The sequence below is a fragment of the Typha latifolia genome, chromosome 8 (assembly GCF_019914945.1).
Source record: "Typha latifolia isolate L0001 chromosome 8, TyphaL0001v2, whole genome shotgun sequence".
Taxonomy (NCBI): domain Eukaryota; kingdom Viridiplantae; phylum Streptophyta; class Magnoliopsida; order Poales; family Typhaceae; genus Typha; species Typha latifolia.
Window position 1 is genome coordinate 9,761,932 of NC_133093.1, and position 273,696 is coordinate 10,035,627.

A 273,696-nucleotide genomic window follows, 5' to 3' on the forward strand; every position below is an offset into this window, starting at 1 on the left:
AAACCCAGAATATCAGGTTCATGGTTTGCAAGTTTTTCCATTGCATCAAGTAAATGTAATGCCTTCAATTGAATAATATATTTCCATTTACTTTTTCCCATTATTTTCAAACCTAGACATTTGAAAGATATACAGAAGTGTGTAATCATCTAAATTATGCAAGAAGGAACACAATCTATGTAAATTGGAAATGAGAGATACTGTGTTACAGCAATGTGACGAGCACTGAGACATTTGAACTTCTCTCAAGTGGAAACTCATTTTCACTGTGCCTGGGAGAGTAACAACTATGATAACACCAAAGGATAACAAAGGCAGCACTTGTTACAAATGCCTGAACAATATCGGTAATTGGAGTTTTATGCCACTTTAGCAACCAACCTGGTGGATGTCAACCAGATGAAAAAGGATATACTCATATATGCCTTCCACCTCTCAAGATTATACATACATCTCTTTGAAAAAAAATATTGAGATCTTATAACAGAAGAAGCTACGTCGTGTGCAAATTATAGATATAATTTCAGCTAAAAGTGTTATAGTTTAAGCCAGTGACTGCCATGCTCTAAACAAACTTCTATACTGAATAATTTCTAACAGCATTTATAAAATTCAATTGATAGACTACGAAAAGTGTATCATGTGCAATTCATATCAATGCACAGCCATGTAGATCTAATAGAATAAAAGCAGAACAATCCCATGATGCCCATTTGTCTTGAGGGTCCTGTCTTTATCAACTCCTAAATTTACAAACTGATGGACTGAGAATCTGCATGGATCTCAACTTTAGAATAATTTGCAGTATTATGGGGAAATCTCCTAGGACAACCTAGAAAAATGCCTTGTCCCAACAGTCATAGTTTCTGCATATATTTTCCTACATATATATCAATCACTCTGCAAGTTGTGTCTAGCCTCTAAAATACTTGTCTGCTCTCAATTGTAAATATTTTCAGCCTCAATGTTAGGTTTTCCAGCATGCAGATGATACAATTAGACAATCGTAAAACTAACTGAGGCATGGTGGTAGTTGCAGTGCAATCTTCATGAGTTCTAGAAACTTTTAAAACCATCTTCTAGATATGACGCTATATGTGCCAATGAATCATACTATCCATGGGATACTTCATAACTTGCTTATATGTGCAAGCTTTTCTCTGAAATTTTGAAATAGAACTAGAGTTTTGTTATGGGCCCTTATAATGTCAAGATACTCTCAGTTTTCTAAAGTTGGCCAAGACAAAGGAGGCCTTGCAGATATAACAGGGAATATTCTACGTATTCATTCAGCATTACGCACCCATTAGTGTACACAGACTATCAACCTCATGAATGTCTGTCTTGAATCAGGAATTATATATGCAATAATAGAATTGACTGGTAGAAACTAGATAAGGCTCTTAGGGAAAGTTGCTACTTCTACATTTCATTGACCATTCATTATGAGAAATAGAGCAATATGTTTTGGTTTACATGTTTTCCCCTGTCTAATATCAATTTGACTAAAAATGAAACAGATTGATTTAAATCCATGAAAGCAGGACTAGATTACCTTACTGAAAGCCCTGAGGAGAGAGTGTTTTGTTAAATGAAGAGTTAAATAAAATTACGGTGAAATTGAGTTCAATTTTTGATGTACAAAGTAAAAGGAAAGAATGCTGATTTCCTGCGGGGAGATATAGGTATCCTGATGCACTTCAACTTATCAGTTCTCATACGGACTTGCAGGTAAAGCATATCCAGCAGCATTGAACCAATGACAACAAACTAATATAATGGATTAATAATTAAATATGACCTAACTTGCATCCCTGTTGCCCAATTGAACACATAATGTTTTAAAAGACATGATGCTAGTGTTCTTTATGCCTAAACAGATGAAAAAGCCTATATATATACTTCTTCAGCTGTAACATGAGCATACATACAAGCATCAGATTGGAACATTGCCCTCAGATGAATTTAAAGGGATATGCCAGTGAAACATTCTCTAATATCTACTGGACAACTATATTTGAATGAATGACATAACTTTATGATTAGATAAATTCAAGTAATATAGTAGTGTTTTATTAAACTATTCCTGGAAGCCCCTTTCTATCAAGGGTGCTGCTCCTTACAGCCCTCCAAGTGACTCGTATAATAGAAACCATCAATGGAAAAAGAAACCCTGATAGGATATAAAAGATAACAATTAAATGGAAACTTTTCAAGAGATTGATCAATTCAGCGATCATCCAACTAATATGTATGCGACTGATCATTGCCAAGACAGAAAGAAAACCAAAGATCTGCCCACAATTTATCAAAAAAAAAGAAGCAAATTTCACAAACCACAATCTACTTAAAAGATGAAAAAAAGAAAAGAAACGATGAGAGAAACCAAAAACGCTATCAGCAAGCATAAGGAAATGAAGTGGATGCCTTTGGCAACAACGCTATCAGCGCAGTATCCTCTCATTCCAACTATGAACAAGATCATCAATACGATCTGTTGTAAACTTTATTGTTTTATGGGTGTAATCAGGAAGACAACAACAAACTGGTTCAGAAATTGATGCCCGATTATACAACACAACCCAGCTATAATCAAAGAAACAAACTGAGGGCAAGCTGATAAAAGAACTTACTTGTCAGTTGGATCATAAGGTCCTTTTCTTATCCCAATTTGAGGAAGAACAAGGTGGGATTTCATCGATTCCAACATTTATCTAAAAAGAATTACGAATCTTTACCTATGATTGCAAATCCATGTCTCAATCCGAAACATCTGAGGATATATACTCGAACTCATTCTCCTTGAGGTGGGCGAAGAACTTAATTGGATTAGCCTGGCCTTCGGTAGGAATTAAAAACTCGACCTTGAAAGGTAGATTGGCGGTGATGCGCTTCCCTTTCCATTCCCCAACGTATTGTTTAATTACCCCCTCCAACCCACACAGATCCAGCTCCGGCAACTTCGCTACGTGGTACACCTTAACCGGAACCTTTACCCTAATTCTTCTCCCAACCTTAGACGCCGCCATGGATTCCTCTTTCGCCGCATCCGAAGAGGAGGAGATGTCGCCGGTGATAGCGACCTGGCACGATAAGCGTCTTCGGGCACGGAAACGTATCGAAGCGGATGGGATCGGAGAGAAGGAAGAGAAGAATGAGGGAGGAGAACGGAGAGGAGGGAATAGTGGCGGTTGGCGACGGATGAGGTAGGAAGCGAAAGACGTCGCGCCGGAGGTGGTGGTTGCCGCTATCGGCATTCTAATTCCGGTTTGGGATTCTAATTCAGAAATCATTCCATCTCTATTTCCCCCAAAAAGGATTTTATCCGGCAAGGAGTACCGTTGGAATAAGTCAACAAAATATTTTTCTAAATGTTAATGAGTATAGTAATAATAACAAAAGATTTAACTTTTAAATAATATAAACAGTTTTAAGAATTAAATAAAATTTAAATATAATAGATATAAGTCGAGCAAATTACAGAGAAATAGGCTAAAGCTTGATGGTCATATATTATGCACTCTAATGGACAAGTCAGCCGTCAGGTGCTATGAGATAGGGTCGAAATTTAGCCCAATTCTATCGGTAAAATATATAAAACCTTAGTCAGCAGAAACTTTTCACAGTTTTTATCTGGTAAAAAAGTTCTTATAGGAGTACTACTATTAAAACTAGTTTTAAATTTGCATACATTAATTAATAGTATCCTTATTATGAGTACTATTATTATTATAAACTGTTGTTGTCATATCTACATGTGGGTAATTGATATTACTATTATTATTATTTCTACATTTTTAATATATTCTTAATTAAATTTTTTTTCTAATTTTTTTTCCGGTCGTTATAACTTATTTTTCGGTCAATATTGATAGCTAGTTTAGTACCCTGCAACATGACTAAATGATATGTTTGTGATTTGAAAAGGTAAATGATAGAATCATCTATGTTTTCCAATAAAATTTAAGAAAATTTACTAAAACTGTTCTACATTTTAATTTTATTCATAATAAATATATCCTGTCGTATGGATATGCCTCATATTTTATCTTTTTAATCTCTAGTTAATTTTAGCTAACAATAATCAACCGAGTATAGAATATTTCGTTACCTTAAAAAAAAGCCTAAATACTCCTAATTTAATATTAAATTTTGATTTATTTTTACTTTTATTTTAAGGGTTATTTGTATCGAAAATCTACTTGGTTTTTTATTTAACCAAGTAGGTTTGTTTAAAAAAAAATTTGCACTTAAAAGCTTTTTTATTTTATTTTTTTCTCAACTTTGCATTTTCTATCATTTAATATCTCATTAAATATTAACGGGAGACTATAAGAGAAAGAAATGACTCGTGGTCAATTCATCTTCTACCTTATATGTTGTTGCTAATTCTTCTTCTTCTACTATTACTTTTTTTTTATCTCTTAATTCTTTCTTTTCTTTATACAAATATCTAATTGCTATTTAATTTAATAAAATAAAAAATTAATTAAAAATAATTTAAACAGTAAATTATTGTGAGAATTTTATATTTAAAGTATGAATTCTTGGTTCGTGCCTTGATCCTTAATTTATATTATAACGTACATCCGATTGAATGTTATTAAAACAAAAGTCCCAAGCTCAAATACATCACACTTTGACGAAGAATTAAAGAGGTACACAACAATGAAAAGTTCCACGAGACAGGAATACTCGATAACAGTTAGAGATCAATGAGGTCTCTCACAAAAAGACCAAACCAAATAAGCAGCATTCTATGCCACAGCATAAAAATACTGAATAAATCAACCCGTGATATCCACTCCACCAAATTGTCTCGCTACGAATTGAGCGGTACATGCAACTCAACCATCGTGTTACTACGAATGGGGCAAGTCTAACAACACACGAGAAAGGGGGAAGACCCCTTTCCTCACCACGCCGGCCGGAGACCTACTCCGACAGACGACAGTATACCAGAAAAGGTATAAATACACCAGCACAGACATGAGATATTAACGGGACACGAAACCTATGAAAACAAAGGCGGGGGGAATTAGAGAGAGGATCGAAACCTTGTTTTTGCTCTACCATGTCAGTATTCCATCGCATTTGTAATCAAATCTTTAATAGGCTTAGACGAAGCCAGAGGACATCCGACCGGTAGATCGGTCAAGGAACTCTCGGTTGGAACCCGCATGCAATAGATCAGACTATTCTCCTTGTTAGCCGCCTCTAGTTTTGATATCATAATTTTCTTTAATCCCGAGGCAACACCGATGAGAGACGAAGCAACTCGCTTGGGAGTTCTCTTGGCAATATCAGACAGCGTAGTAATCCCGATCCTTAGCCGAGCTATTTCCTCTGCGATTTCTTTGTCGTCGTGGAGTTTCAAAGAGTAGTGATAGCAAGCCCTAGCATAGAATAGAGAAGCCTTCAGCTGCAGATGAGATGCCCATGCCTTGCCCAAGTGTCTCTTAATATGTGGAGGAGAAGTATTAAATGCTTCATAAGCTTTCTGGTAGCAGAGGCCAACCTGCAACAGTTGCCAAAATAGTACTCCGATCAACTTAAGGACTAGAAAAAGAAAATTTGTCGTGCGTGAAATCTAGGTTCTAGCCGAAACGTACGCAGAATTAATAAACTGCATGCAGTAGTAGAGAAGAGAAGAGAAGAGAAGAGAACCCTCGAGAATCCAAACAAACAAGTTAGGAACTGACAGTGAAAAGTGAAAAGATACGCACCCGCCGAGCCACCTTCGAGCAGCCCTTTGGCGATTTCTCTGTCTGGACCGCTAGCTCGAAGAAGCACTCCTCGGCCTGCGCCAGCATAAGCTTCTCCAACACCTCCACGCACTCCGGCGACAGATCCATGCTCTCCCACGAGACCACGTTATCCAAGACGTGCTCCTTTAGAAACTTAAACGCCCCCGCCGAACTCTGGAACGCATCGCACGCCTTCCGGATCCCCGCCATCGAGCTCCAATCCGCCGCCGCACCCATCTGCGAGTAGATGGCCGCAAAATTGAAAAAAACCGCCGCTTTCTCGAATTGGATGGATGTCTGCGTCTCCTTGTTGGACTTCCAGAAGTTGAAAGGATTCTTGGGCTTCTTGAAAGCGTCGTGCCAGGTGAAGGAGAGAGACTCGAGGCCGCAGCGCTCCAGGGAAACGGTAAACGTCGGCCAGAGGGTCGAAAGGGATTCGATGTATTCGCGGTGGGATTCCAGGCACTCGACGTAGGAGGAAGCTGAGGTGTCGGCGAGGGCCTTCTCGACGTCTAGGCGCTTGATTAGGGAGTAACGCAGGTCGTGGCTTCCATTGACAGCTCCGCGAAGAAGGTTGGAGGAGATGGGAGTCGTCTTCTTCTCCTTGACCTTAAGCATCCGTGACTCCATGGATAAACTCCGCCGGAGATGAACGAATGAGTAGTTAGATTATCGCGTTGTGGGCGGCGGCAGTAGCCATATATTGTAAGGAGCATGAAAGTGCTCTGTGTCGACCAGCAGAAGCTGGGGCTCGGCTCGGCTGAAGCTTGAGTCCGGCTCGGCTCGGTCAAAGTTGAGCCAAGCCCGAGTCACTAAAATCCTCTCGAAATTAATATTGAGTCGAGTCTGAGCTGAAGTCGGCTTGCTCAGACTAGTCTTGATATGCTCATTAAGGGTGACGACTCTTCCTTTTTTTTCTTTTTTTTTCGACTCGACTTGGGCTTGATTTAGCTTGGGCTTGATCAATCTAGCTCGGCTTGAATAAAACTTGATGATAGGCTCATTTCAAACTCAAGCTCGAACTTAGCTCGAGTTGAATTGAGCCGAGCCTGAGCCTGAGCCTGAGCCGACTCAGGCTTGGCTCACTTCCACCCCTATGTCAAGAGATGGTTGCTTTTGCCTTGCTTCCGTACATTAATGGGTTTCTAACGGGTTACCAATTTTAGACTCGACCCAATCGATAACCCGACATGAATCCAAGGTCTTAAAGGAAGCTAGGACTAATATAATCGGGCACGAGTTAACGCATCTAACTCCAATATTAAATGATTTAACTCTACACAAAGCGAGAGATTTATGTATATATAATATAGTGAAAATATAGCGTGTCCTGTGTAATTTTCTCTACCTTGTCTTCATGCAGACCGATGGTATAAAATTAAAAAAAATCATCTAATTTAAACTATTTAAATTACTCTCCATTCCAAAAACTCCAACCCGTTGACGGAACAACTTACCTCCCTTTAATAAGTAGTAGTAGTAATAATAATAATAATAATAATAATAACAACACATCCGATATTTTATTATTTTATAATTCACATCCCGTCTTTAAAATTTTTATAATTCAATCCATCCTTTTTTCTAATAATTTTTATTTAACATTAACTTAGATGGTATAATATATAAAATAGTTTATAAATAATTAAATTATCATCGTATTCTTCAATTTTTTTTGTTCCCAAATAAGAAGAAAAAGAAGAAAAAAATGAGAAAAATAAGAGGGAGAAGAGGGAGAGAGGAAGATGAAAAAATGTGGTGGCGCCGGCAACGGTAAAGAAAGTGGGTGAAGAAAATAGTGAAGGGATATAGAAAATAAAATAGAATAGTAAAAATATTTTAGTAACTTGATCGACGTTAGTTAGTCAAAATAACGTTAGGATGTGAAATAAAAATTATAGAAGAAAAAGAAGAATAGAGTTATACAATACTCAAAGACAAGGTGGAGAGTGAATTATAAAATAAATAAAATATAAGCTGTAATTTATAAAAATCTCTAATAATAATAATAATAATAAAATCACCTGCATCGTCGTCTAGCTTGGAGTAAATTCCCGGCGGTTTCCCCGTTCCCACGGCCTTGTCGACGAAGCCCTCCAACCTTCTCCAGCATCCCCACCGCACTCCGCCGGCAAATCCACCGTCGGACCTCCTCCGAACGCCTGCTTCGATCCATAGCTCTCCTTCGAGAATCCAAACACCCGTAGCTAGCGGGGTTCGAGGAGGGAGAGGGAGTTGCAGTAGGATAGGAGGAGGTCGCGGCGGAAGGCGATCCATTCCGTGATTTGGTGGAGGATGGTGGATTACTTCTTCTCCTCCTCTTCTCCTCCTCCTCCGGGATTGAGAGCATTGACCAAGGGTTTGGAGTTGGTTTGGGTTGGAGGGAATAGGAATCGTATGGGTACAAGATCGAGTACAACGAGGGCCCACACGCATGTAGATGGATTTAAACCTGTTTTAGAGGTACTTACGACATTAATTATTGCAAAATTAAATTGTATTAAATCTTTTTTCTCTTTCTTGAATAATAGGTCAATCTCGCTCGGTTAAGAGTTAATAAAGTTTAAGGATTACAAGATTGAGAAAATGAAAAAAAGAAAAGAAAAAAGACAGTGTACAATTACCAACGGAATAGAGAATATTTGATTACCTCTAATTTAATGTTTAAATTTGGTTCATTTTACGTTTTAATTTAATCTTAAAATATTACTTGAGGGTATTAAAATTATTTTACTTATATAATTGAGTTAACTCATCTAATTCTATCATTGTTCGTTAAGAAAATTAACAAAATAAATTTTCACGCATTAGAAAGCAAAATACAAAGGATTGAACGATAGAAAATTTATGTTTCAAAGCAAGAGTCAACGCTTGTTTGGTGGTTCGGTAAGGCCTCTAGGTAATTAGTCGGCACTATCCAACTTGAAGTCGGCACTATTGGATTATACCCTCTTCTCAATAAACCCAAAAAGAATAGAAAAGTCGCTTGGAGAGCAAATAATCCTTGACTTTGTACACAGCCTCCATGGTCACTCAATAACCCCCCCTAAAATACTCCTAATTTAATCTTGAAAATCGATCCCCTTTTATTTTTACCTTAATTTAAAAAAATTATTCAAAAATATTTTAAAAAAATTACACCTATAATTAATTTAACTTCTCTATATCATTATTATTTGTTAAGAAAATTATCAGCAGAATGTTTTTTGAGACATTCAAAGTAAAACATAGGAACTAAAGATGAAAACATTGAGGAAGACTGGAGTCTTTAGTAACCTTTTCTCTCTTTCATGTTTTCTACTCTTCTTTTCTTTTCTTTTTTTCTTCACACATAAGATAACAAATAAATCTATAAATATACAAAAGGTAAGGTTAGTTATACCCTTCTTCTCAGGAACCCAACCCCACCACCACATATTAAAAAAAAGAAAAAGAAAAAAAGGAGTCGCTTAGCTCTTCTTGTTGGCATCTAAAATTTTGTCCATAGGAGTTGAATTGGCCAAAGAAGCTGGGGGTATTTCAACTAAAGAGCTTGCGTCTGGGATCCTCATACAATATATCTGATTATTTTCTCTGTTAGCCTTATCAAGGACGCATCTCATATTTTCATCTAATCTCGAGGCAGCTCTGATGAGAGTCGAAGCAACTCCCTTGGCAACTTTCTTGGCCTTGGATAGGTCACTAAGTCCAATCTTTAGCCGAACTATTTCCTCTCCGATTTCTCCTTTCCCATGGAGTTCCATGGAGTACCAATAGCAAGCCTCTGCTTTGAATAGAGCTGCCTTGAGTTGGACATGAGATACCCAACTCTTATCCAAGTGACGGTCGAGTGGAGGAGACTTAAGGGCTTCGTATGCTTCCTCGTAGTAGAGGCCAACCTGCAGCATTTGCCCAATGTGCATATAGAGGTGCAAAGAGCTAATAATTAATCTACTATAAATTTAGTTTATCCAACTCTTTTATCGCTAGCTAAATAATTCAATAAGAACTATTAATTTTTCTCTTAATTAAATAGTTTAGATTAAATGATATGAAATAAAATTAATTGGAAGTACCGGCCATATATAACGGTCACTTTTCTAAATTATAAAGGTAAATTAGTCATATTTTAATTTTCTCTTAATTATTTATTTTTTTATAAAAAAATAAAAATAATAATAAATTGGTATAAGTTGAAACTCCTATTATTAGGAAACAGTTATAAGAATAAATAATAAAAAAAATACTTGAATTCTAAATTTTTTATCGATTAATCTAATTATCGTATGTAAATTATAAAATATCTTATATACCTTTTAATTTATTAAAAGATTAAAATTATCTTCAATAACTAACTTGGTTGGTATGGAATCATTGCTCTTGTCGCTGACAAGCCTCTTCCAATGATTAAATTGAGAGTACACAGTGATTTTATCAAACCAGGGGTGGTTAAGACTTCACCTTCCTCGCCACCTTGGAGCAAATCCCGGGCGGCTTCTGAAGCTCGACGGCCCTCTCGAAGTAGCACTCCTGCGCCTGCGCCAGCATAACCTTCTCCAGCATTTGCACGCAGTCCGCCGACAAATCCACCGTCGCCCCTTCGGCGAGCACCTTCTCCTTCACGTGCTCCTCCAAGAACTTAAGCGCCCCCGCAGCGCACTGGAACGCGTTGCACGCCTTCCTGATCCCATCCCCCGATCCCCTCTCCTCCCCCGCCCCGATCTGCGAGTAGATCGCGGCGATGTTGAACGCCGCTGCCGCCACCTCGAAGTGGATCGACCCCTGGGTCGCCGCCGAGCCCCCGAACGCGTCGTGCCACGTGAAGGAGAGGGATCCGATCCGGCAGCGCTCGAGGGAGATGGGGAAGTGCGGCGCGAGGAGGGAGAGGGAGTTGTAGTAGGAGACGACGAGGTCGCGGCGGAGGGAGAGGGAGGAAGGAGGATTCTCGAGGCCGCGGCGATTGACGAGGACGCAGGCGAGGTCGTGATCGGAATCGCTGATTTGATCGACGGATTTGGGGAGGATGGTGGGAGTCGTCTTCTTCTCCGGGATCGAGAGCATCGGGATCGACGACGCCATTGGAGGTAGACAGACTTCGAGTCATGGGGTATTTTATGGGCCAATTGAGAGATCGAGTCCAAGGAGGGCCCACACGGAAGCTAGGTGCGTGTTTGCTTAAACACTATTTTATTTATTGTATTGCTTGGATAAAACTAAAGAACATAAAAGCTCGGTTTATTCGGTAATTTGATTAAAAGATAAGATTGCGACATAGAATTTTCTCTTCCAAGTGCAAGGTAATGGCAATAGGTATCTTTTCTTGCACGTAATGTTCTAACGGTTTTGGTTCTTGGAAATTGCAAGATAACGGCATTATATACTTTCTCACATATCAAGATTGACTCCGTTTTTGTTTCAGCAAACAGATTTTTTTTTTTGACTATGTCCATGAGTCAACTCTTAATGATCGATTAAATTGGTGGTTGGTTGGCCAACAAATTTGAAGTCAGACAATTAATGTTAGGGCGATATTAGGAAATTATCAAACTTTAGTTAAAGTATTTATCAAAAAAAAATTTATACACTATATATTTTGTGCTTATTGGTCTTCTTTTTGTTCTTCCATCATTTTTTATGAGTTCTTTTTTGGTGTATATTGCTATAGAATTTATTATTTGCATGTATATTCTTTTAAACATATGGTTTCATAAAAAAAGTTAAAAATAACACTTGTATATATCCATGAGAAAGATGTTTTATACATCATAAGTAAAAGTGTAATATATAAAAATATGATAATTACTGATAAAAGTAAGAGTGTAGCACATAGAAAAATAGTAGTTATTGTTTAAATAAAATACTCTCTTACAAACTTGCCATGTAAGATATCCTATATTATCTTACAGTGAAGAGGCACAGCCAGAAATAAAAATAAAAGTTTGTCTAAAAACACCATCCAATTAATCTATCTATCTGAGAGTTATTACACAGATGATCAGTTAATTCAAGTAACCGTAGAGTCACAATAGAATATATATTTTTTCATTTGGAGCATTAGCTTTCTATTTAAATTCTTTCTGAATCCATGTTGCTGAAAAAAGAAGTATAAGCTAGATATATATCTCACCATACTTTTGTTGCTGTTCAAGTAGCAAAGTTTTCACAATAGAATCACGCTTACTAACTAAATCATTCTACATGACTGCAATGTGATTAATTTCATCATGAGGACCAAAAAAAAAAAGAACCCCGTGACCGACAGGCATTGAGTTATGAAACCTGTGGATTACTGCCAAGATCTTGTCAAGATATAATGACAGATTCTCTCTTACCCAATCATTACTAGGTCTTATCCTATAGAATGTGAAAAGCTGATTTGAGTACATGTTGACATTTTCTCAGATTTTGTACCTTCAAATCTAGTGAACATTCTTGATCCTGACAAAAAAGAAAAGGGGGGACAAGTTTAAGCTGAAGAAACAAAAGCTATTCTTCTTTCTTATTAGTTTAATTACAGGTGTTTTATTGGTTAGTTCTTGTTGCAGCAAGCTAGCAAATATTATCCAATCCATTGGTTTGAAGTAAACTCTTTTTGTCTTTGCACTTCTGAAGAGGTTCAAACTTATGACATAAGCTCTGTTTGGTTGCTGACATAAAAAGAGAGATAAATGAAAAACTTTTACAACTAAAAATATGTTCAAAGAATTATGATAAAACCACAAATGACATAATTTTTTCATGATTTTTTCATTCCTACTCTTGATGTGGGACGAGAGATGAGTGTTTCTTATCCCCAGTGATCATTACATAAAAATTAAAATAAGGATAGGATTGTTATTTTTTTGTAAGCGTATAAGTTAAGTGGGTTGAATAATATTAATATATATATATATATATTAAATATAAGGCCGAAATAGTCTATCATCTTGCATATATCTTACACTTTTATACATTTTCTTTTATAATAGTTTTCAACACATTCATTATAAAGAGATTTAGATCTACAATAAGGTTTTTAATCTGTATAATTTGTCGCTAGGCTATCAATGAATATTTCTATCACCATTATGGTGAGATAGAAAGAGAGTTGTCATTTCACATATCAACGACATATATCTCACTTGTGAAAAGCAACTTATTTTTATTGTTGACCAATTGTCTAAATAAAACATATATTATTTAGAGCAATGCTTTTGACACCCATAGAATAAGGACAACAAATAAACACTTTATAACACAAACATATCTAAAAAGCAAAGTGAAGTATCACCAAGAGTATTGAGTGAGATAAAAATATAATCCATCAAAACTACAGTGTTGTTTTGAGTAAATTATGTTTATAACTTTAACTTCTACATAGAAGAATTATTCATTCAACTTACTCATATCCTAATTAAATCATTGTTGTTGAAATTTAAATTCGATATTATTCATACATTATAATCTCATTTAATTATCTGAACATAATTTTATTTGCAATATAAAAATTTAGCATGTGAAATTTATTTTGAAAAACTATTTTGAAGAATTACAATTGTCTTACTAGTAAAAGTAAAAGAAAAGTATCTCACAAACACTCTATAAATACTTTACAAAAAGTGCTGGCGTAGCATAATATTATTTATTAATAATAATTATTATAAAATAAAAAAATAAATTATTAATAAATAATATAATATTAATTATATTTATTTGCAGAGTGTTTGCGAGCATATTATTACTTAGATATAAGAAAAATGAAGAGAGTTGTCATATCATATGTCAGTCATGTATCAATCACATGCACAGCACGTGACAATAAATAGATTTAGTGGTGGCCAGCTGTATTAACACTAATATTATATCAAAAGAGCAATGTTTTGGACACCCACGAATACACCCAAAACAAATAAATCCTCTTTAGTACGCAAGACACCTCCGGGGAGATTTGCTGGTATGCACTGTTCTATGCCTAGGGTGAGATTTTTGGGTTTCTTTTTTAGTGTCAGAAGCATTTCCTTTATTCTTAAAACACGTGTCAATCATCCGAGCAATCAAGGGACAAGCAATGGTGGACTCGGCGCCCTAGGCCTCAGAACTTCCAAGTCAGGATCTTCTGCAGCTCTGCGTGTATCTGGCTCAGGATCCATTGGGTACAAGCATGTGGGCCCCCGTTGTGGTCCAGTTATGACGGTTCGTACGCTCGTTTATATTAACAACCCTGCAGAGGATCCCAAACAAACTCGCCTTGCGCTCTCTTTTACGTGCTCTCTCCCCTCTCGCTTTCCGGCCTCGCCCGCCTCGCCTCCCCTCCCTTCTCCTCCTCTTCTGGCGAATTTTACCAACCAGAATAGGAGGACGGGGAGGGTGAAATTACCATCATGCCCTTCGAGCCAGTCGCCAAGAATCGAGTAACTAATAACTCTCATGCTCGTGGCGATAGAATAAAGCGAGGTTTTATTCCTCATCTCTCCTCCTTTCTTCATTTTTATTTCATTTATTCTCCTTCCTCGCTTTCTCCCTCGCTCTCTCTCTCTCTCTATCTCTCTCTCTCTCTCTCGCTCGCTATTTCTTTCTATCTCCATCTCTAACTCGTTCTTGGTCTACAACCATGGAAGAATATAATCCTCCGCTGTGGTAGTCCGAGAAGCCCTACGACTTTTGCTCCGTTGGGCGTTCGCCGATCGATGTTGTTTGGTTGTCGTAGTGATTTGGATTCTTGATCCGGTAGGCTGCTGCTGTTGTAATCAGAAGGGGGTTTTGGAAGATTCTCGCATCGGAATGGTACGTAAAATGCTGCTCCTTTTCTTCGGTTTCTAATCCATCGGCATTTGCGTTTGGAATTTCTCGGTTAAATGGTGAAATAGGGTTTTGGTTTTCTCCTGGGATGTTGTAGGATTGGACTAGTGACAGCGACGGCGTTGACGAGTTCCAATGGGAGAGCGACGATGCGGGAGAGGAGGGGCAGCCGCCGGCTCCCGACGCTCCCACTTCTTCGGAAGTGGGGCCGTCGAAGAAGGTAGCGATCTCTTTCTCTGGATTGGGGGCGTTTCGTTGCGGAAAGTGATTTTTTGGGTGCTAGCTACTTTAATTTACAGTCGATTTTTATTTGGAGGAGAGTGGATACGAAAAAGATTAAATCGGTCTATTTCCTAACCATTATCACGCCCGTAAATCTGCTGTTCTTCCTTCCTCCTGTTCCTCTTAATCGATGAATATTGTGCTGATTCTCCAACAATATTGGCTGAGACACAACCATGCCTCTCTAGTACCCTTCTGACTCCATTTTTATAAAATTCATACCTTGATATGCACAAAAAATATATTATTATCTGGAGATGCCACTTTTTGGTACTAATGCGTTCTCCTTTTATTTGGGAGTTTGGATGAAAAAATAGCTTGAGCCATTCTCTTAAATCTACACCTCCAACCTATGGAGAGAATCTTTCCTCACTTTCTTGTCTTATTGATGGCTTTTCTTTCCCGTTCTCTCCATTTCCTAGAATATCGTATTTTCAGTCTGAGTCCCGTTCTTTACAATCAAACAATTCTTATAGAGGTTACTGAGGTACCAAATTTACTTGAATTGTCAACTGTTAATGTGCTTGAATGCCATTTCTATTGTAAATTGTTCATAAAGCTGACTCAACTACTTTTTGTAAAACTTGGTTCTTGTTGAAGTATGTCATACTGTAACATTCTTTCTTGACTGAAATTTTGTATACAATGGAGGATTGTGAGAGGGGAGCATCTCATTCTAATTTGATGGCACATTTTGTCGCTATGGGCTTCTCCGAGAAGATGGTTGCTAAAGCAATTAAGGATAATGGTTTGTACTTTTTTGTGTTGCTTGTATGTTCTTTCTGCATTACTCATTTGTTTTTAGGTCCTACCTTTGCTGCTACCTTGCATCTTATAAGAAGATGCTCATGCTCTGTGAGATTGCAGGAGAAGGAGATTCAGAAGCCATATTGGAATTGTTGCTTACATATGCTGTGAGTATTTGCACTGTCTTACTGAAATATATCAGCGTAGTTATATTATTGGTCTTAGAGCCACGGAATTGAATTCTGCTATATGTTTGACAGTAAGAGCATATGTGGCACTTTATAGTTAGCACATTGAAAGTGTTCAGGCTACGAAGATATATATGTTTTATGAAGCATGTTGCAATGTGCAGGCGATAGATAAATCTCCTTCAGAAAGTGAACGTTCTCCTGGTGTTTGCCCTTCAGGAAGTGATAAGGAGATCTGGGATGATGATTCTTCTGACATGGAAGACTTTGAAGATAAGGTATTTCATCTTTATGCTCTTGGAGGAAGTTATTTAGTATTTACTTGCCTCTTGGAATTATCTTGCCAACGTAATCTGTACATACATGTAAAAAGGTTCAATATTGGTCTGTGAAGATATTCGGATAAGAATTTCTTCTTCAATTTGTTTGTTTGAGCATTTAACTTTTCTGCGTGGTATTAAGTAATTGTTTGCTTGCCTACTTAGGGTGACTTTTTTTGGGTAAGCTAGGATTTCATAAAATATGTTATCCTAGTTAGCAAGTGTTTTTGGTGATGTAAATATCACAGAAGTTATTTAATTCTCCTTTTTCTGCAAGGATGATTAGTAATTAGTCCCTTGCCTACAAAGGGTTCTCCATCTAAACTATGAAGGGGTTTCCATACTTAGTAAACCTCTTAAACAAAGATTTTTTTCCTGAAGGCTGCAAATTTATGTTGATTCGGCTTACCAGTGAGTGATATACTTAAATAGGTGGTTTTGCAAGTCTGCAACTTTGTGTGCAATCATAGGAATAGATTCAAATTGGCTAGTATTAACTCAAGAAATTAGGCTATTTCTCAAGATCTAAAATAAATTTTTTTAGAGATTTAAATGTTACTCTGATTATTTACAGGATTTTGTTGAAGAATTCTCTGATAAAGATAAGAAATTGTGGACATTAGTGGAGATGGGTTTCACCACAGATGAGGCAGCTTCAGCCATTGATAGATGTGGTACTTTCCTGCATTTAATCATTAGATGCAGTGTTTAAACTTGTCTGCATGTGCTTACTCATCACTTTTTTTTTTGAAAAAAATTTGGGCGGTTAATTTTATTCAATGCTTGACTCCAGTAGAATTGATTTTCTTTTTGAGGACTATGAAATGCTAAATATTGTTTCCACTTTCCAGTCTTCACAATGTAAAACTATGATTCACTTGGCATGAATAGTTATGCTCGAGCATTTAAATATATATTTTGCTATTTTTTGTTCCTATTTCCATTAAATTTGTTACTTAGGGTTTACTTGTGAATCAAATCTTTTTGTGATACCTATTAAATGGGATGTTGCTGTTGACTAGCATGGTCTGGCTATGCTAGTTATTTATTTTGGGAATAATAAGGCCCAGTGAACTATTGTCGATTTCCATATGCATCACATCATCTTTTTTTGGTATATATTGACCTCCTAAACTATGAAAAATGTCTTACCCTCCTGACAGTGTCAACAGAAAACATCAAATAGTCAATTTACCCTCAACTTTGCTCTTTTTTTCCTTCTAAAATAAGAGTAAAATGGTTCATAAAATTGATTATATGACACTCACATGTTATTTTTTTTTAATGGAAAGACCTGTTGGAAGGGGTATTTTGGAGGTTTTTGATAGTTAAGGGGATAAATGTGTCATGAAAAATAGATTAGATGGTCTATGTGGAAATAGTTCAGAAAGTCTAGTTGTAATTATCCCTTTATTTTGTAACATAAATGGGAACATAAGATTATGTTATGTTCTTGCATTAATGCAAGTTCTGTTCGTTAAGAATGACTATTTTAAGTTACACGTGGTTGCTTGCATCAGCATATATGTCAACTCTTTATGCTCTGTTCCTGCAGCTTTAATGGATATCCCATTTATTCAACAGGCAGTACTTGGAACAGGGAAAGATATGTCTAATAAGGAAATTCAATTTTTATCTTGTTATTACTAAAATGTCACAAAAATAGCCAGAACTTATGCTTGTAACATAGGTATGTTTTGTTTGCTTTTTTTTGTTATACCTAGGTTCATCTGAGGATGACATATTGGGTTTTAACAATCTGAAAAGTTTTGTTATCCATTTAGGTTGATGGAATGGAAGGTAGTCTTTCTTTACTACCTAATTGTATCAGCTTGAATTTTGTGCTTCATTTTTTATTCCGGTAGAAACCTTGGTCCTTCAGTTGATGGCCTGGTTTGCTATTTTTATAGTTTTCTTATATTTCATCTGGCCATTTTTGATCTCCTTTGGTGCTGTTCAAAGAAGATTATCTCATTCTTTAGCACTTATCGAGCAAAGTTTGTCTTTACTCAGGCATATTCATCTACTTCTGAACAATGAAAATGCCCTGCACAAACTTTATATCTGGAATCTTAAAGAGGAAAAAAAAGAGAGAAGGGAATTTAGGGAACAAATTATGTTAGGGGTACCTTTATCTTTCAGATTTTTGTTTAAAATGTTCATGAAATATTTTTAGGGTAATATCTTTTTCATATGATATTAATGTTAGCACTCAGACCTTCTCAATAAAAATTGGTACTGGGAGTAGCAATTACAGAGAGCTTTCCTGCAAATATATCATACATATATAGTGCTTTATGTAGAATTACCTGGATCTGATCTTATGTTTTCATTTGCCTCAGGTCAAGATGCACCTATTTCAGAGCTAGCGGATTCCATATATGCTGCACAGACGGCAGAACGTGATGGCTGTTTCGGGGAATCTACTGCTTCAAGCTCAACTGAATATGAGGTAACCCCTAAATCTGTGATTTTCTGTTGTGATCAGATTGTTGAGTTTTACGGAATCAGTAAATTCTCATTCATATTTGTGTGCCACAGCCTTCGCAAAGCTATGGCTATAATTCAGTTAGAGTCACCAAAAGGAAGAAGTTCACTGAGAATGGATACAATAAAAGAAGATGCTATCCAGGTCAGAGAGATTCTGTCAAAAAGGTCTCATTTGATGGTGAAATGGTTTTTCTTCCTAATCCGATGGTTGGATTTGGTCTTCCAAATGAAAGGATGCGGGTGGTAAACAGAAGGCTACCTGAGGCAGCTATAGGTCCACCGTATTTCTACTATGAAAATGTGGCTCTAGCACCAAAGGGTGTTTGGGCAACTATCTCTCGGTTTCTCTATGATATAGAGCCAGAATTTGTCGACTCCAAATACTTCTGCGCTGCTGCCCGGAAGAGAGGGTACATCCACAACCTTCCATTGGAGGATAGGTTTCCGCTCATTCCAATGCCACCAAAGGCCATACATGATGCTTTTCCACTGACAAGGAAGTGGTGGCCATCCTGGGATCAGAGGACACAATTGAATTGCCTGCAAACTTGCATTGCAAGTGCAAAACTGACCGAGAGGATCCGATGTGCGCTTTCCGCTTCTGGTGATCCACCTCCTCCAAAAGTCCAGAAATATGTTCTTGAGGAATGCAGGAAATGGAATCTTGTTTGGGTTGGACTGCATAAGGTTGCACCCCTAGAACCAGATGAGATAGAGTACCTGTTGGGCTTTCCCAGAAATCACACAAGAGGGGTTAGCCGGACGGAGAGATACCGATCCTTAGGAAATTCCTTCCAGGTAGACACAGTGGCGTACCATCTTTCTGTGTTAAAGGAGATGTTTCCAAATGGTATGACGGTGCTTTCTCTTTTCTCGGGCATTGGCGGTGCTGAGGTAGCTCTGCATCGGCTGGGAATACACATGAAGGCTGTTGTTTCTGTTGAAATATCTGAAATAAACAGAACCGTTCTTAGGAGTTGGTGGGAGCAGACAAATCAAAAAGGGAAACTGATCGAGATTCCTGACGTGCAGCAAGTCAGCAGTGACAGACTTGAGCAGATGATTAACACGTTTGGTGGTTTCGACCTTGTAATTGGTGGAAGTCCTTGCAACAATCTAACAGGCAGCAATCGCTATAGCAGGGAGGGATTAGAGGGCGAACACTCTGCTCTCTTTTATCATTATTTTCGCATCCTAGATCTTGTTAAATGTATCATGGGAAAAAGCTAGTGACAGTGTAAAAAGAACCAGTTTTCTGACACCAACTATTTGCTTTTGCTTTGTTAGCATTAGCAAAAAGGTTCCTTTAATTTTTAAGGAGCCACAGAAGGACGCTTTTCGTATCCAATTGTATGTTGCAACAGGCTATTAACTGACAAGCATCGAAATGAGTGGCTTCTCTATTTTCAGCCTTTATTGTCATATGTGGTTGTTTAAATGCTTGCTACTTCGTAGGAGACATAAAACTGCCACAAAGTTACTTCATCTTATCATAGATGGAAGAAGATATTACACATATTCCACGACGCTGCATCTTTTATAGTGCCAAAGAGTGACCACATTTTATTCCGAATAAAAATGCACAAGGGTGGGGATTGGGTGAAAACGGTATCGGATATGGGATTGAGATTTTCTATCCATCTTGATATTTAAATTTATATATGCGTCCGACTAGTCTATATTAATGTATATTAAAAAATATATTCAAATCAATATATGCATATCATTAATTTAAAATATTATAAAAATAATGATGTAAAAGATGAATCTCTAATCTAGTATCCATAGTTATACTTTGATGTATCGATATGGATATGTATCTTGCAAAAATTAGTCTAACTATCTATATCTAGATCTGTACTCGAAGAAAAAAGATAGGGGAGTACACAAATTGCAATGATCCGTGTAAAGTCCCTTTTTCACCCTGGGTAGGGTAGAAGTACACAAAATTGCAGGGAAACTCTGACATAGCACTCTTTGAGAGGAATAACGATATAACGATTCACCTGCTATTTTCCTTCTCCTTCCAAATCTTCTACCAAATCAAGGCGATTACAGATACTGCCATTTCTCTCTCCAAATCTTCCAGCAAATCAAGGCGATAAGCATCTATAACCCTGAAAAAGTTACAACACTTTCTTGGAAAGAGATTTAATTATGAGACAAATAACACTTACTTGTAACATGTAAAATAAACTATTTATCTGATACCAAATCAAGATATTTTTTTCTTCATATACACTATCAAGGAAACAGAAATTGTAAAAATTATTTTACTCTTTATCACATGTTTGGGCATACCATGGCACTTTATACAGTATAAACTTAAAAATTACACAGACACATGAGTGTAATGTACCCAACTACGGATTCTCTTTCTAAGCTAAGTTACAAATTGCCTCTCATTGTCTATAGGATTACTTCAACAAGGTACCATGAGTATCATTCTTGATGCCAGCCACTCTGGAACTAAAGTAAAAGCTGAGTTCACTCCCCCCCTGATCCAAAGAGAAGAGCCTCAAGGATTTGCACACCCAAATGTTTTCAGCTATGGGATGACCAGAGAAAAGATCCCAGTATCTTCTATCCTTTTCTCAGTTTCAGCCACCTTCTTTATTACTCAGCCGAAGCTCCATTTTTATGTTCATTGCAGCTAATTCAGAGGCCAAATACTTGAAAACGTAAGGCATTGCAACAGTTTCCATCCCCTTTTTTGTTTTACAGGCATGGCATGTGAAGCTCTTGGGAGTTCTTGCAGGTGGTAGACCATGGATCTCCCGCACTGCCCTTTTTTGTGGCTGGATGGTGGTCGCCGTCAATATGCTTCCACAATATGAGCAAACATCTGCAATGTGATAATCAGAGCAAGAATGGAGTCTGTCATGTAAAAGATAAGCAGCTCCATGAGCCAGAATCGCATCACGTTCCATTTCACCAAAACGGATTCCTCCACCGCGTTTCCTTCCTCCTATTGGCTGTCTGGTTATCTGGTCCACAACTCCAGTAGAACGAACCTATGTATAGAACAACAGTGAGCAGAACTCTATCCATGGCAATTGAATGTCAACACTAGAAGTTTGTAATTTATATAATTGTAACTCAGATAAAAACTTACGCAGCTGTTGTTGGTTGTATGCCTGTATGGTTTGTTCAGTGGCAGCAAAGCTACCTACTTGATTCTGGTTTTACAATTTGATCTTCAAGTTATAAAGCCTGGAAGATCTATTTATTCTTGTTATTCCTTTGCTTGTGAGGATAGTAGATTTATGGAGCACATCCATCCAGTACTAGGAACTATAATATTTCTTAACCGACTCAACATATAGCACCTTTTACTTGGTAGTGAATTCCTACATGTACAAATTTAAAATAGCCCATGTCTAGTATGAATAGCAGAAGGAACTGTGGATCAGGTTCTGTAAGGCAAGCATAGACGTTCCAACACTACCAAAAAGGTTCCAGTTCATTCACGCGAGGGTGGTAAACAAGTTGTGTCCTCCAGATAAACAATAAAAACTATCTTAACATGAGTTAAATAAAATCAGGTTAAGATACACAAGAAGACATATATGACGCCATCTCTAGGTGGCACATAATCGCGGAGCCATATGGACAGCCCTGCAATGTGCTATGCGTGGCTTTCGCCTCTCTCAAGTCTCGACTATTTCACTCCCATATCTCTCAGTTTTCTAAATTTTTATTAAGTATTTGACAGTTAATATATTTAGTTGATACATATTGATATTTCTAACTTGTTAGACAGGATTATTAATCATTATGGTTATTTTAAACTGCTTTTAAAAGTAAATTGCACATGTGTCCATATTACCATATACCATCTAGGTGTTAGGCAGTAAAGTGACCGCTCGCAATCTCTGACTGCCTTTAAGAGCATTGTCTATACAACATAAGCTGTACTAATTGTTCTACAATAGTACAGTGTCTACTTATTATAAAGTGATGCTTGAGCTTTTTATGAGCGACATAAGCAAAAGCATGAAAATTCACATATTCTGCCTTATCCTAGAACATATGGATTCATCATAGAGTAAAAGCAAGAAGAAAAGAAAAGGCTTATCGCAAAGAACGAGCATTCTCAGAGTATTTGATTGGCATTCTCAAAGTATTTAATTAACTGGTAATCCACCCGCTAGAGGTTGGTATCATTTTTGTAGTTGTAGAAAACCTAAGGAATGAGTGCATCCTTTAAGGCCAGTTGTAGGGGCATTTACGGACTGGCAACAGTAAGTTCAGATGGAGGGGATCTATCCAACAAAATTCTCCTACACTTAGATGGAGGAGAAGTTGACTACATTTAATACAGTAGTTACGTTCATCATGGAACGCTGACATGCCAAAGAACCAAGTAAGACACAATCAATATCACAATTAAGAAGCAAAAGTAAAGCACAATTGAACTAATTTTCTGTTTTCCATTACTCAGCCTCACTAGGTGAGCCACCTACATCAGAGCCTGATAAAAGCTGTTCATCGACTTCCTACTTATAAGTTCAACCAGACATCATTTAACCCTCACATGTGAAGGCTAGTTATATGGCCCAACTATTCCCAACCTACACATTCCTTACGTAGATATCTTCAATGTATGCCTAAAGTATCCACATATTAACAAAATGCCGTTCTTCTGATCTTGACCTTCATTGAAGTTATATTGGCATTGTTTTCCTTTTGAAAACAACAGTTGTTGTCAATCGGATTAAGATGATCAAATTTAACAATCAAATCACATGGTTGTTTTGGTTTTAAAATAGGGCTTGTATGGGATTGTTGCAACTGATTAGTTCATCTCCTACTCTGAAATGAGAAAACTAGTTTAACTTTAAAGAAGCAGTCAAACTTTGTCATTCTCTTCTTTCTTAAAAGTCTAAAACTAAGTCCAAACTTGGAGAGCATTAGATAGCTAAATCATAAGATTCATAGCAAAACCAGATCTAGGAAAGAAGACAACAATAAGGTTTGACTGCAATGAAAATAACACTGTAATTCACCGACTAAATATACTAAACATATTTCAATTTCAAAATTATGAATACATTCCCATCATTTAACTCGATGAATTATTCCCCATGACAATACTTAATTTTCCTAGGAAAACAAGGTATCTTTTCAATTCACCATGAATGAATTATCTGTCATTTCATCACAAGAACATTCTGCCTAGCCTTGACATTGATCAGCAACATAGACCTTGAAGAATAATGCATTATGAAAACTATTTCCTCCATCTTAATAAGAAAACAGAAATGCCAAATTATGAAGGCCTTATGCTGTTTTATTATCTTTGAATTCAATCGCAGATTCCTGATCAATTAAATAGGATGGAAATAACCAAAGTCACAACTTCTGTAATCTACCATTCTATCGTAGCTCGCTGTCCTAAATGCAAGAATCTTTTTGGCAATTCTCGACTAATTTTTTAATAATTTAACTGCATATATTGGATTTGCAATAATAGAAAACAGAAGCATAATTTGTACTTTGCCAGTCTACAAAGCGCCAAACCAGGAAAAGAAGATAGAGATGAAGTACTAAAAGAATAGCTTACCTGAAATTTATCGGAGACCATATGTCGTAGACGTTGATAATAAACGGGTCCAATGAATATCTCGCAAGTTAACTCTGTGCCAAAAACTCCACTATAAAGAACCTCCAATCCATGATAATTGAAACCATAAGATGCCAGCAGCGGACCCAGTTCATCAACTACAGAGCTTGATTTTGTTGTCTTATCTTCGTTGGCCTCCTTGACTGAGGCAGCAAAAGGAGTTGCATCAACAAATTTTCCATGCAGACTTCCTCCCTACCAAGAAGAGTTTCCCTTCAGGATATTGAGATAAGCATATGAACATAAACTACTATAAGGTAGTAGAAACTGAGCATGAGTAGATTTCATTATTAAGCTGCTAAATTTAATATAGCTCCATTAAGTTTTGTACCATTCCAACAGGTGGCATAAGAACACTAATTCGTAAAGTTGAAACCAACTTCACTGTTTTTACAATATGAATGTAATAAGTTGGCATATGCTTAAGAGACTTGTACGCCATGAATTCTCTGCAATAGGAAAGGAAGAAAAAGTAGTATTACTACCTTAGCTGCAATAGACTCTAAAAGCATTCCTATGGTCATTCTCGAAGGAAATGCATGAGGATTGATAATTAGATCCGGCCTCATCCCAGTAACTGCAGAAAATGGCATGTCTATATCAGGCCACAAATAAGAGCAGACACCCTTCTGCCCATGTCTGCTGCTAAACTTGTCACCAATCACAGGATTTCTAGTGCGGCGGGTGCGTATATTCACCTGAAAGAAGGAAACAATGTGTTATAGAAACTGGAATACTGTTGACCGTGTTAACCTGTATATTGTTGTAAAATATAGAAGATTTCCTTCTCTAAAAGAACTCCTAAAAAATTTCTATGTAAAGAGAATCAAGATCAGCAGAAGTGCAGAACCAAGTAAATTCATCTCCCTCTGGTAAAATGCATCAAATACATATATGAGTCCCTCCCTATAGATAGATAGGTAGATAATACATGTGGGTATGGAACGATAGATTTTACCTTCTGCATGTAACCTTTTGAGCTAGTACCATCAACAGAAACATAGTCTATAAATACTGGCTCTGAACCCTTTAGTTTAGTAGGTTTTGTTACACTGGTTAGTGTGTTATATGAGCTATACAACGGCTCATTTGGATATATCATCTGCCCACACACACAAAAGAAACAGAAGTAAGTGCATTTCCTGATTGCTCTACATAAAAGAAGGGAAAATAACTATCCTCTAACACAAATAAGTGAATAACTACCTCTCCAATGTATGGAAGCCCATCTGAATCAATTGAGGAGGAGTTCATGTTTCTATCATTGCTCCTGGCAAAGATTTCTAAAATGTGATCTCCTCCGTCATGCTTCTTTGCCAAGTCGATGGATTCTGTCTGCATAACAATGAAGCCCATGGAAACCAGAAATGCTCTTAGTGGTTTTATCAAATTCCAGTGAGTAGAAATTAAATCTGGATGAAGACAACTGGAATATTTGCATAGATAAGTGCCAAATTCATCTTATTAGGAAAGTTACCAACCATATACCCAACATACAAAGATTGCTCTACTTATCCTTGAAACTAAGACAGAAAATGTAGTAAATTTGATAACTCTAATGTAGGAAACATAAATCATAACCAGTGTACTATATTCATAACAGTAAGATATGTATAGAAATCATACTGATATCATGGGCTCTTAGAAACTAGGCTCAAATGATCTAAATTTGATAAATCTAACATAGGAAACATAAGTAAATCGTAACCATTGTACTATATTCATAACAATAAGATATGTATACAAATCATACTGATGTCATAGGCTCATAAAAACTAGGCTCAAATGATGTAGATTCGGTGATATAGCCCCCAGAAGGCTCAACTTAATCCACCACAATGGCCAAAACTTTATCAGAAGTGGAAAGGCAATATTTACGGTGTAATAGATGTTGTAAACTTGTAATGTATGATTGTTCATGACAACAGTATATCTACATGAGCTTTTCTAAGAAAACAACAGCCAGATTTACATCTTCCATCCTCCAGCACTCTTCCTATGTACTGTGCCTTCAAGTCTTTGGACAGTACAAATCCTTGGACACATTAATATTTTCACCTAATGTTACACAATTTTTCACTTCAATCAATGCCTTCCAACTTCACAGAGATTATATAGAGAAACAGTGCATATTTTATAGTTGACAGTAATAGAAGATAAAGTAACAGTAAGAGGATGTTAGCAACAAATGCACAAGTTTTTCTACCATAGTACAACCAAGGACAAAACAAGATAAAATCAAACATCTCTTTATTAACACAAAATTTTAAGCAATCAGATGCATCATGCATAAAATATATAAGGATGTAGTTTATCAAAAGAATTGAAAACATGGTAACTAAGAAAATTAATGATATGTAATGCTTCTCAGCAGATGATTGCATCAGCAGATAGGTCAAGAAGAAACAAACCTGATATATATGACCACGAAACATACCACGCTCAACAGATGACTTGTTCAAAATCATTGCATCCTCCATATCATAACTAGAGCAATGACAAACATTTCATATAACATCTAAGTTATAACAATGAAACTACGTAAACAATGATTAAACATACCCTGTGTAAGCAAGCACTGCAACAATAGCATTTGTTCCTGTTGGGAATTCATCCATGGAATATTTGCTATACGTAGCAGTCCGCACAATTGGTGATTGAGGAGTCTAAACAAGAGTATTTAGGTAGTGTTCATGCAAAGAAAACAATAAAATATTATTTGGCACGAAATATTGGCAAATGTCAAAAAAGAAAAAGGGATGATCAGAAATAAGGGAAAAACAAAATCCAAAAAGAAATAAATATTAACAAGCATTAGACAAAAAACAGTAAAATAATAAGTAGCATAACGGCAGTAAAAACAGATCCAGAAATCAACATACTCAATGTGTCTAAAAAAATATATTAGAACTTGGAGTTTGTCACTGGGCTTAGAGATTGTTATCGCTCCATAAATCTATTCAAATTCACAGTTGGGTCAAGTGAATAAATGGATAATGCCCTATGGTTACAGCATTGGGTAAAATAAATGCAACAAGCTTCAGCCCTTAATTTTATTAAGTACAAGAGCCAATTAGATGTTAAGAGTAGAATAATTCAGGGAAACTTTTCCTAAATCAGACATTGAGCAATAAGAGGTAACTACAATATTACCAATAAGGCAATAAGCTAACACAAGAATACTATTTACTAACCTGGCTCTAGATTAAGCACTGACAATCCCTTAAGCAAGATAGATCAAAATACCAAATAAAGGACAATGCTAGCAATCTAGTAACATAATCCAACTATATGATTAGGGAAGGGTAAAGTTTTCGAATATCAAAGTGTTACATTCAACACAACATCTGATGAAACTTTTCAAAAGCTCAGGGTTTTGTTTGGTTTGGTGAAGGCGAGAAAGATCTGATTACCTCCAAGCATATACAGCGCATCCGGAAAGCCGGCTAATAAGGCCTTGTTTGGTTCAGGCTAAACCCTGAATTTGATTAATTTGTCTCATTTCTTAGTCTTAATTTTTTGAAGAATAAACTTGATTAGATATGAGAAAGATAAAAGGATGTTTGGTTATCGAGCCAATTTAGATGTCTCTGAATCAGTTCAGGAGGAATCCCTAAACTCAAAGCAAACAAGGCCTAAACTCAGAAAGGATATATAGACTAGTATATAGATCTGATTACCTTCAGCCTAAATTTGCTAATATAACCACTCCCCAGGAGCATATTCTTCCTATGTTCTCTTTCTTATGCCCATGTTCCTTTCCTCTTATGATGCTAGATGAAGTTCAAGATCACGCAGTAGATAAATAGTAGCATCTTCTCTCCTTTTTGGTATATTTAAGCTCACTAATTCTTTCTAATAAAATCATAAGCCAGAGAATTTCCTCGTCTTTACAGATAAAAAAAAGTCTTACCAAAGATGTGAATCTTAAAGTATCATGATTTACAGGAGATATAGAATACCAGTACCATGTGCACATTGTTTTACATGATCTGCAGTAATGAAAACAATGTAGTTTCTAGAAAATTTAAACGTTGCATGTCTATGGAGAAATAATGAATTACAAAATTTACAGAGGTTGATGTAGAAAGGGCGAAGATATGATAATAGAACCTCAATTTTTCTGCAGATTTTCGTAAGTGTTCTACTAAAAAGAATACCTATATGCACTATGCAGACAAAAATATAAGGCTGAAATAACAATGAAGTTAATTTAATTATAACAATAAAGCGTTCTACTAAAAAAGATGAGAATGTAGCACTTTTATCTTTATTATAGGCCAACATCAATGGCCCTCCAATGGAATGGAAGATAATCAGATGAATTATACCTGAAGATGATATGATTTGACATCTGTCCTAAATCTTAAAGCTTGGGATGAAAAACCCATTGTCTGTTTTGCCATCTAAAGAAGAAAGATTAAGACCACACATATAAAAGAGTTAGCACCATGCAAACATAACTTCACTTTTCAGAAGAACTGTAAAGAGAAGGGAAGAAACCTGGCACTGATACATGTTGCGAGGACTTTGATTGTGATCAGACCAAGGTGTGAGATTGGCAACTACACTAAGTATTGCAGTTGGGTGAATCTCTTCATGTGTTGCAGGAAATGATTCTCTTCTTCCACCATCACCACCATCTGGACACCTTATTTCCATAGATGCCTAAGTGAATCAGCAAAAAAAAAAAGAGAAAATTGTCAGTTTAACCATGCATAATAGGAATAAAATAACTAATCATGTAATAAAGAAGATACAAAGAAAAGATGAAATTAAGTTGCACCTGTTCAAATGGACCAATAAGCTCGATATTTTGACTTCCATCAGGAGGCGAAAGATTTCTGACTGGCCGAACAAATCTAGCTGGATTTGTGAAAAGATACAAACCAGGATAGGCCCCACCAAGACTCAAAGGTACGTAGCCTACTTCCAAATCCTCGGGGATCTGTAAAAAATTATCATCACCAACACTATTCTTAATGCACAGAGAAGCAGAATAACAAATAAGCTACAAAATTGAGGACAGACCCCTGAAAGTGCAAAAAGTTTTAAACTTCGGAGATGAGCAACTGCTTTTTCTACTTCACTGGAAGCAATAGAGCCAACAACACATCCATCCAATAGAACATGAAGGACTTCTGGAGGACCAGCCCGCTCAAGTTTTGGCAGTAGTGGGGTCATTCCAATACCAACCAAAACAGTCAAAATAGACATTCTTATTTTGAGGAAATCTTTAATTTTTCCATCTGAGTTGTAGAAAGATGCAACACCTAGAAAAGGCAGATATGTCACTGTTAGAAGTCGCACTAGCAAAACAAAAACTGGCAATGACAACTTGAAAGTAAAAGAATGGCCACATAAATTCCAAATTTGACAGTCTCATATTTACTGAAGGACATATTCCTCTTAAGAACACATGATTTATCACATGCGAACAATATCCTCAATTGCCAATTGTACTAGATGGACACAATATTGTCAGAGTAATCAGAAGGCTTCAAAAGAACAAGTAAGGAGAAGAATCTAAGTATTTATAAGCATACAAATATGAAGGAGTACCAGAAGATGGCCAGAAACAAAGTAATGTAGCAGAAAAAACAAAATCTTACGGCAAGCAGAAGTCATATGGTTTAGCAAACCACAAGGTTCCCCGTCAGGCGTATGAACAGGACAAAGGAAACCCCAGGACCTATCAAAATTTCAGCATAACATGAATCAGTCAGACAGCAAAATTAGGTGCATCAACAGAACATTAAGATAACATACTCTGGAAGCAGCTTTCGTACACTTGTTGTGCGCATTTTTGCAAAAGAAGCACCTCTATGTACAGCACGAAAATGTGAGATGAAACGACAATAGTTGAGCCGTTCTGCCTGAATGGTCATGCCTTCTCTCTGTTGACGTATTAGAATTCAGAATATTATCTAATTGTCCAAACATTATAGACAAAATCCTACTCCCTTGTGAAAAAATTGTATAATTTAACAATCAACCATGTAAATGACTAGAAGTTGTAGTCGCAAGGAACTACTATTGCTCACTGTAATTATCATTTGACTATTAAGCTAAAGTATCCAATACCAGATGACATTAAGAGAACATAGCAACGTTCTAATGAGAATCATGTCTACACTTAAGAGGATGTTGATATCTACTGTTGAAATTCATTCTTACTAGTCAAACCACCTTCTCTATATCGATAGGATCACTGAACAACATAAAGCTAACATTGAAAAGAACACCATGATTCCTGTGAAGAGTAGATAATTGACATGTCTGACCAGATTATTCTAGTAGAATTAGTATCAAAGATTGCCATGCCGACACTAGTTTGATCCTATAAAAGCATATTAAGCCTTCCTACTAGTGAGAATGGACTTGCATAGGCTTTTCACAGTCCCATGGAGGAGCCAGAGGAGTGAGGAAAAACAACTGACTTTTATCCAAGTGTTTGTGGTTCTCATTTTATGATCAACAAATAAATTATTAGCTCCAACAACAATACATAGTACTGAATTTTTAGCATCAATCAAAACTACTATGAACACTCACATAGGGAAATCATATCATTCTAGTTGATAAGAAAACTGCTGATAGTTAATGCCTATAAAGGTAAATCTTGTAAAAAGGCCTGCATGTATGTATGCTTAGAAGACGATGTGTAATTGTGTACACAAGCAGCCAATAACTAAGAATATTAGATAATCTAAGGTCTGGAACATGAATGTAAACAAAACAAGAGATTCATATCAGTCTTCGGCACAACGAGATCCATGTCAAGCAGTTACTTGACCAATCTTGCGGTCCACCCATTTTGAGTCATTATCTCTTTGTTATTAGCAAAGCGAACTGATATTTGGCATCTGAATATTGTTCATGCTTTAATCTTTAAATCTGTTCCACACAATCTTAAACCCCATTTCCCATCTCCTATAAAATTTGGGATGTATTTGGAAAAAAAGGGAAAATTACATCCAAACCCCTGAATTATTGTTTATTTTCACATAAACTCCATTTATCTTCTGTGGGACTTTAACCCCCTCAATTTTGTAAATCTCCCAAATGTCTCTTATTTTAGCTGTCCATTTGATTTTTTTTTTCATTAAAAAATTCTCACAGATTATCATGTGGTCAATTTTAGGTGCTCTGATTCTGAGGATCATTTTACCCTTATTAAGAGGAAAGAAAAAGTGAGAAGTTGATGGTAAATGGTAAGTTATCATTTTTTTTTACCTAACCCGTCAAAGGGGTGGGAGATATTAAATAATTGAGGGACCAAATTGTCACAAAAAAATAAATGAGGGAGGCTATGTGAAAATGAACAATAGTTTAAGGCATCACTGTATAACTGACCAAAAATATTAAGAGAAGAAATTTTTTTGACATGAAAATGAAATAGCTTTATCTAGTTATACCGATGTTGTCCACAAAAGATAGAACCTAGAGATACATTAATATCACATTGTGAACATCAAATTCAATCTAAATTAGAAACAATTACTGGAAGTAATATAATGAAAAGAAATAGATAGAATAATGTATAGAGGGACTCTCTTAATGATCTACATGCTTTTTTTGTACAAGCAATTAGATAATAATTCTAATGATCAAATCAACAACTGTGAAGAATATTGCCGCTAAATGATGAACGCTTGAAAATAATAACAAAAAGTGATATATTGAAGAAAAAAAAAGAGTACCTGAGGTAAATCTAGACCTGAAGATGTATTTAATCTTCCAATTTTTATCATACTTTCCATGGCTCTGCCTATTGATCCAGAACTTCGAGCTAAAATTTTCTTAATCTGCAGCACTGTATGAAAGACAGGTTAAGGTATCATATTTCCTAAAAGGCGAAAACACAAAAATTCAACAAGTTGTAATTACTACAAAGAAGATATTGTATGCATGTGTTCTCTTGCAAAAATTAGCAGTAATGGAACAATCCAAGTGCTTTCAAGTTTCAGATTATTAATTCTGATAGACATGATGATGACTTGAAAAGTTTATGCATATTTTCACCTTAAAGAACTCATCAATGATCAACAGAAGCAAGGGGAGATGCACATGGTATGAGATTTGAGCTAAACCCATTTAAACATTCGGATATTTATTCATATCAGCTATAAATCTGGAAAGTGCTTTTCCAACTCTGATGTTCCAAAAATCCAGCATGTTCATTTAGATAACATAACTGTTAATATGTATATTCTGGAACTCTGCATGTATGTTGGCATTGTTTATGTCTAAAAATAGAAGCCTATTTGAATCTATTCCCAAATAACTTGACGTGTAGTCATCAAGTATATTCTGGAACTCTGCATGTATGTTGGTATCGTTTATGTCTAAAAATAGAAGCCTATTTGAATCTATTCCCAAATAACTTGACGTGTAGTCATCAAGTTAATATTTCAACATAAGACAATGATCAGCCGTTCAAAAGCATCCAAAAGAAATCTGAGTAAACCATGATACGTGAGGTCGCAAATATAGTCACAAAAATGAGACAATGCAAAACATAAATTTTCCAAGCAAGGCCTTCCAGCAGAAATACTATACTGAATTTAAGTAATTAATTGTCAGTTTCTGATGCCAAAAGGGCCATAAGCAACATACAATTCTTAAATTGAAAGTTATAGCAACATACTGTTCTTAAATTGAAAGTTATCTTTCTTTGCAATCTCTTCCTGAATTTGACGTCTTGACTTATTCAACCAATCTTGAAGTTTCTCCTGTAGTTGCAACAAACTCGGCCATCAAAGAGAATTAAAACCAGAGTTTCGAAATAGTGAAACTTCAAAATATGTAAAAATTTCTTCAGAGCCTAGAAAAGAATCAAACTGTTTCAGCTAGGAACTCTTTCAGATGAGATAATTTCTCCAGCGACGGATGTGGATAAAGGATGACTCCAGGAAACCATTATTAGGTAAAAGAAATGCTAGGATAATTTATTGGCAGTTTGACACCCATAAAAAAAAAGACCAGTGTTCTAAGAGGCTTCCTTATTTTAGCCACCTAGATCTGGCAAAACAAATATGCCTAGGCAAATGTAGAACAGTAATTGACATTATAAATTTGAAATCGACAAATAAAAATAATGTGTGAACAATAAAATGGAAACAACTGAAAGAATGAAAAGAAGATCAAACATGACTTCTTTGACAATTTCAATCAATATTCAGTGTGACATTGTAATATATAAAGAGCAATGGTGAAGTTCCAAAATTAATCTAACAAAAGAATCAGGCATACCAAGAAAATAAATATGGACTACTGATAGAAACAATTAACAAGTAGGAGCACTATTTAACTTTTTCAACATTTAGGCAGCCAGCCAGCTGCATTGTGTATGCAAATCTATTACCATAGGCAAGTTCATCAGATACATATCTCCCCAACCAATGACTCATAATAGATGAAGCTGATGCCTCACAATGCAGCAAGAATTATATGCATTCTGGTGCAAACCATATTTTAGAACAGTGTGAAATTGCCAAAAATACTAAAAACACTTCATGCATTTGGCTGGCAACAGGGTAAAAAGTCATGAATTAGCATCAGAATATTCTTCTTGATAAGTGGCATTCTTTAAAATTAAAGAACAAACAACATCCCAAACAATATACCAGGAAAAAGAAGAGTTGCTTAAACAAACGAAATAAGATTCCAAAACAAAGTAATGCAGACAATTACTTTTTCAATTTTTGGACTTGTTGATAAGGTGAATGCAAGCTTCTATAAAAAATCAGGAAAACAAAAGACACCTTGAGGTAAATAGCAATCAGGTGCCCGGGAAGCAAAACCTCCTGATTTTGCAGTGCATCAGGGTTATCAGGCGCAGCAGTTTGATCTACAAGTGCATAGAGTTTCTGCAGCATAAATCTACAGCCACAAGAGTATGTTAGCACAAGAAGATTAATAAACCAAGAATAATAAACAAGAAAAAGAAAATGTAAATAACACTAAGGAATGAAATTAAGAGACGGAATCAAGTGACCAACATAAGTAGATTGAACTTGTCGTGGTTGCTGCTAAGATGCACAAATATAAAGTCTCTAAGGACAGCTTCTGCAACCTACATGACATTGTATTAAAAATAAGGGTTTCTCCATGTATCAGGGGAACATAGTATTAAGAATACAGATAGAGTAAGGTGCTTAACGTACAGTTTCATGACTTTCTGTTTCGAAGCCATCCATGACAGGTTGGAAGTATTCTCCTAAATAATAACATCACCACATAAATAAATTAAAAAGAGGATTAAAACAGCCATCACAGCTAGCACAAAAACTTATGAGAATCAAATACCAATATGCCCCAAGCACTGTGACCGAGTGAAAAGCGACAACACCCTGACTTCATCAAGAATTATTTGTGCCCTTTCACCTATGAGCTGCGTGCCAACCACACCTTTTTCTCTTTGATACTTATCGTTGTAGCAGCATGTTAGGCTCACAAAGATTTCGCGGTCATTAGTGTCAATGAGAGCCTGGAAAAGTGAATTTGCCCAGGTCATGCAAGCATCTATGCAAGTATGAAGTACATGAAGGTAGACGAAAATAAAGTGAGTAACATTACATAAAAGTATAAGACAGCACAGTAAGTCTGCAACCTAATAATTCTAAAAGATGCATGAACTAGATAAGGCAAGAAAAGGTATGAGATACTTGGGTGGTTTCAGTAACACTAACTGACAAAACTTACAAGTAGCAAAAGAACTCAACTTAGAGCTATACAAGACAACCAGTATTCTGCAAAATAAGTGGTAAATAAATATTTTAGTCGACCCAATCTTCAGGATAACCATAAGAAAGTTTCTTATATGATACATCATTCAAAAGCCTCTCAACTATTTATAAGTAATCCAAGGCAAGTAGTTTACTAAACCCAAACCCTTCACATCTCTCTCTCTCTCTCTCTCTCTCTCTGGAGTTTACTAACTCAAATTTTATGTTGTTGCATTTCTTTCAGTTTAATCTTTGGGCTGTAATATTAAAAGGTCAAGACTAGAACTTTGAATCACAAACTTGACAAGAAAAAAGTTTGCTCAGTCATGTTTTCTGAGGGTCATGCTTCTGAATCTATAATCTGAACATTGCAATATCTCTATATTGAGAATAAAGTACTACTTCCAGAAAGCTGTGCTGACATGTGAAAGCTATGAAATAGAAGCTAGATTTTACAAAACCTAATAAATTACTTTGTGCAACAACATTGTGCACATAGAAGGCCATCATACAAGCTTAAATGTTCACCTGAAGAACTCAGGTTCTTAACATGAATAAAGCTGATAAGTTAATATCAAAGACTGCAAATACTAGGACATAATATATTTTCAAGCGTGGGCACCACTACTTCTCATCTTGTACATAAAGCAGAAACACATTTGAAAGCTCAAAACCCACTCAAGACTACACACCAAGATGAAGAAAAAGTATTTCAAACTTGAAAGTAGAAAAGTTAAGAACAGTAGATGTTTAAAATTTGACGAGAAAAAGAAGTGACAATAAGCGCCTAATGTACACACCTTTAAAACAATCCCAACAGGAAGCAAGAACTCCCTCCCTCTTATCCTATAAACATAACAAACAGATAGCACCATAAATATCAAGATTTTGGAATTTGGATAATTAGAGCATATTGATCTATGAACAATTACCAGAATCCAAGCCTTGCACTTCCATTTAGAAGGTAATACAACTTAAGCGTCACAGAAGACTGATCATCCCGAACACATCTACAGCATAAAGGATCAGCAGGTACCATAAGGAGATCATTGATATCAAACTGCCAGACAATCCCAGCTAAGGGATAATATTTATTATACAAAGTCACAAACTATTAGCTACTAAGGATAAACAAGGTCAATTTATCAGCAATATGTTGAACATTGAAAATTACCTAATGATCACTAATCAATGATCCAAGAATATAGAAGGAATTGATTTTTCACCAAAAGCTTTCCAGCTCTTTGATTACTGTTTGGATGCCATACAACCATTCTAGATTTTCATAAAATCAAACATTTATAAACATTAATAAAATTCATCAAAGCAAACACTACATATATAAAGACCAACAGAATTTCGGCAATGCAAATGAATTCAATCTAATTTTCTTATCAATAGTATGATACGAAAAGATTACTTTCCAACACCCTAGTTGCATACTTGACGGTTCCAATTATTTTCTAACTCTATAAAATTGACAGTTCCCACTTAATTACATCGCATGGGAAAATAAGCATGACCATTTTTCTTTTAAAATTTAAATAGCTTGAACACTTTCAATTATCATTCTCATGGAACATAAGAATTCTTTAGATACAATAATTTGATCTAGGAGAAGCTAACAAAAGATTTGAAAACACTACAACACTTACCATATGCAACTTGAATTTGATGCTAGATTGTCCTATGCATACAGTAAACCAATGTTATATTATGCAATAGAAGAGAACTTCAGTTAATTTTCTGTTCACAATAAAATCTCAATCAAACATGCTTTCACAAGATACTGGGAAATAATTTTTTAACACTGTTTACAGATGGATTGCCAATTACCAATCCATTTTGATTGCTGAAGGAAGAACAAGAGTGCCAAACAAACTGAAGAAAGCGAGATGTTGATAACTTCAAATTATGGAGTGAGCAATACTTTTGGTTACCATATCACTACAACAGAAAAGAAATCAAGTAACTGGCAATAGCTTACACTGCTTGAGGAAGTAGCAATAAACTAAAATATAGTGACTTTAGTCTGCTGTTTATAATTTAGCACTTTTCACATATTATACCCTCTGCTAAGCTGAATGTGACTCTTTAAAAATCTGTTGCAAACACTAAATTCTTTCCAAGGCTTGAAGAAATAAAGATATTTTTTCTATTATTGTCACCTGATATTACAAGATAGAAAGACAACATAATCAAAAGTCCTAAATACACAAAACATAGAATATCCAAAATCAATAAAAGTATAGCCAATTATGAAATATGAAAGCAAATTACACACCTTATGACCACTGCTTTATCACTGTACCCAGCTCCTCGAGCACGAAATGAGTTACGCACCATAGCCATTGGCTGAAATATTATATGTTTATAAGTAGTTGAAGGAACCACAAAAGGAAAGTAGATCTTGTGCAAAAAAGAGTATAACAAAATTGCACATATTACTTCTATTCAATAGAATAATATGAACAAAAGATTGTGCAAATTACAGTCCACCCCTTGTGGTTTGGCCCAATTTGAGTTTACACATTCATACTTCAAACTTCCCATAAAGAATTAGTGATCCAAATATTGGAACAAACGTAGATTGTTGGTATCAATATTTCCTAGCATAAGCAAGATGTTAAATGACCAAACTAAATGTATCATCACCAAATCAGACTGTATACGAGAATAACTAAGTAATTTTATATCCCCATTAACTGTTGATTAAAGGTTGCAACTTGACATGGATCACAGGGGAGTTAACATTTAAGCTTAAAATAAATGAGGGTATATTAAAATCAGGCCAAACCATAAAGGTGTAAACTGTAATTAACTCTAAAAGAATTTGAAAGTGAAGAAGCGTGCGTCTCACATAGTTACGCTTTTGTATGATAAGAAGACGAGCAAGCCTCTCCAACCCATTACAGATAAAGTACCTAACAAGGATTAAGAAAATATATAAGAATAAGATAATCAGGGATAAAAGATGTACAATAATGTCCCAAAGTACATTAGAAAACCCGATAAGCAAAAAGACACTATTTGATTTGCCAAAACTGGCCTAATTGTCATATGATGGACTAAAATGAATGTCTAAAAGAACTACCAGAACAAGCTACAGTTCTAATGACTTCTCTTTTGACTTGATTAGAGATTATACCTTCACTTAACTTGGACAACCTACTTCACACTGTCTTATCATCAATTAAATACAAGACATGACAAACAATATGCCAAACATATTTTAGCTCACAAATGATCTTGACTATGCAATAATCTAATATGACCAGAATCTGCTCATAAAATTAATGAGTCACAACGTAATCACACCTCTGTATAGGCACTGAAAATAAACTTCATACAGTGAGTACAAAGCAAAATCTAGTTATGACAGAAGCTAAGATAATCAACACAAGTGCCAATCAAGATAGAACAGGACTCAAGAAGACCCTGAAAGGCTGAAACCAGTTAAGCATCAAAAGCATACTCACCCTCCCATCTCAGTTGCCTCCTCCTTATAGTAAACTAGTTTTTGAGGATCAGCACCTCTTAGATGGCATAGCTTTGACTGCAGGAGAAGGAAATAAGAGTAAGGAAAACATACACAACAATACATGGGAATCCAGTTACAAAATGAACAGGATGAAGTATAAAAAGTGGAAAGTCAGTAATGAGATTGTTCATAAGCTTCGGTATCACGCCTTAAATGATATCGATTAGTTTGTATTGAACACAACTGCACATGTTCCACCCACAATAAGAGGAATAGTTACCGAATGTGACAAGTGAAACCTCATGAGCCTCTCAAGCAATGTTGTTAAATGGAAGTGTCCATCATCTATGATTCTCACATAGTAGACCCTAAAATTCAGAAAACTCAATTGCACTAGCATCACATTCAATGCCATAGACTTTGGTGAAGCCTAGCAATGCAAAAACTGGTGGGGATGACATAGCTTGCTTGAGTTAAACAACAAATGCTTGCATCAACTCGACCATCCACACAAAATTGTCTTTCTTCAACTCATCCGTCAGTTATGATGTGCAATTTTGATGTAGATGTGGATGAACTTGCAGTAGTAATAGGCAAGTATGAGGAAACCACGAGGAGCTTTGATAGTCTTCGAGATTGGCCATGCTCGTATTCAAGCAATCTAGCTTCTATCAATGAAGACACCTTCGTAAGAGAGTATGTAACCCAGATAGTCCACCTCGAAACATGCAAACCTACATATAGAGAGCTTGACATGTGGTTGATGTTGCCAAAGCGACTCAAGTAATATGTAAGTGGGATATATGCTCGTCCATTCCACAGCTATAAATGGGGTGTCATTGAAAAATACCAAAATGAATTTCCATAAATAAGACCAAAACACATTATTCATTAAGGCTTGAAAGGTCGATGGGGCATTATTGAGACCAAAAGGCATTACCAAAAATTCGTAGTTTCAAAATGTCCTCCCGGGAGACATATTTGTGGCACCTGGAGCAAAGGTCCAACTTGGAGATCACACCATGCAGCTCATCACATAGATCATCCATCACAAGTATTGGGAATCAATAAGGGGGAATATTTACTGGTATATTATTAGCTAATGAGATACTATAGTCATGAGGTCGACTTGGTGGCAGACCTTTGGGTGGAGCAAAAATTTCATAAAATTGGATGAGAGCTTGGATAGGTGGTAGAATATTGATGCTTGGGATGTTGGGAGATATGGAGTAGTGATGGAATAGGAAGCCACGTGCATGGTTTGGTAGCAATGTTGCATGATGGCACACTCTCCATGTGGCACTCCCTTAATATAACATGGTTGGTCCTAGATCTTGAATTCCATTTTTAAGTTTTTGAAATCCCAAAGGATATGATCTAATGTACATAAACAAATGGCTTCTAGCACAGCATCACAACCAGCCATGAAAGCAAATGAAAATCAATGATAATAGATGTACCTTAGAGTTGCAGCAGGATGTTCTTTCACTGGCCTTCGCTGCGAAGTGTTTCACCGTTGGTTACTACTATCACATTCATGGAGTCGTTGGCAAGCCTAGGAAGTCCTACTTTAATGGCAACACTTGGATCAAGGAAATTGTGCGTGCTCCTACTGTTTATTAGCATGGAGATTTGTCGTTGAGTTAGGAGTGCCATGATGTGCATGGTACTTGCTTTTTGCATACCCGTCTATGCATGTAGCGATGGCAAGTTGGGTATGGGCAAGGTCAATGGAGACATCCATCTCTAACTCTAAGGTGGATTCCTCTATGAATTCTAGCAAAAAGGGTTTGAGATTTGCAACGGCATTCCAAAGCGAATTTCTCATCACAATTGTAGCATAGCCCATGTTCCCGTTTCATCTCTGCAAAAGTGTGCTTCTTGATAATTGGTGTCAGGCTCTTAGTGGTAGATGAAGAGAGTATATTTGCAGTCAGCCAAGCTGATGTAAGGGCCTTGCGACTTTGTTCCTGCATGTGGACCAACCCAATTGCTTCGATGAGAGACACTAAGTGAAACAACTTGTGAGGGTCTTATGACTTTGCTCCCACATGAAGACCAACCTGATTGCTTCGGTAAGAGACGTTGTGCGAAACAACTGATGGTGTTTTGTATCTCCTCCTTGAGGCCACTAACAAAGGTGTGCGTTAGAAAACAATCAAACTACCCATCGACCTAATCTACAAGGGCTTTAAACTACTCTTGGTATGCTACAACATAACTTATTTGTCGCAACTTCCTGAGTGCGCCTTTGGGTTCGTCATACTCACTTGGACCGAAACAACGTTTGAGTGCCTTCACAAAGAAAGTCCACTCATCAAACATTCATGCATGTTGTAGATACTTGTAGTATTAGAGGGCCTTAACCTTGAGCGAAAATGACACATAAAATACCCTCTGAGGCAAGGAAATATTGTTCTGCCTGCAAGATCCACCCCGTAGGGTCTTCTGTACCATCGTATTGTAGAAGCTCGACCTTGGTTGCCTCAGTGGTGATACCCTCATCATGATTAACTGAAGAGGGGCCGAAGATGGTTGTGAACGATTTTGGGATGCCTCACGGATCTGTTCTCGCAAGCTCGCCATTTCTTCTTGAATTTCTTCCACAAATGTCTCCATGGTATTGGATTGTTGCTCCATTGCTTTAGTATGCTGCACCATGATTTGGAAGGCCTCTCGTTGTTGGTTTAGAAGCTCGAGGACATCACGAACTCGCACATTGGTGGAGTGACTACTATTTGCCATGGCAAAGGAACATTGGTTTTAATACTAAATGATATCTAGATATCCAAATTCGAGATGTGTGTAGCTAAATTCAAGATGGAAAATCTCCTAAGGCAAGGTTTCTAGCAAAACAGCTCTCCCATAGTCCCATTTCTCTCTTTATTTGCCTAGTTTTAGTAACACCAATACATGCATAGGAGTGGAACTACCTCCCTACAAAAGAGGAATTCAAGCTAAAATATAGGATCAAGTACATACCCATTTCTTATCTAACAAGAAAACAAAATGAACGGCTAAAGATCCACTCTTTATTGGAAGGAAAAAAACTGATTAATTTAAATGAACAATGGCGTGGCTTCTACCATATGCCCCATGCTTGCATGTAGCACAACAACTTGCATGCACATATCACATTATACATGGATTTACTTGTATTATGTATATCTCATGTTAAAGTGGGTTACTGTATCACATATCACATTCTTATTCTTCTAACAAAATCAGAGGTTATTTTATAAACCCTACCTCTTTGAACATATAAATACATGGAAATATTTTACAAAAGAATCAGTACAGCCTCCCCTTTCTTCCTAAATGTTCAACAAGAGACAATCACCTGTGATACTGCATCTAAATCTATCTTCAAATAACAATCGCAAGTTCCCTTTAATCACATTAAGCAAATCAGCCAAAAGCATTAAAAAAAAAAAGATAATCAAATAAGAACATAAGATCGTCATGCAATCACACCTTCAGCATAATGGGTATACGCCCAAAATTGATTGTTTCTCTCACGGCAGCCCCCTCATTGTACTGCAAAATAAGAGCCACCCTGAATTCGCCTGCATAAGACGTTCTCGCTTGCCTGCACTGCTTCCATTGAACCAAGAACAGCGTCAACCCACAAGTAGTCCCACAAAAATCAAAATCAGACAAATTTGACAAAGCCATTAACCTCAAAGGGGAAAAGGGGTGCACTCAACCGGCCTTCCTTCATCGGCGGGAGCACGTGGGCCTTCTCAAAGGATAGTATCGAATCTCCGTCAAGGATCAATGACTCGTAGAACAGCAATAACAGAAAAGAAATAAAGAAAGGAAGAAAGAAACAAGAGGAGGATGGTATCGAAGGATATTTCTAAGCTTGGATCCGGTAGAGGGGTCGGAGATCTCAGCCGGGCGGATGGAGAGTATAGCCTTCTCGAGGCCCTCGTCGAGGAAGTAGTCGAACGACTCGATGTGGGGGCGGAAGAGGTCGCGGAGAGCCTCGTAATCCGGCTTTGACTTCGATGCCATCGCCGATTAACGAGAGGCCAAGCCTTCCTGGCACCAATATTGTATATTGGAGGACGTAGATAAGTCTCCGGCAACGGGGTCGCCGCCGGCGGTTAGGAAGGGAAGATAGACGAAGGAGAAGTACAATGGTTTTTCCGGCGGGAAGTGATAAAACCCTAGAGAAGGGTTTAAGAAGCAATGGGCCCACAAAAGTATAAAGCGTGCGGTACGGTATTTATACTACACGTAATTGGATCCAAATTTTCAGATTCGATATGGGCTATCGGGTTGAGATCTTAAAATTTTATCCCCTCACCCCCACCCACCCCCCCCCCCTATCCGGGCATTACTTTCCTTGAAAAATTCCTAGTATTAATGTTAGAAAAATATTGGTTTTTAGAGTTTCATATTTGCATAAGTTAGAAGAATAGGTACACTTTGAGCTAAATTAATTTCACCATTAAATTATAATTAATAATGTGTGGGCTCCACTTAAAACTTAGTTCAAAGTTAATAAAAAAATTCATATCAAATACATGAAATTACTAACATGCTCTTCTTTGCTTTGCTTAAAATATAAAACTTTACTTATTTAAATTAAACTAATTTATTGGCCCATTAAAATATTCCAGCTCATAAATAAAGAGGAGTGTTAAAATATGAAATAAAAAAATTATCATTTTATGACAGCTTAAAATTTTTTAGAATAGTTTGTAAGTTAATGTATAGAACGTTTAATTGAGGAGTCTAAGACATAATTAACCCAAGTGTGCTTCATTAATACTGTAACATGTGACCATAGTAGAAGATGTACATTGTCATGGTTACGAGACTTTTGACTAGCAATTACCATCAGTCCCCTAAATTGACATCATTGGAGATAGTTTTAGTGACTCAATCTATTATTTGTTCAATCAAACTAATTTTTTTTTAAAAAAAGGCTTGACAGTAGATAAATTTTTGTGAATAGTTTGCACGGTGGTAACAAAGTTGACAAGTAATCAAGCTCATTAGTAAATCTCGTCTCCTCTTTTATCTGAAGGAAAAAGATAAATCCAGTCGAAGATTGGAGAACCTCAACATTGATCTAAATAAAGATTATATCAAATCAAACGTATATCAATATTGAACACAAAAGGAAGGGCAAAAAAATTCTTAATATGAGGACTAAGATGCGTACATCTTCAAAATAATCTGGCACTTGAGGCTGGAATAGAACACAAAACGACAATGTGATTAAGAACAAATTTTAATCATATAATAGAAGTAACCAAAAACTAGTAATATACTCAGGATTTTCTCTCAACAACAAAGATTAACACACAGACACATACTCAATGATGCCCTGATCACAGAGTTGGCTCAAGGATCAGGGCTTAGTACTACTACACGCATACATGATCATGAAAAAAGAAAAGCCAAAACTGCCTGCATCAGGCGACTGCTACAACACTTTCTTCATCTCTGCAAGGCATTATTCTTAAAGCCACGTGCCATGTTACCGTAAATTATCTGGTCAAAAATTTTACAATTCATCCTTGGAACCTCCCGGAGCTTGCAAGGTCGAGCAAGCATGCCAATACTGGAGCTATTCATCTTGATCAATTACCCGCAACAGGATACCAACTGCAATGGTGCTTCCTGATGATCGTAGGAATACCCTTCCAAGAGCCCGGCATTTGGAGAATTCTTGCACACATACTGCTGCACTCAGTGTGACCTGAAAAGGGGAAAACAGAAACGATCAACTAAATGCTGCTGACACAACACAGCTGAATGCATAATTCAGAGACATGAATTAGATTGAGTTGTACTGAGACAATAAGCAGAAACTTCTAAATCACTGCAAGTTCCGTTTACTTGTATTATAGCACTTTGTTTGGCTTTAAGAAAACGAGGTGCTCTCTTCGAAGTCTTTCCCGTCTTCTGGTCTAGAAGCGACACTATCTTTGTCACTCTTGCAGCCTCCTTTGCATGATGTATGTGAAACTCGACCTGCATTACCAACTTTTCTTTGGAAGATGAGCTACACTAAATAAAAATAAAGTCAAAGGCCAAGTTCTTAACTGACCTGAGAACCAGCTAAGATAGGAGTTGCAACATCCAAGACGAGGATCTTTAGCTCCAAGCATGTGGCCGTAAGCACTGGGAAATCAGGGTGGCAAAGCACCCCCCCAGGCATCACATGACTCCAGTCAACACCTTGTAACCCAACAGCCACATTGTCACCAGCTCTTGCAATGCCGCAAATATTAGAGTCTTGCTCGATGGATCGCACTGTAGCCAATTCCCTTGAAGGCATAACCAAAACCTGTAAAAAGCAAATTCATATCTTTGAGAATGAGTACTATCAAATATTTCATATTATCAGCAAGATTCTCATCATTTGCAGTATAAATAATAAGAAAATTAATCACGAAGGGGCTCCGATGACAGCTGCAGTTTGAGTTTGCAAGGTCAACCTACATATTATATAAACCTTATGACGAAAGTCAACAGCAATTAAAGGATCTTTAATAATGTAGTCATGCCTAACATGAAAAAGAAGCAACTATCCTCAAATCCTTAAACTGTAAAGAATAAGATAATTTCGGTTTGCTACCTCAAATCCTTGACTATAAGCTGAGTAGAAAACACCAATACAGGAATATCCACTTTCTCTTTTAGCTAGGCATGGTCCACCATTAAATGATAAGCTTGTCATTAATAGGCATCAGTCATTTCAGAGGTTATATCTAGTGCAGAAGACGTCATGTCGCCAATGAAAAAATGTGGTCTGAATATACTTCTTTTACGAGTAGTCATTCTCATCCAATAGATGATTTATTCTTTCAAGTCTTACAATTCCTTTTTATAACTTACACGATTGTAATTAGTTCCATTGAGCAGATTTTACCTTTGAACCATTTCGAATAGCGCCAGTCTCTAACTTTCCACAAGCTGACACTTGTCCCATTGTATGTGACTTGATGACATCACATATAGGTATAATGAGAGGCTTTGAAACATCACGTGATGGAGGCTGCAGAGAATCTATCGCATCCAATAGACATGGCCCCTGGAACCTGAAAAAGAAAAGGCAATATATATATATATATATATATATATCATCCAATCAAGAACTTTTATGACTATCAATAATGTGGAAGAACTTGCAACAATCGTCTTCTTTAGAAAGAATAAATTCTGAATATAGAAGTTTACAGTTAAATAATTTCCCATCGAATTAAAGATAAATAAAATAATGATGCTGAAAGATGAAAATACAAGACCATATATGAACTATTGAAGGCCAAACATATATCTTTCTTAAAAACAATCAATCTGCTGAAAGACTAAAAGCATCAGAATTGTAACCTTTGTGCGCTATCCACATAGCCTAAGCAGTTAAATAACTAAATATATTCTTCGGACTATACATGTGAAGAATGTGAACAAAAGATAAAATAAGAATTATAAGGCTGCCTAAGACAATTTTATCAGAGAGGATTCAATATCTTCAACAAAACAAGACAAAGGGCATACGTAGTCTAAATCTGACGTCTCTGAAGCTAATCATTGAATAACAGTTTCAAAGGCATGATTTTTCAGTGCCATATTATCTTGAAAAATAGCACTAAGTGAATATCGCATTATACAGAACTTTAAAAAAAATGATGTGATTCACAATATTTTAAACTGTTTATTTCTCAACAAACAAAAAAAGCATCAGATAACTGAATATGCATTAAGAAAAGTGATTGAAGTCCCAAAGAAGACAGAAAAACAGAATGCAGAATCAACTGAAAAAAGAGGTGATTGTTTAGTTTAAATTTTCTAGAAACATTTCAGGAACAAGGGATAGTTGCAATGTTTAGTTTAAATTTTCTAGAAACATTTCAGGAGCAAGGGATAGTTGCAAGGAAAAGGATAAAGTTTAGTTTTAACTTACCAGCAGGATAAACGTGCATCTGAAGTAGCACTAACAACATTCTGATTTTCAATGGCACTTAAGGGTACCCAAGTAACAAGGGAGTCTCTGAAACCACATAAACGCAAGAAACTGCCAAGTTGTGCCTTAATGAAATCAAATCTGTCCTTCGAGTACCCAATGGCATCCATCTTGTTGACAGCAACAATCATTTGATCAACACCAAAACTTCTAGTAAGTTGAGCATGTTCTTTAGTCTGCCCAAAACCATTACCGGTCATGCCAGCTTCAAAAGAACCCATACAGGCATCAATAACCAGAATAGCTGCATCTGCTTGTGCAGCACCAGATATCATATTTGGGACAAAGTCTTTGTGCCCAGGGGAGTCCAGCAAAACAACACGATATTTCTTTGATTCGAAGTATGCAACACCAACATTCATTGTTACACCCCTTTCTCTCTCTTCAGTACTCTCATCCATAGCCCATGCATAGGCAAATGATCCTTTTCCCTGTATTAACAAATTACAGCATACTTTGCCAGTTATAAGCATAAAGCGTAAGCATAAAAATTAAAAATAATATGCATGGCAAAGAAACTGTGCAACAAATCTCATATCGGTTCATATCAGTTGTGTAGCTCCATGTATGCAGTTTGTCTATGATAAAACAACTTCCCCTATACATCTCAACAATGTATAGTGACACACTTTGCAATATACAACACCTCAATTTGGAGGAAGAAACAGACCTTTTCTTTAGCCTCTTTCTCGTGCTTGTGCATTTCTCTCTTTGATATTCTTCCCAAAAGATGCAGCAATTTCCCAGAGAGAGTTGATTTTCCCGAATCGACATGACCAACCTAGTCAATAGGTAACAATCAAAATCATGTTCCGAGGACAAAAACCTGTTTGGAGGATGGAACATGTTCTGGAATATAGAGTGCAAAAGCATAAAGAAAGAGAATGATGAAAAATCAAGTTGACAAAGCAAAATAAGATTCATAACTTACTATTGCAAGATTTAGCTGACTTGATGCATCATGAAGTTGGTCCATCATCCATTTCTCTGGCTTGTACTGACTATATGAATTATCTCTTGTATTACTTTTATGAGTTTCCACAAAATTCAGCTGTTTTATATTGGAGGGTAGCATTGCTGAGTCGGACATACTATTATCTTCCTTCAGTTGATAGGCTTTAGATAATGAGGCAGATAATAATAAGTCACTTTCTGGAGGTAAAGTAGCTCTCTTAATATTGTTGACGCTAGAAGAAGCCATGGTAGATGTTGATTGTGTCAAGTCATACACTGGAATGCACAAAATAAAATAAAAAAAGAATAATCAACACATTTAGGCAAGCAATTCAAAATCAATAACCTCATATACTAACAGTCATGCATCTCATAAAAGTGAGAATAAATTTACAGATAGTAAAGAAATTGCCTTACTATATGAAACCTCATTTCATGAAATTTTGACAGAATTTTCAGGTACAATACAGAGAAAATTTGCAAACTTAGTAATCAAGAGATCAGCTTCAAACATCCGGTTGAATCAAATTCCTAATGTTGGAAAATATCTAGTTCACAAGATTATGTAATTAGTAGGGAAAATATACATAAGGGCATATATCGATTAAAGTCAGTTTTCATGTAAAACTTCCTGTGGATCAAAAAAGAGAGAGCAATCGCAAACAATTTCCAAGAATTCTTTTGTCAACTACCTTAAAGGCTTAAATAAATAAATACATAGTCAAGAAGATAGAAATGATATTTCATATTGAGATTAAGAAGTTGTCCACACTCAAATCTGATTTTGTTAGATTGCTCATCTAAAACAGGTGTTAAAGTTGCATGGCTGCACCACACACATCCATCCACCCAATACAATTGATTCGCAGAGAATATATAAATTAAAGATTAAGGATTAACAACTAAGAATTATCCTTGCTACAGTTTAAAAAATTAAGAACTAAATGATACAATATCACAGTAAACAACATATTCTAATGAATGATATAGACAAGTAAGAAAACTGCAAGATGAAATAGGTTTTAATGCAAATAAAAACAATAAAATAAGATATGTCAGTACAGTGATCATCATGGTGCATAAACGGTACCTTTCTGGTATGATGTACTAGCTTTTTTTCTTTGGAAGTCATCTGTCAGATCTACTTTAGCCATTCCCGTAGAAAGAGACTTCGCCATTATAGATGTTCCAGAATCTCTGGATGTGCCATTAACTGCATCAAACACTAAAGAGAGTAAATCTTAATAGATTCAGAATGTAGTGCAGTACCTTCAGACAACATTCGCTGCACTACATCAAGGGAGGTATGAAGTAAATGCTCATCAATGCTATCAGATAATTCAAAGCTGAAATTCCCTATTTCAATAAACATACCTTTCTCTCTAACATCTTTGCCAGATTTAACAAAGGAATCTCGGAAAACTCCACATATATCACAGCATACTAGACTTTCATCATTATCAAAGGTGCAAATGGAGCACTTCCAAAGTGCAGGTTTGATAGCTTTTTCATTGATCTGTGATGATTTCTGCAATGTACCTAAGGAGCACGAAGAAATATGAAACAGAAAAGCTTTAGTTTTGTTACTGGGATGCTTAAGCAACTGAATTGACAATAATGTACTGGTGTATGTCAGCGGTATCAAAATAGAAGAAATCTTTATATCAGAAAAAGCAAAAAGATAGCAATAAAAGAGGGCAAGAACTCTGAGTATGTCAAAATCATCAAATTTCAGGACATCGTTCTATTCATAAATCATCAATCATATAGATCAATAAATTGGTTATAATGGTAAGATCATTGAAGTAAATTATTCTCAGCATATTATAAAAAAAAATATGGACATACTGATTATTTCTTTCCTAGGATCTGGCAAACCACATTATTTCTTAAGAGAGGCCACCTCAAGTTTAATCTCTATGTGCATATATAATTTTCTATTCATTTTCCAATTGAAGAGATAATTAGCTAGTTGAGCCTCTGGTTCATCAGACTCAGAATAACATGTAGTAAAACAGGCAGAATCGATAAGAAAAATGTACCAATTTAAACAAACAATACTACAGTAAGTCAATATCCAAGCTGAAGACAACATTAGATTCAGCTCCACCATACCATTTTGATGACTTTTACTTTCTTCAGTATCATGGCTGTAGTCATAATCATCATCATAGTCATCATAATCGTCGTAATCATCACGGTCTTCATCATAAGCATGTCCATAAGAAACTTTTCGAGGCATTTTTCCTGAAAGAGCAGCAAATTAACCAATTTAATTCAAAATCGAAACCCCTGGCATTGATAGAGGAGCAAATTGCAAGACATCCGCAGCATGGAAACTCTAAAAGATAAACGAAAATAGACGAAATAGAACTTGCCCTAATCCTAATTTCAGTTTCACGCAATGCACTAAAAGAGGAGAAATCGGAAGCATCGACGAGGGGTTCTGTTAGAGAAGCGAGCTTGCTTGATGTCCAAGCTCAAAAGGACGGGGTTTGGCCCAGCCCAAACCCCACCTCCTTCACCTTCTTCCCCGATGGAGTAACTCATGGAGAGAGAGAGGGTTGCTCGGTTTTGGGATGGGTAAGGGAGACCAAATGAGAAAGAGAGAGAGAGAGAGAAGGGAGGTAGGAGGTGGTGGCTGAAGGAGCGGCGAGGCCGCCTTAGGGGTTGGGAATGAGGGGAAGGTGGCGGTGGCGGTAGTGGCGTAGTTGTCGGACAGAGATAAAACGAGAGGAAGAGCAGAGAGAGGATAGTGGTGGAGAGGAGGAGGCTCACCTTAGTCCGACAAGGTTGTCGGTGAGGTGAGGTTGCGGTGGTGTGTCATGTGTGTGTTTGGCGTTGGTTTCGAGGACAACTAGAGAGCAAGGGGGAGGGTTAGAGAGTTACCTAGACTTGAAGGAAGTCCCCGGCGAGGTGGAAAGACGGCTAAGTTGACGTGAGCTCGGGCTGGATTTGGCGTGGCCCGGGTTGGTCTCAGCTAGAGGAAGAGGACGGGAAGAGAAGAGAAAAAGACATAGAGAGAAATGGAGATAGATCTATATAAGTAAATTTTTGGGATTAATTAACAACCCAATCCGAAATCTCGTCGGAGATTTCGGACCAATTCCTATCGGAAGTCGGAACAGAGGCGTGCTGGGGAGGGAGGAGGCACTGTATCGCATGTGCAAAGCACGTGCTCCTCTTTTCCCTCTTTTTTCTGTTTTAGTCCAACCCTTCCATATAATTATCAATTTAGACTAGAGGCGACGTTAGTGGGCTGTGGGGGGGGGGGGAGGGTGAGAGTAAGGCGAAAAGTTACACGGTCTCACGGTACCCGTTCTCCAAGCGAGCGGTACGATCACCGCCCTGTAGATAAGACCGCATTTTGTACACCGTAGCGCTCTGTTATTTGTTTTACGGTTGCTTTCAATCGTATATTTACCCTTTTACAAATTACGCCCTTGTTAGATTTTAAAACATAAGAAATATCTGAGATATTTTTATGCCCTTTTAAGGTAATTTATCTCGCCTAGACTTCATGAATAATTGTTTAATTTATATACATCTTTTTATTGTTTTTTTTATAGCACATTGACTCTTTTAACTATAAAGATATTTAAAATACATATTATGTTAGTTGTTCGTCATGCATAATTAATTTTAAAAACCATAATTAGATGAAATAAAAAGAGAGAAGAATTAAAGAATATAAACGAAATGAAAAAATATTAAATAGTTGAGGAATCAAAGTATGAGAAAAAAGGCTATATAAAAATAAATAATATTCTAAAAACCTAAATATAATTAACCACAAAAATAAAATAATAACAAGTGATTGTTATTACAACTTTCCTTTTATTTTTATCTTCTTCTCAACATGGCTTTCGATAATTTGTTATTCATAATTGATAATTAAATGCCATACAAAATTAAAGTTATAAAAAAATTATTAAAAAAAACAGCCAAGTATTTTACACAGCTCGCTCTAATACCAATTTGCTTTCGGAAATGTAGTTGATAAAGTTTATGTGATCAAAATAATTCGTATCAAAATAAAGAAAAATATAACATCAAAAATTTTATGTTTCACTAAGTTAAAAAGAAAAACAAAGACCCGAACATTAACACCCCTCAGATAAATTGTAATGGAGAATCCATGCATTATTGGGCCTCCTATAAGGCCAGCCCAACTAGCTAAGTAGTGCCCACCATGAGTGGTATATAAATTATCATCCATGGGCTATGCCACCTACTCACATTACACTTTGTTATAATAATATATATATGCACTTTATTATAATAATATATGTATCGTTTCAAACCCCCAAGCTTGTCATTAAAAAACTAACATTAATTAAATTGCTATAAGCACGGTGTTCGATTTTAAATAATAACTCTAAAAGCTCAGTTGAGTTAGATTAGTTTAAGTCAAATTTATTAAAAAAGTTATGTCGGTAATTTGTGTTTATATCAGTTATTAAAGGTACCATAAATTGAATATTTAAATTATAAATAAAATTAGTTGGATGAATTAATTGGATTGAGATAATAAATACAAATGAATTAATTGGAAACTGCTCGCATTTTTAAGAAGTAGACTTAAATGAAATAGTTAGATATTTTATATTTTTAAATAATAGATGTGTGATTTGAACTAAGGAAACTGTTTACTGGACTAAGCTGTTGAAAAATGATGAATTATTATATTTTATATTTAATATGTTGGGTGAAAATTTGTCATCCTAATAAATTAATTTTAGATCAATGAGTGTAAAAAAATGTCGAGCTAAAATTCAGACTGTTGAGTGTAAAAAAAAAATAATTATTTTTTGATAAAAAGAAAATCTTTTAAGTCAAAGTTGACTACTAATGCATGCGGTGTGCCCCATTCACGAGAATCCAGCTGGCAGTAGGTGAAAAGGCTACGCATTACATTACACATTGCTACCAAATACCAAATCCTTCGTACATCTACTTCCCAATTGAGATCTATTTCTCCTCCCCATTTCCTCAGACACCTCATCTGCGTCTCGTTCACACACACAAACAGAGAGAGAGAGCTATGGCGTCTACTATCGTCGTTATCCTCGTCTTCGTCTTCGACGTCATAGCATTCGGCCTGGCCGTCGCGGCCGAGCAGCGGCGGAGCACGGTAGGATGTCCGATCCGAGGGCTGTGGTTCGTCGTTCTTCTTGTGCGATGGTGACCCTTTGGTTTCGCTGTGCAGGCGACGGTGGTGCCGGATAAGGAACAGAACTACACCTACTGCGTGTACGATTCGGACATCGCGACGGGGCTCGGCACGGGCGCGCTGCTGTTCTTGCTCCTGAGCCAGATCTTGGTGATGGCGGCGAGCAAGTGCTTCTGCTGCGGTAGGGCCCTCCGCCCCGGTGGCTCACGCGCCTGCGCACTACTACTCTTCCTCTTCTGCTGGTGAGTACTTACTTCTTCGTCGCTTCGTCCCGCACTGGGCTTGTTTTCGTTAGACTACTTTCACCGGCGGTGACCATAATCGGAATCGTCGAGATCCGCGCGCTTCTCTGTTTGCTCTTTTTTCGCAAGGAAATTTGCATAAGAAACCCTGCATTTAGTTTAATTTTCGTTACAGCACTTCAATCGTCGAGATCCGAGCAACTTTTTTTTTTCGTAAGGAAATTTGCATAAGAAACCCTTCACTATTGGGCCATGCACTAAGGTGACCGTTTGAAATATCAAATTACTTTCATCATTAAATTCATTGCTGTAAAATGGCTTCATCCAAAGGTGGCATATGCATATTTTCCTAAATTCAATAATGTCACTACTAAAATCTTTAAGAACCCCCCTAAGAAGTAAATAGGTGTTGAAAAAAACTTAAATCTGAATGTTAATTAGGAAAGGAAGAGATTTTTATTTTCTACGCATTGATTGCTTTCCGATTATGTATTGAGTAAATGAGTAGTGTATTGAAGCCTGTTAAATTAAGGAATCTGAACCGAACTGCAATTTATCACGGATTCCAGACTCAATAAGGTTATATTATTATTGTTATTGGTGATTAGAGTTCCTAGGTTAAAAGTGGGTGGGGATTCAGGGCCCTGGCCAGTTTGAATAGGGTTGGGTGTGCAATCGGATGCATACATCGATTGCGGGCATCCGGTGACGCCGAACATACCCAAAAGTAGATAAAAGAGGATTGTAGGATTTCGGGATGCTTGATCCAGTTCGTTGGATGTGCATAATTGATGAGATTGATGAGCTAACACACATATGATAACGTGTATAGATCGAGATGCATAGGATTGGCCTTCGTCAAATCCCAATTTAGACTAAGTAGTCAGAAAAAATATAGCGTCAACTGCCTCTCTATGCTATATGCTTAAATGGGCTATATGGCAGCGTTTTTCTTTTTTTTCATCTTAAGCCATCCTTTGAAAACTTTTGTGTAAACTCCCTAACACACTAAGGTAAAATAATGAACCAAGTATGAATTCATAGCACCAATGATCTAGATAACACTCCGATCCGACCCAGTTACTGTCGTCCCATGGGCTGTCAAAATAAACAAGCAGCTTGAGTTCTGCTAAGGCTTAGCTAGAAAGTAAATGAGCCAAGCCTCATAACATAGATTTTCCTAATTTCAAGCTTTAATCAAGTCTTACTTAATTCAAGCTTGACAACTTGAATAAAAATTTGAGTTGAGCTCATTTAAAGCTCGAACTTGAATAGAATTATATTTGAAATAAGCTTAGGCTTGACTAAATCTTGGCTTTAAAGGAAATAAGCCGAGCTTAGAACAAATTTTAGACTTGTAATTAATTTTGAGCCAAGCTTGAATACAAAGTCGGCTCGTTTAGACATGGCACATTTACACCCCTACCCTCATACACCATTTTCTCGTGGTACATGAGTACAGTACACAACCTCCACAATTGTAAATTAAATTGATTCTGCTCTTGTAGATTTCTTTTACCATGTCTGCATAGTAAAAATTATTTATACTACTGTTGCAGGTTGACATTCATAATAGCAGAGTTGTGCTTATTAGCCGGATCGGTGCGTAATGCCTACCACACCCGATACCGCCACTTTCTGGCTGACGGCACACCGTCGTGCCAGACTTTGCGGAAGGGCGTCTTTGCCGCCGGCGCCGCTTTTGTGTTCTTCACTGCCGTCCTTTCAGAATTCTACTACATCTCCTACTCCAAGGCCCACGTCTCTAATGCTGCTGCCCCTTATGGGAGCAACATTGGCATGAGCCCCTATAGCTGATAGAATGTTTTCCCTACTTAGGATGAGACTTCTTCTTGTAGTAGCTAATTGAGGCTGTAATTGAATTCTTAATTGGGCTTCATTTGGCCTCTGTTTGCACGCACGTGTAATGTTTGTCGGATGATGGCTTTCATTAGGTTGGGTATTTAGCTCCTGCACTCGGTGTGACTCTTTTGGGTGGAAAAGTATATGCTAATTAATGACTGATGCACTTGTAGTTCTTGATGAACGTTTTCTCACATAAATCCAATATATCAAATGACCAGATGATTAATCTCAGCGCTCAACTGGAGACGTGTTTAATGCATTTGCTGGATCTTATCAAGTAACAGGTTGTTAACTGTTTGTAATTTAGCCACAAATACTCTAAAAGCTGCTTCTCTTTTCCCTCTCTCTCTATGTAAAAGCACAGCCGAACAAATCATCGGTTTGTGCCAAAAGATTTGAAGGTGCTCTAAATTTGAGCATGAGACAAAGAAGTTGTTGGAAGTTGGATTCCATATTATTTATTTTTTGTTCCTCCGGCGACTTTAATTAAACCAAGGAGGAGAGGTAAAATTTCTTTTCTACACGACATTAAGTAGTGGATCTTTTCAACCCACTTCGTCATGGATGTTCGAATTGAAAGGTCTTTAGATTCGTGTCTCCTGCACTCGAAACGTCAGTATTCGTCCTTTGTAATTGCATGCATGAATGAGTTGTTGATTAGTTGCCTTCATGGTATTATGTCGGCATGCAAAGATAATTTAGTGGGTAGTGATGTTAACTGAGATGAAAATGATATACACTAAGTAAAAAATAAATAAAACAGATAACAGACCACCGGTGTAGCGCCGGATTTGTTGCTAGAATATAAAATTATAATTTTTTTGCTGGTAATTTAAATTTTTAGAGTAGTTAGTAAACTTAATATAGTATTAGAATCAGATATCATATATTTAAGTTCGATCGTATTTATCTTTGTCTGAAAATATAAAACTTAACCTACAGTGAGATCACGAGCGACCAAAACAAAACAACTGTATAATATCCTCTCATTGCCCAAATGCTATATTTGAATTGTATCAAAAGGTTAAAATATAGGAATAAGGACGAGAAGTTTTCTATTCTATCTTTTACTTTATTTTTTCTTACTAAAATCTTAATCTCAAACTTCCACCTCTCACCTCTGGTGAGTCTTACAAATGGATAGATCTAAATAGATGATAGATACTCTCTAGGGTTAGGTTAAATCTCACCTAAATACAAACAAACAAAAAAATATCCAAACAAATTCTAACTAGATAAAAATTTCTGACTGCATTCGAATGCGACCAATTTGTGTTCAAATTGGATAATCTCAAATCCAAATTCAAACAACATTAATTGCAAATGCCTACGAGTCTCAAAAATATTATTTGTTTTAATTTTTTTCGTCAACCTTTGTAATAACTTGTGAATATATTCATACAAAAATGCTGGACTTTATTTTACACATTTTTTATATTCTATAATATTTCAAAATATATTGCTCATTACATAAATCTTAAGATAAAAGATTGTTTAGTGGTTGACCAGTTAAAAGTAGATTAAGGCAATTATTCCACTTCTGCCGCCCTGCCACTATGGTTGACTTCTAATCTAAAACTTAAATAATTAAACATCACTTTAACCAATAAACTAGTAAATATGAATTTCTATGTCTATACTCTAGATTCATCATTGGTGGCAACCCAAATATCTTAAACTTTGTCGATAAGCACGAGAACCAACTGTAGAAGTCAATGCTAATCTTCATTAGTGGAGTTAATTTTAGTTAAACCATATGACCCATCTTGATAAGGTAGTATATAATTGTTTAAAACTGCAGATGAATGATGTAGGAGTGGAGGAATCACTGCAAAAATATTTAGATTTAATGACAGACGAATATTAATTGCTATGTTTCTCTTCACTCTCATCAAAATACTAGCAAATTTTTAAAGATTAATTAATAGACTGAGTTAGAATCTAGACCACTAATAAAAAACAATCGACGGTTTCGATTAAAAAAGGAAGGATTAAAGGGTAAAGAAATTAAATATTTAAGTAGTATAATGTTTTGCATTGGTCAATGGTCAATATTTTTCTATCGCAGGGGATGAGAAGTAAAAAATAAATTCACTTAGACTACTTGAGCTATAACTTATTTTCACATTAATCCTCTTATTTATTTTTATAATATTTTAACACTTTTAAACTATTTAATATCTCCTACCACTTTATCGTTGTTAAGGTAAAATACTAAATAATTATTGTATCAAATTTTCTCTTTCTTATTTTTAAAGTAAAAGTAAAATAATATTTAGGGGGTCTAAAATTAATTACAGAGTTAAAGAGGGTTTTAACTTCAAAAATAAACGATGACAGGGAACAATTAAAACACGACACGTGTCCACACAACGAGGGTCAATGCTGAGTAGGGCGGTGGTCCATATACACGTGTCAGTCCATCTTTGGCGTTCGAGCGTCATGGCTGCCGAAAGCAACAAAAACAGAAAGGCCGGTGCCTTTATGGAAGATAATTTAGATAGTGACCATTGTGAATATAATATATATATATATATATATATAATATATATAATTCGAATAAATTTAAGTTTTCCCATTCAAATTACTATTCTAAAATCACCATAATTTTATTATTTTTTCTGATCAAATTAAAAATTCTTTTTTTTTTATAACTTTGCTATCAATTTTTTTTTCTAAAAAGAATTATTATTTTTGTCTGAGAGGAAATAATACATTCTCTCCTCACCCAAAAAATACGGCAAAAATAATTTGATCAGAAAACAGTAAATTATGTGATTTTGTAAAAAATTAGGCCTGATGTTCTATATAGTCTTAGTATGAATAAAAGTTAATACATCAACCTATAATAAAAGACTCTAGATTCTTTTATTCTCTGTGAAATTTATTATAAAAAAAAAACACTTATAATACATTCGGCCTAATCGTTTTGATTTTATTGTCTCAAAAAAATAATTATGTCAATTAACTTAACCAACAATTATCATGTAGATATATAAAATTAACTACATAACCAAAAATACCTAACACCAACTATGTAAATTAATTCTGTCGTTATATTTTCTTAGCCGTTTTTACTTGCTAGGTTAAACTTAACTCAGAGTATTTTTAAGATAGTGAAAATAAATCACGGTGCTGATAAATACCTATATAATAGGACAAACGATATTTATAGGGAAACATGGCAATATTTTTTTAAAAGAAAATATAATAAAATTTATCCAAATTTTAAATATGTGGGGCAAAAATTTGATGCCTGTGTTATGGTCCCATGGAGTGGTTATGCCATTGTCTTATGCTTAACAAAGAGAGAAGAATCTTCTATCATGTACTTAGTTTGAAATAATTAAACTGATCACCAGTACTTCCGTGATAGAAAAATTCAAAGTCTAATGCCTTTGGTTTTTAGCTGTATTCTTCCAGAGAAAGAAGTCTAAAAATTATATTTGGTAGTAGCTCCAAGTTTGAAGTCGGTGAAAGGTCCTACTGCCTACGGATAAGTTTGAGATAATTTATTTTATTAATTTGGAGTCGTTAAAAACATTTAGTAAGTGTAAGCTAACTAAGAGCATCAAATGATTTTTTTGAACTAATTAGTTCTATTTTAAATTTATTAATATTTATTTCTATCGACAACTCTTTAATTTCTACGAAGTAGAGAAATAATTAAAAAAAAAAGTCCATGCATGTAGACAACTATGATATATAAATATTCCTTTTAACTTCTGACTATAGGTTAATTAAATAGTGGGGCGGTTAGTCCTAGATAATTAGGTTAAAAACTAGGGCAATTCTTCCATAGTTTGAGAATATAATAGCCAACGCACTAAATGCAATCAGAATAAATTCTTTGTGCATCCAGTCATGTGTAGTGGTTTGGCCTAATCAATTAAGAGTAATATATAAATATAATCTCATTCCAAACTTTAATCTTAATTTTAAAATAGTAGCTTTACTAGGGAAACACCCTATGTTTTATCTTTAGGTGTTTTTGAAATATTAAAAGTGAAATGGTAGTGCAATGAAAAATATCTATGTATGATATACATCGACAGTAAAGATAAAATATATAATGTTTTTAATAATTTTTATTGTAATTATTACTAAGTTTTTTAAAACTTTTTCAGAATTTGACGTAATTTGTAATTATTAAAATCAATAAATATATATAAATGACTATAATACTCTCTTTTTTATTAAAGTTTTTAGGTGTAAAATATTTTTTCTAGTATAAAAGAAAAATTAATTAAAATATTTTTAAAAAAATTTATAATAATATTTAGAGTTAGAGTTGAACTTATGATCTCCTTGTTATAAAGAACGGGACTATAAGAGGCAATTGTACACAAATCTAAAAAAAAAAAAAAAAATCCTTGTGGGACCCGCGCATTCCTAATCGCGCCGACCAATTCTTCGGTCCTCGAAGACCAAACTCCTCGCGTGGCTTCACAGTACGTCAGTATCTAATCTTCCGCCTTCGCCCCGTCCACCTCTCTATAAGCACTCGAACTCTCGAATCGTAAGAGTTCGTAACCCAATTCGATCGATCTCCTTCTTCGCTCTCGCAGCTCTCTCCTCGCCTCCCTTCGAATTCCCTTCCATCTCGGCGACTTCCTTAATTTGTTTTCAGCTGGTAGCCATATGGAAGGGCCGAGAGAGAGCAGCGGGAGCTCGGCAATGGAGGTTGACGCCGGAGATAGAAGAAGACTGAAAGGTAAAGGATTGAGTACCCTTCTTCCGTTGAAGAAGATTAGGACTCCCGATCGTCTTCACCACTTCCCCTATTCCTCCTCTTATTCCTCACCACCTTCGCCTTTCTCCTTCACCAAGAAGCCCTTTTTAGACGCTCCTCTGCTTCCCTTTTTGCAATCAAACGCCCAAATGATTTCTTTTTCTCACCATAATGATCAAGCCCAGCTAATCGGAGATAGCTACTGTCCCTTTCCGGTTTTCAGCGAAGGCGCAGCTCCGCAGCTCCGGTACTGGAGCGAGGCCCTCAACCTGAGCCCCCGCGGCCCCATGGGTCGCGTGGACGGGCGGCAATGGCGGAGATCTCTGTTCCATATCCCGACGCCGGCGGCGGCGTCGTCGTCGTCGTCGTCGTCGTCGTCATGCTACTCGCCGGGACCCACTAAGTTGTACCGAGGGGTGAGGCAGCGGCACTGGGGGAAGTGGGTGGCGGAGATCCGCTTGCCGCGTAACCGCACCCGCCGGTGGCTCGGCACCTTCGACACCGCGGAGGACGCCGCGCTCGCCTACGACCGCGAGGCGTTCAACCTGCGCGGCGAGAACGCGAGGCTCAACTTCCCGCACCTCTTCATCGGCAAAGGCAGCAGCGACGGCGGCTCTTGCTCCTCTGAGGCAAAAGATCAAACTCCTCATCTGCACCAGCACCAGCCTCAGCCTCGGGACAGCGAAGTTAACCCAATTCAATCACTTTCTCAGCTCGCCCCGACTGTTCCTGACAAGGTTGAATTGATCCGCGGCGAGGGGAAGTCGGGGACTTATGTTTCTTCGCCGCTCGGCGCGGCCGCGGAGATGCCTGAATCCTCTGAATTGGTGTGGGGGGAGGCGGAGGAGGCATGGTTGTGCAATTGGGGACCGGTAAACTCAGTCTGGGACGACGTCGTCGTCGACGGAGCGAATAGTTTACTAACACCGTCGTGCCTCACGACGGACACCGAGTCGCCAAAAATGGAGCTATCCAATTCCACAACAACACCACCAACATCAACAAATATTGCAATCAGTTCTTCTGCTAGCTCTTCTCACTATCCTTCCATGTTCATATGGAAGGAATAATCATAACAAATCCATACAAATTACTACTAGTCTCACATTTTCTTGCATCCCTTCACATATCACCACACACACACACACGCACATAGAATATTTCACTGGCTGCAAGTTTTTACAGACAGCCAGTGATGGTAGATAGACTCATCATCTTCATGTCAGAAAACTTTAAAACTGCAGCATCTCTTAGTTCTTCTTGGTGAAACCCTGTTTGGCTGCATAATATTTTCTTGGGGCCAAATCTGGATCACACCCATGACCCATGACCCATCTCCTCATTTCTCAAGCTGATCTCACCCTATGAAAGCTATTAGTAATCTTGTGTTTGGTTCACTGGAGGTAGGATGGAAGGAGGAGACAGTTTTTTGCTCTCCTCCTCTCCTGCTTGTTTACTGTTTGGTTTCCCTTCCTTTTCTCATGCATGCTAATGTATAATTATGTAGTGATTAAAATGCTTCTTAGACTATGTAAAGATGTAAGCATATATTTTTATTTCACATCTGCAGTCCAGAGAGAAATATGATGTGATTCCTTTTTTCTTTTTCTTCCTTTGTTTCTTTCAGACAACTAAGAAGGACACAACGCTGAGTTAGTTAGGTTTATTAGCCTTATCTAACCTACTATATGTTAGGTAGCACAATAGAAAATTATATGTTTATTCATTTGCAATTAGGAGATTGTTTCTATCATGGCTATTAATGCTATGATTGCTGCAGTACATTAGGTTAGATGAATCCTAGTTGTAGCTCATTGAAGCCTAAATTTGTTGCTCGAAAGAAACTGTCCACCTTTTCTTTTTCTTGGAAGAATTCAGCATTCATGATCAAACAAAGGAAGGGAATAAAGAGAGCAAAGAAAAGTTTCAAAATTTTGATGTCTAGTACGATAGAAATTTAAAGCGTCTCCCTAAACATCCCACCACTAACCCTATCGTGATGTTTTAAACTATATGTAACTCTTTCACAAATTAACAGACGCCCGCTCAAAACATATCTAAATCGAACGGTGGACTGAATTCTATTTTTTTTAAGGAATAAAAATGTCTTTCTCCTCTTATATAAATATTTTTTTTCTTCAAATAATACTCTATTTTTTTTTCTTACTTTCTAAATTGTGCCGACTATATGGTAAGTATTGTTAAGTCTGAGTTTTTATGAAGTTTAGTAGTTAAATCTCATATAAAAAGAAGACAAATACGGGTTAAGAAAATCTAATCAAAACTTTATCTATTTTGTCTAATAAACACAACGAGGTATTTTGATCATTTATGCACACTATATTAACTTTGACAGAAAAATTAAAAGTTTCACTTTAGTCGTGAGTAACGAGACTGGTTTAAGACTTTTTGAAATACAGGAATTTAAAATACTTTGGATATAAGTACAAGAGATAAAATATATTTAAAACTACTTTTTATGTATATAAAAAGTAGTGTTTTTAAAGACGTTCTAAGCGGGGCAGCATATTGACCGCCCCGCCATCCAGTCTGCCGTTGGGAGAAGGCAGCTTGCCGCATTGGCGAGCCACCTAGGAGGTCTAGGCAGTTCATTGCAATCGAGTGAGCCACCTGGGCACAATTGCGGGCTGGGTGGTTTGGCCAGCTTTTTAAGTGCTATCGGTTTGGAAACGTGTCAGATTCGATTCATTATGAATCGAATCCAACTGACTAACCGATAACCATCATATACATAAAGAGAAAAATAAGTAAAACTCTCTCTCTCTCACTTTAACCATTATCCTTAGTTAAAGTGACACACGAAAAGAAAATTTGGAAGTTATATCTCTTGCTAAACTGTTGAGTTTTGAAATCAAAAGCCCATAGAAGCCCATGTGATCCATATACAATAGCTAAATAGCTGCCTTCCCTTCTATAATCCATAACCTTTAACAAACCCAAAACCTTTCTTTTTCTTTGATGAAATAAAAACTATGTCACCAAAGAAAAAATAAAATTGGAAATTGGGAAACAAAATTGGTCCACACGGCTCACACTTGGGCCCAAAGCCATTATATCAAATCTGCTAGCATCTCACCAAACTCATCATTAGCCAACTTCTCGGAAGTCCATCAGGGGCAAAAGAGCAACTACCTTAAAAAGAGATGAATAAATGGTCAATAGAGATCTATGCCTAGATCATAGACCATTCCAATTGGTGTTGAGGGGTCACATCAAATTCTTCTTTGGAGACTAGATCAATCATTTGGTCTCATCCAAGTGTACTCGAATTCCCTTTCTTTCACACTTCATTTTGTGTGAGATTTCTCATAACAATGAGCTACTTTATTTCTTTGTTCCTTTTATATATATATATATATATATATAAATCTCTTCAATCTCAAGTTCCCATCAATTTGGGATAAATTATGTTTAATTTTCTAATGATTTGATGGCGTTTGGTTCGTGAATTAACTCTTAAATTTAATTTTAATTATTGCACATCCGCTAATAATAGAAAAAAATATGTATAACTTAGAGTTATATTAAAAAAAAATTTAAAGAAAATTTGACTGATTTTATAATTCAATTAGTTTTATTGAACATCAGGAGCAATTTAGAAATAAAAGAATGAGGAGGACTTCCCAAATCTCTTTTCCCCGTGTGATAAATGGGGAAGTGGTTATAGAGTCCCTTTCGTTCAATTAGAAGGGACAGAGGCAAATATCCCCAGAACACACCCACCTAAGAACAATACCACAAATTATTATTATTAAGTTCAACAAGATTTGAATTAAGATGTGATCCCAAAAGACTATCTGTTATTAAAAGTCAAATGCTTGATTGATGACTAGTTGCCTACCAATTGAATTATTACAGTTCCATATCTATTATATTATCTAACCCTCCATAAATCCAAGACTACCAGAGTCTTTCAAAATTAGTGACTTGCTCAACTAAACTAAACTACACCTCACTTTTTAATATATTTGTCTAAGAATACTCTGATGTGGTTAATTATATCAACAGAGACATAAAAATTAAAACAAAGAAGAAGAAGAAGAAGAAGAAGAAGAAAAGAATAGGAACATAAAGAATCAAAATTAATTTGCATGATAAGAGACAGTGGAAAAGAGGCCCCTTCCCCTCTCCCCCAACCCCCCCAACACTGTCTCAGATTCCCCCCTCTGTCTGCAGTTGCACAGTTTGTGTGTAATCCCTCCATATGCAGCAGCCCAGCCTTTTTATCATCTCCATTTTTCCCCCAAGCCCCCAACCTTTTTGTTTCTTGTACTAAAAACACACCACTCACTCTTTCACATATATCTCCTCACCAGTAGAAGAACCTTCTCTTCTCCTCCATCTTCAACAACCCCCCACTTGCCTTATTACCTACCATCCTGTGGGAAATCTCCATGCAATGAGAATATCCATCAGTGTACCTTCTAAAAGTAGCCAGATTTTGTTACTTTTCTTTACAATTAGTTCATAATTTTAGTTTAGTTTTTATTTTTCATACCAGCATAAGAGAATTTGTACCAGTATAAATTGAACTATGAGAAAAAAAAAAAAAAAGGAAAAAGAATGAAGAACAATCAGTATGTTTTACTTTTACAGTGATAGATTTGATGGAAATGAGGTGGTGTGAGATCATAACACTGGTCCCCAATCTCAATTGGGGTTTGAGCAAACATCCCATGCTGCTGAGGTACAGAGGCTCACAAGCTTCTTGGGCATGCCAATTTATTGGCAGGACCATTTTGTGGTTAAAGCTCTTCCCAGATCTATTTCTCAAACAACCCATAACTTTACAAACACACACACACACATATATATATATAAACATTTTAATACTGCAAATGGCCTTCTTTCAGAACTTTGGTATGAGAGAAGCTAAAGTCTTTTTATATTAGTTAAGGTTGTCCATCAAAATTTTCCTAGGTTTCCTCCTATTTTTCCTACACCTCTCTCTCTCTTCTCTAACCCCCCTTGGACTATAATAACTATGCAAGTTGTATAAATTTCCATGCCAAGTTGCCCACCTTCAATCTGAGGTGGCCCCCCCACGTTGGAAATTGATAACATGATTGGCTTCTTCTTGGTGGGTCCCAAATTAGAACTAAAAAGTTTGGGTCCCTTCTAAGTAGAATCTGCTGAGGTGCTAAAAAAATTATTATATTAATTAATCACCGGGGATTATAATTAAGAAGCTCTGTTAATATTGGAAGCCAAAATTATACAAATTAAGCTGGAAAAACATCCATCCAAGTACACATCTATTAATATGCTGAGATGGGATTGGATGGAAATATGTATGACTGCCATTAACAGTAAATTACTGTTGTCTTGGTACTAGGTAAATCCGCTGGCGATAATTGACATGTAGCACCTTACATTTAAGCAAATTTATAGTTTAAAACCCTGATTTTTTTAAAAAAAAAATACTCGTAGAATGTTTCTCTCATTTTGTAGAAACTGTTGGGGCAATCTGTAAATATTGAAAACATAAATTATATTTTACTTTTTATACAACTCCTGATTCAATTTTTTTTTTCAGAGACTATATAGTTATTTTTTTTTATTAATTTAAGATGATATATATATATATATATTTTTTTTTCTTAGTTTATGAGTGTGTGTATGGATAATTAAAAATATTTACGAAATGTATGTCAAAAATTAATGATAGTTTTGGAGGATTTAATTTTTTTTCACTTATCCATTTTCAATTTTCATTAAATTGCAACTCTAAGCATTGTACAAAAATTACTTAAATAATAATTATTTTTAATAGCGATATAAAAAAAAGAATTTTTAATAGTAAGGTAGGTGTTTAATTGAGCCGAGAGCTCTTATAAGCTTGATTTAAAATTAACTTTGAGTTTGATTTAAAACTGTTCAAATTATTTTTGTTAGATTGTAGATTCAATCCTATTCAAGTCTAAGTTGAGCCTCAATAATATATATTTATATATATATATATGCAAATAATTCCAACTGTAAATATTTAAAAATTATTATAATATAAAAATAGTATAAATAATTAAATGTCAGTGGAATAATGCTCAAATGGTTAAAATAACTCATGGTGTATAAGTGTATCTGTGCTCAATTAGTTTAACTAGGACACAATTAAATTTCCACTTCTCTAAAAGAGAAAAATAAAAATAAATATATATTTGAATTAATATTTCCTTCTACTACAATCACAAAGCGTTTAAAAAATACAACTCTAGAAATTCCTCATAATCAACCAATAATATTTTTTAAGATAAAAAAAACAAAGAAAATCACAATTAGTCCTTTTATATATTAGATAGATAGAAAAAGAAAAGAAAATTTTCTGTTTTAGTCCAACCTTTCCATCTAATTATTAATTTAGGCTTGGCAGTAGAGGCGACCTTAGTGGGCTGTGGGGGGTGAGAGGAAAAGCGCAAAGTTGCGCGGTCCACGGTACCCGTTTTCCGAGCGAGCGGTACGATCACCGCCCTGTAGATAAAAGACCACACTTTGTACACCGTAGGGCGCTCAGTGCCTCTCTCTCTCTCTCTTGCGGCATTGCTTAGCAAACAGGGGCTTCATAAGGCTGCAATGCTTCTGGGACCAACCAAACGCGATGCCTCCTCCTCGTATAACAACTTCTCACTGTTAATTAAATAGCTTAATCTAAGAGAGACAGCTTATGTAACTTGTAGAACAAGCCACTGCCTATGTTTCTTCTAGGGGTACTGGGATCAGTTAACTTTGTTTTGTTTTTTTTTTTTTTTTTTCTTTTCCCTTCCTTTAAAAAAAATTTTAAAAAAAAATTATTGGATTTTATTTTGTGCTTTTCCAGCTTAAACTAAATTTAAACATCCACGGTTTCTTCTAATAATAGTATAGTAGTAAGGATAAATGTGAACATTTATAACTCCTCTATTTTTCTTTTTTCAAAAATTGAAAAATAAAAAATAAATGAAGATTATTGATGTATTGTTGCTGTTGTTGTTGTTACCAGATGGTGCTTGTAACTCTAGTATTGTAATTTATGGACATTGATATAAAGCACGTGCTTTTGTTTCACCTTTTTCAGCTTTTCCTTATTCCTGTACGACATTCATTAGTAGGATGTAGGCTTTTGCCTAATTTCTCTTTTGGCTTTTTAATCAAAGGTGATACATCTAATAGCTGGAATGCAAACTGTAAGATAAATAATTATTATATAGACACAGAAATATTTGGCAGATTAAACCTCTATTAGTCAAGAATAGCATTCGGAACCTACTAATAATAAACTATTATAAAATTAGGCAGATTATAAGCCAATACCAAACGCGAGGCGTGCGATACATTCCTGATACCCCCCTCCCCTTCCCTCCCCATTGACCTGTAACAAATATAGTTTTATTTAATTAGGCGATAAAATTATATAAATGGGTCAGATAGTGAATAGTTTTTGGGATAATAAGAGAAAAAGGGGAGGGTGTAATTATAAAAAATGTCCTAATTAGTAGTATATAGCGGTGTTACGGCGTCCTGTGTGACGTAAAAAAAATGGCGTCAAGGGGGGTTATTACGGTCTAAGAACGGGGGGAAGGTTTCCCAACGGAAGACGAGGCAACTGGTGGGGGCGCGAGTCAGGGGTAATTCAGTAATTTAGGACAGAGAAGAGAGAAACAAGAAAGAAAACGATGAGAGCCCCCCCCACCCCCCTCACACCCGATCCCCTCGATATAGATGATGGGTAGATCTACCTCAACTACTACCCCAAAACGACTACTACCGCCTCGGGTTTCGTTCCCCGATAACTCCCCGGTCTCCTATTGCTCGCGGCGTTGGGATTGGGATGTTGGTGGAGAGATGACCAACTCGGAGGAGGAAGAAGACGAGGAGGAGGAGTTTTATGAGTCCTTGGATCGGATCCTGTCGTCGTCCTGCTCGTCCACCTCGGCTTCGGATGATGAGTCCGGCGATCACCACCGCCGACGGCAGAGCCAGCATCTCCCGCTCTTCCCGCCTGCCTCTGCCGCCTCCCTCGACGTCTGGATAGCCGAGCCGGCTCCCGTAGAGGAGCGGCGGCGGCGCCTCCTCGAGCAGATGGGGCTGGCCGGGGACCCCGCCCTAGCTCGAGTCGGATCGCCGAAACCCCTCCCCGGCGGCGGAGGAGATCACTGGGTGATGACGGTTAGGGATGGGGAGATGGGGAGATCCGTCTCCTGCGACGGTCTCCGCCCCTCGTCGGCGTCCTCCTCCTCCTCCTCCTCCTCCGCCGCCGCCTCCGTCGTCCGGTCTAGATCCGATAGCGCCGTGGATCCGAACCCTGTACATAGACCTATACTACAGCCTATCTCCTCCAAGCCGCCCCTTGTAGGAAGACCTAAATCGGACGGGAATCTTGATGTCTCTGAGGAAGACGGGGAGGACGACCCGAGATTCTTGATCAAGGACTTGGACAACGGGAAGGAGTTCGTAGTGAAGGAATTGCGTGAGGATGGGATGTGGAACAAGCTCCGGGAGGTAGGAACCGGTCGGCAACTCTCCATGGAAGAGTTCGAGATGTGCGTTGGGCGGTCTCCGATCGTGCAAGAACTCATGAGGCGACAAAACGTGGAGAATTCCGCTAGTGTCGGCGGCGGCAGCTCTTGCGAGGGACACGACGTATCGGCGAAATCATCAAAGAAGAAGGGAAGCTGGTTCAGGAGCATCAAGAACATCGCGGGCCACCGCGAGCGGCGGAGCAGTGACGAGAGGGACACGTCCTCAGAGAAGGGAGGAAGGCGGTCAAGCTCCGCCACGGATGACAGCCAGGAAGCAACCAACTCTCTCCACATTGGTCCAGAAATGGTTAAAGTCCGGCAGTACGGGAAGTCACATAAGGAGCTCTCTGGATTGTATATGAGCCAGGAGATACAAGCTCATAGTGGATCTATTTGGAGCATCAAATTTAGCTTGGATGGTCGTTTTTTGGCTAGTGCTGGACAGGACTGTGTGATTCATGTGTGGGAGGTGTCAGAGTTGGAGAGGAAAGGGGAAATTTTGGCGGAACGACCAGTGGAGGAGAATGGTAATTGTAATCCTTTTGTTGCGGCTGTTATTAATTGTTCACCGGAGCCGACTTTTGGGTTGTCTTCTGTTGAGGGGAGCCACTTAGAAAAGAAGAGGAGGGCGAAGGTGCACGGAAGTAGGAAGTCTGTGAGCTTGGATCATTTGATGGTGCCTGAGCATGTATTTGCTCTCTCGGAGAAGCCTGTCTGCAGTTTCAGAGGACACCTAGATGATGTCCTTGATCTCTCTTGGTCGAAATCCCAGGTACTTTCCTGATCTCTTTGGCGACAATTGTATTAACTCGACATTGCTAGTTCCAAGACAGTACATATGAATGTGGTTTTTAGCAATATATTGAGGACTGATCTAAGGACTGAAGGGAACATTACTACGAACAGTGCTAAAGAATTTCAACATCTATCCTCTTCATGTGCTGAGAGATGAAAAATTCAGAGGAAGCAACATGTTTAGTCTAACAACTGATTTTGCAGAACTTGATTTAAGCTTCTAGTAAATTTATAATTTGGTTTGAGTGATCAATCAGAGACTCAATAGCTTTCTGAGGAAGATAGTCCTTGATATTAGGAACATATCTCATTTCACGACATTTGCAACACAATAAAGTAAACTGGGGAGACTCTAATATACTGAAATATCTACTTGTATTATAATCAGTTTCTCCAAGGTAGTAGTTGAAGTTTAAAAGGTTAATTTGAAGTGGGTGCATAAAGTTCTCACTTGTACATATTGAGGAGAAGTTTTCACTAGTTCAAATCCTTTTCCAAGAATTAAAACCTTTTAAGACCCTAAATAGTGAGTAAATAATCCTATATCCCAAAAGATTCCTAATTTTAATTTGGATGGCGGCTATTGGGTATTGGCTCATATTTGAAAAATCAGTATGTGGCTTTTCAAGCACAGCAAGATTGCAGAATGAAGAATTAAGGATCAGTATTGTGACTTTTCTATTACATGAAGGTGAAGGATAATCGGATGCAACAATTATGGAATGATCCCTCCATAGCCTACCACATCTGTGGCCATCAGCTTTGAAGTTCCACAACTTCTTCATGTTGTGGACATGATGTTGCTTTTTTGTGTTTGGTTGACAGTTTATCTGCTATCTAGTTCAATCAGTACTTTTTGAGGAGAGATTTCAATCTGTTTATGAGCATTCATCAATTTGGAGTTTATCTTGTGAACACTAGCTTTGAATATTGGTGAGTTGCACACAGGGGCAATATCTTGATATCTGTAAGACATATTAGTTGGATGAGGTTTTGTGCCAAGAGCCAAGATGTTAGGTCAATCTGTATGTTGCACATGTCACACTTTTTTACTTCCAACATGTTTAACTTTTCAGATAACATTAGAAAGGAGTACTGTGTAGTCGTCATATTATTTGCTGCAAAGAGTTTGCAGGAGAGAGTAGTGCTGTTCCTAACAGTTAAAATGATCCTATTGCAGTTATTTTGTACTATTTGTCATTCTTCCCTTCTTTACTTAATCAATATATCTATTTTAGATAATTGTATGTTTAATCTATAGAACTGAGAAGCCCATCAGTTGGTTTAGGTCAATCTTTCAGAGATCCTAGCTGGCTTTTTTCTTTGAATTGCTTACAAATTTGATTTGATAATTTTAGATAGTAATAGTATGCAGACTTTGGTTATTATGATCGACTGTTATCTTTCATTGTCATTAAACAGCAGCCACCTAGTGTCTTAATACATATCTTGTAACCTTTGTTTTCTATGTCTTGTAACTGAGAAATTTTACTCTTTTATCTTTTACAAATCTTGAATGTTTATGAAGGGGCTACCATGTTTGGGATAACAGGAATTTGACATATTTTCTCATGTAAATACTGGTGCCTAAAATTTGTGAATAATCAAATCCATCTGCATTGCAGTACCTGCTTTCATCGTCAATGGATAAAACAGTTCGACTATGGCACATGTCGACAAATTCCTGTTTGAAGATGTTCTCACACAGTGACTATGGTATGTTATACAGTGCTTTATCAGTCCCTGTTGCTTAGATTTTCCTCCCCCCACCAACCCGCACTCCTTACAGATACACACACATGTGCACATAAACACATAAAACACAAATTTCCACTTCAGATGATATAACTTTTTAGCTATGTCGGCTACCACCTAATGTCTCTGGATTGCCTTTTGTTTCTTCCTTGATGCAGTGACTTGCATCCAGTTTAATCCGGTTGATGACAGATACTTCATTAGTGGATCCTTGGATGAAAAAGTCCGTATATGGAGCATTCCCGATCGGCAGATTGTTGATTGGAATGATTTGCATGAAATGGTGACTGCAGCTTGCTATGCCCCTGATGGAAAGGTAAGCACAATTTTCTAATTGCATACATTTGTGGGGAGAAATCCTGTACATTTATCTCAACACTTCTTTCTTCGTCTTATGAAGAGTGCACTAGTAGGTTCGCATAAGGGGAGCTGCCACCTGTATGATACATCTGGTATGGATTGTTGCTAGTCCCTCCCTCCCTCTCTCTCTCTCTCTCTCTCTCTCTCTCTCTCTCACACACACACACACACACAGTGTATTGGCAACATCATCTGTCTTCATTGAACTGCTTGGCATGTGATCTGCTGATGTTTATGCTAAACCATCCAGATAATAAGCTTGTTCAGAAATGCCAAATCGACTTGCAGAACAAGAAAAAGAAGTCCAATCACAAGAAAATCACTGGTTTTCAGGTAAGTTACGTTGGTACTCAGTTGTTTCCATTTTTTGATTTCTAAAAGATGTTGAATACTTCTAATATTAGAATATTTTATAACAAAAATTTGATGCCAATTTTGCTTCACAGTTTGCTCCAAAGAGTTCCTCAAAGGTGCTAGTAACGTCAGCTGATTCACGAATCCGGATAATTGATAGTGTTGAATTGATCCACAAAATTAAAGGTATAAGCTTTGATCTACAAACTTTGTTGAGAAGAAAGTTTTTCACTGATATGTACTATCACTACCTTTTATTTTCCAAATCAGCTTTCTTTGACTAAATATCTTTAGGTTTCATGTTGAGAAGAGCAATCATACCCCCTTAGGTATATCCTTGCTCTGTAAATATCAGTTCCCCTTTAGGTATATCCTTGCTCTGTAAATATCAGTTCCCCTTTAGGTATATTCTTGTCTAGTTTATGGAATTGGTTAACTCCGCGAACAACTCAGGGTATGATACATAAGACGTTAAATAAAGCCAAACTTTCTGTTTGCTGATGGTCATGATCCTCTTCCATTTATACTATCACAGTTATATATTTTCCGAATCAGCTTCCTTTGGCTAAATATCTTTAGATTTCATGTTGACTCCATCAAGTTCTACTGTGGAGAAGAGCAGTGACCTTTTCTAGACATTGTTGTTCCCCTCTTTAGTATTTTTTGGAATTGGGTAACTCAGTCAAACAACCAAGAGTATGGTACATAAGACGTCTGTCAACTGGCTCTGATGTTCTTTCATGATGAATCTGGGCATAGTTCTTGTTTAACTTTTCCTCGGTTTTCTTCTGTTCTAACGAAAACAAATGACAGCTTTGATCTTGGCTTGTTTATGAAGATATAGTGATAGGAGTATACTGTGGCTCAATTTCATAAAGTTAGGAGCATCAGCACTTCAGCATGTCATTTTTATCTTTCAGGGTTTCGCAATACCAGCAGCCAAATTTCTGGCTACTTTACAACGAATGGGAAATATGTTATCTGTGCAAGTGAGGATTCTCATGTATATGTGTGGAGATACGATGATGATTCTCGTCCTAGCAGAAGCAGAGCTGTCACGATGTCGCAGTCTTATGAGCACTTCCACTGCCAGGATGTGACTGTGGCCATTCCTTGGCCATCCAGTGGCACTGGAGGGACACCAAGAAGTCATTCCAGAAGACAAAATGTGCAGGATGGAGATTTCAAATACAGTCCACTCGTGCTGACTGAGGCCAATGGACAACAGCATCCGCCTTCACCTTCGTCTTCGCCTACTCACTTGCCCATCAATTGCCTACAGCAAAATAGCATCCTGGACATAAACTCGGATAACTTTGCTGAGAGATTTGCAGCAACTTGGCCTGAAGAGCTTGTGGCTGTCAAGAAACAGAGCCCTCAAAGCAGCTATGATGTTTTTGATGGTAGCGTGCCAGCTGAAAGCAGGTCAGCCTGGGGACTGGTCATTGTTACCGCAGGTCGTGGAGGTGAAATCAGAACATTTCAAAATTTTGGATTTCCTGTTCGAGTGTGAAGTTCTTTGGTTGATTGGAAAATTTCGCCGAAGGCTTAATAAGCCTGGAAGAACTTGCAATATGACATTTTTGGCTTGTAAAAATGGGGATAGATGGAGAGGATGAATTGAGAGATATTCATTTCACTGCTCCAATTGCAAGATGGTTGGCTAATCCGTCAGAGAACTAATTCAGTTGGCCATACAACCACTCATATCTCACAGATCATTCGGAGGGCTTGCTTTTGCTCAATGTACATGAGGGTAAAACCTGATGCAAGGTTTGGATGGGGGATCTGATTTTCTTTTCTTTTTTCTTTTTTCTTTTTTTCTTTTTTCCACAGTATATTTTTTTTGTAAGAAAAGTCCAATTTTTTTTACATAGAAATCACAATTTGGTTGGGATTTTTTTGTTTTTTTCGATTTTTTTTTATCAAAGGTTTGGGAATTTTGTATTGCTATGGCTCTCTTTTGTGGGTATCTGAAAGCAGTCTCTTACCGTCAACAGCCACTACTTCAATCTCATTCTTCCAATGCATTACGAAAGTCTTTCCTCTGACGGATAATAAATACTTGCTCTGTTCAACCTCTATAAATTACGCATAACACGAGTACATAGATACTTCTAGTTGATAATAGGAATTGTTTAGAAAATCACATCGTCTGATGCAGAACACCAATAAGAAAAGATCAAACACAAGGGCAAGCTAGCCATTGACACAAACCAAAGCACGACTAGTCCACCACCAACAAACTAACATAGAAGCAATCATACCCCCTTCCATACGTCTTCTACATATCTAATTCAAGAGTCATCAGTTGCCGGAGGCATAATCTCCGGCGCCACCAGACCAGACACCTCATCATCCCAATTACCACCCCAATTCCAATACCCAGTGCTGCTCACTGGAACTACTTGTGCGGGTGGCGTCACGTTCCAGGTACTTGAACTGTTGCTAATCACGCTGTAATCCGATGGCATTACCTGCGGCGGAGCACGAGGCAGCACTTGACGAAGAATTTCCGGCAACGCACTGCTGCTTGGATCTCCATTAAATAGTCGCTGAGCGAAGGTCGAACAGTTGTTGGTATTAGTGTTGTTATTATTGTCGTTAGTGGTGGTGGGTGTGGTTTGAGGTGTTGTAGTAGTCTTTTTGGTGCTACGCTTGTTCTTGCGGCAGCCGCCAACGGGGACGTTGCGAAGGGTGCCGCCCTCGGTCCAGTGGCGCCGACATGCCTTGCAGAAGTGGCGGGGCTGCGACTTGCTGTAGTTGTTGTAGTAGCAGAACTTGGTGTTTGTCGAGTCGCACCGCGGGCACCGCAGCGGCGGCCACCGCGGCTGCTGCTGCTGCTGTTGGTTTCTTGCAAGTTTCAGTATGTCTATCTCTCCGCTGATGTTCACCAGTCCCTTCACGAAACGTACGTAGAGAGAGAGAGAGAGAGAGAGAGAGAGAGAGAGTTAAATAGGAAATACGAGGCATATTACTTGCAAGACATATAGTTAGCACAATAATACAAACTAATACGTACCAGTTGAGACCAGTCGATGTGGTTGAGGCCCATGTTCTATAATATACAGCCTAATCAGTCTTTTATTAGCGTTTAGGAAAGAGTATGAGAGCAAGCCGCTCCAAGAATAGAAGAGATGACGACGACGACGACGCTGCTGCTCGGAGACGGCGGTACGTGGAGATCACGTGCTTGCAGGGAGAACAAGATGAGGATTTGGGCATGTCGGATTGATGGAAATCTAACTCTTTCCTGACCTCCAGCTCTTTCTAAGCTCTTTGCAAGTCCACTATTAATTTCGGTGAACTAACTCGAATCTTGTTGGAATCTATATATGTATTTGAGAAGGGAATCGATCGTCGGGTTCCTTACTTGGCTTAAATGTTAAGATGGAGGGTATGAGATGTGGTGAGCTCTAAAGGCGAAGTATATATAGGCGGAGGAGGAGGTGGTGGGTCGAGTTGGAAAGCCGCCAGGAGTTTTCTTAAGCCAGAAGGACAAAGATAACACGTGGATGATTTGGCTTGGGGTAATTCATCAGTTATTAAAGAATGGAAAGGTGGAAGAGGAGGTGGAGATCACTCTTTTTTTCTTCTTCTTCTTCTTTTCTTTTTAATGGCATTTGCCCAATTAAAAAAACCATGCAACACTTAACTATTTTCTTTTGATATATTCTGAAGTCGAAACATCTGGAGGTCAAGAGCTTGTTGACTTAGATACTCAGTTTTCTATATTCATCACTCTTAGTCTAGATTATGTCTTTTCTTTTTTAATAATCCACATAGATCTCCTTATCTAAGAAAAAAAAGTAATTATTTGAACTCTCCGAACTAAAAAATTCTCTTAGTTCAGAAAACATACACAAAAAAGTAATAATAAGGTAAATAAAACTATACCATTCTTTGTGCGGCTGCGCATGCCAAATTCTTTTATTATTATTATTATTATTATTATTATTTTTTGGAAAAAAAAACTCTGGTTGAGAGGTAGGTAGTGCACTAAGCGCACACCATCTCTTTTTCTTTCTTAATAGATATTTTCTTGTTCCTTCGGATGTAAGTATGGAAGGCATTCTTAGCTCACACCAAAAACGTCACCCAAAGCCATTGTAATCGGTGGGCCACGTGTCGACCTGCGGTGTACTAGTCTTGGAAAAAATAGGTCTCTGCTGTTCGGTGCCAGGTGTACTATCGTGGGGGCTAAGATTTTTGTCCCATGGCCCAAAGATTTCCTGCAGCATCGCGTGCAGGAATCTGCTGCCTCCTGGCGCATCTCGCGTCGACACGCAGGCCCTAGGCAGTTCTGTCTACTTTCGAACTATTTTAAACAATTTATACAGTGACTAAGATGGTATGTTTGAAAAGGTTCAATTATTTTGATGGTAATTATGATATTTTGAAAGTTTTTTTTTTTCTTGAGTAGTGTTAAAATTAGTTTGAGAAAAAGAATTTACACAACACATTAAATTTACAAACCAAGGAATGTTGAGTAAAATTAGTGGAAACTCCAAGAAGCTCTCTTTCTTGTAAGAAAACAATTCTGAGGTTCAAACTAGCAAAAAATTTACAAGAACAAAAAAAAAAAAGTAGACAAATTCAGCAGCCAGAAATTCCAGCAGAATGATGAAGTCGAGATACAGTAGTTAGCTGAAGAATTATCTTTACAAAAAATAAAATTTGAATATATATGAGCGCCATGATCTTCATCGAAGAAATTTATGTCCTGCTATCATAGAATTCAGTCTTCAGCAACTGATATGGCTGTTATCATAAGCTTTAGAAGCTAGTCTTGGATTGGAATTGGCAGTGGTAGTCATTGCACAGGAGTTCCATTCTTAAAGGTATCTGTCAGAATTAGCGAAAAATTTTCTGCGGCGCCCCATGAAAAAGAATTGCTATTTATACGGTAATTAGGAATTGCTCTCAATAACCTGAAATAGTTCGCAATGTAGTTTATGTCAGATCAGGCAGACAAAGAGAGGCATTGAATCATAATTGTCGTCTGAAAAATTAATTACGCATCGCAACAAAGATGCTAATCTGCTATAGACTAAATAGTCCATTTCAATTATTCTTAGAACACTGAAATGAAGATCCAACATGTCGTTGTCGAAATAGAAAGCAGATTCTGGATATCATACAAAATAAACTCAGTGTGGAATCTTACTTGCTCATTAAATAAAGCATTTAAACCTATGCTTTCTCTTGGCATATCGGCTTTGTGACCGTAAAACAGCCTCTCCTGAAGTTCTTGCAATTGGGAGATAGCCGTTTTACGCTCTTTTGATATGCAAAAGAATTCAAATCGGTAACAAAACTCATAGGAGAAGGCTTAAGCAAATCTCCACACTAGAGTATTTCACCATGATTGCGTAGGGAGAAACTTATATTGGGCAAGGTTATAAGCTGTGACATGCAACTCATACAAGTAAAATTATAGAAGAGGGGTACATCCATCACTTAAGGGTAGACAGTTCTGAAGAAGAAAAATCAGAACAGTTATCTTCATCATCTTTCGTCGCGATCTTATAACTTGCACCTCAATGCCAAAAGATGAAGTTATATGATAGTTTATTTCTAGAAATAGTAATTATGTATCCTATATACATTGCAAGACATTTTTTTTAATACTTTTTATAAGGAATATGGCTTTCTAAAATAATCTTGATCTTTTGAAGGGAGAATTTATCTCCAGATATCACATTCAATGCCACCTACTTCAATACCATATTCCTATGAAAGAATGATCCTGGCAAATACAGTACCTAAGACTACAAAAGAATGAAGATCTTGCAAGAGAAAAAGTTAATGGTGAAAGGGAAGTAAAGAACAAGCAATAGTTTTACAGGAAAATAACTTCAGAGGATTATATATGCAGCTTCTGACCAAAGCTTACCAGGGAACGAACTGCAGTTTAACGCTGCATGATCCCGAAGCAACCGATCATCTATTTGACATAACTGAATCAACCAAAAGTAAACCAGTCAAATGTATAGAACTCTACTTCTTACTTCTTAGAAATCAGTAATAGCTTCCGTGTTGACCATAACTTACCGGTGCATCAACTCTTCGATGCTGACAACGAACTATATCAAAAGTAACAGTTTTCTCCTCATGGCACAGATGGAGTGGTCGTTTTTTGCCATAATGCAAGGTTTGAGGTTGTCTCATGTTCATCCCTTCATCTAAATGAAACCAATTTCCCTGTGATTGCACTGGAGGGACTGAGAGATGACGAGGAGGCCTAACTGGAAGAGGAGCAAAATCTCCTGTATCTTGACCGTAAAGAAATATGAGTAGCCTTCTCCTTGTGTTTGGATCCAATTCTGATTCTGAAACCTCACCCTCTTCTCTACCAGGAGCAAAATCTGGTCCAGTTTCTAACGCAGTAGGATCTCGAAGGCCGGATTGACCATGACGCCTACTAATTTGAATCGACTGAGAGCTTTGGCTATCAATCACAGGCATCATACTGTGTGTGGCTGCAAAAGAAACTGCACCAGATGAAGATGGCATAATGTGCTGGAGGTTGTTGGTCCCAGGATGAACAGTTTCCACGCTGCGACTTGCTTCCTGGAAAGGTTCAGGAGGATAAGATGACAAATTCATGAACAAATGCTTCAAGAAATTAAAAATATGAGTAAATGTCTGTCCCAGTATTACTATCTCAATAACAACAGAGAAAAGAAAGAAGAAGCCACTGACCTTCAATCTCCTCTCTACCTCAGCGTCTGCCTTCCCACTTGATGTACAAGTAGCTGTAATATTCTGGAAGGGGAGAAAGTCAGAAACAACGATCTATTATCTTCAGCTAATTGAATTGAATTTATCACCACAAGCTTTCCAACAAATTACCTCTGAAATTACACAGGTGCTAACATCAGGGTCAGATCGTAAATCAACATCCTCGTCTTCGTAAACAAGTTTACAAATTCGTGGCAATAATTCTTCATCCAATGATCTGCCAGTTTAACCAAATTACAAGAATCCATTTTCATTAGCATGTCATTATATAATGTCCAAAAAGATGAAAAGCACTAACAGGAAAGAAAAAAAAATCCGAGTTCTTACTTGAAAAAACGACTTCTAACGTTGCCTACCACATTCTTCACAATACTGAGAACTGGGACATCGCTGTTTGCCTACAACGAGTAAAACAACACAACTAAGTGACTAACTGCTCAGCAAAACAAAGTATAATTGAGACACGAATTGCTTTACATGAGAAGAACTTTACCTCTGCTTGAGGAGCAGAGTATGGGACAAATGCAGGGACGACGTGAACCCGAGATTGATCTTTCTCATCCCAAACATTTAAACGATCATCTATCACTAGAGCCATATTTGGATGGCAAGTTCCTTGCTGGAAGACACGTTGCAGTGACTTTTTTGAACCTTACACAAAATTAATATGAGAATGAAATATGCAACCAAAAGGGGGGGGGGAAGGGAAATAATAAAAGAGCGAGATATATCCATTAACTACCTGGATCCACACATACTACTCGATCAAGAACTTGCCAAGGCTTGATCAAGCTTGAATCCGGGTCAAGTAACCTCCACATCTCTAAAGCGTATTCCCTGTGAGCCATCGTGCAGACATAGACCTCAAAGCGCTTGCGGCCTCTTGACATCAAGTAGCTCCGTAGATCCTCCCATCCAGGCCTTAGCCGTACGAGCACGCTGGTATTCCGTACCTACAAAGGACACGAGTCATTGCTATCATCGTTGACTTAGGCCATACTTAAAAGTTACCTAGTCTTATAATAAATAATTTTATAACTCCGTATATGAAGACGTACCAACGGATGGGTTCGTGTCAAAATGATGTTCTTCTCCTGTAGTCTTATAATAGGACGGACAAACTCCTGACGGCTTTCAGATAAAGCTGGCACTATCTCAGCCCGCACTTTATATACAGTTCCATTCTCGACGACTTGGTCGTTCTCAGCGTACTCTTTTAAGATAGCTCTGTCATCTTCATGCCGTTTGATCTCGGCCAAAATGGCAGCAGCACGTTGAGGATCACTCTCGTTACTAATTTTCCGGTGAAGTCTATCGATATTTTCTTGGAAGGAAGGCAGAGTATAAGCAACTAGCAGTGTCTGATCGAGATCGAAGACAATGGCGAGGGTCCTGAGGTTCAACATGGCAAGACAGTTGTTGTACACCGCTGATGCAACTTTAAATCCCCAGAAGCACACACGATTCGTTCTACCTTTCCTGGACGCCATGGCCACCAAGTGCACTTCTGCTCCTCCTCCTAATGACACAACTGCTGTCTGCTAGGAGGGCATGTATAATGAATCCACACGGAAAAGAAATCTTCACTTTATACTACTTCATAATTAATGTAAGCATTATTTAAAAAAAAAAACCTTCCACTTTATACTATAAACTTGATGCGAAAAGTTTTAGTTTATAATTAATGTAAGCGTTCAGTTTCATTCATAAGTTAGATCTTCTTTAAATATACACATGTATTTTAGTTAAATCTTATATAAGATAAATCATACATAAATCGTGGAGGAATACAGTAAAATTTTATAGTAAATTAAAAAACAAACTCTTATATAAATTTATGCTAAACTAATTATTATATTCTATAATTAAACATGTACTTAATTTATATTTAATAGTTATGTATAAAAATGATCTTTAAAAGAAATCTTCTATAAAGAACCAAACTGGACCAAATCTTTAATTATGATCGTTGACTAATTAATGGATTAATTTCCCGTTTGCGTCTCTTTCAATTACTCCACTCAATCTATTTAAATACGTTTGGATACACGAGAGAAGTCTTCTTCTTCATCAAAACTCTTCTTTTATTTCCTTTTTGTTGTGTTGGGAAAATTACCTTATTATCTCTGAGACAAGCGGCATGAAGAGAAACCAATGGCGGGTTCTCGGACGACTCGGACTCCATCTTGAAGCGGATCCCTCCGAATCCGACCGTGTGGAGGACTGCGAGCGGCGGGCAACGCTCGCTGGGAGGAGAGAGATGGGAGATCCGGACCCCCCTGAAAGGTATGCCTGGATCCGAGTTCCTGGGGTAAATCCCCGCCTCCCCGAGTTGGGAGTTCCAGTAAGAAACGGGCAATCTGGACATTTTTAAGACAGATCCAGGTGCAATGCAACCTGGGGGCGGGGGGGTCAAAGCCGAAAACCCTAGTTTAAATTAGATCAGAGAATCGTTCTTTTTCCGAAAGATAATCCCTCCCTTGATTCAAAGGCTACGGGAGGTTTCGAAGAGAAGATTAAATAGAAAAAGAATCGTTCTTGCGAAGTCCAAAAGAAAGAAACTTTAGATTTCTTCTTCCGTTCTTGAGACGGCGGCGGCCGGCGATTAGATGGAGAGAGTCAGGTGAAACCTAGATTAGGAGAACGCCAACAGTCTCTTTATATCTAGAGGAAAAGGATAACCTTGAAGAAAGAAAATCTTTATACTAATCCGTTTCAAACTCGCGTAACACGAGGCCTCGAGAATCACGAGTCCTTTTATTCAAATATTTATATATTCCGCCAGAAATATACGAATAAGATCTAAAAGGATTTCTTTTTTTTTTTCGCGGAAATTTAAATTATATAATGAAAGATTATAAAATAATAAAAGATAATGCAGGGTGCGAATTGAAAAGTTTCCAATAATTTTGAATTATTAAAAGAAAAAAAAAATAATAGTCCCAGGTGTAAGTTAACAACGCTAACAGCTGGTCTCCCAACCCTTTGTTCTTCGTTCGGTTCCTGTCGCTTGTAACTTAGCATTGAGAAAGAAGTCTCCCGACCAAAGGAGAGCAGAGCATTTAGAGATGGCAGATCGCTTCTTTCCAAACGAGATGCCTGATTTCGTGGAGGAGACCGACGGCGCCGCCACCCAATCCAATCTCCACAACCTCCTCTGTCTTCCCTACCCCAAAGTCGCCGATAAGTTCTTGCGAGCTGCCCTCGACCTCAAAGAAAAGGTCAATCGTTGACCACTAATTGTCATTAGCATGGAGTTATAGCTTGATTGGTATATGGAGTTAGTTTGAATGGAAAAGGAGGATTTTGACATGGTTTTCTTCATGCATGGATCATGTTTGAGTTTTTGCTTGTTTCAGGTCGTGAAGGAGACATGGGTCCGAAATCGGCAAAACATAAATGATTATACGCTCTATACTGGTGCGCTTGGGACGGCGTTTTTGCTGTTCAAGGCGTACCTAGTGACCAGCAATAGAAGTGATCTCAAGCTCTGCGGGGAGATCGTCAAGGCCTGCGACTCTGCTTCGAAGGGTTTGCCGTAAGATCTTTTATTTTCTTCTTTTTTTCTTTTTTCTTTTTTATGGTGTTGTTCTTCTTGTCTTCTGATATGCAACGGTTTAAGAATGCATTGGGTTTGGAGCAGGTTTGTGACTTTCATCAGTGGGCGGGCCGGTGTACATGCTCTCGGCGCGGTGGTGGCGAAGCATTCCGGCGATGAGGCTATGCTCAACTATTACATGAAATCATTTAACGAGGTTCAATTTCCATCTACTTATTAAAGTTATTGCGAACAATTGTTTCTTGAAAATTTTAAAGTATCTTATGTAGTCTCTTATTTGAACAGATTAGGATGCCTGATAAAGTCCCTAATGAGATGCTCTATGGAAGGGCTGGATATTTATGGGCCTGTTCTTTTTTAAATAAGAACCTCGGTGACGAGACGATCCCTTCGACTCTGACAGTGAGTACCTCTCCCTTGAATTAACTCTTTGAAGTGATGAATCTAATACTTAAAATTTGAAATTCATAGGGTGCAATCGTGAAGGAGATCATTAAGGAGGGAAGAAGATTAGCCAACAAGGGAACCTGCCCACTGATGTATGAGTGGCATGGGAAGAAGTACTGGGGCGCTGCTCATGGGCTCGCAGGGATCATGCATGCTCTAATGGATATAAAACTGAGACCAGAAGAGGAGGAGAAGGTGAAAGGTACTCTTCACCACATGATCCAGAACCGCTTTCCCAGTGGAAACTACCCTTCCAGTGAGGGTAGTGATGCTGACCGCCTTGTGCATTGGTGTCATGGTGCCCCTGGAGTTGCACTCACCCTTACTAGAGCTTATCAGGTGGGCATATATGTATCTTATCTTTCTCTTCTTTGTTCGTATTACTTCTTAGCAGTTGACAAGGCAATGATGTTTCCAGGTATTCCAAGAAGAGAGGTTCCTGCGAGCAGCAGTGGAGGCGGCTGAGGTGGTATGGAACCGAGGACTGCTGAAGAGAGTTGGTATATGTCATGGTATAAGTGGGAACACCTATGTGTTCCTCTCCCTCTACCGTATAACCGGCAATGTGGAGTTCCTATATCGGGCTAAAGCTTTTGCGTGCTTTCTCCTCGACAAAGGTAACCAGTTGATTGGTGAAGGAAGGATGCACAGCGGTGATCGGCCGTTTTCACTGTTTGAAGGGCAGGCAGGGATGGCATATCTCTTCCTGGACATGGTTAATCCATCGGAATCTAGGTTCCCAGCTTACGAACTCTGAGCGTTCATCCATTTGTCTGTGTGCTATTAGCATCAGTAGTGTATATCTGAAGAATGTGAGGCTTGGTATTTCTTGTCACTTAATCATATGCTTGGTGTTGTCTAAGTTGTACAATGTGAAGGTTTGGCTTCCAACAAGGGGGAACTTGTCCTTGTTTCAGATATTTGTGGGATTTCTATACTTCGTGTTCATTGGCATGATTGCCCTGGTTTCAGATATGAGCTTGTTGAGTGTTCTCCAATTCCTGCTTTAAAGTTGCTATGTACTTTAAAACAGGTTACGGCTATTAATTTTCATGTGAGTGATACATGAAAATTATGACATACTAAAACCAACACAAAGAAACACTGTCATGCTCAGTCATGCTTACGTGGGCTTTCGACTTTTGGATTTTTTTTTGTTGGTTTGTTTGTTGAGAAAAGTTGGTAGATGTTGACTTTGGAAGTCACTCTTCAAAGGAGGTTCTAGATCTCATCTGCCCAAGCAGCAGGATATGGAGAAGAAGATAGATCATTCATACTTGAAAATTGGAGGCCTCAGCCTCCATATTGCTCACATAGGAACAGGTCAGTAACGTGCAATCTTATACTTTTTTTCTTACCCTTCTTCCTTGCATCCAAGTCTACTGCGTTATTTTGTTATCTGTGTGCGTATGTGTTCTTGTGCTGCAGGGGAATTGGGTACTGTGGTGTTTGTTCATGGCTTCCCTGAGATATGGTACTCCTGGAGGCACCAAATGGTCGCAGCAGCTGAGGCTGGATTCCGTGCAATTGCCCCCGACCTTCGTGGCTTTGGCCTCTCCCAGCAGCCATCAAACCTGGAGAATTTTTCATGGGAGGACCTCGTCGCTGATCTCCTAGCCATCCTCGACTCTTTTCACATTCCAAAGGTATCATTTTTACATAGTCCATGTTGTTATTCTACTGAAGTAATCAATCTGATGCAATGTTTGTCTCAAAACACAATGATCTTGGTGGTCAAAAGGCTTTCTTTGTCGCAAAGGATTTTGGCGCGAAACCAGTGTTTGATCTCGCTCTTTATCAGTCGGAAAAGGTGTTGGGAGTCGTAACCTTGGGTGTGCCTCCGACTGTCTCCAGCTTCTGCAATTCCCTCCCAGAAGGCTTCTACATATGTAGATGGAGGGTAATGGAAGAATTCACTAATACGCAATTTCTTACCCGTCAAATGCAGCTGTCAAATTCTTGTGTTCTTTTACAGGAGCCAGGGCGAGCAGAGGCAGACTTCGGTCGGTTCAGTGTCGAGAGAGTTCTTCGCACGATTTATATCCTCTTCTCTCGAAGTGAGGTCCCGATAGCCAAGGAGGGCCAGGAGATCATGGACCTCGCCAACTCGTCAACGCCTCTGCCTTGGTGGTTTACTGATGAAGATCTTGCAATATATGCTGCTCTTTATGAGAAATCTGGTTTCACTGTGCCACTCCAAATTCCATACAGGCGAGTGCTATATAAAGTTGTACCAGAAGTGGGCAAGTTATTCTACTAGAATTTCAGTTTAACATAGTCAATTTCATTTTGTAGGACTGTCACTAAGAATCCAAGCATAAGCAGCAATCCAAAATTTGAAGTTCCAATGTTTCTGATCATGGGAGAAAAAGATTACTTTATCAAATTTCCAAAGGTGGAGGACTACATTAGCAGTGGAATGGTGAGGAACTTCGCTCCAGATCTGGAGATCACTTTCATCCCTGAAGGATCCCATTTTGTTCAAGAGCAATTCCCTGACCATGTAAACCACCTCATCGTCTCCTTCCTTATGAAGCATATATGAGCAAGTACTGAAGGTTTGGTCTTCTCTACAATTTTTATCAGGACCATCATATCTGAATCACCTATTACGAAATTATATTATTTAATAGCATCTAGTCTATAAATACAATGTTTCAAATTTGAGTATACCTGATTTTGACTATCTTAAACCTATATTGTTAAATTTCCTGGAAGAGTTATGCTATAGAACAAAAAACAAGAGTTATGCTATACTTATATAGATATCTCTTGTTACAATTCCACTGTCAGAAGAAAGACTAACCAAAGAAAGAACCAAATCCTTGTCCTAATTTTTGTTGCTCTCATTCAGAGCTAGGCTGCATTGCATTTATATGCTGATAAATTTCATTACCATTTCACACTGTATGTAGTGAAAAATTGCAGAACACACAGCAATCCAATATTATTCTTCCTATAATGCTTCCTTCCTCCACCTTAATCCTCCTACTTCGCCTGTTCCAGAGATGAACAGCAAAGCTTTGTTTTCTAATCCAATTAAGCTTCATTGACAGCCACTGAGAATGTTTACCACCTTTGGGTCCCTGAAACAACCCACCTATCCTGCTCCAGTCCACTGGATAGAATGCCACAGGCGGGAGTATACTGAATTCAAAACCCTGCCTTGATTCCACTCTCTCCACCACCCTGGACACAAGGTAAGGTCCATTGTGACCCCACTTGCTCCCATCGAAGGTCGTTGCAAACTCTTCGATGAACTCTCGCAGGAGAGGATGCTTCTCGTCGAACACCATGACGGCGTTGTTCAACCGGCTCCAGTTCCCGGTTGCGGCGACAGCGGTCTGTGCTCCGATGGCATTCCTTAGACCATGGAAGCTTCTCATGATTATAACATCTGTGTCAATGTAGACACCACCATACTTGTAAAGGAGCACTAGTCGTATCAAATTGGATAAATTCTGGCCGAGGGAGACGTCTCCGGGGTTGACTTCACCTCTTCGGAGCCGAGCGAACCAAGCTTGAGCAGGTGTGTTCTTAAGGAGATAGGCAAAGTCCGGGGCCAAAGCGGCAACCTTAAAGCCCCTATCTTTGAATGGTTTTAGCAATTGGGTGCCTTTGGGAGAATCCAATGTGCTGGAAACTATAAGCAAGCAGGCATTTTGATGGGATTTAAACAAGCTCTCCATCACAAATAACTCCCGGGGGCCGAAATCTTCCAAGGGGGAGAACCAAGTCATGAAGAACTGGATCGTGCAAGGTGAATTCGAGGGACTGGACCAATTCAAAAACTCCGAGGCTCTCGTGGAAAACCGTCGTGATGGAGAATTAGGACGCAGGAGCCTGGGAAGGACCTTGCTCCTCCTCCACCACTTTGCTACTCCCCTGGGAAGCGCAGAGGAGTTGGGAAGGAGATACCCATCACTGGAATCTTGGACAAGGTGAGAACTTTGGTTGGATTTGGGGCTGGATAGTTGGGTTTCTTCTTGTAGGGAGAGTAAAGACGAGGTTTTGGGAAGTGGGTCTCGGAGAGGACGGCAGATGGCGTCGCCGGCGATGCAGAAGCCGAGGCCATTGCAAGCGAGGAAGAGGAAGAAGAAGGAGAAGGCCACAATGGAGGAGGGGATGGTTATGAGGAGGGAAAGAGGTCTCCTTGCCTTCGACATTTGAGAGGAAGGAGAGGTTCCAATACTGCGAGTAGTAGTAGTAGTACTACTACTACTATTAGTAGAAGAGAACGAAAGATGCTTCTTTTCTCATCACCATTAGATTGTCGTTGACTTCTTGTGAGAAGAAAATAGAGTGATTTGAGTTTTTTGGGGAAGAAGGGAATGGTCAGGGGGGGAGTTCAAATGATCAATAATGGCGACGAGTTGTCAAGAGGAAATCTTTCCTGGGAGAGGAAAAGAAGCCAACCGAGTGAAGAGAGAGAAGGAAACATGAGCAGTTGCACGACGTGATCTTGGCTTGGCTGGTTTCCAAGCCAAAGCCCGCGCAGCACGTTAGAGTTATGCTGGTCCAGCCATGCAAAGAGACCCTCTATAGTCAAAATAACAATAATAATAATAATAATCTTAGAGAAAATTACAAATAACACCCCTTTTTGACTGTATTAAAAATAAAACCCTATTTTTTATTTAGAAATAAAAGGCCTCTACTTTAAAAAGAAAAAAAAAATCATAAGTAGATATAATTTAACCCGATCATTAGGTTAACACTATCTACTTACCTTACTCTTCAAAGTCCCACGACACATAACAATGCCTAATAATTTACTTTATTATAATAAGGCTAGCTTTATTACAATATTGCTATCGAATAGCTAACAATCATAAGTAAAGTGGTGACATTTCCAACACACAGGAAAGTTGCCAACCCCAATGGTTGTTTCTTTTCTAAAAATAATTAAAAAAAAGAAGATTTTATTGCTACCACAATTATAAAAATAATTATGTTTAAACTTCAACCCAAGTACACCCTTAACTTATAATTTTACTAGCTAGTCGGCACTTCTGTTGGCTTCTCCATAAGCATGAAAGACATTAAAAATTTCATAATCTTAAGAAGCAAAGCATATGTCTTCCCAGGGACGAGGGTGGACTGTGCATGCCATTCAGAATATATTTTAGCACCATGCAGTTCGTTAGTAATAGGCCTTCCACGTCAGAAATCCTTCCCACACTGTGTGATAAGCAAGCATATAATGAGCTTTGATACACTTACTTAGACCACCTGCATATATAGAATCTCCGTTAGGATGTCGAGCACCCAAAGCTTAAGCATGCCTGATTAGACCCAGTAAAGGACCCATCCGTATTGACCTTTATCTGTTTAGTTAGGCCTGTCAATGATTCTTTCAGAGCTACGTATAGTAAAGTAGAAGAAGATGATTGAGGTAGTGTTCTTATGAATACTACTGATGTGATTCTGTGCGGTGGATTTAACTAATCATACAGACCAACCATGGATCCGTAGCACTACTCAAAAGGAAATGCATGAGCATCATGGTATGGAAAGTTCTTTTGATGAAGAGTTTATAGATTGATCATTGTATTAAATTTTAAAGATCGATTTAATTTGATACACAAAAAAATTGAGGAAAATAGAGTGCCAACTTTGGACACAAGTTGTTCACTTGGTTGAATACAGGCTAAAATATAATTTAAGTAAAGTATCAAATACATAATAAGCAGATATAAGCACTCTAAGCATAAGCATAATTAGGGATAGAAGAGTAGGGTGATTGATAGTCTTAGAGACGAGCTTAATTCCCACTTGACTGTCTTTGGTAGTACCACTTAAGCAGTTTTGTCCCCTTCAACCCCCATGGCCTACCACCAAGGCCGTCTACATCAATAATATCCACTTACAATGTAACTATTATATGATTCACATTTTGTCTTTAAAAATTTTATATTTTAATTTTTTTTATAATTTTTATTTAACACTATGATTTAAGTTAAACGGTACTAATAAAGAAATATTCTATTATAATATACTAAAATATTTTATAAAATATATAAATTATCTATGTCTTCTTCATCATATTCTTTTTCATCTTTCTCATCATTCTCATTCTCGCACATGCCCAAATTGAAAGTTTTGATTTTTAAATCAGAGTTGTTTGAGATGTTCGGCTCGCTCCATCTTCTCAGAGAAACCCAGGGTCGAAGTAAAGATAAGTAGAAGGGGAGAAGGACGGGGACGAAGAAGAAGAGGAGAAGAGAGAATACGAGGGAAGGTGGCGGAGACGAAGACGATGGGAGGGGTGGTTGGGAGAAAATGGTAGAGAGATAGGGAGCATAAGATGAGGCAGTGAGGGTATTTTAATAATTTAGTCTATGCTAGTTAGTCAAAATAATATTACGGTGTTAAATAAAAATTTAATGATAAAAAAAAAAATTAAACTATAAAATACTAAAAGATAGGGCATGAATTACAAAACAGAGAGACTGCAGTGTCTAATTTATAAAATTCTCCAAAATAAACACGTAGGTGGAGTTAGATATCCTCACACTTCCCAGACCATATAAATCCAAGATTGGTGGCAGAAGCATGCACTACCCAACAGGAGATCCTTTTGTCTGTAAACTCCATGACAGCCGTCCGATTTGTACGATCGGTGGGCCCCCGGGGGCACCAATTCTGATGCCCCCCCTGCACCAGTGTAAGCGCTGCGGTGCACCTCCCTCCTCGTCGCATCGTACGGTCGGCACGCGCTCGCACCGAATCATCATGCCTTGGACCACCGCGTCAGAACCAACCAGATCGCACCGTCCGCCTTAAATCCAACGGCTCCAGATTATTCCCTTAAGCCAAATTTACCCCGACACCATCCCGCATTTCCAGCAAACGCGGTCCACCATATCTTAAAGCCGAGCCGAGCCGAGCCGAGGGGCCAACGTGGTGGGGAACGGTGAGTTGGGTCACCGGAATTTAGGCGCCTCGTTGGCAACGGCATCGGGAGTAGTAACTCCGCACCTGGTGATGCCACGCGGATGGCAAGATTGATTGGGGCTTTCACTGTTCTCTGGTGCCACGTGGTCGGCGTGAGGGAAAGCAGCATAGTTAGGATGGCTAGTTACCACGTTGGTGTGTTGTACCGAATCATCTTTGGCGTGGAGTAGATGAGACTTTTTTGAGTTCGATGATATTTATCTAATTCTTGTAAGAAGATTAAAATTTTTACGTCGTGAATCACGATGTAAATATTCAAAGCTTGGTTGAGACGTTTAATTTAACTGCAATCAATTCAAGTTTGACAAATCTAACCTTCGCACAATCTTTATTTTTTTTAATATATAATAAGCTCATAGTGTTTTAATAAATAGACTAGATTTTTCTGATATATAATCGGTTGTATAATTAGGTTACCGGACTAGGTCTTCTAAGAAACGGAACGGATTATAATAACGTTTATAAGAGATTGCGCTCATGCTCATGACCTTTGTCTTAAATCGGTAAGATTCAACTGTAATGACAATGAATCAAGATGGATTGCCTCATCATCAGTTTGACTCGAGTCAAAATAGGCTCGACTCCTTGCAGAATGGATATAATTCTATTCAAAACAACCATATTACTTCTGTATCAAGATTAGAGATCACTTGTATTACATATGGACATCACCTAGATTAGTCTCAAACATCCATAGACATTATTATTTCTGTATCAAGTTTTAGACCATTTCTCCCCTGTAATACTACTTATAAATAGCTTCTTTGAACTTGGATTCAGATGTTTTAAGACCATGGAACAGGAGCAATCAACATTTGAAGGAAAGATGTGCATAATTACAGTTCTTAGTTTTCTCCAAGAAACAAACTCAGGAAACATTACGGCAAATGTTTTTTCTTTCTTCAATCACAGAAAGATGGCTTTCAATATATATCTCAAGTATCTAATAATGTGCATTGCTTAATACCTCTTTCTCAACCAACTACATATGAAAGGTTTCATTCACCACAAACAACACTCAAGTCCTTATCCTATGCTACTACAGAGTGGTTCTTCAGAAAGGTGAGAATAAGCTGGTTCACCTGATCAGGGGACTGCTCCTGAACAAAATGAGATCCTTCTGGCATGTAGATGATCTCAAGATCAGGGACAAATTTCTTCACCGTTCCACTCCTTATATAGTCCTCCATGCCAGGAATCTTGAAGACATAATCTTTTTCTCCCATGATCAGCAGTGCAGGAACTCCAACTTTTGGATCAGCTATGTTTTGAAAGTTCGGCAATACCCTATCCAAGAACACACGTAACCAGATTGACTCAGAAAGTTGATGAGAACTAACAGGGTACTTATTCAAGCTCTTACAAATTACCTATATGGCATCTGTAGTGGATATCGGAACCCAGATTTCTCGTAAAGAGCTGCATAAGCAGCAAGATCCTCATCAGTGAACCACTCAGGCAAAGGTGTCGATGAATCAGCTAGGTCCATGATCTCCTGACCCTCCTCAGCTATTGGAATTTCACTTCTAGAGAAGAGAACATAGATGGTGCGCACGACTCTCTTGACGTCGAACCTGCCAAAGTCAGCCTCTGCTCTCCCTGGCTCCTATGGAAGAACAAAAGATCATAGTAGACAATTGGATGCCAAAAATATGTAGAAGTTCTGTTGCATCTGAATCAAGTATTACCCGCCACCTCGATATGTAGAACCCTTCTGGTAGCGACCCAAGGGAGAAGGAAGTTGGAGAGAAAGGTATACCCAAAGTTATGACACCACACACACGATCTGGGTGACAGATAGCAAATCCATATGCTGGCATGGCTCCAAAATCTTTTCCTACTAAGAATGCCTTTCAACCAAGTGAAATGATCAATAAAGAAGATGTCATCAGCTAGTAATCAAAGAATTTTGTATAGAAATATTGGTTAAAATTGCAAAAAGTTGCTCTTCTGGAGGCTGATAAAGATAGAATTGAAATGACCACCGTTGGTCTTATTTATGTTGAATTTGCTGAATGCAACCAAGTTCTTAAAATAAAAGGTCAAATAGCTTATGAGAGATGAAACTAAAATGCAACTGAAATAAATTCTATTCCACCTTGTTCTTTGAGATGGAATAGAATCGATATTGATCATAATTCTTTACTCAAGTGGTTGATTTAAGCTTTTGGTCAGTTATGAAACATGAAAGTAGGCAAAGTTTCAGCTTTTGGCGGATCCTAAAATTTAGAATTCATGAATAAAGCTAATAAAATCTCAGAAAATTTCCGACCAAAAATCAACAAACTAGGTCGATTTTAGCAAGCAAATCAGTACCGAGTTCCACCAACCAGATGTCCAAATTGACCCTAATGAACTTTTTAGCAAAGAAACAAGCACGAAGATGATACCAACGCCCAATGACCCAATAACCCAATAACCCAGTTGAGTTCTACTGCTACCATCCATTTTGTCTAAAAGACCAGTACCCGGGTTAAAAGATTTAGAATACAGGTAAAAACGAAGGCAGTAAAATTGACACCTTTGATATCGAAAGAGCATCAAGAATGCCAAGGAGATCAGCAACAAGATCCTCCCCAGATGCCTTCTCCGGTTCCGGCGGCTGGTCGGAGAGGCCGTAGCCTCGGAAATCGGGGGCGACTGCTCGGAATCCAGCACCGGCGACGGCAATCATTTGATGCCTCCATGAGTACCAAATCTCTGGAAACCCATGGAGGAACACCACGGTGCCCAATTCCCCTAAATCCACCCACACAAACAAATAAGTCTTCCGTACTGCTGAGAAGAAAGAGCTAGGAAAAAAAGAAAAAAGGAGACTGACCTTTTCCGGTGTGGGCTATGTGGAGGTTGAGACCTCTGATTTGGAGGTAACTGTGCTCAATCTTCTGCTCCATTAGCTTCACTCTTGCTCTCTGTTTCTCTCTCCTGTGGAGGTTTGGAGTAAGAAGAGATTAAATATAGATGAATTTTTTTAATTTTATTTTAAACCATTGCAGGCCACATGATTTCTCTTGGTTGTTGATGACATTTGATATTTAAAGGGTTTTAGGAAGGTAATATGTGTTTGTTTATGACTAGCAACCATCAATTAGGAAGAATTTAGATTAAACTATTGCATATTTCCATTTGCATTCTCTCGTTTTTTTTTTAATAAAAATATCAAATGACCTTAATTTTTCTTTAAAATAAGAGTAAAATTATGAATCGTATGACACTAATAAATTTTTTAATAAAAAAATATAACGGATAACTATGGGAAAAAATATTTTAAAAAGAAATTTATAGCTAAGGAGGTTAGATTATTCAACAAAAGTCATGGTATAAAATTTTAATAAAATGGAAAGAATGGAAAGCTTTAATAAAATTGTAATCAGGAGCACAGGGATGCCTATCAAATTAGATTTCTTTGATGTAATAATATTAAGAAGAGAAAGACTGTTAGATTTGTCTAGTAATAAACTCAGACAAAATTCGATATAAATTTTGACTAAAGAAACATGAGAGAATCTTGCATTGTAAAGTGGGGACTCCTATAACAGACCAAGTGAGTCAGTGTCATTCCTCTCTGAGCAGAAGCTGCACATCTCCAAGCTGCACTTCACCTCCTTGCTCTTCCATTCTTCTCTGAAACAGCATCTCAATCTGCTCCAAAGATTTCCCTTTGGTTTCAGGAACAAACTTGTACACAAACACCACAGAGAGAGCAGAGATAGCAGAGAAAATATAGAAGGTGCCTGCTACTGAGATCCTATGTGACACAGACAAGAAGGACATTGCAACTATGCCACTGCTCACTCTATTCCCCACTGCTCCAAGTGCAGAAGCCTGAGCTCTTAATCTCAGAGGAAATATTTCAGATGTCAGCACCCAGCAAATCGGGCCAATTCCGATCGAAAAGAAGGCGACGTTACCGCAGACAGCCCAAATCGCCAGCCGAATTCCAACTCCTGGTGGAACCAATCCTGATCCATGTTGGTGAGTAAGTGCAATGCCAAGAAGAAACAAGCATGCAGTCATCCCAATTGTGCTAACATACAGCAGTGGCTTCCTACCAATCCTATCTATCAGCAAGATTGCAACCAGGATGAACACAGTCTTGGTAAATCCAACAGCAACAGTTGCGGCGAGGATCTTCTTATCAGATTCGATCCCTGCATCGCGAAATATCGCCGGGCTATAATAGACGGTGGCGTCGATGCCAGTGATTTGTTGAAAGCATTGGATGCCACATCCAGTGATCAGCATCCGGCACAGCGAAGGGGAAGGATTGAAGAGCTCTCTCCACACTGCCTTCTCCTCACTCTTTGCAGCATTTGCAACACCAGCAGCTTCCTTTATCTCAGACAACTTCTCTTCCGCCTCCACCTCGCTCTCATTGATCTTTAACAGCACGGAACGCGCGTCTTTGACGCGCTTCTGCATTACCAGCCACCTCGGAGATTCGGGTATAACAAACAGTGCAAAGGCAATGAAGATGGAGGGAAGAATTCCTGCACCTAGCATTATCCTCCAGTTGATATGCTCAGGAAGGCCTGAGAAAGCGTAGTTGGAGATGTAACCAAGGAGGATTCCAAGATTGATGAAGATCTCAGGGAATGATGTGAGAGATCCCCGGGCGACGGCAGGGGATATTTCCGCGATGTAGACAGGGGCGATCATGACCCCGAATCCGATACCGACACCGGCTAATAGTCTGCCGACAATTAGTGCAAGGAAAGAAGGAGCGAAAGCCATGATAGCAGCACCAGTCTGGAAGACAATGGCAGCTAAGCCCATGGTCCATTTCCTGCCGATGGCGTCCGAGGTCCTTCCGCCGGCTAAACTACCTAAAAGAGAGACGATGCTCAAGCAGCCGACCAGTACTTCTTCTTGCACTTCGGTTATGCCAAGATCCTTCTGAATGAAGAGAATAGCTCCACTCATCACACCTATGTCTGCAGAAGAGAAGGCAATTCTTCATACGACCTTGTCTATGCTTACACTTCATGATCACAGAACGTCGATCAAATAATAAATTTTACCCAAAAATTAGCAAGAAAGTTACTTTCCTGAATCCTTCTGAGGGTTAGAGAAAAAGCCGTCTTTTTAATTTTATTCAGGATGATCAGTATATCAGCAACCCTCCTTATTCAGGACCATCTTTATCTATTATCACATTTTCTTATTTTTAGATAAAAAAGAATCAAATCTTGGGAGCCTTTTTAAAAGTACAAGAATTAATCCTTCGATATACAAACTAACTATTATTGTGACGATAAGGATGAAATAAAGCTTTACCATATCCGAGAAGGACGGAATTAAGCGAAGCAAAGACGGCGCAGGCATAGACATACTTCTTGCTATCACTCTTCCTTCCCCACCTCCACCCCAAGGCTTCTCCTTCCCCTTTCTCCGCCTCCTGCTCCTCTTCCTCGCCTTCGACCCTCCGATACTTGACATGGCCACCAAGCGCCGGAGATTTCGACTCGTTTCTGATAGCTTCGATATCGAACAAACCCATGTCCCGGTTTCTCTATATCGGTGATGGGGGGAGGCGAGAAAGAGAGGAATTTGGCGTGGGAATAAGGAGTGGACTTCCATTTGGATCTAAAGTCTAAACTGGTAAGAAGAATAAAAAAATACGCACAAGAGGGGGATAAATTAAAGGATCGGAGTGGGTTCTTATCGGAGATGCCGCCCCTGGAACTCTTCTATGCTTTCTTTAATCGGGAACGAGAGCGACGACTTCCGGCTTTGTAGGAGGAGAGGGAAAAGAGAGCGCAAACAAAGTTTGACTTGAAATGGTTTGATGTATTCAGAAACAAATCACTTGGAAGGGAAAAAATTTCTTTTTCCAGGTAGTGGGCGTTTACTTTGATGTTTCTGTTAATACTGCGATCATTGATCCATCATCTAAGCTGAAAAGTATTTTGAAACACCATTGTAGTCATTTTTCTTTCTCTTGTGAAAAGAGTATTGGGTTACATAACAAGGTGGATCAGTCAGCACAAATAGTGGATTTTCGTCGGATGGCAATGCTCCATAACTCCTCTTTGGCATCTCAATCTGCTCCAAAGTTTTCCATTTGGTTTCAGGAACGCAGATGTCCACAAGATACTACAGAGAGAGCTAAGACTGCAGAAAAACACAAAGAAGATCATTGAGACACAGATAGGAAGGACATGGAGGACCAGGCTCGCTGCTCACTCCGCCTCCTACCTGGCCAAGTACTGAGGCCTGAGCTCGTAATCTGAGAGGAAATATCTCAGAAGAGAGAACCCAACGTATTGGTCCTATTCGCACTGAAAAGGATGCTACATTTTCCCACAGACTGCCCAAATTGCTAGAGAAATCAGTCGCAATCCATTATCCATGCTGCTGCAACGTAACAGCAATGCCCAAAACAGACAAACATATCGTCATTCCAATCGTGCTAATATATAGAAGTGGCTTTCTTCTAACTCTATTAATGAGAAATAGTGCAGCCAAGATAAACATAGTCTTGGTAAAGACAACAGCTACAGTTGCGGCAAGGATCTCCTTATCCATCTTGATCCCACATTGCTAAAATATCATTGGGCTATAATAAACAATGGCATCAATACCAGTGCATCTGTTGGAAGATTTGAATGCCACAGCCAGCCAACAACAGCCGACGCACTGGAGGAGAAGGATTCAGGAGCTCCTTCCAAACAGAGGTTTCCTCGGACTTTTTCGCTGCATTTAAAATGCCAGCAGCTTCTTCTATCTCCATCGACTTCTCATCCTCGGCTTCCTCATTCTCGGTTATCAATAACTAAATTGCCTATGCCTCTTCAACTCTCTTCTGCATCACCAGCCACCTGGGGATTCTAGGATGACAAATATCGTGAATCCAATAAAGAAAGAACGGAAGATACTCACACCTAGCAATATCCTCCAGTTCATATGCTTTGAGAGGCCTGAGAAAGCATACTTCGAGATGTAGCCAAGAAGTATCCCAAGCTTTATGCATATCTCAGGAAGGAATGTAAGAGTTTCCCCTGGCAGTGGCAGAGGATATCTCTACAATGCAGACTGCTGATACCATGGCACCGAAAAAGATGCAGCATTCCTATACACAACAAACTATACAAACTCCGAATGCTTCAAAATAATTCCAGGACGACAAAGGGAAAAGAGACTCAAGAATAATAATGATAGATCCACCGACCACTTTGTAGGATTACTGATGTAATAATTACCAATAATTGGCTGCGTTTACAACAATAAAGAAATTGTAATTCCATCCATCTCCAGCTCGTATTTTTATATTCAGCTTAAAAATCAACAGTAAATACTATACAACACATCTCTATATTTTTTTGTTCAAAAGCAAAACAAGATTACATTTTAAAGTAGTAGCACAGAGAGTGACTAATGAGTAAGTAGCACACTGCTTAGAAGATTGAGATGGTTCCTATCCGAGGTGGAACTTTAAGCTGCAGTAGTTAACACAGAACACAATCAAGTCTTAAAAATAACCTACTTGGAAAATTTTCAGTTACCTTTATCTCAAGACATTAATTCACTTTAAATGAATGAACCATATATATAAGATCCACCAATTTGAACAAGTGGTTTCAATGTCAGGCAAAATATAGGATCAACTACGCCAGGAAGAAAGAAACAAAATGAATACTTCCCCCCTGCTTCGCTTCCCCCTCGGGGATAAGGAAAGTGGAACGTCAGAGTTTACCTCCAAATACCATATTTCACCTCATTTCATATCCTTCCACTGGACAATCATGATCTAGAGTAATGCTCCCTGTAAAAGTTTAGACACATCTGGTGACCAAATGTACACAAAGACTAGTTTAGCTTTGCATTTCCTATAACTCAACTGATTACAAGAGAGACAGAATTCATTGTTAGTCCATTCAGAAATGAATGTATAGTTAATAACATAAAGAATCAACTTACATATTCCTCCTCTTCGGAGAACATAAATTTCATATTTATCCAAGCAACAGGAGCCACTTTTTAAATCTTTGCCACTGCAACAATCATGTATGCTCCATAAATTTCATGAGGTAGAACTAGATTGAAGAACATAATATACCAATACAACTAATTTGCGCGTAATGTCCATTTTCCTCCTCACTACATTGCTAGTAAGTAATAATCAACAAAAGGATCACAGTTATGCATTTAATCATATCTCATCTCACAAATTAAGCCATGTATTCCATGTGAGACCAACAGGCAAATAGAGAGGTTTCAGTAGTATGACAATCTATCCGTGCTGATCTCTCGGTTTCTGCAGCGATATATATTACCCCACTTTCTGAGCATTGACATTTCTAATAGCAAACCCTTGCACTCTGTTGAGCACCTTTGTCAACAAATTTGACACTATATAATAAAGAAAAGAATATACAATTAAGGACATCTGATTGTAGGCATAAATGTAGTTTTTCTTTTTTTTAGTTCCAGTATGCTACTTGTTGCATGGCATTTGCTTCCTCACTTCAGCATTTATGATGCTTCTTCTAACTTCTAGGCACCATATCATTTTGCACTAGAACCGACCTTATAGAATTTCTTGGAGCAGGTCGAAATACAAGAGTGCTAACAATATCAAAAGATAAATTATAGTTAGCTAAACATGAGTAACATCTTCTTATAGGCAACAGCAAAATCAAGTAGGGCAGGCAATAACTGACTTTACATGCCTTCTGCACCTAAAATTTATGCCTGACATAATAATTCAAATTGCAGACAAATTCAGCACATGGAAATACCTACTACTACAAGGGTTGATACCGACATGGCCACGGCCAACACAAGTAAATAAAAAATAAAAAAATTGAAGATAAAAGTTTCAAGGGCCTCATCTGTGAAATTGGATCTTACAGGACAGTGCCCTTTTTTCGTTATTGGTGTATGCCAACAGTTGAGAGAAATATACATGTAAAAGAAGAACAACTCTCAAGAGTTCTTATCACCTATAGCTGGTCAGTATCCTTCTAACCAGATCATTTAAATCATAATCCTTTTTGAGCCGCAACAACATCAAGTATGTCTTAGAATCAGACCTGTTCCAGTAATTAGGAAAACAAATTTTAATCAATCTATGAAGGGCCAATAAGACATTAACTGAAAAACATACATAAGAAATGCAGAAAAATAATTACTAGAAGTGATTTTGAAAGATTGCAAATTAGTAACAACATTTTCAAAATAACTATATTTTTGGTGACCAGAAAGTGCATGCAAAATGGAAGAACTTATATTAAAAGATCACTGACAAAACAATAACCATGATGGCAATACAATGTGCGTTATCAAGCTAGTAAAATCACATATCCTAACAATACCCACTGGACAGAAGCAAACACATAATAACTTATATTGCAGAAAGTAGAAGGCCAGAACAGAAAATCTCAACATATGGATCCTAATCTATAAACACCAAATAAGTCCCACATTCAGAGTCACCTATAATACATTCTTACTTTGACGCAATAACATTTCCAAGGGAAGAAAGTTCTATGGGAAACTGTTGCAATAGAACTTTAGTGGACAATTCTTATAGACAACAGAAAGTCACATAAAACATGAGGAAACATCTAACCAGAATAAGTACCAGTTCCTAGGAATAACAGCTGCAGATCAGTAATATTTAGGCCTTGATGCCATCTGCTATAGCAGAGTTCTCCTCTTTACCCAGTGCAACTACTGCTTTCTTTAGGATGGATTCAATTGGCAAATGGGAGTTTTCCACAGCTTTGGAGATTGTTTGCCATCTCTCACCATGCTTTGGCTCCGCCGCAATGCATCTTTTCAAGACATCCTTTTGAGTATCCTCATTACCATGCTGAAGTTCAAATTTATAATATAATGACCAGAAATCTCCAATATCAGGAGCAAGAGTAACTGCCCTGTTGAACCAGTTCCTTGCCTTTTCAACCTTCCTATCCAGCCAAAATAGTTTCGCCACAGCTGCAATGACATGCGGATCATGATCACACCGTTTGAGAGCATCTGCACTTTTTGTTTTGCGTTGAGGCCGTGGAACCATCTCGATAGAAGCCGCCCACAAAATCCCACTTGTTGGGCATTCCTGCAATGCTTTTGCCATTAATGCATCGGCCTCCTTTTTGTTCCCGTGCCTGGACTCAGCACGAATAGCTGCAAGCCAAAGTTCTGGGTTCTGAGGATTCTTCTTTCTTGCCATAGTGAGGACAGCGCGAGCTTTGCTCAGACCGCTCATCTTCTCTTCTAAGTTAGCAAGCGAGAGCCAAAGAGGAATACAATTTGGGCAGTTCTTCAAGCCATTTTCATAAGTTACCTTCGCCTTGTCTCCTCCACCAAGCCGATCCTCCATCTGTCCAAGCATCAACCATAACTTGAAAAATGAAGGGTACAACTTCAATCCTTCCTCCAGCAACCTCCTCTCCTCGGTAATGTTCCCTAGTTCCCTCTCAACAATAGCAGATTTCATCCAGACCCTCTCAGTTCCTCCTCTCTCCCTGGCCTTGGCCAAAAGCATCCTTGCTCTTTCTGGCTCATGGTTCTCAAATTCAAGCTTAAAAGCAGCTAACCATATCTCCTCTGAATTGGGAATTGCCGCATATGCCTCCTGGAGAATCGCCCGAGCTGCAGGGACATCTCCTGCTAGCCATTTCTCCTTTGCACCCATAAGCCATAAAACCTCAGCCTGCGGCCTGTAGGTAACAGCTTTCCTTAGGAGGGCATCAAGAGATTCCCTAGTCCCATGGCTCTTCTCAAGTTGAGCAGCCTTGAGCCATATGCTCTTCTTGGTCAGGAACACACTAAGTGCATGCGCATATATAGCCCGAGCTGTCTCAATGGAACCACGCTTCTTGCACTCCTCTGCATCAGCAACCCAAGTCCGCTTCCTATCTTCTTCCTCAACCCCAACACCAATTGTGTTCTTAATTATGGCCTGGCAAGTCAGAATTGACCCAGCCCGTTCAGCAGCTTCTGCTTCCTTCATCCAACCCTCTCTATCAATATCCAATCCTTCCCTTTGCAAAGATCTTATACCTCTTTCAATCACCTTTGTAACTGATTGGGTATTGCCATTAGCCTCCTCAAGCTTTGCAGCAGTGATCCAAATTGCAGGCTCCTTTGAAAGCTTCTCCCTTGCCTTGTTGAGTACCTTTTTCGCCTGTTCGTATGTTTCCAGTCTCGCAAGAGCAAGCCACAGCTCAACATGAAGCGGGCAGCACTCCACAGCCCTATGGAGCAAGAGTCTTGCATCCTCCTCATTTGCTAGCTCAACGACAGCCTTCCACAGCCTCACTGAATCAGGAATATGTTCCAATCCTTTCCTCAATACCCTACTCTTATTCACATCACTGTTCTCCAGCTTGGCAGCCTGCATCCACAGCTTCACAGAAATGGGAATAGCCTTCACTCCTCTTGCAATCACTGCCTTCGCCTCATCCGGGCTAGCCAATCTGCAAGCTTCTAACCACACGTCCTCATTTTTAGGGCACTCCTCGCACCCCTTCTGAATCAACTGCCTCGCAGCCTGGATCTTCCCAGCAACCTCCTCCAGCCTTGCAGCTGCAATCCATCCAGGTGGATGTTTCGGGTTAGTCTGCGTCACTGACTTGAGTAACAGCCTAGCCTTCTTGATATCCGAGATCTCCGCATCACTTGTGATCTTCATGCTTTTTAGATCTGTCAGATAACCCTTTGGATCCACAACCGTCAGCCCCGATACAGAATCAGATAGGCGGTCCAATTTAAGCGATAGCACAGTGCCCCTCCCCTCGCCAACAGCAGTGAGATCTGTGACCGGAGTCTGTGACCACGGGGTCTCCGTTCCCCCAGCCGCCCGGCTCTTTGGATCAAGGGCTGTAACATGCTCCTGCTCCTGCCTTGCCTTCTCAAGAAGCGTGTCTGGAACTGGCACGAAGCTTTCGAACCGCTTCTTCTTGTTCCTCAAAGAATAATCCCCAATCTCCGGTATGCTCTCCCACTGATCCGGTGTCATATCTGTAAGCTTCCGCTTCAAATCAGCGAACTGCTCTGTAATCTTAGGGTTCGAAGCTCGGTACTTCTCGATTTCTTGCTTCAACCTAGCTTCCCTGCGATCCTTCCTCCGCAAGTCCATCCGCTTATCGATGCTTTCCCACACGGCGTCTGCTTCCTTGTCATCCTCATCGTACTCGGCCGACGCAAAGAGCCCGACGTCGTTGCCCTCAAACTCGTCAAACTTCTGGTTCTCATCGTAGCCCTTGTCGTCGGCTTCCTCCTCGTCCTCCTCTTCGCCAGGGCCCTTCCCACGTCCTCGGCCAGCCGGCGCTGCGGCGGGGGCACCGAGGGCTGCGGCGGAGCGGTCGGGAAGGTCGGGGGCCGCACGGGCCGGACCGATATCGGATCGAGTGGTGAACCCAGTGGCCCCACGCCCGAGACCCGCGACATAGTTGGGAGGGGGCTTGGAGTTGAGGAATTCATAGCGGACGGGGCGAGAAGGGCCGGCGGGAGCCTGCATGCCGCCGAGGAGAGGGAGATGGAGGGTTAGGGTTGACTTAGTGAGGACGGAGAGGGATGACAGGGTGATGGATTCGTCGGCACCGGAGGAGGAGAGGCGGCGGGAGGAAAGGAAGAGGCGCTGGATATGGACGGGGACGCCGGAGCGGGATTCGATGGCGATCTTGAGAGCTGAGAGGGAGGTGGAGGTGGGGTTGAGGTCTAGGGTTAGGGTTTTGCCGTCGAGGGTTCGTACGAACACCATGACTTGGCGGTCGATAGAGAAGAACTGAAGAAGCTTTGAGATTATATATATTTATTAAGAAAAGCATTGAGAAGATTTTATAGATACCGACTTTGGAGATAGGGCCCGGCCCATATTTACGTAATAGAGATTAACTAGAAGATCCATTTCCTCAAACAATTCTTTTTAAAGAATATTTACATAATTATCACTGAAAAACTTTTATAATATTAGCCACTACATATTACAAAATATTAAAATAGCCACCAAAATTATTGTGTGTTTCAAAAACATCCTTATAATTAATTTTAACATAATATTCCTAAAAAAATATTATTAAATTTAATAAAGATATAGAAATAACTAAAATACCTCTAAAAAATTCTGAAATTAAACACCGATACCAATAACCAACCAAAAATAAAAGTACAGTGGTCGTAAAGTTTAGAGTCGACATCTATTACAATAAATATAGACTACAATTAAGTCAATACGTTTAGAGAAAAAAAAATGGCATATATATACATAAACGATAGGCAGTTGCATCCATTAAAAAAGAAGCTTACAAGATAAATTAGATAGTGTAAATTCTCATCTCGATTCGCATAAAAGTTATGTGACTTGGCATTACCATTATTTGTGGAAGCCTCCTATAGTTCTTCATTATTTATATTGTCTTAGTCATCCTTAATTCGATCAATAAATTATATATCACATTTATAGTATTTGATGATAAAATTATGTATAACACATCCCGTCACAATTTAACAGCGCACTGGATAATTGAATAGTTGGATAATGAGTTAGATTTTGATGCATTGTTTCAATGTATTAAAAGTTCTTTTAGAATATCTCAAAATTGGGCATGATAGTCTAGTGCATGTGCAACGTGGATATTGGTACACATTTATATGGTGTCAAAATCAACGAGCGTTTACATATCCAATAACAAATAAGATAGTATTAACTTCCAATACATTAAGGGATCATTAAACTATTTATAGAGTAAAATATAATTAAAATATACTCGTGTCATATACCATTGGGCACAATTCATATTGAAATTTATTATACCTTAGGGCGAAACAAAACTCTTGCGAATATGATATCGAGATTGCTTGAATATCTCTGATTGATTATCCCATGCTTGCATAAAAAAACACATAAAAAGAAAAAGATAATATAACATATCAAATGCAGATCAAAGAAACCAGTAAAAATAAGATACAGAGATTACCAACATGATGTTATGATTATGCCAATAATTCATTATTGGAATCTGAAGAGATAGAAATGCATCACACAGTCGACAAAATAATTCTACACATAATCCAAAATAAAAATGATAGTTTATGTTGTCTGAAAACTAAGTATGTTTGCAGCTTGGAATGTGCATCAAAAGCTTATTCCTGTGCACCAATCAAAGGCCGCCATAAATTTTAATTCAATATTATTTATTGGTAAACTCTCTGTTGTAGGACAAAGGAACCGGTCACAAGACTTAAGAAGGCGAAAGTCCAAACCTTCCACTGCCGAGTTCCACGACGTACCTCAGATCGACAGCGACGGCTAATAAGAATCCACTTCCCCAACCCCCACCACTTTCTGGAATCTCCTCCGACTCTTTTCTCCCATCCTCCCTCCCCGCACACACACACACACACACACGCACACACACACACACACCCCTCCTCCCGCTTCCTCCATTTGTCTCCAAGCGGATCCTCTCACTTCCCAAATCCTCCAATCCCAGAAACCCTAGAAAAATCTTAACTCGTTCCTCGGCCTCGGCATTTCTAATCACGACGCCCCAACCCCACACTCAAAAGCATCCTGTCTCCCTCACGCGCCACTTTCCTTTTTTTTTTTTTTCACCTCTGCCTCCACCCGTCGCTATAAATGACCTAAGGGTTCCATCACTTCCTCTTCCTCGCATATGACCAATTCCACCCCTAACCCCACCCCTTCTCCTTCTCCCCTTCCCCCTAAAGACCACACTCCGGACTCAGCGGCGGCGGATGCGGGCGGCAGCGGCGGCGGCGGAGGGGGAGGAAGGGAGATTAGGGTTTCGGCTTCCGAGGCGGCGGATGCGGTCGGGGAGGTGGAAGGGGGAGGAGGAGTAGAGAAGAGGGCGGAGGAGGGGGATCAACCGATGGATGTTGGCGGAGGCGGCGGCGGCGGAGGAGGAGGAGGAGATGGAGGGCCTCAGCGGTCGCCGGCGACGGTGTTCCGTATCAGGCTTAAGCAGCCGCCGGCGAGCCTCCGGCACAAGATGAGGGTCCCCGAACTCTGCCGCAACTTCAGGTCCCTCTTCCTGTTCCTCCTTTGAGCGTTCCTTTCTAGGTTCATTATTTTCTTGCTTTTGGAGGTTTAAAGGTGCAAAGTTTTCACGATTGGTTTTGTTTCCAGTGCGGTCTCTTGGTGCGGGAAGCTGAACGCTATTGCATGTGCATCGGAGACTTGTGCGAGGATACCAAGGTCCTTCTGTTTTTTCAATTTTTTTGGTCCAGCAAGTTTCTTTTTGTTTCTTTCAATTGGGAAACTAGCTGAATTAATAGAATAGGAAGGAAACTTATTGTGAGAAGTCTGAGTTTACCTTAGTTTCAGGATCTAGGAGGCCTAACTATCTGATTGTTAAATCTTGCTCAACTATATATTCATCTTAGATACCTCAGCTGGCGTAGCTGCAATAAGTATCATATCATCCATTTCTGTGGGTTCTTAGTTTCCTTGTTAAAGGCCTCGAGTTTTGGAACCAGAATATAAGCTACTGCTTGGAGCAGCTTAATATACTATCATATAACCTGTGGACAAATATTTGTTTCACTACTTGTCTATGGGTTTGCCCATGAGGTTACCTTTAATTAAATATCTATATCTATAGACTATATTGTGGTTACAGTTAGGATGGTTCAGAGTAAACCTGTTTATAATTTTCTCTTCAGATTTTGTAGATTTGCTATGATTTCTTGATCTATTGATTCATCAAGTAGCATTATTTTCTTAAGTGGCTTACCAAAAACATGGGTCCACGTAAAAACAGAGGTACAACTTAGAAAGATTCAGCTGAGGAGAAACCAGGAAAACATCACAGGAAAGAGGCAGGTTTTATTTTTCTTGGAGTTGCTGCTTTTCTCTGTGCTTTAGAGTGAAAAAATTCTTAAGAGCATACACCATAAGTGATCAAGTATTCGAGTACAACTTTTACTTATTGGTATAATTTGAAATGGATTTGCATTATCCTTGAACTCCGCATATGCATTAAGCTATTCATTAATTTTATACTTGATTGAAATTTGAAGCTATAGGGTGATAATTTATATTTTCTTGCAACTAATGCAGTTTTATAATTTTCCAGCTCAAATGCAAGTCCTCCATTTTGGATCCCCATACATATTCTGAACCCTGAGAGACCAACAGAATGTGCTGTCTTTAATGTGAGAGCAGGTAAATATTGCTGCAGTCAAGAAATTTTTAGTGTTGAACTTATTCAGCAGTTAAAGAATACTGTGAAAGTTAGTGATTTGATGAAGCTGATATATTGTCTATCATCATGTTTTAATTCTGCTTAATTTGAGGGCATGTTATATGCTGATTTGTTTGATAGGTCTGAGCAATGTGTGTCACTTTGCATTCCTTTCTGTATTTGTTTGTCGTCGCATCTTTTAAGATGGCTGGATCATTTCTTTTTCTTTATATAATTGTGTTTTTTTTTTCTTGATTTTTTCTCATAGAGACAGACATATTATTTATGTACTTTCTTTACTTATTGACAAAAAAATAAAATAAAAATCTTTCTAATATGAGGACCAGACTATCGTTAAGTCTGGGTGATGTTTGATACTTCATTTTTTCCTACTTTCCTCTATTACTTTATTCTTGCTCATGGGGTACAAAGTCTTAATCATGTATGTGTATCAAGTTTTTGGAATTTGGTATCAGGATCTGGATTGGCCCCCAAAAAAATGATACATATCGGAGTTTTTCTAATTACATAAGATAATATTATTTAAAAGTGTAAAAAAATGTCTAAAAAGTTAGAAAATATGACAAAAAAGTAAGAAAAATTCTGTGCAGCCTCACCCTCCTCGCTCTTTCTTCCCTCCTCTCTTAGAACAACCGCTCTCTGTTATTGTAGCAAAAGGATTGCTGTAGTAATAAAGATAAAGATTGAGAGAGGAATAGGACAAAAGAGAGGGAGAAAGAGAGGAGAGGCTAGAGAGAGAGTTGAGAGAGGGAGGCCAGGGGGCTGAGAGAGAGAGAGACATACCCGAAGTTGATGGAGGTTGGAAGTTGGAGAAGCTTCGCCGAATGTCGATGGGGCTGAATCAGCATTGTATTGCTTTGTGGCGAGTCGGATATGACCAAGGGATCCAACCCGTTTAACTTAAAGGACCGTATTGGGTTACGATTGGCCGGATATAGATTGGGTATTGGCCGATTTGGCCAATGTTTGATCGATTCTAGTTGGATGACTGGAATTGTGCTAGGATCGACCCTGTCTTTCATAGCATGCGTTGATTTTTGGATCCATGATGAAGATAATGGGCTTCTGTAAAGAATGGTTTATACTTGTTTGCTTATGAATGGATCCCTTTCTTAGAAATGGAAGAAGCTACAGTCAACTCAAAATTGAGTAGGCCAACTAAGGAATGAAAGATCTATATAATTGAGTATCAATGTGATATTGAGCATTTTATTTTGTGCATAAAGACAAAACAATGAAGAGAAGTCTTGCACAAGGCCAATGGGCTTATGGTAGTGCGCTTTACTTTTTTAAAGAAAAGGTTGAAATTCCAATTATCTTATCTAGGCTTTCACTTTAAATATCTATTATACTTTACAACTTTCAGAAGCCTATCCTTTCACAAAGACTTAAATTCCGAAAATTGATATGCCTAAATTTCCTTGACTTTCATCTAACTTTTAGCTTTATACACTTAAAATAAAATAGCATAAGAAGCAAATTGTGCCTTAGCCTAGTTAAATTGGTATTGTAGTATACATTCTAGTTATAGTATGAAAATTATGTGATATGTCTTCTTTTTATTATCACTTCAAATGTTAGGTTAGGCTATTATATGGCATCCCAGATGTCTATATTAATTTGAGTGCTTAGATGCATCAATGACAAGCTTAATTCACTTACCACTTGCGTTTGTAATTCTTTCTTCTGGATTTCAGTTGATACTGATTAGATCATCTATTGAACAGATTCTCCACGTGATTCTGTTCAGTTTCTTGAATGGTCTCCTAGGTCTTGCCCTCGTGCCTTGCTTGTTGCAAATTTCCATGGGAGAATCACTATATGGACTCAACCTACTCAAGTATGTTATCTTACCCAGTCAATTAAGCCATCTGCTCATTCTCTATAGTCTATAGAATTGTAATTGAGAGGACTTTCTCTGAAATGCATGCCTATTTTCCATTGTCACCTATCTGGCTGATGTTTAACAGTATAAGGAAAAAAATGTCCGCAATGCAATAGAATTTCTATTGGATTGGTCCAACAGATGCACTGTGGCCCTCAAGGTTTAGTGCAACTGTGTATTTCCCATTTTCTCTTCATGTCTCTTACACCGTGGTGCTTTCCAATTGAAATAGGGCCCTGTTAATCTTGTACGTGATGCCAGCTGCTGGCAATGTGAGCATGAATGGCGACAGGATCTTGCAGTGGTGACCAAATGGTTGTCAGGGACAACACCAGTATGCCACTTTGCATCTTGATTTGTTACTTAGTAAATTGAGTAATGCTTCATATTTCTAATGAGATTATACATCTTGGTTATGTCAAATGTGGATTGCTGGCTTCTTTGAACGAAGGATAATGTATCTTGTGCAGGCCTCATTAATCAGCAGAAAAAAATAAATTTACCTAATAGGGGAATTAGATAGTTTACTTATCTTTGAAAGTGTCCAAAATAGTGTAGTACTGCTGAAACTTTCTCCTACTTTCCTATAATGTTCTGTAAGTTTCTGCTGCATCCTTCTAGATTCCTGATGCTCTGCAATCTGAAAAGAAATAGAAATGACGATGTCAAATCTCTATGTTCTCTCTTTCACAAATGAATTTGTAGAGACTAAAGAAATCACAGTGTAATCAGCTTTTGCAAACAAGGCAGTGATGTACATTTCTGTAGCCTTGCAGTAGAAATTACGATTTACGAAGACTAGTTAGCAAACCTCAGGTTTTACAAAGGAAAAAAGTTATCTTTTGCTTTACATGCTAGAACTGATAAAAGCAGAGGAAGGCATTACTACAATGTTTCATGTTCATGTTGTTGCCTTAGTCCAGAAGCTGATAGCAAGATATCCAAAAAACCAGTTAAAGAGGGATGCTGACATCAGAATCTTGTGTAATATGGTGCAAATAAATTTGTCCATCTATTGTGCCTGCATAAAAAAATCTTCACCTTTTCTTTTGCGTACAATCCAGCTTTCCCAAGGAAAGTAATGCATATGATTTTGAAAATTAGTTCTAGCAAGTAGCAATTTTTCATTGTGGTCTAAATCAGCCACCACAAGGTTTTTGGCACTGATGTTTCTGATGCAATTACATCAATATATTAACAAAAGCATGGGAAGAGATTTGCTGATGTTAAGGACAGGGGTTGGTGGACTGGCAACAATCAACTTGTTTTATTAAATCGTTGATTGCAATTTCCCATCTTGTATTCTCAGAGGAGGCTAAAGTTTATGTAGGAACTTCAAAGTGGGGAGCCTCAAAAGTTGAGTACGAATGGGAGGCAATATTATCTGTGAGTGGTATGTACGGATTTCAAATGGGAAAGGAGTGCTGTAGGGATTGGAAAGAGAGGAAAAAATGAGTACGATTCATATATTAGGCAATGCTCAGAATTATAGAACATTGAGAGTTACTCGATTTGCTTACCAAATAAAGTTGAGTTGAACCTTCCAGGCCGTGCCATGTTTGAGCACAATCCTTTTTAGCACTAGTTTTATTGATCCTCCAGGTACTTAGAGGCTAGTGGTTTATGATGAGGATTTCACCATTGAAACTCAATGTCTGTGATTATGATTGTTACCCAAGTGATCACAATTTAAAACAGCATTACAAGTATCATCTTAGGTTTTACCTAAGTTCATTTATTCTTGTAACTTTTTATGCTTCAACTACTTGCACGAGTTTTGTCACAAAAGTTCAGAAGGTGTTAGGATGCCATTAAATTCTCGGTAGTTTAACTGTATATATTATTACTTGATCTTAGGCTGAAAATTTTCACTTAAGGAGTGGAAATAAATTCTGTGGTACTTTCTAGATTAGTCTCGCTAATTATGCTTTGCTTGTTAATTTCAGTATAGATGGCTTCCGTCAAACTCAGGCAATGAACAGCCAGGTCAACAAGTATCAGCGGATGAGTTGTGGTTAGGGGTGAAATGCCACTCGAATCCGAAGACATTCGAGGAAAGGTTTCTTCCACAGCAATCCCAAACTTTAGGTTGGTATGCCTTCAACAAACTGAACACACTGGTTCACACACAAAAAATAGGACAACTAAAAGATATATATATATATATATATATATATATATATATATCATAAATAGCTCATTTTTTTGACGCAATCTCTTTATTGCAGTGAGATGGCCAAATGTTCTTTGTGTTTGTTCAGTTTTTTCATCTGGTTCTGTCCAGCTTCACTGGGCGCAGTGGCCTTCTCAAAATGGGGTGTCAGAAAGATGGTTTTCAACGAGCAAAGGACTTCTAGGTGCTGGGCCGAGTGGCATAATGGCTGCTGATGCTATTATTACTGAATCTGGGGCTCTGCATGTTGCAGGCGTCCCGCTTGTTAATCCTTCTACAGTAGTGGTTTGGGAAGTGATGCCAGGTGCTGGAAATGGTATTCAGGCAACTCCCAAAACAAACACATCTAGCAGTATTCCCCCATCTCTAAACCCTCCCTGGAGGGGGTTAGCTCCTTTAGCTGCTTATCTGTTTAGCTTGCAAGAGTACTTGGTGTCTGAAGGAACGGAAGGGAAGAAACAGACAGATCAGGAGATCATAGATACTGCTTCTATCCATTGTTCACCTGTTTCTAATTTTTCTGCGTATGTCAGTCCTGAAGCTGCTGCCCAATCTGCTGCCACCACAACATGGGGTTCTGGAGTTACTGCCGTTGCTTTTGATCCTACTCATGGTGGATCAGTAATTGCTGTTGTCATTGTTGAAGGTACATTTCTAGTTTTCTACTATTCTGTGTTTTAAGTAAAGAAAAATAGTATATTAATTTAGCCTCTTAGTTAAGCTCCCAAAACTTATATTGCAAGTGTATGACTAATGAATAGAAACTTGTAAGACAGTTTTCTAAATTGAAGTTGTTTTTCTTTGCTTTTTTTTTCATAACTGCTTAACTTTAGACGATTATTTTCATGAAACTTGTTGATCAGATTTTTCGCAAGAAATTTCTTATTTTTCTATTTCTGGTGTCAGAAAATACTAGTTGTTCTGGCATCTATCTGTGTATTCATTCCTATTCTATGAGTGAATCATATATCAGTAAGTGTTTCTTACACAGCCAGTGGTAGTCAATTTAATCTTCTTTCTCCCTGCAGGGCAGTATATGTCTCCATATGATCCTGATGAAGGTCCTTCAATTACAGGGTGGAGGGTTCAATGTTGGAAATCTTCTCTTCAACCTGTTGTTCTTCATCCAATATTTGGAAATCCTTCTTCTAGTTTTGGTGGACAGCCCCCTATGCAAACTGTTTGGTCGACAAGAGTTAATCAAAGCATTCCACCAACAGATGACCTTAGAAATCCTCAAGCATCTGCATCTGTGCCAACAGTGTCAGATGAAAGAAATTCATCTGAATGCAGTGTGGAGAGGGCAAATAGGCTTAGCTTTGATCCTTATGATCTGCCTAATGATGTTAGACAACTTGCCCAAATAGTTTATTCTGCTCATGGTGGCGAGGTTTCTGTTGCTTTCCTTCGAGGTGGAGTACACATTTTTTCTGGGCCAGATTTTAATCAAGTTGATAGCTATCACGTCAATGTTGGTTCAACAATTGCTGGACCTGCCTTTTCACCCAGCAGTTGCTGTTTGGCCTCTGTTTGGCATGATACTGTCAAGGATCGTACCATATTAAAGATAATCCGTGTTCTTCCTCCTGCTATTCCTAGTACCCAAGCAAAGGTCAACTCAGCTATGTGGGAGCGTGCAATAGTAGATAGGTATCCACAACTTTGTGTCCATCCATTCCGTACTACTTTGTTTCAATTTATTCATTGTATGTTCTGTTACATATCTCTGCAGATTTTGGTGGAGCCTATTGGCTGGCATTGATTGGTGGGATGCTGTTGGTTGTACACAGAGCGCTGCAGAAGATGGCATCGGTGAGAAAGTTCTCTCTAATGATGTAGGAAAGATGATAAATGCTTTTGCTTTTGAGCCCAACAATCTGATTATTGATTATGTATAGTTGATCATATTTGTTTGTTATGGAAGGATGATGTTGTTGAGCGAAAATGTGCATCTAATTTGCTGGAAGATGTTTTTTACTTAAATAATTACTTCATCTTCATGCTGCTAATCACAGAAAATTCTATAGGACTTACTGTACTTGTCTTAATGAGATGGTGGTTAGAGTCTTTGAAACGTAGGTAATTAGATATATTACGATTAATGTTCACAGTTTGTCCCATGAGACATTTTTTTAACGTGTTATGCGCTTAGCAAGGTGATCTCCAAGCCTGCTGATTAGGGTTGCAAACACAGATAAGACTGTTGAATGGCAAAAATCCTTGGCTGTGATTCTGATTGGTGAATATATATTTTTGACAAATCTTCAGTGGAGGTTTCTCATGGGCTTTTGAGACTACCCTTAGGACTCTATAAAGTCATTTAACAGCAGATAGAATTTAGTTGGTGTATTATGTATTAGCTGGTTGTCCAAGCTGAAGGATTATTGAAAATTGGATGGTCACTGAAGATATAAAATTATGAATTACTAATGAATATATATATATATATATATATATATATATATATATATATATATATGTACAAAAGTATCTTGTGGTAGGAAAATAATGTAGTAGCATTGCATATTCATAATTATTTATGAATCTTCACGTTGGAGAATTGCCTTAATAATATTTCTGGTGTTTTTGCTTCAGTTGGCTGTTGGTATTTAAATTTCATGATCCTTTCATAAGATGATGGCCAATGAAAGAAAATTTTATGTTGCCTTATTGAAGCCTCTGTTAATTTGTGCTCTCTCATTCTTGAGGAATCTTTTTGTTATGAAGAATACCATGGAAGACATTATTAGCATATATCTGTAAATGAAAATCACATTTATTCACAACCTGAAACACATATCTACTTGAGATTTAAAGCTGTCCTAACCTTGTTTAGTTTCAGCGGTTTAATTCTTCTAGAGTGCTGATTATTCCTCTTTGGTTTAGTGTCACTTAATAGCGTAATTGCTGTGCTGGATGCGGATTTCCATTCTCTTCCAACTATACAACACAGACAGCAACATGGCCCTGTATGTGCTCTTTGCTCTATCTTCAGTATATATATTGGAATTTAATTTTTGTTGGTCTGTACCCATTGGAGAACTTTTGAGTTCATCAAATTATACGTAATGGGTTTAAAAAATTGGATACTTCCTTTTAAAATGATATAAATTTTCTGTTAAGTGTCAAAGTTAAGTTTAAATGTTCCATAAGTTAGTTTAGCTACTTATTTGGATAAGTGCAATATATAATTTCATTCTTTGTATTATATGCTGAGCTATCTATCAACTTCTATAGCAGCATCATCACCCCTTTATTTCATATGAGATGGTCTATTCAGAAAGTCTCTTTTCTAGATACATCTCTCGATACACCAAACTGAACATTGGTTTTTAGGCTAGATGTCGCATCTAGAAATACATCACTAAATAAAACAAACAAAACAGGCACTTAAATTTAGGCATCTTATAAAATTTTAGGCTACTTATTTGGATAAGTGCAATATAGAGTTTCATTCTTTCTATTATGTGCTGAGCTATCTATCCATTTCTATAGCAGCATCATCACCCCTTTATTTCATATGAGATGGTCTATTCAGAAAGTCTCTTTTCTAGATACATCTCTAGATACACCAAACTGAACATTGGTTTTTAGGCTGGATGTCGCATCTAGAAATACATCTCTAAATAAAACAAATGAAACAGGCCCTTAAATTTAGGCATCTTATAAAATTTTAGGCTACTTATTTGGATAAGTGCAATCTAGAGTTTCATTCTTTCTATTATATGCTGAGCTATCTATCAATTTCTATAGAGCATCATCACCCCTTTATTTCATATGAGATGGTCTATTCAGAAAGTCTCTTTTCTAGATACACCAAACTGAACATTGGTTTTTAGGCTAGATGTCGCATCTAGAAATACGTCTCTAAATAAAACAAACAAAACAGGCCCTTAAATTTTAAGCGTCTTATAAAATTTTAGGCTACTTATTTAGATAAGTGCAATATAGAGTTTCATTCTTTGTATTATATACTGAGCTATCTATCAACTTCTATAGCAGCATCATCACCCCTTATATTTCATATGAGATGGTCTATTCAGAAAGTCTCTTTTCTAGATACATCTCTAGATACACCAAACTGAACATTGGTTTTTAGGCTAGATGTCGCATCTAGAAATACATCTCTAAATAAAACAAACAAAACAGGCCCTTAAATTTTAGGCATCTTATAAGATGCTTAAAGTCTAAGCAGTTAAGGCACCGACCATCAATCTATGTGGCAATCCTACGTGGCACTGGGAGTGCTACTTCCATAAATATTTTGAACCATTACTACTAGCGGCAGTGGCATGCTATACATAATTCATCAGTTGGGAGTAGGATTTATTTTGAAATCTAAATACATAACTTAATTGGGGGCACTCAATATTTTAGGTCAGTTTTAAGTGAGCTTGAAAGAGTATACTTGAGAATGATGGGGATTGAAAGGCTAATATGCATAACAAGATAGGTGGTGAAGCATCTGGAAATATTAGACCTTATTGAAGCATTATTTATGCCTCCGGTGCTTTATGGCTTATGCACTTTATGTATGACATTATGATATATGCCTATCTAGTGCTTTGTATATAAGTATATATAATTTCAGTTCTACCATAGCAAGAACAAGAGCAGTGAATGTAAAATAAAGTAGACTATTTGTGCCTTAATCTTCTCATTTAATTTATATTACCTCTTGAAATGTAAATAATTATGTTGCTGGAACACTATAGTATTGACTGCTTTTATTTACCCATGATTACTTAAAGTGCCTGATTAGGGCTGCTGTTTATTATTTTTTCTTTTAGTAATTTTCTCTGTTGCATATATTTAATGTAGTGCTGGGTTTTATGCAGAATCTTGATAGGATAAAGTGCAGACTTTTGGAAGGTACAAATGCTCAAGATGTCCGGGCGCTTGTTTTAGATATGCAAGCAAGATTGCTACTAGATATGTTGGGTAAAGGAATTGAGTCTGCTCTTGTAAATCCTTCAACTTTGTTACCTGAGCCTTGGCAAGCTTCTGGTGAGACATTATCTGGCATTGAATCTGACAAAATGATAGTTGAACAAGCTTTAGTATCAAGCATCCAGGTTTGTATTACTCAATTCACTTTCAGCCTTGTATAATTGTTAACATCGTTAGCTAGATGCTTTCCTTATCAATTTGCTCAGATAGCATGTATTTCGTAAGCCTAAATAGTGTGTCTGCCTATCAATCTCCAACTAGGACCAATCAGATTTGTCAGATCATAGGGTTAAGAAGATAAAAGTAGTACAATACTATTAGTCTTAACTCTAGTGTTGATGCCTTAACATACGTTATTTTCATCTCCATAATGAAGTCTTCCCTCTTTTTCTTTATCCTATTTCCCCAGCTAAATTCAACTGTTTTATCTGTCACATAAAGATCCATACATGATTAGATACTCGTAGTCTCGTACTAGTAAAATGCAATTTTCAGTATTTGAAGAATTTAGACTCATGGTTCTTATATCTTCTGTACTCCAGTGTTAATGTTAAGCTGTGTTAATTCAAGAGGTCTTATGTGTTAGTGGGCATGATTTTGACTCATAGAAATACTTGGCTTCCTTTAGTTATTCTGTGTATTGCTTTCTTTTGGTCTCTCCCACCAGGTCAATGCATCTTACTGATCCTCATCAATGGACCTTTGAAGGAATATAAGAATGTTTTAGGACTATATGGCTCACAAGTAAACAATTATAAGTAAAGACTGCCGCTGTGTCCATCTCCTCACCTACACGCAAAAGAGAAATTGATGACAAAACATGCAAAAGAATGCAAAAGGTGAAGTGAATTTTAGCTTGGACATTTGCGTCATGGCTATGGGCCAACAGAGTTCTTCTATATTAATTCCTATGTCCTCAGCAATTCTCCCATTCATATTAAAACAACAGAAAAAGATGCTAGACGGAGCTTATTCTAAAGCAAGTTCTTGTTGAGTGTAACGTGTTGAGTAATTCATGGGTTGTCAAATAATTAATAAAAGTTGCAAAACTATAGGTCTTCACCCCTTCCCTATTTATTCATGTGTAAATTTTGACAAAAGCATCTTAAATTGTGGTTGTTTTTTCAACTTAGACTAACATCTCAAACCGTTCCCTGGAATAGCATACTGTTGCTAGGTGTTTTCAACTTCATAAAAAGCCTCATTCAGGGTTAGGTAACCAGCATTTCAATAACCAAATCAAAGTCAATTACAGTTAATAAGTATGGTAGCATGTTGTTATGTCCATCTAATTGTTGTCTGAAACTGACTTGTGTGCTTAGGGACAAATTCTTCCCTTTCTCTCAGTGTAGTAACCTTTATCTTCTAAATATGTTTTTAGTCTTTTGGAACGAATATGCCAGGCAAACTTATTTCTCTCCCTGTGTCAGGTCACTTAGTATCTGTTTGGTTCGAAGGAACATCTTGTTTCCTGTGAGCTATGGTTGAGCTTCTAGCTGGCTGAAAGCATTTGATTGATCTTTACACACTTCTGTGTAGGTTTTAAAGTGTCATTTTTTTTAATGTCGTTTTCCTCAGATAGCAAGTTCCTTGAAATCAAGTATTAACATCCAGTTGACTTAACCTTTTAAAACTGCCGTCACATAAGTTTTGCCTGTGTTTTGGAATACTTGAATGAATATTCAGAAGGGAAAAGAAATCAATTATTCTGATCTATATGTCTGACACTCCTTGGTTTTTTGTTTTTGTTTTTCTGAATCTTCAGTGCCTCAATGCCCATCAATAGATAAAGCATAGTCAAGCGTAGCTGATGTTCTTTTACATCTTGTATGCCTTTTTACATTTTTATCTTGTTATGAATTTTGATATATTGTTACTATGGTGAAGGAACTTATACTCCATCTTCTCTGTTGTAGTTCTATTGGAAATTTCTTGCACTTGGGAGTCTAGAAATACTCCTTTATGAATGGCATTCTACAAATCATATCCGAAACCTTCTGCTATTATATGACATTTTAGCATGATCTCTTTTTCTATTCACAAGAAGGGTGTCTGCTAGATTATTAGTGATGTTTCCCCCTATTTTAATAGTAACTCAGTAAGGCTTCTCACCGCACACCCTATGGTCGCAGATTTGACTTATGTTATCAACCTCTTATAAATCTGGACTTGAACGTGTAGATCCTGCCCTTCTTAGAACCCACATCAGTGAGACTTGGGAGCATCGTGCATTGTGGACTTTACCCTTCTTTATTGAAAATAACAATAACAGAATACTATATTTTCTTTCTAGTTAGTTTCATAAAACAACGTACGCCAGTGATTAATTACACAGTTTCACAATCTTTCCGGAATAATACTTTATGACTAGTATTTCTTCTCTTAGTCTGTTTATTTTTAGAAGGATTTTGAATGACCCCCCTATACTTGGCCAGTGACAAGGAATTTGACTTCATAGTATTTGACTTCACCCCGTCTAATATTGTTTATCGTTGACTCATGCAAAAAAAAAAACATGTTACCTTCTGTACAAAATGATTTTGACATCTAAACTGTGCTCCAGGCATATGTTGATGCTGTTCTTGATCTTGCTTCACACTTCATTACACGCCTACGGCGTTATGCAAGTTTTTGCCGTACTTTGGCCAGTCATGCTGTAGGAGCTTCTTCTGGCACTGGTAGCACAAGGAATATGGTGGCTAGTCCATCCAATAGTTCTCCATCACCATCAGTTAATCAGGGTCAGTATATATATATTTCTTTTCTTTTTATATAATTCTCCTTTTCCAATTATTAAGAATCACTCGTTATTTTTGATGGAGTTGATATCTTCAGCAACCTTAAAAAATCTTACTGCTGTAATTTGCACTACCCTTTCTGGGTCATATAGAAAAAGGTGAAATTGGTGTTAGTTGCTCTAACATAAGAGATGACATGAAGTAGTATAAAGGTTTTCAACTTGAAGTCCTCGGTTGAAATTTACTTCCACTGAGGTTGATTTTGTTGTTGTTGGTGGTGGTGGTGGTCCGGGGTGTAAATGAGCCAAACTCAAGTGAGATGGGCCTAGCTCGGCTCGGTTCGGCTCGACTCAAAATGAGCTGCATAAGGTTTGCTCGAGATCGGCGCCTCAAGCTCGAGAAAGCTTGAGCTCGGCTCGATAGCTCGTTAGAATTATGCCCGTCGGAGAGTCGAAGTGCCTAATGGAGGAGTGGCTGATGAAGAGCTCTGCCAAAGTGGATTTGCGTCTGAATCTATTAAATAACTTAAGGGAGGAGAAGCCAAAGTGGACTCTTTGAAGTAGGTTTTGCAGCAAAGGTTTGAAGATGCTCCCATGGCTCAAAAGAAGTTGGGGGAGAACTGAGAAGAGATGTAGAAAGGGATAGATTTCTGTCGTTTTACCTTCCTCTCAAGGCATGGAGCTCAAAAATGGCAATCTTGCTCCTTTCCAAGTACTCACCTCTTATCCTTGCTCTTGTACTCACCCTCGTTGCTCCATCCTATGATGCCCAAGAAGACAAGACGCCCTTCTCTTTCTTGTTCCATCTCTTCAAGAAAATACTGATCTTTGCTTTCGAGATCGCTCTCAATGGAGGCTTGGCCGGTGGAGAGTTGAAGTGGTCATCGGGTTGCTCAGCCAAAAGTGGATTTTGGAAGAGGATTTGATCTGAATAGATTAAAGAACTAAAGGGAGGAGAAGCAATCTGAGAGTTTTTAAGATTATATATTTCTTACTATTCGTAGGATCTAAGATTCAACGGTTTTAATTAACTCAAATTATTATATATTATATATGCATATATTAAATATTAAAATCTACAATGATTGAGCCAAGCACGAGCGAGCTTGGTCTGGCTCGACTCGACTCGATTATTTCTTCGAGCCTAAAAGTCGAGCTTTGGTTGGCTCGAGCTGAGCTCAAGTGACTCGAGGGCCGTCGAACCATTTTGACAGCCCTAGTTATGGTGGTCTTAGAAGAATGTCAGTCTGAATATTAGTAGTTGCCTATTACATATGTACAATATATTAGATTTGATACTACATTGGTGAGAGTATCATACACTAGGGAACAATTATGCCTTGTTTGGTTTGAGATTAAGCTCTGAACTCGATTAGTTAGTCTCATTTTTAAGTATTAATTTTTTTAAGAGTAAACTTGATTAGATATAAAAAAGAACAAAAATATTTGGTCAGTGAACCAGTTCAGTGTGGGTCTTTAAACTCAAAGCAAACAAGGCTTTTTATGCTAGTATCTGAACTATGAGGTTATATATTAATCTGCTCCTTCATTTGGTGCGAACAGTAAGCTACATAAGAGATATGACATTTTTTCCCAGCATATTTGTGACTGTTTACAAAACGTATAGCCTTTTCCTTCTTGACACAAAATCTACTACTTAATGTCCTGAGGCTTATTCTATTTAGTGCGTATCAGTCAAATGCTGCAGTTACGGCCCTCCATGAGTTAGTTTTAAGAACAGACTATTGTTACTTTATTCATCCGATTTCTTGACAACTGATAAATTTGAGTTAAATTCATTCATAATTATCTGTTCTTTCCCCTTTTTTTTTCTCTTATTTCAGTTCTATTTCACTCTCTCTGTTAAAGAGGACAAGGCAATAGTGCATTGCCTTTTCTAATTATTCTAGTGCTGTAAATCAGGTGCTCAAAGTGGAGTTACAAGTGCCACAGGAAGTGCTCAAATGCAAGAGTGGGTACAAGGTGCCATTGCTAAGATTAGTAACAATGCTGATGGAGCTTCCACTAGCACACAAAATCCAATCAGCGGACGATCATCGTTTATGCCAATTAGCATTAATACAGGGACTTTTCCTGGGACACCTGCTGTTCGACTTATTGGAGATTGCCATTTTCTTCATAGATTATGCCAACTACTACTCTTTTGTTTAATTTTTCGGCGAAGGCAATCACCACGATTTAATGCACAGAAGAATCCTGATCCTAATTTGCAAAAGGTACAGCCTTCTATTGCTAATGGGAAGGTAGAGGACAGCAACATTGTAGCAAGATCGAATTTAGGGGTTGCCAAGTTGGAGGAAGGCCAGGGCATCCGTGCTGGACAGGTAGCTCTTGGAGCAAAAGGTCTTGAAGAAGGGTCTGCAGGCAAGTCTATAAGATTAGGATCTGGAAATGCAGGTCAAGGTTACACGTCAGAGGAGGTAATGACTTGACTGGTTATTTCTCCTTTTATTTAGCAACATGATGTGAGATTTGTGGAAGCTTATGATCATTGACTGCAGATTCAAGCGTTTCTATTAAAGGACATTCTAGATTGTGAAGAAGTTCCTATTGATGTTTTACATGCCTGTATAAAATCTTATACTAGAGTCTAGCTGCCTTTCTTCCTCCCTTTTTGGTTTTTGTACTTTTTTTTGCCTACCAAAATGATATTGCTAGAAAGCTGTAGATTTAGGTGTCTGAATATTTTACTCCTTATAGGATGCAAAGCTGTTGTCAAATTATCTTAGTTGCTGGTTCGGGTGTTAGCATTTTGGGTTGATTATTCGAATAAAGGAGTAATTATGTGACTGGAGACAGCAGTGTTTCTTTTTGAAGCGATGCATTTACCCAACATACACACATAAAGCAGGCATACAGTAGCATATGTAATGTATATATATCCATATATGTTTGTGTCCATATGGTGAATAAATTAGAAATAGTTTAGGAGCAATTGAAGTTGTGCTAGATCTAATTGAGACCTTATCTCCTGTCGGATACTTTTGGAACATTTATAGTTTTCAATGCTGTTTTCAGATGCCATCTTACAAAGGTTGGTTGGATCCATTTAGGGAAAAATTGACTGTAAAATGATCTTACACTTTTATAGGTGAAGGTTCTCTTCCTCATATTGGTTGACCTCTGTCGAAGGACGGCTGGCTTGCAACACCCTTTACCTGCATCTCAGGTTGGTGCAAGCAATATCATAATACGACTTCATTATATTGATGGTAATTACACTGTGCTGCCTGAGGTCGTAGAAGCATCACTCGGCCCTCATATGCAGGTATGTGGTTCATCTGGATGCACATGACTTTGTTACTTGGATTATGCATTCTATTGCTGTCTGATATCAGGTGTTAGATCTTTGCAGTGTAGAACTCAATTGCTGTCACTGATTGTCCTTTTTCTACTTCCAAATTATTCAAATTCTTTTGTACTCCCATTTTTTTATTCACTTTTGAATGTTGTTCACAATTTAGATATTATTTTGATTTTTATTTTCGTTCTGTCTGCAGAATATGCCTCGTCCCCGAGGAGCTGACGCTGCTGGGCTTTTACTTCGTGAATTAGAACTACATCCTCCAGCTGAAGAATGGCACAGACGTAATATGTTTGGTGGGCCCTGGTCGGATCCAGATGACCTTCGTCAATTGAAGTCAAAGATAAAATTTTCTGGTTCTTCGAACCCTCTATTACCTAATGTAGAAGAGAATTATGATGATTTTATTGGAGCTCAAGGCCTTTGGCCAAGGAAACGTAGATTGTCTGAACGAGATGCAGCATTTGGTTTGAAAACTTCGGTAGGTCTGGGATCATATCTTGGTATTATGGGATCTCGAAGGGATGTCATTACTGCTGTCTGGAAAACAGGTCTAGAAGGTGTATGGTACAAGGTATGTCCAAAATGTTACTATGAATTCCCCTGCCCTGAAATTCTTTACCACGCTATATCTAGTAACATGAATCTTGCATTTGCAATCTTAGCATGCATAAACATCAAGCTGAAACCAGTTAACGCAATGTTGCATGATAGATTTAGTGTCCTCTTAATTGCCACGACGGAAACTTGAAAGTATATATTAGCAGAAGCTCAATTATGTTTGTATATTTTCGGCGATCTTTTCACTTGACTAAATAAGTTGCCAACTGTAAATGTCCAAATTGCTACCTTGCAGCTATTTATCCACATTGCAGCCATTGTCCTTTGTCCTCTTTCTTTTGACAAATTTCTTATGCGTTTCATCTAGAAATGAATAATGAGTTACACTCAAAGTACAAGCTATGTTCCAGATCAGCACTTCGTTCATTTAATAGCCACAGATTGGAGGACTAATATGAGTTATTTCCATGAATTACGTGGTTTGGTAATATATATCATTTTCTTCTTGTGCAGTGCATAAGATGTTTGCGGCAGACGTGTGCATTTGCTGTGCCTGGTGGTACAAATCCGGCAAATGACCGTGAAGCATGGTGGATCAGCCGGTGGAATCATGGCTGCCCAATGTGCGGCGGGACATGGGTTCGAGTAGTTTGAAGCTTGCTCGACTGGACTCTTTGCCTTTGTTCTGCTGATTATTCTCCATTACTTGGGAGGAGTACTTTTGTTCCTATTCTGTGTATATTGTTAAGTTAGGATGTGCATGTATATAAAGAGACAGATGACATTCTTCTTTTTCTTAATCCAATATGTACGCAATTCAGAGAATTTTCAGCCGAATTCATCCAAGTTTGACCGTTTTAAAATATTGTGCCCCAAGTGAACCTCTTATTACAAGGTTTTTGATGTGATTATGTAGTATGCTGCTCCATAACTTCCGGAACTCATTAACCAAAGCTGAAATTTAGTTTAAAGATCATAAATCTGAATGTTAGCCGTGATACAGCAGATTGTCCATAGATGCATAAAAAGAATTTCTTACGAACTAAGGCTTGTCTTTCAGTAAAGCTGTTTACAAGGACTTCTCATTTGAGCAGTTTAAAACATAATCATATCATAAAGGACTACTTAGGTTAGGATGATATTAATGAGATTAGGAAGTAGTACGTAGGTATATGGTTAGAATACGCCTGCCTAATAATGGTTACGAAGAAGATTATTCAGTCCAAAGCAGAATGCTATTCCACAACTATCACTTCCGCTCAAAGGTAAAAAGAGAATTCCTGGAAACGGAGATGTAACACAATAGGAAACATAAATGCTACAAATTCTCATATTGTAAGTATCTTGGACAAGAAGTAAAGTTAAAAATAAAACAGAGAAACCACCACATCATAGAGGTCGTAGTAGGTCTAGTACTGGTTACTACTAGAGAACAATGACTTCTTCTTAAGTTGCCGTTGCATGCCTTGCAAAAGAATAACAATCGAGTCCATCTAATATTGTGTCATAGGAAATGATGTCAGGCTTCACTCCATTTCCCTGCAATTTTTTTTAACAAATACATAGCCTCATCCATTCTGTCAGTCTAATATAAGTGTTAATTAAGATGTTGTAAGCACTAAGGCCGTCGTCTACCATCCACTTCACTCATGGCGATCTTCTAGAAAACAACCGTGCATCAATGTACTATACATACATAATTTATCCTCTTTCAATCAACACACCGAGTATTACATATATATACATATATATATATATATTCCTTGCATCACCACCATAAAATTCCAATGGCATCCTTCCATTGACCAAAAGAACAAAAATCCATGGATAATTTTACTATAGGTGACAACATCCGGCAAAAGACCCTTAGCAATCAGATGCTCAGGCAACTTGAGAGCCTTTGTCCATAGCCCTGGCCTCGCACAATATACTTATAATAATGTTATATGTGATGATATTTGGCTCACCTCCCTTTTAGAAATCATTTCCTCAAACAGCTCGAAAGCCCTGCTCACGTTTCCTTCTACCCGGAGGTCGCCTGGCATTCCATGGAGTTATCTCAACGGAGTATTCCTTTTCAGATTATTATAAGACATGGTGTTTTTTTGAATATTAATTGGAATAAACATTGTTACAAGGTCCTGCATGACAAATTGTAGTAACAAACCAGCTTATTACGCAATGTTCAAAGGTCATCATGCACCAGATATATTTACACAATAAGTTTCAGTTTGTTTGCGGGATAAAAAAAAAAAAAAAAAACTTATTCTGAAATATTTTTAAATTTCTTGATAAAATAATGTTTAATTATGATAGTTAAAATAAAGGATAAAAATAAACAAGTTAATCTTATTGCCCTTTTCCTAGTTTCACATAAATAAATATTTGTTAGTTCTTGGAGAAAGATAGGAAACAAGTTAAAACTAAATATAAATTATAGTTTTAGTTTGCAGATATTATATTATCTTTGAATAGTTATTTTTACAATTCTTGGCTAAAATATAATATAATTTAATTCATCATAATTTACACAATAGAAATACTATCACAAATAAACATCCCATATTAACACATTTTTCCCTTTAAATATATCTTAATATATTACCAAGTATATTATAGTCACATTACATGTTCAACTTGAATCTAGACTATTAAATATATAACCATAGTATAAATAGTACATAAAGAAATGAGGGCAAAAATTAGTCATTTGTGTTTTGAAATAAATGGTTGAGATATTCGAAAACTTTTAACTCAGTTAAAACCTAAGATAAAGATATCTGGAATAAGGAGATTTATTTTATTTTCCTATTCCAAAAGCTTATCCCAAATAACCTGCTTATTTTCACCCAACCAAAGAGCCCCTAAGAAAAATTAAAGCAACAAATACAAAAATAAATCTCTATTCCATTTACTAGAATCTATTGGCAGTACTCATTTTTCATTTTGATCCTCAGTCACCTTGAATTTGAGAACTTTGTGAAGGTGCGCAATGGGTTTAACCTTCTTGGTTGGAGCTTGATTTGGATCAACAGTGCATTTCTCTTTGGGAAGATTTTTATCAGAAGGTTCTGTCTCAGTGTTCATCACTGCAGGCGGGGCCCCATCTGATAAGAAGTAAGAGAGAGTCATATCTCTGTTCCTGATTCTGTACAAATTTCATGCTACACCACAGTAAGGGAGTCTCTTAAGATCATGTTTTGAAATCCCAATGACATGGTAAGAGAAACAAGGTATCTCATGCAGTAGAAATAAGATCGACTGATAACTTCCTTTGTGGTGAAAACACCTATATCGATAAATAATAGGTGTTATAAAATCGCCAAATTTTCCAAAAGAACAATTCATATGTGACATAATTATTTATTTCAATTGTACTCATTTGCCAGTGGATATACCAAGAATGATTAAACTTCATCCGGAAAAGCCGTAAATTTACATCAAGACAAAAATGAGAATGAAAGATAATATTGCAATTGCAATTTCTCAAGGAAAATCAATTACCACTTTCTGAAAAGACATAGCACGTTCCAATTGTTTCTTGGTACTCTCCAATCTGTTGCAAGAAAATTACAAATGCAACTTTAGTTCATCGATAATCTAAATTCTACCATAAAGATAGAGCCAGTACATGATAGCAGAGTAGTTCAGGCCTTCAGGGGCCTAGAATAGACATCAAGCAGCACCGAGGGAAGAAGGAATGACTAATTAGATAGAAATTTTGGAATGCACATGGTAATGCTAAATGTCAACAGTTCATGTATGTGGCATCTTATAAAACATGGTTCTATGTGGCCTTCTAACATGTATTTTTCCTGTCAGCTTTGCTCTTTTGTAATCTATTGAACTCGAGGATCCACCTGGTGCAAATTTACATACAACCAAGTGATTGGAAACTAGTAATAAGCTCTGGAGCTTCAGAAGAGAACTCCTCAGAGATCCATGTAAGAATATAAGGATATACCATGCAGATTTCCATGCAAGTTATGACTCTGTACAAAAAGGTTTCTACTGACATGGCTGTAGACAAAAGTTGTTCCATAGAGGTGTTTTTGGTGGATATAAAAAATTTCACCCATTTTGACTTATACAATTTGCCGAAAGATTCATCCAGTTCCTATAATTCTCTGTAAGCAAGGACTGATAAAACGGGAAGTTCTTGCAAAAAGAATTAAGTTCTCACCAGCTTCAGTTGATCACCGATGACCAAAGTTGGATTCATCGTGTTCAAACCCTGCATACAATGATGAAACAACTTTTACTAAGCCAATGCAATAGTCTTAATTAAGTGACAGACACGAGTAAGAGAAAGACATTGGAATGAACAGTGTATTTCTTTATAACCTCTTGATTTACCTACTGAATCAAGAAACTGATCAATAGAAATAAAGGGCAACAAAAGTTACACTGCAGTTTTACAAGCATCAACAAGCCCTTTACAAACTTTACACAATTTTCATAGGTTCATGTCACCAGGAAAGAATCTACCTAGAATATGCACCAGTTAACAATTAAAAGGATATAAGTGGAAAAGCAAGAAGGCAATTTCAGCAATCAAACTTAAAATAAAAGTTCTAAACTTGCACACAAGCACTCTAAACAGATATCAGTTAATCCAATTAATGATCAAAAGATGGAGTAAGTACTAAACTACTTAAAACATGCACACTTACAGAGAGAACATAGGGAGCATTTGCTGGAATATCTGCAGAAACATAAATGTCATCCAAATCAAGTAGGACATACTCTTCTTCATTCTCCGATTGCTTATTTCCTTTCATGTTGATACCTTCCATTTCCTATACATCGACCACTACGCAATTTTGACCTCCTCTTTTCTGATAATATTAGCATATAAAACTCACTTGGTATCAGAGGTAGAAGCCGACTCCCTGCAACGAGTCGCGAGAGGGGAATCACGAGGCAGCCGGTAAAGCTTTCGTCGGGGTGGGGGGGAGAGAAGGCAGTGGGAAAAAGCTAGGGCTTGTTTGGTTCGAACTTAATAAAGTGAAGCTCAACTAGAAATAAGCTCGATCGAGCTTGGTCGCTAATAAAAGTTTGGGCTCGATCAAGCCCTATGTACCGAATTCTACTCTCGTTTCGCTCTGCTACTTCCTTCGTCCCTCAGTTCAGCTACTCCTTCTGGGGACTTGTTCTTATTTTATTTCCTCTTTGTTCTCTAGTTTGATTCTTTCTGCAGTGGAGAACTACGTACGCGATCAGAGAGGCACTGCAACTGTTCGACGAATTGCTTGGCGCCAAGAATCCGATGCCCACCACCGAAGCCTTCAATCTCCTTACTGCCGTCGTTGAGATGGAGGGCTACCTACAATTCTTGAATACATGATTGCTAAGTTTAAGATGCCGGGTGTTGCCTTAGCAATCATCTATTCTTGCTAAGGACGCCTTTAGAATGTCCAAAGAGATGGTAGATCATGGTCTTTGTAGGAGTGAAGCCTCTCCTTCATCGCAGCCAAAGTGGTAACTGGTAACTAGTAAGGGGAGAGAGGGAGTAATTTTGGGCCTCTAATGAGCCCACTTCAAGCCTTAAACGAGTCGGGCTCAGTGCAGGCTTTAAACGAGTGAGCCCACTTCAAGCCTTAAACGAGCCGGACTCAGTACAGGCTTTAAACGAGCTGAGCTGAGCTGCTAGCAGAGATACGAACTAATACATTAAAATCGATTATATATATATATATATATTATGCTAAAGTGTGTGATATTGCAAACTGTAGGAGAGAGTATGCATCAGAGAAGCCAAAGCAAAACTGGAGCAAGTACATCAATGAAATACGAGTGGATGGCAAAGGGGAAAACGAAGCGGATGACGCATTGAGTTGGTTCGCAGCGGACGGCACCTAGATGCGCTCGTCGTCGTTTTGGTCATCTGAGGTGGAGAGACGGGTAAAGGCACGGATTTGTTCGGGGAAACTTGGGATCAAAGAGGCACTCTATATGTTCGATGAATTGCTTGGCGCCAGGAATCCTAGGCCATCCATCAAACCCTTCAATTGCCTACTGTCGGCCATCGTGAAGATGGAGGGCTGCCACTACCCCACCGTCGTCGCTCTCTACAGTGACATGATTCGTGCCGGAGGGATATCTCCCGATGCCTGCACCTATGGAATCTTTATCAAGTGCTGCGGCCACATTAACCGTCCTGACCTCGGCTTCGGCTTCTTCGGATGCTTACTGAAACGTGGCTGCGAGACCGACACCATAATCTTCAACTCGCTGCTCACATGCCTTTGTTCCGAGAAGAAGCTTTGCGACGCAGCTTCCGTGTTTGATAAAATGCCTCAGATGGATTGCGTTCCTGATGTTTTTACGTACAGTATTCTTATCAAGGGGCTTTGCAGGAGTGAAAATAGATCAGGGAGTCAGAGGTTTTGCCAGACAGCTAGCCTTTGTACGGGACACATGGGCAGGGCTCTTGAGCTGTTTGAAGAAATGATTTCTAAGGGGCTTGAACCAAATTTGATCACATACAGTACAATTATAGATGGATTGTGCAAGGAGGGTGCAATGGACAAGGCTATGAATATGCTTGAATCCATGATTGCTAAGGGTGTCATGCCGAGCGTTGTGACCTACAGTTCGATTATCCATGGATATTCTGCTTTGGGTCAGTTGAAGGACGCCATTAAAATGTTCAAGGAGATGGTGGATTATGGTCTTCGTCCTAATGCAGTAACTTATGGAGTGTTGATTGAATTGCTCTGCAACCAGGGCAACACTGATGGTGCACAAAAGTTATTCAATCTAATGGTAGAAAGGGGAGAAAAACCAGATGTTATCATATATACCACATTGATGCATGGTTATTTTGTAGAAGGCCGTCATGATGATGCAATAAATCTCTATAATTCGATGTTAGACAACAGCATCAAATTAAGCCATTATACGTACAATGTCTTGATTGACACTTATATTAAGACTTATAGAATGGACGAGGCTATATCTGTGTTCAATAAAATGCAGGAAGATGGAGAGAAGCCTACCGTCGTTAACTACAACACAATATTACGTGGACTTTGCCAAGCTGCAAGACTAGGAGATGCTCTACTTCTATTTGATCAAATGGTTGGTCAAGGATTATCCCCAGATATCCACTGTTATACCTCTCTTATCTGTGGGTTTATTAGGATAGGGAAGTGGAAGGAAGCTCAAAATTGTCTTACTGAAATGATGAGCAAAGATATTCATCCTAATGTTGGAACATATGGTGTCCTAGTTGATCATCTCCGTAAAGAAGGAATGGTTGTGGAAGCACATAAATTGGTGGATAGTATGAAACAAAGAGGCCTGGAGCCTAATGTATTCATATATAATACCCTTATAGACGGATATTTTTTAACAGGACAGATTGATGAAGCAATGAAGATGTATAAATTAATGCTTTCAAAAGGTCACATACCTGATGCTTTTACCTATGATATATTGATCAACGGTCATTGCAAAAGTGGAAGAAGAAATGAGGCATTAAGGGTTTTTGAAGAAATGTGCAGAAAGGGATTTAAGCCAAAAAATAGCTCTTATAATGTTCTTCTTCATGACTTTTATCAAGTCGGTAATGTTATGGCTGCAAGAGAGCTTTATAGCAAGATGCTCGACAGTGGGGTAAGCCCTAACATTTGTACGTATAATACAACACTAAAAGGACTTTGCAAGAATAGATGTGTTGATGAAGCTCTATGTTTGTTCCAAAAATTATTGTCCCAGAATTATAAACTTGATCTTATATCTTTTAGCATCTTAATTGATGGAATGTTCAAAATTCATAAACCCACAGAAGCAAGGAAGATCTTCAACGCTATCTTCAGTGAGGGCTTGAAGCCAGATGTTATAGCATATACCAAAATGATTAAAGGCCTCATTAGAGAAGGGTTGGTAGATGAAGCAGAGGAGTTGTTTACTGTGATGGAGAAGCATGGCTGTCCTCAAGATTCTACCATTCTTAATACCATTGTTTGCAGCTTGCTACAAAAAGATAAGGTGGAGAAAGCCATCAAGTTCCTCAATAAAATGGTGGCGGGACAGTTTTCTCTTGAATCAAAAACAACTTCCCTTATAATATCTCTGTTCTCAGAAGGTAGTAAGTATCACAAATACATACATTTACTTCCTAATTTTCCTCCATGATGGGCTTAGATTGTCTCTAATTTTCTGAGGTATAGTTTGGTGGTGTTGTAACTTATTTCTAACGTGCATTCCTTAGATACACTAGTAGGATTAAAGAAAAAATACGGTGCTAACTCTAACTGACCAATGCTCACTGAGCTGATATTCATCGACTCTTAAAGATAGCTTTGAGTTGTTTGCTGATTTTCAGATTGGAATCTTTTCATTGTTTGCTGGACTTTGGGAAATTTTAATTTGACGTTCATATCTATGATATCCATGGATTAGGCCAGTCACTAGTTCTTGACATTCCTTTTTTGCGGTACATGAAACTTTAAGGAAAAATCATTGTACTCAAAATGAAATCGATATCCATGGTGATTTCTCTGTTTTACTTTCAGTTGGTGTTCAAGAAACAATCAGAATTTGTTGTTTGGTGAAAGAACAAGCATTTTGTTCTCTGAATTACTTTTTCTGGTTCTAGTTCCTCTTTCTACATTTCAGTGGCAGTGCTAGTCATAGATTAGATCCTGCTTCTGAAGAAAATAAGTTTGTCACAAAGCTTCATTTTGGTTTGTCTATCCCTTGAAATCTACTTATTCTGAATTAGCACAATTTCAGCTTACCAAGGTCCACACCAAATTGCAATTTTTATTTAAAAAACTTAATTACCCTCATAGAAATATAGTTTGATCTGATACTACCATTGATAATTTGGTCACCAATGATGATAGAAGTTTGTTCATTTGAAGAATTTAGTTTTGAATGAAAATTGTAGCTCCCGCAATTTGGTCTGAACCACCGGCAAGAGAGATGGAAGATCTTTGGTAAATTTTCAATGGTAATCTCTTTTTTTCCCCCGCTATGTGCATTCCATTTTGTTGTCTGCTGCAGTTTAGTGTGCTTCTGTGGATATCTACAGCAAACTACAAGTGATCTCTTAGGACCAAGGTATTCCTCCTCTCTCATGGCCAGGTTAAGCTTTTGTCTCTCTGCAATATAAAACTCGCATCTCTCTCAAGAGTCCACTTTGAACGAAGCCGGAACAACACTGGTATGTATGCTTGTTTATTTCTTCTGCACTTATTTCTCTGACGGTCAACTTGAACCTAGTCGACTGTGTACTGTTCTTTATCCAATGCCTCCAATTCAGATAAGCATATAGTCTTGCGACGTCGGTCCATATCACGAGCAGTCGATATTGAACACTAGGTACTCTCGTAATTTTTTTTCCCGAAATTTGCATATAACACCGTACATTTAAGTAAATTACGGTTTAAGTACTACAAAAATATATACCCTTTAAAATTTTTTTTTTTGGTCCATACCCTTTTAAAACTAATACTTTTAATGCTTATTAAAAACCATGTTTTTATCAAACCTAACTATCTATTAAAATTTCATTAATTTCACTATAAAGAAGAGGAAATATCTTTATCTTATTTTATATAAATTACTTTCAATTAAGGGTATCTTTTATTTTATTTTTTGCTTGGTAAATTACTAGGATTTAAAATTATAGTTATTGAAAAATAATGCAAAAATAACGTGGAAATATAAAATAAAGAAAGATATACATGAATACTTTGAGCGGTGCACATAAAAAAAATCCAATTTTGTCATTTGCAACATTTACTTAAACGATGTTTAGCTTAACCTAATACAAGACTCTCTCTTAATAATATTTTTTTAAAAAAAAAGAGATTCTTGTACTCAAAAGAGAAGACAAAGCCCGACCTGTACACAGTAAATCTAAAATGTTCAAATAAAAGAAAGATAAATTATCCTCAACTAACATAAATATATGAAAACTAGAATAATAATATTTTTAATATCTAAATTATCTAAAGTTTAACTGTCAGTTAACTCTAAAAGTATACATACAAAAAAAAACGTATATTTTGAGGTGTGTGTGTGTGTGTGTATGTGCAAGTATTAACATTAGAAGTGCATCCATATAAATAAGAAATTTTTGAAGAGTATACATGGGACTCGTGGAGGTAAAAAAAACGCAGGAATCGAATGTGATGGGGGGGGTATGGCTAATAATAAAAGGAAAATGCAGGGTTCTTTTTGATAAATTACTGGTGGAGTCTAAGATAAGTACATAATAATCTATAGCCGTAGTGGATAAGGGAAGGAGGTCTAGAAATATCCTGAGCTAGAATTTTGTCTACACCCACCTACTAGACTACTCAGAAAGGCAACAAGTTGGTGGGACCCAGACGTTTTTAAGGTGGTGCCGTCGTCGAAAGCGACATCATATCCAAAGCCTCGATGCTTATTTCCCACCCTTTTCTAGTTCTCTTGTATCAATAATATCTTCTTTTTTTACTCTCTTTTGTTTTAACTTATTTGAATCATTTAACTTTGACGCGCACGACGCCACTTCCCGTCCACGTGGCGCCGCCCGTAGCGCTTATTTGCTTCTTCTCCAGTCGTGTTTGCCTTCAAAGCTGAGAGAGAGAGAGAGAGAGAGCAATAGTTGGGGGAGAGGGAGAAGAAAGAGAGGAAAGAGACGAGAGAGAGAGGGGGGATTAGGGTTAGGGTTTTGGGTGAGTGTGCGCTTGATGAACGAGAGGGGATGTTGCTAGGATCGATGCGGAAGTCGTTCAAGGATTCGCTCAAAGTGCTGGAAGCTGACATCCAGCACGCGAACACTTTGTAAGCGCAGCCCTTTTCTTGATCCCTTTTCATAATCCCTTCTTTGTAGTTCGAAATCTTTTGGGAGAAAGGTAGAATTTTGGGCCGTTTTCGATTTTCTTGAGACTTCAGTTTTTACAGAAAAGATTCAGTTTTTACGAATTGGTGTTAGTTGACGGGAACGTTCTTCTTTAAATTTGTTTTGAGTCAATCGGTCGAGTGACAGGGGAGCTTGGGTACTTTCTTTTGTCTAAGAAATAGTAAGAAATTAACTTTATATCTAGCAAAATTTAAAGGGTTAAGGTTTCTTCTGATGTGCCAATTTCAACTTTCATCTTCTATATATTTTAGGGAGGTCTTAAATTTATTTTATGAAGGTTGGGAAGTGGTACACAGTGTCTTACTTCCAAGATTATCTACGGAGTGCGCTTATAAGAGTAACCCTTTATTTGATGATATTAGTTCGATGAAGTGAAATGTGATCAGATTTTCATAACGAAATGCGCATTCTGAACGCTTTGGTGTCGGCAAGTGTGTGAATCGCTCTAGAAAGGTGATGCATCTTTATTTGGTCATTTAGTACTAAAGGTTTACAAATTATTGATAAAAGGTGATTTTAGTTCCCTTGGCAGATTGTTAAACAATATCAAGTTCAACATGCTAAAAAAAAATCACTCAGATTGTAAGGCCGAGCTATGTCATATAGGATTCTCAGGATGGCTCCCTGGGGCACATAATATGGTGTCTCACCAAGATATAGAGAAAATTAATGTAATGCCTTTGTATATTTCAAAGGACAATGCTGTTACTGGAAAGTGACATCATCATCTATCTTCATTTTCTATTGCTAATTATCATGATAACTTCTCATCAAGACATCTATGGATTAATTGAACAGATTTCCATCCATGGATGTTATCTTGTCTTGCTGAAAATATTTAGGAATGTTACAGGTTATTGGGATCACTTGTAATAGCTCTTCATTCGGTTGGGTTTTCAATGCTAGCAAACATGGGTTGGGAATTTGGAATATCAAGGATTTTTTTTTAATCTTTTTTTAAATTAAGACAAGGTTTTAAGGTCCTGTTCCTGCAGTATTAAACTAAAACAGAGTAAAAGCTGTTCACTGTTTGGAAAATAAAAAGGTGTGTAGGATTGACTAGTAATAGCAGCAGCATCACTCCAGTAGGTCAGCTCATGATGATCATTGTTTTTATTTTCTTTCATCACTTTCAGGGCTTCAGAATTTCCAAGGGAATATGATGGTGCATGTCTTCAGATGCGGTTATCATATAGTCCTGCTGCACACTTGTTCCTTTTTCTGGTGCAATGGACAGACTGTAACCTAGCTGGGTCTCTTGGTTTATTGAGAATTCTCATTTATATGGTCAGTTTCTCCTGTCTACAACACATAGCTTTTCCTTATTTTGTTCTACGTCTTGCTATTTCATTTCTACAGACTGATATCATTTTGCTGAACGAGAGCCCCTTGAAATGCAGGTCTATGTTGATGGGACAACCACTATGTCAACTCATGAAAGGAAAGCAACCATTAGAGAGTTCTATGGTAAATATAATGGTTTACTTACCGGAGATTGGAGCTCCATCATTTGTTTCAGTTTTTTTTTTTTTTTAATTCACAGCTTTTGGTTCTTATGTGGTGTGCTTGTGGGCAGCTGTAATTTTTCCCTCTCTGTTGCAACTACAAAGAGGGATCACTGATATGGAGGATAAGAAGCAGAAAGAAGTATGCATGGAAAGGTACACGAGGAAAGATGATGAAATGAAGCAGTTATCAGATATAGATGCTGAGAGGGAAGAAGAATGTGGAATATGCATGGAGATGAACAGCAAGATTGTGTTGCCCAACTGCACCCATGCCATGTGCTTGGACTGCTACCATGACTGGTAATTAGCACTTCTCTTCCATTTAATAACAGTTATCCTTGGGAAATTTCAGCTTTTCACTGTGTAATAAATATGGGATGTTGTAATTAGATGGCGATGTTTTTGTCTTGATATTTGTTGTTAGAGTGTGTGAGTTAGGGCATGATTTGGACATAGATGGGTTACTATGCTAATGATGTGTGCTTGTGAGTCGCGTCAGTTTCTCATTTGAGTTTCTGGGTATTCTAGATGCCTGAATCATAGGATATATCAGGAAGAGCAAAAGAAAGATTAGTTGATTTGCATTTTTATTATTTCTCATGTTATCAAGGAGTGATGTACCAATCTAGTTGTTCTTGGTGAAGTTTGATAGTTTTAATCTTAGATTCTTATTACATCTCTCTTTAAGTCTAGAATTAATCCAGAACAACGATACTTCCTCCAAGCTTGTGTTTTGAACAAAACTATTACATTGTTGCAGGAACTCAAGATCACACTCATGCCCCTTCTGTCGTAACAGCTTGAAGAGAGTTAACTCGAGTGATTTATGGGTATATACTGATGCCAGAGATGTTGTGGACACTGCAACTGTATCGAGAGAAAATCTTAGGCGTCTGTTCTTGTACATAAATAAGCTGCCTCTGATCATTCCGGATATTGTTTTTGATGCCTATGACTCTCATGTCAAATGAGCTATGCTTGTTTTAGCCTTATCGACATCTTTAGCTAGTGCATGGTGCCTCACTTGTCACAGCCAATTTATGCTCAGTTGGCTATTCCAATTTCAGAGTTTCGAAGTTTCTGCTATTATTCAAGCTGTTCAAGAAACTCTGAGAAAGCTGTAGCAGGATTGTCTGTAAGGTTTGTTGGCCTAGTGTTTGTCAATTATCGGTGTAGATTCTAGTGTGTAAGCAGTATCTAACCAGGTGTATGTATTTGGCAACTGATCATTTAATTGATGCCGCATAATTTGAAATGGATTATGGTAACTTACGCTGTACTTACTACTTGTTATGGATGATCAGTGAGTAAATATGTAATTGTTCACTGTTTCATTACAACCTTTCTGGATAGCTCTGGATAAGGGTGAAATTATGTTCAGCGTAATACCAGAGTCCAGCCATAGCCTTGGGCAACTAATGCCATGCAACAATAAGATATGGTAATACCCTTAAATTCATGCTTGTAGTGAATTGGAAATTTTCAACTCAGTATTATTTTGATTCTTTTGCATGTTACTTATACTTTTCTATTTGTTTGTACCTATTGGTGAATAAAATGGAGTTTAGATAGAACATCATGTATAGCAGACCACCAAAGATTGAGCACAAGTGAATTTGATAGATGACACGCATGTCAAAGTTAGATTAAGGTTTCAGTGAATTTAAATATACATGATCTGCCAAGATTTAAATAATTACACAGGTAAAACAACAATAATTGGAACAAGGATTTCACGGTGACAAGAAAGAAAATTAATTAGCTGAAGCCATCAACTCTTAAAGCAATCTTAGCAGTTGTAATCGAAATCCAGATACATCCTATAAGCATTTCTTTCTGGAGAATAATAACTCTCAATTATACCATCAACTTGAAAACCAAGTTTTTTATAGAGAGAAACGGCAGGTGTTCTCGTTGGATCAACATGAAGGCTTATCCTATGAATTTTTCTCTGTCTACATTTTTCCATAGCTGCTTTCAGCAAAGCTTCTCCATGCCCCTTCTTTCTATGGCTATCCTTCACTATAAGAACAAAATGAGAATTAGAAAATAGAAACAAGAGTACACTCAGAAAACCAAATAGTATGATGTCTTTCTTTTCAACTCAAAAGCTTTGTTCATGGAAGGAAACAAGATGATGCTTCTCTTTCCTTGCACTCTCCTCTTACTATTTCCGACAAGTTTGCATTCAAGATGTTCCTATCCTAATTCCATTCAGGATGAACACCAGTTCCTGACTCGGAATGTAACACATCTTAGCTAATTAAATACAATTGAGTATCCAAAACACTTCTGACCATCAGAAACCAATAATCAACCTAACAGCAAAAGAAGCTAAGAACACAACAAAAAAAAAAAAGCTTCTGACCTGCTTCGCGCAGCTACACAGAATACTAAAGAGTAAATCTAGAACTCGATCACGAGTAACTGAAATCTTCAAAAAAGCAGCATAATTTGTTGTGCAGCCCAGTGCATGGAGATGTATGCATAATTCAGATACACCACAATAAAAGTAGAGCAGTATGACAATTCTTCAAAAGGTAGGATATGATCATGAGTGATTCATCTATATAGATAACAAATTTACTTACATAGCACAGTACTGATAATTTCCTTTGTAGCCTAATATTTCAATAGCCCCTACCATAGGAGCTATCTGCTAAGAAATTTAACTATTATCTTCAAGTCTTCAAGAGTACTAATTAGTGATCACTATCCAAGAAGCTATATTTCCATAGAAATACTGCTCATACTTCAGTATAAGCACCTGGGCCACAACAATCTAATGTTATGCAATCAGAACATGACTACTTTCCACTACAAATAGAGAACTGGTAGGTTCTGTAATATTATTACTCTCATTATCTAAATTAAGGGGGAGAAAAGAAGAATTTGTTTCCTTCTTCTTTTTTTCTGCAATTAAAACCTTCAAATCATATGCTCTGAGAGCAGTGGTGCTTTAAATGTGAACAAGTAGCCTCTCAAAAAGACTTAAAGATTCAGGAATATAGTAGAACATGAAGAAATTTACATAAAACCTCCATGTATATCTTCTCTTTCCCATAAACGAATCAACCTATAGGAAATTTACATAAAATTTAACAACCAAGGACTTATCTAACCAAAAAATCGAACATAAATATAATATAATTACGAAAAAAAGAACAAGTTTTACTCACCGGCAAGTTTAGTGATAGAGGCACATAGAGAAGTAACCCACGAATACATCACATACCCTATTACTTCCTCTTCTTCTCCTCCTCCTTTCCCGTTCTCCAATCTCGCGTACATTAATCCGCCGTTCTTTTTCCTCAGCTCTTCGTAGAACGATCGCGCCAAGGATTCGTGCTTGGGAAAGATCCGTCGTTCCAGTCTCACGATCTGCGCCACCGCCCTATCGGAGCCTTCTCGGGAAGGATCCAACTCCGATATCACCGCCGCCATCGATCGAGCTCGAGACTTCGAGGGGACGACGGTCTCAGAAGCGGGTTCGTTTCATGGGGAACTTCGACCGAACCCGATGTCTTGATTTCGATCGGGTCGGGTTGAGAGCTGACTGACACGTCCGATTCGGTTTTTTGACTGAGCTTCTCACTCCTTCCCTTTGCTTTTATTATTATTATTATTATTTAAAAATCCAAACGCTAAGAACCAATCTTTTCTAAAGATACTTAAATCTCATCAAGTTTTAATTAATGTAGTAAACTGTTTAGTCTATGCTTCAAGTCATATGCGTTGTCAAACTATTATTTCAAACTAGATACTGAGACTTGCTCCAAACTGTTGTACTGTTTCTCTAAGCCAACCTAACCTCACCGACAAGCCATCAATCGAGTCGAGTCATTGTGTAATTAATCTCATGACTTTCTTGGTAGGTACCTACCAATTCTACAATACTTAATTAGTTCTCCTTATGCTCTTCACTTGTAATTTCTGTTGTATTATAATTTATGAGTTCGAATATAATGTATACTAACACCTAGAAAAAAATAATACAAATAATACAAATCCGATCCCGTATTAGCCATATAAATTTTTTAAATGAAAGAGAAAGACATAGAAAACAAAGGAAAATAAATTCCCTAATTAAATAAATGAAAGAAAATTTTCGCTTCATATTGAAAAACTACTCCTGAGAGGTCAATATTATAAAAATTGCTAAAGAGAGCATAAGCTAGAGAAAGGATAAAGTATTTATGAAATGGGATCGGATTCTGGTCGAATTTAATTTGAGATTTCTGATCATACTTTGAGAGTTATTATCTATTTATAAATTTAAACTATAATGAGAAAAATGGTCCCGTAGCTCAGTTGGTTAGAGCGTTGGTCTTATGAGCCGAAGGTCGCGGGTTCGAGCCCCGCCGGGACCAACTTATTATTTTATTTATAATTTTTGAGGGAAAATTAGCTTGAGCATTATTTATAGTCAAATACTTTAATGCACCTTTAAAAATTATAATCTTAATCCAACGGCTATAATAGCCAGTTTTCATACCTTCCCGGTACCGGTTCCAAAACCACATTACATAAGAAAAATAGTATATCAGTTAAGAAGATTAATTACGTGTGCCTAACTTTCCAATTTTCTTATTATACCCTTGAAGATCTTAACCATTAGATTTTCATCAAAGTGATTGATAAGTACAGAAGAAGTGCTCTACACGTTTTTTCCGTTAAGATTTCTCTCTTAAATATAATTATGCCTTAATTATAGGAGATATCATTTAATATTAAATAATTTAAATTTGATTATTTGGAGATAAACTTTAATTTAAATATAATTCTCTATCTCTATCTATTAAAATTTAATTTAAATCAATCTTAAACTAATGGGAGATATATGTAAATAATTAAAAATAATTAAAAAGATAAAATGTAATTAAAATTTCATCAAGTTAATTATAAAAGACATCAATACCCTTATTTTAATATATATACATTACTCTCAGTTAATGATATATATGTCTTTCACTTAATAAAATATTAAGATAATATAATTGTTAAAAAATAATGTGCAAGATTATATATCTAAAAAAAATTACTTGCTAAACCGGTAATATCTTTCATTCCTATTATACCCTTAAAGATCTTCACCGTTAAATCTTCATCAAATTGATTGATAAAGAATTAATTCGATTCCACGGAAAAAACCCTCTTATTTATAACTGTTAATTTTATTTTATCTAAATTAAAATTGAGCTAAGATATATATATATAAGAGTATATATATAGTTTACCCTACTTTTAAAGTATCTTAAGTTGGTCAATATGGGGTCGAGTTAAAGACTCGTTTTCAAGCAATTGAATTAGGTTAGCTTCAGCTATCAACCCTGGCCCGTCCAACTTGTCCAAGATTATACTTATTTGGTGTTTAGTCAACATTCTAACAATAATTATAAGTGTGTTTAAGTATACTAACATTCTAATTAAAGTTTCAAGATTTCATAGTTCTCCATTCGCATCCTTCATTATTAATTAAGCAGTACTTAATTATAGGGGGTTTAGGTGGACTTTCTTTTATACATTTCGATTTTTCTCTCTATCTCCCCCCACCCCCTCTGCTTCCTCTCCTCCTCCCCATCCCATCTCACCTCATCTCACCCCATCCCCTCCAAAATGTCGACACTATATTCGTCTCTAAATCTCATAACAATGCATCATCTATCGTCATGGTACGGGGAGCGACTGCGTGAAATAGAGAGGAGGAGGAAGAGGAGGGTGGTGGCGGAATAGAGAGAGGAGGAGAAGAGAGTTGGGGGTGATTGAGAGAGACGGTGGTTTTAGTTGGATGAGGTTAATAAAGGGAGAGTAATTTGTGTTTAATGAGAAAGATGGGGAGACGCGTGGGGAAGACGATGGCCAAGTGGCGGCGATTGGTGAGGTGACAAATGATAAGGAAAGAGAAAACTTATTCCTATAGATAATTTGAACATGCTATTATTTTAAATTTTTATTATTTAAAATAATATTAAATTTTAGAAAACAGTCATTTGGGTGTATGTATGTTGGTTAAAAAAGTAAGTCGTCATACTGAGCAAGCAACGTTGAGGATCAACATGCTTGTAAACTTTTACCCTTAAGAACAACTTCCAAATGCCTGATATATCCGAGAATAATGTGGGTGAGATGGAGAAAAAAATAGATTAAATATCTTTTACCTAGCAATACTTATATCTAATATTATTTTATCCATATGTATTTTAAAAAGTATCAAATTAATTTCTATAATAATTTTGGACATAAGTACGGAATACAATATAGTTAATCCAAAAAAAAAAATTTAGAGTAGAACAGAAAATTGATTACAAAATTTCCCTCAAAAAAAGTAAAAAGAAAAAGAAAAGGTACAAATTTCAAAATTGGAGGGATATATACGTCACTAAGGAATTATACAGGGGCATAAAAAGGAACAAATCTTTCTCAAGTATTTTATATCTATTGCGTGCCAAGTTCTATATATATATATATATATTTTTTTTTTTTTAAATTCGTCCTCCTCGACAATACTTATCCACTCACGTCTTCCTCGCCTACCTTCCTTCCAAGTTCCAACCCCACCACTGGATTCAAATCCAATTAATTTCGCCAAGCATCCGTTTCCGAATCTTCTCCAACTCGAACAGCATCTTGCCTTCTCTCTCCATTCCCCCTTCGAATTCTTCTCTCTCTCTCTCTCTCTCTCTCTCTCTCTCTCTCTCCTCGTATTATAGAAATCCATCGGCCCCAATCACGTTGGAAACCCTCCGCTCTCGTCTCCGCTCTCGCCCCCCTTCTCCTCCCTATCTTTCTCACAACTTTTCCGAGATCAGATGAAGATGGCCATGGAGGTTGCCGAATTCGACGCCGATCTCGCCCTTTCCCGTGCCAAACTTGCTTTCCCGCCGATGAAGAAGCGAGTCCAACGTGTTCCCCGCTTTGGTAGTCGTCTTTCACCGACAATATTCCAACATTAGGGTTTCCGCTCTTCCGTGTCGTGATCTGCGAGGTGCTTCTCTTTGTATCTCCTGTTAGTTACTGCTCAAGGAAGAAACTGGTAGTGTATTTTTCCCAATAGAGAAGGTGTCTTTGCTCGGTTTAATGCTACTTGGACGATCTTGTGAAATTGGAGGGAAATTTGGGGTTTGGGGGCGATTTCTAGGGTTTTCATCTCGTCGGATGGCCGGAAACGTACGGATACAACCGTTCGTGCTTGTAGTTATATGTGGAGGAGGTCAATCTGAATTCTAAATCTAGGGTTTCTGAAGATTATACTCCTAGCTCTCTATTTCTGCTTTAACTAAAGTGATTCGGGGGGTAGTTTCAATCTTTTGAGATGGTGGGAAAGGAATTAGTTCCTAAGAAAGGAAGTCCGGTTGATCTTAGAGAGGTGGCGGCGCAGACCACTCTCCGGGAGGTGAGGCTAAAGGGACATACATATGTAGAACTGAGGCGGGTCGGCAAGCGTGTTATCTTCTTCTGCACCATCTGCCTCACACCGTGCTACAGTGATACTGTTCTTTTCGATCATCTTAAAGGAAGTCTACATGCCCGAAGGTATGCCGCAGCAAAAGTAACTCTCTTCGGTCCTGTGCCATGGCCTTTCAATGATGGCGTTCTGTTCTTCAACAATTCCCGCGAGAAAGATCTGCTGTTGTTGGATGCAAGCTCTCAAGAAAAGGCTTTGGTTGTTCGGCAGGAAACTGCGTTGTTTGAAAATGAAGTAAGTTCAAGGCTAATAGAGGATTCAAACTCGCAGAATGGTACGGTTGTAACTAGTAATGGTAGTAAAGCTATTGGTAATGGGAATGGTGCTAACTATAATGACACTGGTCATGGTAAACTTGTAGCAGTAAATGACCAAAAATCTTCCTGGAGAGCCAGAGATGTCACCCAAGCTAAGAATGCTGATGCTGCACTTTTAAGTTGCAATGGAGAAGATGGTTGTCTCATGATTCCAAATGTCTTGCTTAAGGAGGTTATTTCAAGTCTGAGGGTGCAGATTTTGGGGATTGGAAACATTGCATATAAGATCTCTGAAACCAATGAAGCTCATGGTAAGATAAGTAAGATATGGTGTGCGTGGCTTGGAAAAGAAGGCTATGATGGCATTGACGAACAGGTGTCTCATCAATGTGATTTTGCAATAGTTAATTTCTCCTACTCATATGATTTGGGCAGAAAGTGGGGTGATCAAGAAGCCCCAATGTCCCCTAGTTCATTTTTTATAATTGATGACATGGGATACCGTGGGAAAAAGAGGAAGAAATCATTTTCAGATCAAGAATCTTCCTCAGAGGAACTGAATGATCATTGCAATTCCCTAGTTGAAGATGGCCCAGCTCCAGGTGGTTGCCCTGCAGACGCCTCACGCCAGCTCCAAGTTCAACTGTTATCCAGCAAGTCTGTTCGGCGTGAATTGAGGAAGCAGAAGCATCTTGCTGCTGAGAGAGCCTGTGATATTTGTGGGCAACCAATGCTTCCGGGAAAGGATGTCGCTACCTTGTTGAATTGCAAGACAGGCAATGTAGTTTGCAGCAGTAGAAATGCAAATGGGGTGAGTATTGAGTAACTCGCAGGACATGCTTACTTTCAGTTATTTCCTAGTAAGTGTAAACTAACAATTTAAACTGACTTTCTAGGCTTTTCATCTATTCCATGCTTCCTGCCTTATACACTGGATTCTTCTATTAGAGTATGAAATTTTGGTTAGTCAATTGAATAGCACGAAAGGCACTCGGGGACGCAAAGGGAGAGCAACTCAAAAAAATGTAATTTCATCTGTATTATGCCCAGAATGTCAGGGTACTGGCATTCATGTTGAAGGAGATGAATTTGAAAAGCCAACTATACCTGTCTCTGAGGTTGGTAGTACAGTATAAACCTTTTGTGCTTAGGCTTGCAACATTGTTGGATATATTTTCTATTACTTGGTATTTGAATTGAATTATTGAAGCTTGCATACTTTACATGTTAATGCCAGATGTTCCTTTACAAGATGAAAGCTATTGAAGCGCACAAGGCATGGATGAAGAATCCTGAAGTCCTTCAACAATGCTCCACTGGTTTATATTTCCCTTCAGAAACTGTGGAAAATTCTCAGGTTTATTTTGAGGGGAACTTTTATTTTGTGATTGTCATGGAGACAGATCCTGTGAGACTTATTAACTGTTTGGTTCTTGTGGTGTAGGAAAAGGTGATGCTGTTAAAGTTGCTGCACTTTTATCGAGCTGATAAGTGGAGCATGCAGTGTATTTAGTATCATGAGGCTTTGATAACTGAAGCTCTGATGGATAACTCTTACCTTGTATATTCAATTAGAGCAGCTGTAAATAAATCTACTTGATTAGTAGCAGGTCTCAAGAATGTAGAAATTTAGTTGCCTCATTTCACCAGTCATCATGGTTCCATAGTTCTGTATGTGTATCTAAACTGATGTGGTCGATGACCGGATACTATTACCATGTAAATTCCAGATTACTGTTTGGTCCTGGGAAACTACTAAAATGTTTTCTTCCTCATGTCTTTGTTGTGTGATCTTTTACAATCAACTGATATTCCTCCAATTTTTGCTTCTGGCTTTAGGCAATCTCTTTCTTTCAGGAACTGTGTCATATAGGCAACAGTATGTTGTAGGGCTGAAACCTGGTGAATTATGAATTATGTATGCTGTACATGGAACATCTACTTTGCCTTCGGTAAGCTGCGCATTCTCAAAGTTACTCATTGCAATTCTTGGATTCTAGTACTTGTGATGTCTAAGTATTCTGTGAATTAGCAAAATCAATCTCTATAACACATATTTGAACACTGAATATGTAGGACTGGGGCATCTGATGTGCTTCTAAGAATGACATAATACTTGCTCTTTCATGAATTCCTCTGTATGTTGAAACATAAGAATGACAAAACTTTTTGTTCAGCAGTAGCATCATCTTCTCAATGTTACTGCAGTATTTTTGACAATTAGGCAAAAGTTTCTCCAGGGTGCATTGTACTTCCTTTTTCTATTGAAATTGATACAGCTATACTACACTCATTTCACTCGTCAAAATCTTATCGTTACTCATCTCTGTTCGATAAAGGCATTTGTTCTTCTCTTCCTTTGCAAACTCATACCCACCAATGGAAGTCAGATGACGATCCTCTTTCTGGTCAAAAGTGTGATCTTTCTTGTATTTTTCAGTGTAATACTTCGTCCAGCCTCCTCCAATTCAGGTAATTTTATCTAAGGCATTCATCCTATGATTCTTAATTCCTAATTCCTTTTTCTCCACCATTGGAGCAGTCGTACTTTCTCCTATCAAAGTTTTTTTTTTTTTTTTGTTCCTTTTCTTTTTCGCTTATGGCCCTAAATATTTTCTGTTTCTTTATATCTGCCACAGTCGTTGTTCCAACCCCTAGATGTTATCTTGCTTGCAATAATAGCAGAAAGAAAGAAAACTACGCAGGCAAAAAGAGAGGTCTTTTTATTCATTGGATCTCAGTGTATATATTTTGTCATCTAAAAGCCATCTCTTTGGCTTCTTCTTTCAGAAAGATAACGCAGTAATCTTGTTCACATCATTGATCCAAGGCCTCAATAGTTTGGCTATCATGCTGGCAAGAATTTAAATCGGAAAAGAGAAGCAAAGATGAACAATACCTTTGGCTTTTGTGACCATCAAAAATAGGGCAGCACCGTTTGGCCTCCGTGAAAGAGTAAGAACGGCGAGTTGGGGAAGAGGAGAAGATGTCTAGGGTTCCCTTCTTCTTCTTTTGTGGTAATTAAATATATATAGATAGAGATGGAGAGAGAAGGTTACACGTAGGTAGTGCCGTCTTCGTAGGTAACTGGGAGCTGGACGAAGAGGGGAGTATTTTGATCTGAAACGGTCGGATCATGGTGTAATTTTATTTTATTTTTTGGTGGTAAATAAGCATTTTTTTTGTCTTAATAAAAGGACACGAAAAGCTTTAAAAGATATCCCGTGAATTAAGATTCATAAGCATAGGTTATTCTATTCATCAAATGTTTCTTATAACATTGGCTGGGTTATAGGATTTCTTATTACTACAAGAGTTGTAGTTAATTATATATTTTGACAATATTATAAATACATTTTCTCTTTTTTAATTTAATAAAATGATTTTTATTTGCTAAAAAATACTAAGGCACACTCTACTATAGAATCGGATTAAGCCTCCAAAACTATAAGATTTTGAATATAATAGAGCCAAATTAGATATCTAAAATACTAAAATCTTATCCTGACACTGAGTTCCACAGAATTAATGAATATGAAACTACTGTTATTTAACCCCAAATGTAATATTAGATTAAAAGAATGAAGAATAATGTAGGAAATATAAAAATATCATTTAAAATTTTAGGGGGTGTTTCTCAAATATTTTTGTACAAAGTGGGAGGCGTCAAAACTACAAGTAGAGAACTTTAATCGGTAATATAGACAAATGCAGGGTGTTATTTGTCATTTTCTTCTAACAAATCAATAATTACTTTTGTATCCCAAAAAATTTCTCGCCTCCTCCTACTCAACCCTCAAAAACTCTCGCGTAGTCGCGTGGCCTCGACATTTCCAAATCAAGAACAACACTCCCTCATGAAGCTCTTCCTTTCCCTCAGTGGCACTCGTCCTCTTCGCGAGCTGCAACCTATGGCGAGAACAACTAGGGTTTTCTTCTCTCTTGGGGCTCTCTTCTCGGCGGAAACTGTACCCTCGGATCGGGGCTCGGTTGACTCCCTCTACAGCCGCGTGGTCATGGTCGCCAACCCTAAGATCTCCGTCGTCCCCGTCCTCGAGAAATGGATCGGAGAAGGCAAACCCGTCGCGAAGCAAGACCTCCAGTCCATGGTCAAGAAGATGCGGTCGATGAGGAGATATTCTCACGCCCTTGAGGTTTCCCTCGCTCTCTGCTAGGATGATCGCTGTGTCTATCGTTCTATATTTGTGAAGCAATTCGATTACTAATTTGGGCTTTTGATGGCCGGGGTTGACATGCTAATAAGTGATTTGATTTTGTTTCGTTATTTTCTTAGTTTGGTTCTTTTTAGTTACTTCTAAATCCTTGCATGCGATCCTGATATATCTATGACATGATGTAAAGTAGAATAAATTTTATGCTAACTTTCCTACTATTAGCTGAAACCAAAGACTTAGATTCAAAGGCTTGGTTGTTATATACATTTTAAAGGGGATAATTGCTCTAGTTGAAACTTATGCAGCTTCAAATTTGTTCCTTTAATGATTCAGATATCTATGTGGATGAGCGATCGGAGGTACTTCCCGATCTCGCCCGGTGATGCTGCGTACAGGCTGCAGTTGATTTATAAAGTTCATGGACTTGAGCATGCTGAGAATTATTTTGATAATTTGCCGAAACAACTAAAAGTCTTTCAGTCCTACGGTGCTTTTCTTAGTTGCTATACAGAAGAGAAGTCCGTTGGAAAAGCAGAAGCTCTCTTTCAGAAAATGAAGGAGTTAAATATTGTTACGGCCTACTCTTATAATGCATTGATGAAGCTCTACTCAGACTTGGGAGAATTCGAGAAAGTTCATACTTTGTTCCAAGCTATGGGAGAGATGGGTATTCTTCCTGACATGTTCAGTTATGACATTCTAGTTGAAGCTTATGCTAATGCTGCTGACATCAAAGGGATGGAGGAAGTTCTTCTAAAGATCAATGATCGGAAAGATGTAGCTAACTGGCACATACATGCGGTTTCGGCAAAGGGTTACCTGAGAGCAGGGTTACAAGACAAAGCTTTAGTGGAACTCAAGAAATCAGAGAAACTGATCCCTCCGAAGAAGGAGCGAGTTGCATATGGATTCCTGCTCTCCATTTATGCTGATATGGGAGACAAAAGCAAGCTATACCGCATATGGAATGCTTACAAATTAAGTGAGAAGGAATCTAACTCGATGTACATGTGCATGATCAGTCTACTACTTAAGTCGGATGATATCAAGGGTGCAGAGGCCATTTTGAAGGAGTGGGAATCTAAGTTTGCATTCTATGATTTCAGGGTGCCGAATTTGCTAATCAATGCTTATTGTACAAAAGGTCTTTTGAGTAAGGCAGAAGCATTGGTGGATGAGATCATCCAGAAGGGGAGAACACCTTTTGCTAATACTTGGGATCGCTTGGCAAGTGCCTATTTTAAGGATGGTCAGATTTTGAAGGCAGTGGAAATGGAAAAGAAGGCATTGGTAGCAGGGCAAATTGGGTGGAACCCAAATCCTGCAAATGCAATTGCAAGCTTGGAGCACCTCATGGAGCAAAAGGATGTGGAAGCGGCAGAGGAATTTGTAAGGCTGTTGAGGCGTCTGGTTCCTTTGACAAGGGATGTTTACCACCATCTGTTGAAGACTTACCTGAATGCTGAAAAATCAGTCTCCGACTTGCTTGACCGGATGAACAAAGATGGCTTTGAGGCTGATGTGGAAACACTCAAAATTCTTGAAGATAATAGCTACCAAGACAAATCAGAGTCTCACATTGAACAAAGTTTCAGTTAAGAATAGAACACCAAAAGGTCAGAAGCACTCAAGTGAGGACATATGTATTCTGCTTTTGTTGATCTGTGGCCCAACTTGGCGTCGAAAACAACTACCCCTAGCGAGATAATTGACACTTCTCAGCATTGAAACATTTTTTTCATGAAAGATATTTAATGTTTCTCTGCACCCAATTTTGCTGATGCTTCTACATGTATGCTAATCTGTAAGAAGGTGTGCGAATTCAAGTGGATTGGATTCAAATGGAGTTGCTTAACATGCAGCTTCTGTCGGCCTTTTGTTGCATCTTTTAATCTGAACAGAAGTTGAAAATGCAAATGATGCACTGGAAGTTATTTTACTTTATTTTCTCCGTTCAAAGCGTACCTCATTATTCCATACAGCCGACAGCAAGAACAATCCTTTCGACCCTATTGACCTAAGTGGATCCTTCAATTAAAAGAGGGGTCCCAACTTAGTTGTTTAATACCACCAAGATTTACAAAGCTTGCCATGATTAACTCTAATTACTATTTGGACAGTCTTAATCTACATCTAGTTTTCTCTTTTGTAGCATCGCATCCTACTGTAAGAAGACCACCTTGGCATTCTATCCATCTCCACGAGAAGAACCCACAGCATATGTTTGTTATAATGCCAACCTCAAACTCTCAGAACAGGAGCAAGCACAGAGCTGCAAAGAAAACGAGAAACTGCCACATCTGATGCAGTGACCTCTCCACCTCCCTCTCCTGTCTCCTATTCCCCCTGCTTCCACCGTAAGGATTCACATCGAACATGCTCGGCGGCAACCGGTTCCTCAGCACCCAGGGCAGCACCGCCACCGCCATTCCGACCGCCGAAGTGTAACCCAATCCACTGAGGCGGTAGTGAATCAACGGGTGCGGGTAACCATATCCTTGCGGCGTTCTGGGCTCCGGGACCGCCCGGTGGTGCTGACCGGCCGAGGGGCGGCATGGGATGCCAAGGCTCTCGTAACTCTCACTGTTCGTGCCGCCGCTGCCTCGGCCGTAGAGCGGCACGAGGGTGCCAAGTGAGAGAGTGGCCTTGCAGACAGGGCAGTGGCGCGGGGAGGAGCTGTCGGACTGTTGCAGCCATTTATAAATGCATGGCCAGCAGTAGAGGTGGCCGCAGAGGGTGACCACCGGGTCCGTGGCTGCCTCCAAGCATATGTTGCAGTTGAAGCAATCGTTTTGGGTACGTCTCTTGTTCGTGTCCTCGCTTAGTTTGGGATCCATGGCTTTGTTGCTCTCTTCTTTCTTCTCCGCTTTGGCAATCCGCACTGCAATATATAAGGAAACAAAAGGATTACGAGAGAGTATGTTAATTAGAGCGTTGAATCATGCCCCACATACAGATTGGCTTGGTCTTCGTAATTATTGATTGAAGAGATTACGTGGGCTCATTTGTTATTATGCTTGCTATGAGAGAATTAAGTTAATAAATAAATTAATAACATCCTATAACAGTCTCCATTATCCACCTCTATATATAGTGTGTTTTTTTTTCACATATATGTGCTTTTAAAATTTACTATTTGCGTGTATATTTCTCTACCATGTATATCTTTTAAATTTTTTTTGTATATATACCCCTTAGAATCTTTGTTTTTGTTAAGATTTCATCAACTTATTTTAAAAAGAAAGAAATATTTTATTTACATATATTGAGCAGACTAAATGAAGCCATGCATGCATGTCCTACTGGTTACCCACCAACCAAAAGGGGTGGGATTAATTAAAGATACAGAAAAGGAAATGGTCAATCTATGGATAAGGACGAGATCCAAGGAATCCAGATGACATGGCATAATAATGACGAGGATTAGCTTCAGATTATGAGTGAGATTATAGCCTTTCCTTCCATCTTATTCAAAGTTTTATCCAAAACCAAATCATTCGATAATCAAGTTATTAATAAGCGATTAGGAGGCGAAAAACGACAAGACAAAGACTTGACTTGCAATACTAAATTACATGATATCACCAGAAACACAGGACTAAATAGTTAAAAAGCAAGGCCAATTCAATTAAATATAATTGACCAACGCCATTAAAAACAAAGGAATTTTGGAACTCTTCGTGTGATCCCAAGTATCCAACAACAGTAACAATCAATCGAACGGGAGATTTTGTCTTGCAAATTAAAAGTATTTAGATAATTAAATGAATTAGTTTCTGTTAGTTTTTTTTTTCTTTTTACTATGCCTCCTCCTCTTCGAAGTTCGAAGAACATAGCTCTACTACTACTTCACAAAAATGTCCAGGAGAAGGTTTTAATATCAGATAATGGAAAATAGAAGTACTTAATTGCAAAAATAAACTTGAAATCGATCTGGGAAGAGAAGCGAATGCATAAATAAAGATCATGGAGGGTTTAAGAAGCAAGAGTTCGCACCTTAGTAATAGTAGTCGTCGTCGTCGTCGTCGACGACTTCGGTTTGTTTTCGGAGAGGAAGAAAGCGGCAGTTATTTTAACGGGCAAGAAGTTATCAAGAAAGGCGGCAGCTTCGTTGCCGAGATCTCTGCTAGTTTGCTCATACTTTTTGGAGCACTTTTTATGCTTGCGGGGAGAAAGAGATTTTGACCAAAATAGGCCTCCTAGTAAACTTATTTACGGAAATAGCCAACTTCTTAAAAATTATAAAAAAATACCTAATTTATTAGCTAAATATTAGTTGTGGTGAGATCAGGTCAAATAATATTTTCTGAGTAATTAATTACCTATCGATCAGGTTTATATAAATCCTCTTACATCTTAATTTCTTAACTATGAAATTTTTTAAATGCTAATTGTTATTTAGAGAAAGAAGAAAAAAAAAAATTGACGGTAAAACATTGTCTTTAATTTATTTTTTTATTTATTTATCTACACATCCGAAAGATGAAAGATATTAAATACTTGTTTTTATTTCAAGTTTAAATAAAATTCAAAAAGAGAAAATAATCGTTTCAAATGAACATGTCTACAACTCGCTGGAGCCGAATTAAATACATCCTTTGCTGCCCAATCTATAAAGAAAGACCTGATACAATGAAACAAACTTCTTCTTGTTATCTTTATACCAAACACTTGATAAAGAACGATAGCAACTTGGCTCATCTGTGAAGAAGAAGAATAGCTTTATCCGAACACAATGTGGCGATAAATGAATGGTGAATTGTTATCCAGCTATTGCCCATTAAAAAATGTGGAAATTCGAGTCCCATGTCCGTGCTATCGAGCTCATAATTCAATATTTGACAAATAATTATTATGATACTAAATTCAGTTATATCTCATTATGAATTTTAATAAGTAAATTTTATGATATTAAAATAGTATTATTAATAATTATTCAAAATAATGAAAATTTCAACACTGGTGTCAGAATTGGGGGGGTAATAGATCAATGATTTCTTTTATGTATCCAAGTGGGCGAATAGAGAATCTTGGCACTTCCAGAATCGTTTCGACTTTGTGTAGTCTCACCAGAGTTTGCTATTCTATATTATCTTCATTTCATTTGGGTGATATTTTATCTTACCCCTTGTGTATAATTAATAATTGTCTCATCTATCAAGTCTAATGACATGAATACAAGATTGCCAAGGAAAATTTAGCCAAGTGGCCCCAAAATTGATCTCGACTTGCTCTCCAATTGATTGGGTCTATGGGTTGTACCAGTTGGGGTTTGTGATATTAAACTCATCATTCAAATTATGAACTCATTTGGATTGGTTTAATGGATTGGATGCACTTGACTCATATGGATTTAGTTCTAGTGGTGTATAAAGAGAATAATAGAGAATATGCCTGTTAATAGAGAGATAATAATTCTATTTCTAATGTCCCAACTTTCCAAATCTAGTTCAAACCTTCGTAGCTCATTTATCATACTAGTTCTAACCTCAGACAATGTATCAGATGAGAAAGAAAAGAAAATTCTCAATCAACAACAGTCTAAAGAGTATTGACACTGTATATTAAGATCAATGTAAATTCCAATAACCATATACAACGAGCTGTACAGAGAAACACAAAATGCAAAACATTCGCAAACTTGCGCCAACTGCTGCATGAAACTCCAAATGCTTAGCCTCAAAAACAGTCTTGACTCTTGAAAAAGGACATCATCTTCCCCTTAAATAAATTTTTCGATGGATGCTATGAGCGTAGTTTTAGGCACAGCGCCAACCACTGCATCCTTCTTCTCGCCGTTCTTGAAAATCATCGCAGTGGGAATGCTTCGGATGCTGTACTGGGTTGCAATTTCAGGATTTTCGTCGGTGTTGAGCTTATAGCATTTCAGCTTTCCTCTGTAAGCCTCAGAGAGTTCAACCACAACTGGGTCAATCATTCGGCATGGACCACACCACGGTGCCCAAAACTCGACAAGCACTGAGATATTACTATCTAACACGAGAGACTGCCATGTTGCAGTCGTCACGTCTGAAACTGCGAAAAGGAAATAACCAGCATCAATTAAGGAACTATAAGAGAAGGAACACAGAGGGAAATGCAACTGTTTTAACAAATACAATTGAGATCAGCAATCAATTGTAACCTGTAGAGATGTCGGAACCATTAAGATAATTTGCTTAAAAGCATTTGATCCACACAAAAACAGAATGCTCAGGCACATTCATGGACAACAGGAGACATCAATCAGATAACAGGATGCTTACATCTCAGGGTTCAGAGTATTTTCCAGATGAGCTAATCAAGGTTTCATTATTTGAATTAACGATTCTGTGATTGGAATACTATGTAATGTATTTAGGACTTTGTTGTAAAAAAAATTCACTTGTTCATTCACTTTGCATCATTTAGATTGTAATTTAAAGTTCAAACATCCTCTCCTCCTTAAGGTTAACGTTTATTTCGAGATATGCTCACTCATGTATCTGGAAATTATGAAACCCAAGGCTCAAATTATTCAAATTTTCAAGAGCTTGATAATAAGATGATCAACAACTAACACCACAAGTCCTCTGCAGCTACTCTTGTATAATATCCCAAAATTCGTTCTTCTCTCCTCTAAGTAAACAGATCGAACATAACACTAGCTTCAAACCTTTATTCTAAGCGGTTATTCTCGTCTAAATCTTCAGAATTTCATAAATTAAAGGTACAAATATCGTAGATTACAAAATATGATTAACGACGTCTATCAAGCCCTCTCATAATGATAATATTAAGAGAAACAAAGTAATAGCTGCCTCCGCTAATGCATTACCATTTAAAAGAGCGATGCAATCATGCAATTCTAACAGAACTAAACTTTCAAAATTGATATTAAAGCAAGAAAAAAGTTGAAGTCTCCCACGAAACACACAGTAAGTATAGAAAAAGAAACCCTAGAAACTACTGGCAGCGATAGAAATCCATCAACTTCAGTAGTCGATAGAGGTGAGAAGTAATAAGCAAAGGTACCTTGGGTTGCCGTCTCCTTGGCCTCGCAATGGACGACTCCACGGCGGATCGCGTTCGATCTCGACGAAACCGAAGCCGTATGTCTCGAGGCGATCCGCAGACCCTTGAATTCCAGCAGGAGAGCCGCCGCGACGCGGCGGCGATCGGAGTGGTCCGGCGAGAAGTCCGACGAGAGACGCGGACTGGGGAGGGGAAACGTGAGCGACCGGAGGACGGTGGCCGCCATGGCGAGGAGGAGAGTTGGATAGGTGAAGTTCTCGACAAGATTGACAAATATATGCTTCTATTTACATTTTCTTCCCCTTCTCCTACGAAAATAACTCGTCCATATTTTTTTCTCGTTTTATGAAAACACTAAGTTTGTAAATAATAAAACATTGGGGTTCAAGTTATAAATTACTGTAGAAAGGGATGGTTCATGGTATTTGGGCTTCTACGTATATGTTCAAGAATTTTGAAACAAAAACGATTATGTAGGATTAGCATAGATTTGATTCACTTTTTTTTTTTTCTCTTTTTTAATGTGAATGAGTGAATCCATAATTTAATTTAATTTTTATTTTTATTTTTGGTACATCCATCTATGGGTATATAAATCAAAAGGAGTATATCCAATATCAAATTCCTATCAAAATTACTACTAATTAAGTATGCATGATATGCTGGCTCTTCTCTTTTGTGAAAACTTAATACATTGATCTAATTTAGAGGTGGTTATGGGCTGGGCCGCGTTGGGGTTGAAATTATTGGGCCGATTTGAAATTGAAGGCCTTTCAGATTGGGCCTTGGAGTGGGAAACCTGGAGATTTATCCAATTGAATAGGATTCCGATGGATCGATCGACGTCAGGTTTAGCCCGATTCGGGTACGACTCAAGTTCTGGTTTGAGAAATCTCTGCAGAGTTCGAGTGAGTCTTGTTATTCATTAGGTCGATTGAGTAACCCTAATTTAGTGATGCCAAAGTAGTCGAGAAGCTTAAGCACGACTCGGCTTAGACGAAAAATATTCAAGATGAGTGTGAATAGCTAATCTTGGATTGAAATTAAATTTTAGCTTCTTGAGCATAAGCCGACTTGCTCAGACTTAGACACAGACTGAATCTTGATCTAATGATTCTTATGGTCTTTCATATCGACCGACTCATTTAAGTCTCGAGTTCCAATTGGGCTTAGTTTGAATTACACCGACCTGAGCTTGAACACCATATCGAGGTCCAGCTCGATCGCGCTCTTGACTTCTACTACAACCCTTACCTACTTTGTTCAATAGAATTGTCATCAAACAATCATTACCTCCATACTCACTCCCCAAATTGCTCCTTGCGTCACCTTCAATGGCTTCCCAATTGCACAAAAATATATAATGGTTATATCTAACTTTTTAAGTGATGTATATTTCTCAATTCTTTACTCATTTTAGGCTTTACCTTTAAAAGAAAGAACAATTTGGCACTAGAGTAACACCTCAAACTATGGCAAATATGACACTTATATGCAAATGGGCACCTACTCCACCAATGATCAAATACGTCACCATAAATATTATTGGACTCCCCTAATTGGATCTCCAACCTCAGACAAAACTTCCATCACTCTTTGACTACTAAGTGGTGTATAGAAACTTGAGGACAAAGGAGGAATCCAAGTGATGCCATGAATCAAATGGAAAGATGCCAAGTAGTAGAATCTTTTTATTTCTTTAATTTTGGACTTATCCTTATGTTTCTTAACCTGTGCATCTAATTGGCATCTAATGTAGTAGACATGATGACTAGACAAACCTCTTTCTATTTTACTACCAAATAACATCTCAAAAACTTAGATTCCACATCACATAGCTAATAAGAATCCAATGTGTCACTTCAAATTCCCATTTATATACTTGATAACCATCCATTCATCCCTCTTGGCCTTGAAAATTTCAAAATCTTGGATATTATTTTGGAATCAAAATTATTTTTTGTTTGTTTTTTTTAATCCACACGCTATTATTCGACCTGTATTTTACTCATAAATTTCTTAATATTATTAATTTTATTTGTAAAGCATTAAAAATTAAAATATAGAGCACGAGTAATAAATATACATATGGTAGAACAATAATTAAAAAAAAAGTGCAAAATAATTATAGATTTCTAAACTCCACTGATTTATTGCACAAAAGAAAACTTGCATATTTCTTTTTCGTCCCACTATTGCAAACTATGTTTGATGGATTGATGATGGTAGAGAAAAAGTAAGAGGTAAAGTTGTTACAAGTGGATTTATGTTAACTACTTCTACTTTCTAGAGGTGAAAGAATAAAGAGGGATGTGAATCTGAAAGTTTGCTTTACACTAATCACCACCATTATCAAAAGCTATTCTGTTTTAAAAAATTGTTTCACTAATGTTCAAAAGTAGAATTTGAATTTAAAATTGAAGAGTTACTTTTGGAAGTAATGCACTTAAAAGCTAAAAATATCTACATAGTGGAAGATGATTTGATAAAATTTTCTTGTTAATGTTTTATGCACCTCCTTAAACTAAGTTTGTGTTCCACTAACCTAGTTTTGTAACTATATACCACTAAATGTATGGTTAAAATTGCGCGAAAATGTCGGGTAATCTAGGTTTTTATTATCTTCGTCTGAAAAATATTTAGGTCCAAAGTGAATTTATCATTTTACCCTTGATATGATCAAAAGACGGGACATGTTATTTCAGATATTATGTAAATAAAAGTCCACATTGCAAAACAAAACTAATAGTGTAAAAATTAATTTTAGTAATATTATTTCTCTGTATTATATTCATCGAGCTCAAATGATATTTTTGTTAATTTATATGACATATTGTTAATCCTCACTCCTTAAGCAAACCAGAATAAAGAATATTTAAAATTTAACTTTTATATGAAATCAAAAATAATGACGAAGCCACTAACCCTAATTTAAAACCAAAAGTCCAATTTTTCTAAACTCATCTATTAATGTACCTAAATTCATGCTAAAAAATGAGTATTCTAAATAGTGATTTCCCACTCTGTGTGTCGCACTATAAAGGTGAAAATTTAACCCTGGTCAGCCACTATTTTTATGATTTAATTTGAATTTAATAGATTAATTACACGTAAACTCTTCTATTACTCGTAACTTATATATATATTAAATTATTACACCGAGACAACTAATAAAATGAGCATTTCGAAAAGTTTGACACAATTGAAGAGGCCAAGTCACTAATTATATCTAAAGTTGTGATTAATTAGGATAACACACTCCAAACATTATGATTAATATGACTCAATATACATATTAAGTAAATAAAAAGAAATGTTCATCATGGAACAAGGGGTCATACCCCACTGCTTCCTCCTCTCATGGTGATGATGTTGACATTACTCTCTCTCTCTCTCTCTGCAACCAAATTGGTGGCTGAGTAGATCACACATTCCTGCATGCTTACCTTAGCCTTCGCTTGCATCCCATGGTTCCGGACAACCCACAACTCCCCCACTTCTAGTGATTCAATCGTGTATCCCAATTCCTCCAGTTTCTTGTTTCACCATTAATTCCAACCTCTTGTATCTGGAACTCGTCATCCGGCGACTCCCGTTCATCTTCTGTTTTCTTGCTAGGGTTGCGAGAGATAAAGATGACGACGATGATATTTTTTTGTGGTTGCTGAGTCGTTTTAGTTTACTATTTTATTTTCCTTCTTATTCTTTGCTTATCGTAGTAGCTTCTCTATCCGTGATGATGATGATGATGATAATGATGATGAAGTTACAAATAGCTAGGCCACCTTATTTAGATCTTCTTCACACTTTAGGTTGATGCTCATTTTTCCTTATTGTACAAGTGGGATTTGACAAGCTTGTAAAATCTGATTGAATTTAATATTTATTTTTGTGTGCATATAATATCCTATTTTTTTAACAAAATTATGATTTACACATTATATTTTTACTATTTACTAATCGAGCCTTATAATTTAATAAATATGTATAGAAAACATCCTCGGTTAGATATGAACTAATACCGTGAGGATATTCTGTTAAATAAAGATATTTTATTTCTAAAATGACTAAAATATTATTATTTCTAAAATGACTAAATGCCTTTAGTATGACTTGGTTGAGGATATTTTCATAATTTTATAATACAATTAATTTAACCTAGATATTTAGTTAAGTTTAACTAACAGATTTAACAGCCGGATATTTTTTATACATATTCGCTAAATTATAAAGCTTAATTTATAAATAGTAAAAATATAGGACATAAAAATATAATCTCGATAAAAGAGCAAAATTTTCTTAATAAAATTATCAACCTATAAAATTTTCATTAAAATTAAAAATTATATATTGCTCCAAAGCTACTGTCTTTAATTATCTTTGGTGATGCAGTCAAAGTTGCCCTTAATTATCTTTGGTGGTGATGCATGGTGCAGACAAATGGAAATAGTCATCAACTCAAGTTTCATGTTTAAATTTTTTTATACTTTTTTGAACCTTAATTATACTCTTAGATCAACGAAGAACATAAGAAAGAATCGCACCCATACGATTATGGTCATGAATTTTGATCGACTTATCGACTACTCTGAAAGTTTAAGCCTATGGAAAACGATAGTTTTATTATTTATATTATCACACTCTCTTTCACTCACCAGAGATAATAAAATCCATTCATAAATAATTAAACATGGAGATTTAAGAGATGGAAGGACGGCGCAGATTGCTTAGAGTATAGCTTTAAACTTTGTATTTAAAAAGATTTGTCATATATTATCTAACCAATTTAAGAGAAACATAAATATTATGTTGCAAAGTCCAAACCTATAAATGACCATACAGAAGACCTCAGTTGGTGTGATAGAAAGATTTGCCCTTCGTTGGACGTAGTCTATTATCTTATGAGATATCCTAATTTAATTTAGGTAGTAGCCTATTCTAATTATGAGATAATCTTTTTTTTTAATGCAAAATAGTTACTGGACGTAAGAAAATTATGAAAATTTAGATAGTAGTAGCCTCGTGAGTTAGAGTCTTAATGGCTCTAGTTTCACATAAATCAGAGGTTGAGATAAAAAGTTAAAAATAAAATAGTAAAAATAGATTAGATAGGGTAGAACGGTAAATAACTGATATTGTGGTGGAAGTCGGAGAGGGTGGTGGACGGCCGTATAGTAGGGTGGCTGCTCGAGAAAGAAGGTGGCTAGGGTTTGGAAGCATTGGAGCTATGATCTACTCCTAGAAAGATAACGATGATCTAACTGATAAAAGATAAGGACGATAAATAATGCAAAATAAATAAACTTAACTTAACTCAATATTCATTCCATAATAATGGATTAGGTGTCCGCTCCACATATTTATAGAGTTAGACTCTATAACGAATTTTACATTTTTTTCTCGAATTAATTATTCGTTTCGCCACTGATAGATTCAGAATCTGGAGAAGTAGTGAATATGAAAGTTGTAGATTTAGAGGTTGGCGATCTTATCCATGACATCTGTAGAATATTTTGCAAATATTTTCCCGAAACTGTATAAAGGTAGATTTAGCTAATTAAATAAAATATAAATATACTAAAGCTCTAACTACCAAATAAGTAAATAAGATAACTAGACTCGATCCATCGAGTCCAATGTTCATATGATGTGATCCGATTTGACCAGGATTGCATCAAAAACTATATATATTTATTTATTCATGGTTAAGCTAAAATTTAGTGTGTTTTTTCTGAACTTTAATTATATTATTTAACTTTCTTGTGATTCTCATGGACAGATATTGCTTTGAATTTTTTTTGTGTTATAAAATTTCTTAACTCTTATACTTTCTCATCTGAAATTCATGTTGCTTTCTGTGTATATCTTCGAAAGTGAGGAGGTAAAAATGCATGCAAAATGATCAAAAAGTTATCAACTTTGACACACACACACACACACACACACACACATATATATATATATATATATATATATATATATTTAAGTGCTAGCGTCAAATTTAGGAGAAACTATTGAAGTCCAATGATTGATAGGAAGATGACAAATTGCCAAAATCTAGCCCCAAAATTGCATTCCTACGATAGGGTTCGAGGAGTTGTAAAACTCTCTACATTAAATGCTATAATTATCTTAATTTCAGAAAATTAATGGATATTTCACTTGGGAATCTAGAAAATAGGCGTTACAGTTACTTTTTGGATTCATACTCATCCCGCTAGTTTCTAGGGGGAAGATCTACTGGGGAAGGACCATTCCTTCCTCGCCTGACACCTGGCCGTTGTTGTTCCCTTCGGGAGGAACGGTTACATCTAATCATCAGAGTTGCTTAAACACTACTCGTCGGATGTCGACCGGACGGCGGCAAATACCTCCCCCACCCCCCCTCCGGTTGCGGAGGCGATCTCCGGTAGGTTTTTCACATGACAAGCACCGTGATGGATAGAAAGAGAGATTTTTTCTTTCTCCGCTTCTCGCGATAACTCCTATCAGGAGTCACGGGATCTAAGAAGGAAAAGTTGTACTATTAACATGATAATCATAGCCATCATTATCTATCTACTCATCTCTAATTCTGACACATCTTTCCTTTTCTATATATGATTCTGAAAAGATAACTATCTCCGTTGAGTGCTGGTTTCAAATTGATCTTCCGATAAACGTAAAGTAGTACTAAAATTGTTGACATCCGATTCTTAGTAGGAAGGTGTCAGATTGACAGCCAGGTCAAACTCCCCTAGATCGTGTTATAATTGGGTGCAATAACAACCAACGGTAGCTATTAATGCTATTGGTATACGGACCCTTTTTTTTCTCTTTAAAAAAAAAAAAAACGAACGGTAGCAAAAACAATATTTATTAGGTTTCTAGAAATTTCCTACATTTAACGTTGGAATTAAAGCATATTCCTATTCGAAGTTGGCATAATAACCCGAGCCGAGAAGTAGAGACTCGTATAAACTCTGGCGTACTCGAGTCGTGTCGTCTCGTCTCGTCTCGTCTCGTCTCGTCTCGTCTCGTCTTGAGAGACTATAAAATGACCTCCGAGTGCTTCTCCTTTCTCCTCGCGAACTCGAGAGCAACTCCTACGCCTAAAACGAACGCCAAACCTCCTCCGATGGCGGCGCTCCGTAGAACCCTAGCCCTCCGCCTCTCCCAGCTCGCCAAGATCTGCGCCGTTCCTTCTCCGGACAGTGGACGCCGCCTCGTTGCCGGCTCCGGCCAGGAGGAGACTCTCCTCCGCCGCTTCCTCCAGAAGCGCCCTATCTTCCAGCCGGCGCTCCCGCCGGACCGGATGCCCTTCCTCCCGAGCGGAGACCGGCTCGTCGAGCGGATCCGGGGTTTGAACAAGGACCGGATCCGACTCGAAGGGCTCACCCCGCCGGCGATGGAGGAGGAGGAGAAGGGGATGACGGTGGAGGAGGCGAGGAAGGTGCTTAGGGCTTCGCAGATGGAGGCGGCGAGGGCAAGATTGAGATCGATCTCAAAGAGCTGCGTCTCCTACTCGGAGTACGTTCAAATCTGCTGCGAGGCGACCGGGGCGGAATTCGGTTTGCGGATTGCCCGATCCCTCGATGAATCCGGATCCGTCATCGTCCTGGGCGACGTCGTCTTCCTTAGACCCGAACTGGTACTATAAACTTTCCCTCCTCTGATTTCTTTTAGTTTTAATCTGGCGATTTAGATTCTATTTTTCGCCATTTGTTTGTTTCCTTTCTTAAATTTTTGTTATCGATTGCAAGAGATGTGCGGAGATCTGATGTGTTATTTTCGCGTGTGTTTTGTTCTCCATCTTTCTCTCACAGGAATTAAAGGGAGCGTATTCTATAAACAGTAAGTAAAGGTACACACGAAAAGGAGACGGTAGTGAATTTTTCAGGATCTCCGTCAAAGATGGGACTTTACTTCTCACATTCTTTTCTAATCAACACAAAACTCACGAGTAAAAGGGAAAAAAAAAACAGAGAGACTTTTTTTCCCCCAAATTTCTTTCCCTTACAATCTTCTCTGAAGATTTGAGCTCCAAAATGTCAGCAGAATTTCGTGGTCTGCTCTTTTTGAATTATTGATGCTTAGATTTTGGACAAACAATAGTATTTTTTTTATTCTTTTGTTAGTCCCGTGCCACCTGCACATCTTAGTGACACCATCACTTTATTTCATTTTTCTTTTTGTTAAATTTATCTAATTTTTTTAGCATAATATGTTGCTTATAGATCACGTTACGTGCCTCAGTTTTGTTGTAGTAGTTTGTAGTGAAGACAAAACTATATATACTTCGTATGCTTATACTAGACGTTGCTTGCAATTCCTACTAGTTTCACTGCTGCTCTTTACTCTGCGATATGATCAATTATACTGAACAAGAGCAACCCAGTGAGATGCCATTGCCAACCTTCTCTTCTTTACCTCCAGGTTGCCAAGGCAATCGAGAACGCCATCCCTCTCCAACTGCTCAACCGAAACGACCCACGAATTGAGGAGCTGAAGGCAATGGAGGAGAAGAAGGCAGAGATAGACCAACGAGCAGAGGCCCAGGTGAGGAAGGAGCTATGGTGTGGCCTGGGCTTCATGGTAGCCCAAACCGCTGCATTCATGAGGCTAACCTTTTGGGAGCTCTCGTGGGACGTCATGGAGCCCATCTGCTTCTACGTCACCTCCATCTACTTCATGGCTGGCTACGCCTTCTTCCTCAGGACGTCCAAAGACCCCTCCTTTGAGGGCTTCTTCGAGAGCCGGCTCGCCGCGAAGCAGCGGCGGCTGATGAGGGTCAGCAATTTTGACATCGACCGCTTCAATGACCTCAAGAGAGCTTGCCCCCAGTAGTGGGATGCCTTCTCCTCTTCTTCCTACTGCCCTCATTGCCATTATCCGAGTACCGTCATGACTAAGAGTTGCTTCCAGGAGCAATTCTGTACTTCTAAACGGGAAAATTTTACAATTTTTTTTTCCTTTTATACTTCCAAGAGATTGAACTTGAGCAGAGGATTAAGAAAGGAGAGGAAGATCGATTACCAGAACATTAATAAGACAATGGTGGAAGACTGCTTGCTCTGCTGATCTAATACAATATTTTACTGTTCCCCTTTTCTCCCAAAATAAAATATAATAAATAAAAGGCTAAGAGGCAACGAGAAGAACTTTTAACCCCAGCCCAAGCTAAGACAATTTATAATCTAATAATTCAATTATAAATGCTAAAATATTAATCCCAGCCCAAGCTAAGACAATTTATAATAACACCCTATTTCGTCCTATCATTTAGTACTCTCAAATATATATACTATTAAACTCCGGTTCACTTCACATATAATTTTTTCTTTATTTAAAATATAATTTTTTTATTCTAAATTAATAATTAAATATTATAACAGTCATATTTTAAAACTATAAATATTATATTATAATTATATTTTATACCACACAATAATCTAATTATCAATTTACTTTTCATATCCATCTCATCAATCTATATTTCTCTCACTCTAAATTATATTAAAAATAATTATGACATTATTATTTCAAAATACAAATAAATATAGAATAAGTTATTCGTAAAATAAAATTTTATATTTTAATAATCATAAATAAGAATTACTATTCCTATATTAATTACAAAAAAATAATAATAATTAACATCCTCCGCTAATTTCGCTTCATTTCACTTCACTTCTTTCGGTCTTCTCTGATTCCTATTACAATAAAAATAAATGATCTTCACGTGAAATCAAACACAGCCATGAAACAATAAAAGAGCAGAGAGTGCGCGATGCGTCATCGCGACTCCATTTACGCGATCTCTAAAAACGTTAATAATAATAATAATATCATCACGAATCAAAGCGAGTGGCAAAACGTGTCCCTCGCGCTCAGGAGGGGAAGGGGGACGCTTCTCCTCCGCCGCGCGTCTCGAGCTTGCGTGCACGCGGCTGGCGCCGCCGCATAGACGCCACGTGCCTCCTCCTCTGCGGCTGAGAACTCGAACAAACTAGGAAGCAAAGTGGGGGAGGCTGTAGGAAGGAGTCCCACCTCCCCCGTCTCTCATCTGGACCAGTTGCTACCTTCCCTAGTTTGAGTTCTCATAAGCCCTTTTATTGAGACCTTTGGCAATTAATCCATATTTGGTTGCGTCCATACACAGTAGGGACTCTGACTCTTAGATGAGTAGAGATGACTCAGAGCTGAGCTGAGCTGTTGATAAATGGTTTTAATTACCGTAATGCCATCCAGTTTTTTTCCTAAGAAAAAAAAATTAAGTTATATTGTGTCTATTGTGACATTTAAGTGACTATTTTACTTTTAACTTCTCTTTCTTTATTTTCTTTAAATAAGAGTAAAATAATCGACATTAAATAATTAATCATGTGACAAGGGGGCCACATGGTATTTTTGCTAATCGAAACATTAGATAGACGATTAATGGATGGAGCATTTAAGAGAATTTTAGATATTTGAGAAGGTTGAAAGTGTAATAAAGAAAATAAAATGAGGGATCTATGTGAAAATATGCAACAGTTTTAAGTATAGGGAATGCTCCCTGGAAAAGTAATCAGATGCTAAGAGGTTTGCCAGAAATAGGTAAAAATAAGAAACCTTGCAAAGAAGTTTCTTGGAAATTTTTGACAGAACTGAGAGATATATATATATATATATATATATATATATATATATATATATATATATATATATATATCTATTAGATACAGAGTGTGCTCAGGACTTGTCTGTGAACTTTTCCCTGTTTGTCATTCGTTTCTCCAAGAATGAAGGAGATTTAGTTCATGTCAAAATTATTCACAGAGAAATAAGAAACGACTTTACATAAATGTTGCGCATTTGCACAACCAACTCAACGACTTTGCTCTAAAACATAGGAATGTATGACAAGATGGACAGCGTCTGAGAGTGTTGACAGTATACATAAAAGCATGCACTCTGTTTCTCTTGAGCTGACAGTCTTATGCCTCTTTAATAGAAACATAGCAAGAAAGATAGAATCACAGATAATAATTAGGAAAAGCTTTATAAATGTTACCTACAACCCAATTCAGCTCTCCCATCTGCACTGATGGTGGTGTTTCTACAAATCTTTTGGAGGTCGATGTACCCTATTATTGTATCTTCAAAAACAGCGTCTTCAAGTTGAGCATCATTAAAGGTTGATCCAGACAAAACAGTATTCTTAAAGATAGCTCCCTTGAGATCGGCCTTTTCAAAGTTGACCCGATCTAGAACGGCATTTGAGAAGTCAACACCTGAAACGTCGCATTTCAAAGAAAAGTAATTTCATCATTCTGCTGGCCAGTAATGGGAACAGCAGGAAAGCATTTGTTGATACTTATACATATAATTTGACTAGCTTAGATTATGTACTACGATACTAGCATGTCTTGTTCTCTGATTTAATGATCCATGAGTTTCCATACCACTAGAACCTTGTAAGGTCTTCTGTACTCTGTAGGACATGGTTGGTTCACTAGAACAGCAGCGGTCCAAGTGTTGTAACTTACAAATTTGCAGAGTAACTCACACAGTATGAAATCCTACCAGTTCATCTTAAAGTTTAGCTATTAGTTAATCAAGAAGGTAAATAGTTGCACAAGAAATTCGAGCAGAGAGAAACTGATAATGTTATACGAGTATCTGGCAAACAGTTGAAGCAATAAATAATTGGAAAGCTCCATATGGCAGGAACAGCAACAACCATGCTGTACACCCAAGATGCACAACAGCCTCACCCTTATAAAAGGAACAGGACTAGTAGGCCTTTTGAACAGCCTTATAAGAAAAGCTTCACTGATAATTGAGACTATAAGCTAATTGTATAAGAGAGTACAGATAGTATGAAGAAATGACACTGTTTTACCTTTGAAGCTTGCACCAACAGCGTAAGCTTTGGACATGATAACTTCGGTCATATCAGCACCATCAAACTTTGCATCTGACATTAGAGCTGCTGCAAGTGACTTCCCTTTCAAATTAGATTTCTCATTTGTGTAATCACAGAACCGTAGATCAATAGGCTTGTCATATACACCATTTGCTTGACCAATTGTGTTCCCAACAAATGCACGTTCACATCGATTTGGCTCAGTTGAAAGTGGAGGCAGCCTCTAACAATCAAACCAAAAATATATCAGGATTTTCCCAAAGGAGGAAATAGAGGACCCCACATACGAAAGTGTGCAGGATATGATAACTGGGCCTACTACGTAAGTAACCATTAGAAATATGTACTAGTAAATTCTGAATGGATAAGTTAATGCCAAAGGAAGTTTCCAAAGTAACAAAAAAGTTTCTAGTTTGAGAGTGTATGGATATTTCTTGATTAACACTAGATCTATAGTTCCACTCAGGAAGTACTATCTTCTCGATGTTATACATGTAATTTAAAAAGCCTCAACATCATCAGTGTACATATGTGCAAACAACTTTTTAATCCAACAATCTCTTTCACATTGACTGCTACTGAGATAAAAGATAGACATCACAAAAAATTAAATCCAGTGAAGAGCGAGATGATGAAGCAAAAAACTCATTAGGCCTTTTGATCAGAACAACCAAGCTTCTCTGAAGTTTGGATAAAAGTCAGAAAACAATAAAGGTCCCAGTCGCACAATATGCCCTTATGTTCTCATAGGAAAGATCAGAAGACTTCCTAGTCCAAGTTTATAACCAAAAGCAACTGCTCTCTCAGTAAAAACAAGCCTATAACCCAATATTCCTTTCGAATTGGTCCATCTTCATTGTTGTGTCTTGCCATTCCATCAAGTAGCACACGATTCACAGTAAATTAGAATCCTAATACCATAATGCATGCTAATAAATTGCCAAACTCCATCCAAAACTCTCATGATTTGATACGAACATAACATGGATTAGTTTAACTCGGGCTATGAATTCATACCATAGAATGATACTTTACAGCCAGCAACGTTATATTCAAGTATACCGATTGTCTCTAATTGCGCTCGCCTCAATTCCAATCAAAATTTTAGCATGTCTTAACTGAGACAACATTTGGTACTGCTCTATTATTGCATACTATATATCAAGTGAATTTCTCAAAATGGCGCACTAAAACAAAAGAAAATTTACTAACCTGATTGGCCGCAATAACCGGGGAGGCCGTAGTGATTGCCCACGCAGCAAGCATACCACAAGCAAAATTTCTCATTCCTTTAGTCGCTGCACGACATTCTGCGGAACTGGTGTTCTCCTCGATTGCTGAACAATGTCCCAAAAAAAAGAAAAGGAAGCTCTCTTTAATGATTTACTTGCCATTCTACTCCAGTTTCTATATGTAAGATTAAGAGAGAGGAAAATTTCCCTCCTTTTTTTTCCGACACCACCGAATGGGACGTCCGAAAAGATGAAAAGTAACGCCATTAAAGCAGAGATAAAAGCCATCGTACCGGAACAACTTATTCGGGTTTGAGGGCGAGGAGATGGTCGAAGGAGGCGAGTAGATTTGATCGAGGAGGAAGGAGAGTGGATGGAGGAGGTGGCGCCGGCGCCGGGAAGACACACCGTGGCCATTCTTGGATCCTCCGATTTGGTTAGGAATTGGGAATTTGGGCGATTGCTCCCTTTATATATCTTATCCCTTCTCTAATTCCTATCCATCTCATCCACTACTCGCTCCTCAGTGGTCAGATTCGGGCATGCATATCTCGTAGATGCCGGTCCAAGTACATGGGCTGTGGGCCCACTATCCCTAATCTATAGGGTTATTGGAACACGACTAAATTAATAATTTAACTAAATTTGTGATCAAGAACACTACTAGTTAATTACAAGGGTTTCCATGGTTAACTTGTTTAATCCGAAAATAATTGGTATATTATTTGCTTAAACTAATGACTATTTATATTGCATTTAAATGTAGTATACCACATTATGCATAACCTGGTCATGCAAATTGTAATTAGATTTATGTTGCAAATAGTGCCCTCATTTAGTTCTTGCATAAGATTTTTAAAGATAACTTTATGTATAACTCTTAAATATAAATTATATATATAGAATTTACATTTATATTTTTCTGTTTGATTAGAAAACGTAATAATTATTTTGAATAAATTTATGTAAAATTTTATGTTTAATTTTCGAGGGCGAATAAATATGTTAATTGTAATAGAAATCTTACTGAGAGAATGTATATACTTTATATACTTTATCGTACTCTTATTTTTATAATTTATTTTATATATAATTTGTCAGGTGACTTACCTTATATAAAATTTGACCAAAATATCCATAAGTGAGTATTGTTTGCAAAATATATTTAACAAAATCTAAACTCATAAATAAGTATCACTTATGCAGACACCATCTGAAATGCCCTATTTAATATGTAGGTTAATTTATTTAGAGACTTCCATTGTAATGATAAAAAATTGTCAATCTTAATGTGTGAATCTTCATGTAATAGTGTGCTAAAAATACGTTAATGAGATTGTCTCAGCTGATTAAATGTGCATATATTATATGAGTATTTTCAAATTTCATCGCTTTAATTATGACATAATTAAGCTTAGAAATACAATACAAAAATTTAAATTTTTGACTATTAAAGTTCAAAGACATGGTCGAAGGAGCATCATTTTGGAGCACTACTAACCAGCTTGATGTTGTGGCTAAACTTGATCCACCGGCTATTGAGAGGGGTAGACTCTATTGTTTAGCCCGTTATCTAATAAATTATAAGATATCAGTGTCTTTGTATTAAGGGATGGGTAGTTCTTTATTTAACAATGAAAGAGTCTAACAGAACTCTTAAATCATTAAAAAAAGAAGTGCTAATCAAGATGTGAACAATAAAAAATTATCTAGTAGATTGACATTTTTACCCTTCTCTACCTTTCGTTGCCGACCATTTTTCCAAGTTTAGGCATTGTTTTCCTACTCTTGGAATCAAGAATTTAAAAAGAAAAATTGAGCAGTTCTTTTATACCGTTGAGGTAATTATTTATTAATCAATTTGATGAAGATCTAATAATTAAGATATTTAAGGGTATTTTTGAAATGCAAAAAATTGAAAAGATATTACCTATTCAACATGTAATTATTATTTTTTAAATATATTACCTTGTACATTATTTTTTAATAATAATTTACTAAGTAAGAGATGTATATATCCTTAACTGTGAATAATGTATATATATCATAATAGAGGTATTGACATCTTTTTATAATTTACTTGATGAAAGTTTAATTGAATTTTATTTATTTGATTATTTTTATTATTTACATATATTTTTTGTTAGTTTAAAATTAATTTAAATTAATTTTAATAATAGATAGAGATAGAGAATCATATTTTAAAGTCTATCTCTAAAGAATTAAATTTAAATGGTTTAATATTAAATAACATCTCTTATAATTAAGATGCCTTTTCTTTTATGGTTTTGAAATCGGTATAGGTTTTGGATGTGAAAACTGACTATTATAATTATAAATTTTAGGGGGGGGGTAAAGGATTATTTGCCAAAAGTTTTACCTCGTCTCTCTCTCTCCTCCTACGTCTCGTCGTCCATGGCAACGGAGAACAGCGGAATCCTCTCGTACGAGAAGCTTGAAGGCATGGCGGCCTGGGTTGGGACGAGCGTCGCCTCGGCCTTCTTCGCTTCCTTGGAGCGCTGCTCCTGCATCCACCTCACCACCGCCGAGGAGGACGACAACGACGACGAGGAGGAAGCCAAGGATCGCCCCCTCATGCTCACCAAACCGGCCCTCCACGACGACGCCGCCGCCAATGACGACCCCTCTCCCGTTTGATCTCTCTCCTCCCTCCCCCTTCTCTCGTCCGGTACGAGGGTTTCTTGATCTGTGTGCTTCTTAGGTCCTCATCCGAGAACTAGATGCGATTCTGTTTAGGATCTCGATTTCAGATCTATTCGCTGTGTGATTTGACTTTGGTCTTGATATAAGATATTTCATGATTTGGGAGCTAATAGTAGTTCTAAAGCTATGGTTAAATTATCTTATATCCAATCGTGATTTGTGCATGCCGTTGGCTAAGTAGAGATGATATGATATCCTAAACGTGAAGTTCGAATCCCAAGGCTTTAAAAACTGTTAAACATCTATTCTTTCGCAGGAAAAGAAATACCCAAAGAGAATATTAGAGTTGGAAGAATGTTGATGAACATAAGTATCTTAAAAGGAGCAAGCATGTAGATCCATGTCAAGATTTTTGATGAAATATATGTAACAATATGTTTGTAGAATAACCAATTATAGTGGTTCTAAGGACACTTATCATGACCTTAAAAAAAAAAGAGTAAAGCTTAACACCTACACTGCAGGTTTATTTTCTATTCCCTCTGTTTTGGACTTTGATCATTACACAAAAAGTTACATACATTTTGCACTCTTGGTTTCTTTTGCTCTAGGGAAAGTAGAAGCTCTAATGTATTATGTTTTGATTTGCTTGAGTTTGTATGTGCACATTGTAACTTGGTTTCAAGACACAATGAACTGTTCGAAAAAAGAAGTCAGCCCTTCTGCTAGATCAGTATATCATCTAAAAGTCAAAAGAAAGGCAGAAATGAGAAATTTATTAAAGATTACAACGATGAATACCATTTGCTCACAAATTCATCAGTCTCTGGAATCCCTCGGCTGAGAGTAATGGCAGGAAAATAAGATGGCAACGATAAGATGAGTAGCAAGCTGTAGGTAGTTTAGTTTGAAGGCTCTCATGCCACCAGAGTGAAGCCACATCGACAAAGAGGTCAATAGGAGAATAGTCACTAGTATGTCATATAGATACAACATATCATTCAGTTTACAAAATGGCCCAAGCCACCAAAAGAGAGACCAGGGCCAAAAAAGTTCAGCAGACTAATTCTATGAACACGACTTGTTTCCATCTTGGGTGAGATTATGTAATTCTAACCTCTGGCTCCTATGGCTTCCTCATTTACCTTACTGTAGTCTATTCCCCGTAGTGCATGACCTTTCGCAATCTCAAAACTGCACTTATCTCCTTGGCAGGCTAACATGCTCGCTGTGGCTGAAAGTTTTACAATTATTAAAAGCTGAAGCTGAACAATTGAGGCCTGCACTCTTACTAGAGCCCAGATGTTGATGGAAATAATCTTCCATTGCTGTAGTATCATCCAGCACAGGAATATCACCTGTAAGGGTCTTGAATGCAAATTCGATGCATGGGTCTGGCCAAGAATCTCCAAATAGAGATGAAAGAGATGACACAGGTTTACCAGTAGCCAAATCACCCAATTTGACCTGTTTTTCTGGAATGGATTGCTCACCACAAGGCTCCTTGCTTTCGAGTTCTTCTGAAACTTCCAGGTTTATTACAGGTATCTCTTTTTGTTGATAAATTGACAGCGATGATCCACCACATGCTGGGAATTGGGCAGAGAATGCTCTCCTTGCATCGTTGGACTCAACAACTCCAGTATTCGTTGCGTGGTCAGCTCTAAGGGCTGCTAAGCGCCGGGATGCTCGGAGTGGCATTGTGATTGTTTTCACAGCCTTGTTTTTCCTCGGCCTAGGCTGATGACCCCTCTCATGCTTATTGGGTTGCAGCTTGTCCTTGCTCTCTAACTCCAATTCTGCTTTGACCTTAACAGATTTGGCTTTCCCTGAACCACTTTTGTGTCTCCTTCCACGATTCTTAGGAGGTGACTGCTCTTCTTTATTCAGTGACTCTGGTGTTTCGTCTGACAGATCATTACCTTCTGGAGAAATATTACCTTCTGGAGAAAGGAAGTTCTGATTTTCTAGTTGGATGGGCTTGCTATCCTCAAGCTGTGATTGCATCATTTCTTTCTTCAGAGGATTCTGATTGGAAGTTTCAGGCAAATTCTTGTCAACACCGCCCAGCTTCATATACTGTGATCTTGTTAGTGGCCGTGTCCCATTAAACGAGACAGTTGACTTACGGCCGGTATGCCCTAAAAGCCCTTTAGGTACTAACTCCGATATATTATGTTTCCCAGTTTCAAATGTCTGCCTTAGAACTTGAACTCCATCACATGTTGAATTGAGCTCGGAGTTAATTTGCAAGTCCTTGGACTTCCCCTCTCTCAAGAGCTGAGAAATTGATGAAGTTCTGCAGATCAAGTCTCTTTGATTTGCACCTGCATTAGAGATTAGATTAGAAAGCGGGTTTAATTGGTAACAACACAAACACAAGTGGTAGTTAGGCCTTAGCCTTCAAAATTCTCAAATATCCAATTAGTCTATTTGATTTGTGCTTTAAGAGTCAACTAGTGATCAATGAACCTAACTTTTTATTTGCTCCTGGTTCTGGGTACTTGGTATCATCATGTGGGATTGAATCAAATCTTTCGCAAATCTTGCCATTCCAGTAGTGTGAAAATATGAAAAGATATACATCCCATGTTTGATCAAGAACCTGATAGTCTGCACCAAGTTTCAATTTAAGACCTAAAGCCAGTCAAAATCACTTGAAGCTGGATCGAACCAGAACATTCTTCTTGGTTTGCAGGTACTGTAAAGTGTAAATTCTAGCTTTTATACTGTTTCTTATTTAGTCATAATTTACACTGTGTATAGGCTTATATATGTTGGAGTTCTATCGAACAAAAACTTCTACTAAAACCTAATTACCTCTCTCTATCACCTAAGTTTGACAAGACGGTCAAACCAGTCTATGCATACCACAATTTTCACAAATAGATAATAATTACTTCTAAACAAGTCACTAATCTATTGGTATGAAAAATATAGACTTTACATTGAGTTGAAGACTGATCCAGAGGTTGAAGAGGTGATCCTTCTGGTACATTGCCAACCTCTTTCATCATATTCACTTGTGGGGCAGGAGTTTCTTCTGAAAAAAGGCACCGCTTTGCTGCAGTTCCTTGTGATTTCAGTTTACTTTCTGCAGTAAGAGGCTATGGAAAAGTACAGATAAAAACCATGGAGGAAAAAAACATTGAACTGGAAAGAGCACTATAATAAGGTCTGGAACATAGAGCTGAGAAGAATTTTACTTATAGACTAGCGCCATTAGTGCAAGATAATAATCACAAAAACAGTACTAGAAATGTCAAAGCTAGCAGCTTCTGCATTTATAAAAATTAAGATATACTAGAGCTAATTCACATGACGATCTGCTGGACATTTTCGTGCTTCTTCATGGTTAAGAGAAGTTACAACTAAGAAATCCATTAATGTGTTTCTTGAGAACATGTGTTTATAGGAAAGAAAATGGTGTTAGGTATATATGCAATTGCAAACCAGGAACAATTGAGAGGCAACCATTTCTCCTTCGTCGGAGTGCTCCGATGGAATTGGAGAAAGGAATTACCTAATCATAATAAGGTGCATTCATATGGATGAGCTCATTATAAAGAAAATCGTCTCTGGTGACTATTGTTTTAAATTTTCATTCATAAGAATAAAAAGAGGATGAAATCTAAGATTTATGGAGAAGACCATCAGGCTTTTTATGGTTTTAGTCTTTTAGAACTAAAAGAGCATCTAAATATAATTTTCTTATATCTATGCAACAAAGAAGAATAACTCTTAACGTTATAATCTAGATTTACAGAAATTGAATTTCTGAGTTAATAAGTATTTGAATCATCTCATCACCAAGAATGACATCTAAGAGGTTATACTGGTAGAAGTGGGATTAGAGCAAACATGTGCTTCTAGTGTATAGCCTTGAAATGTAAGGGAACTTTTATATGATTCCATAGGACCAGCCCATCTTATGGATCAAAATGTTGAACAGATATAAAATCTTGGCTAGAGAAAGCATGTAGCTGATGTGAGATTATTGAGATACACAAGTAGCATTTCTAGAAAAGGTAGAACAAGATATAACCGATCAACCACATCACATTAGGGATGAAACAAGAGATATTGTTAAGATGGTCCAGCTATATGCATCACAGGCCATATAATGAAGACTACAGACAAACAATTTACCATACCTAGGCCCAAGTAGGCAGCAGCTGGAGACATTTGATTACCCTTTTCTTATCCTACCCTTCTTGCCCTTTCCTTTATTTTCTTTTAAGGCCTTCTTGCAAAGCACTTTATGGAAATTAGAAACTAACAGACTTTTCCAGTTTTCCCTCAAGGCAAGTCAACTTAAAGATGTTTTTTACTAGAGGCCTCTTAATTCACTCCCGACTCCTGAGTCGAAGTTCGCTTCATCTGAAATTCATCAGTTAAAGGATCCTTTGTATAAGAGAGGAGAGACACCTCTCTTATACAAGTTACTTGCTCTCTAGTTTTTGTTTAAGAGAGGAGAGACACCTTCCATATGTTTGACTCCTATCATTGTTGAAGTCAAGTATCCATCAGATGAATTAATATACTTATTGCTAATCTAGCATACTACAATATTAGGACCACCAACCTAGAAATCTATACTCTTCTCCTTCATTGTTCATGTTAGCAAAGTTAGTGATCACATAGCATTTTTATTATTTCAGAACTATTACACGATAAAGCAAGAGAAAATAAAATTGTGAAAAGGAGTGAAATGCAAAAAGATACAAGGAAGAATAGATGAATAACAGATAAAAGCAAATTACGAGAATTTAGGCTTACATGAGATTCCTTTTCTACAGTGTGGATGCCATCTATTCTTCTTTTCCGTGGTCTTGTTAGGCATTTACAAATGTCACCAGTATTGATATAACGAAAAACATCCTTAAGGGAGCGAAATTCATATCCACTTTCTGGATCGATGTAAAACTGCAGCAACCAGGTTCATCAAGACATATCAACTATGTTTCAGGTGAAGCAAATAATGAAAGAAACAACACCAGAATAATTGATCAGCAGTTCAGAAGTAAAAAAAATGTCAAAATGTACTGCAAAAGTTCATAAATAAGTCATCTGACTGACCTAAACTATATATAAACAGCCAAAGGTTCGAAAAATCGGGATCGGAATCAGGATCAGCCTTTAAAAAAAACGATACGTATCGGCCGAATCTGCCGTATCGGCAGTATCGTTCGCATGGATCAGATCGGACTTTTTAATTACATAAAATTCTAAATTTTATTTAAAAATGTAGGAAAACTTCTAAAAAATTTAGAAAAAAGTTTACCAAAAAAAAGAAAAAAAAAGAAAAGAAAAACTATGGTGCAATAAAAATTAAAAATAAGAAGAGATTAGAAAGAGCGTGAGTGGAAGAAAATAATAACAAAAAACATGATGTAGTGAAGAAGAAGAAGAAAAAGAAAAAGGAGAAAAAGAAAATAAAGAAAAAGGGAGAGAGTGGAAGAAATAAAAAAACTGAGAGAATTAAAAAAAATTATATTCCGGAGATTGTCGGAGTTCGCCGGAGTTTGCCGGAGTTGGTCGGAGTTCACCGGAGCTAGATCTCTCCGTAAGAGAAACAATGATTATATGTAAGGAGAAAAAAAAAGAGTAAAAGAAAGAAAAAAAATGTAAGAGAGTGAAAAATAAGAGAGAGAGAGAGAAAGAGTTCGGATTGGACCTGGATCGGGATTGGCCAATACGGCGAACCATGGAACAGACACAAAAAGGTGTAATAAAATAGGTGACATGATCAGGTAAGAGAAGTTAAATAAATTCTTGCTTCTGAATTTGATATACATCTTGAAGCAAGGAACTGCACATCAAAGGCATTAGAAAAATAAGCACTAGTATGGCACCACTTGAACCCTAAGTACAAAATAAAATTTAGTGGCCGTACATCTAGCATGCAATTTCACATGCAAATCCTTTTCGTGTTCAGAAATTTATAGTAAATGCCATCTAATCTCAGTCCCTCACTCCCTTGGCTTTACTTGTTAGATTGCCGCAGGATCCTCCCTTCTACAGGAGCATGCAAACGAATACTCGAGTTTGCAAAAGCTTAGTTGAGGACAACCCATCTTCTAATTAAAAAATCCATGTTAGAGAAAAGGCATTCAGGTTTATGTGCATAGACAATGGTGTAAGTATCAAAAATAAAATACTAAAGAAAGCATAATGGTTCTTTAACTATCTGCTTTCTCCAAGAGATAAATGTAGCATACCAAAAACATTTGGTTTGACTTTTCTAATCAAAATACCCCAGCAATACAGTATTTAAAATAGATTGCATGACAATATTTATCCATAAATTTGGCAACAAATTATTATCTCTAATAAAATAAGGAGCTAATATTCTAAAGATAAATAACACATGACAAGCTGAAAACTTACCAAACAAAATTGCAGTATGCCAACAAAAATAACTCTGAGCAAACAATAAAAGACTTATCAAGTGAAGGTGGATCATGTTTTTCTTCCTTTGTAGCAATTATTGCCACTTTAATAATGATCAATAGAGCAACAGTTAATTCCCAAATGATGAACACAAGAAAGCAACAATGATATAATTATTATCTGGGATAGCTTGTCACATAAACAAAGAAAAGAAAAGCATGCACTGAAGTTTACCGGATCTCTCTTGATATCATATTTTGTCTTTCGGCATCTGACTTCTTTAATCCATCCATGAGGTAGCCCATTGAGACTACTTTCTCCAGTCTGGATTTCCACCTAGTACAGACAGAATTAAGAATTTGCACCATGTACAAGAAAGATTGATGAAACAGCAAATGGACAACACATAACAATGACAAAAACCAAAAGAACATACATCTTTGCCAGACATAGTGTTGATGCTCCTTTCTTGATGAAAGGTAGAAGCACTACTGACAGTTTACAATGATCTTCTTGGTTTTGGGATTGCAGAAGTTCCCAACCTGTATATGCTGAAAATGCCCCTTTGAAAAGAATCTGAATCAATTTGATGGCTCAAATAATCAATAAATGGTGAAAAGGAGAGAAAAGAAGAAATAGGTAAGCCATATTGAGTCATACAAAACAAGCCCAACAAGAAAATCCTTCCATAATATGTCATAATCATATCGGTTAAGATTCAACTCACATATTACAAACACTAGGAAAATTAGCAAGCTGTTCATGATTAATCAGACAATGACCGTTTTTCTTGAGTAATTTAAGCTATACAAGGCATCAAAAGAAAAAAAAATCAAAATTTTGCAGTAATACAACAGCTGTTACAGGGAGCAGAAAAGATTGCTATGAGATTAATTAGAACTTAACAATCACAAAATCATGATGCTTTTTGCTGATTATGTATAAGCTGAATAAACCTTCAGCCTTCAGCTACATATATTTACAAAAAAAATACTTTCTACTTTTGGCATACTTGTACTTATCAAAGCTTTGAATTTTGGTATCTCAATATGCCATATTCTTTAGACAAATTTAACAATGTTTCATGCAAAGAAATCATGAGGATGTCCAGCATTTTTCAAACTATTGTATTCGATATCTTGAGCAAGAAGAATTTATAGTTCCTGTCAAAGCTTGGAAAAACTTTCCTCGCCCTTACACCCTATTTAGATGGAGAGAATCGAAGAGAAGTGAAAAGAAAGTCACAAGAGAAAATAATTTTCTCTTGTTTGAATTGAATTTTTAGGAGAAAAGGGAAGAGAGAGAGAGATTACCCGACGGTAACTTTTTTGCTCTCCAAAAATGGAGAGAGAGAGAGAGAAAAGAGAAAATAAAACATGGACTCTTTTTATATTTTTATATCCCATATATACCCCTATTCTGTTATACTATTTACTTAATCTTTTGAGATTCTATTAACAAATTTAAAGGAGAATAATTAAATATTAGACATTATAGTTGTGCCAGATATTATAGCTTATGAATATTTTAACTTATTTATGTTCCTTTTATTATAACTTGTGCTAGTGTACTTTAATGATTATAAATTAGATAGGTATAATGATAAACATGTTATTTTCTTGTTTTTTTTTCCTTAAATCAAAGAGTAAACTTATTTTTCTCTTCTCTTCTCTCTATTATATCCAAACAATATGAGATAAAGTTATTTTCTTTTCTCTTCTTTCCTCTTCTCTTCTCTTCTTTCTCTTCATTTCTCTACTATTCTCTCCATCCAAACCAGATAGTTAGAGCCACATTTGAAACTATTCTAGTAAGATTTCATATTGTCCAGTTGTACACTGGATTTGCTGAAATGTATCTTGATAACAGACATTCCACTTTAATATCACAAACTTCTTTATTCGCTTAAAATAGTTACAAGACTGTTTAGATTATACTTCGTCTCTTCTCACATACAATTTCGCGTATTAAGATCATTTATTACATAGCATCGAGTAAAAGCAAAACTCGAGACGAGTACAAGTCGTCTCTTCGCAGCGATCTGGATTAATCTTCTCCATTTCCCATCTAGACTAGAAAATCTCAGATTAAGTGACCATTCTTTCCTCTTTGAGCTCAATCAAATAACTAAACCCCAGCTTCCAAAAGGTAGAATCTAAATCTAGAGTTAAGAATGAAGAAAATAATTGGTGGAAAGAGAGGAGATGAATTCACATACCAACTTCCCCCTCTCCGGTCTCTGGTCTCTGGTCTCCTTCACTGCCACCTTCAGCCGCTCCTGCGGCCACTCCAGCTACTGTGCCGCCATATTTCCCCCAGATCTCTTCCCTTTCTCCGGCGATCTCTCGCCGGAATCGTCCCTTACCTCTCTTTCTTTTGGCTTCTTCTTTCTCCTCTCTTTTTGTCGCCTCGACCAAGGAGGTCCCGAATTAATAAGATGCAGGCACCGAAACGCACGTGTCTGCAACCATCCGTCCTAGAGATACGAAATATAATACCCATCCAACGGTGCAGATGCTCTTCTTTCTTCTCCATACTATTGGTAGTGGACTAGTGAGGGAGAGTGTTGACTACAATGACCGTTTTACCCCATAACTCGTCAGAAATTCTTCTAACATGGTAATATTAGGAAGGGATTCTTACGAATGATACTCTATATTTTACCTATTCTCTAATTTACACTCAATCTCCAATATCTTTGGTAATCTAATTGTTTTTTTTTCGATAATTCTCATCATGGATTAATTTAGACAATAGTAAAAAATATATTTTATTATAATATATAAAATATTTTATAAATAATTAAATTACTTATATCTTCTTCGTCCTTTTATCTTTCCAAAAAAAGAAATAAAAAAAATAAAGTATAGGAGGAGGAGGAGGCGGCGACAGATGAGAAAAAGTAGCCGTGGCAACAGTGACAACAATAATAGAGGAGTTAGGTGAAAAAGATGGTGGAAGGATATAAAAATAAGAGAGAATGAAAGTATTTTAATAAGTTGGTCGACAATGATTAGTCAAAATAATGTCGGGTGTGAGAATTATAGGAGAAAAAAAAAGGTCAGGTTATAAAATTCTCAAAAAACGAAGTGTAAATTAAAAAAAATAAAATATAAGGTGTGATTAGTAAAAAATAGAAAATTGAGGGACAAACCCTGTAATTTCATAATTTTATGGTCCATCTCCTATTTTTATAATATTTATATGCTGATCCCTCTATTTTAAATTTATCTCTAAGAAAGAAGAAGATGAAGTGTTTTTTACAATAAAGTCCGATATAATAAGCTCAAAATATAAATACAAGAAATATAAGGACGAACCGTGAAAAAGAAAAAAAGGAACACCTCTGCCACCCGTTGCGCCTCTAAAATCTCAAAGTTCTCGCTTTTTTAGCACCCTTTAAAAAAACACAGAGCGCTCCAAAACAGAGGAAAAGCAGAACAAAGAAGGGATCCTTGGGGAAATAGCCTATTTATTGTCTCGCAATGCCTATCTGTGCTCAATTCCTCACTGTCTCCCCGTTGCTTGGAACCCTAGCTCCGAATTGCTCATTGCTTTCCGGTTTCTCCTCTCTTGGATTGCTTCCCCGCCGGAAAAGATCTGCCCATTGTAAGTTTGCCTAAATTTAGGTTTTCATTGATACTTTCGCCAGTAGAGGAACAGTGAACGGATGCTTAGCTTAAGAATTGCTTGTTCCTGGTCCAGCTTTTCAATGGCGGGATAGCGGGAGAAAGGTTCTCGCAGCTAGCGATGGATTTAGCTCCAATAATGGCTCACCAGATAGCGGAATCGTCAAGAAAAGGTGCGAGCTTTTCGGGGTTTCGACATTAATTGACTTAGTAATTTAACTACTGAAGTAGTTTTATGTGAGCATGCTTCTTTGTTTGGAGTTCTGAACCGCTTCCTTGATCTTTTCATATTTGCTGGTGCACCATCAAGATAACGAGAAAGATTCAGGAATTTTTATATCATGTTGTAGCTTGAACTTATTGAGATGTTTATCGTTTAGTCTCATCCGAAAATGTATTGGTAGGTGGTATTTCCGATACGGATATTGTAAGTCTTGCGTTTCAGGAATTTATTTGCTTGTTGTAGCCAAAGATAGGTATACCCAGTTCACCACAAAGATCTTATTGATTATAATGGAATTTGATCATCTCTTGCGAAAAGGTGTTCTAGGGTTTCAATTAATGGGCTTGGCATGGCCAATTGATTAAAAGAATGGGAAATACAGAGCAAATTATAGATGTCATAATAACCGTAGAATAAATTATTAAAAGGATGAGAAATACAGTAGCAAGTGAAAATGCTGGCCCTCTTGGCTCATTTTGCATTTATATAGTCATCCATATAGTTTTGTTAAATTCCCATAGCGACTTGTACTTTTTTGAACTTCTTAAGTTTTCTCCCTTTCATTTGCTAAAATACTTGTTTTGGTAAAAGGAATGAAGCATACTTTGGTTAATGAGTCATAATAACCTTACACTTTAACACAGGTGACTTGGTAAAGCTATAACTTTTCTCATGCTCTCCACCTGGTTTATCTGCTCATTGTTTTCCCAAGTCAAATATCATCAAATAGCAAATTTTTCTGGTACTCTTTCATACATATTCTTATGCTGAAACCCTTTTTTGATTTATTTCTATTTATAGTTTTCTCTTTACTTTTTTTATTCTCTTACCATTTAATGCTTTGTCGTTTAAGTTGTTGAAGCTTTGTGCTGTTGAGTGCTGATGCAATAGAAAGTATAGGGGTACTGATGTTTCCGTTTGTGTATGATCTATGGCATGGGTTATCTTTACTTTGCTAAGTACATCTTGCCCTTGATATTCGTGCATGGCAGTGCCAGCCAGACTGATCCTTGACTTTGCTTTCCTGAATGGAAATATGAAAATTCAACACCTATCTTGCTTCAATGCTTCATGGTGTTTTTAAAAATGATGAACCTTGCTACATGCTCATATGCTATGGAAAGTCTAACCAGCTAGCTTTGGCAGAAACATTGTGGAGCATATTTTTCTTTTGAAAGCAAAGCCAGATCTAACTGATGTCGAAGAAAAAGACATGCTTGATTATCTGTATACATGTCAGTATCAGATGAGAGGAATACTTGCTATATCATTAGGTGAGACTTGTATCTTTGATTTGTCTGATTTTTGTTTTTGACAGGTATTGGCTCATACTAAATGTTATTATATCCTGCAAAGTGGCTACACTATGCAACGCTATCATGATTGTCTTACTGTGTTAGGATTTTTATTTTACTCTATTTGCAAAGGTATACTCTGCATTGCTGCAGAGTTGCAAACACAGATGGATGTACTTAGTTATAAGTTGCAACTTTGCATGGCTATTTTGCACTTATTTATTTATTTTTTTTGTTGCTTTATTTTTGCAATATGAGCATTTTGGAAGATATTTGTGCTTAGAGGAATTAATGGTACATCTATAGAGGTGAAAAGAATGGGCAGTGTTTGGTAGCATGAAAGTACTTCCAGAGGATCAAGAGAAAAGCTTTTTTCATCTAGTCAGAGGTGCTTAAAACAATCCTTGTTAATATGATTCAAATTCGATTGATGAAATTGTCAGTAACATTATTTAAGGAATCCAGTCATTTAATGATATGTACCTCGATCCGTTAGGATTTATACATCTTTACAGGGTTGATGCTTCTACAATTATATTTGCTAATCTTTTAAAATTCATACTCATTTGAGAGTATAAATTCCACCGAAAAAACATTTCTTCAAGCATTCATAATTTTGTGATGGCAGATTAATGTTTTACTTCTATTTGTCACAATTAGGCGTAGACATATGATAGGTACAATATTTATGTGAACATGTTATTTCGCAGGTCGTATAGAAGAACCAAACATTGATAACTTTAGCCATGTAGTATATATGCGTTTCCAGAAAAAGGAAGACCTTGTCAAGTTCTACAGTAACTCTTACTACTCTAAAGTTCTCAAGGAGCACGTGTCACCAATTTCCTATGTACGACTCACCATGTAATCACCTTTCCAGTTCTTAATCTCTGTTAGTGTCATCTCTGGTTACTTGAATAAGTACAATTATTATCATTCTTATAACTGTTTAATGCGTACTTGTACTTATAAGGTATAAATGTTTGGACCCAGGCCTCAATCTCTGTGGATTACGAATCTGAAGTAGAAGATGATATTCTTCCTATATTTCGGAGGGGAGAGGTAGACCAACAGAGCTGAAATCTTCAGAGATAAAATATCTTTTTAATTTAATTCCAGCATTGTTCAAGTCCTGTATGAATTTGGAATAAGTGATTGAGTTAGGTTTTGCTTAATACCTTCAATATCAGTAGGTTATGTTCAACGATCTTTTCTTCAGTTATTCTTTTGCAGTTCAAAAGTACATATATCTGCAGTTGATGATTCACTTCTTTTTTTCCTTTTCAGATTTACTTGATTAAAATTTGGTCGCCAAGCTTGTTCCAAGATAATCTTTTTTCTGAAACTTTTTTATTCAGGCATAGAACTAAGAACTGTTATAATTATGTTTATTATTCCATTGCAAATTGTGTTAATACTCTGAATAACTTCATTGGTAGTATCTAGAATAATGTTTTATTATTTTATGATTTTATCAAACCAGGAATTCAACTATGGTGTGGAGTGTCTTGTCTTAATGTCCGTCTTGGAGACTGCTTCTAGAGAAGCTGTAGAAGATGCATTAGCTACTCTTCAGAACTTGATTGAACAATTTAAATCCTTTATAGTTCAGGCGACATTAGGTATGACAAATAATCAACTTATAGTTGTTTTATCTACTGCTTCCTATCCTTGAATTTTAGTTGACTTTATGGCTTTATGTTCCCAAATCTAATGAAAATGTTTCTCCCTGCTTACTTTTTCCTGATAACTGATTGCCGCACCTGTTCTAGACCTACCACTAGCATCAGAGTTCAAGTGATTAGCTGGGCAAGCTCTTTTCTTACAATAAGCTTGGCCCTCATATCATCATTTCCTGGTAGATGAGGATTCATTGAAGCAAGCACATGAATTTTAATTGGGCCAAATTAGTCCTCAGATTTATGGTCCTTCAGGCGAGAAGGCTTATGCAGCTGTGCCTTTTTTTTTGCTAACTAATATATAGAAACCAGCAAAACACATTAAACAACAAAAGATCGTTAGTACAAACTACTTTTGGGTTTGGTTATATGGGTTCTTCTCTTCCCTTCAGATGCAAACTATTTTTGGGTTTGGTTTTATGGATTCTCTCTTCCCTTCAGCTCTATCTAATATAAGGTCCTTTATAAGATTAAGTGATCATATCTTTTGTTACTACTTCCTCCCACATCATTTACTTGCATTCCCCTCCATCTCAAGACACCTTATATTTCAATAAAATTAGGACCAGTGAAGTGAATATCCTCCTTTGTGCATGTCCAAATATTAGGCTTATCTATCAAACTTATGCTATTAGACCCAATGGTCTAGTCTATGAGGGTTTCTTTCATGCTCCTGCACCCTTTAAGGTGAAAAGAAAGATAAAGCAAAATGAATCTCCTGTTTTATATTTTGGGGCCAATTAATTGGTAAAAGAAGCTATACAGTAGAATAGCCTAAACAGGACATTCAAATACTATAAGATATCCATAATACTTTATAAGTGTGTTCACCATATGTGTATTTATGTAATTTGTGTGATATTTTTTGCGTCCTTTCCTTAGATTTCAACTTTCTTTAAGCAATATTGATTTGAACAAATGTTAGGTAGACTCAGAACTGGTATATCGCTTGAAAGTTCACAAATGTTAATGTAGTATTCACCTTTCTTTCAGATTATTTCTTAAGGAATGAAGAAATATGTATATAGGGCTTATGGTTTTAGAATCTGATATTTTATCAGGTCATAATCTCAACCATGTGGACAGTGAATATACTCATGCGGCAGTTATACGCTTTCCATCATGTAAGTATTCTGACATGACTAATTGGCTCTACAGAATAGATCAAATTCCTCTTGTTCATGATTATAAATTGCTGCTTCCTTTTGTGCTTTTATTTTTTACAGTTGAGGACTTCAAGTTATTCAGGGAGAGCACAGAGTACAGAGATGTAAGAGATGTTTAATATTCAATTATCTCATATAGTTTCTAGACTTTACTATTGCATTGTGTTTGATGTGATCGCTCAGTGAACTCTATTTTTGGTATTGCATGAGCAACCATCACATGACATGACAAGACAGTTAGAACCTTTTGGCTGCTCCTGTCTCATTAAACTTAGTTCATATCTCATAGATTTCTAATTATATGTGATGTCCACCTAAACCACCGAGTTATTCGTTGGAATCTTTTACTTCATGCATTTCTACAGTTGTATATTTGCCACAGTTTTGTTTGATTCCTTTAGAAATATATGGACAACAATACCAGAAATTGGTCTGACAATGCACTTTGTATATATGATTTTGTGGCAGAGTATTACTGGAAGATTAAAATCGTTTGGATGATTCTAGACCGGTTTCTATTTTAAATATCTAGTGTTATCCTTCATCTACTGGTTTTAGTGCATCTCGTAGATCTAGCAACAGAAGGATCCAAACATGTTGTAACACTTCATAGACTAATTGTACACCTAGATATGATTTGTTTTCATCATTGTAACTGTGTCATGTTAATTCAGAAAAGCATGAATAACACTGTGCAACAATCAGATGATCATTGTGGGTCTCTGCAAAGGCATATATTTTGCTTAATTGAGATGACTAAGATGTAGTTCCTCATCATTCATCAATCTTCTCTTGTACCATTTGGAATTTCTTAAGGATTAAAAGAATTATTTCTCAGAGATGTTTTGTAACTTTTCTCGCATTAACATAATGCAGATGTGGAGGTTGAAGGTTCATCCAATCACAAGAAAAGCTCTTCTACTACATTTTGCTGTAGATCCTGTGGGCACTGAGTTGATGTAGTGTGGATCCACCATTTTTTTTTTTCACGGTGCATATAACTGACCAGGTGGTTATAAATATGGAAGTGATAATGTTGACGAAAAGTATTTTGAGTAAAATGTTCACCGAAAACGTTACAACCATATGCTAGCACATAACTATCATTATTTGCAAAGCTCATATCTAGCTGATAAATGTTTCTCTTCTATTGATATCTCATCCATGGTACTAGCTGGTAAATATTTCACTATTGGGTTGATGCTTCTGATAAACAAATCCAAACTGTGCAGGCCATTATGCAGCTTGACCTTCACTCGTGGGTTTTTGCAATGATCCGAGGAGTAACCATCCTGTTTAATTCCTCTTTGTGTTCTTGGTCATCTCATTTTTTGTTGTAAAAATTGCTCGTCCCACATTGAACAGCAAAGAGCTGAAGACTTTGGATTTCCAGTGCAAATATATACGATTTTGTATCGACACATGTTTCATCTGTTGATATGTAAAAAGTTTTTCATACAATTGCAGATGTGTACAAGTAGATACACTCCATTATTGTTGGTTTATTCCATCACTATGTTGGGAGATTTGGTGATTCTCTCAGGCTTGTCTTTCTTTGATAAATTGTAGAAAGAAAACAGAGAATCGCTTAAAAGCTTGATTATTTTGTTTGCTTCTGTGAATTGTTTAACACGGCAAAAGCCAAGCAAGGTTTCCCCACTTCTCTCACACAGTGGAGGAATAAAATATCCCACAAGCCTAGATTTATTCCAATGGAGGAACAAAAATCTAGTCAGCATTGTGAGCTACTGAGACTATCCCCTAGAACCCTTCTTGTTCTTCTCCATCCACTTAATTTCTTTAATTGATACAAAATGCCAACTGAAACTTTCTTTCTTATATACTAAAAGATAAAACCTCTCAATCTTTGCCTGCCTTATTCTAATATGTCATCCTTGGATTGGAAAAGAAAAGAAATTTCCTTCAAATTCCTATGGTGAATTACTCAAATTGCATGAGTACTACATTTCTGTGACAAATATATAGATATATGTGATGTATAAAGTACCTTCATGTGAAATTAACCATTATGAAAAAAATATCTAGAGAAAGAAAGGAGCTACACTATATATTGCCTTCCAACTGCAGCAGATCCTCAGAACAATTACATCATCAAGTATAATTTGCATATAAGCTGCAACAAAACTCTTTAATCTCTTTAGCAGAAGAAACAACACTGTTAATATAAAACCTGATCAGTTGTGCAGTGGATTTGGACCCTGAGGCACCAACCTTTTCGATTCACCATAGATTGCGCTGAATTCATCGTCATCATTGTTGGGTTCTTGGGAAGATGATACGTCGGAGAATTCACCCATGGATGGCGTCGAGTCCCCGCCCCGCCTCCTCGCAACTTCTCTGCTCATAATTCTCCTGCCATGGCTGAAGCTGCTATACTGTGATATAAGTAGTAGTGATAAAAGGAAGAGTACTCTGGATTGTAGCATAAACTTTTGGAATCTCATGTCTCTAACTTGAGAGAGAAAAAGAAGAAGTACAAGACAACAAAGTAGAGGCTTGTAAAGGAGGGAGAGGGAAGGAGAGCAAGGTTGAATGTAGCATGGCTGGCCTAAAGGCTTTTAGAGAGGTGTATATTAATATTAGACTCTCTGTCTCCTATACTATGCATATTTAACTTCTCTTCAAGTGTACCAATATGTCCTTCCACTTGTTATCTACTAGTTTCTTCTTCACTTGGTTTCTTCTAATGAATATAAACATCTAAGGAGGTTAGTTTTGGCTAATTTTGAAACAAATGGAAGTCATTATTATGCCAGATTGGAGAACACTGTCTAATGGTTGTTGAGTGTTGACTAAAAACATAGGTGATGCATATGCTCTACTTCCATTTGGCTTCATCTAGGCAATATGTTGGTTTTTATAATCTCCATCAATTTAAGATATTGTCATAGTCCTTGCAGATCAGTCATATCCAAAACCTCAAATCTGATGTTTATTTTAGAAGAGGGTGACTGGATGACCCCAGTGGAGTATATTTGTTTACTCTGCATGGCATTTATTAAGACTTTGATGATGAAATTGATACAAATATCACACAATGATGGCCATCCTGGCAGAGAACTATATGCAATTGAATGGTTAGTTGGGTTAGGACCAGTAATGTAATGTTCTGGTCAATGATCTAGTGGCTAAGATTGTTCTCAAAGCTGCTTATTTATTATCATCATGGTCATTTCATCTGTTTATTTAAAAATTCTATTAAGACAGAAATTGGTATACAATTTAGAAAGTACACAAGGAAGAAAAACAGAAAATCAAGCCTAGACTTTTCTTGATAGTGCATCTCCCAGTTAATTTTTTTTCAGAAATTAATTTAATATCTACAAGAAATTAGCATCTTGAGAAATATGCATAGAATATTCCACCTCAATACTGAATACCATACAAGCAGCATAAAGAGTCAATATCCATACCAATTTTTTTTTTGTAAAGAAAAAAAGAAAAAGAAAACTTTTGTGTACAATGTGTTGTTAGAATACTATAGTCATTTTTATATCTAGCTTAGTGCTCAGAGAATGGTGATGATCACTGATGTGAACAGAGAGGGATGGAATTGTGTACTGGGATTGGACTAGAGGGTTGGTCACCAGCTCATTATTTAGAAATATTAGAGTTAAAAAAAGAAGTTTAATTGACTTCACCCATATATATATATATATATATATATATATGTTATCATTAATTTCATGCATATATTTTTGTCAAATCAAGTTACAGATGTAACAGGTAAGCAGTTGACTTCTTTTATCATCAAGTATGTCCTGCTAAGCATTAGAATAACATGTACGCAAGATTCCATACCCAGGTTAGATTAGCTTTCCTTGGGGTCAACTCTGTGAAATACCTCCCCAAACGTATTGAACTATTGATGCATAGTCTTCAACTCTTACAATCGTATAGAATAAATTGATGGAATATATGCAATAATTATATGAGTAATGAGCCTCAAGAAGAGGATATTGACTTTTAACAACCATTCACGATCCTGTTAAGAAGGGCTTAATTGCAATTTATTGCCATTCATTTGATTTGAAGTCTACCCTGAAGCATACAGGGAGATCTCACCAAAGGGTCCCTGCTACTCTAGCCAAATTAGAGGACCTGGCAAAGTAAATTTGTAGTGATTAATTGTCCGATGAACACTTATCAACCTAATTATGATTAGTTGGGGTACGTGGCAGCTCAGGATTGGTTGACAAACCAGTTAAGACCATCTTAAACTTTTTGCTTTGGGTTCTAATGGATATGTCAAGTAGAGAAAACCAAACAACGATATAACTGGATAAACTTAAAACCAGAGCAGTAGAACATAATAATGAACCACAATATAAGTTCCGGCTCTATAAAACCTCTTTAAACAGGTATAACCACTTCAAAAGCAAATGCTAAGAATATCGATACAAAGAGTGAAGTAATATTACACACTGCCATAGCAGATAGGTTTGACCTTTGTGTTGTCGAAAAAAAATCCGAAAGACTAGATGCATATGCATAATATACAACACCAACCACAAGAAGATATCTACCTTTGCATTCTCTCTCCAAAGGGAAATGCCACCTGATGCAGTTCACTTTGGTGAATAGGTTGGTGAGAGGGTGAGGTCTGAGGAGGTCCTCTTATTGACACTTCAGAAGATGCAAACTTCTGGGGAATTAGAATGTTCAGACATTTCGATGTAGATGAATTAGGAGGATGCGCAGAGAGAAACAGAAAACCTCTCGTTATGTAGTGATGGATTATCCGATTCTTGTATAAGCTTAATTTTGAGCTTTCTCCACCTTAGCTTTGATCTTCTGCTCCATTATCGCTTTCTCAGTGTCAAGACTGAACATCCTATTGAGTGCATGCATGTTTTCAAGGGTCTCATCGAGAGTTCGGCTATCACTGCCGTCGCATCTCAAGTGCTGCAGAGGGCCATGGAGAAGCTTGTTCACTATGCCACTGCCGAGGTCATCAATGGCCTTCCTCATTTTCTTTGTCAGAGACTCCTCGCCAATCTTTTGCAGACATTTCTCAAGCTCTGAAGCCCTTATTCTATCAGCATAAGATCTTAATTTCTTGATGGTAGGAACAGTCTCAAGTGAGTCCCTCCATGCCTCAAATCGTTTCAGTTCCTGAGTGATGATTGTTTGGGCTTCCATGGCTTTCCTTAGCCGGTCTTCCTTGTTGGCTTCCACAACCTCTTTCAGATCATCAACATTATATACTCGTGTGTTTCCAAGACCTGATATACAGGATCCGACATTCCTAGGAACAGATATATCAATGAAAAGCCTTACACCCCCAACAACCTCGCTGACGGGAGGCAGAGCTTCAACATTCTCTTTCAAAAATAGTGGCATCTCAGATGCCGTGCTTGTGAACACAACATCAGCTTCAGCAGCAGACGAAAGCATCTCAGTAAGAGGTCTATAAATTATTTCGATATCTTTCAATTCCTCACGAATAGCCTCTACCCTTTCTGCTGAACGGTTTACAACCACAACCTTTTTGCATCCTTTTGCCGCCAGGTGTTTGATAACAAGTTTCCCCATCTTGCCAGCACCAATCAGCAGCATTCTAGCCGAAAGGCATTGAGACTTTGGAAGCTTCATCAGAGCCAACTCAACTGCTGCTGAGCTAACAGAAACTGCACCTGATGATATGTTAGTCTCACAACGAACCCGTTTTCCAGCTGTGATTGCATCCTTGAACATCCTATCAATGTTTTTCCCCAATCCACCACTACCTTGTCCAACTCTAACGACCTGCTTGACCTGTGCAAGGATCTGTCCTTCTCCCAAGACCAAAGAGTCAAGCCCTGCTGATACTTCAAACAAATGCCGTGTAGCATCACTATCACGCAACATGAATAGATGTTCTCGGAGCTCAGAAGCAGGAATTCCACTTGTCTGTGGAAACATAGTAAAATAAGTCAATGGAGATTGAAGAGAAAAATCACCACAAGGTAATGTATCATTCAATACCTTGATTAGAGTACAATTTTCTTTCACTATAAATGGGAGGTGGCTAGGAAAAAAGCAAATCTATATGAGAAACATCATATTAGTTATTACTTTATTTAGAACTACTTACCTTGGACATCCACTCTATTACTTCTCTAATTCCGCGGTTCCAAGACAGAGCCACCACATATATTTCCATCCTATTACACGTACTAAGGACAGCAGCTTCTTCTATATGATTCAAGCTACAGAGCTCTCCAATAGCACGAGGCCATTGTGCCTCTGGAACGGCAAGCTTTTCACGCATCTCCACTGGCGCTGTATGGACACTAAGACCAATAACAGCTATGCTGCTCCGTTCTTTCATGTATCCTGATAGGATTTATATCGAAGAACAATAATATGGTGAGAGATATCTTGAAACAATTGTCAGGAAGCTGTACTGTAATAATAGAAGCAACTTAGCAAGTATAAGAAGGCTTGCATAAAGGTAGTAAAGATATATGATATATCCCAATCAATGTAGCAATGCCTTGAAAAACACCCATGGTATGGAAGCAGTCAAGCCACAACACATACAATGTATGTATAAGTAAAAGTATCACAGTATTCATAGTTCATTGTTATATATATTCGATTGATTTTCCTATTAATCAACTAATAATTAGGTATAATAGTTGAAATGGCATATGATGAGTCTGTCTTAAGGAGAATCCCACCAATTAGCAGGTTTATACTTTATAATTTATTGATACCTAAGTAACCCAAGAAGACATAAGGAGTATATAATAACTTTAAAAAGAAAAGCATAGAAGATTCAAGAAGAAAAAGGAACATGCTACCATTGCCACCCTAGATGCTTCTATCAGTTAGCATGTTCTCTTTTTCCCCCCTTTATTGGACAACTATCAGTTAGAATTCAAGGTACTAATTGCCTACAGAACGCCAAAGGAATGAGAATGTTCTATAAAATTGTCAAGAAAGGATAAATAAATTTTCAACCTATAAGTTGCAAAAATATTATGCCAATTGGAAATATAAAGGGAAAGCCATGACCCTTTGTAATTTTCCACCAGACGAGCGAATCATTGTTATTAGTACAGTCAGTGATCATTTCAGATGATATCTATACCCGGTGAATTCATCCTCTGCCGATGAAAGAACGTTCTACCAACTACATTAATCAACCGCGATTCCAAGACACCAAAGGTATAATAGATGTCCATCGAAAATCGATTGCAAAAGATAGCAAGACCCCGTCTAAACTAAGCACAAATGCGCAACACCCAGTTCACAATGCGACACAACGAAAGACTGGAAGAGGTACTCACGGTCAGCAGAGATCTTGAACTGCTCGAGCGCGGTGACGCTCGATGCCCTGGCCGCCGTCTTCTCCTCCAGATCAACCCCGGCCTCGCAGCGAGGGCTCCTCCTTAGAGCTCCTCTCGGAACCCCAATGCAAGCCGGCATTTCGGTCCCGACCCTAAACCCCAACGATCCCTTCCGCGCCAGAGGCGCCACCTTTACACCGCCGAAGGCGGTAGCCAATCCGTTCACGGCCGCCATGGATTAGCACGAGATGAAAACCCAAATCGCAAACTTCACAGCCAAAGGGAAACAAAGAGAAGTCAGTATGAATCCCAAAAGAGGGAGAGTGGAAGGAATCGCTTGTTTAATTCTTCTCTCTCTCTCTCCTCTCTTTTCTCGACTCCGGTGGCTTGAGGGGAAAGAGAGAGAGAGAGAGAAGAGAAAGAGGCGTGGGTGGGAGAGAAGGTAGTTGTTGGGGGGGTGGATGGGACCCAGACAGTGGTGGGGTGGCATTTGGGTGGTTTATTGGGGTGAGATTTGGGCAATTGAGGGTTATGCTATTCTTTGGATTCTGATTGGTTGGGCGCTTGCTCGAGTTATCCACACTCCCCTATCCTTATCTTTCTCCTTCCTCTATCGAGATTTCCCTGGGCTTGTGTTTGGAAGAACAAAAATAAAGGGGGAGAAGGATGAGAGAATCAGAGGTGGAAAAATTTTGTTCACAGAAAGATGACGTGTCGGCATGCCAGCCACATTTTTTGATCTCCTCTAGCCTCAAACTATTTTTTGGGCCCACGTTAAATTGAACGAGAGTGGTTGTGCTTGTGGTTGACATGATATTGAAAGAAAAAGGAAGAAGAAAAGAAGAAGAAAATTAATATTTAGTTGGTTCTTAGATACTTTGGGAATGTGAACAAGAGATGATATATTCTACTTGGGATTTTTTTTCATTGGTTTAGTTAGAAGACAAAGAAAGTTTTTTTTAGCTTTTAACCTTTTTGCACCTTAATATGTGGCTACGATGTAAAAAGTTGAATATTTTTTGAGAGAAGATGTTCAACTTTACAGCCTGACGCACATAGTAAGCTGCAAAGTTTGAACTTTGCTTCGAGATTACATAAGGTCAAGAATTAAAGATGTTTTTTAGAATAGTTTAATTACCAAATCACTTGATATTATTTCGATGCACTTGAAATGTAGCATATACTTGAATATTGAAGTGATAATCATAATTGGTATTATATAATTATTTTCTTGTTTCTAAATCCAGCAGCTACTATTTGATTGCCAGTGGTATCTTCTGATGAGGATTTATTTAACAAAGCTAACAAACATGTATGAGAAAGCATTGACTTGTAAAACAATGTTCCATGAACAGTCATGACATATTATAAGTAATTCTGAAACATTAATCAATCTTTAAACATGCCAAAATCATTTAAATAATGAGTCAACATGCTCATACGGAAGTTATAATACGAGGCATCAGCATACCATAACAATGCAATCGCCACAAAATATCAGAGGAGGCCAACAGCACCTTATTACAGAATTTGAATACACAGCATGTATAATAATATCCTTTATAGGATATATATTCCCTAGTTCCCTTACAGTATATCATATATGATACACCTACTTAGCTAACTAATAGTATGCGAGTCTCGGGCATGATCGGCAAAAAGCAGCATGAGTCAGTCTGTATGATACTCCTGGCTGGCTGCAAGGAAACAGTAGTTTTGAACTTACTCTTTGGAGCCTTCATCTGCAGTAGACTCCACTTCAACCTCCTTTGCTCCAGCATAAGGGTTGGCTTCCTCATCAAGGTCTCTTGGTTTATCATCTGTATGTGTTTCCTTATTCTCAGAATCAACATGGCTTGTTGGAGTATCATCCTTCGTCTCTGCAGCAGGCAATACTTGAATTTCTGTTGTGCTGGTATCAGCAGTTCTTTCTGATGTTTCTAGAGAATTGCTAGCATCCCCCTCGGTCACAGGGACAGATTTCTTGATTGTTCCAACCGTCACATATTTGCTCATAAATTTGTATTCCCAGTCCTGCAGGGCCTCAACCTCAAAGGGTCCAAGGCCTGAGATATCACCAGTTAAATCTTCTTCTTCAAAGGACATCTTGGCTAATGCTCTACTAGCATCTCGACCGGCAAATAATGCATATGGGCCACCAGGGCCATAAAACATCCTGCAAAAGGGCAAATGGTAAAACAAAGATAAAATGATTTCTTGGAAGAAAACTTTTAAATCATCAACTGCCCTGTATGGGCTATAGATAAATAGCATGGTTACCATGTGCAAGCTGAGTTTTATCAGAAAGAAATAAGTCATCTATGACAAAGAAAAAAAAAACATGAAAATGCTAGAACTAGATGCAACTCCAGTTTGAGAATCAACAAGCTAGTAGAAACGATCATTTGAAATAACCCAACCACAGATTTCTTTCTACATTCACATTACACATAGTAATGATAAATTATCTAAAAGGAAACCCAACAGAAGATGATATAGCAGTTGCAACCAAAATTAGTACAAGACTATGTTGATCCAACCTCCTGTAAATGTCATCTCACTAGATTAGAAAAGTAACAAAGCCCACAACGTATATTGATATAAAGAATCAGAAAAAAAAAAATTTACACTAATGTATTTAAATTTTTCTTTCTATATAATCTGACAAATAAGCATGAAGAATTTGCATACTTAAGATTCTTCAAGAGAAAAAGGTTAGTTCTTAATTCTGCATGTGGACTTTTGACTTCTATTCTTACCTTAGAAAATACATACAACCACGTCGAGTCTTGAACTTCATAATCCAACAAAAGGGGGCCGTCTAACGTAACATCATCATGCTGTTGAAATGGTCTATCTACCAATCCATCACATAGCATACGAAAATAGAATAACTCTTATGCAACTTAAGCCTTTGGAGTGAGTTTTTAGACATCTCCGCAGTCCACAGACAGCATTAGGAATACGGCAAAAATGGTCGCAAGTTTAATTTGGGCTACTGCAGTGCAGACAACAACTTGGTCCAGCTTAAAATTCAGAAGGTGAAATCCTCCAAGATAAGATATCTTTTATAGAAGAATAAGATGCCAAGCTTGAAAAGAATGGATCTAACTCGCAAAATTTAATATCTATGCAAAACTCCTAAATAATGGAATTCCACTAATACACACTAACGGAGTAGCCAGTCAATATAACCAATAGGTTTAAATTTAAAAAATAACACGTGAGAAATTTATAACATACGAAGAAACCCAATAATGATGATTACCCCCCTTAGAAAACGAATTGGTAGCCCACGACTCCAAACCCTAGGAAAAAAAGAACCCTAAAGTATGATCAGATAAAGATCGATTAAAGACCTGCTCTGTGTGACGTCATAGATCTGGCCCTTGATGGCCATGAGTAGTGGCTTCTTGGGATCGGAGCCATCGTAGACCTTGAGCTCCTCCTCGGTAATCTCACCGAGCTGGACGGGAGGCGGGAGGGGTTCCATGTCCTCGAGCTCCGTATCTCGCTTCCTCGGCGGCGGCGTCGTGAAGAACCCCAACACCACGTAGTAGAAGGCGGCGGCCGCCGCCACCACCGTGAAGAATGCTGCCGGAGAGAGGCCGGTGTAGGCTGTGATCGCGTGCTTCAGCGTCTCCCATAGCTCCACCACCCCCATCTCTCTCTCTCTCTCTCTCTCTCTAGGTACGGGAGTTGGGAGATTGTTGTCAGACAAAAATTACGCAATAACTACCCAATAAACTGCATTTTGTAGTTAAATAAATACGATTTATTTGAATAACTCCTAACCAGCTTTATTTGTTAATAAAATTGTCCTCCCTTCCATGTTAATGGACGGAGATGCCCCTGAAAATGAAAAGGCACAGAAAATAGCAGCAACATATTTTGGTCAATTAAGGTTCGAAATTACGAAACAAGATTAAATTAAATTATTTATCAAAATTACAGTAATCACTCATTAAGTACCCAAAAACTTATTTGTTGCTGGGATAAATAATTAATTCAACTTGCACCAATAATACCTTGCCAAATGGAAGTACATCTATTAAAGTAATTGTTTCTATGGTGACCAGTAATTTATTTTCCTGCCTCTAAGAATAAGCACAATAATAAGATACTGCTCTAAAAAATTTGACTTGAAAACCTTATAAGATGGAAGAGAGAAATATTTATTATATCCAAACAAGCCTGTAACATCTCTTCTGGCTTTTTTTGCTTTGGCAATTGACTTCCAACTTAAAAGTACATACTGGATAATCTTGTTTCAGGCACTACCAATATACTCAAATCACCCAGTGACATGCCCTTTCACACAACCATCATCAAAATCATGCTGTTGAGACACAAGAAAACATTTGAAGCACAGGCTTAGAGACGCGATTACTAAAGCTAACAATCATGCAATAGTTATTGCATGACTTCCTACCAATGAAGGTGATCATCCTTCGCTTACTAATCTAAGAGGCGGTAAATTTCTCGCATTCCACATCAAACAACTTGCCGCAATCCCCCAGGTCGAGAGAGGTCACCTCATCTAGACGCCAGAACCACTCCTCGTACCGATACCACCTCATCAGACCTTCATCTATGATCATCCTTTGGCACATAAGGCATGAGCTGCTCTGGCAATGCCAAAACTCGCGTAACCTTGAAGCCTTCTCGAGTATGGTGTGGTCCAGTTCCCTGATGACCTGCTTCCGACCTGTAGGTGCGAGGCATTCAAGCAGCAGGCAGTGGGAGATATTTAGCACCTCGAGATCATCCATGCAATTAAGTAGACACAGGAGCGCTTCCTTTGTGATTCTAGAGCACCGGAGGCTCAAGACTTTCAGCTTCGGAAGATTAGCAGCAATTGTTGAGGCGAAGATCACATCGAAGGTACCCATGATCTTGAGTTCCGAGAAGTTCTTGCAGCTCCTGCTGATTTCCTCCATGATATATGGTGGATGAGCGATGGTAGGCATCGTCATGGATTCCAGCTCTCCCCATCTTCTAATAGCTTGGCATATCCCATTCTTGGTTATGCGGTTCCAAGCTGGCATAACTAGTCGCTTGAGATGAGGGGATCTGTGTAGAATGATAACTGATCAGTTATAATGAGACAGTTAAACGCAAAATGAAGTGCAGGTACAAATAACACCAGAACAAATCTAAGTAAACATTCACTTGAAAACATTAGACTCTAGGGAGAATCAATCATATCCATAGCATTCCTATTTCCACACTCAGAGATGTAATTTTCAGTGGTTCTTGTGATTTGGCTATAGAGGGAGCAACAGATTTCAATTTCAATGGTAATGCATTATAGAGGATCAAACCTTTCCAAGCACAATTAAATATTTATCCTTAGTAGGAGTATAAACTGTAGGAAATTAAAAGGTACAGCCTACTTGACATGAAGTAACTGGATAATTGTGTGCCAATCTAATAAGATAATTAAGCGCTCAGCCTCTGATTTATCATGAGTAAGCAACAGTTAGATATAGATATACATATGCACTGTGAATCATGTTAAACAAGAAAATCATCATGTTCTCTGCTAAATTTCTAGGTTCTCAAACAGTTAAGTGGAAGACGTAAGTAAAGAACAAAACTGCATACCGGCTTCAAGTGTAACTATAGAAGAAACATGAGAGATCATCGCTGGCATAAAACTTAGGCAGCTCATTAATGAGAAGCAACTGAATCCTGATCATATGAAAGAAAGGAGGAGAAAAAAAAAGAAAGCTACTTTCAAGCATGTGTATCTGGTTCTAGTTCAGATTCCAACTTTTACAGTTTCCTCTGGCAAAGCATAAACTATCACAAAGGAAAAACAGATTTGAGATAAGTTAACAGCATTATCTGTTAACAGAAACCAGATGAGGAAATTACCTTTCAGCAATGTAACTCAAATGCTCATCCTTCATATACAAATTAAAATGGAATATCATGGAAGTCACACTTCCTCGACTTAGCGCCATTGCAACCCTTAATACTCGTGTCAACCTCTTGTCGGACCTATCAGCCACCCAAATATATGGTGATGCCCGGGTTTGGATAAAATTGGACTTTAAAAGGCCTAAGTCGAGAGTGTTCCATATGAGTGGATCTGAGCAAGCCAGACGCCACAAGCGGCAAACTTGAGAAACAGGAGCCAACTCAACCATGTTTAATTCCTTGAATATCTTCACCAGGACATCAGTTTCCATATCCTCCCATCTTTTTCCAATGGATTTATTATCTCCCATTCTTCCTAACTCAAAGATCTGCAACGAAAGACAGAACAATATCAGACGTCCATAAAAGATAATTACAGTGTATTTGAAACTTATGTGTGTAAAGACAAACACGCACACAAATATAAAGCAGAAAATACAGAACCAGAAGGGGGAAAAACAATGAAGAGAAATGTTATTCACCTAATTTATGCCATATTACTGTTTAGAGTGATAAATAATTGGTTGATTGACAAATACCATGTGTACCATGCAATAGTTTTTAATGGTCAATCTCGTCATATGCTCATTGGCTCAAATTCAATAAGGTAATATGATGCCAGAAGAGACTTCAAACAACACATGAGGAAGCAGGAAGCAGGTTTGCTGAAGAATGGAAGATGCAGAAAAAAATAAAAAATGAGATATCAAGACTAAAATATGATTGTATAGGGAATTCTTCCCTGACATATTTAGGTTGCAATATAGGATGTGGAAGTTCAAAGAAGCATGTGAGACAATCAAGGATGACTAAAATGGTCCCAAAACTGGATCAGGAAAGGACAACTCGTGCTCCATAATATTGGTTTTGTTATTGCTTGATTAGGCGATTAGAAAGGAAAATTTTAAGTCTCACCCTGCTGTTTGGAGTGATTAGCAAAGACAGAAGCCCAACCAAACTAATAAATGGCTGGATGTAATTACCAAATGGAAGTCAATTTTAGATTTAGAAAATTTAATTCAAATTGATCTAGGTTTCATCAAATCTTCAAAAAGGTGGAGACCTATTTTAAGTGGCATAGCCTATCTTCAAAACGAAAATTTTAAGTTGCATAGCTGCTAAAAATGATTTATTTAATTCCCTGCATATGGCCTTTCAAGTTTTATGACTGAAAGATGATACAAGGAAAGCATTTGTTTAATCAATCTCAAGAAACATGAGTATTTAGGAGTTTGAAAGAACTCAAGATGAAAGGTTTACTAGTCTCTTTGAAATTTTATGATTGCAATTCTCGATCTATAGAGATGGCATACTTGTATTCATCTGCAATTATCACATAGTAGTATAGTACCTTACATTCCAAGGTAAAATCTAGTTGGTTTTTGCATAAGCTGATTTACAGGTTACTCAAATAGGGACAACCAAGTCAAACAACTAACTACATGGACTGCAAACATTATACAAAACAAGATACAATATAAGGCATAAGAACCTCCAAATGAGGTCAGGAAGATTCTGATATTTCCTTCTTTACATTACCAATCCAGTGTAAGGGAATAGTAGGGAGGAAGAAAGAAAAGGAAGAACAAAGTAGTATGAAAGATCACATCAACATTAAAGTACTAAACAACATTGCTAGACCTCTAGGAAATGGGAAAACATATTTAAGAAGGCATGCACGGGTACAATGTGAAAAGCATAATAGAGATTATGGTCTTGTTGATTGTTCATTGCATTTAAGTCATGACTTGTTAATACAACAAATCAAACTGAAATTGGATTAAGCTGATCATGCTTATCTCTTTGTCTACATATTGGTATTGTCATCAAGGAGAAAACCTGTAAGATGCAGCACCTAAAAGCTATGCTGAAAAGCTAAAAAGATGAAAAAACCTCTATACTTTTCTACTTACATCGGACTGTCTAAAATAGCTTGTTTAACAGCTTAAGCACTTCCAAGTCATTTGTTCCTCTAGAGCAATGCTCTCTGCCACAAGATCTGATAATAAGGATGTTTTGGTTGAAGTAAAAAATGCAAGGGTTCCCCCTATACTAAACTTAATACCCAACGCCCTACAGTTTTCAGATGAATATTTCAAAGATTTATGCCCATTTCCTCTCTACTTGGGCTGACTTTTTGAATCCTTTTTACCCTGAATAACTGCAACCACTTTATTGAGTGGAATACATCCAAGTAATTATCTGATTCCCTTATTACCGACACAAACAACCCAAAGTTCTCCACTGGAAGATTCTGATGATAGAACAAACATCAACATGATTCTGCTAGTTTTCTCCTTCTATCATGTCACCCGAACTTGAATCCAAAAAAGATCAGTATGCAGACGCACATCTACAATAGCCTACCTATAATCCACTATGGGACAAATAGCTGAACAAAAGCACAACACCATTGCCAATTTCAGGATTCGAGAAAGATCAAATGAATTATTCACTTTTCCAAGTATCAAGATAAAAAGCCATCCAATGACAAAGGATCTCACCAAATTCCAATCTCAAAAACAATCAAGAGAAATAGTGTGTACCTCCTCTTCCTACAATCAAGAAGTCAACTTTCCCATGAGATACAGAGAAAGATCGGCCACAGCAGTAACAAGAGAAAGATATTTTCTTGGAACAAGAATCACAAACATTTCAGCAAAAAGGAATCACCTTTATCGCTCTAACCTTCCTCCCGCATCCTCCTCTCAAGAACACTCAAATTCCCGGAAAACCCATCAACAAAAAGTCCTTCACGGACCCAATAATTTTCCGAAAAGCTACCAAAATTATCTTTCTCGTCTCACATCCTATTCTCCAATCAGACTACGGCTTGAATCTTGACTACGAACGGCATGCACCAAGTAAAATAATGCAATAAAAGAGAAGAAAAAAAATTCATCACAAGATAAGAAATATTATCTTACAACAATTGGGGGAAAAAATAATTCGCGAAAAAGAGAATTCTCATCTCCCTTTGCCTACCTGCCTCTCTCTCCGCTCGACCATCGAACCGGACGATTAATCCCTCAAGACCATTTTACCTTTAACGTGACCCCGGCTGAGTTGGATCTCACAATTATCGTAGTGCCCCTAGAAAGATCCTCTAAGATTTGGGGCTCTTGTAAGACCCATGTAAGAGGAAGTATAGGCATTTTGGTAAATTCATCTTGCGGGCTCACGTGGCTTAGATGCGTTGTTCTGAGGACGGCATACACAAAAGCCTTGGCTATTTAGACTAACTGTCAAATTACCAAACAACCCAAAGCTAACCCACCAGCAAAGCGCTTTTAAGCGAGGGATATGTTTGGGAATTTAGATTACGTAATCCGAGCTGGACGCGATTACTAAAGCCTTTGATTTGCCAGAACGTTTCGCTTGATCGATTAAATCTGAGCCTTTGGATTCTAACAAGTCAAGATAAAGAGAGAGTGATGACAGATAGAGAGAGGACTCGAAGCGAGACGAGCTCTAGGCTCGTCAACCTGAGCCAACTACCCAAGCCTTGTACTGGTACGGGTCGGGTTAATTAAACCTTTAGATCCGTGCCACGTGTCCACAATAATTTCCTTGGGTCGGGCTCGAGCGAGCCGTGCTAAAATTTGGACCAAGATTTTGCCGATGCCCAACCCGACCCGTTTCATACGCATACCATCATAATTGCACTTTACTCCCCCTCTTTACGTCTTTAACCATAGACTAATTTCATTTTAACTCTCTTAACTTTTTTATCTTCTATAACTTGACCTCTTAACTACTAAAAATATTCAAATAAGTCCTTATATTAGTCTACTATTATAGTTTCTATCATAAATAAATCACGTCTAGCAAGTTACTTAATTATATACAAAAATGTTATCCTTTTGGACCTATTGTTTTCTTTTTCTAATTTTTAATTTTAACCTTAAATATAGAAATCACTATCACTATCATTATTACTATCCCTATCGTCACTATCTCCCGTTATCATGGTGGACCTAAAATATTGACCATTTTCTTTCTTCTTCTATTAAATGTATTTTTAGTCATATATTTTTTTTATTTCTTTTGCCAAACAATATCATACATAAATACCATAATCACTGTCTTAATTAACATTAAGATCAAGTTGCATAGAGAAAAAAAAAGTAAAAATAAAAATTATCTACAGTTGATACGTAAAAGTGTAGTTAATTTTAATAATAATATTCACAATATGGAATCTTCGAAACATTAAATATTTAATATTGACCTCTCATTTAAATTCTCATGTCCTAACTATATAAAATTTCTCAAATGCTTATTTTTTTTTTCTATTAAAGAGATGTCACATAGTTTTATCTTATAGAAGACTCAAAAAATAAATTTATTTGATAATTTTTATTTACTCTATATGGGCAGAAGTTATTAGGGAGTTGAGAAGATGAAAACGTAACAGAAAAATAAATAAAGAAATCTATGTGAAAATATAGAGTAGTTTAAGAACTCAACTAATCCTGACTGAAATATTTCCAATGGCACCGATGCTTAGTGGTCAGCACACCATCCGGTTCGCAGAACCACCGCTCTTTGCCTTCCGGGTGCCAGCATCGGGTTCCATAAAAAGAAAAGGTCGTAATAAACCAATATATTCCTTCCACGTGTCCAAAAGCCTTCCGCTGATACACAATCTATCTATACCCGCGAATCCGCATAAGTGCTTCTCCCAAACTTTCGCGTCGCCGTGGGCTCCGCTTAAGCTACCATGCGGAGAACCCTACCACCGGCCATAAACTAACCGCCTCACTAATTAAACGGTCGAGATCTATCAAACATTTGAAAACAGGATAAATTAGTCTCCTCCGCGCGCTAATTTACCTGTGTTCGCTGTTCCAAGAAGCTCTCAAGAGTCCAAGGACGAGATAAATAAAGGTGCAGAGGTGGGAAATAGCTGCACAGGCGCTCATAGTTCGCCCCCTTCCGAGAGAGAGAGACAAAGAGTGGGATTAGAGCATTTTCGTGATATTGGGGAGACCTAGAATGTGGAGAATGGCTCGCGTGGCGTGGAACTTGAGGCAGATCCGACGGCTGTCGTCGGCGATTCCCGGGCCCTGCATCGTCCACAAGCGCGGCACGGATATCCTCCATGATCCATGGTACAATAAGGTATGTGAACGACGGATTGTTGAGCATATTTTGGTGTTTTCCCTGTGTTTCTTGGTGCGATTGGAGTATTTTTCGATCGATTGTCAAGATTCGTTTTCTGACAAGTTCGGCTCCCCGAAAAGTCGGGATTGCTTTTCTTCTCTCTTTTGGCAACTAATGCTGCATTCATATTTAAGATCCGATGTAAGGTCTTGGTTTCCCTCTATTGGTGCTGAAAAGTATGAGTTTTGATTTGGTTTCAAGGAAATGCCATAATGTAGTATAAATTTTGGTTCTCCTGGCCTACCTAAGCATATAGTCTTATTTATGTTTCTCCTGGAGTAGGATACTGGCTTTCCGTTGACGGAGAGAGATCGGCTTGGGCTCCGCGGCCTCCTTCCACCTCGTGTTATATCATTTGAGCAGCAGTATGAACGTTTTAGTAAGTGGTGATTTTCTCAACGTAGCGAATTATTTATAGATGCCCAATTTCACTTCCTGGTTGTTTGTCAATTATTCATATCATAAACTTCATTAGGTCTGAATATCTAAGATTTAGCTTAAAACAAATTCTATTAAGTTTGAATATCTAAGATTTATAGGATAATGAAAATCTGGTATTGTTTTCTTCTTTCATAACAGTGAATTCATATCGATCGCTGGAGCACAATACCCGCGGTGAACGTGACAGTGTTATTTCTTTAGCAAAATGGAGGATCTTGAACAGATTACATGACAGAAATGAGACATTGTACTACAGGGTGAGCTTGTTGCCTTGTAGACACAAGTTAGTTCAAAATTTGGTGCATATTAAGCTTGTCTGTGAGGATGTTTATCCTGAAAAATGATGACATTTTCTGATTGTTTGCTTTGCAGGTACTCATTGATAACATTAAAGATTTTGCTCCTATAATATACACTCCAACAGTTGGTTTGGTCTGTCAAAATTATGGAGGTCTTTTTAGACGTCCACGTGGTATGTACTTCAGTGCAAAGGATAAAGGAGAGATGATGTCTATGATTTATAATTGGCCATCCCACCAGGTAAGGTTGAATATATTCGCTTGAAGAACCATAAAAAGTCTGAAATGCATAGAATGAAATCTTTTCTTTCTGAATTCTGATGATTGATATTGTATGCTGCCACATTAGATGGATACATGATTCCGAAAATCTCAAAATGTTCTACTTGTATGGAGAATATTAAATTATTAATTGCTTCTGGTCACTTTTCTGATGTTCAATTTTGTCTTGCAGAAAACTTGACGAACAATTTATAGAATTCTGATCCCTTATACAATTAGAAATGCACTTCTTCCCTGCACGGCTAATTGATTCATAGATAAATAGATCATATATCTCAAGTCATTATTACCCTCTAGGTCCTGTACTCTTTGAACTTCTCATCACTGCATTCCATTTATGAGATCCAACTAAGATCTCTCACTTAATTATACAGTTTAGATCTCCAATTGATGTTTCTTTTTATGTTAAACAGATTAAGAACTTAGAAGCACATAAGAGTTTCTCTGATTTCTACAGTGTTTTCTTTAAATGATTTTATAATTTCTTGTTCTTTATGAAGAACCATGTTTATTCTACTTGTGCTTCCAATTTATTTGAACTGTTTGCAACTTTGTTGTGTCCAAATATGCTATGGAGATGTTTTAGTCAGCCCTGATGTGATTAATCTCCACAAATATCAGGTAGACATGATAGTGGTGACAGATGGGAGCCGTATTCTAGGCCTTGGTGATCTTGGGGTTCAGGGTATAGGAATACCCATTGGTAAACTTGACATCTATGTAGCAGCTGCTGGCATGAATCCACAAAAAGTAAGTAGTCTCTCTGTTCTATTTTCTTGGCAATGGCATATGAAGGTTTGTAATTTCAAAATAATATAACTTGATTGAAGTACTAGTACTCTTCAGGAAAAAAAATCAAATCAAATCAATTTGATTGAAAATCTCCCTCATGTTCCTTGTGTATTTCAATTTTCAAAGTTATACTAACATGAGGGTATTATTTCTGTGCTCTAACCATGATCCAACTTTATCATAATCTTACTTGTTTTCTTGTTTTCTTCTACCACCTTTCTCATACTTTACATCCCTTGCAGGTACTTCCAGTTATGCTGGATGTTGGAACCAACAATCAAAAGCTTCTTGAAGATAACCTTTGTGAGTATGACTACCAACTCTCTTTTCTAAAGATCACATTGGAGTTGGATATCTTCTTGCATTTTCTCACATAGGGCCAAAGAAGAGATTAAAAAATCTTACATAAATTTTGCATATGGTTTGTCATATACTACTTCTGTTAAGCAATTAGTCATTATACATAAAGCATCCAGATTTTGTCAACCATATAAGGTTATCTAGTTATGCCAGATTTTTCATTTGCTGACATGTATGTACTTTCAATTAGTGGCCCATATATGATAGTACAACATAGATATGCTGTACTTTTCTATATTTCTTGAATGTTACGCAAGACTCCCCAAAGTCATGTCTAGTGAATCTTAGATTACTTTTTTAATTTCTCTTTTTTAGTTTTCTTTTTTACTTTGCTTTTCAGCAAGGAAGCGTGTAGAATCATTACATAATATAAACTATCAGCACATGGCACTTAGCACCGCACCCTTTCATATAAACTATCAGCACATGGCACTTAGCACCGCACCCTTTCTTCATTTAAACGTTTACTCTGTTTTACATTTTTTGTACTTATACTTTGCCTTGGATTCTTAGATTTAGGATTACGACAGCCTAGACTAGAGGGTGACGAATATTTATCCATTGTTGATGAATTCATGGAAGCTGCATATGCACGTTGGCCAAAGGCAGTTGTGCAGGTGAAAATGCTTACAGATCTTGTTTCCTACTTTGTAGTTATTTATGGTTCACAGGGTAATAGCAATTACAACAACTTCTCAGTTTGAAGACTTCCAAATGAAGTGGGCGTTTGAAACTCTTCAGAGATATCGTAAAAGATTTTGCATGTTTAATGACGACATACAGGTTATTTCTTAATCTCCAGCAGGTCATCTTACTCCCAAGAATATTTTCCATTTTATCAAAATATTTTATATTATTTTATGTACACATACATTTATTTCTCTAAATACTCTACTTGTTTTATAGGGAACAGCTGGTGTTGCACTGGCTGGACTATTTGGAGCAGTACGGGCACAAGGTCGACCGCTGAAGGACTTTGTAAAGCAGAAAATTGTTGTCGTAGGCGCTGGAAGGTACCTGATTACCTAAACACCTCATTTATATGTTCTCTTATGTGATACATATTCATATCTTATTGATTGTAGGAATTCAAAGTTTTTATTATTCCAACTCTAGATCATCTTTTGCCCTTTTATCTTCTAATGCCTCTTTCAGAATGCAGTGCAGGGATAGGGGTACTTAATATGGCAAAGCGGGCAGTCTTGAATATGCTGGGAAACAACGAAAGCATGGGAGCTAACCATCAGTTCTGGCTGCTTGATAAAGATGTACAGTTTAATTTGCCATGAAAAAATGTTTGTGTTTTCTCTTTTAGGGTGGAATTCCTGAACTAGATATTTTTAGTGTTGCAGAATATTACATTTCTGAATTAGATAATCACTTCCCATTTTACCAGATAAAGCCGGAGTTCTATCCATCAAAGCCCTTTTGGGTTCCCCAGGCTTCACACAATATTATCTGTGATCCTTAGTGGTCTCTGAAATGGACACTACCTGGTTTTCTGCTGCTGTGAATCTTCAAATTGGCCCTAATGCAAATTTTAGTTTGCTGAAAATCTAGATTGTGTGCTGATTTTGAACCTGTCAATCTCCTCTATAGTATGATTACATGGGAACAAGTGGCCACAGTATTTCCCAGTTGACTGTTGGAATGAACTTTTTGAGAAGGCTTGCAAAACAACAGTATTACTGACCTTCCAGATACACATACTAGCTAAATAATAAATGCTTAGGATGCCTTTAACTTCATCAGATATTTATCCATTGAAGATGCCGGTTGTCATGCCATCCCATTTTGCTTCTATGATATTATGACACTTTCTGTTTCCATTGCTACTTTTCTCTTAAGATTAGCATATGATTGATTGAAGAAAATATATTGATCCTGTTTCTCCTTAGGGTCTCATTACCAAAGAAAGGAAGGATATCGATCCTGCAGCTGTGCCTTTTGCCAGAGGCTTTGGCCCAGGGGAGGTTGAAGGACTCCATGAAGGCGCTACTCTACTAGAAGTGGTATGTACTTACAGAATAATTCTGTAAATTTTGTTGGGTCTCATTTGTATTGAAGGAGCCTTATCATGTTCCTTGGATGAAATAGATGATATCTCTTTGCATAAGTTTCTTCAGTATTCACTGGTTACCCTTAATTATTTGTTTAATGGAAGTTAACACTAATAATCATATGCCAATAATCCTCAGGTTAAGAAAGTGAAGCCCCATGTGCTTTTAGGGTTGTCTGGAGTAGGAGGTATTTTTAATGAGGAGGTATGTTATGAATATACAATCACAATGCATCTTATTGTTGTTTTATTCAAATTAAAGCTAATCAATTGCTTTTTCTGTCTTAGCTGCAACAACAATTTTCTTTTTATTCCCTAATACTCATGAAAGAATCCGGTTCACTTGGGTACATATTTCAATAGTTGCACATTATTTGGTAAAAGTGAAAAAGTAAGCCTTTAGTGGTAACATAAACTCCTAATGACTCAAGAAAGCAGATCCATCTTTCTTAAAACCTTTGTATCTCTTGTATCTCCAGAAAATTGTCTAGTCTAAGCATGGAACGTTACTTTTCTTGTAACACATTGACTAAAATCCTTTGGCTGACATTGTAGTTGATGTGACATTATAAAATTCTCTTCTGATCATTCCATAAGTTCCACATAGTTACTCTGTGCTTTCAATTTATTCTTTCCGGCAGGTGCTTAAGGCTATGAAAGAATCTGATTCACCTTGCCCTGCAATTTTTGCCATGTCAAATCCAACTACAAATGGTTTGCCCTTAATACTAAGCGAGTAATTTCAAGATACTCAAATAATATATTTGTGCCTCTAAGTGCGTGTACTTTGCTCTTTTGAAATGCAGCTGAATGCACTCCTGATGATGTATTCAAATATGTTGGAGAAAATGCAATTTTTGCTAGTGGAAGCCCATTCAATAATGTAACTCTGGGTTAGCACGCAGCACTGTCTTTTTTCTTATGTTTTATGGCTTTCTAGAAGATTATAGAACTCATGCTATGATGTAACTCTGTTCAGGAGGCGGTAAAATAGGATATGCCAACCAAGCAAATAACATGTATCTCTTTCCTGGGTACATACTTGTTTCTCTTGTATTAACCATCATCAAATAAATATTCTGGTTTACTGATGGAAAGTTTTGTCAAAATCCAGGATTGGTTTAGGGGCCCTTCTTTCAGGTGCTCGACAAATTTCAGACGGGATGCTTCAAGCTGCAGCTGAGTGGTAATAGTCATGATTTATCATTCAGGATCAGGACTATCTCATACTCTTGGTTTTTAATGAGGAATAGAAAGCCTTGGCTGGTCCATGGTAGGATAACCGAATTAAATAGTAGAGAATACGACTCATTTAGAACAGGTATCAGGTAAATTAGATAACTTCACTCACCATTTTCAAGATGAATGATTTCTAGTAATTTTTGCCTGAAGATTTCTTGATCTTTTATTGTGGTCCGAAATCTGACCCAATCATGCATTAGGGAAGACATTCGACGACCAAAATTTTCTTAAAATTTTTCGTTGATGATAATGATGAGTAAACTGAAATCTCTCTGTTATTGCTATCCTTGGAATTGTAAATTGTTATTATCTGAAGGATGCTTCAAGCAGAGAGGTGAGCAGAGCTTACAATTTGAGATGCTGAAGTAGAAAACCTGTTAAACTTTGGTCGCATATGGACTCGGTTTAGAACTTAGGTGTATGACTGGTTTTTCCTTTTTTGAATCCCTTCCCAAGCTTCCATGTCCACATAAAAATGCCCACTTCTCTCCTAAATCGGTCCTACTATGAATAGCCCAAAATGTTAATTATAGTTATCTTACTGGTCAATTGTAAGATCATTGCGATTTATTCTTTGTTCAATATCAGTCAACAGCCAATGGACGTTAGTCTAATAATAGAAATGAGAAATGAGAAAAAGTACTAACTACTATTCATTACGACAAATTTATGCAGTATGCACTACTTTAGTTATCTGATATATCTTGTTTTTTTCTTAATTTGCATTTTTCCTCGAACTCCTGTCATGCTTCTGGACTTATCTGAAGTTTCTAAGTTAATGTTTCCACAGCCTTGCATCGTACATCACAGAGGAAGACATTCGAAAAGGAATCCTCTTTCCTTCTATATCTAGGTAATTCATCCATTCTCATGTGATGAATATCTTTATAGTGAATACTTTTTTTTTCCTTATTATGATATGATCATGGCATTCATTTAATGAAGGAACTTATTGCTCTCTATGATTGAATGCACAGTTTTCTGTTGGATAATTGGCAGTATTTATTTCTATTTCTTACTCCATAGAAACATAGAGTATGCAAATAAAGGGTGAGATTTTGTCTTTTGGACAAACCTAAATAGATGTCTTCCTAGTATCTTAGCTCTATTTTTGTCATTTACCTTTAAACTAAAGATGTTATACATGGTTCTTAACCCGTAAGCATCACCAGTTTGTAATTAGGAAATAAGTAGAGAAATTGTGCGTTTCCAGGTTCCAAAACAAACATGTTGATAACATAATTAGGAGTTTAACTCAATCAAGTGACGGAAGAAATTCATGCATTTCCACAATGGTAAGGTATCCAATGCACCAATTTAATCTAGATTTTAATGTTGGGTCTAGTCTTGCTCACTTTTTCAAGATGCAAATGATATCAGTTACTTGTACTAAATTGGGTCAAATGATACAGCATTAGGCATATAACAACTCGGGTTGGAGCATCAGTTGTGCGGGCAGCTGTTGCTGAAGGTCTTGTCGAAGGAAACGGTGATATGGATTCGAAGGAGTTGGCCAACATGTCTGAGGTACTGTAAAATTTTACATTAAATATTTTCTCTGTTACAATGTTGCGTACTCTTAACATAATGTTTGGATGGAGAGATCACGAGAGAAGAAAAGAGAATAATTCTCCCCTTGTTTGGATATATGGGAGAAGCAAAAAAAAAAGAGGGGGGGGGGTGGGTGAAAATTTACTTGCTCCCTATTTTCCATTTTTGAAAAAGAATAACTATTAGAAGCTATATTCTTTTCCTCCCTTTCTCCTCCATTCTCTCTTAAAATTCTATCCAACCTTTATTTTCTCCTCTTTTCTTCCATTCTCTCTGATTAGTTCTTCCATTCTCTCTATCCAATCAAGATGTAAGACTACTGACAAAAAGTCAATTATCAAGATGGAATATAGCAATTGACTTTTTCCCATGTGTCTTAATGTTTTCAGTTGGAGACAATGGAGTACGTAGCTCGCAATATGTGGTACCCAATCTACAGTCCACTTGTTCATGAGAAGTGAAGTGGGCATTGCAAGTGGGTCTTGCCCTTGTTCTTTTTTTGGAACAGTAGGGCATGTAGCGGCCTGCAAAAGAGATTTATTGTCCACCGTATAGAAATATTTTTATACAATTCTCGAGGTCAAATGTAAACAAGCAGGTATTCATCGTGGTACTCTATGGATCGACGCACTCCGGTTTAGGCTAGGTTTTGTATTTTTCAGGAAGAACTTTCGTCATCTGAATTTATTATAGTGACATTTGTTTCATGTATTAATAAAGTATGCATTTCGCACACTTGGTCACAAAGGCAAATGCATTTTAACTTGTCTATGAGCACTTTGCCTTTGGTCGCTGCAAAGTGCATACATATATTGGCAAAATATAAAACTAATCAGATGTACTCGGCGCAGCTGGGGCGCAACTCCAATACCCACTATTTGCCTTAGAGAAGCGCAATGAGAGAACTTTCTGGCGTGAGATAAGAACAGCCACTGGAAATTTTATCTCCGAGATTTAGAGGCGGTGGATGTATTCCTTTTCTCTATTCCTCCCATGTTTCCTTCATAGGACTCATCTTTAAAACGTATGAAAGAACTAATCAGTTCATCAATCTTATTTATGCATAAAAATCACGTAGAGGAGAGGTTTTTGCGTTAAAAAAATTTATCAGACTTGACATGTTGGAGAAATGAAAAAAATTCAGTTGGATAAAAGGTTGGTTCCACAAAATAATGCCAATAAAGGTATCGAGAATAATTTAAATTTTTGGAAGACAATAAATTTGGCTTTAGCAGTGAACATAGTAGTTGCTTTCTTCAGCCAATGCTAAGATCGGTGAATCACACAACCAAGATAAATCCGGGTTTTTTCAGAAATTAAGAGCAGGAACTTTGGCATCAGACTGACACAAGGGCTCATCATTCTAATGTACAGATTGACCATTAGGTGGTGGTAGTTGTCCTTCCTCTGTAGCATCTGTTCTCCTGAACTTTTCTTAACCATCAGCCAAGATAGGTAATATTATGTAAGCTGCTTGACTGTTAGATGCATACAAACCCACAAATAAAATGATAAATAAGTTCCACATTCTTCAAAGATAACTAAATGTTTCTCTCCCTTGGAATTCCCCTCTTTCCACCGGGCTTTAGTGATGGAAGATGCTATATCTAGTACAACACAAGAGAAGAGGTACCACACTTAACATCTTCCTAACAATTCTCAGTCTAGGTCAAGATGCCAACAAGCTGATCTCTATATTTTTGTTTCAATATTGCAGGATTGCAGTAGTTACTGGGGGTAACAAAGGAATTGGGCTGGAGATATGTAGGCAATTGAGTCATTGTGGGGTCAGAGTCATACTAACAGCTAGAGATGAGAAAAGGGGATTGGAAGCTGCGGAGAATCTCAACAATTCTGGGCTGTTTGGTGTGCTCTTCCACCAGTTGGATGTGACTGATAGTTGCAGCATTGCTTCATTCGCTGAGTTCATCAGAAAGCAGTTCAAGAAGCTTGACATTTTGGCAAGAAATCTTTCTCCCCTTTATCTGTATCCTAATTATGAAGAGAGAAAAGTACCGGATTATATTCCAGGATGAGAAAAACTTACTATTATAAAGTTTTAACACAGAAAGCGAATTTTCTAAGATAAAACAATATATACTTAAATAACAAGTTAATTAAAAGAAGAGGTAAAGTTGAATATAAAAGAAAAATGACTAAGCTGTGTGTTAAGCCCAGTTAGGCCTCGTAAGATTTCACTATACCCTAGAATTGGTTTTGAAGTATTACCCTTAAGAGTAGTTTTAAGTGTTCCATATTGCAGGAGACAACTCATACTGTCATCTTAACATGCACTACTACAGTAGGTTGGATAAACCTCCAAACAAGCAACCTCTAAATATAATGTATAATATATGGCATCTTACAATGTTAATTGTACAGGTGAATAATGCAGGGATCGGAGGCCTAACAATAGATCTTGACATTTTCAAGTCCTTAAAATCTCCAGACAACGAGGTAAAGTTTCAAGTATTACCATTACTGAGCAGTTGTTGTACTATTGTACCTGGAATGAAAATCAAAACACACAAATTTCAGTAGTAGAATTGAAGGTGATTAACTATCATTCACATTGTATATTCTGTAAATTCTTTTGTTTTTCTACATCCATTGTCGGCTTTTCTTTCAACCTTTGCCATCTTCAGTAAGATCCCATTATGTCAATAGTGCAGCGAAAATTAGTTTAAACTTAACTGTCTTCTGAGCATAATAATTAGCTGTACTAGCAGTATTTACGCTTCAAATTTTGGGTGACACCTTTTGTTCCAAAACAGATAGCTGAAGATACAGGTGATATACCCGACTGGTTTAAGCAACATGTTCAGCAGACTTATGAGAATGCAGAAGAATGTCTGGTGACAAACTACTATGGCACCAAATATGTTACTGAAGCTTTGCTTCCCCTTCTTCAATCATCTAATTCAGGAAAAATAGTAAATATTTCATCTACCCTTGGACAACTCAAGGTAATGAACTACTCCTAGTATATCAGTATTGTATTAGTAAGAACCAGCTAGAATCATGCACATGAAATAAAAGTTTATGAAAATTAAATCAAAGTTTGTCATAAGAGAACACAGAGTCCTTGAACTGTTTATCATGATATAATATATAGAATTTCCAAAATGAGCTACATGTGAGAGGAAACTACGTGTTAATCTTTCAGGTGATCTCAAATGAAAAAGTCAAGCAACAATTGTCAGATATAAATGCCTTAACAGAAGAGAGATTAGATGAAATACTTAAGTCATTCTTGAAGGATTTCAAGGAGGATTTGTTGGAAGCCCATGGTTGGCCAACTGTTGCATCTGCTTACAAAGTTTCTAAAGTACTTATCAATTCCTATACAAGGATTCTTTCAAAAAGTTACCCCAATTTGTGCATCAATTGTGTAAGTCCTGGTTTTGTCAAAACTGAGTTGAATTGGAATACTGGGATATTGACTGTTGAGGAAGGTGCTAAAGGACCGGTAATGTTAGCCTTGCTTCCGCACAATAGCTATTCTGGCCTTTTTTTTGAGCAAACTGAAGTTTCGTTCTTTTGATTAGATATCCTTTATATTTTGTTGTTATTATTAGAACCCTAGCTATAATGTGTAAAACTTTACTACCTAATAAATAACAGTATCACAATATTAACAACTTACGCTGTATATGTATGCATGACTGCATGTGCGTGTTTTTGTGTTTCAGGTGTGTGCATATATTTTCTGAAAAGTGAAGCCTATAATATACTAACGCTAAACTTAGGGAAAAAAAGACAAGCAGAGGTTGTTCCGTGCAAAGCAACCATAGAAAACATGTAAGTCAAAGACACTTCAGTTGGAAGGATACTCTTTGAGAATTTGACTTCTCCAAAGACATGGAAATTTGATGATACAAGAAATTTCCCAACCCAAATATCAGCTGAGAAGTTTGATGACATTTAACCTCATTCAAGTAACAATGATGACACTTAACCTCATTAATGTGCTTCTAACACCACAATGGACCTTACATGTATATCAAATTTGATTCAAACTTATATTATGATGGATTTTGGAAAATATAAGTGCAGTCAAACTCAATCAGATTTACACGTTATCAGAACCCACTACTACAATTGGTCTCACTGCGCACTTTCTTAGTGAGAGTTTCCGAAGGTTTCGAGTGGCTCTACGAGGTGGATATGTGATCAGCTGATGATGACAGTGAGACCAGTGTGAAGGTTTTGTTAAGACTTCAACAGCCAAACATCAGATGGTTCATTATTTAGCCTCAGATATGGCAAACAACTAATTCAAGTATATTCCACCTATTCTATCAGTTAGGTTTCCATAGTAGCAGTAGATTGGATAGATTAGCATTATGATGAGGCTTAACTTGGGGCAAGTCATTTACACTTCTTCCTTTTCATTTTTATGCTTATGCATTGAAGAATATCTATGCTTCTCCTTGCTCTCTTTTCCCTTCTAAATGCTACTAAAAGCTTCCCCCATAGCTTCAGTTCCACCTCACCCAAAAAGAGAGCTCTCACTAGATTTTTACATTTCATAGGAAGATCGGCTAACTTCGAGGTTCTTGAGCTTATAGATTCTAGAATACTTTTCTGGGCAAGAACTTTATTTGAAGATCCAAGGACAATTACAAATTCATGTTAATTGATATCTTCATGTAGTTCCCACCAAGAATGGCAGAGATGATGAAACAGTCCAAAAAGTAATATCTTGACTATTTGGTAATAGCTTCATATCCAACTCTCTGTGGCTCTACTATCAAAAAAAAAGAAAAAAAAAACTTTGCATAAAAGCAATAAATCAAAGTCTTTCCATAAAAAGCAATAAACTAATGATCATATTTTCGAGGAAAAAAAGATTTTCCATAAAGAGTACTGCAATGTGCTAATCAAAATTTTAAATGCCCTTTCATCTGATGGACACGTAAAAGTTTATAATCTAGTGAAACTACCAAAAGACAAAAAAAAAATCACAACCTGAGGATGAATCATCTGCCTCGAACTTTAGGAGAGTGGCTCCTTGCAGCATTCCGTCTAGCACAGCAACCCACCAAGTATACAATCGACTAATGAAAGTACAACAGAAATCAGAAAATAACTAAAAGCATAGACAATTGGAGCTATGAGAATAGCTAAAATTTGTTTGAATGTTGCCTTCTACAATAAACTTCTAAGTCCCAAGCCAATTGTCTCAACCGTAATGGTATCTTGGATTATAATTCAGAGTAGGGAGTTCAGAAGCATACCAAAATAGCAAACAAGACCACATTGAAGATTGCAACCACTCGCCACTCAGTCTTCATGTATTGGGCAACTCCAGCCCTGAAGTAAAACAGCATGATAATTTCGTAATATGTTAAGTAATTATTTATGAAGGTATGGTAGGAAGCTTGAGAAAGGTGTTGGCAGCCTTACTTGCAAGAATCACAATCATAGCACTTTGTAGCCCGTGCATTTTTGTAAAGCTTGCAGTCCTTGTTTGTGCTCACTGGATGATAGCTCAAGTCATAGTAGGAAGCATTTATTGCAGGGTATCCACACCTGGGGACATGGATAAGAAAAGCGGAAATGATACGGCCTATGAACCGCAAACTCTATAACGGGCAAAAGATTTTCTCATGCATGACGTGGAAGATGGAAGAACTTGATATATCCCCAATGATTGTGACTCTTAAATAATTTAGATGAAGCAACTTCCAGGAAGGAAAAAAATAAGAAAGCTAGGCCACTGAAAACTAACTTTCTGATACTCTTGAAGCATCAGTTTGTCACTTTGTCATATATGACCCGCTCCTTAAAAATTTTCCATTCACCCAATTAGTCACACTGATAAATTTTGGAGGTACTATCACACATACTAGTTGATGATCAATTTAGCACCAAGGAATGTGTTACCAAAAGAGAAAGAAATGATAAAAACTTCTACAACAACATGTCCTTGCAAATTAAACAATTTCTATTGGGTCTATTCCCTACTCTACCTAGAGTTCAAATTTGGAGCAGTATAGTGGGGGAGTTTAGCAGCTGAAATGTGTGCGGTGATTATGCATTGAAATTGTAAACGTCATATCCGACCAGCATATAGACCAAAATTTATATGTATGAAGATGATTATTTTAAGTATCCTTTAGTTTCTTTTGTATTTAAGTATTCATCTGCACAAAGAAAGGTACATATAGTCCATCAGAACACATGTTCACACAATTATGCTCTGTGGGTCAAAGGACACCAGTGATATATTAACTCTACATTTTCTTGCCTTCTTGTCTTTAATCACTCCGAATCAAACAATACAATCTATGTCTTAAGTTGGAAACATATGATGATACTGTGTGAATTGCCACGTAAAAAATCAAAACAATCTAATTAATGAACATGAAATTCGTGATTGAAATTCAATACATGGCAAAGTAAACAAGTAATGAAAGTTGAGATGCCTACTCTGATGGTGGCCGACAGCAACCAGCTTCAATGGGGGAAAGATCTGCAAGCTTATACTCCCTCAAAGTCTGGATGAAATTGAGAAATATTAGGAAGTAATCTTTAGATAACAGAAGAACAGATGAATAAATGCAAACTGACCTTGTATGTTTTTGGCAAGCTATTGCAATCCTCAGATTTCACAAGACAACTTCTTAAGCGACTCCAATTTTCAGTATTGTTAAGCTTAATGAAAGACAGAAAAGTAAGTAACCATATAAAGATGGGTCATTAATTTAATAGAAGGATAGGCCATAAAATTCTCAGAATAAAAACAAGCCTAACCTGCTTTATGAACCAAGAACTATAATCTTGAAGATGATACTCCTTGTACCTGTAAGGTAAATAAGAAATTGCAAGTTTAGTGTGTAGCAAAGATGATGTAGAAATATTCTCCTTCCATTAGAAGAATGTGTAGGGTATTTTCTTAAATAAAAATAAAATAAAACATGCATAAAAGGAGCTATTTTTGTTTGAAGAATAATGTTGCAAGAATTCTGTTAGAAATCCGTTCAAATGAGATTTGATTCCGTGTGAACAAGATAGATCTGTCAAATATATTTTCCTGAGAGCAAATTTTATCTAACAATTAGAAGTCTGTTCAAAAGCCCTTCGTAAAGACAGTTTTTCATTACTGAGAAAACAACCCTACCTGGTCCAAAATATGCCATTTCAAATGAGATTTGACTTATTATGAAAAGATGCTTATTTCATCTCTAAACTCTTTAAATAAAAAGGGAGAGAGCATTTAAAAGATAACAATAACAATCTTATAAGATCATTGATTTTATTTTTTCTCTCTGATTTTGGGGTTGATGATTGGTCTCCAAGTTCTTTCGAAGTACATTCCTTAAAAACTTTATAGTAAAGGCATTATATCCTGGAGATAGAACTTTCAAATGTCTATCTATACATTAGTGAAAAAATTACTATCTTAAAAAAAAACTACAAGCATATTACCTTATCAACCTAAATATTTATTTTGATTTCACTCTATTTCACAAATTTCCCCAATAGAATGGTGTTGATTATGGAAGTAACAAGCAGCACATCATTTTGGTCACTCTAAGCTGATATAAAGATCAAACTTTGACAACTTTGACAACTTATTGAAAATTACTGTAAGATAAAGGAACGATACCAGGACATCAAGGATTACATGAACGATACCAATGCATGAAGGATGGGTTTGCAGTTCCACCATTACAAATAATAGTATGCTAACGCACTGTGCCAAAAAATTAAATCTATTTTATCTTCTGTGATCTAAAAAATCTAGGAAAAAGAACTAAAAAGTGCACAAAACATTGACGTAGGATGTATTCATGATATATCTGTGTATTGAAATAGGTGGAAGTGATCCAAATTACTTGTCATCAATCCAGACTAAATATAGCATCTATCATTCTGCAAGCTGGTAAGCTTCATACCTCAGCCCTGCTACAGCATGACCAGATCCAGTGTTTGTTATGATAAACCTACAACAATAGCTAAGAATAAGATCCCAAAAATTGGGAGAAGTGGAACAAATATAAAATAGATAAGAACCACCAATAAATTAGACCACAATCTACTGATCTAAAAGAGTGTGCTGTAAAATGACTACCAACAAGGACAATTTTACAACAGAAGCACTTACGCCAAAACAGTGAAGGCCAGGATTGCCACCAAAACCAAGCACAACATTACAAGATACTAAAAATCAGATGTCAAGGTCGCCTTTGAAAGCAATGTTGCACATAAGAGGGGGAAGAAATCCGTCAATTTAATATATCAAACACCAGTAGAAAAAGGATACTGCCCAGAGCAACAAGGAGACGTTCTTCCAAGCACCAAGGAATCCAACAACGGATCTGAAAATATGAAGATAGGCAACATAAAATAAATTACAAAAAAATAATGTTAATTTATATTAGTAAAGAAAAACCACATCATAAATGAGATGCTTACATTAGAAGGATGAAACCTCCCAGACCCATGACAGGGATGGTTAAAGATCTTTTGCATTCATCATGATGGATGCTCATCCACACCCCAAATCCAACGACTCCTATTGCTAATATCTGTTTAATGGATTAAGATTAAAAAAAAAGAAAATGAAAGAATTAAAAAATAACTACTTTCATACAGCTTGTGATCATCACAAAGTGCAAAAGTTCCTAGTGTCAAACGAGGTTGAAAGGCAAACAGAGGTCAATCGAGTATAGGGTTTGTGCAACGCGAAAAGTGAGATTAAAGTTACAAAATCGCAGGAATAGCAATTGGATTAACAAGATAAAAACGAGCAAAGTGAGAGAGTATGATGCTAGATGCTGAGATGGCTCACCATGGTGATAAAGTTGATCCACCTTATCACAAAGATGCTTGTGCTCGTGCTCATCTTTTCCTCTCTCCCCTCCTCCCCTCCTCCCCTTTTCCGCTTCCAATAACGAGGCTTCGATTTACCCAGAGAGAGAGAGAGAGAGAGAGAGAGAGAGAGAGAGAGAGAGACGCGACAAAGGTCTCAATTCGGACGACACAGTTGGGATAATTTAAATCGGTTACTGGAAAGAGGGGAAGTGGACATAATTGTCTTTCTTTAGTTTACGTAGGGGTAGTTTAGTCAATAAAATTAATAGGCTTCTGTCGTCTTGCGCGAAGGAAAAAGTTGCCGCTTTGTTCGTTGAAACATTTATTCAGAAGTGAAAATTATACCTCACACCCTATAATTCGTAAAATTATGATTCGCACCACATCTTTTCACTATCAATATTCTGTATGAAAATCACCCTCTCATATATTTTTTTTAAATTAAAGTCAACACATAGGGTTCCAGAAATAAACACCGAAAATATAAGGTGCGAATTATAAATTCATAAAAGTGCCCAACATTATCAGTCCCTAATCTCGTACGAAGAAAAAAAAAGTTGCCTTAATACTGTGAACAGCTGTTGATGAAAGCCATGGCAACAGAGTTGTAGAAGCGAAGATAATGAGGAGGGAGCTATGCAACTGTAGACCAATCATAGGAGCTATTGATCAAATGAATGCTTAGATCTCCACCTCCCTTCTCCACTACGTGAGTTAATATTCTAGTCACTCAATTTATGGCCTTGTAGTTGTAGGGCCACACCTTTCTCTCCTCGCATATCTGGCTTACATAAAAGAGCGTTACAGCGATGCATGGTCCCAGTAATAGCTTATAATAAGCTTGAACGGGTCAGTGGCTATGATCATGTGAATCTCGTTATTACTATGATAAATTTGAAGTGTTTTGCCGTGCAAAATGAATCTTAATACCTCTGTTTAGATTGTAAGTATTCTTAATATGCATGCCTTTGGGTTCTATCAAGTGTCGTCGTGTGACTCCTTTCCTTGTTGTTGATAGAATGAATAGCTGGATAATTCTTTTGGACAAAGGGAATGGCCACTGCTCTCGTGAGGTGGGACAAAGTTACTGTTGTGCAAAATACTTAAATGGGTGAGGGAAGCAGAAGCAAAACTCTTCACCCTCAAACAAATTCAAATAGAATAGCAAAAATTTGGGCAAACCAAATATTAGCAAAGCTAATATTAATATCAATGTGAGAACTCTAAATCCAAAATGCTAGTTGTAGAGAACTTCAAATACCCAAGGTAATCACAAATATGAACACCAAATAGATGCAAACCATGAAAAGGAAAAGAGAGATAGAGACACGATTTACGTGGTTCGGCGATGTGCCTATGTCCACGGGCGGAGCAATCTTCAATCCACTATACAAATCTTCAAATGCAAAAAGATTACAACTCTAATCCCTCTCTAAATAATAGTGGCTCTCCCCTACAAACTTTTCTCTCTTGTAAAATGTCCCTAAAACCCAAAATTTCTATTTATAAGGCCGGTTCACATTGGGGATTTTCGCGTCGCGTTCAAACGCCCTCGGGGGCGCGTTCGAACGTGCCCAATGCAAATACAGACTGGCGTTCGAACGCCTGCAGAAATAGCTACTCTCAGGTTGGCTTGCGTTCGAACGCGACTAGGGCCGTTTGAACGCCTGCATCACAGACTGCTCTCTGTCTGGAGCCCGCATTCGAACGCCCCTAGGGCCCGTTCGAATGCGTGGCATAGAAAATGTTGATACTTGCTGATTTTTTACTGCAACTGAATTTGAGCTAATTTTTAACAGTTACCAAACCCAAAGACTCTGGTGACCTTGCATTATCAGAGATTTTCTTTTGGTCAACTTATCTTTGATTACTAAGAGATTCCTCTTTAGCAAGCATAATAGTTTCTAACAACGATGACCGTGCCACAGGCACGGAACGTGTCGACCACCGACCTACATGGCACTGCACGGCACATGCCGTAAGAGGACAGACAAAAAAAAAGATATTCACTTTCGCCTTCGCCTCCACCATCACCAATCGCCGCTTGCCTTTGCCATCACCGTCGATCGAGCGTGTCGGGTGCCCTAGCCCAAGGGATCTCTCTCGGTCTTTCCTTCTTCTTCGAGCAATGGCAACGGCAATCGACAATAAATAGCTCAATGACGAGGTCAACAACGAGCGACGAAACTATTAGGAGGGATGCCATACAACACCTCTCGTGCCATGTGCCGGTACACTGCCAACACAGTAAGTGCCAACCAGCACGGCCATCCATAATTTTTAAGTCAGGATAGCTCAGGTAAGTATAGCATTCCCCACCCATGGACTATCAAATATGAATCCCAAGTCTCCTAAAGTTTACTAGGGATGACTCTATATTAACATCAATATGACCAATGGGATTCATAAGATGTTTGATCTCATTTGTGAGGTCTAGGACGAGGGCCTTATTATCCTGGTCCCTATTTGTGTGAGAGTGTTTTTGACATGGGGGACATCAACATTACAACTAGATCTGTCGCCTTAACCCTTCGGGCCATGCCAACTAAGGTCTGCCTACTAGTATCTCAAAAGAAAATCCCAAAATCAAATTACTCTTTTGAAAACTTTGCTATAGCAAACCTGTAAACGAGCCTAACTTAGTAAGGTTAGGATCTGTTTGCCGTTTGAGAGAGATTTTATTTTTAATGCCGCAATATCACTCTAATATTAATTTCTTTTATAAGAAAGTTGTCATATTGACCATTATAAGTTTATCAAGGTTAAAGCAAAAGTAAAGGAAACATGTCTTTTAAGGTCAAATGAGGGGTATTATAATTTTTGCAAATGGAATATTCTCTATTAGGTAAACTGTTGTTAGGTTATAGTTAACTCATACTTCTTTTAATTTAGGATCGAATAATAAAAATCTATAAAGTATACCATATTTTTAATGAATTCCTCAAAAAGAAGAAAATTAGATTAACAACCATGAAACAGAGAACCAGAACAAATTAATATAGAGAAGGAAGGTGTTAAGAGGCAAAAGAATTATGCAACATATGACTGAAAACAACAACTGCAGTTCCTCATGATAAGCATCTCAGTTCTGCATGACTTCAGGTGCTGCCTCTGTTACCGCCGCCGCCGCCGCCGCATTGTTCTTCTTCATCGCTGCGGCCTTGATGAGGTGATTGTAGCTTCCTTTCTCCTTGAACAGCTGCGCGAAGTGGTGCTTGCAGTAAAGAATGCCATCCAGCGCGGCGTAGGACGACGGCGTCAAGATGCAACCTCCATGAGAGCACTTGAAGCATGTCTTGTGGTATGACTCCCCCTCCACAGCCAGCTGCATCACCATGTGTGTAGAATCATTTTCCCATATTTTAGATAAGAACTCAGAATCTCCTGCTTTGATACCATATTAACTTACCATCTTCTCTAAAAACTACTCATGGTAGTATTATTCCTAATATATATCCTTAAAAATAGCAAAGCAAGAAGACACATAAAATAGTAGCTAGAAGATTATTGCATACCTTCTCTAAGGGATATACTGTTTTGTTGCAAGTGGCACACTTGTCTTGGGTTCCAGAGAACATGAAGGATACCCTGCTTGGTGTCCTAGACTGCTCATGGTGTCTCACACCTGAATCATATAACCATTGTTAAAGACATTGGCATAAAGTTGGAGTAAAAGAAGAATATATTCACTCACCTGTAGGAAATTTTTTAGTGAAAGTGCCTGTTTCCTTGAAGAGTTGCTCAAAGTGAGGTTTACAGTAGAGGACACCATCCATGGAAGAGTAGCTGCACATCTGGATAAAACAATCAAATGCTCATGTTTCATTATCAAAGAAGAAGAACTAAATCCTTTCTTCTGTAACAATGCAATGGTAAACAATTAGTTATCTTCTGTTCTAGCATTCTGTGGTGAATGGAGCAATACTGATTACAATTCCAAATACAACGGTGCTAGAATTTACATATGAAAACTATGTCAACTGATAAAAGTGCAGTAGACTTTTTCATAAGTAATCACCATAGAGACCTTGGACATTAACAAATGTCACAATTCCATGTACTACTCTCTTCTAGGAAACCTTTTGGATTTTAAAGATTAAAACCATCAAAGAGTTAAGCATACCGAAAGAGTTCCTCGGCATCGACAACATTTGAAGCAGGTCTTATGATACACGACCCCATCCGCGGATAAAAGATCGATAAAATGCACGGTTTTATTGCATGCGTTGCACTTATCCTGGCTGCCACAGAAAGACATGGTGAGCACCTAAACAATCCTAGTCCTGCCAGAACAGTGTAGAGAAGCTCCAAGAGATCCACCACAAAATCAAATTCTTAGCTACTTGTCAATTGGTATAGACACAAAGAAATTCTGATTTGATGAAGGCCTCTTCTAATGATCTTTGCCTTTCTTTCTGTCTGCAATGGTGAAAAGCAGACGAAAGGCTAAAAGGTGAGAGGGGAGAAGGAGGAAAAAAAAGGATAATATGAAGGCTTTAAAGGATAAGAAGTGAAAGCTAATTTTAGTGATGAAAGATGAGAGCTGGGAGGAAATTTAGGAGATGTGTAAGATTTGAACCACATATACCAAGTCAAATAGGAGTAGCATTACAATCCTTAGTGTTGATACTATATTTGGAATCCATGGCTTTCTCATAACCTGATTCAGTTGAGCGCCATAATGCCTATTGTTGCGATGACAGGGTTTACAATTTATATTATATCAGCATATAGATTGCATGCATTTGATATCTTTGCTTAATTTGTAGCATGGAGGAGAGCTTTCAAATGATTATATACTAATTCTCTAATATATTTTTAATAACACACTGGCCTCTTTATTTTAAAAAAATATCTTAAATATTTTTTCTTGTTAATTACTCATTAGATTTTTTGTTAAGAAATACAATGCGAGTATCAAATGATTAATTTAGGTTCTCCGGAGACAAATTTACCCTTATTTTGTAGAAAAATAAAATAAAAATTGAGAATAAAAATTGAAAAGTTTGAGAGAAAATTAGATTTTTTTTTCTAATTTAGGGGGTTATTATAATTATCCCATTTTTAGCTCATGAATTTTTCCTTACCTAAATTAAAGGCAAACACTAAACGAACCGTCTAAAGAATATATATATGGGATGAATTGAATTTTGTCTACAATGACTAAAATACCCTTGGAAAAGTCAATTGCTAATAGAATTCTGCATTATATTCAGGTATTCTGGGAAAAGGAAGAGGACTTCATCGGCAAAGTAAACCCTCAAAAGCCTGCTCGAGTCCGCCCTTCTTCTCCACACTCCACCTTTCTCCGAGTGAGAGAGAGGTAGAAGACGAAAGAGCAGTGAACAGCTGAGAAGAGAGGCCAAGAGAAGAAAGGAACGGAGAGGGAGGAACGAGATGAGGGTTTCTACGGTGGTGAACACTTACCCATTGTCGAACTACACGTTCGGGACGAAGGAACCCAAGATGGAGAAGGACACCTCCGTCGCCGATCGCCTTGCCCGGATGAAAGTCAAGTGAGATCCCGATCCATTCATCAGAAATAAAATCCTAACCCTTTATCCCTCTTCTTTTCACGGCAAGCAAAACCCTAGGTTTTTTTTCCCCCCGTCTAGTGATTTGGTAGGGTTCACAGTTATAACAATAGCCCCCGTTCTCTTGCGACAATCTTAACCCATACGGTTTAATGTCTGAGATCTGCACTTGTGTTGAAGAGGAGAGAAAGAGGAATTAGTTGGGTGGTAAGATCAATTTTGATCTACAAATAGTCCAGGAAAAGATATTCACACGATGTAGGTCAACACATGCCTGCCATGCCAATTGGCATGGTCATCCATGAGATGACTGTAATGTTTGGGCCTCTTAGGGTATCTGAGTCTTTAAAATATATCTCTGCTTTCTTTTCAAAACAAAATTTTAGTCAAAATGTTATTCTTAGTGCTACTTGGATATTTATGTTTCTTTGTTTTTTTTGCTTTTGTAAGTTGCTGCTAGTCACATTGTCATTTGTTTGTGCAATTCTTATTCTGATTGATAAAATTACTCTTGTTATATTTTTGTTTATGTTAGTTATATGAAGGAAGGTATCCGTACAAGTGTAGAAGCAATTCTCCTGGTAAGTGTCAAAATCTGATGCATAGCTTATACAGTTCTTGCTTTTACTATCCAATAATGCTAACTTTTTAAGACATCTGATAATTATCTGTCTCTTTTACTAGTAGGCATGTTCATAGCTTGCTGAAACATATGAACATAAATTATGTTTTGGCTAGTCTAAGTTTTAGGTTGTGCACAGGTTCTGCAGTAGATATTTGTACACTATAAGAATATTGCTTACCATCCATGAGTCTCCCTAGTCAGTTTTTGGTCTGGTATGGGAACTCTACTTTGTTAATGCTTGTCTTTCCCCAAGTATTTGACTTGCTGGCTTTTCCGTGGTTCCGCCCATTCATTTGCTATCATCAGTAGGATTTATCATTTATCTATGATAAACTTGCCGCATTACAACATAAGGTCTCTGGTTTCTGCATTTGTATGCAATAATGCAATAATTATTACGTTTTGCTATTGGTAATATTCAAAGAGCTGTAAGTACTATACACCTGACCTAAGAAGTTGATTTTTTCTTCTGCACATTTGCGGTCAACTTAAGTAGCTTTTGTCTTTTGTATGGATTAGAATAATTAATTCCTTCTGGTTTTGTCTTACCCATACGGCTACCAAATATGGTTGTTTGCTGAAGTTTCAGATTTCTCTGATAGCTTGAAACTTTCCAGTACTGACTGCATGCCAATGTATCACATCCATAACTATGTCATGTCATCTTAAAAGCGGTGTTTTTGGTGAATTAAAGAGACAAGGGAACAATCATTGCATTTGTTTCACTGTAGGTACAAGAGCACAATCATCCTCACATCTTGTTGCTCCAAATTGGGAACACATTTTGCAAACTTCCTGGTGGTCGTTTAAAGCCTGGAGAAAATGGTGGAATTATGCATTTCAGTGAACTGCTTGAGTTTGTAGCATAAAATATATGGATAAACTTACCATATCTGACTTTATGTTGGTCTCATGTGACTTAATTTTGCAGAAATTGAGGGCCTGAAGCGAAAGCTATCTAGCAAACTTGCAGCTAATTCACCGGCCCATCTGCCAAACTGGCAGGTATTATTATACACAAGTACAACTTTTTCCAATGTTTTTAATGAGCAGGAATTTGAAAATTAGATAAAAATGTTGCACCATTTGTAGATAAAGCACCAGATGAAGCATGCAACTTGCCTGCTTTATATGGTCATCTCCACTCTACGCCGGTGTTCATTGGGCATCATGCTTGCTCTCATGATGACCATATTTTATCTTGACAATGGATGTAGTGAAATATAATGATGGATATTGAGTACTTGTTGTCTAACAGAGGTGCTATTGTTCTATTAGGAGCTATTGGTTTCAAGAATAACTTTTAAATGAACTAGGAAAATGTTGATATGTGGGGTAGGTAACTTCATATCTTACTGTGAATATAGTATTGAAGCAGGTCACTCATTCAAAGGGAATGGAATATCTTTTGTAACCCGACGAGTATGTAAATTCTTATTCAAGACAAGTAAAGCATAGGAGAATGGTTCTGCAATGGTTAGGATTTTGATTGCTTTGTGAGGTGACAGATTGCTTATATAGAAGTTGGCATCCTTTCTCATCAAGTAGTGTTGGGTATTCAGAATTCCCTGTATACTGTGTGGTTGTTACTACTCATTGGACTCTTCATATTAGACTATTTCAGTTATTGAAAATCAGGTTTTTATGGATTTTGTGGTTATGTATAGCCTTTATAATTTCTCATCACATGATGTAAATAAGAATGCTTTTTCTCACATTTCTCATATCTAAAAGAAAACTGAAGTTTGGACAGGAATAAATTAGCATGCCGTGTACATGCTGAAGTCTTGGCCAAAGAACAAACACAATAGGTATCTAACACTCTTTGAGACTTGTAGATTGGAGAATGTGTTGCTACTTGGTGGAGGCCAAACTTTGAAACAGTGATGTATCCTTATTGTCCCCCACACATTACCAAACCAAAGGTAAGTTCTATCTGAAAGCTTTGCTCCTTAAAATGGTTTTGATTGCTGGTATTCTTAGGTTACATGTACTCATTCAGATTAATTCATTTTCCAGGAGTGTAAGAAGCTTTTCCTTGTTCACCTGTCAGAAAGGGAATATTTTGCTGTACCCAAAAACTTGAAGTTGCTTGCAGTTCCATTGTTTGAACTCTATGACAATGTTCAGGTAGTCTCCTTTTGTCCCCTCTATCTGGTACCATGTAGAGATTCTATTCTTAGTTGCGGGTGGCCTTGCTTTCAGAAGTGCTTCCACATGTAAATAGTGGCATCAAATTGAGTATTACCAGATGGCTAATGATCCTACTCTTTATGTCCAGTCCATATCTAAGACCTTGTTAGCTACGTGAAAAAATTGATCAGCTGGAAAGAGTATTTTACTTTGTTTAGACGTCTCATTGTTTCATTGCCATTGACAGAGATATGGACCTGTTATCTCTACAATTCCACAACAATTATCAAGGTTCCAGTTCAACATGGTTAATACTTGAAATGATTGAAGATGCATATGGAAGATCGTTGACGGATGCAAAAGCTACTCCGCGGAACGAAAACTATCCTAGATGCAACTACACTTCTTATCTGCACAAATTCCTACAAGATCTCTGGATATGGTCTAATGAGTTGTTTTGACACTTAATTCTTAATCTGTTTCACATTTTATACAATTAGCCAGAAAGAAAGCAAATGAAAACATTGTCAGTAGGCACATCTACAGAGCTAACTTTATTTGGGACAATTTAATGGTACATGTAATGATGATATTTTCTGCAAATGAACTGTTGATGTTGGACCATGATACTTGTGCTGACCTTATTTTGCATGTGGATTTTGTATATGGCTTTAGATGTTTGCTCTATAGCCCGAAGCGTGGTATATAAGCCTATGGGTATATTTTGTATATCTGATGGCTGAAAGATTCTTTTCAATACAAGAGTATTTTTTTTTTAAAGAAAATTCAAAAGCGCAAGGTTAGATATAGAACAAAAAGGTCAAATCTCCATAGAAATACACTTAGTAGCTGATATAGTGAGCTACCTCGTTTAAGTTTAGAGTTATGTGCATCATTAAATTATTGTTCTGAATTAAATATCGCTGAACTATGAACTATAAGCAATTGCGCTTTGGATCTGCTTTAATAACTATAAGACGAAGTGCTGTTGATCTGCTTTAATAACTATTTAACTGAAGGAAGAAATTGCTTTCAAGCTTGTATACAGCTATGACCATATCTGCAGAGTTTGGTATTATTCAAGATTAAACATCAATTGCTTTCGATTTATCTTTCACGGCAGAGGATCTCAATGAGACGTTGAATTTGGTATGGAATTGGTTTTGTTGCGGGAGGTGGGGGGGCGGGGATGTGGATTGGAGAGTACTAAAAGTTGGTTGCAACTTGCAAGCCTGAACGAACCCACACAGTTGCTTGTCTAATGTCTGCTAAAAATCCCCCATGCATTCGCTGTAAGATTTCACTCATTTCCCTCTATTAGAAAGAAATCAAAGCCCCTTTCAACCAAGGCTTTTAAATTTTAGCAGGATCACCTAATGGTGCCTAGAATTTCAACTTATTTGGTATAAACTGAAAAGACACGCAATATCTCCAGTGTAGATCATCATTAGTAGGTTGCCAAGAAGGCAGTGAATAGTAGACAACTATAGACCATTCGTAAGTCATCTATCTATGTAGGTAATGTGTTTCTCACTGCAATTCTTGTTGCTAAATCACACTTTTGACGACTTACAGTTGAAGGTTGAAATGCTTCAAATATCTAGTCATGAATGATTCATTTATTGGAAGCAAGCAGCACTCCAACTCATGTAGATCCAAAGGCACCTCTAATGGTCAAAACTTTCATTAAAAGACACCAGAAATTAGTCATTAGGTTGGCTTTCCTCGGGTTCTAGTGCTATGAAAAAGAGAACTCTGGCCTTTGGTGCTATAAGCACAGGACTACAGTTTTAGCACCTGACCTTTAGACATATCCAAAGGCAAGGTTTGGTGCCCAGTATAAGAAAGGCTACCTGCCTCTAGTGCTCATGACTGGAGACTTTAATAGAACCTCCATTTAAGTCCTTAGTCAAATATTAAAATGAGCATATCCAGTCCTAACTCCTAAGACATTTGTAAAGGACTACCTACTGCCACCAACTAAACTATAGAAACTTGATCACCTTCTAAATTAGAAGAAATTGAGGGGCCTCATAACAATAGAACTCCCCTAAAACGTGCTTAATTAATTAAGCTGTCAAGGATCCAAAAACATCATCAACTTTTTGGTTAAGCCGTCCTTAACAATTTTCCTAATTATGATTAACTTTTCTCACCGTTTCATCCTTCCTTGCTCCCAATTAAAACTGAATTCAGTTCAATACTTTTCTTTAATTTCTTCTATCAAGTGAGTTGCACTTCAGTCATGGTAGATATAATTTTATCCTTTCTGAGCTATGTCAGCTTTAATTTCTATGCAACATCTAGACCAAGAATGGGTAAATCAATAGAAAGAGGCAGAATGGAAGAATAGCATCTGCTAATAGTTACACGGTTTAGTCTTACAAGATTTTCTTTACTGGTATCGCATGTAATTAAGAAAAAAAAAGGATTTCCATAATCCCTTCAGCATTCCACTAAGAAATTGGAGTATTTTGCTACAATTGCAACTGAAAGGTACCCATAAACTAAGCAATAAGGTACGTACAGCCATATGAACAAATTTAATTCCTCTAGCCGCGTTCTACAGCTAATTAACCAGTATCGAAGAGAACAAGAATGTACTTATCAAGCTTTATATAATTTAGAAAAATTAACCTTCAGTGATAGGCCTAAGAAGTCTCATGACTAGCTTCTCAAATCAGAACTCAGCATACATGTCAGCCATAAATGTAATTTAGATCTTCAACGAATAGTACTTACGCAAGATAATAATATATATAGAGAGAGATCTCATGATTATTTCATAAGCTTGATTAGGTAAGAATTGAGAGACTTAATAGCTGTTTATTGATTTAGTCTGTTAGTTAAGTCAATCCATTAAATGTTTATGTACTTATTGCGTTTGGTAGATAGCTTAAATTTTCACATAGGCGTACTGCATTTTGGTCTTTCTCTATAGTATACTGAAGCCTAGGAATCTACATTAATTATTAGAATAACAAGTTGTCCCAGTTATATATACATATATATCTCATCTTTGACTGAATCATAATCATATGTTTGCATCTGTCGGTTGGTCTGGAAAGTGCAAATAACAAGAGAAAGTAAAAGATAAGTTGAAAGATTACCTCAAATTGTTATGGGAATCCAATGCTGTTTGCAGAGCTAATTGCCAATTTTTTATATAATCTTAGTGGCCATAGGCATTCTCAAAGTGTCAATGATCTTTAGCTTTGTTATTTAAGCATCTACAATTGTATATACCATGACAATATATCAGCAAGTGATCTTTATCTTTGTCATTAAACTTTTCGTCGTGTACTCAAGAAAATATATCATTTTTCTTAAGACCACGACTCGTGAGTAAATCATTTTACTTGGTCACTTTGATGGCAAACAATCACATAAAAAAGTCTTAAATAACTAATTTGTTTACCGGACTCTTGGATTCTTTAGGGATCTCGATAAGTTTATATTGAAGGATGAGAAATCTACTCAGTTACTCATTGTAAAAATTTAAAAAAAAATAAAATAAAATAAATCAGATGACCCTAGAAATATTTATATTTTGTCATGGAGTAGGTGCTTGTTCTCAATTCTAGAGAATATCCAGTATATATAGTTGCCATACTCTATATTTTCCATGTACGTCAACAACTTTGATTTGCTATGGTTTAACTGTAAGAGAAATACTAAGTGATAACCGATCACCAATAGTATCAAAGATTCTACATGTTTCCAATGATTATAGTGTATAAAATATATTTTTATGCTAAGTCTTTGAGAGAGCCTAGCCTTTAATTTTCTTCAGAAAACCATGGACTTGTACAAAGTAAGAAACTATTAAGAATTACAACAAGTTTCCCAGAATGCAACATTTTATTAATTTGAACTCTCTGGACCCACTGCAGAAGAAAGAATGATCCAGCATGTACTCTATTAGTACACATTAAAATTAAGGTTACTTCCTAAGAAATCCTTTCATACCATAGTCAAGTCTACTTTGCCAATCTTAAACTTTTAATGTTGTACAATTAATTTTACTGCTCACGTTTCTAGATTTAAGAACTGTCGGTGAAGTTCGTCTTTTGCTACAAAAGTAAAATCTTACAGTGCTCATAATGTTGATGAACAAAGTTAAGTAGCATCATTTAAGTTCTCAGAAGCATTTACATGTTCAGAGAAATTTAAGGGTCAAAGTTGCTATTTGCCAATCAAGAGGGAAAAATTATTACATTTAAAGTACAACCCTCCTACTCGTTTTATATTTAAATTGAGAGTAGAACATTCTTCGTCCTTGTGTTGTCTTTTATAACCCAGATGATTGCAGTGTTGAAGTGTAGAAACTTGCGTTTGAGTATCAAGGAAGAAATCTATAAACAAAAGCAAGTTCTCTTTAAAATCTTGTATGTATCTAGAATTTCTTCATCCTTCTTGCGTAAAGAATCCAACTTTGACTACTTATGAAGGCCATATGTCGAAAGGCTTATGGTTCAACTTAAAACTAGTTTGGGAAGGTTACTATCACCCAGACTTCTAATAAGAATCAATAGACCTCTCCCCTTTCCTTTGTTTTCTGTACATTTATCAATTAAACCTTCCATCAAGTAAGGATCAGTTTAATTATTTATCTGGTTAAAGGTGTGACTCCACTTGCAGTATTCAAGATGAGGTTGATTGAGTTTGACTCTGATCAAGGTTAACTTCATCTTTAAGTTTGTTCTCTATGTTCTTTTAATTCACCAACTACTCGAAAAGCTCACGCGATTAGGAAAGTGATAGTTTTTATATTAACATTGAGTCTAAGCAAATCAATGTTGAGAGCAATCAAGGTAAGGTGTGCTGAAGCTTTATACAAAATTTATTTGCAAACCCAAGTACAAGAATCAAGATCAGCTCATTTAGAATCGAGCACTAAGCTTTTCATCAGCAGATTTGAACCAATTCAATTTTAATCTGATCAAACCACAACAACTTTTCTTGAAAAAAAAAAAGAATTCTCAGAATATTGCACTTCTAGGAGTATTCTGAAACTGTTTCTTGTGAATTCATGGCGAAAAATATAGCATGAGATTTTTATTCAGAAGCTTCAAAGAGAATATGCAATGATCCAGATGCAGCTCCACAAAAGACAGTTGTCTTTTTGCATCATTCATCATTCATAACAAACTGCAAGTTTAGGTAGAGAGCTGCAATAAATCAATGGCGGCGTTTAATTAGTGAAGATCGAGCCAATGGAAAAGAGTTGACATCAAAGAATATTCAATATCTTCTGATAAGTTTTTTTTTTTTTCATTTGCTCCTCGTGGAGGACCAGGATGAGAAATGAGTATTATTAACAGTCTGCAGGACTAAAAGCTTTAATAAAACTGCCTAAAACTTATAATTCATGGTCATTTAGTCCTTCTCTTTTGGTCTAATTCTTAGAACTGAATTCTATCAACATTACTAATTAAAATTATTCCCTTGATGGCCTGCACCATTGAGTTACTTAATCCCGGATAATTACACTTTCTCATTTTCATATAAACCCCCACGTCGTTAGATTTTATATTAAAAATAACATGTGAGTTTCATTTGATTAATATTAGACCCTTCAGGATCATTTTGCTCTTATTTTAGAGAAAAAAAAAGAGAGAGAAAAATTAAGAGTAAAATAATTATTTGATGTTTAGAGAATGCGCATGTAGAAATTAGTGATAGTTATGGGTCGTAAAGTAATCGTCCCTTAATAAATTGTTTATTGTTCGAAGTTTCTCGTCTATTTAAACTCCAACTTGCTGTTCCCCAAAGCATCACCAGAGGACAGAGTCTAACAGCTCTTCTCCCTCAATACTCTTTATCGCAGATAGAAGCATTAATTGGCAATGGGTTGCAGGACATGCCAGAAGGCAAAAGTTAACTACAGAAAGGGATTGTGGTCACCAGAGGAGGATCAGAAACTGAATGACTACATTCTTCGCTACGGCCATGGCTGTTGGAGTGCAGTTCCTGCTAAAGCTGGTGAGTTACTGCATTCTTCTCAGAGAACTCCATGCATCCTTTGCTAACTATGAGCAGTTTTCTATTCTGAATTCAGACATTAAAGCGTGCAAATATGATACAAACTTACAATCCATGCACCAAATTTTTTTCCCCACATTTAAGTAATTAATCATGCTGCAATGGCAGGCTTGTTGAGAAATGGAAAGAGTTGCAGGCTGAGATGGATCAATTATCTTAGGCCAGGACTAAAGCGCGGCATGTTCTCGCAAGAGGAGGAAGAAGTTGTGATGAAGCTTCATGCTGTGATAGGAAACAAGTAAGGATCTATATCATACTCAGATTGCATATGGATTAAACTAGAAAGAGAATTTTTGTGCAATTATTAAGAAAGGAGAATGCTGCATTTGGTAGCTTGTTTCCTGAACATGATAAATAGAACTTAGTATAATTAAGAAAAGAGAATGCTGATGTGCATACTGAGACCTTTTTAAAGATTTAGGTGATAATGATAGGAAAAAGAATAGCAGGGTCCACATCAAAGATTAATTTTGATAATTGTAAAAGACTTTTCTATGTTCGATGCTTCTGAATATATTAGACTATGACCAGTTTGAATAATACCAACCCGAGAACAAAAAATATCTCAAGTTGCCAAATGAAACCTACTTAATTTTCTTCTCTGATTATAATTTTCGCAGGTGGTCTCAGATTGCAGCTCGTCTACCAGGTAGAACAGACAACGAAGTGAAGAATTATTGGAACTCCTATCTCAAGAAAAAAGTTGTAAGTGGCAAAGTCCCCAAAGTATTAGCTAATCAAAGCCCAAGTCTGGTAGTAAGAGAAGGAGTTGAAGAATTCCATTGCCAAAACTCTAACTCAGAATCCTCTGATCTAATCGAGTCATCTTCTTCTGCTGATTCGAGCCAAGCCATGGCTCCACTGCCAAGAGTAGTGTTTGCAGATTGGCTCTTGATGGGCAATGGCAATGGCCAAAGTGCACAAGAACTGGAAGGAGGAACGGAGTGCAGAATAGACTCCAATTCAAATGGTGAGGTCCTTAACAACCACCAAGGACTCGTTCAAGTTAATTGGCCAACCAACTGTGATCTCCTTCATGGGTCTGAAGACACTGGCATTTATGGGGAGTTACAATGGAGTGGATTCTACGATCCTTTCTCCATGGATGAGCTTTTTGGTAGCTTTGGCAATGGTGATGGCGAGATTTGTTGATGTGGTGGTATAAAGTTTTTATATCATCTATCGATTGAATCTATTCACACTGTAAATGGCTGCTTGTATTCACCTGTGACTCAGAAATAAAGCTTTCGGGAGAAGCATAGGCCCCCCCCCATCTTACTTAGAAGGGTTGGTTACACCTTGACATGATGTATTATTATCCAATTTTTATATAAAACCTTATTTACTTTTAGTCTATCTAATATCTTCTACCTAATTTTATCCTCAACTTGTTTGTTTCTTTAGCTAAAATAAGAATAAAACAATTCTTAAATTACTTAAAATTGATCGTGTCATTATCACATTAATTAAAAAAAAAGTTATATCGACAAACTTACCGAAAAGACATTGGCAATTTTAAATAATTGAGGGGTTAATGTGCCATAAAAATAATTTTTGTTTATGAAAATAGACAGTAGATTAAAGATATAGATATAAATATTTATTAGCAAATTTTATTTTGCCTTTTCCTTTTGCATTATTTCTATTAGGACTCTCTTTTTTCACTTGTCTAAATAGATTGTTATTTTTTTACATTAACTATCTACTAAACACTTGATGTGATCTAGACCTTATCGAATCATCTCACAGGGAACATTGGGTTTGCTGGGTCATCGAGATTTTCTATTCAACAATAGCAATTTTAGGCTTTATGGCGTTTGAAAGGTCACAACATGGTGCTCAAAGACCACAGTCCCATCGAAGAATAAGTGTTCTTGAGTTTTGGTGTTCGAACGGCTACCACCCGATATTTGAATGCCACAATTCATCAAAGAATAAGTGCTCTCGGATTTTAGTGTTCAAATGGTGATAGCTACCATTGGAACACCAAAACATGCTGACTACTCTTGGGTTTTAGCATTCGAACGGTTGTCGCCATCTTTCCCTAATGCAGTCCGTCTAATGACATTCGAAAGTTTGATGCTGAGATTATTGTGTTAGAGTTAATTTGAATTATTTTGAATTCTGATTAGCCTTTAAATATGCGAAAGGTAGAGATTTTGGGAGGAGGAAAGAATATTAACACTTATATCTTTTCCTAACTCATCTCTCTCAACCTTTTCCTTCAATCCAAGGCCGGCATCATCAATCTGACGTCATTTCCTTCATTCTCAACTATCAATCTCCTTAGACCCTTAAGGCTGACCGTCTTCTCTCTCCTCCTTCATACCCTAGTCGCCACCTAACTCCTCCCTCCTCTCTCATTATCTGTCAATCTTCCTTCTTTGTTATGACCGACTAGCTTTTCCCCCTTCTTTCTTTTTTAAGTCATAGATTTATCTACACCATCATCATCTCCATTATCTCTTCAGCTCCCATCATCTATATCACACCATCTCCTCTAATTCTACTACAAAATCGCCCTCACCATCGCATTAAATAAATCATCTTAGCCTGGTTCACAACAACACTGTGTCGTTAATTTTTATCATAAAAATTAATATTAAACTATTATTATATTCTTAGATATTCATCCAAATTAAACCCACTCACTAAAGTTTAAAAAAAAAAATCCTTCCAAATATTCCACTAGTGTTCCTCCATTTACTAAAGAAAACATCTCAAACCAATTTTTAAAGTTTTTCTTCTTAATCATGCTATTATTTAAAGTAAAGTAATTATCGATAGTCTTAGTCACCCGCAACAATAAATAATATAATATATTATCCTAACTTTATTTATTTGGATCAATAAAATTTTCCTTCTCATTCTTTTTTATCAAATGATCCTCTATGCTATGTAGTTAGACACTTGGACTGCACACTTATTTCAAACAATTATCATTAAATTTCCTTATAGTAATCACGATGTTGGGTATTGATGATGTAAGATTAGGCTCACAGATAAAATATATTATGAGTTCGATTTTCCTTATAATATTTAATAATTTTTTGTGTGCATAATTTAAACAAAAGGTTAGCTAGCGAGAATGATTAACCTATTTATTTAATATTTAGTCTACGGGCTCGTGATCAAATAAAAAAAAATATTAGTCCTCAAAATAAAACTATTACGTCGACAGTTTCCCGTTTAGAAAAATAGTTAGTTTAAACTTTGGTCCTAGCAAAATGCATCATTAAGCACAAGATGGAATAAAATAATAAGTAATTGCTAGGTCCAGAGTTTGATAATAATTTATAAAAATAGAGAATTAGTCTACGAAACGATGGTTAATTAAAAAAAAAACGAAAAGGGTTGGTCTTGAAAATAAAATTATTATGTTGACAATTTTGGCATTAAAGAAAAACTTTAGTTAGTTTAGACTTTGATTAAAAACTTTACAAGATGATGAAGCAAGCTGCTTCAATTCTAATGATTTAAAGTTCGGATAAGATGAAGGTTTTTTTTTTTTTTTTTTTTTTTTTTTGGACAATAAGATTGGAAATATAGCAAAATGCATCATTAAGCACTAGATGGAGCAAAATTATAAGTAATTGCTAGGTCCAGAATTTGATATAATTAAAAATAGATAATTAGTGTTCGGTTTCAAAATAAACAAAATGTTGGTCCTGGAAATAAAAACATTAAGTTGACAATTACTCATTAAACAAAAAACTTTATTTCAAACTTTGATTAAATGCATCATTAAGCAGTGGATGGAGTAAAAAATTATAAGTACTTGGTAGGCCTAGAATTTGATAATAATTAAAAATAGAGAATGAGCTTCATAAAAATTAGTCGAAATGATTTGGATACATGGAACCCAAATTAGAAAATTAACACGGAAGAATTTTTAATTAGTTGAAACACAAAATTAGGACGAGTTTCGGACTTTCTTTATTGCATCCGACCCGAGCATATATATATCTACTTCATTAGGTCACTATTTACCAATAATTACCAGCGGACCACCGATAACACCAATTGCCGCTATGGCATTTTCGCCCAGATCTATTTATAGTAAGGGTAATTCCGTCTTTCCACCACCACCTCCTCCTCCTCCCATTCGTCGTCACCCTAGATGCGAACGAGAACACTTCCGATAGCCCCCCCACCCCACCCAAAGGTCTTCGAATCAGCGTGGGCAACCAAATCTTTCCTTATTTCGTTCGATTTTACGAAGAGAAACCCTAGATTTTGGTATTTTTCTTGATCTCTTGGTTTATTTTGGCCCTAGTTTCGTGACTTCTGCTTGATTCAAGGAAGGAAACCCTAGATTTCGGTTCTAGGTTATTGATTCGTCTTTCTTTTAAGAGCTTTTTGGACATCTTTTATCTTTGTCTCCAAGAGCGGTGGATCGATTGTAGCTGTAAAGTATGAATCCTAGAGGTAGGTATCCTCCCGGGTACGGCAATGGCCGTGGTGGGAATGTTGGAGGAAACCATAACTACTACGGGAGGAACCCTCAGCAGCAGCAGCCAGAGCAGCCGCAGTATGTGCAGAGGAATCCGATGCAGGGATACCAGCAGATCCAGCAGCAGCAATGGTTGAGAAGGAATCAGATGGGAAATGATTCAGGTGGCAGCGATGTAGTGAAGTCAGTTCCCATCGATCCTAGGTAAGAGGACAACAATTACTTCATCGAGTTCTTTGTGTACAAGAATTTTGTTTGTTTGGGTCTTGTTAGTTTGTTCTCCTGCGTTATGAATTTTCCTTCGTTTGATGACATGAAGGTGGTGTTGTCATATGTTTTATGTCTCAGAGACTTAATCTCATGTGGTAGAAGCCATTGGCGAGATGTCAAACTTAGAATATCAGATACATGTTTTTTATATGTACTTAAAAGTTAAAACAATGATTTATCTTTGCCAGTCTGCACCGGAATTGTTTTATTAGATCCTGATTAAACCTAAATCAGCATGCTTGATACTTCCTTCTGTTATTTCCTGATTTTTTTAGTTCTCAAGATTGGAAGGCTCAATTGAAGATACCACCATCAGATACACGCTACAGGACAGAGGTATATTCACTTATTAATTTATTAGTTGTAATATTGTATTTGCTAATGTCAAAGGAATGAGGGATATTAATAAATTTTTCACAATTACTATGTTGGTAGATTTTTCTCTACTAGCTTTTCACTGTTTTGTATAATTTATTTGCCGAAAAGGTGCCGCTGTGACCTTTCCAGGCTTGGCAAAGGCTGTTCATCCTTAAGGTTTTACATTATTAGTGAGAACATTGTTTTTTTGTTGGTTGAATTGCTTTATATATCGCAGGTTTATTTGATTCATACTGTATTCACTTCTTTACTTAGTAGTCTAGATGCTTATTTTCTTTGCACATTTTTCGTGTATGTTAGGGCTGCTTTTTGGGCTACGTTTTTGGGAATTCATTGTACACCTAGAAGTTGATAATCCTTTGACCTCCCATCTACTTGATGAAGTCTGAAAAATGACCCTCAACAGTTGAGGTCTATCTGACATGTAGACTTAGGTCGAGAGAGTATTAGGAAGAAAAATAAATGTTTATAATAAAAATAAATCCAGAACAAGAGAAATTGTTTTTTGATAATTTTCTCAGGATGGTTTACTCTTTAAAACATTGACTAACGCGTTATAATAATTAGGCTAAGGTATGCTTGTCCTTTATAAGGTCTTTTAATGAGGATTATTATAAACATTATAAATGCTCAGATATATTGAAAGAGTTAACTTTCTCTTGCTGTCTTGCATTTACAAAATCATAATTCTTAGTGATTAAATTGTAGTTAAGGTACTGCAAAAGTTTGGGAGGAAATTTTAATATTTTATCAAGATTCTATGATTAAGCAATCGATACAAATGCTCAGATATGTTGAAAGAATTAACTCTCTTGCAGCTTTGCATTTACAAAATCAGATTTCTTAGTGATTCAATTGTAGTTGAAGTATTGCAAAAACTTAGGAGGAAATTTGACTAAGATTCTATGATTAAGCAATCGATAGATATGGTCTTTCATTCTGGAAAGGGAAATATTAGAAATGATCAACCAAGCCAAGTTTGATAGGAGAAAGCTCCCTAAACTTCCATGTGGAAAATGATTACCAAGTTTTGATGGAAGAGAGCTGTCCTATATTAGTTTCCCATTCTATAACCTCTATGCTAGACTGCTAGTTGTGTTGCTTCACTCAGCACAAAGGATGGACAGCGAAGAGGTTGGGTGTGATTGTAATATAGTAATATGCCAATTGTAATATCTTTATGTATCATTGGCAGTTGAATCAACATTGCAAACAAGGCACATCAATTCTTGCTTTTTTTTCGTGTTATTGGACCTACAATCTACGCTTCACATATCTGAAAGATTAGTAAGAGGTCTAAGGTAGTCAGTTGTCGAGCACTTAATTTATTTGTGAACTTTTGATCACACCCTTCTTTTCATACATATTTGCTTCTTTTGCTGGGTTTTTTCAAGCTTTAAGTTGATGATCTTCAAAGTTTAAGCTCCTTGCAGTCGTAATTCTGTGATCTACATTCCCAAAAGACTTCTATTATTCTGTTTGGCTGGAGATAGTAGAATTTCTTCTCTTATTAGGAGAATGGTTCTAACTTGATTCTATTATTGAATTTTGCAGTTTGCCTTGTTCTTTGGCTTCTGCCAAAAGCAATTACAAGCTTTAGCATTTTTTATCATTAAACTTGCTGTTTTGGTACTTCATTAATTCACGTATTGCCTACTGGGACACTTCTCAGATATTAGGCACTAGATGAGTCCCACAAGAGACTTGCTTATCCTTTGTGTCTCCATCTTAAGTTTATGTGTCCTTCTTTTGCTTTAACTCATTGATAACAATGGTGGATTGATTTTGGCAGGTCCACAAGTTTGAACCAGAAGTTGTACTTATTAGCTGTGCATTCATTTAGGATTGTCTTTCTGTTTGAAATCATATATTGATACATTATTTTTTGGCATGTTATGTCCAGGATGTCACAGCAACTAAGGGGAATGAATTTGAAGACTATTTTCTGAAACGTGAACTACTTATGGGGATATATGAGAAGGGATTTGAAAGGCCATCTCCTATTCAAGAAGAAAGCATTCCTATTGCACTAACCGGCAGTGACATTCTTGCAAGAGCTAAAAATGGGACTGGGAAGACTGCTGCATTTTGCATTCCAGCACTGGAAAAGATTGACCAAGATAAAAATGCTATTCAAGGTCTCTTCTTATACCTTTTAATTTCTGCAATGACGTGCATAATATGATTAGCTTTGATGAAGAATAATGTAGTAGTTTGTTGGCCTGCGTGCTATCATTTTTAGCGTGCTGGTGTACAAGTTCAATTATTTAGTGCTCAACTCTTAAATTGTCTTTTAGCCTGTTTTCTTTTGATGTGTGAAGGTTCTGTTGACAACTGTAGCATCTATCTGCTTTGCATAATTACTGAATCTGTATCTTGTGGTGTTCAGTTGTTATATTGGTTCCTACAAGGGAATTAGCTATGCAGACATCACAAGTTTGTAAGGAGCTTGGGAAGCACTTGAACATCCAAGTTATGGTAACTACTGGAGGAACCAGTTTGAAGGATGACATAATGCGGTTGTATCAACCTGTACATTTGCTTGTTGGAACGCCTGGTCGAATACTTGATCTTACTAAAAAAGGCATTTGTGTCTTGAAGGATTGTTCCATGCTTGTTATGGATGAGGTATCATTAGATGTACATATATTTTAGGTTTTTTACATTAGTATACATATTCAATGCTTTTTATTGGTTGATATTTCAAGATAATCTCCTAGTCAATCATGATAGGATTTTCCATATATATGCAGTTATTTCACAGAAAAGTATTTTTTGTCTATCTGTCCCCATTGTGGGATCAGGTCTTGCAAGGGTAAAAGAAGAGCCCCACTCACAAAAGCACCATCAATGGAACACTCTTCTTTTGTGCTTGCTTTTCCGTATGCTTGTGTCTATCCTGACTTCCTTTCCTTCAGTGCTTAATGCCTATGTCCTCTTTGAATTTTGTCTGCATTAAAATAATTGCATTGCTGTTTTTGTTGTAAGTTATCATTTTCAAACTGTTCATGCTACTGTCTTTGCCAGACATATATTCATTTGTTGGTTCAGCCAAAACCTAGTAATTCACTATTCAAAGAAAATGATGATGATCTGATGCCATTAGGAATATTGCTTTAATGAGATTCCTGTAGCAACCAGCTGCTGGTGCAATTTCAAGTTTCTCTAGGCATGATCATATTGAGGTAACCTTGGGTCATGTGACCTCTTGTGAGAATATTTGCATTTTGTCACTTGAGAAAATCTTGTCCTCTTGATTTCCTCATCTACTGGATATACTGCACATTATATTTCTTTTTGAGTTTACCAGTCATCAGTTTTCAGAAATATGATGCCTCTATCTACATGATTTCTGGCAAATTATTTCCTGTTGACTACATTGGATGAGAAGTCATTTTATATCAAAATAACCCATCTTTTCTATGTTTCTGAAATGATATGCTTCTTTTACAGGCAGACAAGCTTTTATCTCCTGAGTTTCAACCTTCTGTGGAGCAGCTGATTCGTTTCCTTCCAGCTACTCGCCAAATTTTAATGTTTTCAGCTACATTTCCAGTTACTGTTAAGGATTTTAAGGACAGATATTTGCCGAGACCTTATGTAATTAATCTTATGGATGAGCTCACCTTGAAAGGAATTACTCAATACTATGCTTTCGTGGAAGAAAGGCAGAAAGTTCACTGCCTTAATACTCTTTTCTCTAAGGTTTGGCATCACCTCAGTTTTCTCTTTTCCATATTGTCCATTAGCTCGAATATATTTTTTTTTGTTGAAGTAATAGAATATCGTGTGGTCTTGTTTTGGCAGCTTCAAATAAATCAATCTATTATATTTTGCAACTCTGTTAACCGGGTGGAGCTATTGGCAAAGAAAATAACTGAGCTTGGTTATTCTTGCTTCTACATTCATGCTAAAATGTTGCAAGACCATCGCAACAGAGTATTTCATGACTTCCGCAATGGTGCATGTAGGAACCTTGTCTGCACAGGTATTATACTTCACTTGTTTTCTAATATCTAGATTTTAGTCAAAAGTAGGCCTTATATAAAACTTATTCTTGTTTGAAAGTACATGATCCCAGCTCCTTTTTTTTGGCCAAGTTTTGAAAGTACATGATCCCAGCTCTTTAAATTTATGTTCTAAGCTAATTGTACAATATTATCCCTCTGAAAGGTTCATTAATTTTAAGACTATTAGTTTACCTCATCTTGAGTATTGCACATTACAGTAGTAATTCATTTCAATTAACTATCTTGTTCACACACTCTTTAAAGTTCAATGAGAAACTGCTGTTTTTTTTTGTTAGAATGATGATTAGTCTTTCAATCATTCATCTTTTCTTTTTCTTCCTTAGCTTCTGATGATTTCCTGCTTATGTCCTTGCAGATCTGTTCACGAGGGGGATAGATATTCAAGCTGTTAATGTTGTTATCAATTTTGATTTTCCTAGGAATGCCGAGACGTATCTACACAGGGTATGGTGTATACACATGTTTAACCATTCTTTTCAATAGAAATTATATGTGTCAACAACCTGTTTCTACTTAAGAATCAAATAAAGTATTAATTAGATGGGCTAGTGATGTATAATTTACTTGGGCAAAGGATTTGCCAGGTCATTGATATGAATCATCTTACATATAGTTTGCTGATCCTTGCTCGAGGTGTCTGAGTTGAAATAATCACCTGAATTTGTTATTAAATACTTGGATGTCTTGTTCTGCACTTCAGGCACTTGTATTTTTCAATAACATATGTTTGACACTTTTCAGGTTGGCCGTTCTGGAAGGTATGGCCACCTTGGTCTGGCAGTGAATCTAATCACCTATGAGGATCGCTTTAACTTGTACGGTTTCTTTACTATTCACAAACTTGTACAAACTAAAAAGTCATTAACTATCTGATACCTTTATCTAACATCTTGGAGATCTCTGTGCAATGACAGGTATAGGATTGAACAAGAACTTGGAACTGAAATTAAACAAATACCACCACAGATCGATCAGGCTATTTATTGTCGATGATCCTGTCAGCAAATGGTTAGAATAGTGCCTCTGTAAATATCGTCAGGTCAAGTAAGTGTTATAATGCATGTCCTGTTTATGTTCGTTAACTTATTTTCAAGTTTAAAAGGTTAAAATTATTTAGATGCCACACGGCTGATTTGCTAGACCAGATATTGTTCTGCGGCATGTAGTGGCCAGGAGCTCCCATGTCCTTGTGAACTATAAAGATTTAGCAACCTGCTTGGAGACGACATTCATTCATTTATTCATGTTGCTAAGCATTACAAGGGTTTTAATCAGAGGGTTGCCAATCTCTTGCCATTTTCAATCTTGTTTCTGTTTAGTGGTTTGCAACTTGGGAACCTTGCTATCTTACTGATTACACAGTCTTTCTTCATTTATATGTGGAACTTAGTGGATACAGCTAATCATTGATCATATATTCTTTTCTATTTATATTGGTGACCGTCAAGGTTTATCTTTCATTTCCTGCTTCTTTCATTTAATACCAGCAACTGCAGTTAACACTATCCTTTTTTTAAATGCAGGGTTTATTTTGTCGCCTTGCCTGATGCATCTGAGTTCAAATCTAACGAAGCACTCAATGAGATGAGATGTTGTAGTCGGCTCTTGTTATGGACCATATGTGCTGATACAAATTCTTAATTTTGTTATTACAAAGTTCTGAATTAATCTAAAAGTGGATCATCCCTTAGTTTTAATGGGCAGTTGAAGCGTTTTAGATGCTCTTTGCTTCATTAGGTGCCATTTCAACCAATGACATCGGATAGTTACTATTTGTTTAATGTTACATGAATCTCGGAATTAGAGTTCCGTAGAGCATGATTTCATCATGCGGAAGATGAATTCAGATATTGCTGCCTGATTGACAGGTGTAGAAGATCTACATTATACATTTTCTTCCAGTCAATTGTCTTTGTATGGATAACATATCCAGCTGCCTTCTGTTTTTTTTAGCAAGAATAATATTATCTGGAACTTGGATAGATTCTACGGTGGTCATCTATACTGTGAGCTTTGGTACTTTATGAATGTTTTTTCCTGCATATGCATGTGAATGGAGATCTCTGCTCAGCAAATGGGGAGAGTGCAACCCTAGTGGTAGGCGGCTAGCCTTCTTTGGTCTATTTTTTTTATCAATATTTTGAGAAAAAAAGGCTAGTTCTTTACCTCGGAAGTTGATAAAATTTTCCGTTATTGAGAAATATTTGGTTATTAGACTTCTGCTCCCATAGCCTAGTCGGCTATGTTTTCAATTCACCTAAAGGTTGTAAACGTGTTAGCTTATCGGCTTTGGCATCTCTGTTCTCTATGAATGGTTGCGGCTTTCTTAAATTGCTTCTAAATATTACCTCATTATTGACACTACAAAAGCGATCGAAACAAATTTCTATTCGCGTAATGGAGGAGACGGACAAGAAGAAATATTAAAAAAAATTTATCCTATTTATAGTTTTGTTTTTGCCATTTTATTCTCTTATGATCATAATTATATTTAAACCGAAATGTTACTTTTTTATTTAAAGATACTTGTTAGATATAAAGTTGTATGGAATTATATTTTAAGATTTAGGATGACAAAAAAATATGACATATATATATATATAAATATTTGTTATATTTTTATTATTTGAAATTTGATTGGTAAAAATAATAATTTTAATTTAAATATAAAGGGCAAGATTATACAAGAAGGTTAGAGTGAATTAAAACTAAGCTACATAGGATAAATATATTTTTTTTCAAAACAAAATAGATTAAATAATACTGCGTTTATTATAAAATTTATAATGATCGTTACTTAACGTGCAAGAATTAATAGTGATATAAAATAAAGTGAATTTAGCCTAAAGTATATAATGGAGTAAATTATATCAAACCTAAAAGAAATATTTAAAAAAAAAAAAGTTCCGTCCGTAGCGCACATTAGTGGCCCCTCACCGAATTAAAAGCTCTAATGAGTAGTCGATTTTAAGAAGCCCTCCTCCTCCTATCCCCAGTAGTATGTTCATCACCTATTCACCTCTCTCCATCTTCTTGAGCTTCGAGCTACGTCCGTGGTCCGGAGACATTAACTTCATCTCTCTCTCTCTATATCTCCCCTCCTCACCCTTTTTTCTTCCCTTCTTTTGACGTGTGAGTCTCAAAAATCTCCACCACTCTTTGAATCCCTGGTCTCTCCTTGTACTTGGAGTTAATGCGGAGTTTGGAGGAAGAGCGGCTCCAATTTCGAGTCCTCCCTCTGGTGCCTGGTGGCTTGCAGTAGCAGGTCAGATCCCAGCATTTAAAGCTCCGAGATCCGCCTCCCTCCCTGTTATAAATATCCTCCGTCTCGGGCGCCTCCGTTCTCTTTCTCCTCTCCCCCTTTGATCTTGTAAAACGACGCTTCCTTTTGTTTTTTAGAAAAAACACAGAGAAGAGTACCAAAAAAAAAAAGGCTAATGGGGAGAGCTCCTTGCTGCGACAAGCAAGGACTCAAGAAGGGTCCATGGACGCCGGAAGAAGACAAGATCCTCATCGACTACGTCCAAACCAACGGCCACGGAAGCTGGCGTTCTCTTCCCAAGCTTGCAGGTCTCTCTCTACTCCGCTCACGCGTTGCATTTCCCTCTCCCTCTAATTTCTTCCAACTATTTTGTTCTCATAACTCTCCAGTCTTAGTTGTTCACACTATAAACAGACTGTACGAGTTAATCATATTAGCTTAGCTCTCGTCTCCCCATGAAAAAATTGCTAAGAAGAGAAAATGGCATGGCCCTATTAATTACGGATACTATGTTTCGCTATAGTTCAAAATTAATTAAAGATGGGACACTAGTAGCTGCATAGTAATCTATATACCCTCATAATGGTTGAAGGGCCACCACCATTGTTAAGCCCTGTTTGTGATAGATAGCATGTTATTTTTTTTTGGCGCTATTAAAAGTAATTAGATGGTTTTGTGAGGGGGTAAGTGTAATAAATGCAGGTCTGCTCCGATGCGGAAAGAGCTGTCGGCTTCGTTGGACCAACTACTTGAGACCGGACATTAAGCGCGGTCCGTTCACCGCCGAGGAGGAGAAGTCTATCATCCAACTCCACGCCATCGTCGGTAACAAGTACTACTATTACTCTCGTCTCTTGTTTTTTTTGCACATAACCCCTCGCTTTATCGTAATATTGTTGAGGTAGCCTTGTGCTTATTTACAATTTATGTACTGCCATTACTTCCACGTAGCTTAGCTTTGGTACACCAACAGTATAATGAAACAAAAGAAATTCCTATTTTTGTTCTACCGGTGTCATATGTCGTAGTACAAGTATCCATATCTGTTTAATATTTGCAGGACTATCATTCCACTCATAATTACCACACTTATCTCACAAAAACAAAAAACAAAAAATCTTTCGTTTGTAACACTTGTTCTTAGTTTTAATTTACGTGTTAGTTTTGATAAAGAACGACTAAGACAGCCTTTTTCATATAGTGTGACCAAAATAAATTTGTTTACAAGTTCTATGCTTCTTAAAACTCTAAATTCCTCTGTTTCTAAAACTTAAGAGGTTGCATAGATCCAAAGAGTGAGAAGATAAAAGATAAAGAATATCAAATGTTTTGACAGCAAATTATTGTCACTGTTGTTTTCGGACAGACAAAATCTAATGATTGCACATATGTCAAAATTTTATAAAGGGTTAAAAAGTGGTTCTCGGAAACAAGAACAAGGATTACTATTGACAGAGTAATCGTAAATAAAATAACTATTATATTCGTACTCTTTTATCTTTTTTAAACTCCACTTCATTAAATCATAATAGGAGCCAGCTTTTATCATTTGAAAAGATAGCTCTATTCATTGGATGTCAATATATTACTCGTGTTTCTAGCCCAATAAGTAACTGAATAATTTCGTGGGCCTTCCTCTGGATCCAAAATATATAGGTGGTCGACAATCGCGGCCCAACTCGCCGGTAGAACCGACAACGAGATCAAGAACTACTGGAACACCCACCTCAAGAAGCGCCTCCTCCGCATGGGTTTCGACCCCGACTCCTCCACCTCCGCCATCTCCTCCTCCTCCTCCTCCTCCGCCTCCTCCTCCTCTCCATCCTCCACCACCTCCCTCCAGATCACCCGCCACATGGCCCAGTGGGAGAGCGCCAGGCTGGAGGCCGAGGCGCGCCTCTCGCGCGAGACCTCCCTAGTCCTCCTTTCCTCCTCTCCGTCCTCCACGTCAGCATCCGCTGGCTCCCCCGACTTCTTTCTCCGCATCTGGAACTCCGAAGCCGGCGACGCGTTCCGGAGGCCCTTGGAGTCGCCCCCGGCTTCAGGCGTGGTAAAGGAGGACGACTCGTCCGGGTCGAACGAGGTGGAGGACGCGTCGGACGAGTCGTACCGGCTTTACTTGGATTTCGCGGGGGACGAGTTGGGATCGTTCCGCGCGCCGCTGGGTAGTTTCTCCATCTTCCCTAGCGAGTTGGACGTTGCAGACTTCAAATGACGAGAATACTCCTATCTCTTGAGTTTGTGAATTATGATGTGTGTGATATTATATTATACACCGTTATGGATGTTTTGAGTAGAGATCATGTAATGTGTGGGTGATAAATTGCAGTCGTGCTGTTCTACTTACTATATGTCTATATGTGCCTCTTTTTCTTCTTCTTTTAATCCGGTTAAGTACATAGAGATGATTGATATTACGAAAACAAAAGTTCTGTAAATATATTATCTCAAAAGATGGCACAAAAATATCTCAAATAACTTAGCAGATATAACTTGGGTTATCCCTTAGAGATAGTAAACTATCTAAAAGAATATTTATTGTTTATCTCGGGCTTTGAGGAAAGCCGTTCTTTTGGTTCGACACGTAGAAGAGTCTCCTTAGCCTTGTCGCAAACAGCACTGAAAAGAAATTGTCACCTCTCCTTTTGGGTAATGAAACCCAAGTCTGTGAGCTAGAAGGACTATTTGATGATGCCATCCTTACTAGGATATTTTCTAAAACGAACATGTAATCGTTCAGAGAAAATTAACTGCGATAGCAACAGTTGTGGTGGTCCTTTCAAATCCACTGTTCAGTTAATGTCAGTGGGTCAGCAGTAATTGACCCTAATCCCAACTTGTCCTTCTTATGCTATTTGTTTCAGACCGATCAAATTCCAACCCTTCTCTGCCTGCAATACTTCTGAACTACATACTAAATCTTATCTTCTCTTTTGTTGTTATCTGAAATTAGTTTAGATATCGTCTTTTCTAATGTTCTTCATGGGATTGGCGGTTCTTTTCTATCATTTTCATAGAATACATCAATATTTTTCTCTTCTCCTGGAGGCCTCACTCAATTCCTCCTCGTTCATCTTCGTGTAAATTAGTGTTAAGGCATTCTTCTACTCTAGTTTACTAGTCAATGGTCCAGTGTACGTGTATTGAATGTGGGTAGGAAGATGTTATCATCATGTGGGCGTAATCAATATTGGTGGTAATCCCTGTGCAAACCCATGCATTGCATTCAATGCTGTGAAGTTTGCACCACTAGACGTCAAAAATAGAGCATAGTGCAAGGCAAAGCTTGGTTTCTTTAATTAGATCCTAAGTCTAAGCCGCGGCTCTAACAATGATTAAATCCTATTAGCTCGTAGCTAAACTTAAAAGTGTGGTCTATGGAGTTTAGTGGATTTTCTAATGATGCAGAACTATTATGATCCTTTTTTTTTTCTGAGAGTTAGATTCAGTTGTGTAGCTTATATATATAGAAAAACTAACCTCTTTGTTTAGTTTAATTTATGTGCTTAAAACCTAAAAAGAAGATTGGAAAAATAGAATAAAATCCAAGTTCCAGTAGTTCGGATAAATATAGTTGGAAAGTTTTTTTTTTTTCTTTGCCTAGCCACTGGATATAATAATCTATAAAAGTGAAATAAATCTTGGAGTTACTAAACAAAATTTTTTACCATGCTCTTTATTTACTAGGGAAACTGTACGGGGGAATTAGTATCTGGTCCACTTAGGTTTTCAGATCTAGGGACCAATTGTAATTTAAATACCTGCTCTTCTGAAGCTTTGTACCATACTTTTGGTCCCCAAAGAGATTATAATCATTATGGAACACACGTCCTTATAGATAACTTGTCAATAGTAAAAGAAAATTTGATCATTTGAAACAAAGATTTCACCAAAACTAATGTTAGAAGCAGCATACGATATGAATTGATCACATTCCACATAACCATGGGCAGAGTAATTCGAAACAACTAAATATTTCATCAAGTTCATTTAAATGTTTAGGAAACAAACAAAAAGAACAAATGTACATCAAACTACCATGTCTTGCAAATTACAAATTTCTTTACAAGAGCGTCAAACTTATACACACCAAATACACACTGACTTGCCACCAAAGCTATAACGATGTTAAAACCCACATAACAACACAACAACCACAAGTAGAATAGATGAACGGAGCAGATTAGAGCTGCAGGTAATTTTGCTAGTCAAATTTAGGCCCCAAACCATGCGAAAAGCTTCCTCGGAAGCCCTGTGGAGCGATACTTCTCGGCCAGCTCCCCCGCCTTCTGGAGTTGTTCACCTTTCTTGGCCTCGACAAACTTTCTCTTCTCTTCAGCTTCCTTCTGAATCTGGGCCACCTTGTTCTTCAGCTTTTCAGCAAGTTCGGCCTTCTTCTTCTCTAACTCTTCCTAATAATATATTAAGAAATTACGTCGGCAAAACACTCTCGTAGAGAAAGAATTTTCATAAATATCTATCCTAACTGAGAAATTAAGCATAATTGAGAAAAGTACTCACCTCTTTCTTTTTCAATTCAGCTTCTGCTTCCGCCTTCTTAGCTTTCTCCCATGAAGAGATAGCTGACATCTTCTTCACGGCTCTGTTTTACAACATCAGGTTAGTAAGTAAAATCAGCATGTGGATACAATTTTTATATTTACTAGGGAATAAATAACATAAGGCAAGCACATGCAGGGAAATCCAAAGTTAAATGTCCACATAGATCTTTCATAAAGAATCAAGATGAAGCATCAATAACGTACTTATTCTCAACTTTAACCTTCTCATTTTCCTCCCAAGCCGTGATCAAGGACATCCTCTTTTCTGTCTCGACCCTCTCAAGAACAGCTTCTGGATGTATGAGGACAAAGAATCCTTTTCTTATCATTCGTCAAAGAATAGTAAATGACAAACAGCCTCAAACTAGAGTTTAAAGAATTACCTCTGTCAACTGATTCCTCTGCACTTTTCTCAGTTGGAGGATCTGCAGACTCTGTATAAAAAGAATATAGAATGTTTAAAGGCACTAACTATTTAACACCAGGTATCTCAAGTGTTTAATGCATAGTACAGAGGCATCTTATGCCACAACTGTGAATATTATAACTGTCATCCTACTCAGAAGTAATTCTTGACTGCAACAGCATGACATAAATGAGTACTAGGCTTTAAGGAAGTGGTTTGATTTATTAAATGAAGTCAATGCTAGAACAATCTAGGAATGTAGAATCAAGAAAGCAATCATCTGAAGATCAATAAGCTATATGTAAGAATAAGTAGGCTCTGACTTGTGAATTCTTATCAAGTTATATGGAAAGAAAACACCAAGAGGTCATATCAGGTAGATCAAAAAATGATTTATAATGTTAGACAAGCAATTTAACAGTTGACACTTCGCAACTTGCTCTTATGGAAAAGAAAATTAAGAGAAAATAAACTTTCTGCAGTAATAGAATGATCTAAATTTCCCACAGAAACTACTATATACTATGTGCTCAAACCAACATAGACATTGTCCATGCACAAGAAATTGAATCTAAAGCATATTTAAGAACTTATCATTTAATAAATCCCTGGATTTTTCGGATCGTCGGGTGATGATTATGGCGAAAAAAACAACTAAAACTAAAAATACCTCTAGAGAGCAGGTGAGCTAAAGCCGTTTTCCCCTCGGCCTTCGAGCTAGGAACAAACGGAAAACCTAGCAATAATTTGACAAATTTTAACTGTCTGTAGCTTGGTCAAATAACAAAGGGAGGGACGAAGAGATTGTTTCAGCCCCTGTAATAGGAAAAAGTATATAGAAATATATGCAGGTAAAACCTTTCTAGATTTCAGGTTTTTTATTTTTTATTTTCCCGCCCTTAAATTAGATGGCCTTCAAATATTCCACAATCTAAACTACTTTTTTATATTAAGGTTCAAAGTAAAATCGCATAAATTGTTTTAATCTCCAGATGATTACATGAATCCAAACGTATCTATCCTAAAGAATCGTGTTCCTTTATTTCTTCTTTTTCTTTTTGACTGCCTAAGCGTACAATTTGTACCAAAAAGTAATTCAAATGATTTGCTTTTTGCTCAAAAAGCAAAGTAAATCATGGCAAATGTGTAATTAAATTTAAAAATAAAAAAAACTACTCCAGCGTCTGCTTTCACCTTTAAGAATTTTACAATTAACTTCTTTAAAAAAAAAATCTTAGTTCAAAGCTGCAATTTTTACTCGGTTATTTTCTTAAATCTTACAGCTTCCAAAAAAATTAAACCTGGGAGCAAGAAACATGAAATTATCCACAAAAAAACAAAGGAATTTGAGTCCATGTCTCTTCATCAAAGCCTAAACTAAAACAAATTAACTTAAGAGAAAAAAAGAAACAGGAAAGAAATAGAGAGAGAGAGAGAGAGAGGGGTCTCACTCTCAACGATGTCAATAGGCTTAGCATCATCAGGCTTCACTTCCGGCGCCGGCGGCGGAGGAGCGATGACCTCCTTCTCCTCAGCGACATCCTTGGTAGTGTCGGGCGCCGGCGGCGCAGCCTCCGAGGAGCTCTCTACCTTCTTGGATTCCTCCTCACCCATCTCGCTAAACTGCAAGAACTTGCAAAAGAACCCCTTCTAAACCTCAGAATTCTTCAGCAACCCACCGAAAGCTAGAGCGCAACCTCCTCCCTCTAAATAAAGAGAGAAAGCTAAGAGGCGAAACTAACACAAGGAATAACTTCCTAAACCATATACTAAAATATTGTACAGGTTGGTGGATGGAGAAAGAAGCGAGAGGGGTGAGGGGAGAGAAATGGGGGGCCGTCAGCCTTGTTTAAAGAATCTAATTTAATAAATGGTTGGATTACGTGACGTGTTAGTATCTTCCTCCCGTTGCTGTGACAGCAGGACATGGGATCCGCCGTCACGGACAGATCCCTGAAGCGATCCGGGCCGCCCAACTAAGCAACGGACAGCGAATCTGCGGTGTTGGGGTCCTCTTTGGTAATTTATCTACCTGGTTTGGCAACTGGCAAAGCTCATCATTTGATGAGGGTCGTTTGATTTTTATTTTTATTTTTATTTTCTCGATCGTTCAGTGTGATGGTGGGCCCCGCGGATATACGGGAGAGCGGGGGGGTGTAAGGTGTTATTTTAGTTGGTGAGGTGGTTGCACGATACCCGAACAACCCCCTTCCCTGTCCACTGTCCATGCCCCATGCCCATGGGCCATCGAGGAGGAAGGGCCCCACTTGAGCCCCAATTAGGGGTTCTATCTCAACGGTAGGAAAAGTGTGATCTAATATCTGCATTAGTAGACAATTTTCCGTAAGTGTACGCTGTAAGCTGTAGTGTTTTGTTTTGTTTCGTTTCGTTTCTCTGAGGAAGGCTCTAAATTGTAGTTGATTTCAAGAGCTTTAGTAGCTCTATTTATCATCGGATGACTGATGAGTAGTTAGAATTTTTTTTTTTTTTTTTTTTTTTTGTATAGAAGCTTTTAATATAGGTGCTTATAAAAAAAAAAAAATTTAATATTATACTAATAAATAAGTAGATAAAATATCATTGTTGTAATTCAATAGTTGAGTCTTATCTAACTCATGATAAAGACTATACATTTAGTTAATCCTCTATTAAAATATTCTTTTTGGAGAGTGTTGATCCAAACATCTGCTTAATTATTAGCATATGACTAATTATGAAGAAGAAGGGTGACTAATTAAATTAATTATCCACCTTTTTTTTTTAATCTCTGTTTCTCCATCCCTGGCCCATAGTTTTCTAGGAAAAGAAATGGTAATAAATGCGGAGTGCGAGTCGGACGACCTGCGGTGATCTCTGAATTCAAGTACCGGTGGATCTCCCAAACATCCGACCGTTGAATGACAGCTCACCCATCAGAAGTGGTTAAAAGTTACGAGAAGCATTAATAGCAGGGTTAAGCCACTTGACACGTTACAACCAGGTCACATTCTGATGGAAGTACTAACGACAAGGTAGGTCAGCAGTAATCCCCAATTTGTCACGCCGATGTCTTGGCCAATTGACGTCATTTCTTATCCTTTGTGATTGCATTTTGCTGTAATAATGGTGAGAGATGGATCATTAATGCCATTTCCTCCAGTATTCTGGAACAGTGGCTACTTCACATAGTTGATACTAACAACGAAAAAACTACATTAATTATTTTAAAATAGTGAGTCTTATGATATTCCATTGTAATTTCTCAAGTAGATGAGATCTCGATCTCGATCTCTCCTACAGTCAGTCTTGGAGTCTACTAGGTTGATTTCTTGTTTTCTCACTACTAATTTTTCGGAGCTAGAGTTTCGTTCTATTAATGAAAAAGAGACCAGAAACATTGAATACCTGCAAATAAAATTGCAGAGTAAAAGATTGATAGGATCTATTTACTGTTTGACGTTGGAAGGTCTATATCTAATTAAACACCAACTAACTCTAGTACAGTTGGTAGGTATTTTTTCCATGACCAAGAAGATCATGAGTTCAATTTCAATCTGAAATAATATTGTGGAGAAATTATTTGGTAGTTAATGGTTTGATGGCTTAATTTGATTCGGTTGATGGCTCAGTAGTGCGGTTAGTTTGGAGGAACAACTTGGCAATGCAACGGCTTAGAACATGTCTCGGTGGCGTTTGGTTCGGAGCAATTATTCGACGACGCATATGACTTGAAGCTTAGACTATGCAACTAAAAACTCGGTGGGGCATAAGTGTCTCTGTATATAGGGAGTGTTAGTCCTTTGTCTAGCCCATATCTAACCTTCGAACTCATGAATAATTAAAAAATATATATATATAATTGAACGTGTTCTTATTGGGTTTGCAGCAATCAAATATCCTTTCACGCCCACGTAATATCTCCAAAAACTTGCCAACTTTTTCTTCATAAGCACGTCGTAAATAGAAAAAAATTAATAAAAATAAATCATGATTAAGTTTCCTAATTCCTATCTAGATTTCAGAACTCCCATTTAGTTGGTCTAGCTAAATCGTACGAGACAAAGTCGTACTTGTACGTGGGAACAGCAGGACTATTATGCATACAATTTACGTTTTTTTATACACTCAGCATAACTCCAGTCTAGACATTTGGATGGCAAAGTTTGCAAACTAGTTATCAATATCTGCAGTTATAAGTGTAATCGTCACATGAGTGAGTATTAGGCGTGATTAGATGACAAATAAGTTTCCCTTAAAGGCTCTGCGTTTTGATTCGAATATTGAGCTCGAAAGGGAAGTGAGTTGTGTCGCCCTACCTTTTCTTTTACAATCTCTTCGAATATTCTTTGGCCTTTTCTATTCCTCACCATCTCCATCTCGCTCTTATGTGAGTTGTCTTTGGTACAAGTTGGAGCTACTATGAGTTGTTCTCCGTTTGTCCACTGTGAGTTGGCGTCTGGAGTTGTCCATCTAATTCTAATATTTCTACATCCCTGTCGTTATTATGCTCTCATATCTCCCCCCCCACATGGTTTTATGTCTAACAAGTGTTAGGTTCAAGATTCCATCAACTCAAATATAAATATATATGTATATATTCATCAAAATGATTCAAACCCCTGAATCTTTCTTTTCCTCTTTCTTGAGATAAAAGATATAGACTCCAGCGTTGCATTATAAGTTATAACTCGGTGGGTGGGTTTTATCTATCTATGACATAGATTATGACTTCGATTCTCTTCGTAGATTAAACATTGCGATTAGTATTTGACAGAATTTTTTACTAGATGACTAACCTATATATCAGGAAGAATTAGATCTTTTGTCTATATTATGATTAACTAACAACCTGAAATATATATATATATATAACTCCAACTATGTCCAACGATCGAAGCCAGGTTTATTGGTAATCCTTAATGTCTAAATTAACAGATAGATTAGGCAGTTATAGATGGCAGGATGGAGGCTTAACAGCTCACCCACCTCTTTGAAGCAGATAGCTTAATAAGTGCACCTGAGGCCAGAAGAGCACCAGGTTAGATGCAATATTTTATAACTTCAGATGAACAGTAATATGAACTGACTCCAAATTAGCTGAGATCAATCCTTAAACTACTATAAAGCCTAAGAGAGATGAAATATAGACTCAAACTAAGAAATCTACCAACAAAAGGAAGTGAAAAGAGAAGGAAATAAAAAATAAATAAAAGAGGAAACGAAACTAAATAGGCTAGCAATGCACGATTACAGTTGTAAAGACAGATGCCTAAGTTGTAAAATAACAAGTGGCCCAGAATAATGAATGATGTTTAGAAAAGTTATTAGCGAGCAACTTTTTATTACGAAGTAATTAACTGACGAGTTAATCAATAATTATACACTCTAAATTTGAGCGCAATATGACGGCCGTTTGCCTTATATTACTCTATCAAAATCTTCTCCCTATTTGTTGAACTTCCCATCAGCCAATTACTATGATAGGTTTGGTAGTGTTTAGGATATGGCCAATAAATTTGCTTAAAATTTTCATTTAAAAAACATTGCAGTCAATGTAATGAAAGCAGCATATGAGATAATGTGTGCATCTATCTATCTATCTATCTATCTTGCAATGATTTGTATACAGCTGACATATGCCAATTTCTATATAGTATCTTTCAATTTTCTAATATTCTATTGCTAATTGTGCCTGCACGGAGAGTTGGGGGTATGTTTGTAATGCTTCTGGGACTGTTTATAACTTTTTGAACGTTGGATACAGCTAAGAAGATATTCTCATTTAAGTTTTGTTACTTGTCACAAAGTTTGGTTGTTGGATGATTGCTTTTGTATAGAAAATGATAGGATATATGCACTTACTGAGCTGAGAGAGACTTTTTGGAAAATACTAACATCTTTAGGGAGCCAAAGTCTCTTCTATTTACCCTTTTTTTAATTTGGTTTTTGTTTTTGTAATTATACTTTTCCTCTCCAATTTGCTTTTAAGAATATCATGCATATATACCATGTTTCAACTTTTATGGCAGCATTATGCTTCAAATCTTAGCAAAACTGCTACGTTAGACTTTATTTCATGGTGCCTTTGTGCAACCAGATGTTCGTTTATGTAATGGATATTAATTCTTCCATTTTGTGCTATTAGGTTGCGTTTGGACTTGAAATTGCTAGGAATAATTTATTTTAACTTATCCTTTGACCAGGATAACTGATGGACTATTTATCCGAGGATAAAAAAACCTTCTTATTTTTTCGCATTGTAAAAATGCCGACATTGTCCAATTGCTTTTTTCTTTCCAAGTTTCTGGAACGACAATAAGAACCATATGGAAGTACTTAGCTAACGCAGCATCAATTCCTTAAGAATATATAATATATATTTCCATATACTAGAAGTGGTTATAAATGTTCGATTTCTAAGATTTCCAGTTAAGATGTTGCACGGTAGAGATTATTATTAGATATCTAACACCATCCCACCCTCTAGTAGAATGCTTTAATCCCCTCATCTGAGGAATATAACATCCGATTCAGACTATTAATTCAGTCAATTAGTTTCATACTAAATATGAGATATGAAGATAATTAATCTAATACCACCCTGTAATCCTGTCTGTATATAACCTACTAGCAAAATAATTGGGCTGGAGAGGCAGATGAAGCCTACAAATATTTCGGCCCATCTAGAATTTATCAACTACTAATTCAGCTAAACCAAGAAACCTTAGCATGGTAAGATACGACGGCCGAAGTGGCCCAACAGCCATACTGCTCCTATTCTTCTATCTTTGTAATTGTTAGACCAATTCAGCTCAATCACTTATTTTCTATGGATACTTTAACAAATGTGCGTACAAGGAGAGTATTATGATCAGCCATGTATCTCAAGTTCTCTTGAGATACACGAGTATTAATATAACTGTACAAAATTCACCATATAAAGAACTCAGTATAGCTTGGAAGTCAATAATTAAATTTTTTGAAGAGACGATCAATACCTTTAAAGCAAATAATTTTAGACGGTCCGAAAAGTCACCGGCTGCTGACATAATTTCAACAATGAAGCTGCAAACACAAGAGTGAAGGTAGACACTATCTATTTTACTAAATTGAAATTAATTGCAAGGAATGGTAGAAGGCTCACAGCTGAGTATAAGAAATGATCTTTAATTGCTCCGGTAATGCTCCGAAATCCATCAATTCAATCTTTGACTGGAGAGGAAGAACAAGAAAACAATAGAAAAGAAGTGACAACATGGATTTTATAAATGGGGGCTAATTAGGGTTAGTCATTTTGGAAGGCCGATGATCTTGGCCGAGAAATCCTTGACCACCTCCCTCAGACCTCAGTCATGTAATGGGGTTGAGGGAGGGATGGTGAAGCACGTGCAATGCATGAGACCTTTTTTGTTTAATGGAATAAAACAAATAAAGATATGTAACATACAGGACTGCACTTATTTGATCCGCAAACTATGCTTAACCCCAATGGTGAATTCAATCGACACTTAGTTATTTTCTTCCTTGTTTAAGTATAAGTTATCTTCTAGTCAACTTAATTTGTATACGAATTGATCGGCATCAGAAATGAAGTGCGACAAGCCCTTAATTTAAATAAATACTCCACTATAATCCCTCCTTTCAACACTGGATGTGGGCTAATTATCACCTAAAAAAATGATTAAAAAAAAATGGACAGGTTATGTACATGAACCTGGTTGTTACCAAATTATACTTTGCAAAGAAAGAGGTTGATTTGCAAGACAAATTAATTTTATAATCGCGTTAACAAATATGGGTCAACAATGTATGTACATTATTTGCAAAACATAAATTGAGTGAATTCATCGTGTATAAAAGGTGCATTCTTTTGCAAACGGCACGAGTTTTAGACAAAATTTGCTACTGCGATCATAAAGTGAAATTATATCCGCTAATCCACTGGATCGTCATTCTCGGTGGCAATTCGTAAATAAAAGGAAAGTAGCATGGCATTTCAATTTCTTCCTCTTTGCACACTTCTAACTTCTAAGCAGAAAAGCAACGGAAAACGATATCCTCACCCCCAGTTGCTTTCCTAGAAATCACCTCACCCTTCTCCTTCTTCAGCCCAGCCATCCAAGACGTCCATTTCTTCCCTCCAGTATCCTGACCGTCGGACTCGACCTCTCTCCTCTCTCGCTCACCTCCCATCGACCTGGCCTTCCTCTCTATCCGCCGTCGGATCACGTACTCCTCCGATATGTACACATCCATCCGAACCTATGATACCAAAAATGCCCTTCTCACTGACTGTTATTACTACTCTAACCCAACTGCCAGAAAGAAAAAGTGGGAGAAGAAAGAAATAAGACGCGGAGTGGCTTTTGGAAGAGGAACGAGTGAAGTGGACCAAGTGGTGGTGGTGGTGGTATTTATTGAGAGAGAGTTGGGAAGATCCAGTGGGCGTGAGTCATAGTTTTTTCTTCTACTGTTCAGAGAAAAAGGGAAGGTACCATTTAAACAAATAGACAGTGTGCCAATTGGTGCCTCCAAATGTCCCCAATGGACATTGGGCTGAAGTGGAGTGGCCATGGATACTGTCGACCGCAAGGCCTTTTGCACGGTTGAACCTAATAAAGGTACATATTTTGTGGGAGATTGGAACACTTGTATTTGAGATGAGGCAAGCTTGATTAATTGAATCAGGCTCGAATTAATTTTAACATATATATATATATATATATATATATTTAAAAGTGATATAGTTAATTAATTTTATAAAGTGTAAACTATTCGAGATTTAATTCAAGCTTAATCGATTTAGTGTAGTTTGCTGCTTGATTCGAAGCAAACGGTGGGCTTCATTACAGCGGCCAGGGTCGAAAGCCAACTGAGTGGGAAACAGTGTAGAATAAATTCTCTATTAGATCGGGGCATGTGAGCAAGCTTTTAGGCCGAAACATAGAAGAGGCGAAGTACGGATTGAGTAAATAATTAAGCTTTGAGGGAATCCATGTCCTAAATATTCTTTGCGTAGTCAACTTAAAAAGAACGATGCATGATCGAAAAGACATAGCACATGGGCTCTAAACCTCAGCAAAATTTGAAGGAAAATTCTCGCTAGAGTCGACTGTTCACATTTTCTTTCCTGACTGAAAGAGAAGGCCCCGGGGCCAGTCTACTCGGTCATATACTAGACATTAGATTCTAACCTACTTAATTATATTGATAGAGAGGTTTAGGGTCTCGTTGTAGGATAATACTTCTCGAACATGCAGCAGAAAATGAAATAAAATAGCTTATGCATCAATAATAGTTACCAATAATAGTTACCGTAACCAAGTGGGCCAATCGAGATAATAGGCAATTGTGGATCTCGGGCTGAGCCCAAATGCTGTGGACTTTGGCCGAGCAGTTTGAAGATACAGACTCATCTTACTATAAAATTGCAAAAAAAATTTATCGTTCAAGAGCCCGAAAGCTAGATATAAATTAGATAAAGAACTAATTCTCTCTGAATACGAATGCACTAAGACTCTTCAAACTTTAGCCAATATACTAAGCTGTTTAGTTTAGACTTCAAGCCATATGTGTCATCGAACTATTGCTCCGAACTAAATGGTGTTAAAACATTGCTCCAAGCTATTGCTCTGCCGAGCTACTTTTTCAAGCCAACCGTATCGCCAAATCATCAATCGAGCTAAGCCATTGAGTTAAGTCACTACCAACCACCAAACGATTTTCTCCACAATAATATTAGGAGTTGGAGTCAATCTCACAATAATATTAGACTCATTTTAAAGGTCTCAACGAGACCTTTATAAACGGTACTATTTTTATTAAAAACTAATTATATATTTAGTTTAACTAAGTAGATTTTTAATAAAAATACATATAAAATTAAAATTTTTAAATTAAGCTTTTATAGAATAAAATTTAAAAATTAAATAGTTATTTAGAGCTAAGCTCTAAATTGTTAGATGTGGCCCCAAATTTAGAGCTCCACTATAGTTGGCTTTTAGATTTGGAGTCCCATTTAAAGTTTGGTTGGAGCTCCATTAGGCTCGGTTGAACTCTAAAGCAGCCTGTTTTCGCCCCTACGTGACAAAAGACAACCTTCTAGGTACTCTAATAAACAAATTACTCCACTAGGTGAAGGTGGATCTAACCTGTTCGTGGTCCAATTGGAACAGTTGGAATGAACTACACTTCCCTTTGCCTCTCGATGATTTATGCCAGTGTGATGTCGCTTTCTCGAGCTATACGCCTATACCATCTCTTAATGGATACCAGTGAGGCGTCGGTTTCCTGCTACACCAACCAAGCCTGGCTTAGTAACAGCCTCATCTTAACATTATGCACCAACTCGACGCGGCCCAAGCTTGTCTTTCCTGCTTTGAAGGCAAGCGAACTGCGCAACCGCTGTTGGCCCCATCGGAGGCTCCTATTTTCTAACAGAGGATTTAACAGCTTACTTAATACAATCAAATCAATCTTGCTAAAAGAGAAGATAAGGCCTTGAGTCATCTGATAGTCATATAATCCTATCGTTTATCACATATGAAGGTTGTGTTAGAAGGGGTTTTTGTTCCCCCGCTTTATCACCTATAGCTGTCTGTTCTTAAAAAAAACTCGTCTTTTGAAAGGATTAGGCTACACTCCTGTCCCTTCGTCCTAAGATAAATAGTTTTAGCTTAAAGACGAAAAAGGGTAAAACTACTTTTATTCCCCAATTTATCATCTTTTACCCCAATCAGGTAAATAAGTCAACTATAAATTATTTCCAAATATTCCACTTTCAAACACAACATAAATAATTGTATTATATATATTTCTCTTGTACAATGCAAGCCTTAGCTCTCATTTAACTTTCATGCCATCCTTAAGATTTTCTTTTCCCTTTTCTACAAATATACCCAAAAGGGACTCACTTTACAAATGCAGAAAAAAAGACGCATTTTGAAATTAACAAAAAAACATAGTCACTGACTTGGTAAAAGATTTTATATATATATATATATATATATATTGTGGGATAATTAGCGCATTTAATTTTAACTAAAAGAGCCTCAAGAAATGAAAATAAATTATTCTTATCCCCTAGAAACAGGGCCGTCAAAAAAAAAAACCTAACGAGACTATTAAATAGATAGAAAAAATTAAAACTATATATAAACTAAATAGATACCGATCAAATACAGCATCAGATCTTACACGAATGTAGATTAAATTTAAAAAAAAATGACATTTTTTAAGACAATTAATATACCATATTAAGAGTTTTAAAAAATAAAAATTTTGCATGTCAAAAAATATATAAATTTAGCAAAATTAATTTCTATAAATAATTTATAACACATTATTAATAACAATATCAATATCCACCATTTAAATAAGCAAATTAAAATTTTAATTATTTAAAAAATATGCAAGTAAATGAATATCTAATATGTATTTATATCCAAAAGTTATATTCGATTTGTATCTATATCTGTATCTTAGTCTTTTAAAAAAGAATGACCCTCTTTTGAATTTGTATTCGAGTTGAATATAAATTTTTTATTTGAATCCAATTCGAATTTAGTTAAACAGCAGGTCATATTGAAGTTAACCCAACCCATTTTCACCCCTACTTATGAGCCATCCTAAGCTAGCTTGAGCTTAGTTAGAATTAGCTCAATATATATTTATTAATATAATATAATATATACAGTCTGTTTTTAATTTCGATTGATGTGTTGTAGCACAGCCTTAAATAGACTACAAAGTTTAAATCCGAAATTTTACAATATAATTTTTTTTAATTTTGTACCTCAAGACAAATTAATTAATATACCTTTTTTATAAATTTTAAAAAAAAATTAGCTCGTTCATTACTTAAGCGAGCCGAGCTCGGCTCGTATACAGCAAATGGGCGCCTATTACATCAAATATCAATTCTTCAAACTAGACCTAACTCGAACGCACATAAATTTGACACCCAATAATGTCTTTCCAATTTTCTTTAAGTAGGTGTAATTCTGAAGAGCTCTTGAAATGCCTAGAGATATGTAGCATAGTCATTTAATTCAGCACCTAAACGGTCTTAAATATTATAGATTCCCAGTACAAGTGCAGGAACTTCCGACTGATATAATTAAAGTGCATCACGTGATATGAGTGGAGGAGGGAGACACAATTCTTGGCGTAGGGTTACTCTTGTTCACTTGCAGTAGCTATAAATAAATACGTGAGTCTTTTATTATTTCTGTGCATAGCTTGGCTCAAATCTGAGTACGAGTAGTAGGAGTAGGAGTAGGTGAAACTTATATATATCTAGGCCGGCACCACCATCTACCTCTTATTAGTTCTTCTTATTTTACTTTCACATACAACAGTGTCTTGAAATAGTACTTACACGTGGGTGTTTCAACTCTGAATTCCGACGAATTTGGCAAACAGCAGAATATAACTTATTATATTATGCTGTTTGCCATAAATATCGAGCTGTGGACGGTTGTAAGTAATCTTACACATATAATTATAGTGCATTCATTTTGATCCGTGGTTTGTTCCCCTAGTTAATTTCGATATCGATTAAATTGATCAAACTTAATTTGTTTCAAAGAAGAGCCGAGGTTGAACTGTCTTAATTATTTTGACAGCCATTCTTCACACCAGGTTTCGCACAAATATACCTTACACAATGTAATATCTGACCTACTTTTGTTAAACAAAAGGGACCCAACAATCAACGGGAGAACAAGAAAAACATAATGGAAGAAAGATAATAACATAAATAGAAAGCACATGGAAGACTACGCTAGCTTAATTTAATTAGTCTTGCTAAGGCACAGAGCTATCAGCTATCAATGGTAATGATCAGAACGAAATGATTAAACAAACAAAATAAGTAATAATAATGAATGACCAGAGAAAAGAAAAGAAAGATTGCACGACTCCAGGACAATTATCTTAACAAGCAAATATAATAAGAGATAAACAAATGCTAGCACAATTTGCTGATAGAGATCAATGCCAAAGGTTGTTCACTTATAAAATAAGAGTGGAATAAGTATAACTATTTTAATTTTTAAAATAAAAAAAGCTAATACTAGTATAAGTTATTTAATATTTTCTTAATACTAGTATGAGTAATAATTATATTTAATATAACATAAAATTAATAATAAAGTGTTAATGATAATAAAATTGTCTTAAAAATTAGTGATGTTTTAAACTAAATGACGAAAATACTTGAGTCTACGAAAAAAATGCTTCAAAAATGTCTTAGTATTATATGGATATGCAAATTTATAACTCCTGCAGTAAGATATATAGGGTAATACTCCAGTATGCAAAGTAATACTCTGATATTGGATCACCTTCTGCACCTGTGATCCAATATCATATTATAGACATAACAAAAACTCTCTAACGGCCTTTCATATGAACAATCCTTCGCAGCTCTCACGTAGATCAGTATAAGGTGAGGCTAAGAGCGCGCATTCAAACGGTGTAATGGGACCACCTTTCTTACTACGCTCTCAGAGAGTCAGAGGTAAGAACTGTGTGAGTTAATCGATACACCTCACTGGGCACTGAGCCGGATGGGGTCCACGTAAGAACTGCGTGGAACCGTAATTGCTGCTGGAGATACTATTCCAAGTGTAGACACTTCCGTCTACGCATGGTACAATACAAAGTGCTTCCAGTTCAAGTCCTGACACTAGTTTGGTGTTTCCTCCCGTTTTTGTCGGCCAAACAAGTGGTAATAATTTTAGCACATATAATAATGGAAGCCTACATGAATATTCTATATTATTAGGCAATTTTGCAAATAATAAAGATATTTTCCTTGGCAAAATTACACCATCACCCCTGCACCTGTGATCCAATATCATATTAGATCAGTGAACGAATAAAAACATACGACTCGCCCTTCGTACTATTAAAAATGTAAAATATATATTTTAGGAGTAGCTTGTATGTTTTTATTCTTTTAACACAATACTGCATAATAGCCCATGGGATGGTGCTCAAATGGTTAAAGTTGGCTGGGTGTCTCAACTATTGGCTAATGGAATCCAATGTCTCAACTATTGGTTAATGGAGTTGAGGCGAAACGGAAATTTGCGGGTGAAACGTAGTTTTCTTTACCTATTAATTTTTAAAAGTATAGGACCCACAGGAATATGATGACACAACCGAAGAGAGTCAGTTGAAAGTGAGGATCTTATCTCTAATCCTAATCGGACCAACCTTGGTGGATTATGCCATCTCCAAACTCTAAAATTGTCACCAAAATATTGACTTTCCCGGGGGACCACTATAGCAATAGAAATAGTAAATTAAGCCTAGCAACACCCCTATCTTCTAGCAAATTGTAATTGAAAAAAATCTCCTAGGTTTCAGATCTAAAAATAATTGTCCAGAAAGAATATCTATTTTTTAAATAATAAAAAATAAATAAAAAAAGAGAGAGAAAGAAAGGGAAGAGGACACCCATTCTACCTACTATTCAGATTAAAACTTCTACGGGAAATATCTAGCTGCGATGTATCGCGATTCCTGGTTAAACCGTTAAGAAATGGCCGCTGATGTAACAGCTTGACAAAGATAAAGCACCCAAAATTCTACAATTGTTCTTCATCGAACCAATAATCTGGCATGCAATTAAACATATTGGAAACAATGAGAACTATTATGGAGATATATAAAAGGAGGTGCTCGAACAGGAAATCACTTTTTAATTTGGAAAAACCCATAAACCTAAGGGTGAGACTCCTAGATAAATATAATAGGTCATGTGCATGAAAGCTGACAGGTAGTTAACTACGAGCTATAGTTAATTTGCAACTCATTGGGAGAAAAAAGGGAAGAAAAAAAAAATAGACATTGAAAAGAGGGACGGACAGCAGGGTGGATGATAATGATGATCTTTATCACGGTCTTTCATGGCTAGGGTCCGGGATCCGATCTAATCCTTCCAAATTAAAGGAGCAGCTCCGCATGGATAAAAAGCCAACGCCAGGTTGGCCTCGGGACAGTGGCATTTGTCAAAACCTAAAGGATCCACCAACTATCACTACCACCATTCCCAACCCACCCCTAAGACGACGCTTTCCTCTCTCACTGTTGTGAGTCTCACGCGACCAACCGGCAGACAATTTTTATCCTACTTTGCATCACTTCCCTTGTTACTTTTCCTGTAGTACGAATAATTGCATGCCTATTTTATTACACAGAAGGTTCTTAAAATGTTCAACTTTATATATTTTCTCTCTCATCTCCAGCATACCGACTGCCACGGGAAGGAGTTAGGGAGAGAGAGAGACAGACTAACGGACAGAGTTCTCAGATCTATTTGCTTGTTTTCTTCCTACCATCCCCCAGCCGACGTATTCCCTCCCAAAGATATATTGTTTGTTTAGCATCTGAATACCTGCGAATCTACCTACTACCCCTGGATGGAGGAATGTGGCGATTTGCGTACATTGTGATGCCGGAGGCCAAACAGGGAACTCCGGCATGGCAAGGGTCATGAAGAATTGAGGACAAGATCCAAGATGTTCAAATCAGGAAGATGGAGGAGCGACAAGAACAAGATCAAAGCAGCGTTCAAGCTGCAGTTCCAGGCCACGCAGGTATCTTCCTCCGTCTTACCACAAGATCTGATATTTTTCTCAACCTAATACGAAATTAAAATCAAGATGCGCCTCTTTTACTCCTAGAGATAAATGCCTGTTGATTTTCCCAGGTACCACAACTAGAATGGCAGAAGATGATGATAGTTTTGATTCCCCTGGATACTGGAAGACCTACTGCAAGATCGGAAAAGGTTGCGGTGATCGACGGGACATGTCACTGGGTGAATCCAATATACGAAACAGTCAAATTTAGCTTCGATACCAAAACTGGAAAGATCAACGACAAAACCTACCAATTTCTTCTATCATCAACAGTACGAAAGATTTCCTCTTTTCCTATCAGATGACAATCTCTTTTCTCATCATTGATGATATTTACACTACCTTACAGGGATCAATAAAAGCTGGAATCCTGGGGGAGGTCAATATTAATCTAGCATATTATGCCGATGCATTCAGACCCTCCTCTATCACTCTCCCCCTCAAACAGAATGCAGGGGCTCTTCTGCATGTGAGCATTTTCACTTGTTGAGTTGAGAGCGTTTACTTCCATGGCCCTACCTAATACTACACAATTCCTAGAAATGATAAATTCTCCACCAGATCTCCATTACTGGAGTAGAAAATAACAACGATTTGTCCTCCTAACGCTGTCTATTCCCTTCCTATTTTCTTAAAGCTTTTTGTCACTATCCCAGATCTGCACCAAATGGAATTGGAAAATTAATCATTATTTGGGTTTTAGATATGAATTCCTGAAGTTTGATCATTATGATGACAGGTTACCATACAGAGGATGCAGGGTGATGGTGAGGAAAGGTAACAATTTGATTGCATAAATATTTATCGACTTTTGGGCAATATGCTCTAAAATACTTCTTATTAGTTGCTGATGTCAATAATCATATCTCTAATTCAGAGAAGCCAATGAAGATGAAGATATTAAAGAGAGACAACAGCAGAGAACATTGCAGAACCAGCTAATCACGGGCAATGAAGAAGTTGCCAAAGCTACCAACACCATACACTCTATAGAAGTACGGCTTAAACCTATCTAAGACTCTTCTAGTGGCTGCAACTCCTGTCTAAACAAAGTAATGCTTTCTTTAATCCCTCTACAGACAACATGCTCTTTGACACAAATAAAGAACGGAGTAGAAGGAACAACAAATATCGTACCATTGGTTGTGCAGCTATCTGATCAACCATATCAAATAATTGTTATATGAGATGCACATTGTTGTTTCGCTAGTTATCAGAATGTATTACTTACATGATAGTCCAGAGTATTTTGGGTTTTCTAATTATAGTGGTTAGTTACTCCCTACTAAAGGAATCGTAACCTTTTTCTAATCTTGATATTCTAAGTCCAGGAAGATAAAATAGACAATAACAAACAGAATATATATGTGGCATGCCAATTTCAAAAGAAAAGTTTATATAATGTGAATTATGGGATATATTTACCTCATAGTGGCTCACCTTTCGGCATGCAATGCCTTCTGACTAGTTATGACGTCTGTCCATTCCCTGCAGGATTGCCCAATTATAACCAACCAGATTCAGAAGTTCACATCGAGCAGAAATTTGCCTCTTCATGTTGAGGCTAATGGTAACCTCCAGAAGTCCCACAGCTTTGAAGCCATACCGGCATCAGGTACAGATACAAGTTCAGGAAGATATAACACAAAAAAGAATGGGATCATGCATAACAACAGCCATCGGGATGCTACTAGTTTCCTGTCACCTCTCAGAAACAGTGATACTCCTAAAAGCCTGCTTACCAGCTCAGGTGACTGGTCTGGTAGTTCAGCTCCCAATGGAAGCACGGATGGGTCTACGAACAACTCAGGTGAGGCTGGAATAAGAGAAGACTTGCAAGATTCTGATGACAATATTGAGAAATTAAAAAGTGAGATAATTGATTTGACACGAAAGTTAGATTTGTCAGAACTGGAGTTGCAGACTCTGAGAAAACAGATCATTAAAGAGAATAGGCGAGGACAAGATCTTTCAAAAGAAATAAACAGCCTGAAGGAGGAGAGAGACGCACTTAAAAAAGAATGTGAAGAACTCATAGCTCCACAGAAGAGAGATAACAATGACAACACATCAAAAAAGGCACTTCCTGATGGAGAAGATGCATGGTCATTGCTTGAAGAAATCAAGAAAGAGTTAAACCATGAGAAGAATCTGAACGCAAATCTTCGTTTGCAACTACAGAAGACACAAGAATCTAACACTGAGCTGCTTTTAGCTGTAAAAGATCTTGATGAGATGTTGGAGCAAAAGAATAGGGAAATTTCCTGCATAAAATGCAGCTCACCAAATTGCAAAACAGAAGTAAGTGAGGATTTCCATGAAATGAAGTATCAAAATGCGCTCCCATATATGCAAAATTCTGAGGATAAACAAGAATTCCCTGAAATGTTATCGGAACAAGACAAAGAAGAACAATATGCATTGGACGTATTAGTGAAGACGCATGATACCATGATGGTGCGTGCATTAGAGAAGAAGATCATAGACTTGAAAAGTGAAGTAGAACTATACAGAAAAGACCGTGAAGAGGCAGAAATGCAAATGGAACAGCTAGCACTTGATTATGAGATTCTGAAGCAAGAAAACCATGACATTTCTTCAAAGTTGGAGCAAACCCAGCTGCGAGAACAATTAAGGATGCAATATGAGTGTTCAGCACATTTATCCATTATCAGTGATCTAGAAGTGCATGTTGAGAGCTTGGAGAAAGAACTCGAGAACCAGTCTGAAGCATTTGAGGCAGACCTAGCAGCTACAGTGTGTGCAAAGATTGAGCAAGAAAAAAGAGCCATAAAAGCAGAGGAGGCACTAAGAAAGGCAAGATGGAATAACGCTAACACTGCCGAACGGCTTCAAGAAGAATTTAAAACATTGTCTAAACAAATGTCTTCAACATTTGGTGCAAATGAGAGGTTGCTCATGCAAGCGCTAGAAGAAGCTAGTGAATTGCGTTTGCAGAAAAGCCAGCTGGAAGGACTTTTGGAGAAAACTCAGGAAGAGATTGCATCTGCACAAAGTCAGTACCGTGTAAAACTTAAACAGCTACTGAGCCTAGTGGATTTCAAATCAAAAGAGACAGAAAGGCTCCTTTTGGAAATCAAGAACAAAAGTGAGGAATTCGAGAGTCAGAGAAAATCTGCTGAAGCAAAGGTAAAAGCTCTGTCAGAAGAGATGACACTACTCAAAGCTGAGATGGAAGAACTTGCAGTGGAGAAAGATCATCTTTTAAAGGAGAATGAACAGAAAGAAAAAGAAATAGCAAATATGGAGCAATTGATGGAATCAAAAAGAGCAAACGAAATAAGCTTCCAAGATAGAAGTACAGAAAGACAAACTCTTGAGGAAGAAATTGTATCATTGAGGAAACAAGTAATCAAATTATTGGATGAGTCAAAGGACACAAGGCATACAATGAAAGAAAAGGAGACCACTGTAAGAATGCTAAATTCAAATACAGAAATTTTTAACATCCGGTATAGTGACATGGAACACTCTCTTTCTGAGAATGAATCACAGAAAGAAAAACTTGCTATGGAGGTTCTTGATTTAAGGAGTGACCTTCAGAGCAGAGAAGACATGATAAGCCTTCTCAAAAGTAATCTCAATGACAGTGGAGTCATTCATGTAAGTATCATGGACTACATATCCAGTATTTATATGAAATCTGCTATTTAAGTTTCTACATATATAAAGAGACAGATATAGACTAATCTGCATGCAAGCATGTGCTTGCAGACTCATGCACTAGATAGAAAGAGGAAAACCAGTGAAAAAGAAAGAAATAGGTAGAAATAACTCAATAAGTAGATTAAAAGCGAAGTAAACATACAAACATACATGTACACTATCAAATTGTTAAAGTAAAATTAGCAAGTGTATCATAATCTTCATTTGTTATGATTAATATAAGATTAAGTTCAATGGTTTACAACAGGAGGAACTGGGGGATGAGAAAGATCTCGACAGCAAAGACAAAGAAATGGAAGGAACTATTGGAGAGTTCAATCAGGAATCATCATACCTTTCCCAAGGCATAGTCCGTAAGGTCAGACAGTGCATATTTCTTTATTAGCATTTGAGAGTTCCGTCAGGGCATCAATGATGTCATTAACCAACTGTGACAGTTACACTCTTATTTTAAGTTTTACAAGAAGACTAATACAGTAAACTTGATGACAAGTGCACAAAATACTTGCTCCATTTCTTGCAATTTTCTTAGGTTCCAATAATACATTAGTCTATCATATGGATACCCCATTTTCTCAGTTGAATGATTCTATAGGAGGAGAAAAATCATAGGAACCATATAAAACCAATTCTTTTGACTTCTCTAGCTTAAAAGAAGTGTAGTGTGGAAATTTGAGCATCAATGAGGACGGTTGTTTCAAGGAAATTTGTTTTAAAAGAAGATGCAAATGAAACCCTCTTTTAGTTTTCTTAAGCATTGAGTTACAGATAGAAATTAGCATCAGATATATTGAACAATGATAAAATCAAGGCAACAAATCTTTTCAATATCAAGGCATTCTTAACCAAAAGAAACAAAAAGCAGAGAGACCTACTTTAGAAAAATAAAGTATCAGATAATGTCAAGTATTAAGGAATTGTTTAAATGACAGTTTTTTTCAGAGTAACACCACAGGTCAGGTCAGTAGGATCAAATATTATGCTTTTTTAATTGGAAATTTGAAATTGTAACTTGTAAGACCATCTGATGCAGGCTGATAAGCATTTTAACAAGTTCAACTACAATATAAGCTCTGCTGAAAATGGAAATTCATTTTCAAGTCAAATGATTGGAGATAAAGCACACAGACTTGAAGAAAATGACAACAGCAGAAAAATAACCATAAGGTAAACATCTCTGGTACACTAATTGGAAACTCTCAGAAGATTTGTTCAACTTACAGTTGATAGTTATTTGTAATGTATTAATGCTTCAAAGCCCAGAAGTACAAGTTCGGAAGTATTTTGATTTATAAGTTGTAATATCTTGTAATTAATAATAGGAAAGCATTTAAATGTCTCTACAGGGACCCTGGAGCTGACCTAGACAAAGCCTCTACCTTTTATCAGCATGACATGGCAAAAGTAATAAGAGAGATGGCATTACTGAAAGAGCAAAACAAATCAATGGAAGCAGAGCTAAAAGAAATGCAAGAAAGATATTCTGAGATAAGTCTAAAGTTCGCAGAAGTAGAAGGTGAAAGGCAACAGCTTGTTATAAGAATCCGGACTCTTAAAAATGCTATGAAGAACTAGTAATATTCAGTAGAGCATGATAGAACGAGGTTTTTGTATAGGCAAGCAACTGGATGAGTTGTGTGAAAAATCCAGGACTTGCAAGGCCAATAGTGTTTCCCCAAATATATAACATGTAAATCTTTTAGATATTCTTTCACCCATTTGGATGTTATGTATTCCATTTCCCAAAAGAATGTATAATTCTAGTTAAGTTTGATCGAGTTCCAAAGAATACTGACATATTGTCCAAGTGCTCAAAGAATTCTACTTCGTCTTCTAAAGCAGACATGAATTGGAAACATTGTGTTCTAAATTCTTCCAAGGCAGACAATATTGTCCAAATGCTCAAAGAATTCTTGTCTTCTAAGGCAGACAGATTGTAGTGCTCTAAATACCAGAATCTGCAGGCTCTACAGAGATGTGCAAGACCCATTACTAAGTTCAAAGGAGCTCTATTTGTTTCTTCTAAGAAAGAAACGAAAAAGGTTTCAGATTTTAAATCAAACTTCAGATACTAATGCTCATACGGGAAAGTGAACTCCAGGGTCTGGAACCAGGGGGGTTGCTCCGATAAATCCTTTCTTTCTCATCCACTCTAGGGGGTGCGGACACACCTGTGCGGATTACAGGTGACAGTTACTTTGAAAAAAAGTTAGAAGAAAAAAAAGGAAGATAGTATCATAGTATCATATGTCCAAAAGGAAAATAGAATGAAAAATTAAATGGATAAAAAAGGAGATAAAAAAGGGATAAAAATACCCAATTGGAACTCAACCACACTGATAAGTTTACAGAAAAAAAGCAACATGATAAAACAAGCAATCAAATCAAGGAGTATAATAGCGCAAACTGTACCACATAGTTAAGTCAAAAAATACTAAGAAAATTTATTAAAAATAAAAAATAAAAAAAAGCAGTGTTCTAAAAAGTGGCTGCAATATATATGAGCCCACTTATACTGTGCGGTGGGTCAACCGCTCTGCATTATGCATTATGCAATCCAACAACATGTACAAACTGTATATTGGCTGCGACTTATTCATCACATATTGGCTGCCAATAATTATGCACCTTCATATGTATATGAAGATGTGAAAATATTTATTGAGTAATTATATGATTAAAAATTAGCATTCTTAGTGGTTAAAATATTGTGAAGATGATTCTCCATATATTACTCTGAAATTTTTACCCAATTATTAGCTTATTATGCTAAAATATTCAATACAATTGATAGGTAAATTGTATCTAAACTAGTTTTAATATTTTTATTTCTAGACTATATACGCACTTCAATACCGCGAAGGTGCTATGCGGTCACCTGGCCGCTCGTGAAAGTTAATGTAAAAATGAAAAAAGATAAATAAACTAAGATATACAATATATTGTTTACTGACAATATATTTAAGCACCTCCCTAAAACAACAGGTGCCCTCCTCTGTTCAGAGGAAAAAGAAGTTAAGGTTCTCTAAAATATCAAAAACTGAAACCAAAGGCAAGAAAGTAAGCAAAAAGAAAAAAATTAAAAGAGATCAAAAGTATATTTTAAAATAAACTCTGATCCATATACAAAATAAATTATCTTAGAATCAATTGAACAAAATAAGAACAAAAAGTTAACATGAGTCTTATATTACAAAATGCAAAAAAAAAAAGAACAGAAACTTTAAAGTAAAGAAAAATTAATATGAATATATAGTGTTGCTATAGTTCGTCATAGTATGTATTAAATATTACTTAAACTGTTTTTTGTTGTTGACAATTTTTAAAATAAAATCATAAAAAGCTATTACAAATGCATCCAAAATTAACAAGAAAAATTAAAGAATCATAAAAAAAAAAGAATTACACCAAAGAAACTAAATAAAGAGAAACATAAAACCAAAATAATAAAAGAAGAAAATAGGAGTAAAAATATTAAGAAGAAAAAGAAAAAGAAAAGAGTGATGTTATAGGAAAAGAGAAAATAAATAAAAAATAATTACAAATTAGAAATAATCAATCAGTACACAACTGCACCATTAAAAATAAAATCAAAAAGTAAATACACAGCCAAAACAATTGGGAAGGTGCATATTTAAAGATATACTAAGCTACATATATTACTAAAAAGTACAAAAACATAAGAACAAAAAATTATATTAATTTATCAAAATTAAATGAAAAGATAACTCTATAAGAATGTCAAAAACATTAACACATTAAGAAATTTTTTTTTTAATTTGCAAAGTATAATATTAAATATGTTAAATTAAAAAAAATTATACCAATGAATTATATATAAATATATATATATATAGGAAAGGAGGAAACAAAACAAAAAGATTGAGAAAGAGTACATATACAAAATTGTAAAACAGTTTTGTAACGAAAAATAAAGTAAAATTAGAAATAGTAAATTAGTACTCAACAACACTATTAAAAATAAAATTAAAAAGCAAACAATAAGACACGAATAAAATAACAAGTAAACAAAGAAGTATATTGGAAGATCTTAAACCACAAATACTACATTAAAAGGTATAAAAACCACATTTAATACAAAAGCATATAACAGTATTATGGATACATTCATATCTTGAGAAGAACTTTAAAATTAGATAAAAAAGGAAATGTGAAAGAAAAGAAAAAGATACAAAAAAATATAAACATTCATAAATATGAAAATAAAAATTGTATAGAAACGAAAAAAAAAAACTATAAATCAATAAAAAAAATTCTTGAGTTTATATTTTTGTGCTCACATCATATAACTAGTGACTCCATTTTCAATAATTTTAATCTTGTCTCATGGCTGATGAGACCCATCGCAACATTTCTCCTATTGGATACATTATATTTGTTTAGGATCCCACTAGTCGTCTTACTATATCTAATTTTTACTTTCATGAGTCTTATACTTTTGCATTTCTAACTTTGGTTATACGGGTTTTTAACTTATCCTCTTCTTGTGTTGTCCAAGACCTGTCAACAGACTAGATCATATTCACTGACTTCCATCATGCTCGCTACTTGTCTCATCACTCTTCTCTCTCTTTCCTTCATACCTGTGGCACTAGTCTGACTTATAAGAGGCTCTCTCAGAATTGTACATGGACTGGAATGAAGGAGCTAAAGAGATTCGTGCGAGATTGCGATATTTGTCATCGGGTAAACCGATAAAGATTGATTCCTTGAGGCCGGTTGGATCACTATAGCCTTTGCCCGTTCCAAAGCGCATTTGGGAGGATATCTCTATGAACTTCATTAAGGGGCTACCGCTAGTGAAGGGTATTCTGTCATCTTCGTCGTGGTAGACAGGCTGAGCAAGTATGCTCACTTCTTAGCCCTGGCGCACCCATATTTGGCCAAGTTAGTTGCAAAGGTGTTCGCGCGCGATGTGGCCAAGCTTCACGGCATGCCACGCCCGATCGTGTCCGACCATGATAGAGTCTTCATCAGGAATTTTTGGACGGAGTATTTCACACTTTAGGGGACTAGATTAAACTTTAGTTTGGTTTATCACCCTCAGACAGATGGTCAAACCGAGGTGGTTAACCGGGGCATTGAGCAGTAGATGCTTCGTCAGAGAGCGACTAAGATGGCGCAACTACTTTTCCTAAGCAGAGTGGTCATACAACACTGCGTTTTACACCAGCATAGGGATGACATTGTTTGAGGCAATGTATGGCAGACCCCCACCTTCTCTACGGACATATGACCCAGAGGGCGACAGAGTGCGGACGGAGGAAGATCTATAGTTGGTTGATCAAACTTAGGACTCACATGACATTAGCACAAAGCATAAAACAATTCTACGACCGTCGATACCGCGAGTTGGAGTTCACTGTCGGAGATTTTGTGTTTGTGCGCGTCCAGCCTTATAGGCATGTGACGTTGAGACCAATGCGCAACTAAAAGTTGGCGCATCGCTACTTTGCGCCCTTTCATGTATTGGAGCGAGTTAGCCCCGTCGCGTACAAATTGGAGCTCCCGAAAGGGTCGTGGGTGCATCCCGTATTCCACGTGTCCTTGCTACGAGCTCGAGTAGGCATCGACGAGATGATGGATTTGGATATACCAGAGCGGATTGAAAAGATGAGAGTTTTGAAGCCGATTCGTGTGCTGGCTAGGCGTAAAAGATGGCGAGCAGGACAACTAGAGACAGAGATCCTAGTTGAGTGGCTTGGAAGGCCGTCCAACGACTCTACATGGGATCTTGAGTCAAACAACATTGATTGCTTCCCTAATTTCACATCTTGAGGTCAAGATGGCAGAAGCATGGTGAATTGATATGACTGGGATTAGACCTAGTTATCTCGAGCTGAGTGTCTTTTGTTTTCTTTGAGGAATAAATTTTTTTTTTATTGTCACGTTCGAACGCATGCATACGTTTGCAAATACAAAGAACATATTTAGCGCGTTCGACATCGCGTTCGAACACCCTCGTTCGAATGCCTGCATACGTTTGCAAAGATAGAGAATGTATTTAGCGTGTTCAAATGCGCCTGACCGCGTTCGAACACGATCGGCGAAATTGTATTGTTTATAGGGCTGTCTTTTGGCTATTTTGCTTGTTAGGTTAGCTTCTCAATATGTGGAAGGCAACTTTATAATTATTATTGAATGAATTGAGTTTCTTCCCAAATCTTCTTCTCTCCTACCACGGCTACGCCACCTCTAACCTTCTCGACTAGCTTATCCCTATAGACCCTTAGGGAAAGCCCTCTTCTTTCTCTTCTTCTACTCTCTCTTACATCCAAATATTTTTTTATTGAAACCAAGATCACATTATAATGTTTATCCCTTTATCAACATTAAGTTTCAAAAGG

At 37.1% G+C, this 273,696-nt stretch overlaps 41 protein-coding genes, 2 long non-coding RNA genes, 2 other non-coding genes and 1 pseudogene across 79 annotated transcripts; 21 read left to right on the forward strand and 25 right to left on the reverse strand.

Moving 5' to 3' along the window:
- Positions 1–2,759: 2,759 nt before the first annotated feature.
- LOC140794362 (ferredoxin-thioredoxin reductase, variable chain-like) lies at positions 2,760–3,257 on the reverse strand. The gene has a single exon (XM_073146375.1). The coding sequence runs from the start codon at positions 3,255–3,257 to the stop codon at positions 2,760–2,762; it is 498 nt and encodes a 165-aa protein (XP_073002476.1).
- A 1,346-nt stretch (positions 3,258–4,603) lies between these two features.
- Positions 4,604–6,503, reverse strand: LOC140793529 (vacuolar-sorting protein BRO1-like). Its single transcript, XM_073145048.1, has 2 exons — positions 5,727–6,503; positions 4,604–5,518 (listed from the first exon to the last, which is right to left on the reverse strand). Exons 1-2 carry the CDS (start codon positions 6,375–6,377, stop codon positions 5,078–5,080), a joined length of 1,092 nt encoding a protein of 363 aa, XP_073001149.1. The 5' UTR covers positions 6,378–6,503; the 3' UTR covers positions 4,604–5,077.
- A 2,511-nt stretch (positions 6,504–9,014) lies between these two features.
- LOC140793530 (vacuolar-sorting protein BRO1-like) lies at positions 9,015–11,964 on the reverse strand. The gene is made up of 2 exons (XM_073145049.1): positions 10,188–11,964; positions 9,015–9,625 (listed from the first exon to the last, which is right to left on the reverse strand). The coding sequence occupies exons 1-2, from the start codon at positions 10,803–10,805 to the stop codon at positions 9,197–9,199; spliced, it is 1,047 nt and encodes a 348-aa protein (XP_073001150.1). The 5' UTR covers positions 10,806–11,964; the 3' UTR covers positions 9,015–9,196.
- A 2,029-nt stretch (positions 11,965–13,993) lies between these two features.
- On the forward strand, positions 13,994–19,940 carry LOC140793528 (DNA (cytosine-5)-methyltransferase DRM2-like). Its single transcript, XM_073145047.1, has 9 exons — positions 13,994–14,159; positions 14,324–14,489; positions 14,602–14,724; positions 15,438–15,534; positions 15,654–15,700; positions 15,886–15,999; positions 16,616–16,715; positions 18,384–18,493; positions 18,583–19,940. Exons 2-9 carry the CDS (start codon positions 14,487–14,489, stop codon positions 19,759–19,761), a joined length of 1,773 nt encoding a protein of 590 aa, XP_073001148.1. The 5' UTR covers positions 13,994–14,159; positions 14,324–14,486; the 3' UTR covers positions 19,762–19,940.
- A 796-nt stretch (positions 19,941–20,736) lies between these two features.
- LOC140793653 (DNA-directed RNA polymerase I subunit 2) lies at positions 20,737–42,525 on the reverse strand. Of its 2 annotated transcripts, XM_073145276.1 has the most exons (27): positions 42,226–42,525; positions 42,048–42,121; positions 41,843–41,962; positions 38,367–38,443; positions 37,748–37,811; positions 37,172–37,242; positions 35,820–35,897; positions 35,688–35,733; positions 34,469–34,649; positions 34,327–34,379; positions 34,162–34,235; positions 33,925–34,042; positions 32,808–32,892; positions 31,861–31,973; positions 29,927–30,054; positions 29,770–29,849; positions 29,189–29,430; positions 28,944–29,105; positions 28,661–28,825; positions 28,489–28,563; positions 26,720–26,823; positions 26,569–26,644; positions 25,364–25,492; positions 25,116–25,259; positions 24,643–24,855; positions 24,098–24,352; positions 20,737–21,545 (listed from the first exon to the last, which is right to left on the reverse strand). In XM_073145276.1, exons 1-27 carry the CDS (start codon positions 42,383–42,385, stop codon positions 21,132–21,134), a joined length of 3,501 nt encoding a protein of 1,166 aa, XP_073001377.1. In that variant the 5' UTR covers positions 42,386–42,525; the 3' UTR covers positions 20,737–21,131. The 2 variants fall into 2 exon arrangements, with proteins under 2 accessions (XP_073001377.1, XP_073001378.1); XM_073145277.1 differs by lacking the exon at positions 25,116–25,259.
- A 1,072-nt stretch (positions 42,526–43,597) lies between these two features.
- On the reverse strand, positions 43,598–50,572 carry LOC140793654 (uncharacterized). Of its 8 annotated transcripts, none has more exons than XM_073145286.1 (11): positions 50,199–50,572; positions 49,425–49,556; positions 48,684–48,848; positions 48,400–48,522; positions 47,287–47,585; positions 47,026–47,136; positions 46,296–46,786; positions 45,261–45,429; positions 44,436–44,675; positions 44,225–44,359; positions 43,598–44,084 (listed from the first exon to the last, which is right to left on the reverse strand). In XM_073145286.1, exons 2-11 carry the CDS (start codon positions 49,549–49,551, stop codon positions 43,953–43,955), a joined length of 1,992 nt encoding a protein of 663 aa, XP_073001387.1. In that variant the 5' UTR covers positions 49,552–49,556; positions 50,199–50,572; the 3' UTR covers positions 43,598–43,952. The 8 variants fall into 8 exon arrangements, with proteins under 8 accessions (XP_073001387.1, XP_073001385.1, XP_073001384.1 ...); XM_073145284.1 differs by having other exon boundaries at positions 44,225–44,371; XM_073145283.1 differs by having other exon boundaries at positions 48,400–48,534; positions 50,199–50,502.
- Positions 50,573–52,257: 1,685 nt separating this feature from the next.
- Positions 52,258–54,821, forward strand: LOC140793304 (uncharacterized). The gene is made up of 3 exons (XM_073144708.1): positions 52,258–52,443; positions 52,519–52,724; positions 54,284–54,821. The coding sequence occupies exons 1-3, from the start codon at positions 52,354–52,356 to the stop codon at positions 54,540–54,542; spliced, it is 555 nt and encodes a 184-aa protein (XP_073000809.1). The 5' UTR covers positions 52,258–52,353; the 3' UTR covers positions 54,543–54,821.
- A 4,215-nt stretch (positions 54,822–59,036) lies between these two features.
- On the forward strand, positions 59,037–60,904 carry LOC140794493 (ethylene-responsive transcription factor ERF054-like). Of its 2 annotated transcripts, XM_073146574.1 has the most exons (2): positions 59,041–59,304; positions 59,546–60,904. In XM_073146574.1, the coding sequence occupies exon 2, from the start codon at positions 59,610–59,612 to the stop codon at positions 60,390–60,392; it is 783 nt and encodes a 260-aa protein (XP_073002675.1). In that variant the 5' UTR covers positions 59,041–59,304; positions 59,546–59,609; the 3' UTR covers positions 60,393–60,904. The 2 variants fall into 2 exon arrangements, with proteins under 2 accessions (XP_073002674.1, XP_073002675.1); XM_073146573.1 differs by having other exon boundaries at positions 59,037–60,904.
- A 6,095-nt stretch (positions 60,905–66,999) lies between these two features.
- On the forward strand, positions 67,000–73,074 carry LOC140793806 (uncharacterized). Its single transcript, XM_073145514.1, has 7 exons — positions 67,000–68,610; positions 70,259–70,349; positions 70,547–70,704; positions 70,789–70,840; positions 70,999–71,081; positions 71,195–71,288; positions 72,023–73,074. The coding sequence occupies exons 1-7, from the start codon at positions 67,039–67,041 to the stop codon at positions 72,613–72,615; spliced, it is 2,643 nt and encodes an 880-aa protein (XP_073001615.1). The 5' UTR covers positions 67,000–67,038; the 3' UTR covers positions 72,616–73,074.
- Positions 73,075–75,716: 2,642 nt separating this feature from the next.
- Positions 75,717–80,501, reverse strand: LOC140793551 (RNA polymerase II C-terminal domain phosphatase-like 1). The gene is made up of 10 exons (XM_073145077.1): positions 79,963–80,501; positions 78,905–79,384; positions 78,589–78,799; positions 78,340–78,497; positions 78,174–78,244; positions 77,958–78,063; positions 77,808–77,870; positions 77,157–77,675; positions 76,999–77,062; positions 75,717–76,033 (listed from the first exon to the last, which is right to left on the reverse strand). The coding sequence occupies exons 1-10, from the start codon at positions 80,212–80,214 to the stop codon at positions 76,026–76,028; spliced, it is 1,932 nt and encodes a 643-aa protein (XP_073001178.1). The 5' UTR covers positions 80,215–80,501; the 3' UTR covers positions 75,717–76,025.
- Positions 80,502–80,663: 162 nt separating this feature from the next.
- On the forward strand, positions 80,664–82,825 carry LOC140793554 (lanC-like protein GCL2). The gene is made up of 6 exons (XM_073145079.1): positions 80,664–81,067; positions 81,206–81,384; positions 81,490–81,601; positions 81,691–81,807; positions 81,877–82,191; positions 82,271–82,825. Exons 1-6 carry the CDS (start codon positions 80,915–80,917, stop codon positions 82,607–82,609), a joined length of 1,215 nt encoding a protein of 404 aa, XP_073001180.1. The 5' UTR covers positions 80,664–80,914; the 3' UTR covers positions 82,610–82,825.
- Positions 82,826–82,976: 151 nt separating this feature from the next.
- On the forward strand, positions 82,977–86,529 carry LOC140793555 (epoxide hydrolase 1-like). Its single transcript, XM_073145080.1, has 6 exons — positions 82,977–83,175; positions 83,281–83,498; positions 83,594–83,752; positions 83,828–84,063; positions 84,148–84,410; positions 84,909–86,529. Exons 1-5 carry the CDS (start codon positions 83,103–83,105, stop codon positions 84,395–84,397), a joined length of 936 nt encoding a protein of 311 aa, XP_073001181.1. The 5' UTR covers positions 82,977–83,102; the 3' UTR covers positions 84,398–84,410; positions 84,909–86,529.
- LOC140793552 (uncharacterized protein At4g19900-like) lies at positions 84,581–86,018 on the reverse strand. The gene has a single exon (XM_073145078.1). It carries the CDS (start codon positions 86,016–86,018, stop codon positions 84,753–84,755), a length of 1,266 nt encoding a protein of 421 aa, XP_073001179.1. The 3' UTR covers positions 84,581–84,752.
- A 3,158-nt stretch (positions 86,530–89,687) lies between the features above and the next one.
- On the reverse strand, positions 89,688–91,776 carry LOC140793432 (epoxide hydrolase 1-like). The gene is made up of 5 exons (XM_073144909.1): positions 91,631–91,776; positions 91,331–91,548; positions 90,498–90,659; positions 90,180–90,415; positions 89,688–90,096 (listed from the first exon to the last, which is right to left on the reverse strand). The coding sequence occupies exons 1-5, from the start codon at positions 91,701–91,703 to the stop codon at positions 89,841–89,843; spliced, it is 945 nt and encodes a 314-aa protein (XP_073001010.1). The 5' UTR covers positions 91,704–91,776; the 3' UTR covers positions 89,688–89,840.
- A 458-nt stretch (positions 91,777–92,234) lies between these two features.
- LOC140793431 (probable polyol transporter 4) lies at positions 92,235–94,444 on the reverse strand. The gene is made up of 2 exons (XM_073144908.1): positions 94,087–94,444; positions 92,235–93,743 (listed from the first exon to the last, which is right to left on the reverse strand). Exons 1-2 carry the CDS (start codon positions 94,307–94,309, stop codon positions 92,365–92,367), a joined length of 1,602 nt encoding a protein of 533 aa, XP_073001009.1. The 5' UTR covers positions 94,310–94,444; the 3' UTR covers positions 92,235–92,364.
- A 374-nt stretch (positions 94,445–94,818) lies between these two features.
- On the reverse strand, positions 94,819–96,762 carry LOC140794364 (probable polyol transporter 4; annotated as a pseudogene).
- LOC140793430 (protein STABILIZED1) lies at positions 96,304–101,555 on the reverse strand. Of its 5 annotated transcripts, none has more exons than XR_012109966.1 (4): positions 98,396–101,555; positions 97,755–97,844; positions 96,730–96,803; positions 96,304–96,574 (listed from the first exon to the last, which is right to left on the reverse strand). XR_012109966.1 is itself a non-coding variant. In XM_073144907.1 (2 exons), exon 1 carries the CDS (start codon positions 101,519–101,521, stop codon positions 98,432–98,434), a length of 3,090 nt encoding a protein of 1,029 aa, XP_073001008.1. In that variant the 5' UTR covers positions 101,522–101,555; the 3' UTR covers positions 97,379–97,844; positions 98,396–98,431. The 5 variants fall into 5 exon arrangements, 1 of the variants encoding a protein (XP_073001008.1); XR_012109967.1 differs by having other exon boundaries at positions 96,304–96,594; XR_012109969.1 differs by having other exon boundaries at positions 98,384–101,555.
- A 1,728-nt stretch (positions 101,556–103,283) lies between these two features.
- LOC140793614 (mediator of RNA polymerase II transcription subunit 16) lies at positions 103,284–121,481 on the forward strand. Its single transcript, XM_073145190.1, has 16 exons — positions 103,284–103,804; positions 103,910–103,978; positions 104,859–104,947; positions 106,715–106,827; positions 107,105–107,206; positions 108,819–108,960; positions 109,101–109,691; positions 110,074–110,695; positions 110,778–110,857; positions 111,932–112,014; positions 113,884–114,120; positions 116,559–116,736; positions 118,656–119,173; positions 119,845–120,021; positions 120,254–120,631; positions 121,132–121,481. The coding sequence occupies exons 1-16, from the start codon at positions 103,437–103,439 to the stop codon at positions 121,270–121,272; spliced, it is 3,888 nt and encodes a 1,295-aa protein (XP_073001291.1). The 5' UTR covers positions 103,284–103,436; the 3' UTR covers positions 121,273–121,481.
- An 830-nt stretch (positions 121,482–122,311) lies between these two features.
- On the reverse strand, positions 122,312–126,084 carry LOC140793821 (uncharacterized). 3 transcript variants are annotated; one of them, XM_073145538.1, is made up of 5 exons: positions 125,292–126,084; positions 124,802–124,852; positions 124,123–124,174; positions 123,580–123,725; positions 122,312–122,656 (listed from the first exon to the last, which is right to left on the reverse strand). In XM_073145538.1, the coding sequence occupies exons 1-5, from the start codon at positions 125,412–125,414 to the stop codon at positions 122,642–122,644; spliced, it is 387 nt and encodes a 128-aa protein (XP_073001639.1). In that variant the 5' UTR covers positions 125,415–126,084; the 3' UTR covers positions 122,312–122,641. The 3 variants fall into 3 exon arrangements, with proteins under 3 accessions (XP_073001639.1, XP_073001637.1, XP_073001638.1); XM_073145536.1 differs by having other exon boundaries at positions 122,621–122,759; positions 125,292–126,003; XM_073145537.1 differs by lacking the exon at positions 122,312–122,656 and having other exon boundaries at positions 123,398–123,725.
- Positions 126,085–126,249: 165 nt separating this feature from the next.
- On the forward strand, positions 126,250–129,139 carry LOC140793822 (uncharacterized). Its single transcript, XM_073145539.1, has 2 exons — positions 126,250–128,238; positions 128,411–129,139. The coding sequence occupies exons 1-2, from the start codon at positions 126,481–126,483 to the stop codon at positions 128,450–128,452; spliced, it is 1,800 nt and encodes a 599-aa protein (XP_073001640.1). The 5' UTR covers positions 126,250–126,480; the 3' UTR covers positions 128,453–129,139.
- Positions 129,140–131,009: 1,870 nt separating this feature from the next.
- LOC140793823 (E3 ubiquitin-protein ligase AIRP2-like) lies at positions 131,010–134,258 on the forward strand. Of its 2 annotated transcripts, none has more exons than XM_073145541.1 (5): positions 131,010–131,935; positions 132,619–132,769; positions 132,883–132,949; positions 133,059–133,290; positions 133,751–134,258. In XM_073145541.1, exons 2-5 carry the CDS (start codon positions 132,662–132,664, stop codon positions 133,959–133,961), a joined length of 618 nt encoding a protein of 205 aa, XP_073001642.1. In that variant the 5' UTR covers positions 131,010–131,935; positions 132,619–132,661; the 3' UTR covers positions 133,962–134,258. The 2 variants fall into 2 exon arrangements, with proteins under 2 accessions (XP_073001642.1, XP_073001641.1); XM_073145540.1 differs by having other exon boundaries at positions 131,010–131,403.
- A 347-nt stretch (positions 134,259–134,605) lies between these two features.
- Positions 134,606–136,558, reverse strand: LOC140793327 (uncharacterized). Its single transcript, XM_073144741.1, has 2 exons — positions 136,170–136,558; positions 134,606–135,012 (listed from the first exon to the last, which is right to left on the reverse strand). The coding sequence occupies exons 1-2, from the start codon at positions 136,432–136,434 to the stop codon at positions 134,780–134,782; spliced, it is 498 nt and encodes a 165-aa protein (XP_073000842.1). The 5' UTR covers positions 136,435–136,558; the 3' UTR covers positions 134,606–134,779.
- A 728-nt stretch (positions 136,559–137,286) lies between these two features.
- Positions 137,287–137,360, forward strand: TRNAI-UAU (transfer RNA isoleucine (anticodon UAU)). The gene has a single exon. It is a non-coding gene; the product is annotated as a tRNA-Ile (tRNA).
- Positions 137,361–139,558: 2,198 nt separating this feature from the next.
- Positions 139,559–142,487, forward strand: LOC140793393 (uncharacterized). Its single transcript, XM_073144849.1, has 4 exons — positions 139,559–141,523; positions 141,609–141,830; positions 141,950–142,069; positions 142,157–142,487. Exons 1-4 carry the CDS (start codon positions 140,303–140,305, stop codon positions 142,223–142,225), a joined length of 1,632 nt encoding a protein of 543 aa, XP_073000950.1. The 5' UTR covers positions 139,559–140,302; the 3' UTR covers positions 142,226–142,487.
- A 954-nt stretch (positions 142,488–143,441) lies between these two features.
- On the reverse strand, positions 143,442–143,542 carry LOC140794543 (small nucleolar RNA snoR27). Its single transcript, XR_012110156.1, has one exon. It is a non-coding gene; the product is annotated as a small nucleolar RNA snoR27 (small nucleolar RNA).
- Positions 143,543–144,494: 952 nt separating this feature from the next.
- Positions 144,495–146,804, forward strand: LOC140794494 (pentatricopeptide repeat-containing protein At2g20710, mitochondrial-like). Its single transcript, XM_073146575.1, has 2 exons — positions 144,495–144,866; positions 145,221–146,804. The coding sequence occupies exons 1-2, from the start codon at positions 144,570–144,572 to the stop codon at positions 146,484–146,486; spliced, it is 1,563 nt and encodes a 520-aa protein (XP_073002676.1). The 5' UTR covers positions 144,495–144,569; the 3' UTR covers positions 146,487–146,804.
- A 3-nt stretch (positions 146,805–146,807) lies between these two features.
- LOC140794495 (uncharacterized) lies at positions 146,808–149,018 on the reverse strand. Its single transcript, XR_012110134.1, has 2 exons — positions 148,884–149,018; positions 146,808–147,768 (listed from the first exon to the last, which is right to left on the reverse strand). It is a non-coding gene; the product is annotated as an uncharacterized lncRNA (long non-coding RNA).
- Positions 149,019–150,429: 1,411 nt separating this feature from the next.
- Positions 150,430–152,230, reverse strand: LOC140793889 (uncharacterized). Its single transcript, XM_073145654.1, has 2 exons — positions 151,902–152,230; positions 150,430–150,923 (listed from the first exon to the last, which is right to left on the reverse strand). Exons 1-2 carry the CDS (start codon positions 152,125–152,127, stop codon positions 150,610–150,612), a joined length of 540 nt encoding a protein of 179 aa, XP_073001755.1. The 5' UTR covers positions 152,128–152,230; the 3' UTR covers positions 150,430–150,609.
- A 6,659-nt stretch (positions 152,231–158,889) lies between these two features.
- LOC140793368 (calcium uniporter protein 2, mitochondrial-like) lies at positions 158,890–160,971 on the forward strand. Its single transcript, XM_073144809.1, has 2 exons — positions 158,890–159,531; positions 160,317–160,971. Exons 1-2 carry the CDS (start codon positions 158,938–158,940, stop codon positions 160,725–160,727), a joined length of 1,005 nt encoding a protein of 334 aa, XP_073000910.1. The 5' UTR covers positions 158,890–158,937; the 3' UTR covers positions 160,728–160,971.
- Positions 160,972–162,621: 1,650 nt separating this feature from the next.
- Positions 162,622–165,565, reverse strand: LOC140793242 (thylakoid lumenal 17.4 kDa protein, chloroplastic). The gene is made up of 4 exons (XM_073144610.1): positions 165,317–165,565; positions 165,004–165,128; positions 163,768–164,014; positions 162,622–163,156 (listed from the first exon to the last, which is right to left on the reverse strand). Exons 1-4 carry the CDS (start codon positions 165,438–165,440, stop codon positions 162,933–162,935), a joined length of 720 nt encoding a protein of 239 aa, XP_073000711.1. The 5' UTR covers positions 165,441–165,565; the 3' UTR covers positions 162,622–162,932.
- Positions 165,566–168,644: 3,079 nt separating this feature from the next.
- Positions 168,645–176,545, reverse strand: LOC140793394 (uncharacterized). Of its 4 annotated transcripts, none has more exons than XM_073144852.1 (6): positions 176,299–176,545; positions 174,517–174,656; positions 174,315–174,404; positions 172,467–172,613; positions 170,635–170,794; positions 168,645–170,014 (listed from the first exon to the last, which is right to left on the reverse strand). In XM_073144852.1, the coding sequence occupies exons 2-6, from the start codon at positions 174,529–174,531 to the stop codon at positions 168,888–168,890; spliced, it is 1,539 nt and encodes a 512-aa protein (XP_073000953.1). In that variant the 5' UTR covers positions 174,532–174,656; positions 176,299–176,545; the 3' UTR covers positions 168,645–168,887. The 4 variants fall into 4 exon arrangements, with proteins under 4 accessions (XP_073000953.1, XP_073000954.1, XP_073000952.1 ...); XM_073144853.1 differs by having other exon boundaries at positions 174,517–174,643; positions 176,299–176,543; XM_073144851.1 differs by having other exon boundaries at positions 174,315–174,416; positions 174,517–174,643; positions 176,299–176,486.
- An 863-nt stretch (positions 176,546–177,408) lies between these two features.
- Positions 177,409–183,533, forward strand: LOC140793296 (stress-response A/B barrel domain-containing protein UP3). 3 transcript variants are annotated; one of them, XM_073144693.1, is made up of 10 exons: positions 177,409–177,689; positions 177,786–177,882; positions 179,079–179,206; positions 179,938–180,077; positions 180,221–180,289; positions 180,711–180,849; positions 181,968–182,030; positions 182,133–182,176; positions 182,949–183,081; positions 183,305–183,533. In XM_073144693.1, the coding sequence occupies exons 1-9, from the start codon at positions 177,566–177,568 to the stop codon at positions 183,033–183,035; spliced, it is 891 nt and encodes a 296-aa protein (XP_073000794.1). In that variant the 5' UTR covers positions 177,409–177,565; the 3' UTR covers positions 183,036–183,081; positions 183,305–183,533. The 3 variants fall into 3 exon arrangements, with proteins under 3 accessions (XP_073000794.1, XP_073000792.1, XP_073000793.1); XM_073144691.1 differs by having other exon boundaries at positions 182,949–182,963; XM_073144692.1 differs by lacking the exon at positions 182,949–183,081.
- Positions 183,534–186,464: 2,931 nt separating this feature from the next.
- Positions 186,465–189,787, reverse strand: LOC140794450 (glutamyl-tRNA reductase 2). Its single transcript, XM_073146485.1, has 3 exons — positions 189,371–189,787; positions 188,170–188,411; positions 186,465–187,985 (listed from the first exon to the last, which is right to left on the reverse strand). The coding sequence occupies exons 1-3, from the start codon at positions 189,603–189,605 to the stop codon at positions 186,852–186,854; spliced, it is 1,611 nt and encodes a 536-aa protein (XP_073002586.1). The 5' UTR covers positions 189,606–189,787; the 3' UTR covers positions 186,465–186,851.
- A 926-nt stretch (positions 189,788–190,713) lies between these two features.
- LOC140793597 (membrane steroid-binding protein 1-like) lies at positions 190,714–193,155 on the reverse strand. Its single transcript, XM_073145165.1, has 2 exons — positions 192,730–193,155; positions 190,714–191,546 (listed from the first exon to the last, which is right to left on the reverse strand). Exons 1-2 carry the CDS (start codon positions 193,032–193,034, stop codon positions 191,093–191,095), a joined length of 759 nt encoding a protein of 252 aa, XP_073001266.1. The 5' UTR covers positions 193,035–193,155; the 3' UTR covers positions 190,714–191,092.
- A 366-nt stretch (positions 193,156–193,521) lies between these two features.
- On the reverse strand, positions 193,522–198,399 carry LOC140793596 (F-box/LRR-repeat protein At3g48880-like). Of its 6 annotated transcripts, XM_073145163.1 has the most exons (5): positions 198,281–198,314; positions 197,969–198,139; positions 197,800–197,850; positions 195,251–195,624; positions 193,522–194,443 (listed from the first exon to the last, which is right to left on the reverse strand). In XM_073145163.1, exons 4-5 carry the CDS (start codon positions 195,604–195,606, stop codon positions 193,834–193,836), a joined length of 966 nt encoding a protein of 321 aa, XP_073001264.1. In that variant the 5' UTR covers positions 195,607–195,624; positions 197,800–197,850; positions 197,969–198,139; positions 198,281–198,314; the 3' UTR covers positions 193,522–193,833. The 6 variants fall into 6 exon arrangements, with proteins under 6 accessions (XP_073001264.1, XP_073001260.1, XP_073001262.1 ...); XM_073145159.1 differs by lacking the exon at positions 197,800–197,850 and having other exon boundaries at positions 198,281–198,343; XM_073145161.1 differs by lacking the exon at positions 197,800–197,850 and having other exon boundaries at positions 197,969–198,134.
- Positions 198,400–200,183: 1,784 nt separating this feature from the next.
- LOC140794435 (NAD-dependent malic enzyme 59 kDa isoform, mitochondrial) lies at positions 200,184–208,222 on the forward strand. Of its 2 annotated transcripts, XR_012110128.1 has the most exons (20): positions 200,184–200,419; positions 200,744–200,840; positions 201,041–201,159; positions 201,275–201,442; positions 202,105–202,233; positions 202,518–202,578; positions 203,149–203,252; positions 203,335–203,418; positions 203,542–203,648; positions 203,798–203,903; positions 204,534–204,647; positions 204,834–204,899; positions 205,336–205,408; positions 205,501–205,587; positions 205,674–205,728; positions 205,809–205,880; positions 206,727–206,789; positions 207,150–207,231; positions 207,349–207,463; positions 207,877–208,222. XR_012110128.1 is itself a non-coding variant. In XM_073146461.1 (19 exons), exons 1-19 carry the CDS (start codon positions 200,294–200,296, stop codon positions 207,946–207,948), a joined length of 1,818 nt encoding a protein of 605 aa, XP_073002562.1. In that variant the 5' UTR covers positions 200,184–200,293; the 3' UTR covers positions 207,949–208,222. The 2 variants fall into 2 exon arrangements, 1 of the variants encoding a protein (XP_073002562.1); XM_073146461.1 differs by lacking the exon at positions 207,150–207,231.
- Positions 208,223–208,917: 695 nt separating this feature from the next.
- LOC140794437 (tetraspanin-10) lies at positions 208,918–216,509 on the reverse strand. Of its 4 annotated transcripts, none has more exons than XM_073146468.1 (13): positions 216,288–216,509; positions 215,912–216,024; positions 215,760–215,814; positions 215,601–215,656; positions 215,392–215,439; positions 214,247–214,295; positions 214,064–214,147; positions 213,923–213,990; positions 212,897–213,022; positions 212,728–212,803; positions 212,459–212,547; positions 209,964–209,993; positions 208,918–209,472 (listed from the first exon to the last, which is right to left on the reverse strand). In XM_073146468.1, exons 1-11 carry the CDS (start codon positions 216,339–216,341, stop codon positions 212,470–212,472), a joined length of 807 nt encoding a protein of 268 aa, XP_073002569.1. In that variant the 5' UTR covers positions 216,342–216,509; the 3' UTR covers positions 208,918–209,472; positions 209,964–209,993; positions 212,459–212,469. The 4 variants fall into 4 exon arrangements, with proteins under 4 accessions (XP_073002569.1, XP_073002567.1, XP_073002568.1 ...); XM_073146466.1 differs by having other exon boundaries at positions 208,918–209,479; positions 216,288–216,503; XM_073146467.1 differs by lacking the exon at positions 209,964–209,993 and having other exon boundaries at positions 216,288–216,503.
- Positions 208,976–211,128, forward strand: LOC140794436 (salutaridine reductase-like). Of its 2 annotated transcripts, XM_073146463.1 has the most exons (5): positions 208,976–209,116; positions 209,205–209,448; positions 209,870–209,944; positions 210,262–210,453; positions 210,654–211,128. In XM_073146463.1, exons 1-5 carry the CDS (start codon positions 209,079–209,081, stop codon positions 211,029–211,031), a joined length of 927 nt encoding a protein of 308 aa, XP_073002564.1. In that variant the 5' UTR covers positions 208,976–209,078; the 3' UTR covers positions 211,032–211,128. The 2 variants fall into 2 exon arrangements, with proteins under 2 accessions (XP_073002564.1, XP_073002563.1); XM_073146462.1 differs by having other exon boundaries at positions 209,086–209,448.
- Positions 216,510–219,285: 2,776 nt separating the features above from the next.
- LOC140794059 (LIM domain-containing protein PLIM2b-like) lies at positions 219,286–220,760 on the reverse strand. Its single transcript, XM_073145874.1, has 4 exons — positions 220,434–220,760; positions 220,005–220,104; positions 219,826–219,935; positions 219,286–219,635 (listed from the first exon to the last, which is right to left on the reverse strand). The coding sequence occupies exons 1-4, from the start codon at positions 220,566–220,568 to the stop codon at positions 219,393–219,395; spliced, it is 588 nt and encodes a 195-aa protein (XP_073001975.1). The 5' UTR covers positions 220,569–220,760; the 3' UTR covers positions 219,286–219,392.
- A 786-nt stretch (positions 220,761–221,546) lies between these two features.
- On the forward strand, positions 221,547–225,226 carry LOC140794434 (pre-mRNA cleavage factor Im 25 kDa subunit 2). The gene is made up of 7 exons (XM_073146460.1): positions 221,547–221,826; positions 222,380–222,425; positions 223,201–223,294; positions 223,401–223,474; positions 224,308–224,394; positions 224,489–224,599; positions 224,850–225,226. Exons 1-7 carry the CDS (start codon positions 221,708–221,710, stop codon positions 224,919–224,921), a joined length of 603 nt encoding a protein of 200 aa, XP_073002561.1. The 5' UTR covers positions 221,547–221,707; the 3' UTR covers positions 224,922–225,226.
- A 5,152-nt stretch (positions 225,227–230,378) lies between these two features.
- LOC140793938 (transcription factor LAF1-like) lies at positions 230,379–232,001 on the forward strand. The gene is made up of 3 exons (XM_073145721.1): positions 230,379–230,587; positions 230,756–230,885; positions 231,268–232,001. The coding sequence occupies exons 1-3, from the start codon at positions 230,452–230,454 to the stop codon at positions 231,797–231,799; spliced, it is 798 nt and encodes a 265-aa protein (XP_073001822.1). The 5' UTR covers positions 230,379–230,451; the 3' UTR covers positions 231,800–232,001.
- Positions 232,002–234,775: 2,774 nt separating this feature from the next.
- LOC140794101 (DEAD-box ATP-dependent RNA helicase 6-like) lies at positions 234,776–241,761 on the forward strand. Of its 3 annotated transcripts, none has more exons than XR_012110061.1 (11): positions 234,776–234,886; positions 235,035–235,304; positions 235,646–235,706; positions 237,652–237,886; positions 238,138–238,376; positions 239,202–239,453; positions 239,556–239,736; positions 240,135–240,223; positions 240,521–240,594; positions 240,694–240,823; positions 241,303–241,761. XR_012110061.1 is itself a non-coding variant. In XM_073145968.1 (11 exons), exons 2-10 carry the CDS (start codon positions 235,063–235,065, stop codon positions 240,770–240,772), a joined length of 1,452 nt encoding a protein of 483 aa, XP_073002069.1. In that variant the 5' UTR covers positions 234,795–234,886; positions 235,035–235,062; the 3' UTR covers positions 240,773–240,818; positions 241,303–241,761. The 3 variants fall into 3 exon arrangements, 2 of the variants coding, with proteins under 2 accessions (XP_073002069.1, XP_073002068.1); XM_073145968.1 differs by having other exon boundaries at positions 234,795–234,886; positions 240,694–240,818; XM_073145967.1 differs by having other exon boundaries at positions 234,819–235,304; positions 240,694–240,818; positions 241,303–241,476.
- A 1,154-nt stretch (positions 241,762–242,915) lies between these two features.
- Positions 242,916–245,387, forward strand: LOC140793206 (transcription factor MYB17-like). The gene is made up of 4 exons (XM_073144564.1): positions 242,916–243,044; positions 243,179–243,349; positions 243,744–243,873; positions 244,698–245,387. Exons 2-4 carry the CDS (start codon positions 243,217–243,219, stop codon positions 245,254–245,256), a joined length of 822 nt encoding a protein of 273 aa, XP_073000665.1. The 5' UTR covers positions 242,916–243,044; positions 243,179–243,216; the 3' UTR covers positions 245,257–245,387.
- Positions 245,388–246,999: 1,612 nt separating this feature from the next.
- On the reverse strand, positions 247,000–249,890 carry LOC140793369 (remorin 1.4-like). Of its 2 annotated transcripts, XM_073144810.1 has the most exons (6): positions 249,461–249,874; positions 248,680–248,745; positions 247,987–248,037; positions 247,808–247,895; positions 247,563–247,644; positions 247,000–247,453 (listed from the first exon to the last, which is right to left on the reverse strand). In XM_073144810.1, the coding sequence occupies exons 1-6, from the start codon at positions 249,621–249,623 to the stop codon at positions 247,256–247,258; spliced, it is 648 nt and encodes a 215-aa protein (XP_073000911.1). In that variant the 5' UTR covers positions 249,624–249,874; the 3' UTR covers positions 247,000–247,255. The 2 variants fall into 2 exon arrangements, with proteins under 2 accessions (XP_073000911.1, XP_073000912.1); XM_073144811.1 differs by lacking the exon at positions 248,680–248,745 and having other exon boundaries at positions 249,461–249,890.
- Positions 249,891–255,013: 5,123 nt separating this feature from the next.
- On the reverse strand, positions 255,014–265,197 carry LOC140793634 (uncharacterized). The gene is made up of 3 exons (XR_012109993.1): positions 265,082–265,197; positions 255,133–255,200; positions 255,014–255,053 (listed from the first exon to the last, which is right to left on the reverse strand). It is a non-coding gene; the product is annotated as an uncharacterized lncRNA (long non-coding RNA).
- Positions 263,216–269,117, forward strand: LOC140793633 (uncharacterized). Its single transcript, XM_073145240.1, has 9 exons — positions 263,216–263,596; positions 263,710–263,913; positions 263,991–264,110; positions 264,381–264,418; positions 264,519–264,636; positions 265,136–267,265; positions 267,576–267,686; positions 268,362–268,495; positions 268,675–269,117. Exons 1-9 carry the CDS (start codon positions 263,519–263,521, stop codon positions 268,901–268,903), a joined length of 3,162 nt encoding a protein of 1,053 aa, XP_073001341.1. The 5' UTR covers positions 263,216–263,518; the 3' UTR covers positions 268,904–269,117.
- Positions 269,118–273,696: the final 4,579 nt, after the last annotated feature.

Bases quoted from the DNA above. Each gene is read 5' to 3' on its own strand.
- LOC140794362 (XM_073146375.1), bottom strand. From the start codon at position 3,257: ATGCCGATAGCGGCAACCACCACCTCCGGCGCGACGTCTTTCGCTTCC.
- LOC140793529 (XM_073145048.1), bottom strand. From the start codon at position 6,377: ATGGAGTCACGGATGCTTAAGGTCAAGGAGAAGAAGACGACTCCCATC. The intron at 5,519-5,726 runs GTGCGTATCTTT...CAACTGTTGCAG, and splicing joins GCTCGAAGGTGGCTCGGCGG to GTTGGCCTCTGCTACCAGAA.
- LOC140793530 (XM_073145049.1), bottom strand. From the start codon at position 10,805: ATGGCGTCGTCGATCCCGATGCTCTCGATCCCGGAGAAGAAGACGACT. The intron at 9,626-10,187 runs GTGAAGTCTTAA...CAAATGCTGCAG, and splicing joins GCTCCAAGGTGGCGAGGAAG to GTTGGCCTCTACTACGAGGA.
- LOC140793528 (XM_073145047.1), top strand. The intron at 14,725-15,437 runs GTAGCGATCTCT...TATACAATGGAG, and splicing joins AAGTGGGGCCGTCGAAGAAG to GATTGTGAGAGGGGAGCATC. The intron at 18,494-18,582 runs GTAACCCCTAAA...TGTGTGCCACAG, and splicing joins CAAGCTCAACTGAATATGAG to CCTTCGCAAAGCTATGGCTA.
- LOC140793653 (XM_073145276.1), bottom strand. From the start codon at position 42,385: ATGGCATCGAAGTCAAAGCCGGATTACGAGGCTCTCCGCGACCTCTTC. The intron at 35,734-35,819 runs GTAATTGTTCAT...TTATGTTTATAG, and splicing joins AGTGCAAGGCTTGGATTCTG to GATAAGAGGGAGGGAGTTCT. The intron at 25,260-25,363 runs GTAGTTATTCAC...GTGTGTGGGCAG, and splicing joins GGCTTCCATACATTGGAGAG to ATGATATATCCAAATGAGCC.
- LOC140793654 (XM_073145278.1), bottom strand. From the start codon at position 49,551: ATGCCTCGAAAAGTTTCTTATGGACATGCTTATGATGAAGACCGTGAT. The intron at 48,535-48,683 runs GTATGTTTATTG...TACTCTCTTTAG, and splicing joins CAAAGATGTTAGAGAGAAAG to TGTTTGATGCAGTTAATGGC. The intron at 47,586-48,399 runs GTACCGTTTATG...TGTGCATTCCAG, and splicing joins TAGTACATCATACCAGAAAG to TGTATGACTTGACACAATCA.
- LOC140793304 (XM_073144708.1), top strand. From the start codon at position 52,354: ATGGCGTCTACTATCGTCGTTATCCTCGTCTTCGTCTTCGACGTCATA. The intron at 52,444-52,518 runs GTAGGATGTCCG...TTCGCTGTGCAG, and splicing joins CCGAGCAGCGGCGGAGCACG to GCGACGGTGGTGCCGGATAA. The intron at 52,725-54,283 runs GTGAGTACTTAC...CTACTGTTGCAG, and splicing joins CTACTCTTCCTCTTCTGCTG to GTTGACATTCATAATAGCAG.
- LOC140794493 (XM_073146573.1), top strand. From the start codon at position 59,232: ATGGAAGGGCCGAGAGAGAGCAGCGGGAGCTCGGCAATGGAGGTTGAC.
- LOC140793806 (XM_073145514.1), top strand. From the start codon at position 67,039: ATGATGGGTAGATCTACCTCAACTACTACCCCAAAACGACTACTACCG. The intron at 68,611-70,258 runs GTACTTTCCTGA...TCTGCATTGCAG, and splicing joins TCTCTTGGTCGAAATCCCAG to TACCTGCTTTCATCGTCAAT. The intron at 70,350-70,546 runs GTATGTTATACA...TCCTTGATGCAG, and splicing joins GTTCTCACACAGTGACTATG to TGACTTGCATCCAGTTTAAT.
- LOC140793551 (XM_073145077.1), bottom strand. From the start codon at position 80,214: ATGTCCAGATTGCCCGTTTCTTACTGGAACTCCCAACTCGGGGAGGCG. The intron at 78,064-78,173 runs GTAAGAACTCGG...TTAAACTGGCAG, and splicing joins GTTAGAAGTCGTTTTTTCAA to ATCATTGGATGAAGAATTAT. The intron at 77,063-77,156 runs GTAAGTTATGGT...TGGTTGATTCAG, and splicing joins ATCGAAGAGTTGATGCACCG to TTATGTCAAATAGATGATCG.
- LOC140793554 (XM_073145079.1), top strand. From the start codon at position 80,915: ATGGCAGATCGCTTCTTTCCAAACGAGATGCCTGATTTCGTGGAGGAG. The intron at 81,385-81,489 runs GTAAGATCTTTT...GGTTTGGAGCAG, and splicing joins TCTGCTTCGAAGGGTTTGCC to GTTTGTGACTTTCATCAGTG. The intron at 81,602-81,690 runs GTTCAATTTCCA...TTATTTGAACAG, and splicing joins ACATGAAATCATTTAACGAG to ATTAGGATGCCTGATAAAGT.
- LOC140793555 (XM_073145080.1), top strand. From the start codon at position 83,103: ATGGAGAAGAAGATAGATCATTCATACTTGAAAATTGGAGGCCTCAGC. The intron at 83,176-83,280 runs GTCAGTAACGTG...CTTGTGCTGCAG, and splicing joins TATTGCTCACATAGGAACAG to GGGAATTGGGTACTGTGGTG. The intron at 83,753-83,827 runs GTAATGGAAGAA...GTTCTTTTACAG, and splicing joins TCTACATATGTAGATGGAGG to GAGCCAGGGCGAGCAGAGGC.
- LOC140793552 (XM_073145078.1), bottom strand. From the start codon at position 86,018: ATGTCGAAGGCAAGGAGACCTCTTTCCCTCCTCATAACCATCCCCTCC.
- LOC140793432 (XM_073144909.1), bottom strand. From the start codon at position 91,703: ATGGAGCAGAAGATTGAGCACAGTTACCTCCAAATCAGAGGTCTCAAC. The intron at 91,549-91,630 runs GTCAGTCTCCTT...GGGTGGATTTAG, and splicing joins CATAGCCCACACCGGAAAAG to GGGAATTGGGCACCGTGGTG. The intron at 90,660-91,330 runs GTGTCAATTTTA...CTTGGTTGAAAG, and splicing joins ATGCTCTTTCGATATCAAAG to GCATTCTTAGTAGGAAAAGA.
- LOC140793431 (XM_073144908.1), bottom strand. From the start codon at position 94,309: ATGGGTTTGTTCGATATCGAAGCTATCAGAAACGAGTCGAAATCTCCG. The intron at 93,744-94,086 runs GTAAAGCTTTAT...TCTCTTCTGCAG, and splicing joins TTCCGTCCTTCTCGGATATG to ACATAGGTGTGATGAGTGGA.
- LOC140793430 (XM_073144907.1), bottom strand. From the start codon at position 101,521: ATGGTGTTCGTACGAACCCTCGACGGCAAAACCCTAACCCTAGACCTC.
- LOC140793614 (XM_073145190.1), top strand. From the start codon at position 103,437: ATGACCAATTCCACCCCTAACCCCACCCCTTCTCCTTCTCCCCTTCCC. The intron at 110,858-111,931 runs GTGAGAAAGTTC...TCTTTGGTTTAG, and splicing joins CGCTGCAGAAGATGGCATCG to TGTCACTTAATAGCGTAATT. The intron at 120,632-121,131 runs GTATGTCCAAAA...CTTCTTGTGCAG, and splicing joins TAGAAGGTGTATGGTACAAG to TGCATAAGATGTTTGCGGCA.
- LOC140793821 (XM_073145536.1), bottom strand. From the start codon at position 125,414: ATGGAAGGTATCAACATGAAAGGAAATAAGCAATCGGAGAATGAAGAA. The intron at 124,175-124,801 runs GTGAGAACTTAA...TTCTTGCAACAG, and splicing joins TCGGTGATCAACTGAAGCTG to ATTGGAGAGTACCAAGAAAC. The intron at 122,760-123,579 runs GTGACTGAGGAT...TTTGTCATGCAG, and splicing joins ACAAAGTTCTCAAATTCAAG to GACCTTGTAACAATGTTTAT.
- LOC140793822 (XM_073145539.1), top strand. From the start codon at position 126,481: ATGCGCTCGTCGTCGTTTTGGTCATCTGAGGTGGAGAGACGGGTAAAG. The intron at 128,239-128,410 runs GTAAGCCCTAAC...ATAAACCCACAG, and splicing joins GCAAGATGCTCGACAGTGGG to AAGCAAGGAAGATCTTCAAC.
- LOC140793823 (XM_073145540.1), top strand. From the start codon at position 131,324: ATGTTGCTAGGATCGATGCGGAAGTCGTTCAAGGATTCGCTCAAAGTG. The intron at 131,404-132,618 runs GTAAGCGCAGCC...CATCACTTTCAG, and splicing joins ATCCAGCACGCGAACACTTT to GGCTTCAGAATTTCCAAGGG. The intron at 133,291-133,750 runs GTAATTAGCACT...ACATTGTTGCAG, and splicing joins TTGGACTGCTACCATGACTG to GAACTCAAGATCACACTCAT.
- LOC140793327 (XM_073144741.1), bottom strand. From the start codon at position 136,434: ATGGCGGCGGTGATATCGGAGTTGGATCCTTCCCGAGAAGGCTCCGAT. The intron at 135,013-136,169 runs GTGAGTAAAACT...TTGTTCTTATAG, and splicing joins CTCTATCACTAAACTTGCCG to TGAAGGATAGCCATAGAAAG.
- LOC140793393 (XM_073144849.1), top strand. From the start codon at position 140,303: ATGGTGGGAAAGGAATTAGTTCCTAAGAAAGGAAGTCCGGTTGATCTT. The intron at 141,524-141,608 runs GTGAGTATTGAG...CTGACTTTCTAG, and splicing joins GCAGTAGAAATGCAAATGGG to GCTTTTCATCTATTCCATGC. The intron at 141,831-141,949 runs GTTGGTAGTACA...TGTTAATGCCAG, and splicing joins CAACTATACCTGTCTCTGAG to ATGTTCCTTTACAAGATGAA.
- LOC140794494 (XM_073146575.1), top strand. From the start codon at position 144,570: ATGAAGCTCTTCCTTTCCCTCAGTGGCACTCGTCCTCTTCGCGAGCTG. The intron at 144,867-145,220 runs GTTTCCCTCGCT...TTAATGATTCAG, and splicing joins GATATTCTCACGCCCTTGAG to ATATCTATGTGGATGAGCGA.
- LOC140793889 (XM_073145654.1), bottom strand. From the start codon at position 152,127: ATGGCGGCCACCGTCCTCCGGTCGCTCACGTTTCCCCTCCCCAGTCCG. The intron at 150,924-151,901 runs GTACCTTTGCTT...TCCTTTTCGCAG, and splicing joins CAAGGAGACGGCAACCCAAG to TTTCAGACGTGACGACTGCA.
- LOC140793368 (XM_073144809.1), top strand. From the start codon at position 158,938: ATGACCTCCGAGTGCTTCTCCTTTCTCCTCGCGAACTCGAGAGCAACT. The intron at 159,532-160,316 runs GTACTATAAACT...CTTTACCTCCAG, and splicing joins TCTTCCTTAGACCCGAACTG to GTTGCCAAGGCAATCGAGAA.
- LOC140793242 (XM_073144610.1), bottom strand. From the start codon at position 165,440: ATGGCCACGGTGTGTCTTCCCGGCGCCGGCGCCACCTCCTCCATCCAC. The intron at 165,129-165,316 runs GTACGATGGCTT...GACATTGTTCAG, and splicing joins AACCCGAATAAGTTGTTCCG to CAATCGAGGAGAACACCAGT. The intron at 164,015-165,003 runs GTTAGTAAATTT...TTTGATTGTTAG, and splicing joins CGGTTATTGCGGCCAATCAG to AGGCTGCCTCCACTTTCAAC.
- LOC140793394 (XM_073144851.1), bottom strand. The intron at 170,795-172,466 runs GTAAGCCTAAAT...ACTTTTCCATAG, and splicing joins CTGTAGAAAAGGAATCTCAT to CCTCTTACTGCAGAAAGTAA. The intron at 170,015-170,634 runs GTAAAGTCTATA...TCTCTAATGCAG, and splicing joins GGATCAGTCTTCAACTCAAT to GTGCAAATCAAAGAGACTTG.
- LOC140793296 (XM_073144691.1), top strand. From the start codon at position 177,566: ATGCCTATCTGTGCTCAATTCCTCACTGTCTCCCCGTTGCTTGGAACC. The intron at 180,078-180,220 runs GTACGACTCACC...GTTTGGACCCAG, and splicing joins ACGTGTCACCAATTTCCTAT to GCCTCAATCTCTGTGGATTA. The intron at 180,290-180,710 runs GTAGACCAACAG...TTATCAAACCAG, and splicing joins CTATATTTCGGAGGGGAGAG to GAATTCAACTATGGTGTGGA.
- LOC140794450 (XM_073146485.1), bottom strand. From the start codon at position 189,605: ATGGCGGCCGTGAACGGATTGGCTACCGCCTTCGGCGGTGTAAAGGTG. The intron at 188,412-189,370 runs GTGAGTACCTCT...AAATCCTATCAG, and splicing joins GTTCAAGATCTCTGCTGACC to GATACATGAAAGAACGGAGC. The intron at 187,986-188,169 runs GTAAGTAGTTCT...ATGTTTCCACAG, and splicing joins TAATAGAGTGGATGTCCAAG to ACAAGTGGAATTCCTGCTTC.
- LOC140793597 (XM_073145165.1), bottom strand. From the start codon at position 193,034: ATGGGGGTGGTGGAGCTATGGGAGACGCTGAAGCACGCGATCACAGCC. The intron at 191,547-192,729 runs GTCTTTAATCGA...GCCCTTTTGCAG, and splicing joins TATGACGTCACACAGAGCAG to GATGTTTTATGGCCCTGGTG.
- LOC140793596 (XM_073145158.1), bottom strand. From the start codon at position 198,304: ATGGTCGAGCGGAGAGAGAGGCAG. The intron at 195,625-198,280 runs GTAGGCAAAGGG...CTTTCGTTGCAG, and splicing joins TCGAGCGGAGAGAGAGGCAG to ATCTTTGAGTTAGGAAGAAT. The intron at 194,444-195,250 runs GTAATTTCCTCA...CATTCTACACAG, and splicing joins TTGAGTTACATTGCTGAAAG to ATCCCCTCATCTCAAGCGAC.
- LOC140794435 (XM_073146461.1), top strand. From the start codon at position 200,294: ATGTGGAGAATGGCTCGCGTGGCGTGGAACTTGAGGCAGATCCGACGG. The intron at 203,649-203,797 runs GTACCTGATTAC...TTCAGAATGCAG, and splicing joins GTTGTCGTAGGCGCTGGAAG to TGCAGGGATAGGGGTACTTA. The intron at 205,729-205,808 runs GTACATACTTGT...GTCAAAATCCAG, and splicing joins AACATGTATCTCTTTCCTGG to GATTGGTTTAGGGGCCCTTC.
- LOC140794436 (XM_073146462.1), top strand. From the start codon at position 209,086: ATGCTATATCTAGTACAACACAAGAGAAGAGGTACCACACTTAACATC. The intron at 209,449-209,869 runs GCAAGAAATCTT...TTAATTGTACAG, and splicing joins TCAAGAAGCTTGACATTTTG to GTGAATAATGCAGGGATCGG. The intron at 210,454-210,653 runs GTAATGAACTAC...TTAATCTTTCAG, and splicing joins CTACCCTTGGACAACTCAAG to GTGATCTCAAATGAAAAAGT.
- LOC140794437 (XM_073146468.1), bottom strand. From the start codon at position 216,341: ATGAGCACGAGCACAAGCATCTTTGTGATAAGGTGGATCAACTTTATC. The intron at 213,023-213,922 runs GTAGGCATCTCA...CCATGTCCCCAG, and splicing joins TGCTGTCGGCCACCATCAGA to GTGTGGATACCCTGCAATAA. The intron at 212,548-212,727 runs GTATGCTTCTGA...TACTTTCATTAG, and splicing joins TGGTCTTGTTTGCTATTTTG to TCGATTGTATACTTGGTGGG.
- LOC140794059 (XM_073145874.1), bottom strand. From the start codon at position 220,568: ATGTCTTTCTGTGGCAGCCAGGATAAGTGCAACGCATGCAATAAAACC. The intron at 220,105-220,433 runs GTATGCTTAACT...TGTTTTATCCAG, and splicing joins GATGCCGAGGAACTCTTTCG to ATGTGCAGCTACTCTTCCAT. The intron at 219,936-220,004 runs GTGAGTGAATAT...TATATGATTCAG, and splicing joins CACTAAAAAATTTCCTACAG to GTGTGAGACACCATGAGCAG.
- LOC140794434 (XM_073146460.1), top strand. From the start codon at position 221,708: ATGAGGGTTTCTACGGTGGTGAACACTTACCCATTGTCGAACTACACG. The intron at 222,426-223,200 runs GTAAGTGTCAAA...GTTTCACTGTAG, and splicing joins GTGTAGAAGCAATTCTCCTG to GTACAAGAGCACAATCATCC. The intron at 224,395-224,488 runs GTAAGTTCTATC...TTCATTTTCCAG, and splicing joins CACACATTACCAAACCAAAG to GAGTGTAAGAAGCTTTTCCT.
- LOC140793938 (XM_073145721.1), top strand. From the start codon at position 230,452: ATGGGTTGCAGGACATGCCAGAAGGCAAAAGTTAACTACAGAAAGGGA. The intron at 230,588-230,755 runs GTGAGTTACTGC...CTGCAATGGCAG, and splicing joins TGCAGTTCCTGCTAAAGCTG to GCTTGTTGAGAAATGGAAAG. The intron at 230,886-231,267 runs GTAAGGATCTAT...TAATTTTCGCAG, and splicing joins CATGCTGTGATAGGAAACAA to GTGGTCTCAGATTGCAGCTC.
- LOC140794101 (XM_073145968.1), top strand. From the start codon at position 235,063: ATGAATCCTAGAGGTAGGTATCCTCCCGGGTACGGCAATGGCCGTGGT. The intron at 235,305-235,645 runs GTAAGAGGACAA...TGATTTTTTTAG, and splicing joins TCAGTTCCCATCGATCCTAG to TTCTCAAGATTGGAAGGCTC. The intron at 238,377-239,201 runs GTATCATTAGAT...CTTCTTTTACAG, and splicing joins CCATGCTTGTTATGGATGAG to GCAGACAAGCTTTTATCTCC.
- LOC140793206 (XM_073144564.1), top strand. From the start codon at position 243,217: ATGGGGAGAGCTCCTTGCTGCGACAAGCAAGGACTCAAGAAGGGTCCA. The intron at 243,350-243,743 runs GTCTCTCTCTAC...TAATAAATGCAG, and splicing joins TTCTCTTCCCAAGCTTGCAG to GTCTGCTCCGATGCGGAAAG. The intron at 243,874-244,697 runs GTACTACTATTA...CAAAATATATAG, and splicing joins CACGCCATCGTCGGTAACAA to GTGGTCGACAATCGCGGCCC.
- LOC140793369 (XM_073144810.1), bottom strand. From the start codon at position 249,623: ATGGGTGAGGAGGAATCCAAGAAGGTAGAGAGCTCCTCGGAGGCTGCG. The intron at 248,746-249,460 runs GTGAGACCCCTC...AATTATTGCTAG, and splicing joins GCCTATTGACATCGTTGAGA to GTTTTCCGTTTGTTCCTAGC. The intron at 247,454-247,562 runs GTGAGTACTTTT...ATATATTATTAG, and splicing joins CTGAATTGAAAAAGAAAGAG to GAAGAGTTAGAGAAGAAGAA.
- LOC140793633 (XM_073145240.1), top strand. From the start codon at position 263,519: ATGTTCAAATCAGGAAGATGGAGGAGCGACAAGAACAAGATCAAAGCA. The intron at 263,597-263,709 runs GTATCTTCCTCC...TGATTTTCCCAG, and splicing joins TGCAGTTCCAGGCCACGCAG to GTACCACAACTAGAATGGCA. The intron at 264,111-264,380 runs GTGAGCATTTTC...TTATGATGACAG, and splicing joins ATGCAGGGGCTCTTCTGCAT to GTTACCATACAGAGGATGCA.